The sequence below is a fragment of the Microtus oregoni genome, unplaced genomic scaffold (assembly GCF_018167655.1).
Source record: "Microtus oregoni isolate MIOR12 unplaced genomic scaffold, Mior012 000000F_ref0000247, whole genome shotgun sequence".
NCBI classification, from domain to species: Eukaryota; Metazoa; Chordata; class Mammalia; order Rodentia; family Cricetidae; genus Microtus; species Microtus oregoni.
Window position 1 is genome coordinate 9,243,359 of NW_024543059.1, and position 225,904 is coordinate 9,469,262.

Genomic DNA, 225,904 nt, shown 5'->3' on the forward strand with positions numbered 1-225,904 from the left:
TCAGAAAAGTATTAAGGACTCCTTATTCTTGCTTAACGATCCGTATTAACCACAATAAACCTTGTTTGAGGGATGGGAGAGACTTCATCCTGAAAAGCCAACATTTGCACACATGAGTGTGCACTGGTCTTTCCCTAAGAACTTCTCTTTCTTTTAACCCTGTGCTTATGTCTATGTTAAATTATCTTCCTGATAAACTCCTACTCTCCTTAATATTTTTGCCCTCCTAAACACACACACACACCACGTTATTTTTGGTTAGGTAGGTACATTAAACTCTGACCTGAATATCATCATTCTTTTCTTAGTGAAGGAGTCATAAATTCAAATACAAACAATGAGTAAAGAAAAGATGGTTTTATTAGCTCCTGGTCATCAGTACTTAGAGGACTCCACAAAAGCTCCTATAGATAAGGATTGCTCCTGGCAAGTACTGGCAAACAATATCAATATGCACATGACACAGAGAGGTGAATCAACCATACAGAGCTACTTTTGCTGCCCAAGCATAATAGTAGTACAGATATTTTTAAAAAGTAATAAAAGCCGGGTATGATGACGCAACGCCTCTAATCCCAGCACTCAGAAGGCAGAGCCACGTGGAGTTCAAGACGAGCCTGGTCTACAAGAGCTAGTTCCAGGACAGGCCCCAAAGCTATAGAGAAACCCTGTCTTGAAAAATCAAAATAAATAAATAAATAAATGGTAATAAAACAAATCATGCAGGGTAAAAGCCAGGCAGGCATGCACATGAGATGGTTTACCCTGGGACTCAGTTTGGCTTTGGTTACATACAACACACACTTTTTGTAATAATGTAATTGGTGTGCCAGTTCCTTCACATCCATGTAAAAAAATGTACGCACAGTCCATTCAACCAATGCACACTGAAACCTCAAAACTCACTGAGCCCCCACCGGTAGCAGAACACATGTACTCACATGGTTAAGCAGTAAGTCTAGATTTCTGTGCTCCTAGTACCAACCGTATTTAGACACTTTCTATTCAAGTGTATTCCCAATGTTCCTAAATATGAAGATTAGAAGTGGAACCAGTTTAAGCTGGTTTTGGAAGAATGCTCTGTAAAGCAAAATTAGTTCCTATAATAGCTTTTATAAAGAATATCATTCTATGCCTATGTGTAATTGGGTATGCATATAACTCAACTAAAATATATAGTAGGAAGAAACATATATAATAGAAAAATATATGACATCATCAATCAGTCAAACTAGAGAACACTCAAACTACATGGCTTCCCACCTTTTAGATTCCATGAAAGAACACCAGGGTAGACATTCTGACCTTTGGGTATCCTCACTCATGTGAGCTACTGTCATTCTTGACAGTATAGAGTCAGTAATCTGAATAAAGTTATCTTGATTGCTTCGCAAACACGTGTGGGATCTTATTTTCAGTATTTTGGATAGGAGACAAAGATCTGGAAATAAGACACCGATCACTGATAACAAAAATACAGAGATTTAATTTGGTCATTTTCACCTGTAACAGAAACAAGAGATAGTTCCATGCAGGAGCCCACAGCTTCCTGAAGAGTTCCTTAGTCCTTTACAAAGTGAGACCCCAGTAAAGCTGTATCTTTGGCTTTTATACAGAAAAGACTTTAAGAATAAGCCAGTATAAGGCATAATTCAAGTTTATTAAAGGGCAGTCTCAATATATGCTTTTAATCACCAGGAATAAGACAATGGAGGATCTACAGAAGGAAGTAACACCCCAGCGTAGATTTGGCTTCTTTAAAAGAATGCCAATTCTTCCTTTCCATTGCAGTATATGTCATTTCTGATTGATTTTGAGTAGATTTAGAAGTTATAAACTTCAGAGTGTTGCTAACACACATAAATGATATAATAGGACTGTTTCTGTCATCCACCTGACAGAATTATGATTGATAAAGTTAAAGCACAGATCAGTAGGATATAGGAACTTAGAATATCTTCATTGTAAACAAAGTTACTCATCTTGCTTGTGAGAGTTGCAGAAAATAACAGACTGTAGAATAAAGCCTTACCTCTTTAGGCCTTAGCCTGGTTCATTGCCACTCAATAGTAAATACCTACAAACATACAAACTCTATACGAAAGAAATCTCCTCTCCACTGACTGCAACCTTGACAGCGATTGCTGATTGGGTGGTAACTCTCAGTTCTCAGCTGGTAAGAGACATAACCATACTGTAGCATGAGGTGTTCTTTTCTCTTCTCTCCTTCCCATACTGCGTGCTGAGTATCCTGCCCCATGAGGAGATAAATCACACCGTCCTTTAGCAGAAAGTATTTGCCTACTTATTTTATCTAGTGTGGGATCTAGTCTTATCACCAAACACTGGCACACATGTCCGAGTGTTTATTTTCCCAAGCCTTTATGAGTTGGCTTTTCTGACTGTTGAGACTATAATGTTATATACAAAACATTACTTAGTAGGAAATACAATTCCCTTCTGGTCCTGCTTTGCACTGACTAAACAGAAATGAAAAGGGGGCAATTATATTAGCTAACCAGCATTTGGGAGTTGGTAAATATGCTCTTCAGATGAAATGATTTAAAAGTCTTTTTGAAATGTATTCTCACCCTCACTGTGTAGCTCTGACTGGTATGAACCTTACAGAGAAACTCTGGAGAATCTCTGTCTCCTCATACTGATTAAAGTCATGTGCTGCTGCATCTGGTCTTGAAATGATTTTTCTTCAGGAAATCTTGGAATTAGACCTGTAACAGGACTCAGAAGACTTGAAGACATAAAAGCGTACTACTGTCAAAATAATTCTCAAAAATTCTGCTTTGGGTTCTTAATCTCCCAATTCGGAAGCTACCGTGGTTCCCAGTTAACGGTGGGATGAGTATAACTTCTTGGACAACACACCAAAGTTGTTTGTATTGTAGGCTCTTCCCAGGAGCTCTTCCATTAACTGCCATGTACTTGGATGCTGCTTCTTTACCCTCACCCATTCAATTCACTCAGACAACAGGAATAATAATAGATTCTGTCTAATACTGGTATCAGAGGCTTAGCATAGGATTCTGACCCCCTAGAAATGAATCTGGATGGAGCATGCTGCATCCTCCTCTTTCAAAAAAATATTACTATTTACCATTCAAGTCTTTTCAAATTCAACTTCACATACATATCTAGTAGTGGCCTTTGTTTAAAACCAACAAACTACATTATGTTCACCAACCTTGAATGAAAGCAATCGTTGTGAGAACAATGAAGAAATACATTCCAAAGAACAAAATGCAATAGATACACAAATTCAAAGAGATGACATCAGCTGAAATGAAAATAAGCTATAAAAATCTTTGTACACACGTTAATTAGTTAAGGCAATGGATTATCCTCTGTGTGGTTCCGTTCTTGGAGAAAAGGACAAACTAACTCACTGTGTCTTATCTCTATTCTTTCAGAAGGAAATTTGCTCCTGAAAACAGTTTAACAGAGTAAAGAAAAATACTTTTACTCCAGAAAGGCGTGGACTTTATATCATTATTTCTGATTAGAAAATTGGGGCACGAAGTCCTGAGTACTGGGTTATGGTGTTGCCCAGTTTTTACTGGTAGAAAAAGGTACCAGCAGAGCCTTCAGCTGCTATGGGCACAGCATAGACAGCTGCCAAGCCCAGGCACTAAGCCTGGAGTCAGAGACCATGAGTGGTGCCACCTGGTGCTTTTGGCATTGAGCATCCCTGTGTTAGGAAGGAAGAGGCAGTGATTACTAGAAAAACCTGTGGGAGAACATGGGAAATAAGGACTCTGGTTCATTGGCAAAGAGATGAGGCATGTCCTTGTCCTTTTAGAATATTCTGATACAGAGAAGAGTGCTGGCCCCACACATAGCCCAGCCATTAACCTTCTAAGTGTCCTTGGGTGGCAGTGATCCTTCTGTGGGCACTGGTTCTTGGATTGTCTAGTTCTGGTCTTCAAGGTCTTGGATCCAGTCCCCACATGCAAGGAGTAGCCTCCCACATGGCAGTAAAAGATGAATGGGTGTTTGTTCCAATCTACACTCCAACAGAGACCATATTGGGCGTTAATTGTTTCATGGAATGCTACTTGTAGTGAGGGGAGCTTCTCAAAGTCACAGAAGCTTCTGGGATCTGGATGACTGGACTGTGGAGCAGGAACCAGACTTCGAGTAGCTGGCTTCCAGGACACCATGTCCACCACAGGCTTTTGAACCCCAAGAGTGGTGATGAGGGTGTACAATAAAAATTTTCTTAAAATACTAATTAATATTAGTATAGCATAATATTTTGTACTTAGAAATTGTTGTATAGGAATAGAAATAATCTCAATGAATGTGAAACCTATCTCTGGAGGAAGTTACAATACGCCAAAAAAGAGCAGTGATTTTTACTTCTTATGTTTCTTTAAGCATTTATTTTAGAATATATAGCAATAACAATGAATTAAAATATATATTTTATTGTACGCATATATAACTAACATGATTATAAGAGTGATAAATAAACACATTGCTCATTCAACATCAAGGTTAAAACAGGATATTCAAAGACCTCCAGAACACCTACCTCTATCTTACTCTCACTACCTTCATAATGAAAAATATCAGCTGTTTTCCTCTTCTAATTCTGTTACCAAAGTTTATTTAACATTGTAGGGTTTCAAAGACTATATAATTGAATCATCCAATACTTATGATCCTATATGGCTTTTTCTCCAGAATTTTGTTTGGGAGATACCATACAATGTGTTAAACACTAGATCTCTCTCTTTCTCTCTCTCTTCCTCTTCTCTCTCTCTCTCTCTCTCTCTCTCTCTCTCTCTCTCCCCTCATCAAGTAAGTGTTGTCTAATATCTCTAGTTCTTAATCCTTAGTAATTGTGCTGCCTCGAAGTTTTCTATCCCTATCTTCTGGAGTTTACATGTATTTACATTTCAGGATACATATCTTGAAGTCATAGCTAGGTATAAATTCTCTCTTGAAAAATTTTAGTCAACCGCATGAAGTGTTGTGTGCAATGTTCACAGTCCAGGTTTACGAAAGTCTTGCCTCTCCATACCCTTGTCAAAGAACTCCCCTTTCACTTACAATTGAGGAGATTTCCAAAGCCTACTATTCATTTGAAATCCTCTTTTCTATATTAACTGTGTTGTTTCTGTTTTTGCTTTTTTGCATTTTCTATTGAGTATTTTCCCTTCCTTTTTGATTTGTAGGAGATTGTATATTTCTTTTTACTTATAATTTTGTAATTTATTTTATTCAGTAATGCAGTCTTTTGCACACTTGTACAAGGATCTACCTCACTTTTCGGCTACTTTTCAATATTTAAAAATCTGTGTGAGATTTTTATTCATTAAAAATGGCAGAGAAGCCTGTTGGGTGGGCTGGGCATGGGAGGTGGGTTGGTGGCAGAACTGAGAGTTGTGCGGAGTAACCAAAGAGACCTCTTGATGTGGAGAGCATTTCAGGGTCAGGGGAAACCTGGTGCCTGGAAAACTCCAAGAAATCTACAAGGATGACCCCCGGTAAGACTCCTAGCAATAGTGGAGAGGATCCCTGAACTGGCCATCTACCTTAATCAGATTGATAACTACCCTAATTATCACAATTGAACCTACATTCAGTAACCGATGGAAGCAGATGAAGTGATCCAAAACCAAACACTGGGCCTAGCTCTGGGAGTCCTTCTGAAGACATGAAGGAGGGATTGTACAAGCCATGGGGGTTAATGGGGGGGGCCATCGTGATGGAAGAACTTACAAAGACGTACTTTACATTTAGAAAATGAATCATTATCTTTTGTTTTGGTTTTGTTAATTCAGGTGGATTCCCAATGGCTTCCTAAGAGTGTATATATAAGGATTTATACTTAGGGTTTCTCTGTGTGACAGCCCTAACTATCCTAGAACTGGCTCTTGTAGCCCAGGCTGGCCTCGAACTCACAGAGATCCGACTACCTCTGCCTCCCAGGTACTGGGATTAAAAGCATGTGCCACCACTGCCCAGCAATAAGTTATATTCTTAGGCAGCTAGCCTCTTGTTGAGCATCTCTTCCTCAGCATATTTTGTGCAGACTTTAATTTTGATCCTGATCACACGTGTATTTCCCCAGGTATAGTGTGAAAACGGAATAAAGGCCCTATAGTATCTCCGATGGCTGTATCTTATGTTTCATGGTGGATTCTCATAGATCACTGTTGACGGGCTAATGTGATGAAAGCTCAGACTGGCAATAATCCCAGGCCTTTAATCCAAAGGAAAGCATGTGAAGCCTTGTCTTGTTTGTTGGCATATGAGAATTCCATTAAATTCCTGTCGGGGACCAGCCTCGACAAAAATACCTCTCACCAGGGTAGAGATTTAGGGTGGGGATTTAGAAATATAGCAAATAATATGAAGACGTGAATAAAAACATTAAAATGGAGAAATAAATAAAATGGTATCGGGAGGGAGTTCCAGTGAGTACTGAAATTGCCAGCATTTAATTTCCTATAGATTAAAATACCCCTGTCCCCAAAAGGTAGGAGTAAGAGAAAAGACTGCATTAACACGATACAAAGAAAGGAATGAACCAGTTGAAGGTCACAGGCTAAGTCCACAGTTCAACATTCTATTGCTAGAACAAAGCAAGTCACCCTCATACCCTAGAGCAAAACATTGTGCAGGCAAACCCTGCCCTGGGTGGAATCCAAAGTTGTCTCCAGAAAGGAACTGGACTCTTAGTTGGATCCTTAGACTTTTGTTTGAGGTAGAAACAGTCTGCTTCTTTATTCCTGAAGTACAAGGTCTGGTTATTCACCACACCTGTTGACAACAATCTTGGGAGACCAGAACTCTCTGTTCTAAATCTAAGTGGTACTTTTGTCTCAGGTAGAAACACAGAAACACAATAACCTTGAAGGCATAGGTAAATTCTAACTCTCTGAACTTTAGTCCAGGTGGAAACAGGCTCACATTTTCCAGCCTCCACATACTCCCTTCCTGTTTTTCTTTAACCGTGGTGCATAGGAATTTATTACGTCTTACATCTTGTATTACCTAAGTTAAACACTAAATGTCACTATGAGACTGTGGGTTACATCTTGTATTACCTAAGTTAGACACTAGATGTCACGATGGGACTGTGGGCAGTGGTGTTCTCTCTGTAAACAAGATGGAAACAAAGAACTGACATTAGAACAAGGAGCAAAATCTGCTTCTTTGTAAATTTAAGCTAAGACTGATTGTACTAATATTGGGGGCGGAGGGGTTGATGCAGTCTAGTATAGGAAAAAGAGCATTGCGCCGAGAATTGAGACTTGTGGGGTTTAGCTCCAACTCTGCCATTTTCTAGTTCTGTTCTATTTCTTCACCTTTCTGCACTAGGTCTTTTCAGTACAGGGGATTTATCTTAGGGTCTCCTGCAGGACACTCGACCTCTCTGTTTCCTGAAAGTGACATCATAGGGGTGGCAAAAGGAGACAATCTTCACGTAGAGCCCAGACACTTTCTTCTCTCACATCTGGTGGCTCTGGGCCCATTCTCACAATAGTGGCTTTGCATATTGACAGATGCTGTGCATCAGTAGTGATGACCACAGCGTCAGCTTTCTGCTCTGCAGATGCTGCCTGTCAGTAGTGATGACCAGAGTGTTAGCTCAAAGAATTTTCAGGGCCTATTCTAGCAGTCTCTGTTTTATTGTGAACACCGACCCCCCACCTCGTTCTCATTGACCCTGAAACTGGAAAACCTTTATGCCCTTTCTCATTTCTCTATAGATTCCATAAATTGCTAGACACATTGTTAAAAAAAATACTTTCAGTTTATAGACTATGGCAATTAAAAATTATTTACTACTTCTGTTTCTATATACTGCTTGAAGGGTATTGAGGATTGAGCAAAACTTCTCTAAGGTCTCATGCACATATAATTTTAGAAGCTGTCACTTGGGGTTTCATTCTCAGTGGAAAATGAATTATTTATATTAGATACTTAGGAGTACCTAATCTGAATATTCTTTTTTAAAAATCAATTCTCTGCACTTCCCACCCAGCCACCTACCTAAAATACCCACGACTTAATCTTTTATTCATGCTGCTCCCGGAGGCTTGCAACACAGCCTCCTTGTGGTAGACTTAGACTGTTGCATGAATGTCTCATTTATCTTTCTCTGCATATTTATGCCCTACCTCATTGTTTATATAGCATATATATATATATATTGCAGTGTAGGTACTCACACTCTCAGCCATTTCCTTTGTGATCATTTTACTCGAGATAAAGCAGCAAGGCGATTATGGTTCAGAATAACTCAAGTTACCTGAAATCCTTACTATCTCAATACCAAGTTTATAGAGACCAACTTCATAAATGTTTATATAGAGTGAGTTTGTTCCTCAAGCGTAGGGTGAGCATTTACTAAGTGTTCTGCGATTCTTTCATGCTGATTTTGAGACCACAGATAGCGCGGAGTGTAGCATAAAGATAATGTAAACATCTTTACACAACAAATGGAGGCCACTGCAGTGAGCTGTGGACTGTGATGGATGGGAGACGGGGAGAAGGCAAGCCAAGCTTTGCAGAACCTGTATGACCCTTATCCTTGAAGTGACAATCAAAGAGAGTTTGGGTGGAAGCTTTGGATAGGAAGTTGAGAGAGTTCTTTAGACAAAGTCATCAGCAGAGACAAAAGAAAAGAAGCTCACAACTGCATAGGAAACTGGAGACCCATGCGTGGTCTGTGGTTAGCAATTGCATGGGAGCCCTGGTGAAGTTACCTGGTGCAAGTGAGAAGGAAACACGGAACACGCAACAAACCCGCTGTTGTGTGGGCCTGATGAAGGTTGGTGTTTAGAGGGGGGGGAAGGGAGGAGAGGAAGAGGGGAGAGGGGAAGGGAGGGAGGGAGGGAGAGAGACAGTGAGCATCCAGCTTTTATGGCTTTTTTTTTTTTTTTTTTTTGGGACAGGGTTTCTCTGTAGCTTTTGGTTCCTGTCCTGGAACTAGCTCTTGTAGACCAGGCTGGCCTTGAACTCACAGAGATCTGCCTGCCTCTGCCTCCCGAGTGCTGGGATTAAAGGCATGTGCCACCACCGCCAGGCTTTTAAAAGCTGCCTAGCAACAGGCTCTTCAGACAGTTGTGAGCTGCCATGTGGGTGCTGGGAATTGAACTGGGGTCCTCTGGAAGAGCAGTCAGTGCTCTTAACCACAGAGTTAAATAAATTAAATAAAAAATATTTTTTTAATAAAGCTGCCTAGCGTATGCGGACAGGGGGTTGATGTGACTAAGTCATATGCAGATGATGGGGTTCACGCATGCACACAAGGGCTTAGCTGAGTCATACGTGGATGAGATGATGCAACCACACTGTATGTGGGTCATGCGGTGGTGGGGGGAGCTTTAACTTCCCCGGGGGCATTAGGCACTTCTGCCTGAGGGCTTGTCCGCACAAGCATGGCCCTAGAACCTGGAAGTGTCAGCCATGTTGTGTGGCTTAATCACTACACTTGGTATGCTAAGTGACGAGGTAGGATTAATACTAATTTATTGGCTTCTCTTAAATTTACCAAGTATCCCCCTTGTTTCTATTTTCCTCTGTATTTGGCTTTATTTGGTATGAGTTTCAGTGTTTCTTTTGGCATTTCATAATCCTTGCAAATTTATATAGAATATTCTTTATGTATAGTGTGTGACACATCATTGGTCTTTATATGACAGATTTTATCTTTTGTAACACTCTCCTACCTAGACCATTTCCATTCCCCAAGGTCATGCTTGTCTTAACAGCCAAATTAAATTTTTATATGAAAGGATGGAAGGACACGATTAACAGATGGAAAACAGGGAGGAAGGAAAAACAGTTTTATCTTGTGCTCTCTTATCTAGAACATGCCATTCCCCAAGGTCATGTTTGTGTTTAGCAGCCAAATTAAATTTTTATACAGAAGAATGGTAGGACACAAATAACAGATAGAAAACAGAAAAGAAGCAAGGAGAGAATGCGTCCTTATCGTAGAATGATTGATATCTCACTGCCTTGCTTTATTTTGTCTTTTGAAACTATATATATATATATATATATATATATATATATATATATATATATATACACACACACACACATACATATATAATACCCCTGCCTCCCTTACATGTCTTGAGATCACAGATATATGCCACCCTGCTCAGGGTTACTTGAGCAGTCAGATTTGAATGAAACTTTAAAAAAATGTTATTTCCTGAAGAAAAATTAATCTCATGGACATATGAAACACAAATTCCCAGCATGCATATGTGTGTGCCTATGTCTGTTTATGCCCATATGAAATATATGTATGATGAGTGTTTTCTAATTCCTTACTGCTATCTATATGTACATATTTATTCAGAGGGAATTTTATATGAATAACTATTAAATGTTTTATTAGCTGAATATTGGTTAAAAATCTGCCTGGAATATTGAGCATGAAAATTAAACACAAAACATAGTTTATGTAAAATAAGGTGACATTTCATTCTAGAAATTGTAAATACTTAAACAATTACAGAGGGTCTTCACTGAACTGCTTTACTACTTATGACAAACACCACTGTATTCAGTATTGGCTGCCTGCAAGGGAAGCTTCAGAAATGACAACTCTCTCTCTGTGTTGTTCCCACTAGGCAAAATGACAGTGAAAGCAGGTGATTATGGCTGTGGATGCAGGCTTAACCACTAGGTGTCGCCATGGGTGACCTTGAATAAAAATGCTTGCAGCCAAGCTTTTAGTTCTTTGTTAGCTGAATGAAGGCAAAAATAGCCTGTTTTCACTGTCTAAAGTAGGAAGCAGGATAAATAATTTGACTATATTATCTGAAGAGATCAATGTTTGGCATATAGAAAGTGTTCTGTAAATAACTGTCATCCCTATGTCTAGAAAATTTAAAAAGTGAAGGACTGTACCTCAGTAAATTACGAAGCTTAAGGTCTAGTATTAGTTCCTGTGTTTTCATGGTGTGATCTCTGTCACATACATATTTTTCTATTCATGCAAGTGAATTATATCTACTGTACAAAGTTGGCAGGTGACACGTGATGTGTGTATATATGTGTGTGCGCACATGCTTATACATACAGAGTCTAAGAAAAATACCTTTTTACAAGCTTAATTGAAAAATGTGAAGTTGTAGGCCTTTGAAATTGAGTTTGTGTGCTTTTTGTTTGTTTGCCAGACACAGGAATTGATGCCACTTGCAAGATTTTAGAGCTTTGAAAACAGCATCACATGGACCACACAGCACTGTGCAAAGTGCACTTTATGGGTTTAAGGAACACTTGCACAGGACTTGAGAATCTAAATGAAAGCCTAGTCAATCTACTTGGCTCTGTATTGCACCACATGTTTTTTTAAAAAAGAATTTGGTTGTCATGGTTTCATAAAATTCCAAGCCACAATTGAATGTTATTGAATATATTTTGTATCAGTCAGAATAGTCACCCTGTTTACTCACTATCCTTTGAATCTAAGAGGTATTAAAGACAATGTTATTTTCTTTGGCTTTTATATTTGCTGTTATGTAAGATGTATAATTAGCACTTCCTTTTATTAATGTCAAATCTTGCTTTTAATATATTCCTTCTGTGAATCACCCTCTCAGATCTTGGGGTTTTAAGAAAACACAGAGATAGGCCTAGGGATGCTGTTTAGTTTTAGGGCCCATGCTTAGCATGTACATGGGACTAAGTCCAAATTCCGTTGTCAAGTTAATACTCTTTTATAAAAGATTTAATTTATTTTTTGAGATAATATAATTTCATCATAACTCCTTTACCTTTCCTCTCTCTATGCCCTTACAAATATCCCCTTTTCTGCCTTTCAAATTCATGACCATTTTAAAAATTAATTGCTATTATATACATACTCTTTAAGAATATTTTTTCTTTATTATTTGAATGTCAAACATGTCCATAAAGAAAAATGCTCATATCCACTCTCACTCCCTTCTTTCATCCCCTGGAATCACCCATGTTATGACCTTCTCCCAATTCCATAGTTTTTTGTGGGGGTGTGTCATAATCCACTAAGTATAATTAGTATTGTCAAATGTACATATGGGCAGAGATCTATCACGGGGAAGTTCACCAGTGGCCACGCATTCAAAAACTATTCTCTCTCCTCCAGCAGCTATATATATGCTCAAAAGTATTTATCATGGTGAGGGGTGCTTCTAGACTCTGCTTATCAGGGAACTCAACTCATGTTCTTTCACCAATATTCAACTTTGGGTTACTATGTCTAAACTGATAAGTGAACCCATATTTATCAATTTGGGTAAAATATGTGTTCCTTACCGTAAACATTTAAAATATGCAGGTGTGGGCCGGGCGGTGGTGGCGCACGCCTTTAATCCCAGCACTCGGGAGGCAGAGGCAGGCGGATCTCTATGAGTTCGAGACCAGCCTGGTCTACAGAGCGAGTTCCAGGACAGGCTCCAAAGCCACAGAGAAACCCTGTCTCGAAAAACCAAAATAAATAAATAAATAAATAAATAAATACGTAAATGCAGGTGTATTTGCATCATTCTATATCTCATTTTTAATAATTTGAAAGGTGTCTATAATAACCTTATAAATTATCTCTCTTTGGTTTTCAATTTAGAAGTACAGTATATAGCACAAAATATATAGTACAAACATAGCAACATTCTTGTATAATGCTTGTATACACATTGTATAATGTTTAAATCATTATATATCTGTGCGATGTTTCCATTGTTTTAAACATATCTATCTTTATATTTATCATGAGGAGGTACTTATTAATCGTTACGGGTACAGAAGAAGATAATCGCAGTAACAAAACGCACCAACTGCAAGATGAACTAGAATAGGTGGAAAGTTGCTCCCTGCCTTTTGCAGTCTCGCTCCTGGTCCTGCACGTCTGCAGCTTTGCTGCCATTGGCTGGTTGTGCGAATGAGTCAGCTTCTGAGCTGAGTGCAGAGAGCGTGACCTCCAGCACAGGTCATTTTGTTGCCCATTATAAAACCACTGAACCTGTCTTTCTGGTGCTACTGATCAGAGGACTTTTTATGGCCCATTTTAAAATCACTGAACCTGTCTTTCTGGTACTGCTCATCGCTGTGAGATCGTTCCTGTCCTGGTCTTCTGGTGCTTTTCCTATGATCTCTGTACCTCCTGCGCTCATTCCAGGAATCACTGGCCACTTGGTAGCTACCTGCTGTTTTCCAGTGACCTTCTGTGCTCTCAAAATGTGCCATCCCTGAGAACACGGTCTCAAGTATGATTAGAGGTTAGGTAACAACTTCCCCTGATCTCTTGCATGTAATCCTCTTCTTTTACTTTTCTTTCTAGTTTCTGAAGCAGGAATCCTCTCAAATCTCTTTGAATTTTCAGTAGCTCTTTCAAACCCCTCCAAATAGGGCTAATTAATTAGATACTTGGGTTTTTTTTTTTGTCTCGTATATTAGATCTCAGGAATACATTTTATTACTTTCATTTTTTAAAATGAGTGTTTGTGTTTATCTTCTTTTCTCCGATGCCATGCCACAACAATTAAACTTCTAAACAGTGAAGCACTATAAACTTTGGGATTGTAGGCCAGCATTGAAATCGTGGATAGGCTGAGTCAGTGAAGGAAAATATTGATAATGTATTGCAATGAAGAGCACCCACTACAGCCAGAAGGTAGAATCCTCAGTCTTCAAGTCCAGATTTATATATATATGTCTAAATACGCAGCTTCCCATGTTGCAGGCAGATATCTTTGATCTCAGAACACAACCCATCCAATAATAAATGTTTTAGAATGGATACACCGTTTACGAGGGAGTTTGACTACCTACCTGCAAGTTTTCTTGTGCTGTGATTCTATATTAGGTCTGTTTTCATGAGCACAATTGTTTGCTCTGTGTTTTCATTGTCCCAAACCAGTCAATCCTATACATCACCATGAAAGTCCATCTGTTTTTTTCTCAACTGACAAAAATTTATGTATGTATATATATATATATATATATATATATATGTATATACCTATTCCTGGGGGTGGGGGTGGGGGGATAGATAAAATGTCAAGCTTGAATTTTTGAAGAGAAGAAACTCTAATAGGAAGATATGGAGTCTTGAGAAAGTACGGGGGGGGGGTACAGGAAGGGAGAAATGAAGAATAATCACTAAGAGTCTGCTTCGTATGTGTTCATTCCAAGATGACAGAAAACTGGTGAATTACTAGAGTCAGACTTTTAAGTCTACTGTTGCAATTTGCAGAACATTATCATCTGTGCTGAGGTCCCTGGTTGGGTAACCTGGGATCCATTGGACAGGGAAGTCCACCAATCCTATCCAAGTACCTTCTAGGAAAAGTCTTACTCAGTTTTACCATTAGATTGCTGAAGCACACCTGAGCTGCTTGTGCCGCTGCCACTCTGCTAAATTCCCCCAGGGCATTCATGGAGTCTGAAAGCACAGGGTGATTTCCTTGACCAGCAGTGATGGGCACGATTCTCAAATCGACTACCAAAAATGAAAACGGTACTCATTTTGAAGAGGATCAAACAAATAGTTTCAAATTTCTGTCTCTTCCAGAAACATCTCAGACCATTGCCTTTTATCTTAATATGGAAGTAACTAAGATTTGCTCATCAATTTCTGTTTTAGCTGATTTATTTTTATTTATCCTTATTGATTCTTCTCTCATGTGATCCAGCCCAAACACAGTTTCCTCTCCCACCATTTCTAACACCTCCCTTCCTTCCCTCTCCCCTAGATCTATTATGCCTCCATTTCCCTTCAGAAAGCAGCAGGGCTCCAAAAGACAGCAACCAGACACAACAAAACAAGATATAATAAGTCAATAAATGATTTTATAAACTGTAAGAAGGTTGGGTATTCATATTTTTAATGTAATACTCTATAGATGCTTGTCAAATATTTTATGTTGGAGGATTTGTTAAAGATGAGATTGGTAAACAGCAATCTTCTACCACTATTGTATCAGTATATATGTGACATTTCATACATTTCAATGTCTACTTTATGAAATTAGGAACCCCAAGATACAATGAATTGTTTTTCATGATTGTCAGATAGTCTTGAGAAATCTTTTCCCATATTTATCTGAAGTGGTCAGTTAATAAGTTTTGACTACATTTTTATTTGAAAACCACTTTACCATATAGGATAATGTAGCGCCTGCACTATAGGACGATACATGAGCCTGGAAAGCGGACTGGAGATTTAAACACATACACACACACAGACACGGGTACATAAGTCATCCTTGAAAGAAGAATGCCCCACTGGATTTTGTTTCAGACAGCTTACATAGGGATCTTTAACTGGTAGCCACGCTCCAGCCAAACCCACCTGAAACCACTCTCCTGCCATCAGGAACTCCTGAGGGTCTCGAGCTCAGAGCAGCTACAAACACAAGAAAACAAGTTGTTTTGCTCAGAGCAACTGCAAGCATTAACAAGTTGTTTATAAGAAATTCAGGGTCTGGGGATCCACAGTCCCCAGCAGGGTAATCATAATATCAACTTGCTTGTAGCTTCCATTTGTTGGTTAGCTGACCTCTGACCTTTGACTCTTGGTAATTTTATGTCTTTTCAGGTAATGTGCACTTCTTTAGGGCAATAGATAATTGACTCTGGTTTTTAAAAATACAATTAGTCTGTTTTAGTCAGTTGGTGACATTTAAATGGTTGCATTTAAGGGATTTTTTTAAAGCATATTTTTTTATTTCATGGATTCTTTATATATCATTCTGATAAATGAAATTGTTGATAGTTCTTTGATATGTCCTCTGCTATTATTAGGGTTTACTGTTGTGTTGTGTTGGTATTCATGGACTCTTTCCTCCATCTCTTCTGTTCCTCTGTTTTTTGTAGTGGCATTTCATTTATATTTTAATAAATAAAACTTGCCTAAGGATCAGGAAAGCAATACAGCCACACTGGCTAGCTGTATACACAAGAAAGCAAAAACACATACTATTAATCCCAGTAAACACACTAGTTTACCATAGAAACCAGGTGGTAGTGGTACATACCTTTGATCCCAGCCCTAGATAAGATTATAAAATGGATATCAGCATATAGAAGAATGAAAATAGGTCCTTATCTATTGCCATACACCATACTCAAATACTAATGAATCAAAGACCTCAACATAAGACCAACCACACTGAACCTCATAGAAGAGAAAGTAGAAAGTACATTTGAACACACTGGAAGATGAGACCACTTCCTAAATATAACTCCAGTTAGCACAGACACTGAGTATGAGCAGAGACAGTGCTTTCATTCCTAGCCACCCAAGAAGGACATCCCACATCAACTGTGAACAACAATTTATAAATGGGACCCCCTGAAAATAAGAAGCTTCTGTAAAGCAAAGGACATGATCAACAAGATGAAATGGCAGCCTAGAGAGTGGGAAAGGGTCTTCACCAAACCCACACTGGACAGAGAAGTGATCTCCAAAATATACAAAGAACACAAAAATCTTGACATCAAAAGAACAAATAATCCAATAAAAAATGGGGTACAGACCTAAACAGAGAACTTTCAACAGAGGACTCTAAAATGGCTGAAAGGAACTTAAGGAAATGTTTAACATCCTTAGCTATCAGAGGAATGCAAATCAAAACAACTCTGAGATTCCATCTTACACCTGTAAGAATGGCCAAAATCAAAAACACTGATGACAATTTATGCTGGAGAGGTTGTGGGCTAAAGGAAAGACTCCACCATTGCTGGTGGGAGTACAAACTGGTACTTTGGAAATTGGTATGGTTATTTCTCAGAAAATTAGAAAACAACCTACCTCAAGACCCAGCAATATCACTTTTGGGTATATATTCAAAGGATGCTCAAACATACCACAAGGAAATGTGCTCAACTATGTTCATAGCAGCATTGTTTGTAATAGCCAGAACCTGGGAACAACCTAAATGTCCCTTGACTGAGGAATGGATAAAGAAGATGTGCTATATTCCCTGGGTCCAGTGCCAGCCTGGACCCTAAATTACTCCTCTAGACCAGAGGGGAGGAGTGGGATTAAAGACACAGCTCACATGGCTTTTTTGGGAAGTAGATTTTCAGTGATCCCTTATGAAATCCCGAGTTCACATCCTGAAAATTCTTCTGCTTTGTTCTCCAAACAGCCTCATATACCAAAACATAAACTGAAGAGGAAATTCATTAGCATTCTGTTTCCTAGGTAACCAAGTAAATGGTTGTGGTCATTTCCACATCTACCTATGCCTGCTCTGTCATGTCTTCCTCCTCTGTTTGCCAGCTCTGTCACATAGGCCGAATTAACATCTCTTTTCATGCATCCTCCAAATTACAAAGAAGGAGCAGAACAACATCCTGACCCTTTGTTAGGGATGGCGACAGGTTAGGAGACAACTTCCTGTAAACAGGTGCAAGCTATGGCCTCGGATTCCGGTCGCCATAGTATGTAGAAATATGGGCCTGCAGTACATTTACACAGTGGAGTACTGCAGAGACCCCCCCCCCCAAAAAAAAAATGACATCTTGAAATTTGCAGGCAAATGCATAGATCCAGAAAACATCATATTGAGTGAGGCAACCCAGACCCAGAAAGACAATTATCACATGTACTCACTCATAAGTACCTTTTAGACATAAAACAAAGAAAAACCAGCCTACAGTTCACAACCCCAGAGAATCTTGACAATAAAGAGGACCCTAAGAGAGACCTACATGGACCTAATTTACATGGGAAGTAGGAAAAGACAAGATCTTCTGAGTAAATTGGGAGCATGGGGATCATGGGAGAAGGTAGAAAAGGAGCAGGGAGAAAGGGAGTGGAGTGTAGTAAAATATGTAGATCAATACAAATAATTAAAAAATAATCTTTCTGGATTGAACCTGGGCAGGGTCTATTTGTACTCCCATATTCTCTGTGAGTTCATATGTTCATCAGTCCTATTGTGTTTGGAATACTATTTTCTTGGTGTCATCCTGTATTTATTTATGTGTTTATCTAATTGTTTGTTGCTGTGTTTTGAGACAGGGCTTCTCTATATAGCCCTGGCTATTCTGGACCTAGCTCTGTACATCTGCCTGGACTTGAACTCAGAGATTTTCCTATGCTTGCCTCTTGAATGCTGGGATTGAAGGCCAGCATGCACCACCATGCTGGGCACTGTGTTTTTGTTTATTTTTTAAATCATTACAGATTCTAATTTACTCTCTATTTAGTTTTGTTCTGAACAATGTTCTCACTATTGCTTGAAATCAACAAGTAGAAGATTTATTCAGTTTGCTATATCAAATATACTTTATTACTTAGGAAGAAAGAATCTGTGTTTCTCCCCTGGATAATAATTAGGGAACTGGTTTATTTTATTTGACTGTGGTAAATAAACCCAAGGATGTGTTTTTCAAGCCAGGCTTCATTGAGAATGTTTATGACGGTTTGATTATAAACTTGTAAAATAATTGCCCGTGCTTCATTAGGAAAAGAGGGAGGGAAATCCTTTTAAGGGTGTTTGCTGCACTTATTTGCCATCTTACCTCTTTTCAGTAATATTAATATTTAAGATATACTTCTCAGTACAGCAGGCTTACAAAGGCTGGCTTATTCCTTGGGTGTTTATAATTGATTCCATCATATCGTAGCATGGTCATAGTCCCTTCCCTAGATCCAAAGGAAAGCATGTCAGTATTTGCAGTCTCTGACAACGTTATGAGTAAACATCCTGATAAATTATGAGTGAATTACTCAGGATGCCAGATGTTCATGGCAGAAATTCTTATATGAAAATACATCTGGTATATTCCAGAAAGGAAAACTACTTTTTATCTATATCCATCTGGTGTTTTTGCCTCAGGTGTTTCCTCAGCAACCATTTGGACGGAATTAGTAATATAATAACAGCCTTGCTTTTCACACAGAGGTTTGAAATATTCACTTCAAAAAGAAATTTTTTTCATCTTGCTCTCTTTCCAGAAATACCTGATACACAGCAGTAAGGTTACTCAGAAAAGGTAGGGCAACATAGAAATGACAATGTACAAACCATCCCCACTGTGTTTTGCAGAAAAATATTACTGTACTAAGTTGTGGAATGCAACAAATTGAGTAAGCCCAATTGTTTGAACATTGTTACCTCAATCAACCTGATATTTTTTAAGAATAATTTATAATTTTAATCATGTGTATGTGAAGGGGCATAGGCACATGTGAGTGCAGACGCCCCAGAAGCCAGAAGAAATCCTGGAGTTGGAGGTATAGGCAGCCATGAGTAACCTCACATGGGTTCAGCCTGATGCAATTTAGAAGAAGATCACACCATTTTCTGAACTCAAGTGTCTCAGAAAGAAGTTTAGTGGCTGGTCCTCTGAAACCTTGCTTCTTTCTCACAACCAAGTAATGCCCGGACCACACTTACTGACTTACCATAAAAGCCTTTTTGTCCATTTTCACTTCAAGAAAAATCCTACAAGTCCTTTGTTCTGAGTTCTCTGTTACACAATTGTAATACCTAGCATTGCTTAACTTGGCAGAAGTGTTTCTGAGCATGTCTGTGAGGGACTGGGTGTTGGGTGTGCATATCATAGGTCTGTGAGGGACTGGGTGTTGGGTGTGCATATCATAGATTTCATGAGGCATTCCATGTCTGTGAGGGACTGGGTGTTGGGTGTGCATATCATAGGTTTCATGGGGCATTCCATGCACAGTATTTGGGATTTGGTTCTCTCCCTTGACCCTGGGTTCTCGAAATCAAACGCAGGTTAGGTTTGTGTGACAACTATTTTTACCAGTCATCCTCCCCAGAGGATTATCTTAACCGCGTTCATCAAGAAAGGAAAATCCATCCACTTTGGGTAGCACCATTGCATGGGTGTGATCTTGGAATATACCAAAAGAAGAAAATAAACTGAGCTGCACCATGAACTCATATATATATATATATATATATATATATATATATATATATATATACACACACACACACACACACACACACACACACACACACACACACCTTGCAATAAAAGTTAGAAACTGGCCGGGCGGTGGTGGCACACACCTTTAATCCCAGCACTTGGGAGGCAGAGGCAGGCGGATCTCTGTGAGTTCGAGGCCAGCCTGGTCTACAAGAGCTAGTTCCAGGACAGGAACCAAAAAAGCTATGGAGAAACCCTGTCTCGAAAATTAAAAAAAAAAAACAAGCAAACAAAAAAAATAGTTAGAAACTGAACCCAAACCATAGTGCGGAAGATTCTAATGTAGAGAGTTCTGGAACAAAGTGCCAGGAGGCTAGCAACATGTTTGATCCACATCAACATGTTTTTGCTGTTTATAACTTCTTTTACCCACAGGGATATGTGTGTTTGGACTATATGAATGTGACATTTATTTAAAGCAGAGACTATTGGTTGTCATAAATTTACAAAGTAGGTAAAACTTTGACCTTAAAAGTTTTTCATCTGTCTTTTCCCACTTTTAATCTGGTTTTCTTTTTCTCCTCTTCACCATTGTTTGCCTTTAACATATTCTTGTTGTCCTCATTTGCCCCGGATGGTTATTTTAAGAATGTACCCAAAAGGCAAACATCATTTCCACACATGTGATTTTATTTCCTGTGTTGAAACTGAAATAATCAAAACAGAAATTTTCATTAGCTGAAAGTTATAAGGCCAAAAGATTTGACATTATCAGGACCTCTCTAAAAGAAAAAACGTCACTCATTCAAGGAAAAGATGTTGGTGTCCTTGGGCGTCACCTATATAGAAATGGACGATTTTTCATATGGTTTTGTCATGGCAGCTTTGAATGTAGACATGGGTACTTGAGGAGCCCAGTGTTTTAGATGTGTCTTCAGCTGTGGAGCAAGCATTTGGTAGCTCTATTTCAACTGGGTGTGTAATAAAAATATTAACCTACTTAAATTCAACCTCCTTCCAGGCTATGTATGCTATGTATTTTACTTGTTTATCTCTTTGAATACATAAAATGGAGAGAAGCATTTTATAACCTCCACGTTATAAGCTACAAGAAGTTGGAAAACTTGCGTATCGAACATTCTGTGACTTTAAGAAGCTATCACTGTGGGTGAGCCAACAGTAAGGCAAAATAAACTGTGCTCAAAAACAAAATGCACATAAAAGGACAGACCCTGATGTGAAATCTATGATGTTGAAATTCAAAGGAGAGATTGCTCAGAGATCAAGTGTGTTTAGGAAGCTTTGTAGAAATGGTGGGTCACATCGAGTTTTGAAATAAGCAATTGCAGTAACAAATACTTTTTGAAGAACTCTATACGGTGGAGATAGAGTGATCTGGAAAGCAGGAACTCTCAGGAACAGGGATTTAGGTGATCAAAATATCAAGGCAAGGGGCTACCGAGCACATGAATGATGGAAGCCAATGAAGGGACTAATTAAGAGCTAATAACTCTTAGTATACAGCATAATAAGTGTATTTGTACCCACACTATCTTTCCCTTCTGTGACCATCTTGGTATGGGTTTATTCTAGAAGAATTCATTGGTACTTGCATAAGGAATGGCGACTCACTTTATACAGCAGAAATAACATAGAAGAATGTTCTGGAAGCATAGAAACATTAAGAAAATACTTATTATATTGTGAATCAATATTTTGCATTCTAAGTTTCCTTTTTCAGTCTTTGGCGAGATAACAAGTTAGGAATATATCAGATCAAGTAAGAAAACAGAAAATAAAATTGCATGTGATAAATGGGAATAAAAATTATATTTTTAAGTATTTGAGGTAAGTCAGAGATGGTGTCAAAGTGCTTGTGAGTCGACAGATTTTTTTAACTTAATTTTTACTACAAATTATGGGGAGGGTTAAAACATTTAATACTTGCCCCAAAATCATTGAGTTATTAAAAAATCAAGATTTACTTTTAAATAAGAGTCATTGATCTCTAAGTCCATGCTTTCTTGTCAAATAAAATTTTAAAGGAAAGAATAAACAAAAATATTCCATTGTGAGAAAACATTCAAATGAAATTTGGTAAAGGCATTATATTCACAAGTCAAAGTGAGCATGCTAAAGGTCTCTCTTACAAAGCTATCAGTGTCAACACAAGTTCCCACTCTTACGATCAAATCTAACTTTGATCACTTCCCAATGACTCCATTATCAAATATAAATAAAGTTAAGGGCTTAAGCTGCCAACACATCAACTTTTGGGGTACCCATTTAAGATTAGCAGGGCCCCACTAGAACAAGAAGACTTTTAGTCAGTATCCTGTATACATTCTGCCATCCACACAACAATGTTTACTGTGTGAAAAAGAGCTACTTTCCACAGCATCTTCTTAGCATTTGTGCTCAAGAAATGATGCGGTCATAAATCGAACATACTCAGAAGGTTGTAAAATAAACGGTGGTCATAAGAAGTCTCTCCCTAATTCCCCTATGGCATCATAATCAAAATAAGATGGGATGAAATCAGCTGACCAGGATCATTTTTATTTCACAACCATTACTGTGCAGCAGTTTCAAGTAATAATGTTTTACTTTATCCCCCTCTGCAGAAACCTGCATCCTACACAGGGTGAAAAGTTCTATCGCACAATCTCACATTGACCTGTCTCAGGGACGGTGCAGTTGCTGAAGAAGCAAGTTCACACTATTAATTAGTTATTCATTATTGCATGATTGCAAAGGAGCCTTATGACCCGTCCAGACTTAAAATGGGCACAATCATCAGTATTTCCATCTTTTCAAAAATAAGAAACACTTTTAGTCTAAAGTACATAATTTTTGGACTGTATTTCAGGATGCTGCTTTTCTGTTATAATTTTCTTGAAATCCAAGTGTATAAACAACTATTTTTAGCCTACCTTGTTTATTTTTCTCTATATTGACAATAAGGTACCATTTATTACTTAATCTTCATTTTTAATCTTTGCTTTGATCATAAATTTATTTAGATCAAAAAAGCAGAAAAATTCTAAACTTACTGCAGAAAAGTGGGAATTTTTTCTAAAACTGTAATTTCAGTTTTTTTGCAGAGTAAAGTAAAAGCTGGTGTTACATTATTACTGAGAAAATAATTGTAATCACGTAGATGGTTAGCACAGGAACAGAATCACTATGGAAGAATATCAGACAGTGTAAGAAAAACAGGTTGCTTCATGAACCTGTGGGCTTGTGTTGCAATGAGCAAAAACAGAACTTCTGGTGGCTGTCTTTCAGTACCAAATACCATTAGAATACACACTAAAGCCATTGACTCCAGAGTGTCTTCAAATTCTAAAAAACAATTCAATTCCCTCAAAACTTTCCCAAAATAGAAAAGATTCTCATTAGTAGTACATAAATTGATATTGATAAGCTAAATTGAAGACATGAATCTAGTTTTATTTGTCCAACAAAATTATTCATTGATCTTTGCCTTCGAGACTCCAGTGAAGTTATTCCTAAGTCCTTAATGCAATAGTTCTATTGTCTTATTTTTCTATTTGAAAGGTTTTGGTCCACATCTTCTCAATATGTTTGTTCTTTTTTCTTGGCTTTGGGGACATCTCTGAGGCTTGATTGTCTTAGTCTAATTGGACCTTTAATGGAGCTTTGAACTCTCACACTTGATTTCGGGTTTTGTCTCTTCTCAGTCCCAGTCCTTTTCTTGTCGAGGCTCGGTGATGTATGGCAAATGGCATCTCCATGGTATTTACCTGGTATTTATCCTTCTGATATGCCTTTGCTATGTTTTTTCTTCCCGGATAAATTTCAGTGTTTTCTTTAAGACCCAGATGCAGTATTGCTTTATTTAATAAGTATATTTCTTTAAAGTAATTCTCTGTTCTTTACTATCCTGTCACCTTCTCCTATCTTTCATTGCATTTCTCTTAGTTGTTTCAAGGTACCATATATTAACACCACCAAAATTATCCTTGAATAATCAACTATATTCTATTTCATGATGTATGTTTGGGTGTAGCAAGCCTGTATTCATTCTGATACCAGTACTAAAATTTAAACTTCATTCCTCACAATCACATTTCCTCATCTGAAGATAATAATATGTATGCTGTAGGATTGTTTTTAGGATGAACATTATACAATACAACTAAAATAGTTAGCATAATGCCTGGCAGTAAATAGTCAATAAATTCTATTCTACCTATTCTTATTAGAGGGATTAAACTAAATAGGAGAGGAAGTAGAGGTCAATGAAACAGTGATTTGGGAGAAAACTGAAAATATGGAAATAAAAATTAACTAGATACAATGGAAATTTTGGATAACAAAAGTATTTAATGGAAATTTTGGTTGAAAAAAAAAGGGATGTAATAATTGTAAGAAAGGAAGCTTGTAACGAGAGAGTGGAATTCTGTTTATAGACTGTCATCTTCTCTATGAGGTGCTGGGGATCACTGACATCTGATGAATACATCCACATGGTGACCATAAGTTGGTAGAGGAAATGGATCTCAAGTAAACATATCCCAAATTGATGTTAATAACAAATTTTAAATAGGATAAAATTGCATATTTTTATCCAGACTTTAAATGGTTGCCATAGACATTTCATACATCAGATAAGCCAAATTTTAAAAGAAAGGATCGTATTAATCACCATATTCTTTCAATATGCTCAGAAATGATTAGGGGCCGTATCAAATATGCTGTGTTAATGTAGGATAAGGGTGCTGTACACAAGACTTGAGGAGTAATTAAATGGAAGATTATATGGTTTCTTGTTCATCATTTTACTGTTACTAATCAAACAGCATGGGAGAGTGAGTAACTTCTACACTAGAGGAGGGTTTGAAATCCATGGCTCTGAAATCTCACCTACAACCAGGTTTGTAATTAACACTTTATCATTAAAACTCACCAATAATTACTCATTAATATTTCATCTGTGGCTGCTTCTGTGCTCCAATGGCACAGATAATTACTTGCAACAGAAACAGCCTGGTCCACAGAGTCTAAGGTATAGACTGTGTGACCCTCTTCAGAAAACACTTGCTGCTCCATGCCCCAGGCTGTAGTATTTTTGCAGCATATAATGTTTTTTCTAAAATATTCTCCCACTTAGTCAATGGTAAGAATTAAATATGATATAGGCCCCCAAATGAAAGTTTACTGGCAGGCACTGAAGGACTAAGCTTATCTTGGGAAAATAAGTTATAAACATGCCAAAAGACACTTAAAGGGTCCTTCCATGTCAGGTTCTGTTGCAGCTAGAGATGTGAAAATGCAACATTAAGTTAGACAGCAATGATGAATCTGTAAATAGAAGGAGAAGCCTGGGAGCCTCGAAGAGTGGACAGAGGTCATTCAACCGGAAATATCTCGACAATTGCTAGACTGTGTCACAGGGATTAGTAAGGCACACATGGGCATGTATGGAACACATTCATTGTGGACAAGCTTCTACTTTATTTTCCTGTAAAATAGCCTAAATGAAGTAATGAAACACACATTAATCCCCAAGACTCAAATGAAAAAGGCCATATTGACAGTAGATAAAAATATATAGTCTTGAATGAAAGAATTAAGTTAATATATTATAATAAATAATTGGTATAATTATAAGATGACCAAGAAGTAAACTCAAAAAAAAATGGAAGCAGTAAGAATCTTAGGTTGGATGATAATTCAGTGTGGAAGAGGAATTAGCTTAGCTAATGTTTATTTTTTAAAGGTTGAGATGACTGCTTTTATTCCATTCAGAAAGTAACCAGCTGCTGACCTCCAAGTCCCTTCCAGCACTTGCAGCTGGTTAGTTAATAACCACTAGGAATGTTAAAAAGAAACAACACCAAGTTTCACGTGAGCTTATGCAGCACCGATGGGAAGATTTTTCGCAGACATCAGCCTGATTATATCAGAAAGCTATCAAGATAATTATACTTTTAAAAGTAATTTGACTCACATACAATTTTTTAACATTTTGTCAAATTTGTAAAAAGAACAATCATATTGCTCTAGCCATTCAATAATCAGAAAAAAGAATTATTATTTCACTCATGTGAACAATTTTTAAATTTAAAAATGTAGGATGTTTGAATGCTATATGCAGTAATATGTTTGTGATTTCTGATATATGGTTATTGTTTGCAGTTTGCAGGAATTGAACACCAAGCAAAAATCTTCCTACTTAGAAGAAACAAGTTCTCAGTGCATAAATTTGGCAGGTGCAGAGAGAAATGCCAGTTCAGGGCACAGTCTGCGGTGCCCAGGAAGTGTCCTGACAATAGGATGGGGAGCACATGCAGACAAATTCAAAGGGTAGAAGCATTCAAACGTCTAGACCACATGCTTGAGAGGGATACCCATCGCTGATCACTGCCAGAGTCTGTTCACTTGCTAAATTTCATGGTTGAACTTTGATTCCTAACCACAAACTTGAAACAAAACAGGTCAGTCTCAGAGGAGCTTGGAAGAGACACATGAAATCAGGAAAGACTCCAAAGATCCAGTTGCCATGTGTAGTATAGGGAGGACAGGAAATTTGATAAAATGTAATTTAAAATTAATAATGTCTATGGGAATGTGAAGGACAGTTTTTGTCATACAAGTCTTTCAACTGCTTAGGTAAAGTTACTCTAGGATATTTCATATTATTTGGGGCTATTCTGAAAAATCTAATTTCCATAATTTCTTTCTCAATCCATTTTCATTTGCATATAGGAGGGCTATTGAATTTTTTTGGAGTTAGTATTGTAACCAGCTAGGTTGCTGAAAGTATTTATCAGCTGTAGAACTCACTCATGGGGTTTTAAGGGTCACTTATATATACAATCATGTCACCCCAAATAAAGAAGCTTTGGCTTCTTTTCCATTTTGTATCCCCTTGATCTCCTTCATATTGTTCTAGCTAGAACTCAAGTACTATAGTGAATAGATATGGAGAGAGTAGACATCCATGTCTTGTTCATGATTATAGTGGAATAGCTTTGAGTTTCTCTCTATTTAAAATGATGTTGGCTATAGGCCTGCTGTATATTTCTTTTTTTCACGTTTTGTTAGATATATCCCTTTTATCTGTAATCTCTTCAGGCCTTTTTTTTTTTATCAGGGGAGAATGTTGAGTTTTGTTAGAGGATTTTTCAGCATCTAATAAGATGATCATGTGTTATTTTTCTTTCTTTCAATTTGCTTATGTGGTGGAATACATTTACTGACTTTCATATTTTGAACCATCACTGCCTTTCTGGGATGAAGCCTACTTGCTCATGGCGGGTGATATTTTTATGTGATCTCGGTTTCTGTTTGCAAATATTTCATTGAGTATTTTTACATCTATGCTCATATGGGAAATTGGTCTGTAATTCTCTTTGTTTAGTCTTTATATCATTTTGCATAATGGTAACTGTAGCCTCATAAAATGAATTGGGCAATATTCCTTCTATTAAAATGTTCTTTCTACTTTGTGGAATAATTTGTGAATAATTGACTTTAATTCTGGTAGAATTCTGTGCTAAAATCATCTGTCCTTGGAAATTTTTTTTTGGTTGGGAGTATTTAATAATTGCTTCTATTTCATGAGGGATTACAGGTGTATTTAAAATATTTATATGATCTTAATTTAAATTTATCAAGTAGAATCTACCAAGAAAATTACCCATTACTTTTGGATTTTCCAATTTGATGGAGTATAGATTTTTAAAGTTTTTCTTTATGAGGTTCTTTATTCCTGTATTTCCTTGGGGTTTTTGTTATGTTCTCTTGTATTTCTGTTTCTTTTTTGTATTCTTTATCAGTCCTTCAGTTAGTTTGGATTAGGGTTTGTCTGTTTACTTACTCAATAACCAACTCTTTGTTTGATTGATTGTATTGTGTTTGTTTCTATTATATTGACTTTAGCCCTCAGTTTGATTATTTCCTGTCATCTACTCCTTTTGAGTGTGTTTACTTCTTTTGTTGTTGTTGTTAGAGCTTTCAGGTGTGTTGTTAAGTTGCTAGTAAGAGTTCTTCAGAAAAAAAATTTATGAAGGCACTTAGTTCTATCAACTTTTCACTTAGAAGTGCTTTTACTGTGATCCATATGATATGCTGTGTAGTCATTGCCATTGAATTTTTGGAAGTCTTTAATTTCTGCCTTTGTTTGTCTTGACCCATATTTTTATTTATTAGAGAATTGTTATGAGCTCGTAAGCTGTCTCTTGTTTCTGTTCTTATTGATACCCATCTCTAATTCATGATGGTTTGATAGGATGCAAGGAGGTGCTGTTAGAAGGTGTATTTTTTGTGTTGGGGTGAAATGTTATGTAGATATCTGTTAGAACCATTTGATTTATTACACTTGTGTGTTCCAGTGTTTCTCTGTTTAATGTCTGGATGATCTGTCTGTTGGTGAGAGTGGGATATTGAAGTATCCGACTATCAATGTGTGAAGTCAATAAGTGGTTTTAGTGATTTCTCTTTGACAAATGTGTATACCATTTCTTTCATGGAATGTTAAGAATCCATACACCATCTTAAAGGATTTTTCCTTTGATGAAAATGAGGTGCCTTTCCCCATTTCTTTGATTAATTGTGATTAGAAGTCTCTTAACATCTGAACCATCTCTCCTGGCCCTTCTGTTCATGTTTCTAAAATTACTACACAATGAAAATAAGCCCACTCTGTCAATTGAGATGGGAATTCAGGAAAAAACGTTTTAAATCAAAAGTTCGTGTTCAAAACTTGTCAGCAAGCTGGGCGTTGGTGGCGCACGCCTTTAAACCCAGCACTCGGGAGGCAGAGGCAGGCGGATCTCTGTGAGTTCGAGGCCAGCCTGGTCTACAAGAGCTAGTTCCAGGACAGGAACCAAAGCTACGGAGAAACCCTGTCTTGAAAAATCCAGGAAAAACAAAAACAAAAACAAAAATAAAAACAAAAAAACTTGTCAGCAAAGCTAGACATGTTGGCAAGTCTTTAATCGATGTACTTGGAAGACAGATGCTAAAGAGTTTCAACTCTACTTTCAAGTCATCTGCACATATATAATTTTATATATTTTTAAAGTCAAGGCCTTTCAGATGACACAAAATGTGATGCTTGCTTTCTGTGACTAATTTGCTTAATAAGATTGTGTGCACTGTGTAAGTTTTGTCAATTAGTAATGTTCACTCAGCTCCCAGGCAAAATAGTCCCTGTCACTAAGGAGCAACTCGAGATAAAAATAAAAAAAGAATGTTTCTATTTAGAGAAAGAAGAGATACTCCTTGTGGCTACACTCAGGCTACAAGATTACTTACTTTCAGGAACTGAATAGAAGATTCAATCATGAAGAGCACTGGCTCCTGTTCCAGTGGTCTGGGAGTACGTCACACAGTCTGTGACTCCAGTTCCAAGGAACTGAATACACTCTCCTGGGCTCTGCAAGCACTAGATACAAAAGAGGCCCTCGGACATGCATTCAGGCAAAAGGTCCATGCATAACACATAAATAATATAACTTATTAGTACTGGAAGCAAGAAGCACGAATACTTTGGATTCTGGAACTGAAGAAAAGAATAAATAGTACTTACATTAAGACCCTGAGCCCTTTCTGAAACAGAAGCATGTAAATGCCAGTTTCTGTCCTTGCAAGTCTTTTCTTTGTGTCCCCCCTATATTTTCCAGACTATACAAAGTAGAATTTCCTTAAGTTTAGAGAAAGCAAGGTCAGCCCTTACTCTCTCAAGTCTTTTTGCTTCCATTCCTATATTAGACAATTGAAATCATTCCTGGTTCTCTTCACCCATTCCCCCATGAAAGACTTCAACCCCAGGGATATAGCTTACTTTCAGAAACATCTTTAATGGATTCTCGGAATATAAGATGCTACTATAATTCTTCATGTGCCAATCAACCTTGGCAGTCTCAGGAATGAGAGAGAGAGAGAGAGAGAGAGACAGAGAGGGAGGGAGGACTGGGGTCCTTTTAAATTATGTCTACCTAGCAGTTACTTATTTGGAGTTTACATAAGGAAGGCAAAGGATCAGAGAACACGAGGAGTGTTTATTGGATGTGATTTACTTCTCAATAATTTGCCACTGATGTGTCAGGAATTCAAAACAAGAAGTCTTCCAGGATAGTTTTTTTTTTAGAGATGTAATTTATTAACGAGTCTTCTTTCCCAGGGAAGCAATTGTCAAGTAAGTGCTTCCAGCACAGCCTTGGCTGCAATTATGATTCAAGTTCATGCTGCAAAGTCATATTCACCTAAGAATTCTCCCACTCACCACCAAAAACATTCACGGGAAAGACTTTGCTACACTAACATATCCAGGGAGTTAGTCTCCAAATTAAGAAGGAAATGCAGCCAGCAATTATTTTAAATATTTATTTTCAGAAAGTAAATTTCCTACTTTAAGTCAAATTTGGTTTAAGGTTCTTTTTCAATTTAATTTTTGTGGGTAGGACGAAAAACTGTTATGTTAAATGCTCAGGCAAAAGCAAGTCATTATTCCATAGTGAACTATAGAGAGCTTCTGGTTGTCATGGTAATGCAAGTGCAGATATTAAGGCAGTATTGTGGACTTCAAATTTCCGTTAAAATATCATGCACCTTTGCATGAATGCTTGCCCAGTCATTTTAGCTGGGTTTGCACTCCTCTGCTACATTCCACAACAATGCCAAGGGATTTCAAATTCTGAGCTGAGTTTATCAGAGTTCACTGCATCTATTATTGATCTGTCTCAGGCAGGAGTTGAACTGCATTCAAAGGGAAACATACAAATAGAGAGCTATGCAGTTAATCTTGACAATTACATCCGATCTGAACTGAGGAAATTCTCCCACATCTTATCACAAGTGATTTGACTTATTTTCTTTATCATTAATATTTCCTCTCTTAAAACATTGCTTAAAATATCTCCCTCTGGATTTTTAATGTTCACTTGCTCTTGATTATACAAGGTTTTAGGGGACCAGGGACATGGCTTTGCTGGTACAACGCTTGCTCTACAGCATGAGAAACTGAATTTATATACCCATCACCTGTATGTAAATCCAGTGTGGTGATGCATACCTGCAATCCAAGTTCTGAGGTAGGAGAAACTGGCCCTGGGGCTTGGTGGCCACCCTGTCCAGCCAATCAGCAACCTCCAGTTTCAGTGAGAAACTGAAAGATTTCTGGATGAAGAAACTAGAGACTCAAGTTTTGATCATAGATCTGGAATCATTCCTGACTATACCTTCTAATGTTTTCCTCATTTTACATCATCTGGGGGTACAGAAAGGGCTCAGAACTAAGCCTAACATATGTCGTAAAGTTGATTCAGAGACAACCGGCAACACACAGAATCAAAAGCACATGTAAACGTGAAGAGACAAGAGAACTGAGTCACTGCAAGTCTGACCACTAATTGAGCATGAGAAATTTTAGTGAGAGCTTGAAAAATGACCCTGTAGGATGGAGTTGCTCATTAGTAATGTATGCTATGTTTAAAATATATTACATAACTTATTGCATTGTATTTAATGATCATACCAATTTCAAAACATATGGATAATAATAGGAATTATAAATAAGCTAGTTTAGATGTTATGAAAAATTGAATAGGCTAGCAACATGACTCAGCTCTCATATCTCCTACATGATAGAGTCGGGTCTCCATCTTTACCCAGAGTCCTTTGTCCTTTCCATGACACAAGCTTAAGAGTGAAAGACAAAGCCAGGCATGGTTGTGCACACCTCTAATCCCAGCACTGGGGAGGCAAAGGCAAGCAGATTTCTGGAGTTCAAGACTAGCCTGGTCTACAAACCTGATTCCAGGACAGCTAAAGAGAGAAATCCTGTCTTGAAAAACAAAACAAACAATAAAAAAGGAATCAAAGACAACTTTAAGAATATAAAGAAAAACTAGACTATGAGCAAAAAAGAATTCTAGCACAGCAAGATTGCAAGTCTGCATAAGCCTGATAGTCTTTCTCCCTGAATTACTGTAATTTCATAGACTTAGGGGTATTATTTACAAACTGGGAAGGTGTCATTGCTACATTTAACAACACTTCGAAAGTAATAGACTTGGGCTTTTATCAAACGAGCCTTGAGAGGTGATGTCCAGTTTTGGTGAAAATCATCTTTTAAGTGTTTGATGAATCTTACCATGAAGGCATCTGGTCAGGAGGGAGATACACAGGTTAGGGACTCTAATGTGAAGCTATGAGTCTAAACTCAGAAAATTGGTTTTAAAAGACTCGTCTTTAAAAATGTGAAAAGAAAAAATAGAGATGTAATGTTGTCAAAATCTGACCCTCAATTTTCATCATGACAAAGGAGTAATGAGAAGAGATGAACTAATGGTGATAAAAGACTTTTGAAACCATTTTACTATCCAAGTCTGTGCCTTGACTAAATCATTTCAATTAAAGAAATACAGTGATGATATATCAGTAGATTTACTGTGAAGTAAATTTCTCTATTAGTTAACTATTTTTTTTCTAATACTTGGGCTCAAACACAGTTCTGACAGAGGCCACACATCTGAGTTATATTTCTAGACTCCAATTTCTCTATTATTAATATAAGAAGTTATTAAAAGTTGATTACAGGCATATTATTAAACATCATTGTAAATTTATTTATTTTTTATTTTTTACATAATGTGTTGAACAAATTATTAATTGTTAATTTTTGCGCAATTTCAGTAGAGACTGAGTCTTTCTTTCACCTATGTAGCTTGTTTCCTATGGCCAGATGACAGCATCCTCTCTCCAGGCAGTAAGAAAGGATGGAAAGGAGGGAATGAAGAGCAACCAGAGCTACACTGTGACACTTCATCTTAGACAGAGAAGTCTTTCACCCACAGCCATGCTCCAAGGCAAGTATGGAATAGACCGTCTATTCCAGCCAGTTTCTGCCTGCTAAAATATTTTATTCATTTGTAAGAAAAGAATGCATCTTGATGAAGCTCGATTAAAAAAAAATCTCAGAGACAGAAATTGCTTTCAATCTGAAGGTCAGAAAAGCAAAACAGTCAGTCATTGACTCTTACTGCTACCTCAGTCCAAAATGGCGATCCTGCCTCCAGGAATCTCAGAATGAGACTGAGAGCTGTCTCTTCCTATATGATATTTCTTTCTAGTTCTAGGATTAAGAGCATGCACCACTACTACCTGGTTTCTATTGCATGCTAGTGTGGTTACTGGGATTAAAGGTGTGTGTCCTTGTTGCCTGGTCTGTAAGGCTGGCCAATGTGGTTGTTTCATATTTTTGATTCTCAGGCAAGTTTATTTATTAAAATGCAAATGAAATACTTCTTGGGTCACAAAAATAATCACTGTTGTAGTGTTAATTAATAATCCAGCAATAAACCATGAGCCTAACTCCTGACTTTAAATATAGTAAGTTATAAATATTTTTTCAAAATATATTAGCTTAGAGGAATGCCTCTGGGTATTTAAATGATTGAATAATTTTATAGGACTGCAAGCTTCAAGACATATGATTATTAAATGACATCTTTTGAAAATAATTATTTCTATTTTAGTCCCATTTTCTTTGAATCATTCTTGGAAAATAATTAGGATGCAGAATCAATTTCCTGTTGTGCATGAGCTCAATATGTTGCAAAGGCATTACATCTGCAATACAAAGATAACTATTCACACTTTTCTTTCTAGACGAGAACATAATGACTGAGTTCATAAAGGAAAACTTAAATATGCCTACATGGTGATTTTTGTCATTTATCAAATAGCCATTATTATTGTTCTTTACTTTGGTATAGGGACTTCCAGTTCACCACAAACATCTTTGTCATTGAGGAAATAAAAATATATTTTGTGTAGTCATAATATAATATATTAACTTTCATTTTCTAAGAAAGTTTATGATTGAATCCATAACTAAGGCAAAGGTCGAGCACCTATCCTGCAGTTGGAAAACAGTTGATATTGAAAGTTGAGCATCAACCTATAGTTTAGGTTAGTGGTTAATTTTAAAAGACTCTAGGAACTGTTAGTAGGGGGTTGTTATAATTAAAGTCCTCAAGTGTGTGTTTAAAGGAAGTAATAGAACATTGAAGAAAGGGTAGGCAAACATGAAGGAAAATCTGAGGTGGTGTCTCAGGAAAATGCTTACTACACTAGCTGGTGCACCTGCGTTCATTCACAGTACTGTCATAAAAAGCAGGGCATGGTGATACTGGACACAGAAATACGGAGCCCCCTGAGCCTACTGATGAGTCAGTTGAGACAAATTGGTGAACCTCAGATCTCAGAGACAGACGTTTTCTTCCACACACACTCACACATGTGTAAATACATAAACCTCGAAAGAAAGTAAGATAAAATTGTTGTTTCAGGATAGAAGCACTCAGGACATATAGCACCAGACTTCTACATTGTTGCATGTAGTACCTGTGTAGGAAGTATGTTTCTATTATCAAGATTTCAAAGCAGACCCTGAAAGTTCCAACAGCGTTTCCTTTTATGTCACCCATGTTGAATAGCCTTGAACCCACAGAGATGATCCACCTGTCTTTTACCTCTCAAGTGCTAGGATTAAAGGTGTGAGCCATGATGCCTGGCCCCCCTTTTAAATATTTTTATTCATACAATGGGTTTCATTGTGGCATTTTATAAAATTAAATCTTTTTGTTTTATCCTTATTCTTACTCCCAGCTTTCTCTGCTTCATCCCTTCCTCCTTTCTTGCTGGACCCCTCCCTCTCTATGAAGAGCCCCTCCTTCTGTTTTTTTTTAAATTTATTTATTTATTTATTAAAGATTTCTGCCTCCTCCCCGCCACCGCCTCCCATTCCCCCCCCCCAATCAAGTCCCCACCATCATCAGCTCGAAGAGCAATCAGGGTTTCCTGACCTGTGGGAAGTCCAAGGACCACCCACCTCCATCCAGGCCTAGTAAGGTGAGCATCCAAACTGCCTAGGCTCCCACAAAGCCAGTACGTGCAGTAGGATCAAAAACCCATTGCCATTGTTCTTGAGTTCTCAGTAGTCCTCATTGTCCGCTATGTTCAGCAAGTCCGGTTTTATCTCATGCTTTTCCAGACCCAGGCCAGCTGGCCTTGGTGAGTTCCCGATAGAACATCCCCATTGTCTCAGTGTGTGGGTGCACCCCTCATGGTCCTGAGTTCCTTGCTCATGCTCTCTCTCCTTCTGCTCCTGATTTGGACCTTGAGATTTCAGTCCGGTGCTCCAATGTGGGTCTCTGTCTCCTTTCATCGCCTGATGAAGGTTAATATTCAGGAGGATGCCTATATGTTTTTCTTTGGGTTCACCTTCTTATTTAGCTTCTCTATAGCCATAAATAAAGAACATTGAGACTATAATTCGCGATCCTCCTTCTGTTTTTAAACCATATATGTTTCATTCCCCTCTGCCGCTACTTCCTCACCCTCCAGTAGACTACTTGCTACTCTGTTATTGACTCAGTTCTGCTTTCATGTCTTATATGTATATGTGTGTGTAGAGACACATAAAGACAAGTACATGTGTTTAATTCTACAGTTATTTATGTGTAAGTATGACTTATGTTTCTGAGTCTAGTTGTTTTTAGCTCAACACAATGATCTCTAATTAATTCCACCCAATTTCCCACACAGGTCAAAATTCCACTATTCTCTAGAACCAAAATAAATTCCATTATGAATTCATATACCATATTTTGTTTATCCCTTCATTTTGTTTTGTTGATGAACTGTACTCCAAGCCATCAAAAAATAGGGCTATTTTCCCCGTTTACTTTGCCTGAACAGAGTCTCCACTTGTACTGTACAGTTCGTCAGTTTCTACCTGGCACTCCAGCCTCCACATCTCTCTGCTAGGGCTACTAGGATAAATTCAGGCCCCTTGACTGATGTTTTTCTTCTGTTCTCAAGAGCCCCAGGTGGCTCAATTTAAAAAAAATAACTCCTTCACCACAACTCCCATCCACAGTCCTTATACAGAGTGATCAAATGGAATTCTTCCCCATTGATGACTTATTCCCTAGATGCATATCTGTCACAGCTCATGAAAATATGAATGCGGATTTGAGAATCATGAGCATTGTAAGCTTGTCCTGGAGCTGACACTGACAGAATTTTGTCACTTGAGCAGCCCAACCTAACTTTTGGAGGAGACATTTGCTTCCAGTCTAGTCTGGCAGTCATGTGGGCAAAGCTGTGTTTGTCTTGTTGCTTTCATTTCATATGCCTCCCATCACTTTTCAGCTACTCATGGCTTTCCTTTGTGACTCTCTGAAACGTTTTCTCCTCTTTTTGGGAATGAATCTATTTTTTTTTTGTTTGATTGTTTGTTTTGACAGCAAGTACTTCTTCACTGAATTACATTCCTGGTCCTCAAACATTTCTTACTGCTAATACTAACAAAATAAAGATAAATTAACTTTAAAATTTGTTAATTTACCAACAGAGTTCAAAATCATTTATAGGACTTCAATGTATTCTCCTAATGTGGAGGGTATGAGGAAGGATTTCCATTTAAACAAAGTTGCCCTAAATAAAATGAGGCCTCAGAATTAAGGCAAAATTCAGGATTCTATAATACCTTGTGAGGTCCTCAGAAAAACACTTACGATTGTATCAACTCTTCAAATAAAAGTTTCTTTTATTATCTTAGGAGTTTGCTCTTTGGAACTAAATTTTTAAGCAACAGAACTTTTCCTGTGCCTGAAGTAAAGACCTACCTTGGGCAAACCAGGTGGTTACACAACTCTAATCAAAGCACTTTGGATACTGAGCTGGAAGAATCAGGAGTTTTTTGCCAATTCAGCTATATAGTCAGTTCTGGTCTTGTCTGTCTCAATCAAAACACCAAGAAGGAAGGAAGGGAGGTGAAAGGGAAGGGGAGGAAAGAAGGGAAGAATAGAGGAAGAGAAGAAGTGGTCTAAGAGTTTCTTACGGGAATAGAGCAAAGACCCAGGGAATATGAGCAATGGCTTATATGGCAAAACTGAGAGCCTTGAAGAATCATTCCCCGGGCACAAAACAACCTTGAGGAAAGAATGCAGCTCTGCTCTAATTAAGCATTTCTACCCAGCTTGGTTTACACTTTTTGATGAGAATAACTATTATGACCATAATTTGGTTGACTTCATTTCATTGGCATGTAGGAGAGCAGATATGCCCTGTCCTTTTGTTAAATTTTTCATGAAAATTCCAAAATCTGAGAATCAAATTAAGATAATGAAATCACAAACTTTAAGTCTGAGATTAGTACTATGTTAGGTTAGAATATAGGGAGGGATAGAGAAGAAGAGTGGATATTGAAAGAGACAATGTAAATAATTTGGAAATACTTTGATTTTTTTCCCCATTGGAAGATGATACATGATCACTCAGCTTATAATGATCATGATCTATGACGGTTTGGGCCAACAGATTACAGTGCAAACAATGCTATGCTACTGAAGTCTCAAGACTTAGGAATCTGCTGGCTTCTACCTCCTGCCTTATGAAACACTTACAGTTTCTTGAAACTCTGAGTCACCTTATAAAAATTCAGAGCTCCATGTTCTTCTAAGGGAGCAAAATGAGGAAGGAAGAGGCAGGGAGAAAGGAAAAGATAGGAATGAAAAAGGAGAAAAGGGAAGAGGAAGAAAAATAACAATAACGGGGGAGACCGAAAAGCAAAGCTACACCGCTGTCTTAGTCTATTTACCCCACCACTACAGCATGCCACAGGGTGAGTGTCTGAAACAACGGAAATATATTTGTTGTACTATTGAACGTTAGTAAATGCAGCGTTTGATCTCAGTCTCTTAGATTACTGGCAAACTTTCCCTTCCTACCTGGAAGATTGTGGATTCCAGCTGCATCCTCATGTAAGGATGTGATCAGGTTAGTGAGGTAGGGTGTGTGGTGTGAGAATACCTGGAAATTCTGTGGTTGCTTTATATAAGGGCACTAATTCCATCAAGAGAATCCCGTTATCATCCTGACTTCATCTAAATTTGATTGTGGTAGAGAGACCTCATCTAACAGCAGCAGTATCTGGGAATTAGGATTTTGGTGACTGAATAAAAGAAGGTCACATTCAATCCACAGTATCAGACTGCCAGAGAGCAAGTTCACAGAGTAGTTACACCTGTTGTGTTTTTCACTTAACTTTAACTCAAGAGACTGTGAAATAAAAACAAAACAAAATAAAAAAAAATCAGGTAGTTGTTACAAGTCTCTAGGCATTGAGATTTGGAGCATTGTTTCCCAATAACATGCAAATAAATTCAACAGATAGACTATAGGGGGATTTTCCTATCACTTTGTGAATCAACCCTTTTCATTTAAAGCAAATGAGTACTCGAAATTAGTTTAATTAAGTTTCAATTCTGGAATATCATGGGTTTGTGAGAGAAGTGGACCGTGAACTATAAACATATTGAATCAATTTTCAGAAGTGACATTTCACAAACAGCTTTAGGTCCATACCATCAGATACTTTACATGGGTAATCATTAAGGTAATCCCAGCAGCAGTTTGAAGCTTTGATGAAGACGTTCAGTAATTTGATGAAGGTGGGGAAGAATCAAAACCATAATGCATAGATTTCTTCCTTTGGCATTAAAGGCAAAATTAACCATCATAGACCATATTCTTCCTACATAAAGAAGAGAAAAGAAATCACCAATATTTTCCAGTTACAAATCGTTTGACATGCAACAGTGACCTGCCTGGAAGATATACTGATTTAATAGTGGCACAAATGTTATGGGAGTAACCAATCAGTTTTTGAGTCTATGAGTTGGAACCTATACCTGACATTATTAAAGTGACTAAGAACCTGAGACTAGATAAGTCATGGGCTTTGGGGAAAATTTTAGACAGGGAACATAGCAATACGATGACAGCTAATGACATATTGCTATGCCCTTAGATTAATGCCTCTTTCAGTCCTCATCAGAGAAGTTTCTTTGGCAGTAGATTTAAAACAACAGAGACCCATGATGGACAGTATTTAGACAGTGAAAGTTTTTTGAGCACTCAGTCCTGAATGGACTTTTCATCAAAGCCCTTCTCCCAGGTCTCAGGGATCTAGGTGAAAGAAGAGGCAGGAAGACTATAGAAGTGAAAGATGACAGATGACTCAAAGGGAGCAGTGTCTTCTGGACACAAGATGATTCATGCTCATATGAGCTTACTCAGTCCTAAATGGGATGTTTCAAAAAATTCCCTCAAGGATTTATCCCTCGAGGCTCAGGGATAAAGGTGGAAAAGGAAGTAGAAAGATGATAAAAACCAAAGATGATGGATATCTCCAGGGAAACAGTGTCATTCAGACACAACAGGATTGATGCTCACATGAACTCACAAAAACTGTAACAGGACTCACAAGGCCGGCATAGGCTCAAGCCAGGCATTCCAGGCCTGAGAGGGTTGATGAACACAGGCTTCTCCGTGATCAAGAAGCTATATGCAATTTATACTCATGGCAAAAAAAATCAATTTACTCCAATGGAGTTTCCCTGGATATATAACATAATTCAGGGCAGAACTCATGCCCAAACATAGTTCAACAACACAAAATGAACTCAATGGCATTTTGTAAATACGCTGTCTCATTATGCTTTGTTTGGAGAATTTTTGTCTTATTGGTCTTTTGATTGTTCTGATTTCTCTTTGGGGAGCTTATTTTAAGTATATGTATGTTTCTTATTCTTTGTGGTAGTTTTTGTTGTTGGTTTTATTTTGATAGTCTGTTTTAAAGAGAGAGAAAAATAAATGTAGGGTGTATAGAGAACTGAGGTGATCTATGAGGATTTGGAAGGGAGGAGAAGCATAAATATAGTGTATTTATGTAAAAAATGTATTTATGTAAAAAACATAAATATAGTGTATTGATGCAAAAAATGTTTTCAATGAAAAGATGAAAAGGCATCCGTATTGGCTAATTTTCTGTCAAATTAACACAGGCTACAGTCATCAGAGGAGCCCCAATTGAGAATATGCCTCCATTAGACCCAGCAGTAGGAAATCTTTTGGAATTAGTGATTGATGGGAAAGGAACTAGCCCATTTTGGGTGTGGCCATCCCTGGATTGCTGTTCCAGGGTTCTCTAAGAAAACAGGCCAAACAAGTCATGGGAAGCAAGTCAGTAAGCAGCACCCCTCCATGGCCTCTTCATCAATTCCTGCTCCAGTTTTCTGTCATCTTGAGTTCCTGCCTGTTTCCTTTCATGAACTCTGATGTGGAAGTTGCGAATGTAAACTTAGCCAGGCAGCAGTGGTGCACACCGTTAAGCCCAGAACTCAGGAGGCAAAGGCAGTTGGATCTCTGTGAGTTCAAGACCAGCCTGGTCTACAAGGGCTAGTTCCAGGACAGGCTCCAAAGCTAAAAAAAAAAAAAAAAAAAAAAAAAAAGGCAAACAACAACAAAACAAAAAAAGTTTAAGCAGAATAAATTCTCTCCTTCCTAAGTTGTTTTGGTCATGGTGTTTCATCACATCAATAGAACCCTAAGACAGTGTCTCAAAAAAAACCCCAAAAGATTAACCAACATGGAGATGAAATTATGAACCCTGAATAAAATCAATATATGTGTTAAAAAAATTCCATGAAGACCACAGGGAGCAAACTAATGAAGCATATTTGGGAAGATGCTCTGCATTTTCAGGAAACTAACTGTGGGTTGTTTTCCCATTAATGACTTTGAGCTGGATGATAGGCGAGTTCATGCCAAGTTACATGGTAAACTTATAAATAAAACCACCAGAGGGGCTGAAACAATAAAATCAAAGCATGCCAAGCAACACTCCAGCTAGGCTCTGGTTTTAAATAGGACGAGAAAAGTAAAACAGATGTTCTCAAAGTACATAGCTTGTTTAGGGAATCAAGCATATGAAGATGATATTTTTTGTAGATATATGGATCAGATATAGTAATAAAAACCATATATTCCACAGGTTCCTTTATGTCATATGTGTTCAGGTATCTGAAGTCAGGGTTAGGAACATGAACCAAGTCTGAGTCCAGTAGAGAATAGAACAGAATTGTACAGACTCAGCTCCAGGATGTGTAGGTGTACTTGATGGGCTTGTAAAACTTTCTATAGTGCTGATATACATCAGGTGGGTAATAGAACTATTATCTAATAAACACTTTAGCCTTTGAGAGTTTTGTTAGTAGTTTAGTCTTAAGAGGGTATTAGTTATTTGTTGTTCCTGTGAAGAATTAGCTAACAAAAGAAAATTAGAAAAAGTAGAGCTTCTCTTGCCTTGCAGGTAAGATGTCCAGTTTATCAAGACCAAATGGCATGGGGTAAGGGTTGCTCTAACTGTGCTATTGGGAACATGATACATGTAGTCACATTCCATCCAGTCTAGAAGGAGACAGAAACGGATTTTACTAAACTCACTTTTCTCCTCTTCCGGGACCCCAACTCAAGAGTTGATCGCCTGAATTTGAGCTAAGATAGATGGTGGTGTTTTTATTTTAATTATAAGCTTTCATGTTTAGAAATTTATCTTGCTCCACAACTGAAGTAAATATGTCCCTTTGTTTTATTTTGCTTTTTTAGTAGTGTTTAAGGGAAAATTATAATATGCTGCATCATAGTGTGATTATATTTAATTCTTTTACATCGCCACTGTCTTTGTCAATAACTTTTAACTTGTTGTCTAAGTATTATATTATTTGGTTAAATTCTTATTCATACTAAATCTCAGGGTGCTCTAAAATATAGTACAGTGATTACTCTTAGAGGGTAAGAGACAGAGAGACAAAGGATGGAAATAGGAAAGGGGAACAAAGGGAAAGGAGAGGATATAAGTCATCCTTTTGGCTAGCATTTGCTAATTATTTGTCCAGTTTCTTTGTTAGACAGGTGGAGAAGATGGCATCTCCATCCCTTAGTGGCTTAACTGATGATGTTTTGGGGGCAATGTTTTGGCCTGGAATATTAAAGAAAAACTAATGAGAATACCCTGGAGAGCTTACTGATGTGTGTCTGAACTGAAACACCAAGGTGAAAGGCAGCTGAAGAACAAATTGTAAAAATTGTTTGGAGACAGTAGACAGGAACAGGTTTTTATCTTAGAGCATGGTTCTCAACCTTCCTAATACTGCGACCCTTTAATAAAGTTACTCAGATGGTAGTGATCACCAACCATAGCATTATTTATGTTTCTACTTCATAACTGTAATTGTGCTACTCTTATGAATTATAATGTAAATATGCAGGATATCTGATACATGCCTCTTGTGAGAGGGCCATTTGACACCCAGAAGAGTCACAACCCACAGTTTGAGAACTGCAGTCTTAGAGGGATAAAACTGAATGACATTTTTCTGTCCCCTCACTTAGAATGTATTCATATAGGTCTAATGAGATCACTCAGTGGGTAAAGGTGCCTGCCAACCTAAGTTTGCCAAAACCTGTACTGTAGAAGTAGACATCTGACTCACAAAAGTTGTCCTTTGACCTCCACATGCTTACACACAAAATAAGTCAATACAGTGCAATTTGAAGAAAATAATCTATTTATATGACTTTGATAGAGAAAAATAAAAGAACAAGATTTTAAAATTTATTCCATGTCTGCTAAATAAAGAAGAAATTCTCATAAAAATTCTACTTTAAGTCACTATTTTTTACAAGATTAAGTTCTAAATTGAAGTGGGATTTCCCTCTGTATGTTGTAAATATTGATGGTTAATAAAAAAAAGTTGCGTTGGGCCTCTTACAGTGCAAAATAGGGCAAGGCAGAAATTTCAAACACATAAAGGAGGAGAAAGTAGGCAGAGTCAGTGAGACGCCATGTAACTGCTACCAAAAAAGACAGAAGCCCAGGAACTTTACCGGCAAACCACAAGCCTTATGATTATGCACAAATTAATAGAAATTGATTAATTTAAGATGCAAGAGTTAACTAGAAATATACACATGCTAATAGGCCAAACAGCAATAAATTAATACAATTAAAATAGTATAATTATTTTTAGTCTGATTGGCGAGGGACAAATAAGCAGCCTCCATCAACTCTAAATTCAATGTATTCAAACTGAAAAGAAATATTGCCCAGTATCTATCTCTCAGAATTGATAGTCATCCTATGTATGCGCACTTACCATGTGATCAGGTTTGTGTATAAATTATAAGATCTAAAGAATAAAACAAAAACAGTTGAAAAAGTCTATGAGGAACAAAAAAAAGTACATCCCAGCTTTCCTACCTCCAGCGTCAACCTAGGTCCAGCTCCACAAAAATTCCAGAGAGAGTATTCAACAGAGTGGAATCTGGAAGATCGCAGACACTCCAAGATTGTTTCCGTTTCTAACAAAATTCTGAAGAACTCAGGAAGTTGCACTGAGTCACAGAGATAAGGACCTGGTAAAAGATCTTCAGAGAATCCAGAACCCAGGTTACCAAGATAGAATGCAATACAAATCAAGATCTTATGTGGCAGTGCTGGGGGGGACTATTATAAAGATGAATCACTCTGCCTATTATGTGTGAGATGGGAAAAGAGTAGGTATGAGCTGAAAGGCAGCGAAGGTAGAGATGGAAATGAAGATGAGAAAGATCAAGGCTGTGAATTGTGAGACTCTAAAGAGAAGAAATTCTGAAAGGTCTTTAGTCATTAGAGCCCATCATTAATGTAGAAGATACTATGTCTCTAGTCATTCATAGCTCATCATTAACGTGCAAGATGTTATGTCTGTAGTCAACTGGAGTTTGTTGTTATACAGGATATTATGCCTGTAGTCAAACGACTTGTATTTTACTCGGTTCAGTTTTCTGTTCACTGCTCAGTTCTCCACATTCATGGGTAAAGATACCTAGACACTGAGAACACAGACCAAACTTCTACCATCTTGTCATCTTCCAGTGTCCATAGATAAGGGGCACCTGGACCCAAGATCCCAGCCCAAACTTCTGCAGTCATCTTCTAGCTCCTGATGCTGACAAGTCAGTGGAGTGAGGATCCTGAGCCTACAGCCCACATTTCACAGATCCCTTAGCTCCTGTCACTGACAGATAAGCAGCCCATTGACCATCAGCTTGACAAAAACAAAAAAGGGGAAAGGAAAAATAGAAAGAGGGGAACCTGACTTTTATATAGAAAACTAAGAAATATAAATACGTAACACTAGGACTTACTAGCAATAAAACAGCAAGGTCTAAACAGTGGTAAGAAATCCAAAGTGCAATTTACTTATGTATGTGTCAAATAATATTCCAGACAAACAACTGTAGGTGAGATACCTCCATCTAGAAGAAAATAAGGATGAGGAGAAAGATAAAGAGGAGAATGAGATGTTGGAGGAGGAGGAGAACAGTAATAATAAGATCAACCAGGGAGCTAGCTTCCAGGATTTGAATTCATGTCTGTTTGATCCAAATCTTCTGTGGTGTTTGATATGTACTTACCTGAACTGCAGATCTTGACATCTTAAAAATTACCATTGCCTAGACACAAAGTCTTCAGAGTGTGGGTGAACTTGAAGGCCTGGTGAACAGTGTATTTATTTAAAAGTCTCATAGAGAGTAATTCTGAGTTAGAAGTCTACATTTACAACACAAGACATAATTCCCTTGGAATCAACTAATCTTTGAGGTTAGTGAAATTTTGTCTGTTTATCCTTTTGATGAAAATCAGCCCTGGCATCCTTGCCGTCAGGATTCTTGTGTTGCACATAGAGAAAGCCAGTGGAGCTAACCGAAGCATAACAGGACATCACGTTACAGAAGGAACAAAAGAGTTCCATGAGTTCAGCAGAGAGAATGTGGCTGAGCTCTTGGAAGATTGAAAAGTAGTTTCTGAGACTGGGAGCTGTAGCAAACTTAAACAGAAACTTCTTTCCAGCATGTGTTTACTACCTCTATTCCTCAATCTGCGACACCACACAAAAGTCTCTTGGTTTTATTTGGTAGTTATTTCAAATAGCCAGAGAGCGAGTGCAGTGGACTGAGGTCTGTGATTTACTTGCTTTTATACAAATCAAGAGCAGGAAAGGAAAGAAATGGCGCAATGTAGGTAAGAAAGTAAATGTTGTGCTGGAAACAGGCCAAATTTTAAATCCTGTTTCTGTTATGGTCCTATGATAGTCACATGCTCTTTATGTTATTATGTAATAAAGTATTTAATGTCATATTGCACATGAATATTCTACCTGATAACTTTTAATATGAAGGAAACATAATTTCAAATATTTATTAACTTGTGATGAACACATCAACCAAACAAACCTCAAAACAACAGACTTTCAGAAGAACCAGAGCTGATAAACTAAACATACAGATATTATAGAGGGACGGAACTTATTAAAGCTGATTCAGAGGTCTGTAAGAGGCTCAATAAGGCACCCACTGGTATAAATGGACGTAATTGGGCAGGTGGTTCTTTCTCCATGTTCTTGTCTGCATGTTCTCTTGTACCCATACTTTAGTAACTTTATTACTATGGCAACTGGAATGCTTTTTAAACTCCTTGCTTCTGCCTCAAGCATGTCACATTATGGGCCACCTTAGAAATAAACACAATATAAAAAAAGAAAAAGCCCTGGCAGGTAGTAGTACCAAAGAGTGTCACAATATCCCCGAACAGAGTATACCAAAGGTTTCTTTATTTGAGAATACACTCACAGTAAGGGTAGCGATTTGTAGTCCTTTGTGTGAGCTGGGGACTAGAACCAAATCCAGCAGAAAAGAGGGCCATGCGCACTTTTTATCTGCACTTATCGTACACGAGTCCACACCCAATGTATACTGGTATCTTAAAGGCTATTGGCTGAATAAGTTCCCAGAACACTGACATGACATTATGAGACACAGAACCTCCAAAGATGCCACTCAGTTCTTTTTCAGCTGCTCATCTACTGCTGGGCATGCAGACTACTCTAAAGAGGAGTAGTTTGTTTCCCCAGAGAGACGCCTTTGAAGAAAACCACATTTTCATATTCAAGTAATGATCAATTACAGATGGCTCTGGGTTATGGATGAAACATGTGTCCACATCTTTTGACTCTAAGAAATAAATCATCTACTGCAGTTCTATGCAGGTACTATTCATGCTACCTCGATTTCTGTTAGTTTATAAATGTGTCTGACCTGTTGTGTTTAGAGGGCCTTGTCTCCTTGATGTGCTCCATCCCTTTCTGCCTCCACTTTCTCAGAATTCTCTGAGACCTGGGGTGGGGGGGAGAATTTGATAGAAACTTCCTGTTTAGGGCTATGCTCCAAAGTCTCTCTCTCTCTGCATATTGTCTGGCTGACATCTGTATATTTGTTCCCATTTGTTGCAAGAGGAAGTTTCTCTGATGACGGTTGAGGAAAGTATTGATCTATTAGTATAGCACAATGCAATTGAAAGTCAACTTATTGATATGTTCCTTTAGTAGAACAGTAGTATTTGGTTTTACTCTAGGTCTCTGGGATACCAAGTCTCAGGCTCTTGATCACTCAGGCACCACCAGGTGTAGGTCCCATCTCACAGAGTGAGCCTTAAGTCAAATCAGATGTTGGGGGCTACTCCTACAAGTTTGGGGCCATCATAGTACCAGGGTATCTTGAAGTTAGAAAATCTTTGTAGATCGAAGGGTTTGTAGCTATGTTGTTGTGTATTTTTATTCTTTGATAGCATGAATAGATTACTTCATAGCACTTAATACTTTGTTCAGATTTTTAGGAAATGAACAGACTTTATACAACCTATCCATAGTTCGTTTTGCTAAGAAATCCTGCCATAAAACAATTTGAGCTACATTTTCTCCAAATGATACCCTTATTTGGACAGAAATTCTACTCTGCATTCTTAAATATACTAGCACATCAGTATGCAATCACACAGAACATAAACAGCACGTTTTAATTTAGAGCTATCTTTTTAAAGGCTGACCATTTTGATTATATTTGGAAAAAATGAATCATAAACAAATTCCTTAATTTCTGAAATATGTCATTCTAAATTTTTAGTGGGTTGTTTAATGAAAAAATTATCCTTGGAGACACAACATATACATCTACTCACCCCAGATAGGGAACCCACAATAGACTAAACTACAGGTGCCAAAGTTCAATCTGGTGAAAAAATGAGTTTTATCAGAGTTACTTACAAGAATATGGTTGAGATGTTACTTATAGGAGCTGAAATGAATCAAAGACAACTACATCACCTAAGTCCATCCCAGTATGTAGGAAAGCTTACAAAGTTAGGAACCTAAAGTACACTGCACATTCTGCAGGCAGCTCAACAGACTGGAGAGTTCTCTTTCCAGGTGCATCAAGAGGTCTAAACCTCTTCAGGGCAGTTTGGATGTATCTATTTCTTGAATACAGCTGGTCTGGGGTAGTGACATTTCATTTGGAGTTTAATAAATAAATCTTTCCTGAAGACCAGAAAAGTAAAACGGCCACACTGGCCTGTCTTACAAACCAGGCAGCAATGACACACACCTTTAATTGCAGTAGCCACACTAGCTTGCCATAGAAACCAGGCAGTAGTGGTGCACACTATTAATCCCAGAACTACAGAGGATTATAAAACAGGAGGAGACAGTTCTCAGTCTCATTCTGAGGTTTTCTGGAGACAGGACCACCATTTTCAGACTGAGGTCGAGGTAAGAATCTGTGGCTGGCTGTTTTGCTTTTCTGGTCTTCAGGTTGAACCCCAATATCTGTCTCTGGTTTTCTATTAATTGTGCTACAATCTGGTCTCAGATTCTTCTTTACAATTCAGTTTCTTTCTATCTGAAAAGAACTCTCAGTTTTTATTATTTAATTTGGCAGGGAGGGGTCTCAGTAAATCTTGTCATTTTCAGGGACATCCTGAATTTATTTTGAGTTCTTTACCTTCCTGCTTAAGGAACTTCCTACAGGATGGAACAACACACCAATTTAGGAGGAAGCTTTTACACAATGTAGCTAGAAATACGTGTTATTTTGCATATATTAGGTGAAATATGAAGCCAAGTTTTCTGTGATATACAGGAAGTTAAGATATCTCACAGTAGAAATTCTTCCCATGGGTATGGAAACACACTTGGTTGCACATAACGTTTCCCAGATGATCAAAAATACTCCAAAGTTTCCAATTAGATAAGTGCCTTTTCCAGCACAACGTCAGTTCTGAGTAAATCCTCAATGTTCTGGTACATGTTTTTCCCAAGGTGCATGGTACGTGCCATAGGATAAAGCCCTTCTCTGTTAGTAATTGTTTGTCTCCACTGCTATACGCAGGAACAATAACTGCTTTTATGATAAATGGAAAGACATGTCAGAGTGATTTAGATATGAAAGTTAAATTGCTACCAGAGTGATTTTAAGTGGAGATTTAGATTCATTTTAACATTATTCACTATGACCAGATTGATGAGTGTGTTGGTGTGTGCATGTGTCTGTGCATGCGCGCATGTGTGTGTGTGTTGTGTGTGTAAGTTATACCTAATGGAATCTTACTCAGTATTTTGAAACCTGGATGAGCATGGAGATCACTGTGATGAATAAATAAGCACCAAAAAATATTCTGTGAATATACTCATACGAGGTATCTAAAATAGTTGTCTTAGTAAGGATTTCTATGCTGCACTGAAATACTATAACCAAAAAGCTAGTTATTTGGCTTACACTTCCATATCACTATTGATCATCAAAGGAAGTTAGGACAGTAACTCAAACAAGGTAGGAGCCTGAAGACAGGAAATGATAAAGAGACCATGAAGGGGTGCTGCTTAAAGGATTGCTCAGTCTGCTTTCTTAGATAACTCAGGACCACCAGCCCAAGACTGACAATCACACAATTGGCAGTGCCCTCTCCCACAAATCATTAATAAAAGAAATGCCCTACAATATAATTTTATGGAGGCATTTTCTCATTGCCATCCTTTCAGATAACACTAGTTTACGTAAAATTGACATAAAAATAACCAGAACAACAGTCAAGCATGCAATTGTGATCTCTTTGATTAATTGAAATTGTAATTGAAATTGTAATTTACTGAAAATTGGTATAAATTTCCTGTTACACAAAAGAAATAAGTCATAGAGTTGCACTAGGCAATATGATGTTAAAAATACTATAGCACGAGCTTAACATGTGTTATGGGCGGTTTTTTTAAAAACAAAACAAAACAAAGGACAGAAAGAAACTTGGATATGATAGATATCAGTTATTAATTGTGGTATTTTATGAGTTTCGCACGTGTCCAAATTCATCAAGTTGTCTATTTTAAACATGTGTAGTTTTATGTACCAGCAATACGTCAATAAATTTGTTAAAAGATTAAAGTGTTGGTTTATTTAAAGGGAAATGATAGACTGCAATATATTTACACAGTATGAAGAAAAATTAATTTTAAATTGCTCTGTTGAGCTCAGGACTGGTTTTAGCATTGTAAACACGGTACACATACTAATTATATTTGTGATATTCAGACAGAGAAGACTGGTGATCTTGATGAGAAGTGTTTTGCTTTAATATGTTTATGATTTAGAAAATTGCATTGGTCTTAAGAGCAGTTGGGCTTGTTTGGAAACAAACATGAGCTATGTGTGTGGACCATATGGAAAATCTGAAATGTTTCTTCCTTTATCTTTATTTGACTTAGATGAATGACAGTCTTTGAAAATGGGAATTTTGGAAAATAATTCAAACAGTTGTGACTCTTAACTAGAATTAACGAAGCATTTATTTAACTTTTACACTTCGGTTTTATGTATTGTCTATCCTCAGTGTTGAGAGAGGACCTGGGCTGTCTTCTGATACATCGACACCTGCCATTAAAACTTATTGTTGTCTCTGGAATATCAGCAATTAGGCAGCCAGGAAAGGGAGAGTCTTGAATAAAGATAACCCTGGTTTATGAAAAATATCTTTCCAATACTATCCATAAATGTGGGCAGCACGTCAAAGTTGACCTTGACAAGCTTGGGGGTGCATATGATGCAGCTTTGCAGTCTCAGCATCCTAGAGGCTGAGGTGGGAGGATGAAGAATTTGAAGTTAGCCTCCATGACATAGTAAGATCCTGTGCCAGTTCTCTCATAGACCACAGAAGTCTGTCTTAGAGAAGAGGAAAGTAGAAAAGTGGCTAGGAGAGAGGAGGGAAAGATGGGAGAGAGAACAAATGCTCACTGAAAAGGCAGCAAGCTTCACTTCTACTTGACCTGTAGGTTTGCTCTGAATGATGACACGAGTTACTAATAGCACATTGAATGATCCAAATTGCTGCTGCTGCTGGTGTGTGTGTGTGTGTGTGTGTGTGTGTGTGTGTGTGTGTCCTTGAGGGTGGGGTTTGAACGTTAGGGCTTCACACAGGTAGGTAAATAATATATCTTTATACTCCCATCCCCATGATAGATTTCGAATATCTACCCTCAAAAATATGACAGCTTGACAAGGTGGTGAGTATGTTACTGAGCTTGATTCAGTCTTCTAGAAAAATATTGCCAGCATAGAATAAATATTTGTGATTACAATTAAAAACTACATGAAATAAGAAATATGTTTAAAAAGAGCCTCATGATATTAAAGAAATGCTAACATGACACCGAGAGCATGATATGACATCAATGTTTGCCATCTTAACTTGTGCAGTATCAAAAATGTCAGAAAATGCTTGGAGCTGCAGCAGAAGAGCTTTGTTAAAATTAGGAAGATGTAATCTTCAGTTTTCACAGACAGAGAGAAGGCCCTCTGTTTGCTTTGGAAAGGATCAAAGTTTAGTCTTGGAATAGAGTGTTACAAATTGGCAATTTCTAGATCCAAGCCAATGTTTCTCAAGTAATATCCATATGATGAAAACAAGCTGGGACATATTGTTGTCAAAATTGAAAAATAATCTTTCATCAGAAAAAAATCTCCAGTATTTTAAGATGGTAGACAGAAAAACAAAAACCTGTTGCTTTTTCATTTTCTTAGAATTTTCCTTATAATGTTGGTGTTCTTTTGAAAGTATTATCACTACACACAAATTTGTCATCAGATTCATTAGCAAATTATCTGCACTTGCTAGTAATCAAAATATTGCCTTTCAACTGGATGAAATATCATATTGCTGATTCTGAACTCAGGAGGCTGAGGCAGGAAGATTATGAGTTTAAGAGCAGTTCAAGCTATTGAGTAAAATCATTCTTTCTCTCTCTCTCTCTCTCTCTCTCTCTCTCTCTCTCTCTCTCTCTCTGTGTGTGTGTGTGTGTGTGTGGTATGAGTGTATGTGCTTCCTGTTCTTTGCCATACGTACTATAACTTTTGGACACTCTGTTATCATCTGTGAGATTTGTGAGGCATTTTCTTAGCCTTCATGCCAATTACTTGCTCAAAATTTTCATATTCTGTAACCTTTGGATGAGGTGTATGCCTTCTAGACTATACCCAGGAAAGTGAGAACTTTGGAAGGCCAGGCTAATCTTTCTGCCCTAGACAGCTAAGAGCAGAATCACATGGAATTCTTTCTATGACTTCTCATTACAATAAGATCCAATTTCTTCAAAACAGGCAAAGAATCCAAGAGGACAAGTCCAAAGTTGTGTCTTGGTTAAGACCTCTCCACATTCATATGATCTCTATTATGAAGGTTATGTATATTTGTCTTGTCAGCTACTCCAGGGTCATCTCCAACATGTGAGGTCTGGTAGTGTCTGGACAGAGACATCTCACAGACATTGTTCATCTTCATGTAGAATGATATCATAGCAATTCACTTGGGTAAAACTGGGGATACTGACATAATTATGTTTTAGCTTTCCTTCCAAAGTATCATGGCTTTGTGCCTTTAGGCGAAGCACTGAATCTCACTAAGTGTAAAATATCTTACCCACTGTCTCAGTAGCTTCTTTCTGTTTCTATGCTTTGGAGGCTGACTGATCTTTCTCATTGATATATTGCCCCCTTCAGATTCACGGCAAGAGGTAGGTTAGGGTCCAGAGCAAATACTTCTAGAGGTTATTTTTGAATGCTGAAAAGGTCTTGTAAACCTTCCTTCTACCACCACTTCAAGTTTGTTTCACAACTGTTACTCATTTCCCCCATGTGTGGTTAGTTATTGGAGGATCCTGAAGTTGGTCTCCATCTAATGCAATCAAGCCAGAATGAGGCAAAAGGGATTTGTCCTCTTTGTCATCCCAGACAATTGTTGTCCCTCAAGGACTATTACAAAAGGTTCTTGGAGATGGACAAGTTGGGTGTCCCAGACTGACCTCTGGCTCTTTTGTTCCTATGAAGTCAACTTTTAGTCTGGATGGAGGTTATTTTTAATTAATTGTCTTAGAGACACTATCTGTTATATTGATAATCAAGATATATTATTTCCTTTGTACTTCCATTATCTTCCATCCATGCAGTTTTGTTGAAAGAAAAAGTAATTAGATTTGTTAAGAATGATTTGTTCTTTGCAAATTGTCTGCTTATTTTGTCAGATTCCATCTTTTTGATGCTGAGGAACAAAAAAAAATGTCATCATCATTTAAAATGTAATGAAAGAGAACAAGGGTATTCCCGTGGAGTACTCAGTAACACTATGAACTCAAGTAGAGCTGACATTCCTGAATAATACCAAATTTTCATTTTAATTATTTTCATTTTAATTTATTTTATTTTTGAGGTTATAATATAGCTAGTTACACAATTTCTTTTTCCTCCCTCTAAATCCTCCCATAGACCCCCTCTTTGCATTTTTTCAAATTCATAGCCTCATAAACTGTCTCCATCCTCTCCAATAGTCCCTTTCTCTGTCCTTTCCCTATCCCTCCCCATCTTAAATTGATGACCTGCTTTTGGTTATTGTTGTTACTTACATGACAGCTTTTTGATTCTTTCTTGGTATTTCTCTGAGAAATGGAAATTCTCTGCCATTCTACAGAGTGGTTCTTAGTAACTGTCCATTATTTAGTTGTTTCAGAAGCTTAGAGAGCAGATCAACATTTGAAACACAGCCTTTTCACTATTTAAAATGAGGTTAATAATTGTTACTTAAAAAAAAAAAACCCTGTGAACATTCTATATTCAACTTCCTTAACGGATTATGGTAAACAGGAGAAGAAATTCCCACCCTCTCTCCAAGACATCCTTCTCAAAGACATACCCCTAGGGAAAACAGTAATCCAGGGCATGTCATCAGTCCCATGATTATGTCTTATCTCAGCGACTGAAATCTGGCCCAGTTCTGAGAACGTTGCAAACCCCACAGTTGTCTTGAATATTTTGTTGAATAGTTGTCTTTCTCAGTATGAGTAATCTTAGAGAAGTTAAGGAAATTTTTTTCAGAGATGCTGATTGTTGAAATTCCTATCAAATACATTAGCAAAATCTCCTTTGAACAGAGAGTTCCCTTTTGTCCTTTGCTGTCTGTCCATGAATCAGCTGGAGAGCAACTCTTAACAGAGCTAGCCCTCATTTACAGGGCTAGTCACTAATGCTATTGTTTTAATTTCAATGTTAAAATTAATGATGAGAATTCCTTGGACAAATAAATGAAAATTAGCTGAATTTTTAATATGGATAGGATAGAGATGAATAATATCAGCTGCAGCTAATGAAGGACAAGGACAGTTCTCCCACTCTCATGACGTCACCTGAGTTGGGGGTGAAGGGATGGGAGGATATACATTGGGGTGTGTGTTTTTCTCCCCCATCTATGTCACCACATGACAGATGACTTATTCAATTCAAACCACAATGAAAAGGTTCCACACCAATAGATATACAACAACAAGAGAAGGGTCAGAATTCTAATTTATTGAAAAATATTTTAATCTTACAACCATCATCACTTCTCTATTGTTATCATGAAATTAATGAAATTATAGAAGCCGTATTATATAGGCTCATATTTCTACATTGTATGATGGCCAAAATTTCAGGGCACAATTTGCATCTGCCACATGGAAGGTGGTCACCTAGCCTTTTGAAACAAACTGATGTCATCCTAAACAAAGGGTCAGGATATGCTAATGTTGTTCGGCTCCTTGTTTGTAATTTGGGAATTTGTCTGGGAAGAGGTGTTAATTCAGTCTATGTGACAGTGCAGGCATACAGAGCAGGCACAGATAAGAAGACATGACAAAATGGACATAGAGAGGTAGGGACATGACCACAATTATTCTCCTGGCTACCTAAAAAACAGAATGCAAATATATTTCCCCCTCAGTTTACATTTTGGTATAAAAGCTATTTGAAAAATAAACACAGGTGATTTTCACGATGTAAACTCAGGACTTCATAAAGTATCCCTGAAAACTCCCTCCCAATAAAGTCATGTGAGTTATGTCTTTATTCCCACACCTCCACTCTGGTTCGAGACCCCGACATAAAAGAAATTTAGATAGATTACAATACCAGATAGTAAAACACTTGCTAGATATAAAAATATTTAGATACAGTCTTTGACATATTGGTGAACTAAAGTGTAAGGTAAACATTTAGAAAATTAACGTGGTTGTTGGTCTGTTTTGTCCTCAATCTATACTTTCCTAATGCAGATGTAACCATAGGTTATAGCCTAAGTTACCATGGCAGTAAAAATTTTCTATATATACAGCTTTACTGTATCAAGGCAATAGTTTTTTCTTCCTCTTATATTGTGTCCACCAGCCCTGCCTAAAAAGACTTTGCTGTATGCAGTCAGTCACTTCGGAATCTTTTTCCTGTTTGTTCGGGAATATGGATCCTCTTCTATTTGCAGTTTACCAACATAGTCTTGTTTTGTTGTTGCAATCCGTGGGAGGATCCGTGAAGAGGAAAGGAAGTTCAGGAAATTTCTCCGTGAATGGCTGTCATTACAAAGCTTCCCACATCATCTCTGCTAGTGTAGACAGTCGAATTGTTCCCACCTCCAGGGCAGGATGGGAAAAGTGGAGTTTGGTTGGGTAGTGATAAGCTCAGATAAACCTCTGAAAGTTAAGTAGGGAGCATGAGCCACCATGGACAGTTTTATGTTTCTGTCAATTTGTTTTTCTAACTGTGCAGGTATCTGTGATCTGTGCATATCTTCTTCCATCATAAAGACTCTCATGTCTTCTTCAAAGATGCTCACACAAAAACTCATTTAATTACCACCTCAGCTGAAAACCACAAATGGAGTTAAATACGGTCTTTTCCATCCGGCCTGGAAGTCATTCTTTATGATCAGGAGTCAGCTAAACACGAGTTACAAGCCTTCCCTGGCCCTGATAAATAATATAGGAGAGTATTGAATTAACTGCAATGAAAGAACCCACGGTAGAAATGTGAAATTGTAAATCACACAGTATTTTCTGGACCACCGTAGATATTCAATTCTTGGTGAATATGTGTAATCTTGCTGGTGAGAGGAGTTGTCTGGTTAACGAAACTCTACTTCCTCTCCTTGTAAGTATTTCTGTCATTTATTTTTCCCCACAGCTTTGACTTCAAGTAGTTGCAAATGGGACAGTATTCTTCTACCTTGGTGCTGTGTTTCTTTTTCTTTTTTTTTTTTCTATTGAGAAAAAAAAAATTCTGCCTCCTCCCAGCCTCCCACTCCTCCCCCCTCCTCCACTCCTCTCCCCCTCCCCCCACTCCTCTCCCCCTCCCTCTCAAGTCTGAAGAGCAGTCAGGGTTCCCTGCCCTGTGGAAAGTCCAAAGTCCTCCCCTCTCCATCCTGGTCTAGGAAGGTGAACATCCAAACTGGCTAGGCTCCCACAAAGCCAGAATATGAAGTAGGATCAAAACCCAGTGCCATTGTCATTGGCTTCTCAGCAGCCCTCATTGTCCACCATATTCAGAGAGTCCAGTTTTATCCCATGCTTTTTCAGTCACAGTCCAGCTGGCCTTGGTGAGCTCCCAATAGATCAGCCCCACTATCTCCGTGGGTGGGTGCACCCCTCTTGGTCCTGACTTCCTTGCTCATCTTCTCCCTCCTTCTGTTCCTCATTGGGACTTTGGGAGTTCAGTCCAGTGCTCCAGTGTGGGTCTCTGTCTCTATCTCCATCCATCGCCAGATGAAGGTTCTATGGTGATATGCAAAATATTCATCAGTATGGCTATAGGATAGGATCATTTCAGGTTCCCTATCTTCAACTGTCCCAGGAACTAACTGGGGACCTTGCCTTGGGCACCTGGAAGCCCCTCTAGGTCCAAGTCTCTTCCCAACCCTAAGATGGCTCCCTTAATTAAGATATGTGCTTCCCTGCTCCCCTATCCAACCTTCCTTTATCCCAATCATCCCGTTGCCCCAAGTTCTCCCCATCCTACCCTTCTCACTTTTCTCTCCCCATCTCCCCTTACCCCCCTCCCACCCCACCCTTAAGATCCTGATTTTTTGCCTGGCAATCTTGTCTACTTCCCCTACCCAGGAGGATAGCTATATGTTTTTCTTTGGGTTCACCTTATTTAGCTTCTTTAGGATATCAAATTATAGACTCACTGACCTTTATTTATGACTAGAAACCAATTATGAGTGAGTACATCCCATGTTCATCTTTTTGGGTCTGGGTTACCTCACTCAGGATAGTGTTTTCTATTTCCATCCATTTGCATGCAAAATTTGAGAAGTCATTGTTTTTTACCGCTGAGTAGTACTCTAATGTGTATATATTCCACAGTTTCTTCATCCATTCTTCCATTGAAGGACATCTAGGTTGTTTCCAGGTTCTGGCTATTACAAATAATGCTGCTATGAACGTAGTTGAACAAATGCCCTTGTCATATAATCGGGCCTCTCTTGGGTATATTCCCAAGAGTGGTATTGCTGGGTCCAGGGGTAGGTTGATCCCGAATTTCCTGAGAAACCGAAACACTGCTTTCCAAAGTGGACAAAATCTTCCAGGATAAAAACAAATTTAAACAATACGTAGCCACAAATCCAGCCTTACAGAAAGTAATAAATGGAAAATCACTAACCAAGGAGTCCAACAATGACCACAATAACTCAAACATCTAGAGACCCTTCACCAGCACAACTCAAAGAAGGGAAACACACAAACTCTACTACTAAAAAAGTGACCGGAGTTAACATCCACTGGTCATTAATATCACTTAATGTCAATGGACTCAACTCACCTATAAAAAGGCACAAGCTAAAAGATTGGATACGAAAACAGGATCCAACATTCTGCTGTTTACAAGAAACACACCTCAACCGCAAAGACAGGCACCTACTCAAAGTAAAGGGCTGGGAAAAGGCTTATCAAGCAAATGGACCCAAGAAACAAACAGGTGTGGCCATACTAATTTCTAATAAAGTTGACTTCAAATTTAAATCAATCAGAAAAGATAGAGAGGGACATTTTATACTCATAACAGGAACAATTCATCAAGATGAAGTCTCAATCCTGAATATCTAAGCCCCTAATATAAAAGCACCCACGTACGTAAAAGAAACATTACTAAAAGTCAAGGCTGCCATCAAACGGCACACACTAATAGTAGGAGACTTCAACACTCCTCTCTCACCAATGGACAGGTCAATCAGACAGAAACCTAACAGAGAAATAAGAGAATTAATGGAGGTAATGAATCAAATGGACTTAACAGACATCTATAGAACATTCCACCCAAATAGGAAAGAATATACCTTCTTCTCTGCAGCTCATGGAACCTTCTCGAAAATTGACCACATACTCGGTAACAAAGCAAACTTCCACAGTTATAAAAAAATATTCGTAACCTCCTGCATCTTATCAGACCACCATGGATTAAAGTTAGAATTCAACAACAATGCTACCCCCAGAAAGCCTACAAACTCATGGAAACTGAACAGTCAACTGCTGTGTTTCTTGTAACAACATTTTATATAAACTTCTAAATAGCATCCAGCACAGCCAAATACTTAACATTTGAAATATTTTGTCCACAGTAGTAATGTTTTCAGTATCGTGAAGTATCCCTCTCTAATTTGCTTCTTTCTCTGCAGCACCTAGTATGCTGAATTATAAGTATAGGACTTATGGTTCTCCTATTCAGGTATCTGAGTCCTAGACTTTCAGGCATGAACAGTCATGGTCTGCTAAATACCGTGCCTTTTTTTTTTTTTGCCTGTTGTTATGTAAGTACCTAGTTTGCAGAAACCAATTTCTGTTTTTTGTTATCTTAAAATATATATATTTTTTGGTTTGTTTTTTGAGACTTGGTTTCTCTATAGCTTTGGAGCCTGTCCCGGAACTCACTCTATGGAACATGCTGGCCTGGAACTCATAGAGATCTGACATGCTTCTGTCTTTCAATTGTTGGGATTAAAAAGCATGAGCCACCACACCCAGCTAAAATATTTTATTTTAATGGATTTGAGAAAACTACAAGTTTCTTTATATCACTTTCATGTTTTATATATTTATTTATTTGTATGATTTATATATATCTATATATGATAAATGAATCATATCATAATTCTTTGTGGTTGATTCTTTCCTTCCTGGTTACTCAGTTCACCACTCTTTAACACCTTTCTTTTCCTTGGGTAACTTTTCACTTCATTTTTTCCCCTCTTCCACTTCAATATGTCATGTATTATATTCTTTTATATTCCTTCTCATAAAGCCTCTTTTTTCTTCACCATGGCTTCTTTTCTACTTCCCTTATCTTTACTAAAATCTACTACCATCTAGATATACAGATTTAACATTTAAAAGCTGAGATCTTCATATGAGGGACAGCACACAGTCTTTGTCTTTCAAAGAACAGATAACCTCAATTCATATAATGTTGTCTAGTTCCATATGTTGCATATATTTTCCTGCAGATTTCATGATGTTGCCTTGCTTTTTCCTTTTTCATTTATTTCAGCCTTTCTCTGTATCTCTGGCTGTCCTGGAATTTGCTCTGTAGACCAGGCTGGCCTCAAACTCACAGAGATCAACCTATCTCTGCCTCTTGAATGCTGGGATTATAGGCACGTATCTCCACTGCCTGGAATGTTGACTTTCTTTATTGCAGAAAGAAGTGCTTTGAGTATGTGTGCTGAATTTTTATTATCTATTGATGGATATCTAGACTGATTTTGGGTCTTATATTTACAGAAATATTATGTAAGTACAAAACCACAAGCTTTGATACTGTATCCTGAATAAAACAGAACTGTGTCTCTGTCTCTCATAAGAGACACAAGATGAGCATATCGTTAGGGCAGACATGACTCATTCACAAGATCACTAAAATTTTAATGTCTTATTTCTTAGTTACTTTTTAGAGCATTGTCATTTAATCTATGTTTCAAGAATACTTCTAGCCTGTAAAAATGTCAGTTTTCATTCCTACCCTATTACCTTATTTTCCAACTTGTTCTCTAGCAAGTTCTAAGTCAAATCCTTTGACACCCTCAGAAAAGTAGAGTACAACTTAATGAGTGCTGAGTTTGCATTTAGGAAACAATTGAACTTTGTTTTATGTTTGAGGTAGTTGCCCATTTGTTCATGGCTAATTTTGATCAGTTATATGCATCAGGCTTTCAGTACAGAAGAAAAAAATTCTAGCTCTCAAAATATTTACAGCCCACGTAGGGAAACGACCCAGAAGATACATCAAGAAATATATCAAAATTAACTGTTCAGAGACACAGCATCACAACAGATATAGGTTCATGAGGAGGCTTCTGAACCTGCTGAGTAGAGCTCTGAGGGCTTCTATGAATAAAAGATGCTTATTCTGAGTTTTAAAACTCAGCAAACATCACCAGATTGATGTATCATGAAGCAAGAATAGCATGTAGGCAAGGATGAAGATGTGAGAAAACAGGATATGTTTGGAAATTAAATGGAACTAAAGAAGCAAGATGGACAGAAACATCTAATTGTGGAAGAATTATTGGAACATAATTTTAGTAAGTCAGACTTTTTCCTGGCTTAAAGTTTTTTCACTCAAAGCAATTGCTGAGTATTTACTCACATTCCCAGCTGTGTGCTAGACTCTGGGGGAAATAGAAGAGAATATAAATAGACGTAGTGTCTATCCTTGGGGAACTGATAACTTCAGAGAGAAATGGACATTAATCAAGGACACTCATCAACAAGTATATTAACCTATGACATCGGGCTATGGAAAGGCCCAGTGACATGAGGAAGTTTTGGGGCTGCAGTTTTCCTCATGAATACAATGGAAGCAATGAAGCCATCTAAGGCCTTTGTACATTCTGTGTTGCTGTTTGTTTGTGTGAGGCAGCATCTGTGTACACAGAGACCATACTGTACTCAAATGTATGAACTTCCTGTGTCAGCCTCAGAACTACTGAGGTGACAAATATCTGTCATATCACATACCTGGGCAAATTTTGATGTTTTCTTGTCTCTAAAAATCTTATCATTTAACATGAGTTGTAGTAATTTTGGCTTCCTATTTTCATATTTTTAGAAAGTATCATTTGTCGTCCTATGATTGACACTGACTCATCTTATCTTCCTAACATTTCAAGGTCGTCCAAGTGTGCAACAAGAGATGTGGAATTTGGTGGTAGGAATATTTTTTGACTTTTTGGAAAATTTCAGTTTACAACATTAAAAAATAATAGAATTCCACAAGCATTCAGGAATTATTCAGCCAATGGATGTGCTTAGGAAAACAATATGCCAAAAGAGAAAGATATCATGCACAATAGACCCAGCTCTCTTCTGAGAACATGCACTAGATTGGTAACATGAAGGCCAGCTGGTACATCTGTACACATCTGGAATGACTGTGGAGACTGCCAACCACAGTCATACTTGTGGTATAAAGCAATAGAATTCACATGGAACTTCTGGCTCAATAACGATGAAATAAATGATGTAGAGGGACAAGTAGGAATAGTTGCCTCTGGGAATCTACTACCTAGAGCTGAGGCACCAAGGACCAGTTCATTACTGTTAATACCTCTGTTTACTCATTTGTAAACTGAAGATGAAGAATGTTCCCTCAATTGTATGGAAGACACTTGGGGATGAAACGATAAAGGATCCGAAGTCTATTGTGGAATAACTGGAAAAAAAGAGAAAATTTAGTTTCTTTTAAAGTTGAAGATGGTCAATAGTTTGTAGATGGTATGTTTGCTGTTAGGTTTAAAAAGTTGCTCTAATTACAGAATATTTTGGTTAGTCTGTGCTGGTGGTTATTCATTTACTTATTTTGTAACTCAACGGGTGCATTACTGTGACACAAATGTGTGTGTATTTTATATGCATAAACTAATGTTTAGATCTTAATATATATTTAGAACCAATAATCTTTTTGTTAATTATATTGGTCTATGAATTTCAGAAGTTTTTACAATTGTTTGGTAAAAAGTTCATCCTAAACAAAAATGGACTATAATTTTTTTTTTTTTTTATTTTAGTCAAGAAGTTTTGATTGATTTTTTTTCCCCCTGGAACTCTCGACTTGCTGGCACATTGTAAGACTTGTTTTTCAGCACAGCAACTGGTCCTCTAGGGCATGAGAACCTTTCCAACATCTCTGTTCCTTGAGGAGCTGCCCCAGCCCTGTGAGTGCACAGGAGACATTCCTGAGAGATGACTCACATGGTGGTCTGCACTTGTTTTGTGTGGAAATGACAGTGAGTCACTGTCTGGAACTTGTCCCCACTCTTCAAAAGCCTCCAGGCAAATTTTCACTAGCCTTCTGATGGGATTTCTTCATTGCTAAGGGCCTTAGGGATAAGGAGGATAAGGTACAGTTTTTCCTACTTCTTTCCCTGTCAGTTACACAGTACATGGGATGGGCTTTTCCTTGTTTCCTTCTTTTGTCCTTTTGGGAAAACACACACACCATTTTCCTCCTGAGTTTTAATACTACTGTGTCTTGGCAATAAGACTTTTGCTAATAAAAGCAGTAAACTCAAGAATTCTTCTCTGTCAATTATACTTCTGATATGTATTTTGTGGGTTTCTAAAAGAAATACTATTTGGAAGTGTTACATTTTTATCGCTTAAAATGGATTTCTTCAAAAGTCAAAATCTAAGGCTAACATCTTCGGTCCCCCAAAAAATTATAAAAAGGAAAAAGAAAATTAATATCAATTAATTTAAGTGCAATAATAGTAGACTGAGTAATGACTGGCCCTAAAAGACCTGGTATCAATTTTTGGAACCTATAACTATTATTGTTTAAAGAAAAAAATGTTTCTCAAGGTATGATTAAATTAAGGATCTTGCCATGAGGACATTATATAGCTGAGTTCTGGCCACCATCGCATGTGTCTTTAGAGGACAGAGAATAATGGCAGTTGAAGGAAAGGAGAATACAATGGGAATGGAGGCACAGACAAGGGCCAGACACACTCGAGTCAAAGATTACTGTTCGCTCCTAAAGCTGGAGTGACACGGAGCAGATCTTCTCCTGACACCTCAGTCTATGGTCCTGTCAACACCTTGGTCTTGACTGGGTCGTGCTGACTTCAGATCTCTGGACCTCAGAAGTGTGAGTGAAGATATTGGTTGGGAACGGAGAACTCTGTAGTCATTTGTAACAACAGCAGGAAATGAATGCAAGTGTCCACTTGTCACGAATGCCTCCTTTAACTGTGGGAAAGGGGACAGCCACCTGGAGGTACATTTTTCTATCCACCCTTCCTTGTCTAGTTGCTGGTTACCAAGATGAGGAAAAACTTTCTTACTTTCCTAGGAAGTAACACTTGATAAAAAGGGGTTTAAGAAAGACATAGGGCAAAAGAGGATATCAATATTGTGTCTCATTCACCCATCGAATAAACATTTTATAAGTGCATTTAATATGTCAAGACTTGCTAAGACCTGTATTAAAACTGAACAAGACAGGGTGTTTATTTAAACAATGCCAAATTTATAAAAGAGATAAACACATGGATGCATAAAATGAATCACATAGAGAACATCCAGGGTATTATAAATACAGCAAAGTCATACATCTAGAGGAATTTGTGAGTTTATAAAGAAGAGGCAGTTTAATGAAAGCTCCTTGCTTTTTTTCCTAGACAGAAAGGAGTACAGTAAGGCTGGATGAATAAACTTCAGCAATCCTGCCCATGTATCCCCCACTGAGGACATTAAACAATGACTCTGTGTTTATCAAGTAGAATATGACAAATCAAGAACATTTATAAAGCCAGGCTTACTAGGCTTTATTGATGTAAGCTATGTTTATATCTGTAATCTCAACACTCAGGACGCTGAGGCAGGAAGATTGCAACAACTTAATGGCCTCTTAGGGCCACACAGTAAGACCATATTTCGAAAGCCAAAGGGAGGAAAATAAAATGAGGGAGGGATGGAAAGAGAGAACAAGGAAAAAGACTCAAGGGAGCCATTATGGAGCTAACAAGAAACCTGACACTAGCGAAATTCCCAGGAATTCACAAGGATGACCCCAGCTAAGACCCTAAGCAGTGGTGGAGAGGGTGCCTGAACTAGCTTTCCCCTGTAATCAGATTAAAAGCTACCTTAATTTTCATCATAGAACCTTCATCCAGCATCTGATGGGAACAGATGTAGAAATCCATAGTGAAACGCCAAGTTGAGCTCCCAGAATCCAGTCTAAGAGATGGAGGAGCAATCATATGAGCAAAGAGGTCAAGACCATGCTGGGGATACCCACTGAAACAGCTGACCTGAGCTAATGGGAGCCCACTGACTCTGGACTGACAGAGAGGGAACCAGTAGAGGACGAAACTAGGCCCTCTGAATTTGGGTGACGGTTGTATGGCTGGGACACTCTGAGAAGCCATTGGCAGTGGAGTCAGGATTCATCCCTAGTGTACTGGCTTTTTGGAGCCCATTCTCTTTGTAGGGATACCTTGCTCAGCCTAGACATAGTGGTAAGGGCTTTGGTTCTGTCTCAAAGTGATGTACTAGACTTTGTTGACTCCCAATGGGAAGCCTTAGCCTCTCTGAGGAGTGGATGGGGATGGAGTAAAGGGGAGGGTAGAAGGAGCAGGAGGAGGGGAGGGAGTGGGAACTGGGATTGATACGTAAAATTTCAAAATAATAATAATAATAATAAATTTAGACCCTTTGTCTAAAAAAAATCAAACAAATAGAGCAATCCCTAGTCATGAAGGGCTTTATAGGTAGATACCAAGATAACTGTCACACTGCAAGCTGAATACTATTTCAATCAAAAGGAAAGGTATTTATCACCTGAGTTTTTCTAGTGAAATTTTTAAGTGGAAAAAAGTATTATTTTCATTATATTTAAAACACACTGATGGAGCTACAGAACTCTCTTTTCATTACTATGCATGCACATGTGTGCGCTCTGTGTGTGTGTGCATGCTTCTGTGTGTCTGGGGAGGCCTGAGGTTGCTGTCTTTCTTGATTGTTCTCCATCACTTTTATTTTATAAGTCAAACTGTATTCAACTTTATTAAACACACCTGTCACAAATGTTTATGGCTTTTCAGGCCAGACATGGGCAGACAAGTATTAACACAATTTAGGTACTTTCGAATTCCCTTTTTAGGTGGACTACAAAATCCAGTGGAATCTGTAACTGATGCTCTGAACAGGAGATGTTCAGAATGAAGGCAGACATTACAGGCAAGCCTTGTTCAACAACTTTTCAGAAGCTACGATTGGCTTCCAGGAGAGGAAATGCAGTGAGAAGAATTATCAGTTTGAAAAACCATAGTCTTTTAGAGAAAGGGCTGCTGCCTGTTGGGGACGATCATCTCAGTTCTGTCCCTGCAAAATTCAGTCACTTAACACATTAGTTCAAAGGATTTCAGGAGGTCAGTTCCAAACAAGTATCTTATTTTAAAGGAGTTAAATCTCTTAATGGTAGAGGGTAAGGGAGACATGAAAAATAAGTTTTGAGTTTTCCTACACCACAAAGCATTTTGTGCTAAGGTGGCCAAATGTATCAGCATCAGAGAATGCCACCTGGGATACAAGAAGAACCTTTCAAAACATGGAGAATAAGGTGTTTCTTCCACATCAATACAACTGGGTAGACATTTTGTTAGCAACACATTTCCCACCCTGCAAGCAATAAAGTGTGTTCTGTGTGTTAACAGCATGGCTTAAAACAAAGCAGCAAATCAAAGTTCTGCATTTGCATAACACTTGATAACAATAGTATTTCAAACTCTATAGTCACCAGAAGCACACAGCTACCAAAAATTCAGACAGTTTCCTGGACACCCCAAGCCCCTCAGCTTTCTGTGCTGTTCAGCTTTTGCATGTCCATTTTTACAGGATTTTTTCTTATCCTTGCCAATCTCAGCTTTCCCCTTTTCCCTTGGGACACTGTCTCTCTCTTCTCTGCAGTGGCCTTTGCAAGCTTATGCTTCGGATTTGGAGGAGCAAGTTTCACAGATAACCTTGAACATAGATAAATCTCAACTTTCACTTGGGTGCTTTGTCTCCTCTAGCGTTCTTCTGGGCATAGCTGTGGAAACAAAGGTAAGTGTTGACTTAGCAGATAGAGTGGCCTTTGACTTTGGACTTTCTCATTTCTTCATGACACTGCTCCTGCACCGTATTTTTTTTAAAGAGAGGGTTACTCCTTGAACTGGAGTTCACTGCTGACTGGGCTAAACTGGTTGGCCAGTAAGCCTCAGGGATATCTCTGCCTCTGCTCCCCAGTGTTGAGATTAAAAATTAGGCTCCATTCATAGTTTTTTACCTTGGTGTAGGAAATGGAAGTCAAGTCTTAATGCTTTAGTAATCATATTACCATATTTTTTTAGTTCCAGATAGCAGAAGCTACTTTCATTGAACCTTCTGGCCTAGAGACAATTTCATTGCAAAGAACCTGGTCAATGGTTGTTCTCACATAACACATTAGTAACTCTGTCCCCTGGGGATGGCTTGCTGTTGTGTTGTATTTTTTGTTTCATTGCATGTCAGTGAAAGCACTTAGATTCTATAACCTCAAAACAATAGAAGTGATTCGAATAATCAACTGTTGGGTGCAGCATTCTCTGGATTACAGGTTGAGTATTGGCTACCCTTTTTACACAATTAATGTAAGTAAAAAAATCTTCTTTAGCTTTTGTTTCTTCATCTTTAGAGGAGGTAAGCTCCAGAAAGAGTTCCAATGAGAACTTTGGTACAGATGCAAAGGTCAGTGTCTGAAATTTAGCAGCAACATGTTTAGATTAGTATGGTCATCTAGAAATGATGTCTTTTATGTTTTTGTCCTTGTTATTATTTTTTTCTGAAAGTAGCTGAGCCTTTAAAACTTGTCTTTTATGAAATTAATCTTTCAAACCGTCTGGTCTTCTCAGCACATTGCAGACATGACTACTTTGACTTCCTATAGGCCTGGCCCCATTTATTGAATGAGAGCACAAGAGGCACATGCCTGGTCTTTTTCAGAGGCGGCACTGCTGGGGGTTTCCACGTGTGACTTCCCTGCGTCCTTAGGTATGACAATGCCAATAAGACTTTGGTAATGACTTACATATAATATGGTCCCAAACTCCAGCTGGGGAAGTTTCCTGATTCACTCATGCTTGCGACAGATTATATATTAAAATGAGATGATGGAAAGACACGTGTGTGGAAGTCAACCAAGACCTGATATGGATCTTTTCTAGCTGTTTTCCAACTGAAGACTGAAATCATTATACGGTTTCCTAAATTAACTCAAATAAGGACACTCTATGAAGTAAGGAGAACATGATTTTATTAAAATTTAGATTCAACTATATGCCACGGCCAGTGTGATAAAACGAATTTTATTTTAAAAGAAAAATCTTGCAAATCACACGATTAAGTCAGGCATGTCAAATGACTTTCTGGCACCTGTGAAGTATATTAATAGTCACTGAACATCGATTATGCTACCCACATTATTTCATGCGGTTAACTGTTTAATTAACTATGCCCACTGCACCCTCCTTAGCGTTCCTTGAATTTCTGGTATAAGTTTGAGAAGTTTTCTTTTTTACTAAGTTGGCTTTGCAATTAGGCAGCGTAAAGAGTACACTCCTAGAGGGAATCCGGGCCTCCCTAAAACTCCCGATAATGACGTCAGTGTTAACGCTTTGCCGGCCTGATTTGTGGTTAGCAAAGTCTAGAAAGCTTTATCTCAAGATAAGATGGGATGGGCCAGCGAGAAAGGAGAAGCAAAGAAGAGACTGGCCTACAGCTGTGAAGTGGTATTTGTTTGTAGGTAGGGCCGCTCACCTAGGACTGGCGGGACAGAGGACGCTAATACACAGAAGGCTACTTCCGCTCAAATTTCCTTACCAAGTTTCCTTCTTTCTGCTGAACTTTTTTTTTTTGAGGGGGAGGGGGACGGGGACAGAATCATTCCTAAGAAAGTAGGTGTGCGCGCGCCTGGATGCAGAGATCCTTCCCACATTTCCGATTCTCGTTCCCACATCTGGGGGCGGGGGTGTCGTCTGCAGCTGGACAGGCGGGGCTGGGAGCTGCAGGGGACGCCTCCACCTTCCCACCCGGGACGTCCTGAGCCGCCACAACAACAGGCTCGCGCGAGACAAAGGAGCCGGCACGGGGCGGCGCACGGGGCCAGGGGGGACGCGGGGAGGCGAGGGCGCGGCGCGGGTGGGAGCCGGGGCGGAGACCTCCTGCCCGGCCTCCGGACTCGGTCCAGCCTTTGACCCTCGGTCCCCCGCGGCCCCCCTGCAGGCCTCGCCCCGGCAACCGCTGCCCCGGCCTCAACTCGCCCCTTTCAGCCCCACGCACGGAGCGGAGCGCAGCACCCGGGCGCCGGCGGCATGGCGGTGTCCTGGAGCAGCTGGCTGGCCAACGAAGGGGTTAAACACCTCTGCCTGGTAGGATGGCGGGCCAGGCTGGCTTGGCGCTCTGTCTGTCTCGCAGCGAGTTTGATTCATTCTTGGAGTGTGCACGGGTGGCATAAAAGAAGTGGAAGTTTGGGCATGGGGGAGGGGGAGAGTTGTTTCAGACTTTTTCACCTAGTCTCAACTTTACGCATTACTGAAGATAACTCCTTTCTGCTCAACCTAGACGAACTTCACTACAGAGTGATGGAGAGTCTACATGGAGGAAGGGGAAGCCAAAGCGGCTTTTCCTTAGCCTTTCAAAGGCTTGCCTCCCTTACTCTTCCAGTTGCTTTAGTTCCCTTCTGCCATGGTGGCGATGTCTGATATCTTAGTCTCAGTTTGCTCAGGGGTGGATTTGCCACCAACTTTTATTTCAGGTGCAGAGTCTGGGTAAGGTCAAATGAGGGTCCTCAGAGTGGCTTTTCTGATTGAGCATGCTTTCGGTGAATCCTGAGGTTGCATGTACAGGGCTTCTATGGAGTTGTGGTTTTTTTGTAATTTTTGATTCTCTCCTTTACTGCTCTAGCTCATTTGGCTGTCCCTAAATGTCCTGCTTTTCTGGAAAACCTTCCTGCTGTACAACCAAGGGCCGGAATACTACTACATCCATGAGATGTTGGGCGTAAGTGAAACTGGGGTGACCTGGAGGAGTGGGTTTAAGGGAGCAGACAGCTACAGAGCTTTGTCAGGCTGCCCATTTCTCAGAGTCTTACTTGTGTAAACACGTTTCTCTCAGAAAGCGGTTCTCTAAGGACCAGGGGTAGTATCTGCTAAAGTGGGGCGAATGAACCTGTCAGACCAGGCTATTGGTGCCTGCAGGAAATTGCTGCTTTTTTGTAAACTGCACCAAGGAGCCCTGAAGGGTTTGCTTCTCCAGGAGCACCAACCTACAACAGGATGTTAGTCTACACTTAGCAAGGCTTTCTGCCTGCACCCAAGTCTGTCCAGAGCATTTCAGCTGTTCTACTAACACTCACAAAGTGAGCTGTTACTTACTTCTGGGTAGGTCTCGGCTGGTGGCCTTAGGTGACTGGCTGGATATGGTTTCGTCTGAGGACACTATCATACAAGCCTCTGCTGTGGTTTGTTTCATGTTGATGTTTCTCTTGGTTGTGTTTCTCACGTCCCTCTCCCGTTCCGTGTCCACCTTACCTGACCCTGTAAATGTCAGGATTCCTCAAGGACATCTTACTCTGTATAAGGAGACAGAATTTTTGTATGCCACCACCAAAATTAGAAATGTGTTGTATAATCCCAGGGCAGCCGATCTATCATCGTCACTCGAAAGAGGAGACTTACTGCTTTGATTGTTATAAATATGTAACTATCTAAAAAACTAACATCACTTGAGATGAGCTCAGGGTAACTAGCCTTAGTACCCAGAGCCAGTCATTAGCACATGCCAACCCTGCAGTTAAGTTCAACTAATGGTTATTTTACAAAACAGACCACTGTATTTGTCATTGATGATGACATCTTTTAACATTTAATTGCTCTATTTTTAAGTATTGGGTTCAGAAAAATAGTTTTAAAAAAAACAACAAACGACCTCTTATTGAAGAATTCTGAATTTAACATGCTTGCCTTTCTTTCATCCGTCCAACTTTGATCTAGTTATTCAGGACTGTCCTTCAAATTGCTTTTTAAATGGACACAGGAATTAAAATCTTCACTGATTTTTAAATGCCTTACCACTCTAATGTAAACCAGCAACAAAACCCCATAAGCAAACAAAAACAAGCAAATAACTGTAGTCTAATAAAAAAATTAAGAAACTTTTCTCCCATGAATTCCCAAGAATGTTCAGCCTTTCATACCCATTTCTTGAAAACTCACTGCTCAAAGTGAATTAATAAGTTATAAATATTTAAATGTGAGGCTCATTTCTCTTAAAACATAACTTGGGGGACCACTTGGAAAAAATCCTGAGAATTACACTAGCAGAATGTCTTCTGATTAGGATGCTTTTGTTACTATATAAATCTATGATCTGCAAAAACCATAATTCCTCTTTGGATTTTTACTCTAACACAGAGACAACACTTAACAATTAGCAAACTAATTTTATAAAAATCCAACAAGGTAGTCTTTATGTACTTGCATGCTGTGTAATTTAACTTCAAATTGATGTTGGTGGCAAATCAAATATGATTAAGATGGCGTGTTCAAGCACATGCACAAAGGAATAGACAAAATCCAACATATTTGAAGGACATATTAAAGCATGATCCACTTTTCTATCTTCATTCTGCATTAGTGCTTTTGAGCCAATGATGTTACAAATCAGAGAAGTCCAAGAATTATTAGTGCATGGCAGGGACTGGATACATGAATGAAAGACTCAACTACTCCCTTAGCTTTCTTGGAAACTCCAGACTAATCATAGTGGGTGGACCTCTGAGCTACCTATGCAGGCTTCAACATTTCAACAAAACTTGTAGAAAGGAATGGTTTTTCTTGGCACTTCTCACTTTCTGAAAATTACCTGTTGTGAATTCTGTAGTATTAATTATCTAAGCTATTTGTAATAGATATTTCAATTTACATATTAGTTTCTAATGAACGAGGACTTCCATCCATAGTAATACTGTGTACTTTGTAGAGGCATATGTAATGTGACTTTTGTCGATAGTCTTTCTGGGCTTACCTTTCTCGTCTTACAAAGATGGGGTATGGTATTATAGCGGAAGAACTTACAGTTTCTTCTCTATTACAAATACGGTGCACCAATGAGATACAATTAATTTTAAAATGCACATTTTGGTCTCCATGTTTTATATCTTTTTCATATTACTTGTTTAATATGCTAAAATTATATATGTGAAACAGTTCCACGATGACAGGAATCTAGAAATGCTGAGGGCTGTACAGGTATTGTGATGTTTTAAGTCACCTTCAGGTAAACAATAGGTTTAAACAAAACAAACAAAAGAACATGGTGATGTTTCTAGAAATCATTTCCATTGCTTTAAAACGCAAATGGAGACTGGAAGATGGCACTTGTCCTGCAAGCATGAATTCCCGAGTTCAAATGCCCAGCAGACACATACAAAGTAAGGAATAACCACAAGCTTCTAAAACCCCAGTGCTGTGGGAAGCGGACACAGCAGGAACACTGAGAATTGCTGGATGTTAGCCCAGCTCCAGGTCAGTGAGAGTCCCTGTCCCAAGGCAATGAGAGGGATAGAGCCAGACATCTGGTATCTACATACATGGACTCATGTACTCAGAGACAGAAGCTTACAGATCACACACTCACTTAGATACATAAACAAACACATACCAAAAAGGGAAAAAAAAAAGCACTAAGGGAAATAAACCCATTCTCCAAACATTTTGATAATAACATTAAGCGCACAGTTGCTCTCATTTATCTGTAAAATGTAGTAACAAAGATATCCTGGTATCATAAGCTGTAAGGAACCACTGATCCTAAGTACTCATCCCATTGGTTAATATTTTTTTATCAGTGTTGTTCAATAGAAATATAATGCGCGACAAAGTAAAAAGCTGCAGGAATTAACTGAAAAATACCTTTAGCTCAGTAAACACAAAGTATCATTCTTTTGACATATATTCATTATTTAAAAAAATCAAAGTGATATTTGACAGTTTATCTTGCCAAATATTTGTATATTTGTAATAGAGTATGCATTCTGTTCTCTTTTGAGTTATAATCTCATATTGATTCACAAAATTACTAGACTTATTTAGATTTTACAAAGTTTATAGATAATAAGCAGATTCACACACATAAATACACACTCATAAAATTTTCTGATAACGCACATGAGCAGTATCAACTTTAAATTTAAAATATAGGAGTCAGGTGCCTGTGGCATGTACCTGTAGTGTCTATAGTCTTAATTACTTAAGAAGCTGTAGCAGGTGGGTTGCTTGAACTCTAGGTAGCATGGTAGTAAGACCCTGTCTTGAGAATAAAAGTTAATAAAATCACTGAACAAACACAACAAATCAGTTCCTTATTAATCCTAGGCACAATTAACATACCAAATCACCAGATGTGGCAAGTGGTTTGTTTTGGACATTTCAAGTAACAACCTTAGAGGTAGAATATTCTTACCTGGATAGTCATGTGACCTTACCACTCACCAAACTCGTTCAGTTACAGATGTCTCTGGGACCAATGAGATGGCTCAGCAGGAAAAGTGCTTGCTGCTAGACCTGGTTAACTGGGTCAATCCGCAGGACTCACTTGGTGGAAGGATTGAAATGGCTTTCCTAAGTTATCCTCCACACACACATGCCCGCAGGCATGCACACATGAACCCCTCCGTGCACACACACACACATACCCCATAAATGTAAAAACAAAACAATTCATCTAGATCTTAATTTTGGTGTCTTCCTAGTTTCTTCTCCACTGAACAGAAGTTGACACTGAATAGGATGGTGTGGGATGTAATAATTATTGGTCTGGACCGTAAAATACTTCTCAGAGTTCTGCGTCATGATCTAAGCTTGCTGGTGAGAACTGGTTAGCATTATGAGAAAACTAATTCGCAAAACTGGAGTGTTTGTTTTTATGATCATGTGGTTGTTTTTAGAACAAATTTAAAGGTTAGGAAACTTCTGACAGAGAAGGACCACTGGAAGATTAAGTAAAGGTGAGATTGATATGCTTTGGTAGGATTTCTTAGGATTATTTGTTCCTAGACTGAGAGGCAACCTTATCACGGCTGGTTTATGCTCAAATTAATGTGCCAATCAGATCATGCACGCCTTTGGAGATGTTTAATTGTGACAAGCTGCATTTTGGAAATAGCCAAACAAACTCTCCCATAGCAACTTTTAAAATAAAGGATACTTCTGAATGTTTAAGGTGAACTCTGTTTCCGTTTATTTTTTTTTAAGGATGTAAAATGTGGTTACTTTTTTTCCCACCACAATAATGAATACCAATGTGTTATGAGCCACCCTGAGAAAATTAGGTTTGTGCCTTTAGTTGGTATAAAGTCATTGTTTATAGTATTAGATTTCATAAACACAATTTCTTTCTAATGTATCATGTGTCAAAAAAAAAAAGAATCTGGACCGAGTGATGTAGCTCTGTGGTCCAGTGCTTGCCTAAGATACACAGTGCCCTGAGTGCTGTCACCTGTCAAGGGTGTTTTTTTTTTTTAAATTGCTATGAATAATATAATGTGAATCAAATATATATCTTCTAATAACAGATCGAGTTGTCTCAATTTTCTATATTGTATTCTCTACAAATTAATTTCTTTGTGCAAAATATTATCTCTGTAATTGTTCTTAGGCTATGATGAGAACTTTTTTTCCCTCCTTTTTCCCACAAATATGTTTGACATCTACTGCAGTGATCTTTTCCTTTGGAAAGCCTTAACTGAGATTTCCATGTTGAAAGAAAGTTGTTGTGAGTGTTCTGACTCTTTTTAAATCTCTAGTGATAGCCAAGAGCATTTACCATCTCTTGGTGCCTAGGGCTATTCCATAATGTTTTAGGAGGCAGCTCTCTGCCTGTTCCCAATGGGGTCTGTGGTCTCAGGTGAAAAGACCTGGGTTTCAAGTCAGTGTTAGTTTCACAGCTTTGAATCTGCTGAGGAAGGAAATATATGTTCTTTGAATTTCCAACCCAAAAGGGCTTAATCATTAGCTTTTCCCCTTATTTTATAAATTATAAAAGTCTCTGTCTAGACTTAGCCACGCATGGATTGAGCTTTCAGCTCAGAGATATTTGTAGGCAAGAGTTTTTGTTGATGTTGAAATGGGAGACCCTGGTCACTGACCAGTGAGAGGGTCTATATTACATTACTTTGACATCAGTCACATGTTCTTTATCTGCTCTTACTAGATAGCAAATTTTGGCATTTATTTTTTTTCTGAGACTGCATGGCTTCAGAGTCACTGTGTAGCCATGACCCAGTGATCCTTTTTTTTGAGTACTGTGATAACAGCCATGTACCGGTGGTACCGTGTGTTTGCATGCCTTATCGTAGATTTCCTTTTTTATTTTCCAAAATAAAAAATTGGAGTTTGAAGTTGTTCATTCACTGTAGTCTACTGAATCAGTGGCCTGAACACTATTTAACCTATTGATTCTCAGGCCATATTTAGCCCCGCTGGAATAAACAGCATTAATTGGACTGTCAAGATGGCTATATACACTAGGCAACTTAAGTTAGAGCTTTGGTTGCACATGCGGAATCTCTGACCTCCAGTCCCATGCTGTGGCACATTCCACCTTCCCTCATCACACACATCTACACATGCATAAACAATAATAATAGCCGAAATCAAAGAAAAAGAACACATTAAACTCCACACTGCGTGGCTACTAGCTTTTTATTTTATATGAAATGATACTTGAACACATATGACAGTTGAGGAAGCTTAGTGACTTGCTTTCGGGGTAAAATATATTTTCGGCCTTGAGCTTATTTTTGATTCTTCTGAAATTGTTAAAGAAGTATGAAATATTTTATGTAAATTACTCCTAATTCCACATATAGGAAATTTAGGGCTAAATCTTTAACCTCTGCTATGTATCTACCACATCATTCATTTTTATAAATATACAAAACCGCATTAAAGTGGAAGCTGAGATGATCTTAAACATTTTCAAATCTGTTTTCTTCATTTTGTGATGGAAGTAGTAATATCAATAACATTGCGTCATTGAAGACTAGTGGAATCTAGACCATAGATAGATCATTTCATTGATTAATTATTTAATCTTTTAAATTAAACCACGAATTAGAGGTTTTTCAGTTTTTTGTTTTGTAGCTGAGAAACTGAATTATAGACTCTTGACTTCCTAGTCATGCTCTTGGAATATAGCCCAGTGTTTCTAGCAATGAATTTTCCTTCTTGCTTTTTTTAAAACTAGCTAACAGATAAAAACTGAATATATTTATTTTTCCAACATATTGTTATATATAGAATGGATCAATGAGATATTTGATATATACATTATTGTATCTTTTTTTTTTTTTTTTTTGGTTTTTTGAGACAGGTTTTCTCTGTGGTTTTGGAGCCTGTCCTGGAACTAGCTCTTGTACACCAGGCTGGTCTCGAACTCACAGAGATCCGCCTGCCTCTGCCTCACGAGTGCTGGGATTAAAGGCGTGCGCCACCACCGCCCGGCCTATTGTATCATTTTTAAGGTCAGAACAGAATTCTTTTTTCGCAGTGCTCAAGAATATGATAGTTAGTTGCTATAGTCATCATAATGTCTAATATATCTCGATCTCCCAAAAATCTTCAGTTACTTCCTAAATAGCTGAAAATTTGCATTTTTGAACCCTAGCTTTACCTATTGCCTCTGTCCTGGGTATCATTATTCTGTTCTTTGCTTCTGCGAGTTGATTTTTCTTAGATTCCCAACAGAAGTCAGAGCATCTGGTGGTGTTTGTCCTTCCGTTTGTCCTTCTGTGCCTTACTTGTCTCACTTTGCATATTAATCTCCAGGTTCGCCCATCACGTTGTGCGAGTGACAGGATTTGCCTTGTATTTTGTTTAAACACAGAATACTATTTCACTGTACATGTTTTCTTTATGTGTTCGTCTGGTGACAGAACTTGACCCATTGGTTTTTGGGCTCACCTGTATCTATGCACGGCAGTATCAAGGTGGACCACGCGTCATTGCCATTTTTGTGAGTCAGTAACAATTAGATATCAGCTGTTTTGTTCAGTTTAACCTGTAACAACAGCTACCATTTATTGGTCACACACAAAGTCACAGGTACAGTTCTTGGCACATTTGTTTTTAAACGTATCCAATCTTTATATTTAATTGAATTTTTGTAACAATCATAAAAGATAAGAATTCCAACACAATAAAATTTGAAAATCTTAGGCTCACAGTGGTTAGATAATATTCTGCAGATCACGGTAGCTAAGAAATGTCAAAGTCCAGTCGGAGCCCTCATTGGAGTGACAGGGAAAAACGCATTCTGCTCATTCCTTCTATTATTCAGAGCTCTCACATAGACTGTGTTACACATGGGATTCTCTTGTATTTTTGTATGTAGACTGTATGCGTGTGTCTTGGGGTTGGGGAGACACAAGCTGTGGCACATGTGTGGAAGACAGTTTGTAAGAGTGGTTTCTTTCCTGCTAACGTATGCATGCCTTGGAGAGATAAAGCTGATGCCACCAGGTTTGGTAGGGAGTGTCTGTCTTTGCTGGGCTCTCTCGGAAGCCTATATTCTCTGTCCTTAACTGAGGTTCATATGCATCCTCTCACAATGGTCCTGAATGGGATTTTTTGGATGTTTGTTTATATATTATGTATTATACCTTTATCTTTGTCAATAAGTACTTGATCAAACGTAAAGACTACTATATTATTCTGAAAATATTTTCAATATTTATTTATTTTATTTTGTTTTTGAATGATTTGTCTGCCTGTATGTCTGTGTGCTACTTACATCTTTAGTGGCCACAGAGGTCAGAAGGCAGCATTGGATTTCCTGGGACTAGAGTGTTAGAAGGTTGTGAACCACCATGTGGATGCTAGGAATCAAACCTGTGTCCTCTGGATGAGGAGCAAGTGCTCGTTTCCCCTGAGCCGTCTCTCCAGCCCTACTACCTTTGTTTCGAATAATGTTCTTCAGTGATCCTTATACTTTCTTCATGTCCTTGGGAATCAAATAAATGAACTCTCCAGGAGCAATAGAACCAGCATTTCATTTTGATAGCTTAAATGGCATTAAATGTGACTTCAGGGAACGAGCTTTGTGGATTCTGAAGGCTGTTTGGTTTCACGTGCAGCAGAGGCCCTAGATCCTTCTATTGAGAATTAGTCAGCCTGTGGAAACATGAGGGAAGACAGTAGTACTGTGATGTGCCACAGAGACTAAAGGGATTGTTACAGTCTTCGTGTACTCAGAGCAAAACTGAATGTGGAAAACCGATCTTCTAACTTCTAGTCAGTGTTTTTTCATGTCCATCCTGCTAACTACTGAGTTTGCCATAGTAACAATTTTTAAAATCCCAGAACTAATTCTGGAGAGGAAGAATAAAGATTTCTTTGTACTTTCTTATTACAAAAACTTAGAATTCTATGGAGATGAATTTAAATAATGGTTCAGGCTTTTTTTTTTTTTGAGACAAAGTTTCTTTTGTAGCCCTGGCTGTCCTGGAACTAGCTCTGTAGACCAGGCTGGCCTCAAATTCAAAGAACATGTTCAGGCATTTTTATGCATTTAGGATTTGGGTAAACTAATGTTCTGAGACAATCTAATCTTTGAAATGAAATTTAGGCATTGAAGATTGCATAAGAAAAGGCAGGTGCAATGCTTAGCATCTGGTACATAAATGCTTAGAGTATAAGTACTGCTGTAAATACTATATAGTAGTGTTTAATATTGTTGGTAGTGACACTGTAGATACCATTAAAGAGTAATATTTTGTATTATTTATGTTTATAAGTATACATGCTAAATGGAGTTCAATGACATAGAGATGGGGGGATTTGCTGAGCATACAGTACATGGCTTGCAAGGCATGTTGGTTTGTCCCTTTATCCATTATTGTAGTGCTTATAGGATGCTTAGTAAATAGGTACGCAGTAATGAGGCTGTGTTTCATTGGTCAGCTGGAACCTTTGATTGACCACTGCTTTCGTCCCTGCTTCTTTTTGAGAGGAGAAAGATATGTGTTGTTTTTGGTCATTGTTGCAAAGTTTGTAGGAACTTGACTGATTGTTGGGTAGAATTTCTGTTTGAGGTAGAAGATTTTTTTTTTAATCAGGAAGTCATTAAGAAGACCTATTACTATTATTAACTGAAATTTTTTAGCAAATAAAAAAATATAATTATTTCATGATATTGTTCTGATTCTTTAAAGAAAGTTAAAGTAACAGAGCATTGTTCATGGAAGTCTACTCATGAGCTTGAAATTGGTCTATATTCTTACTATATATTTTTTAAAGTCCTGAATCTTCTTCAACACAGGTCCTATTCATAAGAGGAAGTTAAGAAAAGAATTTAAACATGAAGGTCACTGTGTTATTTTTAAAATCTTGAAAGATGGCAGTTTCCTTCTTTCCTGTATTCTCTTCCTTTACAACCTTATATAGGAATTCATGTTACTACTCGGTACCCGGGAAAACACAAATATGTTCTAGTCATATCCGTGTTACACAGCACATTATGACACGATAGTCAAGTGTTTGGGGGAACTGAACACAGCACAGATGTGAAAGATGTTATATAGTGTTTGTGTCTCTTAGCAGGCAGCAGGTTCTAATTACCATAGCGCCATGGCATGACACTCCTGAAGGTCATTAAGAAACGTTTGCAGAAAGCAATAAGAGAAGGGTTTTCCTTCCTGAAGGAAAACTGGAGTTAACGTCAATGTCAAATACACCCCTTACATATACAGAAGTCCCTTCTGAAGTGTGACTTCGAATGCCTGTGCCATGTTGTAGGTATTAAGGAAACTTGTTTAACAGCAGGTTACTCGCTTAGGAAATACTCAGCACCTAGAGCCTACTTCTCTTTACACTTTCATATACTATACAATTTTCTCTGTGATAAACTTAAACACTGTGACATAGCATTTCTTATGAAAATAACTTCTTTCCTGTATTGGCAATGGGACCAAGGGAATGGTGTAAGGAGTAAGTAGTATATGGATTTTGATTGCGTGTATTGTTAGAAATTAGAAAGCTGAATTTGACAATGGTTTCTAGGATACGTTTTTTTTCAATATATTGTCTTATATGGTCAAATTTATTTCTATGGCCCTAGAAATTCTTAAAGACAGGTATCTATCATCTATCTATCTATCTATCTATCTATTAAAAGTAACATGTAGTAAAGGCAAAATGAAATGAATTATGTATTCAGAGTAAAGCATTTTATATCTCTGGGATTAAAAATAGATTTTTAAATTAAGATTTGTTGGGGCGGTGGTGGCGCACGCCTTTAATCCCAGCACTCGGGAGGCAGAGGCAGGCGGATCTCTGTGAGTTCGAGACCAGCCTGGTCTACAAGAGCTAGTGCCAGGACAGGCTCCAAAGCCACAGAGAAACCCTGTCTCGAAAAACCAAAAAAAAAAAAAAAAAAAAAAAAAAAAAAAAAAAAAAAAAGAAATAATTTTAGACGATGCCTTTTTTTGACCTGATTCCCTTTTCTCTTGATAAAGTTTTCAATTTCATGACTTCAAATTACAAGTAACCACATTTAGTGAAACTTGGGAAGCTCCCTTCAGCTGGAGGGAGACAGCCTAACAGTTGTTCTGGCAGATTTCTAGTTTCTCCTTGTTCGTCCAGCTCCTTCCTCGGTGTGCTTTGCCTGTGTGCCTGCCTACCACCCTGCCATCCCTGACTTCAAGGTGCATGATGGTGCCCTAAGCAAAGAGGGTTTGATATGAAACTTGAAAGTAAAAAGTAGTACCTGCGGGTAGAGATGAGCTGATGAGTTAGGGTCATGAGGCTGCTTTTGTCTACCCCACTGATATTCCTGGCTCATGTTACCTTCTAAGTTACGTGGGCGTTTTGAGCTGTGTCCGATATTCTGGTTTGGAGAAGCATGATTTTCAAATTCCATTTTCAAAATACACTGAAGCCGGGCGATGGTGGCCCACGCCTTTAATCCCAGCACTCGGGAGACAGAGGCAGATGGATCTCTGTGAGTTCGAGACCAGCCTGGTCTACAAGAGCTAGTTCCAGGACAGGCTCCAAAGCCACAGAGAAACCCTGTCTCGAAAAACCAAAAAAAAAAAAAAAAAAATACATTGAAGTAGACAAAGTGAAAAATATCTTTTCTTTTCTTCCCTCATAGTTCATAATGTCTAAGGGGAGCACCTGACAAACATCAGTGGTTTGTATTAATGTCTTTCAGCTGGCATGGAATGACTCTCCTTAAACCACAAGAATGTAGGATTTCCACACGAGGTTTCAGTCTCTATTTGAGAGATAAGGTGGTGTTTGCTGTTGCGAGTTGTCTGTATCCCATTTGCTACATCTCATTCTTCTTTTCTTTAGAGTTGGATACCGTCTTGGACTCTAGAAACTTTCACTGAAACAACTATTTAGATGTTTGAATTTTGTAAGTCTTTTCAAACGTAAGATAGAAAATCCAATTCTTTGTAAAGTTTAGTTGCTGGTTCAAACTGGATTCATTTTTTTAAAAGTTTGTTTGAATAAAACTGGTCTATTCTTGTAGTCGAATATGTCCAAATGTAAGGAGAAAAAATGCATTTTAAAGGAAGAATTTTAGATATATAAAATTTAATTTGTTGAAGTCTTTTTGACATCCATTCTAACTTCTGTTGAAATGAGGTGTCTGCCATTAATGTTTTCTGAGCATGATGTGACTCTTAGTTCAAAGGTCAAATATGGAAATAATTATAGACATCAAGAGTATCAGTGGTAATGGTATGATATTGCACAAATAACATAAATTTTTGAACGTTGACCAAGTTGTGAGCTTCAAATTATATTTTATATAAAATTTATTAAAACTACAGGGTCTGGTTCTTCAATTTCCAGTTGAAAATGTAAGTACCCATATTGGCTTTTAATTTTAGAAAGAATATGGGAGAATTTGAAAATGGATTAATGACGAGGGATGAGGCAAGGGTTTGGGGTGGTTGTTTCGGATGAAGAGTGCCTGCGAAGTCACTCTGCAGGTGATGATTGTTGTCAAATATGCTATGTCTATCCCTTGAGAAAATCTGGGCCCTGCTGAGTTTTCAAGTCGATCATGCTCAGCAAAGTCAGTTGTACTCCTAACCATTCCCAGGTCCCAGATTACTTATGTTGAAGGAAGAAAATTTAGCAGTGTTATATAACCAACTTCTCTAATTCTTGAAGCTTTTTTTTTTTATATCTTAAAAGGTAATAAAGACTTAGGTGTGGGCACAAACATCATCATCAAAAAAGAGATCATCATATCATAAAAAGAGATGATTCATCTCACTAATGTCTTTCAGCCAAATAAGTGAAGCCACTTCATGGGTTTACTGGAAGTATTTTTGTTCCTTAAAGCCAAGTGAAGGTGGTTTTGAATGCTCTTTAACTTCTTCTTTAAGGCTTAAAAGCCAGTGACCTCTATTGAGGCCACAGGTGTTACCCGAGATCCACATTTTCTTGCTCGGCAGCTGCTGATCTTTTCCTTCAACAGCACTGTCTGTAGAAGCTCATGAACATGCTTATATGCAACCTTGAATTCCAGTCCTGTTGAACTTTAACTTTCCCAGACAGACACAGTCTAGAAGTGAATCACGTTGTCATAGCGGTTGGATACGTTAAAAGACAAGCTAGATACAACCTGACAGAAATATCAAGCTCTGATACTGTTTTCCTCTGTCCTTTAAAGAAAGAGGCTTAAATTCTTATGTAATAGCTACATGCTCCATTGACTTGTAATAAATGTTTATGAGGAAAAACCATGCTTGCGTTGAACATAAAAGGATCTTCACTTTTAGAAAGAATGGAAAAAAATACACTAGCCTTCAACACAGGACCGATTTAAGTTGGCAATAAGGAAATCTGGATGCAGAGTAGGATAGGTTCTTCCTGTTTGGTTATATATTTATTTTTATGAGGAAACAGTTCTCAAGCCTGTTCTATTTATTCATTTAGCGTGCATCCCTAAATAGTTTGTTTGTGCGTGTAAACGTGCGTGAACACTTTTGCACACGGGAAGAACCCAGAGACTGGAATCAAGGTGTCTTCCTCTGTTGCTCTCCACCATATTTTTTGAGACAAGGTCTCACACTGAACCCGGAGCTCAGTGATTGACAAGAATGTCTGACCAGGAAACTCCAGGGATTTACCTGTCTCTTCACTCTGGCACTAGGGTTACACACAGCAATGACTACACTCAGCTTTTAACAAGACCCTGGGCAGGGAGCCTAGGCCCATGTGCTATGGTGGCAGGCATGTTGCTGACTGATCTCCCATCAGCTATTTCTCTGGAAATGATCACTTGTTTTGAAGATTTTCTTTTCCCTTCGCACTGTTTAAACTGAGAAACGGTGTCAGCTGGAATCAAATATTACGGGAAAGTTTGAAGTTTCTAGGGCAGCTGGAGGACAGAAGCCTGTTAGTATTATTTGGCTTCAATTATAGTTTATTACAGCCTTAAGGATGTCCACTTTCATTTGTTTTATAAGAAGTGATGATTGGAGAATATACATTTTTAAACAATTAATCAATATGGATTATTTCCTAGTTGTCCACCACATGCCATTTATAACTGACTTGGTGAAGCCTTATCAAAATCATTATTGTTTAATCTGATTTTTAACTAACTCATAACTGAATGCCATTTTTATTTTCCCCATCTGTCACCTGTTTCTCTTTTCCCTCCTCCCACTTTTCCCCTTCTCCTTCCTCCTTCTTTCCCTTCTCCTGTCTTACTCCTCTTCATTCTACCCTCTCCTGTCCTTGTCGTCTTCTCTTGTTCTTCCTTTTCTTTGTGGTTCTGGAATCAAGTTTATGGCCTCTCACATACTAAACAATTGCTCCAGTACTCAGCTAACTGTTGTTTTAAGTGTGTGTGTTATTGAATACACGTGGGTATACCCACCCATGTGTGTGTGTGTGGGGGGGTGTTTACAAGGCATAAGACTATCTTCTGTATCACCCTTGACTTCCTACTTCATTTATTTATTTATTATTTTATTTTGAGACGGGATTTCTCGTTGAACCTGTAGCATACCTACTGGCTGGACTGACTGGCCATTGAGCCTCCAGAATTCACAGTGTTGGAATCAGAGGCATACACCGTCGTGCTGTTTTTTTTTTTTAATGGGTTTTGTGGATATAAACTCAATTCCTAGTGCTTGTGCAGCAAGCATTTTACTGATTGAGCCATCTCTCTAGCTCATATTTTCTTCTTGAGTGAAGTTTTGCTGCCATGTAACAGCCATTGTGTTTTAACTTCATATCCTTATAATGATTTATTCATTATACAAACTGAATAATGAAACCATTCACATAAGAAAAAAGAATTGATTTATAGGCACAAGAACCACAGTATCACAGGCATTTTAGGTTATGAAAAAGAAAATACAAAAACCTTCAAGATTTTGGAGCATTATATAATCAGCTTCTTCATGGGTTTGTCTTTTATCTCTATTTGTTTGATGACCACATTTTATTTTTGCCACCTTTCATTGCTCAAACCATGTTTTGCTCAGTGAGTATTTATTATACATAAAGTCTTTATGAATGACCATGCATTTTAAGATCACCAGGAATAAGAGGCAATTTAAGCTTTGACATTTAACCTGTACGGACACTTGATAACTTAGGGAGATGTGAATAATCAAATATAAAACAATCTGGCTTGTAATTAAATGCTCTTTGACATAAAATGAATCATTGAAAAAGGCTCCAGGCTTGTCAGAGTTTCTGAAAATGGGAGAAGAGATATAGAGGGCAGAGTGAAGTGTTTGCTCTAATAGATCCTCACAGAAAAGTAAGCCTTGCGCTGGAGTTTCAAGGCTGTTAGAGTTTGTCTATTTGTCACGGAGGCTGCATAAGGTCAACTTGCGTCACAGATGGGATTGAAATAGTGTGAGCTGTGGATAGGGAACGGGGACTTGTAGTGATAATGTGGACTAATTTAAGCAATGCATCTGGGAGCTAATCTGAGCCACATATGAAAATATAGCCTCATGGCCTTATGATATCATCAATTTGGCTTGTCAAAACCTACTTGTAATATAAATTAAGACAAAAATGGCTTGGACCGACTGACCCCTGTAGACTCATGAAAGAGTTCTAGCTGCTCTCAGATATTTTTATAGACTGGGCATTGCTCATTTCCAGAATTAGTCTGAGCTGCTGGAAACTGGAGAGTAGAAAAGACTGGTTACTTTTGGACGATAAGATAGAGCAGTTCTGAATTCTAAGCCTAGATTTGAACTGTATTTCTTGGGTGATCACTTTTTGTTCCCTCTTTTTACTGGAGGAAAAAATGTTGAAGGGCCATTCATTCTTTCAACATCTAATAGTTGCTTAGAACTTCCTTTGAATTCATTAGATGCAGATGAGTGAAATCAAGCTCACCTTCATAATTGTAACAGGGACCCCACTCTACAGAGATAAAGATGAGATATCTGAAAGAATGGACTTTAGAGAAACTTTATCTTTTTCTGTGGAGGGCCAACAATGCTTCTTGCTAAGCACCCCTACACTTAATTCTATATCATTCACGTATTACTATATATTTCTTTCTGATGTATGTACTATTGTCTCTTCATTTTTCAAATTCCAGGTGAGAAAAAAATTAGGTTGAGATAGAATAAGTATTACGTAAGTTCACACAGCTAGTAAAGAGACTTCTAACTTAAATTAATGGCTTCAGAGTGTATGCTGAACTGGTACAGCATAAAATTAGTTGTGTGTCTTGAGGGGCCCACAACAGAGCTTTTTTGTTTGTTTGTTTGTTGTTTGTTTTGTGTGTGATATAATATATACAATTATGTATGGTATATGCACATTTGTGTGAGGTATGTGTTCTAGGCATACATGTGTGTGATATAGCTATGTGTGGTTTATGAATGTGTGTATGTGTGCACGTATGTGTGCACTGTGGGCCTGTGTTTATAAACTCAAATGCGAATGTGAAGGACAGAGGACAATGTGAGGTGTCCCTCTCAGTCATATTTCCCTGAGACAGATTTCTCATTGGCTGTACCCTGGACCAAGGCTGGCATAAGTTAAGCCCCCATTCTCCTGACCTGACCCCTACTGTGTTGGGGTTGCAGATATGTGATCTCTTCTGGCTTTTTATGAGGGCTCTGGTAGTCTGATTTCAGCAAACACTTTTAGCCACCGAGCCATCTCTCTAGACTGCTCCCCATCATGAGATACAAAACCCAGAATTCTACAAAGGGCAGTGAAGGTATGCAGATTTTAAAGTAGTCCATCAGTTCATCGGGCATTTCCCATCTGTAGTCAGATTTGGGAAAGTCTGGTAAAGTCTTCCATGTCATAATAGGAAACTGTAGGAGTTGAGAAAAAAAGGATGAGCAGATAAAAGGGTAAAGAGGTATTGTGCTTTGGAGGGGTACTGGGTAAGGTGTGTAAACTCACTTTTTCCTCTGCCTGTGTTGTGTAGTTAGGAAATGACAGTGCTTGGAGGGGATTTCACCTCCCATTCTTGTTTCTTTATAAAATGTTGGTGTAGTTTAGTTAAATACAAACAGAAGAGCTGATGATCTGCCAGTCTATGAAAGAGCTGTAAGAATTAGGCATTGTATAGTTTAATATACAACACTTGGTTTAATTAAATATGTTTCAGAGAGAGAAGAATCAATTAAAATTAACTTTACAGGGTAGAAGTCTTGACAAATAGCGGATCACAATACACATATGCTTTATAAACTCTAGTATTTTATTTTTCTTGGAAATGGCTGATTGTTGACGCACAAGAGGAAGCTAAAAAAAGGGACCAGTTCTATACGTACTATTAACACTGCCAAGGCCTTTTCACAGCCCTTTGAGCAACATATTTGCGTGGCCCTTTGTAAGATGTCATATTTCTCCAAACTGTGAAGAAATTCCTAGTTGGAAGAAAAATGCTTGTTTGAAAATTAATTCATCAGAAAAGGTACCTGGTGTTGTTCTCCTGGAATTGGCTAATTCGCAGAAATTTTTTCCTTTTAATTTTTTAAAAAGTCTTTTAATAAGATGCCAAAACTTTGGGTAGGAAGCAAACCACATGAATGGAAAGCTTTTAGCTTAGGTAAAGTTAAAAGTTAAGAGGGAAATAGGAATGTTGGCTTCACACTCCATGTAATATAGTGAGCTGCAGTAGGAGCAAATTCTGTTCCTATTCTCTCTTCCTCACTGATTTTTTTCCCTCTATTAGTGTAGAAAAGAAGGGTCATGGCTTCATAGTGACTCCTGGGAATCAGACTTATGTGTCATGAACTCAAGGACAACAGTTGTCATTTATTTTGGATCCCGTAGAGTAAGGAATATGGTGGTGATCTTCCTGTGTCTCTTTTGTGGATTTATTTAACAGAGTTGCCTTGGGAAGTGTCTGAGATGATAAGCAACTCTTAAAATTATTTCAAGAGTTATAAATTACTTTCAACATGAAAAAATAATATCGGACCAGGAAATCATCCCCTTTTATCTTCTGTTTCAGATATCCATTTCAGGAAATTGTTATCCAGTGCAGCTCTGTGGGTGGAAGTTACCAGGAAACAGATTTCATCTGCACATAAGAAACAGTTTGACAGTGGAACAGACTGCTGTCTCCGGAGGAATTCAAGCAGGATGTTTCCTCTTGGCTGGAAACTCGCAGAGAAGAGACAGACCCTAGGTTAGATGGTAGAAGATGAGGCCCTTTAGGTTTTCTGGTTATAAAAAATATATGTTCTACAACAAGTGATGGTTACAATACAGCAGGGGGAAGGACCTCTTTTATACACACCTAATGGGAATAAAAACTATTGTTGTCTCCAGAGACATCACCAGAGTGTCCTCAAAACAACAGCAAAAAAACCCTAAACACAGAGCTGCTGTATCATTCCTCACTCTATCCCTGAAGGGATTTATGTTAGCATACAGCTAAGATACCTGCACATCCATGTATAGAAGCATTAATCACAGTAACCGATTATGGACTCAGGTATATCAGAGATGAGTAGATAATGGTAATATGTATACACAGATGTTTACTTAGCCATAAAATAAAATCATTTCATCTGCAGGAAATTGAGAAGAACTGGAGATCCTTAGGATAAGCAAAGTAAGTCAGTTCCATAGAGAGAAATGTTGTTTCTTTCATATATAGGGAATCTAGATGTTTTTTAAAATACAGAAGTGCAAAATAGGGACACCTAAGGAAGAAAGGGATCAATGTGGGTAGAGGGGAGATAAGAAGGTGAAGGGGACATTGTGAAAGAACGTTATTTGCATGTACTCATTGTCACCATGGAACCCTCTGCTTAGTGCAGTCAATACATGTTGATAAAAATAGAGCACGGGAAGGAGCTATAGATTCACAGGCATGCAGATGGCCAGGGGGAACAGAAGCCATTGGGAAAGAGCGAGCAAGAACAGTTCACTAAAAGGCAGTGTATTGACAGGTGGACCCCATCACCAGTGAGGGTGATAATGTATCTTTAAAAGCTGTGCCATTTCTAATTAGTTACTAGAAATCTGTCTTATGAAATGGGTAGATATATTGAGAAAGTTTATATGCAAGATGCTTACCTTAGATGTTTTATTCTGCCTAATGTTAGAAACCTTAAAAATCCAATGGTATGTGTATACCCAAAGAAATGTATATAAGCCATCATTATATATACAAGCAGTAGGGTTATCATAGTAGTTAAGATTAATATAATTCAGGGATATTTGTGATGTTTGCTTAGCTAGATATAACTATTTGAATTTAAAATATAATTGTTTATGCTGAAATTTTAGTATAATTACATCATTTCTCCCTCCCATTTCCTCTATCCACTTTTAAGAAATTATAATTAACTTATTTTCTACTTAATGAGTAAAAAGAATTAAGATTGATAATTCAAAAGACTGCATATTAAAGATACACAGCTCAATTAGTTATGTGTATATACTGTGAAATAACCACTTACGTCAAGCTAATTAGAATATCTGCCAACTCAATAAAAAGAATTATACTTTAATAAAGTTAGTGACAACATAAATTCCCTGACAAACCCTGGTTATTCCTGACTCCTTTCTAGAGGTAACTCAGACATAAGTGGCTTGTCGTTAACAGAGTTTCATTTTTGTTATCAGTGATATACGGTAACCAAGGTACTACGCTCTGTTCTAGTTCCTTCTAGTCTGTTCCTTGATAGTAGTTGTTATTAAACAGCAGTCCTCTTAATGACCACTCTCATCCAAAAATGCACTTACGCTGTGCTGTGTATAGTCTGAACATATGTAACCTTTCCCCTTTCACTCCTACAGTGCTGGGTTCAAGAGTTGAGACAAATGGGTCAGAAGGGTAGAGTCTGTGTGACAAAGACTGGTGTATACTATGTAAGGAATCCCTAAAGAAGAAGGAAAGACTAGTTCATGTTCCATGTCTGTCTGTGTGTCTGTTCATATCTACTGATTTCCATCATGATGTTCAGTTGCACCCTGAGAATAGCCATCTACAAAGCAGAAAGATGGCCCTCACAGACACACTGAACACCCTGGTAGCTTGTTCTTGGAATTCCTGGACCCAAGAGCAATAGGAAACAAACAAATGCTTTTGAAGTTGCTTTCTTTAAGGTGCGTTGTTAGAGATGGCCAAACTAACACTGAACAATTATGAAATCACACAATAAGACATCTGGATACAAGTACCTGAATTTTCAAACACAGGGCTTTGCAGCCTAAATTTGCTACTTCCTCTTTATCTGTAGCTACTTAACTGCCTATAAAGCTAATCTAACTTAATATTATGTAACATCAGCTGAATGAAATTAAATAAGACAAATATAATAGAAAAACTATAACATGGTAATAGAATTCTAATTCTTTCCGGAAGTGGGGGGGGGTCTTGATTTCTTTAAACTGTTGTTTTCCAATGTGCTGAATAATTTTGAGGACCTTGAGGACTAATGCTTCAATAAATAAACATGGAGGGGGGGGGGCGGACAGATCAACAGTCCATCACAAGGATTTCAAGTGTATGTATCATCTTAACATGACAGCACACCAGAAATTCTTTTAATTATGTCTCTGGGACATTGGGACAAACGTGAACTAGGAAAATAATACTGCCCTCTAGTGATCACCAGCTCCCTGAGACGGGAACTCTGGAGCGTTCATTTAAGAATGTGGATTCTTTTGGAGCCAATGGCAGAATAGGAATTAAATAAAAATGAATAGACTTAGCAAACATACTGATGGAGAATGTATCAATACTCAATAAGTAAAGAGGTGAAATGTTTTCTAATAATGCCAATTTAAAAACACTTTTCTGTTTTCCTCAATCTCAACACTGTTCTGAATGCATGAATTTTGTACCTTATGAACTGAGGGGAAAGTTTTGGTTTTAGTTTTTTTTTTTTTTTTTAAAAAACCAAGCATATTCAGGAAACATACGTGAGGAAATGAATCATTGGTAAAATTTCCAGTTGGGTTTTGCATCATGAAAACGGAAAGGAATTCCAAAATAAACCCTGTCCTTCCCAAAGTGCATTTAAAATCACTTTGATTTGAATTACTGTATAGTAAACACAATAATTAAACATTCCAGAATGAAATGACTATTAATGAGGAAGAATACAAATTTTTTATAAAGTATTTAATCCTAAAGGAAGTGGAGATGATTTATTGGTATTTTTAAAGCTCTGAACTTTCATGTTTAATTAGATCTTAGTTTACATATTTTAAGAGACATTATTATCTTGGTATATTAATATTGCAGATAAAGCAGCCGTCTAGAATCTCGTGGGTTAAATTTTTCCGGGTCTCTTAGAAGTGGAGTTGGATGCTTGTGAGCCAATGTGTGAGTGCTGGGCACCGACCCTAGGTCTGAGTCCTCTGAAAGAGCAAGTCCTCTTTACAACTGAGCCATTTCTCTTTTCCCTATGTTGTTTTTTATTTGGCAGAATCTTATTGTTATTTTTATATCTTTTAAAAATATTTCTGATAATACATTGGTAATATCTTTACATAATTTCCACTCTTCCTCTCCCCTCTCCAACTACTTCTGTGTTCCCTACTCTCAACTTTACTACTAATTTTGAAATGATTGTTTTTTCTTTTTTCTTTTCCTTTTTTTTTTTTTTACAAATATACATTCTACCATGTCCATTTAGTGCTTTTTGTATGCACATGTGTTAGGGCTGGCCACTTGGGATTGGATTACCTACTGGATTACCCCTATTGAAGGCTCTTCCCTGGAGAAGGCTAATTCTTCTTCTTTCTGCAGTCATTGATATCCTGTAGCTCTTCACCTATAGGTTTCCTCAACTATATTGTTGGCATGTCCACTTGTGTGGTCATTTACACGTTTGTATTAGTGAGATTTCAGGGGTGTAGCCTTTTCATGTCTAGAAGACTATCTCACATCAGGAATCCTGGTCCTCTGCCTCGTACAGTCTCAATATCCCTTCTGTGATGAGAGGATGGACTAGTTACATTCTTTTATAATTCCTCTTTTTCTCCTCCACTCAGAACAATGTTTTAGTTTTATTTAGTTTATTTTATCGACAGAAGTGCTTAACTCATGTATCCCTGTCCTTCAAATGTGTGCTCAGTACCTGCAGAAGAGGACTTTGAATCTCCTAGAACTGAAGCTATGGATGGTTGTGCACCCCTATGTGAGTGCTGGTAACTGATTCTGGGTCCTTTGTAAGAGGAGCTCTTAACCACAAGACATTTCTCCCTGCCCCTCTCTTTTCATTTCTAAGAAAAAATTGGGGTTCAACAAAGAAATGAGTAATGTAAAAATGTAATATATTTCAGAGAATTCTTTAATTTTTTTCTTCCATATTTTCTTCTTGCTTTCTCTTTGTTTTATTTCTTACCATTCTATCTTCTTTTTTCTTTTTCCTCCACCAAAAGCAGAATACATCAAATGTTAGAAAGAATAGCATTTATGGTGTAGAAAATGTCTTCTATTTTACGATAATTTGTGACTCCTCTCCTTACAAGATGCTGCAGATGAATAATACAGACATCAGAAAGTAGAAATAACTTTCCCATATTTGGAGAGAATTGGCAGTAGTCTTTAAATTCTGACAATTTTGATTTGAAGACCTGTAACCTATAAAATATGCTCTGCTGAGAATCTGTTCTTCCCTCATCTGATTTGTCTTACAATCTTACTGGATTTAATTATGTCCTTCTTAACTAGATTTCAATCTTAAAAAAAAACCTATTAAAATAAGCATTTGTGTTGATTTATGTGAGATATATTTACTAGAATTTTTACAGATTCAATCACTTCGCAGAAGATTTATCTAAGGCCGTCTTAATGCATGGATTTGCATATGACTTCTGGGGGTTACAATAAGAGAGTTATGGCAGTGACCTATGTAAGTTTGTAGCTTTTAAAAATGTATTTCTTCTTTCTTTATATGTGTATAAATATTATTGCATTTCATGTAGAGAGATGGTATCTTCTGATAATAGTGGGACTTTCATTGACTATTCAAATTATTTTCTGTGGCTTTGGGCAAACTACTTGACTTCTTCAGATTCCTTTATTTTTTTTTATTTTTATTTATTTATTTATTTTTGATTTTTCGAGACAGGGTTTCTCCGTAGCTTTTTGGTTCCTGTCCTGGAACTAGCTCTTGTAGACCAGGCTGGCCTCGAACTCACAGAGATCCGCCTGCCTCTGCCTCCCGAGTGCTGGGATTAAAGGCGTGCGCCACCACCGCCCGGCCAGATTCCTTTATAAATCATCGGCAAAATGCATGAAGTACTTGCTTTCTTACAACAGTTTGTAACATAAGAAAACATCTTTTATTCATCTAGCTTCATTGTGTGCATCAGATTATCAAGCAGTGGGCCCAGCTGCTGAGATATATACTGTGTCAGCTTTAAAGAGGTGACATTGCTGTCACTTCTTGGTTTTATATATATTTGGAATAGTTGCTTTTATATTTCTAATGAAGATTAAGTTTTTAAGCTAAATTTGGCCATACATTTGGGAATACACATTTACTTGCTATAATTTAATGGTAGCTCTCATTTCCTACCTCATAAGCAGCACAGTTTAGCTAAGTAGTTTAAGATTGTGGTCCTTAACCTAGGCTACATTGTTAGAGTTATCTGGAAAATTTGTAGAAAAGGTATCGAGATACTACCCCAAACCATAGAGCTGAGAATTCCTAGCTGAATATCTCTCTTTTCTTTTTTTTGTAACAGCTGTCATCTATGAGGTGTCAGAGCCTAACTTAAGGAGCTGATCTGAGGATCACAGTAACAATCTGTTCTAAAGCAACCGATGCAAAGTGATGTTAAAGCATTTCAGAAATGCTGTGCTCATAGGGAGATCAGCAGGCACCAAGAGAAACAGGAAAAAAAACAAAGGAAGTCAAAGGCAGTCATACGTCATAGAACAAAGGAAAAGTGTGTTGGAAATCCCATCTCCACCATACCATTTCTAGTCCATTGTAATGAATATGTCCTTGTGGCTTCCTCTAGTACTACAGAATTGATACCTCAGGCTTCTCTAATGATTAAGAGAAGGAACAAAGAAGGGAAGACATCTAGGGCCGTTTTCTAAAACCACTTAGTTCTAATCTTCAGTGATCAATCAACAAAGTATTTATAATCTGCTATTTGCTTCTGTTCTTTATTTAAAGTCAAGCTTGGGAGGTGGCGTGTGCAGTGGTTAAGAGCACAGGTACTTGAGGCAGAATCTTTAGGATGGCGATTTGGTTCTATAAATTTCAAGTTGTTTTTGTTGTTGTTGTTGTTGCTGCTCTTTGCGGTGGTGGGTCAAATTTTAATATCATAATGACACGTTCTGTCGTATAGAAGAGATATTACTAGCAATTTCATTCTCAAGTTTCAGGGGGATGTTTAGAGTTAATAAATGCAAATTGAACAGTAAAGATAGGTAAGTGTGTTTACTAATATCTATAGGATCTGTTCTATATAATTCCTTTATTCAGTCATGAAGAAATATTTTAACAGTGATCAAATGGAAATGGATTTCTTTTAAAAAAGTTAAAACACTAAAACAACAAAAAGACCCTATATATTTAAACAAATGAATCACAGTTTTACTAGATATGGTCTTATTTCAAATTGGTAATTTGCAACAACGTGTTGAACTTAGAGTGTTCTTAGTCAAGTGAGCCACACAGAGAAGAGAACTATCATGGTGTTACTTACAATTTAGAATCTAATAGTTGAATTCACAGAATCAGAGGGTAGGATAATGATTACTGGGGCTTGCTGTGGTGAACTTTGGAGGGAAGATGCTAGTTGAAGATTATTAGTAGACGGGAGAAACAAGTTCTGATGACCAGTTGAGCAATGTGGCAATTGTAAGTCAGTAATGTATTACGTGTTTCACAATGCAGAAAAGAGTTGAATTAGTGACCTTAGTGCAAACAAATGGTAAGTGTTGATGCAAAGCAGGAAGTGACACATCTCTGTTAGTGTAGTGTGGTCATCTTATATTGTGTGTTCATGTAAATATTTCACCTTATACCTAATGAATGTGTACAGTACTTATTCGTCAATTAAAAATAAAATAAGATTTAAAAAGAGGTGATTGGAAGAGTGTTGAAAACATGATGGGACAATACAAAAGTAACAAGAATCCTTGTCTCACTGGGATAATTCCCATCTTCAGGCCAGGGCAGTACCCATAGTTTAAGGCAAAGCTGTAAGAGAGGCTGGACTGAAGAGTTGGAGGGGACTGTGTGTGAATGGGTAGGCTGTGTAGAGATGAAGGGAGTTCCAGAGAGAGGGCAGACTACAAATGCGGTTCCTTTTAGAACTCTCCTTAGCTTATCTGTGAGTTCTGATTCCTGTGATGCCGGATCCTGGGGTTGTAGAACACATAGTGTTGAGACCCAAGGCTTCTTAAAGCCAGGGTTAGTGTAAGAAATTGACCCACAGATGCAAAAATATGTTAAAGTGATTATATCATTAGCAGAAAGGAGAAACATCAGTTTTATGGGCATTGGCAGCAGAAAGATTTTCTTTTTCCCTCAGGAAGCTTTAGTGAGATGAAAGGAACCCTTCAGGACTCTTGAAGGACTTGGCATTTGTCATGGTCCTTAGGGAGCAGGGCGAGACCTGCGACTGCAGGTCAAGGTTGCTTTTCATTTACACTTGACTCTGTTTGGACCCTGGTCTTGTTTGTTCAGGTAGGATTGTGTCTAAGCAGAGCCTCTGCATCTGTCCTGAACCTCAACTGCAGCCTTACCCTTTTACCCATGTGCCGGACACTCCTGGCTTATCTTCGAGGATCACAGAAGGTATGAAAAAATATGTTTATGAATTTCTGTGGAAAAATCAAGTATAAGGATGATGTGTTAGTTTTTCTGGTTTTGTGAATTGATTAAATTTCCTTTAGAATTTTTCTTCTCAGTGATGGTAAGGGACACAGCCATTTAAAAGTGGTCAGAAGACTATTCTGCAAAATTAGTGCAGGACCGAGAATTGAAGATGTATTATCAGTCATGCTTTCAGGTACTATTTTCAGTACTTCAGAACTCTCATGACTCCTAACAACAATTCTACAATCAGATATCACTGGTCTATTTTAAGCTTGAGAACCTGAGGTATAGAGAGTATGGCTTGACCAAGATCGGAAATGCGTGAATGACAGAGATAAAAGTTAATTCCAGTTCTGAGCTCTTTTCCACTCTATCAGACCTCACTGAGGTCTAAATTTTTCCTTAACAAAGTTCACATGAGCAAACCTGAGTCCTGTGGCGTTTGAGTATTGTACAGATTGCTAATAAGTGCAATTTTTCATTGCTTAACATGCCTGACTCATTTTGAGCTATGCAAAGAGGCTGAAATAGATGCCCTTATTGAGTAACAATTCTCATCTAGAATGCTTACTTGTTGCAAAGTGAGAGAGGGAATGAACAAATTCTGTGTCATTATTTAAGAACTCAACTACATTTTTTTGGGGTTTGATTAGTCTTTTGAATATGTGTGAGCATGAACATGTTTGTATGCATGTGTTGATTCTTCACCAAAATAATCAGGGATACACGGGTAGATAATTATGTTTTCAGAGCTGTTATCAGTGATCTGTGAAGTGTGCAATGCTGATTTCCTCTAGCAAGACTTCTCAGTTTTTTTTTTTCAGGCAGTTATACTTGAAAAGTCTTTATCTATGAAAATAACATTCCCCAGGTTGCCAATATTCCTAAATGCTAGGATTTGGTCCCTCTGGCTGGACATTGGCTTGGCACTAAGAGAAGGAGTATAAGTGGCAGAATGCAGGAAGTTCCCTCCAGATTTCTCAGTAGATAATAGCCTTAAAGAGTTGTTGCCCAGTACGAATCACAGCTATTTGAAGATTCTTGGCTATTGTGTTTCTACAAATCTAGTGGGTATTTAAAACCATAGATGTGATTGGCCTAACTAAAAAATAACCTTACTTTGCAACAAAAAGGAAGCCATGTATTCTATCAAATTTAAACATTTAAAAAGTATGCTAAGTTATCAGACAGTTTCACCTATGTGTGACGGAACCGCTGCTGATGAGAGCTGGAGACAAATGTCGGCACAGACTTAAGTACAGTGATGTTTGCTTTGAGCAACGTAAGAACACAGTGTGGTTCTAGTCTTTTTATCCAACAGCGTGTCTTTCAGTCTTTTACAGCTCAATAGTATACTTTCTCACATTCATTTGAGTGCCTTCAGTGAATCATTATGCCATAATTCCCTCAATTTTGACTAATAGGCTTGTGCTGTAGTTTCACATTTTTGATGATATTAGTAATGGTGGAATGAAAAAAAAATTATACATATTTTGACTGGTTGTATTACTCTTACCATATTAATTTGTTTTTATTTAGGTTCCAAGCAGGAGAACAAGAAGATTATTGGATAAAAGTAAGACGTTCCACATAACCTGTGGCATAACTGTCTGTATTTTCTCAGGTGAGAAAGTGGAAAATGATCGTTTTTTTTTTTTTTCAGTATTGTCCATCTTACCAATGCAGAATATTTGATTTCCTTCTGTATGTTTTCTCCTACCATGAGCTTATTTAGTGATTTTCTAATTAGGTATTTTAGTCACTCTTTTTGTGAATCTGGAGACAGTTGTGAAAGGAAGTAAGAACATAGGTGTTTCTTTTTTTATTGATTTTTATTGAGCTCTGCTCCCCTCTCTGTCTCTCCCCTTCCCTTCAACACTCTCCCAAGGTCCCCATGCTCCCAATTTACTCAGGAGATCTTGTCTTTTTTCTACTTCAAACATGGGTGTTTCTTATGGCATTTTGTATTATGTTGTTCAGTTGCTGAATCCAATGTCATAGTGAGTTTCTTATAATAGTAAATAATATCATTTGTAAAGGTTAAAGTAAGGAGACTAAGCATTTCCAAGCTCAAATGTAATATTGTATGACCATATGTGAATGAAAATTAGAATGTGAGATTTTTGTTTAAAAATATGATTCTAGCTCAAGATGTATTCGGCCAGCATTTTTTTATATTGACAATTGAGTAGAAGAATAGAATTTAAATACGTGTAATTTTAGTAAGTTATCTACATTCAGGTGATTTTCATTTTGTGTTTTAGACTAGTTTCACCCAGATATTTCGTTGCTTCGATAACTATTGGAGTTTGTTTATGGAGAACTGTTGACTTCTAGACAAAGAACATGTGTTGAAATCCCCACTGACTTATCCCTGGTGTGGTTCCATAGGTGTGCATGTGGCTGCCCATTTGATGAATGCCCTCAACTTCTCAGTGAACTATAGTGAAGATTTCCCTGAACTGAATGCGGCACGATACCGAAATGAGGTGGGTGGTCCTTGCCCTTCCATTTTCCTTTCGCTTGTCATTGGATAACTAATGAGGGTCTGTGATTTTTTTTTTTTTTTTTTTTTTATTTATTTATTATGTATACAATATTCTGTCTGTGTGTATGTCTGCAGGCCAGAAGAGGGCACCAGACCTCATTACAGATGGTTGTGAGCCACCATGTGGTTGCTGGGAATTGAACTCAGGACCTTTGGAAGAGCAGGCAATGCTCATAACCACTGAGCCATCTCTCCAGCCCCCAGGGTCTGTGATTTTTACAGAAAATTTGTACCTTGCTGCTCTTTTGAGTGCTTTTAAAATGCGGTTGTCAAGTTGAGTTTTATTCCCTTTCAATAGAAATTGCAGGTAATTACTATTCTATAGTTTCTCCTGCTGAAAAATGGGAGTTTGCAGTGTCTACTTTTTATATCCTGCTGTATTCAGAAGGTTGCCACTCAGATCTACTTTCTGACTGCCAACAGCCTTTGTCTTTGTCTAATTCCTCTCGGTTAGCTGAGAGTAACGACAGTGCCAATCTCAGGTAAAAATACTTTAATAACTCCCTTACTGTGCAGGGAGAAAAGGGCACAGCTGTAGGCCGATTATTTGTGGATACTAAATAATAAAGTTATTTGACTTAAGGTGTTAGTGTGTTTTTATGATTCTTTTGTTTCCATGAAATAGACAACCTTGAGCTGAATTTCCTAGCATGCCTTATCTGACTCAGGGGATGCTGTTCTTTCATTTCATCTCTCTGTTCTTGAGATGAGATTGTATCTGGTCAGCCAGAGTAGATGCACAGCACATGGAAAGCCCTGGCTAGGTCTCTGTTGCTCAGTACTTTCACATTGTCTTCCCAGGACCAAGGCTGCAACCAAGTCAGACTGCTCTGTCTCCATGCCCTTTTATGATAAATGACAGTGACTTGCCCTCTTATTAGATGTTCCCCTCATTCCATACTCCATTTAGTCCTTCACATACCATTAGAGCCTTCTCAGCCAAGACTGCTATAATCATTTATTTGACTGTCTTCCTTAAAGGAAACAAATGACAAAACAAATTGTAAAACTGAATACCTCAAATAATGTTCAATGAATCTGTTGCCTCTAGGACCATATATAAACATCAATATGATTTGATTCGTATGACTAGGGCATGGGAATTGCTACGTTTAAAAGGATGACCAAGTGATCATATACTGAGTAAAGCCCTGAGATTCTCTGGAGAATGTAGCTCCCTAGCCTGTCCAGTGACAGCACTTCACACGGCATGTTTTCAGGCTGAGTTCTGTTTCTCTGTCTCCACCAAACTCCCTGTGCCATCCTGTAGCCTCCCCCACATTATCAATATTTGCTTCTTTCTCACTGTTACCTCCTTAGTGTAGCTTTCCCTTTTATGCTCCTCTTTCTATGATTCATACTTCTTTAACACCTACAGTAGTTTTCCTATTTTCATGCTATCTGCTTATAATTAGTTGTCCAATATTCCACTGTCTTGGCTTTTTTTTTAGTCTATCAGATGGCAGATCGTGAGGATGTGACAGGACATGTCTGTGTTGCCCTGGCTGTACTGGAACTCACTTTTGTAGACCAGACAGGCCAGGAACTCGCAGAACTCCACCTGCCTTTGACTTTCTGAGTGCTAGGATTAAAGGCATGTGCCAACATGATTGGCCCGTGTTTTAGAGTTAAAAATTATTTTTTTTTGTTGGGCATTGAACACAGAGTATTTAAAAGCTATCTTAGCTGTAGAGTCTGGACGATAATAAATTTCTAAGCTTACAATATTCTGGGCAACATAGTGAGACTATAATATACATTCAATTTTGCAATATAGCTTAAGCTATTGAGTCTCAATGTTATTGAAGAATAGACATTACAGACAGCCTGTAATCAGATGAATGGTCAGGCCTTCTACCTTATCCAGCGATTCCCTTTTCTCAGGCAGGAAGACTTCTCTGACTTTGCTTTATATAATGCAAAAATGTTCTGAGACTTAATTGAGTTGTTATTCACACTGTAAGAGTGCTGCTCTAATTCCTAATACATGGCAACAAACCTTGCAAACTTCTTGCAGAGGTTTATGCAGTTAGCATTTTATTTTCCAGTGAAATATTTTATTTTTTTCTTTTCTCAGGATCCTAGAAAGCTTCTCTTCACAACTGGTAAGTTGTTATTCGTTGTTTTTCCTTAGATTCACAAAGGCCTTTGGAAATTAGCATAGTCAAATTACCACATTCTATAAGTGATGTTAATAGTCTAGCTATGATGCTGCAGTGCCAACTGAGGGAAGGAAACTGGTAGTTTGGAGCTCAAATAAACAAAGAGTAAAAGCAATCAGTGACATTGGTGTGTTGTATATTCTTTGACAAGTTCTTTGAATGGAAAGACTACAACCATCATGCCCCCAGAAGGCCTGCTTTGAACCGAGACTGATGCTGTGGAAGGTCAGATACATGTCCTGAGTACCTGCTCTCAAAGTTTAGAGGGAAAACACCAGACTCTTGGCGTCAGTGCAGTTCTAATAATTGAGTCATCTTACACTGATAAGCGAGATTCAATCTTAAAATCAATAAGCAAGGTAGTTACTTATGTTTTGAGTCTGTGTTACCTTTTCTATTTGTGATTGATTGTGCCTTTTCAAGACTATCCATTCAAGGTCATTCAGACAGGGCATTTGGGTGCAATTATGCATTGTAAAAGCTACTAATTAATCATTTTCATATGAATAGATGTAAGTAAGTAAGAATACATGTGCCAATTTTCTTTCTCAAAAATACAAGTATATGTCTTTATTATTTGAGGGGCTCAAGTACTTTCAAATAAATAAGGATAATTCATGCAAGCAAGTTTATGCAACTGGACTAGTGATTAATTTTAGTCTGTTTTTCCTGTGTTTTAGAGTTTATGACCATAAGCGTCTAATGGATTAGAACTTAGCTTAGTTGTTAGCCAAGAGTGTATTAGAAAGCCATTCAGTGTTTCAAGGATAACTCTGTGTTTATCACTTAGAGTCCCCTATGCTGTATTTTCTATGTTCTTCAATCTGACTGGATTCACTACTGGACCAAGATTTTTTTTTAGACTAACTTCATTTTATATAAAACATCCAATGAAACACTTTAAAAGTCCACCATTATTTAACTGAAAACAAAAGCCACTTGTTTATCTCCTTAATTTGTTGCATACATCTACACCAAATCCCATATTGTAAGATACAGTTTTTGCCTATTTACTTGCATTTACTAGGACCTGGGTTTCTTTAAGATGGTCTCAACCCATACCTTTTTGGTCATTCTAATTACAATGGGATTGGGTATCTTTACCAATTGTATATTTTTCTTCTTAAGTTATCTGAATGAAATAATCTACTTTATACGTTTTGATCAGCAGTCAGTTTTGTGAGGCTGAATCCAGGGCTTTTACATTCTGGGTAAAAAGTCTGTGACAGAACTTTGCACTCAGTATGAGCTATATGGACTCTTAATCATTTTGAGAGACAGAATTCTGCACATACATGTTTTTTCTACATTATTCACAGTATCTAAGAAACTGAACCATACCAGCTAAAGAAAATATGGTACATACATGTGATTGAATTTTATCCATCCTTGGAGAAAAATAAAATCATGACATCTATAGAAAATAGGTGGAACTGAAAACTATGTTATATAAAATATGTTAGGGATAAAGCCTGTGTGTTTTCTCCCACAACCAAATCCTACTTTAATTTGTGTGTGTGTGTGTGTGTGTGTGTGTGTGTGTGTGTAAGTAAGGAAATCATGGAGGGAAGGTTAGAACCCTAAGGGGTGGAATGGGGAAAAGCAGACAGTAAAAAGTATTTGACATGAAAGTGGAAGTGAATGCATGGGAGAGCCTAGGGGACCTGAGAGAGGAGAACAGGGGGAGGAAAACAGGGAGATTCAACAGGAACAAAATATGACTGCAAATGTCCTAATGAAACCCAATATGTTGTATACTGTGTTTAAAAATACTGCAAAAACAAATTGGGTATACAGAAAATAAAAGCAACAACAAATTTTAGATAAAAAGATAATTTTATCAAGAGAATTAAAAATCATTGAATTTCTTCTCTGTAGTTTTCTGATGAGAGTCAGTAAGCTTATGACTTTGCCAGAGGAATAATTACAAGACCGTAATGTCAGACCATTTTGAAGATTGGCTGGGTGGTCATGGGCTTCTCTTTCATCTTCCAGTGACAAGAGTTAAGCCTGCTATGTTCTCTCCCTCTCGTTCCAGATTTTTCCTCCATGTTTTCCTCGTTCTGCTTCATGCAGGACATTCTCTAGTCAATTTTAGGAAATATTCCATCCCAGTGCATCTTTGTAGTTCTTCTGAGATGCTTCATTGCACTAATAAGGCTTGTGACTCTTCAAAGAATGCTTCTGACTCTTTTGAGAAACAGAAGTGAATATCTTACTAATAGAAAACTGTGGATGTATTCCAAATTACCCATTAAGATGCTTTGTAGAGAGATATTTATTTACTGACCAATTGTGGCAGGTCCAGACTAACACAGGAATCCTCCAAACCTAAATACTTAATGAAGGCAGAATGAAATTATCAGGGAAGTCCATCGGATCCCAAATTTTGTAGTATGTAATAATCATGGATTCTAACACTTACATAGCTTTTGAGGCTTAAGTAGAGGGTTTTGTTGTTTGTTTATTTTTCAAATCTTTCCACATCTAACTAACATTCACTAAATTGCCCATATATATGGAAAACACATTCTTTGATTGACTTTAATATGCATATGAGTTAGTCTTTACCAAAATCAAGACTTCATTTATTTCCATTACCCTGCTCCCAAATATGACCCTTAATTATCTCTCTTATTTTCTGTCCCTTCATGTGACTCAGCTGCTTTCATAACTAAAAGGTAACACAAAAATTCTAGACTTTTACATAAAAATCAATCAGCACACTTTTACATGTTAGTGGATGGGAAAACTTTACATCTTCTACTCAATCTAATAATTGGGGGATTCATTCATGGTGATGCTTAATCCAGCAATACTTCTTGTTATATTGCTTATTAATTTTCCAGATATGTGTAGCAATACGACTATTTCTCTACTTATCTGTTGATGTTAATGTATCTATATTCATGACTATGAAAAACAGCTATGAATATTCTCAGAAGAGTATTTGGGTTGATACATGCTTTCTTCTTTGAGTATATATTCAGGAACTAGGCCATTCAGGGATACTGCTTTCAAATAGTCTATTGTCTGTCCTTCAGGGTGAGGTGGACTAATTTCCCCCCATATGGTTGGAAAGCAATCATTTACCAAGAGGAAATGAAAAAGGTGCCATGAAATGAGTAACATAGGAAAAAAAAATTGCACGGAAGGCATTGTTCAGGTTAGGTTTATAAGGCAAGGGCAGTTTTTTCGAATGGCACTAAGTCTGTGTATTTGGAAAAGAACTCAAAAGTTTAAGTGCCAGAGATTAGATCCCTTGTCTTGTATGTGGCTCTTTAAAGTGAAATTTGTTTCTAACATAGCGTGTATTCTGATATCATTAATATCTAGTTGTTGCAGAGACGCTGGAATCTGAATGATGCCTACATGCACCCTCCTTGCACGGTTTCCAGACTGGTTGTTTCGTTAGTGGTTAACTGTCAGTGAATGCTTTTCTGCCCCATAGCTGATGCCTCAACAAAAAGAGAAGTGAGAAGTATATATACTGCTCCAGATAGACTCAGTTGAATAATTCTTCCTTCTGATCCAATTTTAGAATCTCTCATATGGGAAATTTACCACTTACTATTGTTTATGTGATTTTATGAAATTAAAAAATGTAGTGAGATAGGAAGAGTAAGTAATTTTACAGTAATAACATAGTAAGGGATCTATTTACATCTTACCTTAGATATTATACATCTGTTCATTCTAGTCATGGTCTAATGCTAAATTTGTAGCTATAAAAATATCATTAATTTTAACGTCTGTGGGTTTTCTTTTATATTTAAATGAATTTTATACTGTATCAGAGCATTGGTTTTATATTTTGTAGACATTATTTGTCTGTGGAGGGTTCACAGTGTTTGGGTCTGAGGCGGGTAGATCAGAGGACAAATTGTGGAAGTTTTTCTACTTTCACTGTGTGAACTAGGGGGATGAAATCTAAATTGTCAAGCTTGGTGGCAAGCAGCTTTATCTGCATGCTGTCTCACAGCCCATATCATGTGTTTGATATGAAGAGAAAATACATCTAAAAGCTTTCCTCAAACACCAGCGTAGTTAGGGTTTATCATCGAAGACTGAGAAGACAGATTATAAGAACCTTAGGACCAGAACATTTATTTCAAGGTAGTGTCATCTATATACAAGAGGGAAACTGCACCCATGAATTATCAACAATATTATTGCCGAAACAAGATCCACATGATGACATACCAATGTGGATGAGGGAACTCTTACTTCCAAATGAAGAGCTACAGTCAGTTAATGGCAGCTTTCATTAAAAGCTATTTCCTTTAAAATTATTCTCTTCCAAAGACTCAGGGATCCTTGCTGAAGAAGGAGTAGCGGAAAGGGTGCCAGAGTTAGAAGAGCTGGACAGCTATGAGGAAGCAATGTCTTCTGAGTTCAGAAAAGGTAGATGCACAGGTGAACTCACAGCAGTTGTAACAGCACAGTAAAGACACACGAAGCCTAAAATAGGCCCAAATCCTACCGTGCAGGGCGGAGTTGGGCATAGAATTCCACCCCCAGCCGAGTAGCTATTGGCAATTCTTTACTGCTGGGAAAGAAAGGATCAATTTTCTCTAAAAATATTCTTCTGATAAGTCGACCACCTTCCAGTAGAAAACCACAGATCTGTGAATGTTTCGGTAGTATAAATTGGCCTTGTTGGGAAAGCGGTGGGATGAGGAGTGGACACCAAGTTGGGGGGAGGGGAAACAGTAGGTCTGGAAGAGTTGGTGTGGATGGTAAATAGAAAGACAACACACTGCACAAGACTCTCAAAGCACTAAGAAAACGTGATTCCAAGTAGTGAAGTCCAAGAAGTGATACAGAAGGGAGTTAGTAATTCCATGCAAGGATAGAACAAGGAAAGGAGGTGAGTATTGTGGTGGAAATTGTGGAAACAGGTGCTCTTGCATTAATTAATCTCATTTGGTAGGTTATGTATGTGCAAAAGTAGGTATGCCTTCACCATTATGAGTAGAACATCCAGCAAGGCTGCTCCAGGAACGAGAGTCTGCCTTGTCTGAAATACTTTGAAGCTGTACTGATTTTCTTAACAGCTTGTTCGAGGGATTGTATACACAGAGAAATACGATTTGAATTGGCTTTCCACTGAATGGTGTACTATACTTTAGGTTTTAAGGTCATAATTTTTAAACTTTCTTCCCAGTATTAAATTCAAATGCACTTGTAAATGCTTTCCCAGTTCCAGGTCTGACGGGTGTCTGCATGGTGGTGGTACTGTTCCTCATGGTTACAGCTTCTACCTATGCAATAAGGTAAGTGTCAGAATGGCCGTTTCCTTCTTCACCTGTCCATGGTGTCCACATTTCTGTCCATTTATACTCATTTCCATGCAAATAGGAAAAGTCTTGGCTGGCTAAAGTATTTAGACAGTGTGGTTATTAGCGGGTTCTTGTGGGTTGGCATAGTTGCAGTGGAGACATTTCTATATTTCGTTTCCAGATTTTGAAAATTACATTTTACTAGTCAAAAGGAATCATATATGGGAATTTCTACTGAATACCTCGGGAGGCAGAATTCTTGAGGATCTTTCCTATTAAACATAATTGGATATAGCACCGAATTTGACTGCCTATCCACAGAACTTGAGAGTTCCCAGGAATATATGCTTTAAAAATATTTTGCAGCTGGTAGTTTTTGGCTTTGACTATAATATAAAATAGTGTTTTAAGTAAAGCCTCTGAAACAAAACTGACACAAACTAAAATATTGAGAAACATGATTCACATTGATTTTTCAAGTTAAAATATTGTGATGGGGCTTGGGAGAAGACCCAGTTGGGAAAGTGCTTGCCACCCAAGCATGAGGTCCTGAGTGCAAATCCATATTCTCAATGTATAAGTCAGGCATAGTATTATCTGTGACCCCAGCACTGGCTGGAGCTACCTGTAGACCGATGGAAAATGGGGGCTTTCTGGACAGACACATCTACACATGAGCACACACAAACACACTATTCCCCCACCTCTCCCTCCCACACACCTTGATAAGTGTCAGGAGCACTTGCATGTATTTTTTTCTGAGTGAGCACACTCCATTTCAGAATAGAAGTGTCTTTCATATCAATTAAACTTTTTGCTTGAATAAAGGAAAAGAGAGAAAAAAATATCAACAGGTCTCGTAACTTAAAAATATTTCATTATTGCATTGACTGAGATATAAAAATCAATGAACAAATAAATGTGTACACAATTTTAAAATAATTTAAAAATGTTATTTTCAAAGGACTCTATTTTTATACTTTCATATACATCTCCTCATAATTATACTCCCCTCCCAATCATCACAGAAGATTAGTTTTGCCATTCTGTGGTTTATTTTTCTGGACAAAACCCCTTACTCTTGATTGTTATGTGCCATTCCACCAACGGAACTTGGACTCACATAAGAGTTTTAAACATTTTCCGTGTTAACATATCTTACCTTTCTCTGTCACCATGCACATAACATAGTATTTTTTTTATGTTTGCTTGTTTTTTTTTTAATTTTGTTTTGGTTTTGAGACAAGGACTATTGTATTCTTTTTTTTTTTTTTTTTTGGTTTTTTCGAGACAGGGTTTCTCTGTGGCTTTGGAGCCTGTCCTGGAACTAGCTCTGTAGACCAGGCTGGTCTTGAACTCACAGAGATCCGCCTGCCTCTGCCTCCCGAGTGCTGGGATTAAAGGCGTGTGCCACCACCGCCCGGCTCTAACATAGTATTTTTTAAGACCTACGCGTGTTGAGCTTTTGGGGTTAACATATTTAGATGTAAAACACTTGGCTCAAATAGTAAATTCTGAAACAGGTACCCGATATTATGTTTACATACATATTTAGATGTAAAACACTTGGCTCAAAAAGTAAGTGTATTTTTAAGCTTCGTATAAAAACTATAGATTTTAAAGTCTAGGTTTGGGGAAAATAGGCTGTTCTTCCCTATGAATGGCCTGAAATAGATAAACTAGACTTATTTTTAGTAGAGCATTAGATACTTATTGAAAGTATTAGCATTCATGTAGTATTTGACCTAAAGATAAAAGCAAAATAGATAGGCACAAAATTTGTATTATGAAGATTTTGTGACATTCTTTGGGAAAGCAAATGTTATAAGTTAAGCAAATGGAAAATAATTAACTCTTACTTAAAGAGGGTTTTTAAAGGTTGTTAGTGAAATATTAAAGTCATTCAAAGAACTCTTACAAATATCTACCCTCTACCTCTAATTTTTAATAAGTAAATATTTCCTCTAAACTCATGAAATAAAATAAATCTGTGTGCCTCTCACATATATTAAACAAACAATGCTTATTTTATATCCTGTACTCCTCCAGAGCAACAATACTATCTTAGCTAGGGTTTCCATTGCTGTGAGCAAACACTTTGGCTAAAAACAATATGAGGAGGAGCGGGCTTGTTTCAGCTTAGGAGTCTCAGGTGTCACCCTCCATCACCAAGGGACGTCTGGGCAGGAAGTCAAGGCAGGAACTTGGAGGCCACTACTGAACTGGAAGCTGTGGAGGAGCTACTTATTAGCTTCCTCCCCATTTTCTCAGCCCGCTTATGCAATTTAGTACTACTTGCCCAAGGTGGAGACCCTCCACAGTGGACTGGGCTTCTCTGCATTCACCGTTAATCAAGAGAATGGCCCACAGCATCTCCTACAGGCAATCTGATGGAAATCTTTCCTCAATTAAGGTTTGTTTTCCCAAAAACACTAGCTTGTATCAAGTTAATAAACAAAACAAAAGCTAGAACAATTGGCCGTCTTTCCAAATTGACACATCACTGTATTACACAATATATTACTTTCTTTATTGTTTATCCTCAAGGTCTCATCTTCATATCTATTTTTTTATTATAAAATGTGATACTTCCACTTTTAAAATTCAGTTTTTAAAGATCCAGTCTCTTTAAACTGCCCGAAATCCCTTTAAATTCCAAAATCTCGTCATTGTATTCTTGCAAAATCAAAAATATATTGCTTACTACTTCTTTCTAAAAGGAGATCCTGGGAACAGTTCAAATGAGATCAAAGTAAAAACCAATGTTAACCCATGTAAAGCTCTGTGTCAGGTGGGCTTCAAAGGCCTGGGCATCCCCACTTCTATGGTTCTGCCATCCGCATTCCATGCAGATTGTCTTACAGGCTCGTTTCCTTCCACACTTGCTGCAATCCTTGGTTTCTCCCCATGCATCTCCAAGACGCTGGGATCTCTGCTGCAACTGGGCCGCACCTTAGCCTGTATCCTTTCTTTTAGGGACTCTGGCCCTGTCACATGATACTCAACCTCTGCTTCTTTCTAGGATTCCTTCAGGCCTGGAGCTTTTATCACAGCTATGTCTGTTCCTTTACCAGTGGTTTGTCCAGGCCTCTCACAGTGCCAAAACTCAGCTGCTCTCCATAACCCTTCATGCCTCCAAAATCAGTACTACCTGGGAAACCGTTACACATTACCCAATTCAGTTGGCAGCCTGAACTTGGCCATTTCTGGACCATGGCTTTGAAGTTCTGACCTGGAGAAAATATTTCCCAGAGGATTGCTTTTCAGCCATTATGGTCTCTTCTTAATCAAGGCTTGTTTTCACCACCGGCTGACCAGAACCATTTACTCTTAGTCCAAAATATGGACTATCCAAGATAGTCTTTAAGAAATTCTCAAACTTCCCTCTGAAAATTTATGTGCCAGACCGACGTTATCTGCAGTGTCTTTTGCATTAAAAGTTCCCACAATACCTCAGTATACTCTGAACATCCATTTTTTTCTATCCAAAACTTCCAAGTCCTTGCATAACTACCCTCACCACCACCCCAGAACATGCTCAGGTGTGTCAAAAAAATCCCAGTTTCGTGATACCAGAACTGTCTTAGATCGTCTTTCTGTTGCTGTGATGAAACACCATGACCAACCAAAAAGAAAGGATTTATTGTGGCTTCCAGTTCCTCATCACAATCTATTGTCAAAGAAAGTCAGGGTAGAAACTCAAGGTAGAAACCTGGAAGCAGTGACTGAAGCAGGTCGGGGATGCTGAAATTTTAGTGATAATCTCATTTCTTTCCATTGGAGTTTTCTTTGAACTTCTTCAAAACATTCTTTGAAATCATTACAGTATTGCATTGGAAAATACTTGACAATTTAAAATTCTAATACATTTTTTAAAAAAAGAGCTTAAATTGTGGTGCCTGCCTTTGATTGCCACATTCAGGAGTCAGTGACAGGTGGGTCTTTGAATCTGAGGCCAAGCTGGTCTACAAAGTGAGTTCCAGGGTTACATAGAGACACCCTGTCTCAAAAACCAAGCAAATGAAAAGAAAATGCTACTGAAAAAGGACAGAAAAATTCTAAATCAGACTACACCATGGTCTTTATTTGAATTAAGCAGTATACACAACTTTCAAATGGTATTACTTGTGAGTTTTGATAGTTACCTTGTGTAGTGAGTTAAGACCCTGATCTCAATTGATCTCAATGACAATCGACAGTTCAGTGTTCTTCAAATATGATTTTCAAAATGAATGTTCCTTTCATGAGACAGAGGTAAAGTCAGACTGATATGACCTGCTTTGCTTTTGCAGAGTTTCTAATTATGATATCTTCTGGTACACTCACAACCTCTTCTTTGTCTTCTACACTCTGCTGCTCCTGCATGTTTCAGGGTAAGTAGAACAATTTGTGCCTGCAATGTGTGTTCTCACCTCACCTACAACAGAAGGGAAACATTTGTGGAAAGGGTGATCCTCTGCATGAGCAATCAACTTGTTAGCACCCCCAGGGGTTCCAGAAGGGACGCTCAATGCACTCAGCATCCCACCTACTAGGAGCTGAAGTCCTGCTCTTTGAATTATATTTTAGTTTCATCACTTTCTTCTAGTTTATGTAGTTTTCACAAATCATAAATAGTATTGGGTAGGAGTACAACTGGCACCCTCCGATTATCTCATGTCATGTTTTTCCAGGGAAAGAGAGCTTAGAGAAACAGACCCATTGCTGTTATATTGTTTTATAAAGTACTTGTCAAGCTGTTAGGTAATTTATCTTAATTAGTTAGTTATTTCAGGGTGCGTCTTCAAAATACTCAATCCCAGCCGGGCGGTGGTGGCGCACGCCTTTAATCCCAGCACTTGGGAGGCAGAGGCAGGTGGATCTCTGTGAGTTCGAGGCCAGCCTGGTCTAGAAGAGCTAGTTCCAGGACAGGAACCAAAGGCTACGGAGAAACCCTGTCTCGAAAAATCAAAAAAAAAAAAAAGAAAAGAAACAAAATACTCAATCCCTCCTCTCTTCAGTTTTGGATGTCATTGGTATGGACAGGGATATTAACCAACTTTGTTCCAATTGGAGTGAAAATTTTTTTGGTACTCCAACTCTAGAACATAGAGATGTAAGGCTTCAGAAACTTGACCACTTATAATAATCATGAGCCCTGACCAATCATTGCTGCTCAAAAGGGGGAGGGCTTTGATAGATGCAACTGAGAACTGTTTTGGTTCCCATGGTGGAGGTGCATTCTGTGGATTCTTCGGCTGCAACAAAAGCGTTGGCTACAGTGAATTTCTTTGCATTTTCTCCTGGAAAGCAGCTGTGCTTATACCACGAACGGACCATGTGCTCTCGTCTTTAAGTGGCTAATTTGCTAGTTCAGAACTGTGGTCATGGAGGAGACATTGGATCAGCATATTCTACTCAGGGTGCCAGTAATTTAAAATACAATTATTCATATACAATAGGCCAACCATAAAGTCCAATGTTTTTAAATATCTTCTGACATAAATTCTCAGGATTTTATGAAGATAATATTTTGAAAGCTCCAAGTGGGAAACTAATGTTGAGAAAGATTCAGTGACTTTTCAGAATTTGCTTAATTAATATAAACTTGATTCAGACATAGGCATTTTGAAGTTTCTTTTTTACTGCTAGACAATACACACACATATGACATGCATATTTTTGAGAGCTCGCCCTTCTCATTATGTGACTTTCTATTGTAATGTTTATTTAAAGTTTTTCTGGCCTTACTTGGGACTATAATCTCTTTGTCACTATCTCTTTTGTTGTTTAGTTCCTCTTTTTCCTCCTTTCCCCTTCTTTTCTTTCTATTTGGAAAGAGAAAACATGATCACTTACTAGTATATACAATTATTCATTTTGCTTTTATGCCTTATTAAATAAAAATTATGAAAAAAGAAGTTCCATTGCAATTCAAAACTGTGGCTTTTTATGGTTCAGGAGCTCAAAAAGTTGTTACTTTAAAGGAGGATTATAGTAAGACCTTTTTAGCACAATCTTTTTAAGAAAATGGCTACTGGTAAATTTTGCAGCTTGTTCAAAGTTTTCTTTTTAATTAACAAGTGCACGTATGTGGGCAAATTATTTTACATTTTCTTTTGTGCCATTTCTGGGAATTCAGACACATTTTTACTCCTAAAACACATGCGTAATATCGTCCTCCAATCTTTTTTTTAATAGGAAGGAGGTGGAGTTGTTGGAAACAAGATTCATGCATGAATGCTAAGATTTCTATTTAACAGTATACTGTAGACTTGATGAGAACAGTCTCTATGTGCTGGGCGCCCACGCCTCTGCCCATCAATGTACTGAACACTTGAGGTAAAAAGAGCAATCTGCCATAGGATTTCAGTCTCCCAGGAGATAATTGATTTGAGATTAAACAAAGTCAATAAAGAGCCTCAGACTGTATCTTTGAAATACAAGCATTTATTTACAGGAATTATAGCAATTCAGAGAATAGATGAATCCATACTGACTAGAAATTTTAGAAAAGATTTGGCTTCAAAGAAGAGGTGATTCGATTGTTTTGGCTGCTCTTTCTGCTTACATAGATTTTACAGGAAAAGGGTTGATTACGTCAAGTGATTTTGTTAGGTTTTGTTTAACCGTAGAATTTTCAAATGTACTTTGAACTAGCACTTTTTCTTAATGTCAAACAACTTTTCTCTTTAAAATTGTGCTTCCTACTTAAATGACTGGTAGCAATTGTTTATGTTTATGAATAATGATATGAATTTTGATACATATATACATTCTTGGTTGATAAAGCCAGCTTTCCCTGTGTCTATCATAGATTAGCCTCAAATGTACTTCTGTTTTCTGAATAGCTGTGTCCCTATGGAGTAAATGCCAAATTCTGAAAATGCTCATTTTAATGTGGCAAAGCTCTAATTCCCACACATTTTCTTCCTTTTAGATCCCGAATTAATTTCCCTAAACTTTAACCCAGGGATTTAAACTCTATACACAACATCATTCTTAACTTTTGTCATTGGACATGTTATAAGTTAACATTGACTGAGTGCTAATCACACACACACACACAGACACACAGACACACACACACACACACACACACACACACACACACACGTGTGCTGGGGATTAACCTCGGGGCTTCAAGCATTAGCCTTGCTAGGTGAGTACTCTGCCACAGAGCAGCTATATCACCAGCTCACTGATGTTTATTTTTTTGAGTTTTCCCAACAAGCTGACAGTTGTTTGTTCTTCCTTTCACTGCTTGTCAGTGCAAGCAGTTACACAACCCAGGGTTGGTGAGTTGGCTGAGAGGGTAAAGGCACATGTTCCTGACTTTGATCTCCAGAATCCTTATTGTGGAAGAAAAATACTGACCCCTGCCAGTTGTCCGCCAGCCTCTTCATGACACATGGGTGTGCATGCTGATGGGCAAGTGCAGATGTGCATACAGTCCCATGCACACACACACATACACACTAAAATAAATGAAGACTGAAAGAAAGAAAATATTCAGATCTCAGGAATCAACATAGCAAAATAAGAAAGCATGAAATGCCCTTGTAAATAGGGTTTCGAGCTATGTTCACTATCAGCTTTTTATGTGGTTTTGTTTATAGCGAGATTGAAAAACAAACAGCTTTGGGATTTAATGAGTATGTAAAAATTGTTTTCATAGATGCAACAAGCTCTAGCTTTTGATGCCTGTTATTTTTGTTTACTATTTTTCCATGAACCATGAAGTCTGTTTTATCTAGTCTTACCCAGATCAAATATGATCCGTCTGCTTTTCTTTAAAGCTTGGAGATGTTTAGCAACGGAGCTATTTTTACAGTGTTGATTCAAGGGAAAACTTGTAAGTGGCTGTAGAAATGCCTGATAGGAATCAAGCTTGTCCAACTCAAATAACATCAAGCAGCTTGAACACGCTTTCCTCTACCACCCAGACATAGCATTTGTGTGGAGAGCTAAGCATTTTCCCCTACCTCTAAGTAAAGAGAATTTATTTAAAATTTAAGACATTTTAGTAGTTCTGGAATAGATTACATATGGAATACCTTTTATAAAAGTTTATGTAAAGCCAACAAGGAAAAGGAAATAATTGTTTCCCTTTACCCCATTTCATCCACTGACTGGGTCTTTTTTCCATCTCCTTGTTTTGATCCAATTTAACATAGTGGGCTGTTGAAGTATCAAACCAATTTAGATACCCACCCTCCTGGCTGCATCAGCCTTAACCGGACCCAGACTCAGGCTGCTTCCTCCCCAGACTATATCGCAGAACATTTTCATGGATCTTTGCCTGAAGGATTTTCAAAACTAGAAGATCGTAACCAGAAAACACTTGTGAAGATTTGCCTGGAAGAACCCAAGTTCCAAGCTCATTTTCCACAGGTTAGATAAATTCTGTGTTTAAGAACTGCCAAGTCTGTGGTTTCACATGACTGAAATTACATTTAAGCAAGTCTCCGAACCTGTGTTTTCAGATACCATGAGATTTCTGAGGACATTGAGAAAGCAAATTGGTATTTTTTTTGTAATGTATCTAATACTTCAAGGCAAAAGGCATACATTTAGAATATAGAAAAATGTCTAGTTATAGTTTTACTGAAGTATGCTTCTTCTAGAGTTTGCTTCCAAAGTCTACATATTTATTCTAAAGCTACTAAGATATGCAGATTGAATAGGAAAAAGTGTAATACAAAACAAAAACAGCTACCAATTATAATAGTTTTTCATAATAATACTAAAGATTATAAATAGTGAAGTTAATTTCTTGAAAGCTTGCTGTGGTATTCTTGGCACTATGCTGAGTTGCTCTGTATGCACGACTTCCTTCAGTATCCACAGTTTAAAATTTAAAGCAATTACCCAACTATCAGCTGAAGACATTGAGCTTAAACATGTTTCCCGATTAAAGCCTATAACAAGTGGTGGAGGAGTAGTGTGTAGGTGCAGGTCTTTAACTCAAATGCTGTTCTTGAAAAGCTCCCCAAGGAATCCACAAATACTTCAGTAATTTCTACTCCCCTCTTCCCCTGCCACACACACACACACATGCACACACACACCCATGATGTCTGCCCTTGTGGCTGAGGGAACTGTCAACATCTAAGTGAGACCTCTATTCTGAATATGAAATGGAGGACTGGATAGACTTAGGAAATTCTGCTTTCAAGAGAAAATATAGAGAAGTAACAAAGCTAGCATGAAGTTTTAGATGACTTTGGAGTCAGCTGGCCAGCTTTCTGAGTGTCATATAATAATGAATATCATATGAGGTAAACATGGCAAGTTCCATTTTACTGACAAGGGCCTTAATCATCAACGAGTGATTGGCTCAAAATTGCAAGATCACTGTGTTGCAGGACTTATTCTGAGCTGCTTACGCTTCAGAGTGTCATGTTCATTGTCATAGTTTGCAGAGCAGAAGCTAGCTGTCTTCACTGAAGGAGCAATGTCTGGAACAACTGTGTAAATAAGGTTTTTATGAAGAGTCGTTAAAATAAGACTGAAGGTAAAATGGAATAAAAAGCCTGTAAACCTGTGATCAAGAGACAGAGGCAATAGGATAGCAAGTCCAAAAGCGTGTTGTACTAACACAATGAAGCTCGTCTCAGATAAACAAATAAAATAAACGTCTCTATAAATAAAATATAATTCGGTCGGAAGCTTTAAAGAGATGTGGAGGTGATAGTGTGCCCTTGTAGGGGAAAAAATTGTTCTCATAGGCATCTGACTTTCCCCATTTTTATATAAATGTAATTTTGACTATACTGTGTAAAAGTTATAATAAAACATGTTCAGTGTACCCTAATTTCAAAACTAGGAATGTACCTACATTTAACATTGTTTATGTAAGTCATATTTGCATCTACATACCTATGTTATGTTAATTAAATATCTAGGGCAATATTTTATTTTACTAAATACTGAACTGGTTTTATTTTTCTAAATAATATTCAGATAAATATGAAGCTTTAGCTTGACCTTTGTTTGAATGAATTGCTGTGAGCATCAGCCGTTTTACTCATTCTTACCAATATCTTAATGTTTTAAACATATGTTGAAATATTATTTCTCAATTGTTTATACAGTCATCTGTTCTTGAAGCATACTTATACGAATTTCTCTTAGACCTGGATTTGGATTTGTGGACCTTTGTGCCTGTACTGTGCTGAGAGACTTTACCGATGCATCAGGAGCAACAAACCTGTCACCATCATCTCAGTAATCCATCATCCCTCAGATGTCATGGAACTCCGCATGGTCAAAGAAAACTTTAAAGCAAGACCTGGCCAGGTGAGCCAGTGGTTAGTGGCTATGCCGATATCCTTTATCGTTAGGTAGCTTTTGAACATTAGTAGACAGATGTTTTGCAATAGTTTCATTTCTCTTTTGATCATTTAAAACATTATCTGTTTGTTGCTTTTTTAGTATATTATTCTACATTGTCCCAGTGTATCAGCATTAGAAAACCACCCATTTACTCTCACGATGGTAAGACATACATTTCTTGAATTTTAAAACTTTTAGAATGCAGAGCAGTTTTGTATGTGTGTGCATGTACACATATGGGCATATGTATTTGTGTATCTGTGTGTGCATACATGTCTGCGTACACACGTATGTGTGTCTATACATGTGCACATGTCTGCACATGGATTTGTGTATCTGTGTGTGCATACGTGTCTGCGTACACACGTATGTGTGTCTATACATGTGCACATGTCTGCACATGGATTTGTGTATCTGTGCGTGCATACACGTCTGCGGACACACATATGTGTGTCTGTACATGTTGCACATGTCTGAGTATATGTATGTATTTATAGGTGTGAGTACATATGTACAACACACGTGTGTATTTGTGTGTGTATGGGTTTGACTTCACTCTAAAAATTATTGGAGTAGGGTCATGATTCCCTTCATGTCTTAGTAAGCTGTCTTTATTGTATTTATTTGTTTTTTTGCAAAGAACTGGAGTTTTCTGTTCAGAAACTTTGTCACTCTTAGTTTTTCGTTATTTTCTCATTCTTTACTATTTAAATAAGTATGCATTATACTTATTTAAAACTTTATAAAACTTACTAATTTAATGTGCAGACAATTAATAGTTTCCTTTTTCCATGTGTGTATTATGGACAGGGGGATGTTGATAGTTGTTAAAGTGCCTTTTTTGTATGCATGAAACGCTGGTGGGTTCTCTCCCCAGAACCTTGTGCCCTGCACATGCTGGTACATGCCTGCAGTCTCACTGCTCCAGAGACAGAGGCAGGAGAATCCTAAGTTCAAGGTCATTCATGGCAAAAATAGTGAGTTTAAGGACAATGAAAATGGCATGAATTTCTGTCTCCAAAAATATTTTGTGGTGTTCCATGTGTGAATTATTCTTAGAAATCAGGTATGTACAGAAGGAAATGTAAGAGAAACAGGATTAAATAAAATAAAGGAAACAGCAGATGATTGATGAGAATATTAAGGAGAGTGGAAAGAAGAAAAAAATAAAATAGCGCAATAATAAAAGCAGTTATAAAGACAATTTGATAAATGCAAAGGAACAAAAGGTAAAGCTTCTAAAATGAAGACCACAAGAGATATTGCATGAGGGGAACTATGCTCAGGACAGCATCCAGGAAGGCTTGATGGACAGGAAGGCGGCCAGAACTTGAACAGTGTGGTAGAGTAACAGAAGAGATCTCAAAGTGGCTAACTAAGAGTTCTCCAGATGACTTTTTATTCCACAGTTGTCTGACATGAAGTCAGGGGTCCAAAACTTTTTATCTCCAAGTTGACTTGTTTCCGAATCTGAGGTGCTTCCAGGACAAGGAAATTAGACACGGATGAGGAATAAACTTTTGGAATGAGTATAAGTTTCTGGGGAAAGTCCCAATAGAAAGCCATCCCCACAGCCGGGAGAGTTACTGAATGCTTGGATTGTGAAAGTTGAGAAAGATTGAAAGGAAAGTGAAAAACCTGGGCAGCATAACATGTCAATCACAAGTTTCATCTCAAGACAATATTTTTTGCAAAGTAATTCCTTCTTTAGAATCTGAAATTAATCATATAGATCCCTTTTATTAACATATTTAAGCTTCAACATCTCCTGTCCAAGTTACATTTGGAGGATCAAAAATAAAAATTGTTAAAGGGAACAAAATCATTGTAGAATATAATTGATAAGAAAAACTTATCAGAACTCAAGTTTTATGGTTTTTCCCTCATCAGACCTTTGCTGACTTAATACCTATATAAGATTTTACACTTGGTTCCTAAGCTACTCAGTGAGTCTTGGCAAGTGTTTCCCAGCTGTGTTCTGCAATGATAAAATGTTTGTATTTTTCTTTTGTCAAAACTCTATTATGTTTTTTTTTCTAATTTACAAAATTAAATCCAAAATGAGTTTTCAAAAGCCAAGACTTAAGAAAGCATAAGATGTTCTACTTGCTACAAAATATAGCATCTCTTCATTTTTAGCTGAGGTAGATGTTATGTCCCTTGATACTTTTAATCAATTCTCATTTATGGAAATAATTTACAATCTTCCTTTTCATTGTTAACTCATTGAAGCATATGTGAATACATCCATTTCCTCTCAGTATTATTTTTATTCAGTAATAAACATGCTTTTCTGACATCTGTAATTTAGGTTATATTATTCATTATTTTTTAAGCTTGAATAGCCTGATTTCATGTAAGTTTTGAGTCAGACTCCAGTGGCGGTCCTGTTTTTGTCTACACTTTACATAGCATGCCTGCTCTTTCATCATTTCTATGTGGCATGTTTTTTTTTTCTTCTAAACAGTTACTTTTGGGAGTATTCTTTTATTTAAAGAAAATAAGACAAAAATTTATGGTTGTTAATTATTAAATTTTATGACATTATATATAATTAGAAAGTCTGTGTCAACTACTTTGATTGTTTGTCTTAATCTCATCTACTTAATTCTTAAACCTTGTTTTACTTTTATATTCCCCAAGTCTTTTTTGCTCTAGAAACTAAGATGGATGAGGAGAAGGTAGACTGCCAGGAGCAATGTGTCATTATGTATTCTAGGCACAGCGATGAAAACCACAGACAGTGATTAGTATCCAAGGAACCCAACAAAATGTTTGAGTTTTTTGAAAATTAAACATCAGCTAACTCCTGTTCTTTGGCTGTATTCCAGGAGAAAAGAAATGTCTCTTCAGAGGCTAATGCTGGCCCCTGTGATAAATGTGATTTAAATAATGTACCATGTTTGGAACAAATGGATTGGTTAATATTAATTTGATTAATTCAGTAAATAGGGTTTTTGGTTTTTATTGTTTGTTTGCTTATAGTTTTTTATTTTTTGTTTGTAGTTTTTGTGTGTTTTCTTGACAGGGTTTCACTGTGTAGTCTTGGCTCTTCTAGAACTCTCTCTGTAGACCAGACTGGCCTCAAACTCACAGAGATTCTCCTGCTTCTGCCTCCCCAGTTCTGGGATTAAAAGTCTGTGCCGCCACCCTTGGCTCAGTCTATCGTTTCTGATACTTCTTTCACCTCCAGGTATCAAGAAAAAATGCTGAAGATACTTCCTTCTTGACTCTGCCCTCTGGCTACTGTCTAGCTCGTCAAATTTGATTTTCCTCTCTTCATCTTTTACTTACCCTCAGATTTGTCCACAGCCCTATTCCCTGAAGGTAATTCACGGTGCACACTGCCCTCTTACTGTTAAATACAGTAACCATTTTCCAGAACTTAATGGTCTTCAGAGCTCAGCACCTTTTTATGCAGCTGACCATTTTATTGAAACACAATTTTCATTTTGTTTCCAGGACATTCGATTTATCTGGCTTTCTTCCTCATTCTCTGACATTGATTCCATATTATTTCTTTTATTCTCCTTGTCATCCTCGTGAGCTCTAAAGATCACAATGCACTATGGTCCATTCCCAGAACCCCTATTACTTTACAGTCTAGCGACCCATCTGTGTTTCCAGTTTTAAGATTCCGGTTCCCATCACTAAGTGTTTCCCAGATATTTCAGGCCCTTCCCTTTGATTGATAAAGCATCCACCGGAGAGTCAGAATAGATAAATGATGTGCGATGACTTACTTTTTATTATTAATTAAATTTATTCATTTATTTTATACCCGACTGCTCTTTCCCCTTCCTTCTCTCCTCCTATTTCCTCCTTTTCTCCTTTGTCCCCGTTCCTGCCTCCCAAAATCCACTCCTGTTTCTGATTAGAAAGGGACAGGCCTCCTGTGGGTTTAACTTTGGAACAGACTCTGTTTGCTACATTAAGAGTAGGCAGGGAAGCCGGATGGTGGTGGAGCACACCTTTAATCCCAGTACTCGGGAGGCAGAGGCAGATGAATCTTTGTGAGTTTGAGGCCAGCCTGGCCTACAAGAGCTAGTTCAAGGACAGGCTCCAAAGCTACAGAGAAACCCCTTCTCGAAAAAACACAAAAGAAAAAAAAAAAGAGTAGGCAAAGGAGCAAGAACATACATAGGAAGGTCATCTAGTAGAGGTGCGATGATTGCTTTGACCGTGGTGTTGACATTGGAGATGGTGAGAGGGGCCAGCTTCTGAATCCATTTTCATTTTGAAGTGTAAATGGTCAGGACTTGCTTTTTTCCCCCTAGAAACTGGATTTTAATTCAAACTCGTATCTCAGTTTCTGCCTAAACAATTAGAGGTCTATTGACTAAAACAGACAATCTTGGACTGGGTTCCAGGTTGTGATGGGAATTTTAGGAACACAGTTTCAATTATAATATTTGGAAATTACATGCAGTATCTTGCGTGACTTATTCAATAAATGAATGGCAGCTCATTCTTTGTTTTCAATGGACCATTGGTACCCAACCCAGTCCCCTGTGTGTTTTGCCTCTGCTTGCCTTAGAGTTTGTGGAATGGTACTTTCCCTATTTTTTTCCCTCTGGGAGAGATGAGGTAACAAAGAAATATAGACAGAAACTTTTAAATATCTTTGAATCTGAGCTCTTGCTTCCTGTCTCAGAGAGCTAAGATTCTCCAGTATATTTTTATTAATTTTTTGTTAATTAATTTTTTCCAGCCCAATCATATTTTTCCCTCCCTCCCTTCTCTCCCCACAATCTTTGCTCTCCCTTGCCCATCTATTCCACTTTTTTCTTTCTCTTTCTTTTTTTTTTTTTTTCTAGAAAAGGGCAGGCCTCGCACGTATCTGCCAGCCATGGCATACGAATTTTCAGTAAGACTAGACATCTCTCCTACTAAGGCTGGATGAGGCAACACAGGAGAATGAAAGAGTCCCAAAAAAGCAGGTAGCACATCAGAGACAGTTCCTGCTCCCACTGTTAGGAGCCCCACAAGAAGATCAAGTATAGCTCTAACATATGTTCAGAGAGCCTAGGTCATTCCCACGCAAACTCTTGTGCTTGGATCTTCTGACTTCTCATGGTATGGGTCTCAAACTGGATTACCAGACATTGTTTGGCCACTCCCATAATTTCTCGTCATCTTTACCCTGGCATATCTTGTAATCAGGGCAAATTGTTGATCAAAGGTTATATGGCTAGGTTGGTAGCCTTGAATCAATTTGAGTGGTCACTATCAGATAATCTTCATCCATAGTCATTAGGTTATATTTAAGTTTCTTGTGATTTAGCAGGTACATGGCCTTCCTATGTGAGTCCCTACCACGGAACATTAGCCAACACTCCTAAATCAATTGGAGAGTCGTTAGGATAATACTTCTTTTTTACTGTCATGGCAAAAAGTTTACAGTTTACATCCTGTCATAACTTCAGGCTACATAACACTACCAAATGGATTGGGGAAAAAATATCCAGTATCGAAAAACGTTAAATTTGGTAATTGTAAATGAGCAATTAGCAGTCTGGAAAATGAGGGAAATATCTTCTCATCACTGGCTGAAATGTATTCTGGAACCATAGAATAACCCTTTTTACCTGCATTTTGAAACTCATTTGTCTCTACAGGTGTCAAGCAGATTTTTTTTCCTGAAAATTAAAGACAAAATATATTAAATATATTTTGACCAGTGTCACAGTAGACATGGAAATTCATATCATATTTAGAATTTTTTGCTCATTGATTTCTCACGATGCAAAATATCTGATGCCTTTGAATATGACACACAAATATCATTATTCTTCAGTGCTTAGTTCTTCCTTATGGCTCCTATATTTTGCCTCAAAAGATATTTTAACAGGATTTATAGTTAAATACAATATGCTATTAAATTTTGTCTGTATTTTTGCTTTATATGTTATTTATGGATCTTTAGAGCAATTCAGATGTCCAAATGATCAGATAGCATTGCTTTTTTTTATCATATAAATTTTATCCTGATTTTTTTCTATTAGCCATTGATCGGGGGACTTATTATCAGAATAAAAGTTTTGATCAGATCATATACTTCTAATATATAACAATTAATCCAATTTTTTTCAGTGTCCTACTGAAACCAAGGCAACATTTGGTGTCCACTTTAAAGTAGTGGGAGACTGGACAGGTATGTACCATTTAGGAGTATTAAATGCCTTGAAAAGAATGGAGCATAACAAAATATATCAACAAAATAAGTACTCCAATATATGGAAAATTACAGAGATATTGAGCAGTTTAATTATTTCTTTGCTTACTAGCTATTATGTTTGAGTTTTTCTCAGTTATTTTTGAACATTAGTATCTCATCAAAATAAATAATAACTTTAATATTTATTTTAATTATCTCCATCGGGAGCATTTAATATTGTCAATTTTGCCCTCAGTGTGCTCTAATATTGAGAGAAATACAAGATCATTCTATTCAATGAGTTCAATTCTGCCTACAGTAAGACATTTCTCACGTAATGTAGCCAAGCATGCATGTGGAGAAACCCTAAATAATTCTGTCACTCATTGAAACAATATTTCAAAAGAAGATTTAACTGCCAGGAAACAACAAAGTTACAATTACTGGAGGAAAAATGAGAACATTCTCCTGAGAGATCTGAAATTACTGAATTTTCATCCAAAATTAAAATTATGAACAGAGCACTATGTATAGAAGTGACAAAGAATATAAGAATTTGAACATCACAAGTTTGTTTTTCTTAAGTGATATGACTTATTATTAGTGTGTATGCGTATTAAGATGTGTGTGCGCTCACATACATGAAGCTGCATGTAAGCCCTAGCGTGCATTTGGAGTCATAGTGTGCTAGTGGAGGAATGTTCTTTCCTTCCAAAATAGGTTTCGATTGGATCACTAGGTTTGAGTGCAGTCACTTTTACCTACTGAGCCATCGCTTCAGATCCTTGTTGTGAATTTTAGCATTGACTTTGCTGTGATAAAATATGCTCTACCATGGGCAGTAGACAGGAAATAAAGAAAAGATTATTCCATACTTATCTTTCCGAGAGAAGCCTACTATACGCAATGTACACGATGTAACTGAAACGGCTACATAGCAGGAGAGAAGTCACCAAGTTTCACACTTGTCTGCATTTGTTGCATCTTCTGATTGCATGAGTCACCCATTAAATTTAGAGAAGTCATGAAGCCTCAAGTGTGCAAGATAGTTTTTCTCCTTCTGCAATAATAACGTTAGTCAAAAGAATTGAATTAGTATTTTGTTTCTCTTCCAAAATTTATCATATTTCTGTTTCAAACATATGAACCCAGACTGCTATCTTGATTACCATTCTGTCTAAAAATATCTGTGCTAGATATGATTATTGTAGAATAATTTCAGCATCAGCATTTTACTGTTATTTTAATGGTTTAAATAGTAGATTTTTAAAAGGTTTTGAATTTTTATAACAAAAGTGTTATGTACACAGTGTCCACACATAATTAGTCTAAATTTTTGCTATGGACAAATTCAATAACCAGTAGGTAATCATAGGTAGACATTAAATAGAGTGCCTGTTATATGTGTCACATAATGACTTTTTATTAATTCATGATTATAAAATTTTCATATTGTCTATTATCATTTGCACTCCATTTGGTCCTAATTGGTTCTACCTAGTGGTATCAGGAGGTACTTATTTAAATGGAGTGCATTTAGGAGGAAGGGAAAATGGTTGGGAATCCTGAGCTTGAAAGAAAAATGATGTTACATTCCACAGCAGGGAGCAGGGCCAGGCTCCAAGGACCTCACAGACAAAAAGGTGGGCTCTACTCATTTACTTATAATGAAAGCATAATAAGAGAACTCTTGTTCTCTAAAGAAATTAAAACTTTTAAAACAAAGTTATTTACTTGTTAATATATTTCTATGTAATGTATATATATACATACATGCATATGGACCAACAATTAATGTTAAAAGAGGCTTTGAATTGAAAAAGAGCAAGGAGGGGCAGTTGATAAGCATCAGAAGGAGGAAAAGGAAGCAGAAAATTATGTGATTATAATCTCAAAAAATATCTTACAGAAATTTGAAATATTTAAAAGCAACAAAATTAAAGCAAGATTGAATGTAGTAATGCAGGTAAGAGTCTTAAGGTGGCAAATATAAAACCATCGCGATATTCACTTCATTTCAACTAAAGGAGGGCTGGACATGGCTCAGTAGTTAAGAGCACTTGTGTTTTTCAGAGCATCTGGGTTTGAGTCCCAGCAACGACATGGCAGCAGACAACTATCTGTAACTCCAGTTCTAATAGATCAAACACCCTCCCCAGACTTGCAGAGGCAACAGGCACTCAAGTACTGCACAAACATATATGCAAGTGAAACATACATACACTTAAAAATAATAATTTTCTTTAAAAGTTAAAGGAACAGAACAATATTTTGTGTATTTTAAACATAATAAAGTTTGGTGTTCATAGACCTTTGAATAGACATAGAAGCTGAAGTTACCTGGCCCAATTGAGAAGGAAACAAGACACAGCCAATAAACCTGCTTAAGAGTTTATTGGATGGAGGGCGGTGTACAGGCCTAGTGAAGGACAGTGTTCAGAGAGAGAGAGAGGTATGAAGATGGTGCCTCCAGCTTTTAAGGGCTGCCTGTGCATCTGTGCAGGGGGATGGGGTGGTTACATCTTACGCAGATGATGGAGCTCACACATGTGCACAAGGGCTCGTATAGTGGTGCCATACGTCGATGCAACCATGCTGCACATGGGTCACACAGGTCCTTTAAGATTCCTGGGGCCAACAATGAGTACCCTAAGAGAGACATGTGTAGATTTAATCTACATGGGAAGTAGACAAAGACAAGAACTCCTGAGTAAATTGGGAGCATGGCGACCTTGGGAGAGGGTTGAAGGGGAGGGAAGAGGAGGGGAGCAGAGAAAAATGTAGAGCTCAATAAAAATCAATAAAAATAATAAAATCAAGATTCCTGGCACCATTAGGCACTTCTGCCTGAGGGCTTGTCCGCACATGCTTGGCCCTGGAACCCGGAAGTGTCAGCCGTGTTGTGGGACTGAATCATTACAGAAGCTGTATGCTGCCAGCATATAAAAGGCTGAACCATGTAAAAAAAAAATCAGCAATTTTTCTGGATTAGTGTCAGAGATATTATGTGCCAGGCTAGATCCCCTCTCTCATGTAATCTTGATAAGAGGATTCCAGGAGTTTTCCATACAGGGACTCATCAGCTGAACTCCATGGTCCCAGTGTCTGGGTAGAACAGCTCCATGAACAGCAAGAACCTCCTTGTGGACAAGGCTAAGCAATAACCAGTCTCCAATAGGTCTGTGCTTTCATGAATTTATTGTCTCTGGGAGTTATAAGGTCTTCATAACAAAATGTTAAGAGAAAAATCTTGGACTTTTGGCAAGGGCTAGGAAAAATGAGCTGCTTTAAAAAGTACCAAACATTCTTCTCCCTCAGCAGCCTGCCTTCAGGAGAAACTATTTTGCCAATGATTAGCTATCAAGAGACTAGCCTTGGCAAAAACACCTCTTGTGAGGGTAGGGACATAGGGATTTATGAATATAAGTAAAGAATACAAAGATGCCTGAAAAATAGTAATACAGAAACCATAGAATAGTACCAGGAGGGCATTCCAGTGAAAACTGAAATCATCCACATTACCACAATAGTACTGTGGTATAACAAAAAACTTCTTTAACATGATACAAAGGACAATTCAAACAGTTAATTGCTTTAACACTTTGAGGCATCAAGTCATTAGCATTCTGTTGTTTAGGCAGTGAAGCCACCTTGGACCAAGTATCCTGAAGACAGCCATTCCCAGTTAACCTTATATAACAAAAGAAGGAGCAGACATAAGTTTGCATATTCCAACCATCTGTCTAGATGGAAATATTCTCACCATTTTGGGCCTCCAGTAGCCTGATGGGAACCTACTGCACATGTCTTCCTGGAGAAACAGGAATTCCATACTCCAGCATCTCCCAGCTGTCGATCCTTCTCAAGCTAAGAGAACAGAAAACAAACACTGCTTAACATCACATTGTCCAGGAACAAGCTCAATAGAGCACCAAGACCAGGCACAAACTAGTCTTCCATTACCCCATTCTTACACCTGTCCTAATAAAAAGCTATGGTCTGCCACTAATTCCACCCAGTGCATAAAAGTCTTATTTTACACAGATTGGAGGATTTTTATAAAGCAAAAACCAGAGGATTATAAAATAGACAAAACTGGTATCCAAACTTTATTCAAACTGGCAGTTAATGTTTGAATTACTTGATTAGGAACTGCTAAAAACTGACTAATATGCTAAGATCTTTAAGAGAAAATGCAGACGCTTGCCAAAACATACAAGGAATTTGTATGGCCAAAGTGGACCTTAAAAAACAAGCAAGGAGAAATAATAAATACATGCTCGTTAGACAGTGGTATTGTGTTCATGGGGCTGAGTAGTTGGTTTATATTCAGAGGTCTTGGGAGAGGGGGAGCTACAGACACACACACGAGATCTTTTGGCTTTTTTTTGCAAAAAAAAAAAAATTTAATGCTAAGCCAAAGGAACTGGACTTTAATTTCTGTCCTAGGGCCGATGAAGAATCTTTACCTCATGGGCTGCACTCATTGTATATAATTTCTCTCTTGTCATCAAACTGTGAGCTGAGGAAATTCTGTGAAAATATTTTTTCTGTTCAGCATGATCAATCAAGACCTTTTCAAAGACTGAGCTTCTGAGTTGGCCCTTAAGTCCTGGGCAGAATTTGATTAAAGACCAGCATTAAAAGAAAAGAGGTCCTGGCAGTAGGAAAGCAGATGAAGGAGGAATTGGGGGGCTTACGGAAAACTGTACAGTCCACTAGAACAGCACTATTTACTTGCTGCTCTTCCCTGATGTGGATTTTCTTTAGGCCTTGTCTGTATCCAGTGTGTCCTATATTTAAGAACACAAAAGACATACTGCTGGGTTGGTTTTGATAGATTTCGAAAGACCATGTACTACTTCATGGTATTAATTTTCATAGCCCAGGTTTTAGGCAAGAACACTTTAAACAAACACACACACACACACACACACACACACACACACACACACACACAGCCTTGCATTTTCTTTGAGTCCTGAACAAAATTGCCTATTCCTTTTTGAATATGAGCGTAGGTAGTATTAGAGTTTGTGCTGAAAGCCAAAACTGAATTAGTATCAAGCTGAGCCTTGATCCTTTTGAGGTGTTACTTTTGTTCAGTGCCAACACTGTTTAACAATGTATTTGCTGTGACAATTGTTCAGTAGAGCATTTTCCTTAAAAGGTGGATTGTGTTGAAGGAAACTTAGTAGCAGTAATGTGTTTATCCAAGAGTGCCTCTGATAATTGCTTTCACTCTTCTTGAACCTGTGTTTTCTTTCTTGCCCTTGTCGGTGTTTTTCTTGTTACCGCATAGCCTCCACAGCAATAAAAGAGAATTTACATCTTAGGAGAAATCCATTTATAGACAGCGAATCATTGATGTGTTTTGAGGCAAAGAAGTTTGTTTGTAGTTTCCAAAAGCTCATTCCATGTCTTTAAATTTTACGCTTAACAAATAGGAAGCAGAATAATGGGTCCAACAGGGATAGAATTTTATCACTGCTTTCCTCAAAAGTGGACGGGTCCATTGAAAATAGTTTTCCTTCTTATAATACTGCATTGTTTCCCTTCAGACTTGTGCTGAAATGTTGCAGGTGTGGTGTCATGTAGATGTTAGGTGTGGTTTATTCTCACTATATAATCCTTAGGCTAGAAGGAAATGGATAAATACTGGTTCTAGTGCATGAACTGGCTCTTTGGAGCCCATTCCCTGTAGAAGGATGCTGTGGGATAATGCTCTTATACACTCTAAAGATTTATCACTCATATTATTTTAATAAAATGCTGATTTGCTGTTAGTCAGGCAGGAAGTATAGGCAGGGTGACCAGACTAAGAATTCTGGAAAGAAGAAGGGCAGAGAGTCAGCCACCAGCCAGATGCAGAGGAGGCAAGATGAGAATGACTTACTGAGAAAAAGTACCAAGCCATGTGACTAAACATAGACAAGAATTATGAGTTAATTTAAGTTGTAAGAGCTAGTTCATAATAATAATAAACCTGAGCTAATAGGCCAAACAGTTTATGATTAATATAAGCCCCTGTGTGATTCTTTGGGACTGAATTGCTGTAAGACCAGGTGAGACAAAAACTTCCCTTTACAGAGGGATAACTTGCTCAGTCTAGATACACTGGGGAGGGCCTTGATCCTGCCTCAAGTGATGTGACAGACATTGTTAACTCCCCATGGAAGGCCTCATCCTCTCTGAGAAGTAGATTGGAAGTGGGTATGATGGGGGAGTTAAGTGGAGAAGGAGGATGGGAGGGAGAGGGAACTAGGATTGGTATGTAAAATAAGATTGTTTTTAGAAAGGAAAAAAAAGAGAAGAGGGAGGAGAAATGAACAGAGTGCTTTGTCTGGAAAGAAAACTGTGCAAACCAAGAAATCAAAAAAAAATACTGGATGGCAATTTGATTCTGCAATGCTTCTGCTTGGTTTTGCTCTGCCTCCTGCTAGCCAGCAGACCTGTGGGTTGTCAGGTCCTGCCTGTTGTTCAGTTTCCTTCTCTACAACACACAAATTCTTTCTAATCATTTCTCTGCTCATTATAGATGTCACATTATAAATCTTTTCAGGGAGGCAAAGGCTAGAATTAATATCTTAACTCTATCTGAAGGATTAGTGAAAGTAGATACCTTTTCATATAGTTGAGAGAATCTAAATGGAATGTAGTTCAGGAGGTATGGCCAGAGCAGAGAGGGTGAAACGCCTCTTCTCGGGTTCAGCTGGTATAACTCAATTACTAGCTCTGGTTACACATGTTTTGCGTTTCTGTTGTCTTCTGAAAAGTATGTTTTGCGTTTGTTTTGTGTGCCTGTATTTAAGACAGAAGAATAAGGTTTTGTTTTGTATTGTTTTCACAATGGCCTTGATATTTGTGGAAAGGACGTTTCATAAGAATCCAAACGGGCAGCTGACATTTTTATTCTAAAATTGTTGTCTATTTCCTTTTGAGTTCTGGTAAAGAAGGTTTGGCTATAGATGTAAAAAGAAAATGTTCTTTCTCTAGATCTAGATTTCTTGATCTATCCAAAATTGTCTATTATGAATGCTTTTAATGTTGTTTTGAAAGCAATACTTTAAATAGAAACCATTGTTGTTCAGCACTAGTTACCATGGTAATGAACAAAGTTATTTGATTTAAACAAATTCTCCAGAACAGCAAATTTATCCTCTATCTCTTTTCAGTTTATATGGCTGTCTCTAAGTCTGCCCCTTAATTTCCATTGTTAGAAGTAATTGGTTTTGCTAAGATTAATGTGCATATTTTTCCTAAGAAAATAAACATCAAAACTTGAAAACCATTAATTTTGAGTTACTAGAAGTAATGCTCCTCTTTCCCTCTTTAAGTAATTTAAGTAATTTTGTAAGTCCCTTTAAAACCCCATCAACACATGTCTGTAACGACTGTGAAATCGTTTTTGTTTTGAGCATTTGTTTCTGCAGTAAGCAGAGTTGCCTTGATGAGAATTTTCTCTATTCATAGAATGTGCAAATAAGAACCATTCAGTAAATGTTTTGTTGTGTGAGGGAAACAAATGTTTAATGTGAAGAAATTTCCAGCTTCCCTAAATATTGATCTTACTCTCAACGGTCTTCCATTAGGGTTTGTTGGCCTTTATTGATGAGGGAGAAAAGGGAGAATTTTATCAAATATATTTAGCTTGTCTTGTAGTTCCATGGATTAGAAGGGTTTCTTCTATGGATATGCTAACACTTTACTAATCTTCTTTTCTCTTTCTTTTATTTCTTAATAACCAACATGTTCAAGAAGCGTATTCAGCAAAGTTTGCAGTTCTGAGCTTACAGAATAACAGAGTTAGCATTGACAAATAAGTGGGTGTCTTTCTATAATGCCTTATACTTTGCTTTTTACTCACTGAGTCCCAGATACGATGTCACAGGGAAATCGGGCTCTCCTCTTAGATTTCTAAGTCTAACGAGTAAGAATGGATTCAAAAGGGAGTTCAAGGCCTCTAGTAAAAAGAATGGTTTTTATCATGCTATAAAAGTAGAGGGAATTGCATTGTACCAACCTCTCGGCCATATCAGGTAGTGGCACCTGTTGCAAGGAATCTGTGTCTGAGAAGACTTTTTTTTTTTTTAACAGTGAGCCTCTGAATATACAATTCAGATGTTTATGAAACATCTGGAATATGGGAAATAGTTCATTCCTGACCTTAGTCCTTCTTAGTCACATGCACATGTGTTTCACCTAGTATTGGCAAATTTCATAGAGAACCTCTCAGTACAAAATTTAGGCCTGCCAGTCTCATTTTTTGCAAGTTGTGTTCCAATGAAACTGGTGCTGTGTTTTGTTTGTTTGTTTGTTTAATGTAACATTCTTGTTAAAAATCAATACCTTGACAAAAGAACAAATTTATTGGATTGAGAGAAGTTGAGCAGCTGCTATACGGCGTCAATCCAATGCAGACACATTTATAATAGGCTTTAGAGCAAATATTGATAATCAGATCTGTTTGGATAGGGCTGGAAGATCCCTACTTTCTGCATTTGGAGTTTGGAACTGTTCTGGGGAAATCATTGCCTTTGTAGAAGGAGCTTAATGGTCATGATGTGTGTCTGACTGCCAATTCTAGAGCTGAGCAACAAGCCCTTTGAAGAGGAATTTGAGAAAAATGTGTCTACTGACTACATCACCACTAGCTTATTTTCTTCTCATTTAATTAAAAGATAGAAGTATGTGATGAGTACTACACAGATCAAATGTCAGGAAGCAGGCATAAACCAAGCTGGACAAGGCAAGCAGAGATATTAAGATTCGTGTTCTTCTAAATGTATACTGTGAGCACCATTGGTGAAAAAAGAAACTGTCTTGACCTGTGGTAGGGCAGAACTTAGGTAAGCGGGGAAAACTAAACTGAATCCTGGGAGAAAGGAGGCAGAGTGGGAGAGAAGCCATTTAACCCTGCTGGAGACAGACGCCAGAACTTTACCCAGACAGCCACAGCCATGTGGCAATACACAAATTAATGGAGCTAGGTTACATTAAGATGTGTTAGCCAAAAGAAGCTAAAGGTAATGGGCCAAGATGTAAATTAATTAATATAGTTTCTGTGTGATTATCTCAGGGCTGAGCAGCTGGGAACCAACAAGTGGCCTTCTTCCAATACTTCTACTGAGTTAATATTAAGATATTGGTCTGAACTCATGCTTTCCTATGAGTAGAGGGTGATTTACTTATTAAAGATGTTAACTTTATTTAATAAGTTTATTGTGTATAATCAAGTTATACAATATAACATTTGGCATATACTATGAAATGATCACTATAAACAATCAAATGCATACGTTTCCATGTCTCATTGATACCTTCTTGTGTCTTTGCAGTGATGAGAATATCCAAGGTCTTGTTGGATATCATTATTGCTATAATCTCTTGCTTTTAAGTATTGTAAAGTATACAATAAGAAAGACTTGTCGGCATTATAAAATAATTTAATCTTTCAGTATAAAATTATTGTAAAAAGCATCACAGTATAAAAAAAGAACCAAAAGAATTTGCATGTATATGTTTGCATAAATAGGCAAATGATAGAAATTAGATAGATGATAGATGATAGATAGATAGATAGAAAAATAGACAGACAGATAGGTAGTTAGATGTTAGATGACAGATGATATATAAATGGTTAATAGATAGATAAACAGATATGATATACGTTACATATATACATATATAGCGATACGTTAGCAGTCTTAGATACCTCTCATTGTAATCCAGTTGTCTACAAAGACCAAATTTCACATATTTATACTGACATAAAGCTTTCTGTGTTAAAAAAAATCAATGTAAAATCTGATAAGTATCATGGTAGAATCGATTTTACAGTTTCATTTTATATTGCTTGGGGGTAGTTTCTGTTTCCTTGACAACACAATTTCTAATATTACCTGTTTTATACCTCCATTTATTTTTCCCATTTTCTGATGCATTTTCAAGAAGGAAACTTACTGTGTAGTAACGACTGGCTCTTATTTGCAGTTTTCTTGCCCCAGCCTCTCAAGTGTTGTATTAAAGGTATGCACCACCATGGTTGACTTATTCCAGTTAACTTTATAAGTAAGATCAAATATACCATGGGGGAACTTCAGTGTTTTTAAGGATTTGATTTCGGTGCTTTTTGAAAAAGACAACCAAAACTGGTAAATTGGACGTAATATAAAGATTAAAAGAAAAAGGATAAAATTGTATGTTTTAATAAAAATGCAGTAAATGTCTCATTTTGTGGCAATTCTGTCACCTTTGAGAGATACTTTATATGACTTCCCTTTCTTGCCTGTGATATTTGAGTATTCAAAGTAAGTGAAGCATCATTTTCATATTGACGATAATAGTGAAAGAAACAGGGAAAAAGACCACCTATAGAAACACAATTATTTGAAGTTGCTCAAATCTTGCCTCTAGCAAACAAGTTCCTTTCAAGTATGTTACTGAACAAGATTAGTTAAGTTCTGTAATCAAAAGATTTTTCCTAGGTTATAAAGGGATATCATTCCTCACTGTCAATTTTTCTCTTAAATCATTTCATCTTCCTCCTTTTCTTGGTAGTGATAGGAATATTCCACTCTCACAACAGAAATAGATTCCCATGATTTTTATTGTCATTACACAAATCCTTGTTGTAGTTCATGTACTGCGCATTGCCAATAATCGGATGATTGATTAGTTTCTCCTAAAGGTAACATGAAACTGGGGCATAGTAAATATATCAAAACAAAACTTTTAAATTGGGAAATATTCCTTCTAATTTTGTTCTTGAATAGCTATATTGTGTCATAAGGGATTGTCTATACGGCGCACATTAATGTAATTCTGTATAGGTTGTCCTCCAGGCCCGTTTTGTTGATTGAATTAGAGAGAAATAAACTGAAGTTGAAAGTCTGTAGGAGCTCGTATCAATTAAGGAATTCCCGGCTGGTGGAAAATCACCTCCAGACATCTCTACCTCATTAGTCAGCTCATCACTGCATCATGGCAGCGAGTCCCTTGGTTCTTGTCAGTGGCTTTAACAACTTCCTCGAAGATGCCTTGTGAAAGGCCTGAGCAATAGTGTTGGGAATCTGCTATTTTCTAAGAAAATCCTGTGTCGGTTGAATAAGCACGTTGAGTTTGGCATTTTACTTTCCTTTGTCGGCAAGTGAAAAATCAAAGTATTTTTCCTGTGGAATCAGATGAAGAACGGGATGGCCGTTGGTAACTGATGGCAGGAATCTGAGAGGCTGAAGCGTTTTCATTTTAAGCAAGCTTGGAAATCAGTCTCCAAATTTCAAAGCGTGCTTTTAGCTCCCAGTGAATTCTGCTATACGTTTTAGAGAAAACATTCTTTTACGTGGTCAATAAACTTCTTGATTTCTTTGGGTCTTAAGTTTCATTTTCAGGATCTATTTTAGAAAAGGATTGAATAGTAAAAGTATTTGGAAACAGGCAAACATTGAAAAGTACTCCTTTAAAATAAAAGGCAGGGTCATGTGTCGTCAAATAACAGATGCGATAAATTTGAAAGAGAGCAAGTGTTGTAAATAGAAGGGTTTGGAGGGAAGAAAGAGAAGGGAAATGATTTAATTATAATCTTACAGAATAAAAGAAATATTTTTAAGAGAAGAAAGCAGACAACTTTCAAAAATAGTTGATATCATCCTACTGGAACAAATAATAACTTCATAGATTAAATATAACAACCCAGCAGTAGTTAATGTTTCATAAATTTTCAAAAATTTGGATGCAAATTAAAGAGTAAATACAAAAGGAAAAAATGAGAGCTTCAGCTTCAGAACTCTACACTTCAAAATAGAACCAGAAAATAAAAGGCCGTTCTTGGATCCCACTGTTTCACCCCCAAGCGTGTTGCTGTAAAGACTGGGTGACAAAGACAAAAATTGTGATGGACAACTGAAATGATTCTGGTTGAACATGTGCAAAGAAGTTGTATGCCTCTTCTCTTGGGAATTCTTTGTGGCCTTCTGTTAGGCTTACAAGTGACTATCTTTGTAGCATACAGTAACTGGGAAGGAGCATTGCCGTCAAGTGTAGATTTTAGTATTTGAGGCAGAGTGCTCACCTCTAGAGGCAATAGATTTACAGCAGCACTGACATTTTAGGTTAGCACACTGCTGCAGCTTGGTTGTGTAAGCTGGTCAGTAGTACTCATTCTCTAGATTTACAGGTGGAGACAATGACTCAGCTGTTCCCTAATGAATCATGATGCTCTACCTTGCCCAATTTTGCTACAGTAAATACTTCAACAATGCAGGCAGAGAGGCAGTGTTAGTATTGTAAGGTAGCATTTAATATAATTCATGCCTTTTTCTCTGTCATATCTTCTCCTTGCCTTCCTTAAGAATTTTAAATGTCCTAAAGTCCATTCAACTAAATCTTGGTTCATGACCTCCTCTCCTCATTTGACTACGCTAAACTCAGTCATTCAGTTATCGTGATAATATAATTAGTACATTTGAAATATTGAGAAACATTCATTCATTATAACATATTTAGTGAATATGAAGTATTAAAAAAATTACTCACAATGACCTTTTTGCTTCTTCATTACTGAATACATCTAACTCTTCCTAAAATTTACCATGAAATGGAATTGACTGCCTTATTGTGTTCATTGGTTTCTTCGGCTTTATATATACTGTGCTGACACAATGCATTATTTCATTGCTTTCTATCTCTATAAAATGATATTTGTGCATTCCCATCCTCAAAAGTTTACAACATGATTCGGTTTGTATCTACAAATAAAAGCATTCAGTTTACTTCTATTAGTAAATGTTCTATTATCCGAAGAGAATAGGTTTCTTAGTCTCATGTTTATGAGAAATTTAGATATTTCTGTTTATGATTGTTATAAAAATGTTGCTTTGTATACCCTCATGCTTTCTACCCAGTCATACTAAAAGTTGCTACAGGGTATGGACTAGAAAGATTTAACAATAATCATTGCAAAGTTCACATTTCCAGAATAACCCTAAATCACTCTTACAAGCTCTTATAACTGCTCTTTATTATCAGCAGTGTATAGTGGCATGCTTAGTCCTAATGTTGATCTTATGACACTCATCACTGCCAAATGCCTGCCACATAACATGAGAGCTACAATTGATATTTTTCAACTCATATAAGTAATAGCAGTATACATCTCTAATAATTAATGTCATTGTTTGTTTTCTGATGTTTCAGTGATAAGATTTTACAAGTCTATACCAAAGGATATACTTTTAAAAAATATTTTCAGTTACTTTATTATTTTAGTCATGAAATACATGCAGAGAGTAGAAAGAAAACCAATTCTATTTTGAAATTATTCTCTTGATGAACTTTTCACAGTTGATAATTCCTTTTTTTTTCTTTTGACAGAACGATTCCGAGATTTACTACTCCCTCCATCTGGCCAGGACTCTGAGATTCTGCCCTTCATTCAGTCTAGAAATTATCCCAAGTGAGTAGCAGGAGTTTGCTGGGTGTTGAGAGGAGAAGCACTAGATATTTGCAGAATTTGATGCAAGAACGCAAAATGTAATTATTCTGTGGGCTTTGTAAAGATCCTGAGTAACTTAGTCAAACCACTTAATATCTCACTTATGTGTCTGATCTTTGACTCCTTAGAAGTGATGCAGAAGACCAATCTCTGCTTCAAATTATATTGAACTTTGTGTGACTGGGGAGTTGCTCCTCTGTGCAAGCAATGAGCCCCCTGTCTAGTCATGCCGTATCATCAGTGGATGGCTCCTAATCTTATTCTCTATTTTCTATTCTTTAAATTAAAGAAAGTGTATTTCCATAGAGATTGTCCTCTTAGTTTACTACTTCCTTTGCTGATTAATTGCAATAAACCTTTTTTGTTTAAAAATATGCTTTATGACCTAAAACACAAGGTAACAAGCAACTTGTCTGCATTATATTATATACAAAGGCTAATATTTATGAAGCCTATTATATCCAACATAGACTCACAATACTCTAGCTAATGCATGTTGTGGGATTTGGGGTGGACTCTAATTAGGTTGCATGATTCCTTTTATTCTTTAGCATTCTTTGAACATGAAAAATCTAACGATAGAGGATATAAAAATGTGGTCTTCAGGTGAAATAAACTCATGTGGTAGAAAAAGTGACTCATCAATGAAATGTATGCTTGATTATATGACAGAGGAACAGAAACATAACTAAAGAAATATTAAGGGAAAGCCGTTTGAAAAACATTTTCTAATAATTCTGGAAAACATGGTTCTAAATAATAACAAATTTTCTTAATCACGTTCTTAAATTTATGAACCCCTATTTAACTCATTGCCGAAACTAGGGACACTCGTTCTCCAGACGTCAAGTGCAGACATTGTTCTGTAAGAGTTCTCAGTACGGATAAATGTGGTGTTTATGAGAATAAAACAGAGGACTCAAGGAAAGGAAAAGGACACTTGCTGCGAAGTACATTTGGATGTTAGGTTAGAGGAAAGAAACAGCAGGAACACATCTAATTTCTCAGTCTCTGTGCAGCTCACCATCATGATGTCTGAAAAGATGTTGGTTTATGAAATGTTTTTAGAGGATTTTTATATTTATATTTTATCCTTACTTAATCAGCTTATATGTGCAGAATGTTTGAAGAAATTTGACATAATTTAGACTGGAAGTTTAAGTGGATAGTTAAGTCAACAAAACATGACGCAGTAGCTTTGGAAGGCTTAGTGTGGATGTAGAGAAAGTATTGTGAAAATGCAGAAAAACTAATTTCCATTTTCTTTTCACATGGATTAAGTCCTATGAGATGCTAAGCACCTAGATAAGCATCCACTACTTATAAACATGAATATTATTTATAACAGAAGTCAGAATTATTGTTTTGCTTGACTGCCAAAGAACAACCTTAATTATTTGGATAGTAAAATCTATGTTTCAACCCAATCTCATTTCCAACTGGCTGCTTAAAAATGTCTTCAAGTCATAATATTGTGTAATATCTCTAAAGCACAGTCCTCAAATGACCTTTTAGGTTTCATCTCTTAGCAAGATAGTCTTCCTTTTTCTTCTCTGTATTCAGAGTCCTATTTCTAGAAATTCTCCCTCTTTAGTAGTTTTTGTTCACTTAAGAGTAATATCTATTTTTTTTACCATACTTTTATTATCACCCCAATAGTGAAATGTTAGTAACATACATATATTTATGTGTTAGGAATTATATTATACCTTTAAGTGAATAATTCCATGAAATCTTTATCATTTTCCTAGTATTATTATTTTACAGAGGATTGAGAAAAAAATTAAATATCATAACCAAGTAATGTGGTGCCATTGATTCTCAAACTCAGATCTCTGCTATTCCAAATTATATTTAATCTCATTATACAGGCTCTCATTCATTTATCTACCCATATATTTATCTAACCATTCATCAAATGTGTGCTGAATACATACCACATGATACTTGATCATAACTACCAATAATATAAAAATGACTAAGGTACAGTGTATGTATCTGAGGAAGCGAGAATTCTTAGAGGGAAAAGCTTAATGAATAAATCATACCAATGTGTTAAGGCATATGTGGAGAAATATTGAATTATTTTGAAGCGAAGTATATAAAGTTAATTTTGTCCTTGAGTAAAATGTCCAGATGAGAGGTTATTTAGTCAAAACCAAGAGTAATAGCACATGAAGCCATTGGAATGCTTGAGGAGCACTCCAGCTAACAATAATTGTGCTGTACATACATCTGTAGGCACCCTCTAGAGAAGAAGAATATAAAGATAAATGAAGATGACTGAATCTGGTCTGCTATTTAACGGAACTTGGACTTTGTTGCAGTGACAGTGGAGAATCGTGAGAAGGCTTTAAGCAATGGGAATAAAAGCTAACCTATATTTTCATCCACTTACCGTGGATCAAAAGTAAAACATGAAGCACTGTCTCAGGATTACATAATCTCCTTTCAAAATCCATCAAAGATCCATGAGGTGCTGGTGATATGAACTGTTCAGTGACTATCATGGGATGTCAGGAGGCACAATCCACAAAATGTAGTGGTGACTGCCTAGATGGAGGTGAAGAAGAGAGAAGAAGCAGTCTGAATTTTGGGTGACTGCAACCTCTTTTTACTGCCCTCATGATGGGAAATGAGTGACAGTTTCTATGAATATCTTTCTTTACTTCTGTGTTTTGTTTGGAAATAGCAAAGATGTTTTCTTCCTACATTAATTTGAGGAAGGCACAGTGTCTGTCCTAATTCCATTTTACACAGCTTTGTGGTATTAAAGAAAAGGATGTGAAACCCCAGGCCTGTATAAAGAAGTCAGTTCTCAACCTATTCCTCATTTCTCTGTTCTGCACTTCCTCAACCCTAAGCCTTGCCTCTGAGCAGCATGAAAGCTCTGTGTGAGGTCTGATTGCCATTTTCCAAGCTTGATGCTTTCACAGGGATTACTGTGCTTCCAAAGAAAGATGTCCTGTTCATAGGATCTGTTTGGGGGGTGATTAGTCAGATTGAAGCCCTTTCTGTTGTGTTCCTGCTTATGTGATATGGATGCTTTTCTGGATGTTTCCACAGCCACAACTATGATTTTCTTTACAACAAATAGACTATTTTTTTAAACTTTGTTGATAAAATAGAAGTGATTCAATGGTTAAGAGATGTGATGCTCTTGCAAAAGATCTGAGTTTGGTTCCCAGTATCCACATCAGGTGACTCACCACAGTCTGTAAGGACTCCTGCACCCACAACATGCACATATATACACAGACATATAAACACACAAAAATCAAAAAGAAATCTTTTTAAAATGAAAAGACAAAACAAGAATTATTGTCTCTTGTCTACACGAGGACATCTTTACTAGTGGAATTCTAATACCTAGCTGACAAGAAAGCTAAAAATGTAAATTTCGGAGTTGTATGTAGAATTGAATCGTGAGTATTTCTGATGCCATTGGTGTTCTCTAGTCTAGGGAAGCAATATGTCAAAGGAGAGTTATTCTGTTAATATTATCAGGTAGTAAGTCCCACAGCCCCTAACATTCAACTCACAATTAAAACATACTCTTTGGAGCTTTAGAAAACTAGCAGACCACTAAAATAAAATGATTTTCCAGAAACTGAAGAATGGCTAAAATTTTTAGATTCTCTTTAAGAGATCCGACAAATCAAGAAGCTGGTAGTTCAAAACCAATAAACAAACAAGAGGACACCTATGTGTCTGACAGAGTAACCCAGACGTATTCATAAGAACCGATTCTAGAGGAGCCGTGTGAGTCAGTTGGCTGGAGGTTTGCCTAATGCGTCTAACATTCTGAGGATGCACGCGTGCCTAAGAGATATGTATGCATGACTTAAGCATCTGTGTGTGAGATATGTATGCATGACTTAGCATCTGCGTGCTTGAGAGGCTTTGCTGGTTTGTCCTCCTCTGTTATTATTGCCTGCCAGACACCTTTCAGTGTCAGTGGACTTTAGGTTTGTGAGGTTTTTGTTGGTTGGGGATTTTTTTTGTTTTCGTTTTTGACTAATATATTGTCCTGAAATTCTTCGTTTGTGAAAAGATCTTAAAAATCCAGGTTGAATTTCTTTCATTGATAAAGGGCTACCTGGCGTTTTTGAACCTGTGGCTTTGATCCCCAACATGGAAAGAAGAGAAAAGTAAATCTTAAGAATCCCATGATAGAAACCACCCACTTTTTAACAGAGTATTGTTTGTACATTGCTCTTCAAAAGTATCCTCAGCAAACAGATATCAAAGTTAATTCATAGCCTCAAAAATAGTTGATGAATATGTTTTATAGATGAGTACTAAAATGAAAGTTAAAAGCTACTCTTAAACTAAATGTGTCAATTCATAATGGATATAAGAATATAATTTCAAGAATATGCTTTTTTTTTTTTTTTTGGTAGTTCTATTCCAGAAAAGTTTTATCCTTGCAGATCCTTAAGTGATGAATGACTTCTGTCTTCGGAGGCTTACTTAACATTTTGCTAGCAATGTTTCTTTCCTTAAATGTATATTGCCATCCAAATCTTCTAGCAAGGTCTGTGCTTGCTTGTTTTGTATCCAGGCTCAGTGGCTTCTAGGTGGGCAAGTGTTTTACTGAACTTTACCACTGAGTTAAGTCTCCTGCCCTCTACAGAGTTTTGATCCAAATGTTATGGGCTTCCAGGAGCTCCCATGATCACTGTATGCAAAATCATCATCTGCAGGAGTACAGCTCTGGTGGGGGGTGTCAGGGATGCTGTTAGAGCTTCATGTCTTAGCCTTCATCCAGAATATTAACCTTGAATAGAGAGTCTAGGGGTAGGGCCCAGATCTACGTGTGTTAATAAGCCCTCCAAGAAATTCCATTCACACGTTAGTTTACAATCCATTAAAGCAAGACAGATTTTGAAGACCATCTCTATTTTTTAATGCTCCCTCGCCACTTTTTATGGCTTTTACTGGTGTAATTATCTCTTGAGTGATCTAAACTGCAAATCCATCTTCTCCTGGGGAGTAGTTAATCATAATCATTTTTCTCCCGGATGAAGAAGAAATTGTTACCTGATGGATGGTCTAGGACTGCATGCTCTTTATTTTCCTAACCAAAAGAAGTGGTGATTGGCTGGTATGATTAATGTCTAGTCATTAAAGAAAGGAATGCTGGAGATAGATTCAAAAGGAATTTAGAAATTATCTTTTCTCTAAATAGGAGTTGTGGTCTAGGGAAAATTACTTGATGTCTTGGCATTTAAATTCCCATTACAATTAAATGGCAATTTATTATGCCTACTTTAAGTTATTTTGTGACTCTACAGTGACGGTATATATAGAATAATTAGTACAGCTTCTGGAACAGATTAAATTTTAAATAAGCAGGTTTTTTTTTTTTTGATTTTTTGAGACAGGGTTTCTCCGTAGCTTTTGATTCCTGTCCTGGAACTAGCTCTGTAGACCAGGCTGGCCTCGAACTCACAGAGATCCGCCTGCCTCTGCCTCCCGAGTGCTGGGATTAAAGGCATGCGCCACCACCGCCCGGCTAAATAAGCAGTTTTTATTTTGATGATATCTTGTTTTAGACTCTGGGGTAAAACATAAGTATTTGTTGATTTTCTTAATTTAAAACTTTTAAGAAGAGAAGCCTCAAGAAAAAAAAATCCCATGTGATTCCAGTGCCAGTGCCTCTTCTGGCCTCCAAGGGCCACTGCATATCTGTGGCATATAATGACATGCATGTGTGTGCACACACATCCACACATACAACCACACACACACACAAATTATAATAACAATTCTTTAAAGATTTTAAATGGCTTAAAAATTAAAAAGATATATAGTTTTCAAAGTACACATTTAAAATAGCATGAAATGGTTGTATACTGATCATAAATATTTGTCATCAGTAACAATATCATGATTTTTTAAAGTATGTTATATATCAAAGGTCCATGTTAAAGGCTTCTTTGGTTCTTAAAGTAGAAATGTATTTTGAATATAATTAAGTAGAAATATAAATTTGATTTGATGTTTTTTTTTCTTTTTTTCTGTATACATTACCCAATTATCAGGAATTTTATTATAGCAATACAAAGCAGACTGGGGCATACCACATTACTTACATGAAGCATAAATTATAGATCACGGAAAAAGATACACATTTATGGCATTTGAAGGTAAAGTCTTGGGAGCAAGCGGTGTGGTACTTGGAAGGGACTGGAGAGTCAGAAGTGTGATGATTATCATCTACTGTAAAAACTTAGTAAGGACATTTACTATTTACACATAAACTTTCTTCTCAAATTGTCAAAGGCAATTGTAATATCAGTCTGGTCTATCTCAACTGATTCTTTAATCAACTCCATTTTAACAAACAAATAACACAATTTAGAAGCACTGATGAGAATTTTTTAAGGGAAACATGTATTAAATGTAGAATATGCATATGTAGTTTGGGGTAAACTATGGAAATTTATAGGTCCTTCTCTTAGATATGCTGTCCTTCATAATAGAATGTTCCATCACTTGTCAACTGAAGTTTAAAATTATGCCCATAGCTCAACTGCAGTTTTATAGAAGTGAAGACTTGCATTTAATATCCATAATCTTGTCACATATAATGTAATTGTAAAATCTGGTACTAAAGGTTGCTACTACTCATAAATGAAAACCAAGTTATTTTGCACATTAATGAAGTTAATGTGTAAAAAATTAGATTTGTTACTTTCTTGTCTCTTTCTACCTCTCATAAAAAATTTAGGTCTCTTCAATCAGGGAACTGATCACTAGTGATTTTGTAATCTTTTCCCTTCACCATTGTTTGGGCCGTGTTTATGTGTGTGTGTGTTTGAATTCTATGTGACTGAGCTGATTTAAATATTTCATAGTGAATTCAGTTTTCAAAATATTACATGGGACCTCATTTACTGGTATTAATTTATAATGAATTTTTAAAACTGTTTCTAATGAAAAGCAACTGATTATCAGAGATCCATCATAATAAATCCTTACCATCCCCACCTTGTATTGAGCTTAGTCCACTTCTTCTGTTTTTGCTGTGCCTCATCCCAATGGCATACTATAAATACAATGATGTCATATGTAGAAACGATCTCTGGTGTTTGGGTTGCATTCTACAATTCCTAACAGGTTTTCTCTGTCTCATCACATCTTGTCTCTTTTATGGATGAAGAAAATGGAGTTTAGCAAGGTCAAGTAGCTCATCGGTGATCTCATTCCTAGTAAGTGACTGGAACTTCAAGTTCTAGTGTTTGTGTTCAAAGCTATTACAAAACACCAGAGAATAGCCATGTGGGGAGGGAGGAGGATGTGTTGCTTTGGAAGCAGACAAATAGTAGAAAGGTCTTTTTCATGATTCCTCTTACTTATTTGTTGATGAAATAATGTATAAATATTATTGCTGAAATTTACAGACAATCTCGTCTTTTAAGGTATCAATGCATTCAATTAATCTGTTTGTTATCTAACTCGTTCAATGTGGCATAAATGAAGATGCAAACATTTATAGGGTAGGTCTCAAGTCATTGTTGGTCTTGAATCAAACACATCATCATACAAATAATTCACACATATTTCATGTTTGCTGACTAAATGTAAGCTATGAGTTAAGTAGACAGAGTAAGAATTGTATATATGTAATTGTATAAGATATGTAGTCGTAGGATGTCTTCCTACATTAGGCATATCAATTTTGATGCTTGTTTGGTGAGATAAAAGTTCAGTGCAACTGTCTTATATACATAAGTTCTATCTTTCCTGTCAAGATGCTGAAATCACACAAACCATAAAAATATGGTTATTCTGCAATCATCACAGATGACTATTTTACCATAAAAATGGACCTTTTAGACATCGGGGATACAGTAGGAAAGGGGAAGGGGAAGAGTCACAGTACCCAAGTGAGACAGCCTCTCATAAGACGTCTTTCCATTCCAGATTCACTTGTTCCACATCTGCCAAAATAGCCACACAGTCAAAACAGATGAATGGAATCTGAGAAATGTGGTGTTTTGGCTGAACATTCGCTTCCCTGAATAAAATTAATGTTCTGTTACTATGAGAAGAAGGATGGATACTAAGTAGACAATTCGTGATTTCTGTTTACAGTTAAGGATGTTTAAATGTACACACACACACACACACACACACACACACACAAGCACTCACAGATCAAGGACAATTTCTTTTGTGATTTCTTTTAATTCCTATACTTAATAATTTATCTAGGGCAAGAGAGGAACAATTAGATTCTTCTGCTTTCTCTGATTTCCAGTCCATGTAGTGTATATGTGAGTAAATATGTATGATAGAGTACTTGCTACTGAAGGGTACACTCTTCAGTTTCAAACACAGTGAAGAAACTGGTATTTTCATTTGGTCATTTGTCATAGTGAAATATTACCAGAGCTTTAACCAATAACTCTTTTACAAAATAGTTTTTCCTATGCTTTCCTAAACTTTTAGTTAATGTAGAAATGGAAGGAAGTTCTTGTTTTGCTATCAGTTGTTCAAAACAAATTGCTTTTTCCTTACGACTTTTCACTGTAAGGAACAAAGAGATAATGCCTGAGCTATCACAGCACATAGAATTTGCATTCAGCATGAATAGTTAATGTTATAGGAAATTAACTTATTTTCATTGTCCACCTTCTCTATAGGTTGTACATTGATGGTCCATTTGGAAGTCCATTTGAGGAGTCGCTGAACTATGAAGTTAGCCTCTGTGTGGCCGGAGGCATTGGGGTCACTCCGTTTGCATCGATACTAAACACCCTGCTGTATGTCACTTTAATCTATTTTCTTACTCCAAACAGAGAAGTATCAATATTCAAATAATTCTAGTTTATATATGAAATAGTTCTTTACAGAGTTTTCTTACTTGCTGTTCAAGAAATTTCATTTCCTACTAAGTGAAGTGAAAAATTCAGTAACTCACAGTTTATGAGCTTCAGACCCAGCATGCTCCCTGGAAAAAGAAATCCATCTTCTTTTCCTATTAAGAATTACACACCCTAGGCCTTCTTGCTTGACCTCCTCACAGTGGTGGCATTGTTCATTCATTTTGTGAACAATTACTTTGGGGTGCCTTTGTGCCAATTAATCTTAGAGTTACTGGGGGTGAAACAGTCAATGGAAACATAGACTCTGCTGTTAGAAAGTCAACATTCAATTAGAGCAACTTAAAATAAAGTAACACATTTATACGGTGAATTGTTTCTGAAAATATCAAATCCAGTGAAAAGCTCTGTAAGGATCAGAGAATATTTTAGAACAGGGAGGCAGAAAGAATAGAGATTATAGAGGCCAGGATTGAAATGTCCTCTTCTGGACAAAACAACCATTGCAATCATGCCTTTCTGAGTCTTCAGAAGTATGAGCGCATCAGTAGTAAGGGATTGATGAAGCCATTGCCAAACTACATGCTACTGATAGACTCGGGGAAAGAAAGTCAATGTCTTTAGTTTTGTGCCCACTGGTGACCCCACCAGGCTCCAATGATTAATTCAATCCATGGTCACAAATGGCTCTGGTAAAGCTAAACGGACCACAAATCAAAACCAAAAGTCATGAATCTGGGAACAGGATTGATAGGGAATTAAGGAAAGATGATAGTGATGGAGGGAGAGAAGATAGGATTGGGGGGGGAGAACCAGAATACATTATATACATGTCTGAAATTAATTCATAAAAGCCTTTTAAGCAAAAAAATGTTGAATAGATTATAAAAATAAATGTCTGGGGGTAATTATAAGAGTATGATCAGGGAAAGCTCCTTTGAGAAGATGATGAACACTTCATCACCTCAGCCCTTCATTTATTAGCAAATTTGTAACAAACTGAAGAAAAGAAATGTCAAAGTTGAGGTTGCCCAAATGGGACATACTCTCAGTACTTTAGTTCCAGAATTATAAACAAAGGTTGATTCGTCACCATAAAAACACACAGTGACAGCAAAAAAGGTGATCCCAGATCACTTCCATTCACTTCTCAAGTAGACAAAATTCACTTTAAAATGTTTGAGGGAATATTTTAAAAAGAAGGAGAAGGAGGAAGAAGAAGCAGAGGGATCAATACTCCTTTGGCTTTGTTAGGAGTGTCACGAGTTCAAAATAAGTTTGGGCTACATAGCTAGACCTTGTCTCAGCACAAAAGATAAATGAAAGATATTTTTGAATAATATTTTATTTCATTTCAAGTATTCTACTGGATGTGATTTGGGGACATGTTGGAGACTCTTAAAAAATAAGCATATTACAATCCAGAAATCATTTGTTTCTGACAACATATTACAAGTTATTTTGATATTTAGTATTATAAAAATAGGAACATTTTCTTAACCTCAAGTCTGCTTCATAGTCATAAGTAGGCATCGTGACTTGGAATTGAGAGTGAATGGAATGTATTACATAGTGTGTGGTTGTGAAATCTTTATTAAGTGAGTATTAAGAAAGGGATAAACAACCAAGTTTCTGGAATGATTTTTGCCTAAAAGTGAGGGCAAGGCCGAATGACCTTTTGATTCCTGCACAATGGTACAGTTCACTGAAATAGAGAACTTATTTTTCTGAGATTCATGAGCCAATGCTCTTTTTATCCAATAGTTCAGTTTATGGTCTCAAAGCGGAAGCAGGTGATGTGTATATAATACTGATAAATTTAGCAGTTGATGACATCATAGAGTCAATGTATTGTTTACAGTAACTGACAGTAATAGCATATAGTGTATAGCATGCTGACATGGAAGTGACTGGGTTTGGGATATCTTTGTTTGTCTCTTAGTGGTTGCTTAGGAATGAAAATGTTCAAGAATTGGTGAACTTTGTATTGTTCATCTAGTTCCAGTCACAACTTCACTCTTGATTTTCAAGGGACGACTGGAAACCATACAAGCTAAGAAGACTGTACTTTATCTGGGTGTGCAGAGACATCCGGTCCTTCCAGTGGTTTGCAGACTTGCTCTGTATGTTACACAACAAGGTATTATTAGGATGGTTATTATTTTTTAGTTATCTCATTTTCTAAATATTTTTATATTTTAAAAGCAAGAAATACTCATTATAGAATAAAAACTTCTTTAGTATCTAAAACCAGAGGTAATATCTAACTAAAACAGATGTACATCTTCTCAGATATGAGTGCTTGCAAATATATGTGTGTTCCTGTGACATTCTTTAACATGTGTTTCTGCATTTTAACATAAAACACTCCACATACATGTATATGCACATGGCTAGAAGTGATGAGAAAAGAGAGAAGAGGGATGAAGGGACCACCACAGACACTACATTATCTTCTAAGCTCAATTATAATAAGTTTGTCCCATATTCTTGTTTTATTGTTATAGTCAGCAAGTTTCATGATCCACTATACATGATTAAAAATCAATTTTTTATTTCTTACTCAGAAATAATAGTATTCATTCTTTGCCTATTCTATCATTAATACTTTCCATTAATTTTTATGTATAGAGAGATATAGATACAAATTATATAAATAAAGCTATAAATACTTCAGATCAATTGAGTAAAGGCAAATCTCTCTTACTAATTTACCTATAAAGTCTATATCACTAAAATTATGAAAGTTCTGGCATGTTATTTATATTTTTCTTCAAATCATTTGAAAACTTATTTCTACATCATAAAGTTGTTTTTCTATGAGTTAGCATAGAATCAATTTGTTGTCTTTACTGCTGTGGAGAATTCCATGGCTCCCTGTTACTGACTTATCAATTCCTTAATGTTGGCACTTTTTAACTGTAAAAAGGAGGCAGAGGCAGGCGGATCTCTGTGAGTTCGAGACCAGCCTGGTCTACAAGAGCTAGTTCCAGGACAGGCTCCAAAACCACAGAGAAACCCTGTCTCGAAAAACCACACAAAAAAAAAAAAGTTCTTCAGTGATCATCATTCACATGCTTCATTGCAATATTTCTTTCTACATGGAATCAATCTTGTTATCATCCAGCAAATATCATTAACTGCCAACTGTGAATTAGGATCTAAAGATATATAAGGTAACAAAATATAGCCACGTTTTTATCTTTCTTATATTAGTAGTGTGATAGACAACAAACCAATAAATATGCAGTATGTCTGATTCTGAGATTTCAATTTGGGTAAAAAAGAAAGGAACATAGAAGTCTATCAGTGTTGCTGACAGAGTGTCTGTTTAAGGAGTGAGTTCAGGAGTATCCGCCAAACCAAATGCTGTTGGGGTACAGACTTGAATGGATTGATTAGTCAAGAATCTTGGTAGCAAATTCAAGATGGGGAACCCAGCATTCCAGAAAGTGCTGTGATAGAGTCATATGCTTAATGCAATCAATGAATAGTAGAGGGGTCTATAACATAAGAAGAAGCAAGAAACGCAGCAATAGAGTTGTGTGTATGTGTGCGTATGTAGGGCTTGTGTTCATGTGTTGCATGCATGCATGTGTATTCATTATGCATGTATGTGTGTGGTACTTCAGACTTTATGTTAGGAAAACATTTTTAAGTACAAATCTAGTGTTATTGAAGATGTGGACTTGCACAAAATGTTCCTAGAAGCATGATTCATAATATTCCAAACATGCAAACATCTCATGAAGAAACAAAATACATTGAATTTGTACACTAAAATTCTTTAACCTGAAAAGATGAGCACTCTGACACATAGTAAAGTGTGGGTGAACCTTAGAGATGCTCTATAATTGTTGTGACATAACCCAAATATGAAGGTACTTGGAATAGTTAAGGTAGAATCAAGGTTTTCAGGTGGGAGAGGAAAAGGAAAGCTGTTGTTTCACGTTTTCTAGGTTGCTTCTTTGCCAGTTGCCTCTTGTCTCCTACACTTTTACTCGAGGAAAGTCGGCAGTGAATGACCGTAAACAAGGCACATGTCTACTTTTTTATTTTTATTTTTTTTTCACAATAACTAAATGTATTAAGTTTTGTTTAAAAGAATCTTGGGACAAAAAGCAGGACATTGGGTGAAACAAGATATCTCTCAGTAAGCTGTAGACTTATTTAACAGTGTATCAATGTGGTTCAATAACTTTAACAAGGAGATCATCATAACATGATGGAAGAAATGGAACAGGACATATATGGAAACTTTATACAGTCGGCTCAATTTTCTTTAAATCTAAAACTGTTCTTTTTTTTTATTTTTTTTACATGTCTACTTTTTATTCTTTTGATTTTTCCCTGTGATAAATATCCTATATCCCTATTGTCTTTTTAAATGAAAATTATGTTTATTGATGAGTGAAGCTACAGGTTAAAATTTAGGGCCTTGCAGAAAATAAAATAAAGGATATTTAAAGGGGACTAGTAGGAATAAGATGGTGCTTAGAATGACTTATACTGTATCTTTAGGTGTACATAATTTTTTTCTGCCATCATCATCATCCCTAAATATCAGCATTAGATCAGAGCAAGGTATGAATATAAGAACCTGTCACCTGCCGCTTGTCTTTGTATTTATTAATCACTTATCAACTTCATGTCTACTTATATTTTACTATGATAAGCCAAATTATCTATTGTGTTATAGAATCGCATATGTTAGGTAAAACCTGAGCATTTGGAAAGAACTTAAATGAGTCTATTCATTGTCTTGTTGCTCTCAGTTTTGGCAGGAAAACAGACCTGACTATGTGAACATCCAGCTGTACCTCAGTCAAACAGATGGGATTCAGGTATGTGGCTGGATGTTATTGTTAATTAAATGAGCCCCTTGATAATGGAAGATTTACAAGAAGAGCTGTGCTGGAAAAAAAAATTACTGCAGGAGGTTTGAGCAGAAGTGTCCTATAGGAAAGCCTCTTTTAGAATCTGTCCAAAAAACTCATTACTTGTCCTTGAAGTCAACCATGTTGTGCCATTCAGTTCCCCTCACAGCATGCTGAAGCAAACCTTTTGATTCCATCTTTCCTTTTGGGGTTGATTTGAAGTTCTTTGTCTCTAGGGAGACGGCAGCAATAAGTGTACAACCTTGTGATTCTTTTTCCATAGAGGGCAGTTTTGCTATGGTGAGCAAAGATAAAGCCATGGCCAATTAAACTTGGTCGATCCCAGAGGAATCTCATGTAGAAACAGTAAGAGCTACCCTGCCTTGTTTACGATAAGAGAGTTTGCTGAGCATTTCCACACAACCTTTTGTGTCATCTCAACTCATTGGGACAATGTCTGCTCTTAGTGGCGATATTTTGATGTGAAACAAACTCATGTTTAAAAATATCAAATAGCTGCATAAAATGTGATGAATCTTGGGGCAAATTTTTTTTTCAGGTTAAAAAAATCCTCTCTCTCTCTCTCTCTCTCTCTCTCTCTCTCTCTCTGTCTGTCTCTCTGTGTGTGTGTGTTTCATGTGACTATTCACTGACAATTAATGAGTGTTTTCATTTCTAACAATGTGTTCATCAACAATCATTGATTGATAGGGTAGAAATTTTGAGCTCTGCTGTTTTGGGATAACTTGTCTGCAGTTATTCCCCAAATTTTGTGATTAAATTGTGTTAATTTACTCATATCATGAGCATAATATGACAACTATCCTTACATACAAACATATGTCAGTGACACTTAATTTTGAGCCCATTTAATAGTATGCAGTGAAGTGGAATTGGTTCTTACTTTGAATTTATTAAAAATGAAACAACTAAAATTTAGGCATGTCAGCAATTTATAAAAATGGCATTCAAAAGGATAATGAATTTTAAAGGGAAAGAAAACGAAAGTGACATTTTGAAATGGTTGTACTTCATATATTTCCATTTCTTACCTTCTGTCTTAGCAATTGGGAAGTTAAGATATGGTCCGGGTGAATTCACATAAGAGAAATATGCTATTTATTCAAAGCTATGTCTTATAAAACATGTGCTTCCTTTTTGACAGAAGATAATTGGAGAAAACTATCCCACACTGAATTGTAGACTTTTTATTGGACGTCCTCGGTGGAAGCTTTTATTTGATGAAATAGCAAAATGTAACAGAGGGTAAGTAATGCTCCTCATAAAACTGATGTATGGCTGAAGATCAAATTAAAATCTTTCTGAACCTTCCCATGAAATGTTTAAAGATAAATTGTCCATATGTTTTCAAATCACAAAGTCATTTGAACATTCAATCAAAGGTTGAAGTCAGATATTTACCACCCTAAAAGCAGGGAATACCAAAAAATTAAAACTGATTTAGAAATGGCTAATGAATTAGACTCACCTCCTTTTAAATCTCTGTACTCACTTTCACTTGGACATTTATTTACATGGTATATTCCAGGCAACAGGAATAAAATATTTTCAATGTCATTTTGGTAAACAAGGGAATGTCACCAATGGTTACATTCAGAAATTATTTTTTTGTACTTTATTGTCAGATTGGAGTTTTTCAACGCTTTTATTTTTATGTTAACTATTCAAACAAGAAGTATTTCCAAATGCATTTTTCCTTTTTAGAAGCTGAGGTTCTATGAAGAATGTTAGTGTTATAGACGTGTCTGTGACCTGAAGAATTAATGGTGGAAGGAAAGGCATTTACATTAGGACAGATGAACCAGTCATATATGTTCCCTGAAACCACCAGATTGAACTGCATTAACCAGAAAATACCGAAAATAGTTTGAAAGCTGTGTGCCCAAGAACATCTGAAATTTATAACTTGAGCTTAATTTTCAGATGTTTCATAAGTTGCACTAAAAAGTTTGCAGATGTGGACATTTTGCAATTAATTACTTTAAACATATTTACTGGAATAGAAATATATTAATCCCTTGGCTATAAAAATGATGCCGGAAGAAGCTCTTGTTAGCTACTGAACATTGTACAACCTTTACTCTTAAACTTGAATTGCTGTTTAATTTATTAATAATTTATTAATAATTTATTAATTACTGAATTTTCTTGGAATTCAATTTACCTTATACCTGAAAAATTGATGCCTTTATTGCTAAATTGATATTACTTCTATATCATCAAGTATGCATATAAATTGTAATTGTGTTTTTAAATTTTTTTATGAGAAGTTTGTACATAGGTTAATATTTTTCGTATGACTTTACCATTGTAATCACTAATATGTACATTCAGTTAGTGTTCTAGACATTTTTGGAATTGTTAGTCATGGGAAAGTATACACTTATATATTATACATTATGATTATTATATTATCATATAATTATTTATGTAATACGTAATATAACGATATTATATAACAAGTAAAACCAATTATATGCATAATACATATATAATTATAGGGCAATATAATAATAATTATTATATGTTTCACAGTACAGTCCAACTGCTTGTACCAACTTGAGCACAAAGTCATGAACAATGTCCTGTACTTATGTTTTAATGACAGCTACAGCATTATTAGATGAGGAGAACTTTTAGTTCTGTTTCCATGTTATGGTACCACAATCATTTTTATTAATCTTTGATTGAAATGTCATTATGTCATGCCTGAATGTAATTTTAATAATACATTATATATAAAGGGTATTTTATATATATATATATATATATATATATATATATATATATATATATACAGAGGGTATTTAAGCAAACAAACTTGCTTAAGATATGACATACCTCAGATCTCTCTATGTGTCTCTCTATACATGTGTTTATTTAGATAGACATAGTATTCCTAATGCAATAATGAGCAAAGCAATATAAGATTAAATAAAGCACAAGAGAAAATAATGCAGCCAAAAGTAATACTCTACCAGACATTTCTGAGGCTGCTGCTACTTTGCAGTAACTCTCTTTTTTAAGTAGAAGGAATGCATTCTACAATAACAAAATGTATAGTATAATAAACTTATAAACGTACCAGCAACATGCTCATTTATCAATTGATAATTTTCATCATCAAGAACATTTTTTCACTATTTTCATCTAATGGGAGCACAGTTATATGTATGACAAATCTTTGATTGAAATTCATTCTGTGGTGCATGAATGTAGTTGAAAATTTTGTAATTTTAAAAACGCATCTTGATATATACAGAGGGTATTGATTGATTTTAAGTGCATAGACCATCTTGAATGAGGGTAAGCTTTAAAGAAGACCTCCAAGTCATGAATGCATGGATGATAAAAAGTATTTAAAAGACCATTAATATTGGTGGGTTACTCCCACAAGCATTGTGCCACCCCTGCACTAATCTGTCTTGCAGGCAGGATGCAGTTGACAATAGAGGGTTTGTAGCTGACTTGGGGTTTATGTTTCTCTTTTGTTAACATGTAGAGTGCCGTCTGGTACTAAGAACACTAGCCCCTAGGGGTACAGTTTCTAGGTAGGCACTAGTTTGTTTTCTCTATGTTCAATGAGTTGTGTGGTTGTTGGTTTCAGCAATGGGACCTGACTGTGAGCTGAGATGAGTCACAGTCTTGCCGACAACTTGGTTTATGTGGGGAGTTCAAATGGATACTTTTTGGCCAACAAATCAATTAGATGCAACCCAATCCTGGTACTTGAAGCTTCATTTCGATACAAGAATAGTCCAGGTGCAGCAGCTCTGTCTCCCTGTTATTTGGTGATTTCATTTAGATCACCTTCATAGATCTTACTTGAGAATGTTTCTACTGTATTAGGTTTCCATACTACTATTCAAATGGCCCTTAATTTTGTCTGTCTCTCCCATATATCCTTCCTCATACCGTTTTTCATCCCACTCCCCAGCTGGTGAGTTTGGAACCCTTTTGAGATATGGGCAAGTATAAGAAAGTCAGGTTATTTAAGGACACGTTCAAGATGGGCAAGGCAAATAGAGATGACAGATCCTGTCTCTGTGTTCACTTGATACCGGAGTGAGAAAAATTTACTTTCCACTGTGATTGTGCACCTCCATTGTCAAGGTGACAGGATTTAGAGTCATCATGGAAACAAATCTCTGGACATTTATGTGAGGAATTTTATAAAGTTTACCTAAGATGGAAAATGCCACTTTGGAAGTCACAACATCCCGTTGGCTGTTGTCTTGGAATGAATTGTAAGGGAGAAGGAGTTAAGCAGCCACTTTCATTGCTCCCTGACCCTTGACTGTGAATGTGACGATATTCACTACCTCAAGCCCCTACAGCCATGTCTCTCCTACTACAATGGACTGTGACTGCAAACTATCAGATTAATAAGCCTAAGTACATTTTCTGGGATTTAATACAGTTTTTAAAGCAATGAGTACACTAGATAGGTTCAAAAACAAAAGAGAAACAAAATGAAAATTATAAAATTAGAATCTATACAAATCAAATTCTGTAGAGAACAAAGACTGAGAAAAATATTACCAGCGAACTTGGGAATAACAGCAGGTATTTTAACATGTGCAGCTGATGCCCCAGTGGGAGAGAAGACAGACTAAGACAAAGCTGAGGAATTAGCTACAAAACATCCCTCAAATTTGCTGTAAAAAAATGCCTCACAACCCATAAATCCATGAATCACATGAACCTTAAGAAAATGCTGAAAATAATACAACAAAGAGAAAAAAACTTAGGTATATTTAGCAGGGGATAAAAACCCATGTATTATGCATCATAAACAGAAGATGAAATGCAAAATTGTCAGTATCTGTCTCAAAATATGCATGTAAGAATGCAGTGGAGAGGCACCTCAAAGCACCACCAGACTAAAATGTCAACTCTTGTATGACCAACCAACTGTAGACTTCCTAGAAGAAGCTAAATGTTACCAGATGGTATCCTGCTGAGCCTTAATTGTCAACTTAACACAGCTGAGAGTCATCTGAGAGGAAAGCTCTGCTACAGAAATTGTCTCAATCAGACTGACTAGTAGACATGTCTTTGGGGGTTATCTTGATTATTATTGGATTCAGGATGGCTCAGGCTATAGAAACCTATGGGTAATATTAAGCATGATTTTGTATAACTTCTAGTCTCTTTAATACTTTCTTGACTTTTGAAACAAAGAATAAGCGAAAAGCAAGGAATGATGTTTATAGCCAGGTAAGGTGACTGGCAGCAACAGAAAACTGTCTGAACCCCTGTTTTACATGTGGCTGTGCTCTTTCTGCCTCTTCATATGACCTTTCCCCCCGATTCTTCCCCAATGCTTGTGCTCAAATTCCATCTAGATATATTACTTATATTGTATTCAAGCCAATTCTTCATGTTTAATTTTAACTTAGTCATCTTCTTAAGAGTCCTGTGGCCAAAAATAGTCACAATCTTAGGCACTGAAGTTAGGATTTTAACTTAGGAATGGAGGGGAACAAATTAGTCTTTAATAATTCTAAGTAAATTTTGTCTTTCCTTTATATTATGTGTGTGCGTGTTTTAGAGAGAGAGAAAGAGAGAGAGAGAGATGGGGTACATGCTGAGCATGTGATGTAATATTCACCTGTATACTTGGGCCATTCTGATAACATTTAAGTTCTGCCCATTTTAAGGTTTGGATGCTAAATGCCAATTTTAGTTTTTTCTTCTCAACTGTATTGGACTTGTAGCATATAATTCCACTACTTTATTTCAGTTTGCTCTTTTAAAGACTTCCTGTGAGATTTCTTAGTACAGAAGTAGATCAGTCTGAAGATTAAGGCTACTTTTATCAACATCTTTACTAACTACCCTTTGCAAATAAGGGGAAACTTAGGAACATGACCCAGGAACCATGAAGCACAGGCCTTTCCATTCCGGTTTGTGGTTTTAAAAGTTCTCCACAGCACTCTCCCAACGTTGAGAAGTGTTTAACTAAATTTGTGTGGTTGAAAATGACCAGATGATTTTTCAGCCAGGTATTCGAGGTTTCTATTTTCCAGAACTTTGGAGTTTTTTGCTGTAGATCTATCTCTTCCTTATTTTGTTACGTGGCTTATAACTCCTTTGGCCTCTGTAAACTCATTTTTTTGTTGTTGTTTTAACCCAGTGAGACTTTTGAGGATTTGCACAGTGGTTTTTTTTGCCATATAGATTTTTGCTGGGCAATAAGTGATGATAATCCTAGGCTTAGTTTGTTTCTTTATTTTTTTTCCCCCAAGATCGTAGTTATGTGTTCAGTTTCTGAAACACTTGCTTCACACATTTTGGGATATTTGATAAATATAAAGTATTTGAGAATTTTACACATGTATCATGTGTGTTTTGATTACATCTGCCTCCCACTCCTCCTAAGTTCTCTCACATCCAACTCCCCTTCTCCCCATTTCACATCCTCTTAAAGCAGCAACACTGAGTCCAGCGTGTGCTGTCCTCATACGCATTTGTGTGAGGCTCTACTAGGGACCAGACCCTTAAAGAAAACTGTCCCTCTCCAGCCTCCATCAGCTGTCAATAACTCCTCAGTTCAGGGTAGATGTTCCTGAACCCCACCTTCATGCTGCAATGTTGACCTGCCTGTTCTTAAGTAGGTCTTGTGCAGACAGACACAGCCACCCTGAACTCATGAGTACAGTAGTCCCTCATATTCAGAAGAGTTTCACCCAAGTTCTCCCTGTACTTCAGCTCTTAAAATCTTCCATTCTTCCATCATGGGCTCTGAACCTTAAAAAGATGCCTGCCCCATTTGTGAGAAAGCCCTCCATAGACATCAGTTCTCTTCACTTTGCCAGTTGTAAGTTTCTACTTTACCAACCATTGCACCATCTCCTGCTGAGTTCTGAGACCTGGGAACCAATTTATGAGTATAAAGATATGAATTGAGTGGACAGATTGGAACTAATAGTATTGAGTTCATCCGTAGAGCCTGGGAGCTGCCCTACCTTGGTTTCTTACCCAGATTTATAGTACTAGGCATGCATTCCTCCCTTCAAGTGGGTCTTAAACCTAATCAGAAAACAGTTGGTTACACTTTTTTTTTTTGCCATTATTGCAACCATGGTCAAATCTTGCCACACTATTCCTTATTATAGCTCTCAGTGTTTACAGCTGGGTAAGACCGTGGATAATTTATCTCCAACAGTGTCCATAGTATCTTTTTAGACAACGAAAGCTATCTGTCTCAGGGAAGGTTTGCCACATTTGGCTCTGAGCTTTTTATTTGTCAGCCTGTGGCTTCCTGCAGTAACGTGATCTCCAATGTACAGTAAATATTATGTAAACTTCACATATATATATATATGTATATATACATATATATATGTGAAGTTTATACAATAGTAGGTTTGTCATAATGGCAAGATTGGAGATCAAAATTAGGGTGTCCCATATGCAAAAGCACCAACCCTGAGATGTACCTATAGCCCTTTCTTTGGTTCTTTAATGGAAGAGGATGTCTGCATTTTACCATCATTGCTACAAGGAAACATTCTGTTTTAATGTTTCTTAATTTAATTTTCAAAGTGAAAAGTCTTAATATAACTGTTTTCTGTACTTGTGTGTTTCAACAAATTTTGGTCTTTGTCTTTTGCTCTCCATTACACTGGGGTAATGAGGGGTTTCTGCATTTGTCTTAGTTGGAATAGGTAATTTTAAACATTTGATATCCTAGAAGGAAGCCAGTGTGCATCAATAAACCTTGGAGGGAGATCACATTGCAATGTTTAATTCTTGGAATTTATGTTTTCTATTTCTTACAGCTGCATGGTTTTGATTATTGTAGGAAGTTTTATGTTAGCGAATAATAAACCCATTTGTAATTTTTCATGGATATAGCAGTATATATCTTCCCCCCAGGTCGATAAAAAATGCTGCTTTCCAACTGGTAGTGATTTTCAGTCTCTTTTTTTAACTACGGCTCATGCAACTCCATGGGAAAAGTTTAGAACAACATTCATAAAATGCCAATTAAAAAGTTGTCACCTCTTCACTCTTTCTCTTAGTGTGGTCACCACTGGCCTGTGGTGAAAGTATTAGATGCATGCATAATTTCCACCAGCCAATTTATGCTCACAGTTACATTGTTCCGAATTCATCCATGAATGTCATAATTGGAAAGTTGCTTTAAAATGTAAAGCAGCATGAAATTAACTTTTCCAATACCTTAAACCCACGTTCATACAGCTCAATGCTTGTCGTGTTCTGTCATATTTGTACCTGATTACCCATTTCTTCTCTTTCCAGGAAAACAGTTGGAGTTTTCTGCTGTGGACCAAGTTCGATTTCCAAAACTCTTCATAATATAAGTAACCGGAGCAACTCGTATGGGACAAGATTTGAATATAACAAAGAATCCTTCAGCTGAAGCCTTAGGGAACTAATCTTTTGAGGACTATAAAGAAGGAACAGTGCAATTTCTAAGACTTGGAAACTTAGCTGAATCAAACAACTGTGCTACGCCAAAGAATATCAAGGTTTTATTATTTATGATTATTTAAAATGAGATTGCAAAGAATGTTGCAAAATGACATGTTTAATCTGCGAGCCAAAGAGGCCCTGAAGAATATTTGATGTGGTGATTCACATTTTGATGGGCAAATTAAAAAGAATGCTGTTAGATGCACACTGTTGATTTTTATGGGAGATTCAAGAACTCTCTTGCGAGGAGCTGAGCTTACTCTGAAGCTGATAGCGGCAGTCCTCCTTAAATTGTTTTTGGTTGAGCAGATTCAAGATTGAACAAAATTAAAAATTCATTGAAACTAGACTTCATTTTCTCCGTTTTGCGTAAGTGGAGTCGCTTTCATTTGGAAAGGATCCTGGCCAACCCTTGGAGTTGGAAGCAGCAGCACAAAACTTTGTATCGATACGGGTACTTCATGTTCACTGATAATTTTCTCTGCTCACTCTGTTGTCTCCCTGTGTTGTGTGTACTGCACAGGCTCCCAGGCCATCTGCCCTTGTTGATACAGTATCTGCTTTCTTTTTTTTGTACCTTATCCTCTACTAGGGAAATCTGCATTCCCTCAGCAGGCCTTCCACACAATGATTTAATTGATCTAGTTTATCACCAATTTGCTCAATTTAGTGCTTTTGCATAGTAATGAAAACTGGGAAAGTTAGCCTCCTAGAGTGCTTGGCTTAGTTTATGCTTAGACACCAAAGAGCAAATCGTAGACACCAAAGAGCAAATCTTGCAGGGAACACTGAAGCACAAAACATCTCTCCCTTGTCTCCCTTTGTTTTCATAGAGATGTTGAAGTTACATTCCTGCAGTGCGACCCTCACTTTGCTTCCTAGAAAAGTGGGACTATTTCACTATTTATTCAAATTTAAGTTAAGAATCACTAATACGATTTTTGCACTGTTTCATATCATGGTGAGTTATTAGATATAAATTTCCTATTCTCGTGATCCAATCGGTTTATGGCCTTTCATTATTTAATATATTTTAATCAGAAGGAAAATCTACTTTACGAACTTAATTAAGGTAATCATACAATTTGTCCATTTAATTTGGTACATAGCTATTAATGCTATCAAGTGTAATACATTGCTGTAATCAGTTTCTTGCCTTATTTTTGGTAGTCTTTTGTATGTCACATAACAATGGTAAATGCTGTTATTATTTGATTTTGGTGTCATTCACCACTCACAAACAAGTATACTAAAACAGCTAGCATCAAATGACCACATGTGTATTTATTACACATATTTTTTTCTTTCCTTGAAACACTTTCTTATCACTTCTATGGGCAATGTGCAATGCTCATGTAGATTGAGCTCTGAAGACATATATATAGAGAAACACACACATATATATATATAATCATTACGTCTTGGTAATGCTCAGATACAGATCAGAAAGAACTCACAAAAAGAAATGAGTTTATCCAGGCTTGTATACAATAATGAATCCTTATTAATCATAACATTCATGTGATTATGTAAATTCATCAAATTTCAATAATTCAGATCAAACATTTAGAAAAGAAGAATGACATTTCCGAGCTTATATGTGATGATAGATGGGCCTCCTTGCCTGATCTAAATTCCAGTGCATGTGCAAGCATCTATGAGTTAAAAATAGTTTTATTTTAGCAGGAATCTAATTAAAGCTTTATCACACATATAGAAGACAGCTTTGTTTGTTTTGACAAATTCTTTCTATGGTGGTGGTTATTGTTATGTATACTTTAAATCCCTAATTTTAATGGCAATAAATATAAAATTGAAGTGGTGTCCATGAATCTCTTTTACAACAGATATGTCTGCAATTTGGTACGATAACCTTAAGAATTTGGATTCTGCAACTATAAATGTCATAGTTTAGTCATATAACTGTGGGTTAAGATTTTTCATTTGGGCTCAGTTAATATTTGTAGTACTGTTTTTTTAATTTGCTTTGAAAAATTGTTTTGTATAGAAAAATTGTCCTCAAGTTTAAACAATTAAAAAATTGTTTAAGGCCAAAGTTAGCTTTAAGCTTATTTTTCTCCTGTCTCTTCTTCCCAAGTGTAGAATTACAAGCATTACTGCCATGCAAAATACAAGTTATTTTAGGTAAGATATCTATTTGAGAACATAATGTAAATCATATTATGATATATATTGAAGATAATATAAGGCCACAAACATCCTCAAATGGCAAGATCATATATCAAAGAATCTCTAGAGAACATGATTTCTGCTGTGGGTCGTTCTCCTTGCACATTCCCTTTCTTCTTTGAAGAAATTATCAATAATTTATAAATTTATACTAACAAGTTTTCTTTGTGGATAGAGAGAATGCTCTTTATATGCTGCTAAGTAAATAATTCAATGATGCTTTGTATCAGGTTTTAATTTTGCATCTCATTTAGGTGAAGGGAAGAGGCTGTCGTTTTACATATAACTAAGACCAAAAAGTTTAGATTCATATACATACTCATATATATGAATTTATATGTGTGTGTGTGTGTGTGTGTGTGTGTGTACCACATGTGTGCCTTTTGTCTGTGAAATCAGCAGGAGACATCAGATTCCATCTGTGTGTGCATGCCCGTACATGTTTGAGGCTTAGTTCTCTTTTCAGGGTTAATTTCTGGTAAGAAAGAAACAGTGCACAATTCCTCATTTGTTGAATCAAAAATATCAGTTGAGTAATTGTGAATAGGCACTCTTAAAAGGCATGTTGAACAATCCACATGCTACAATGTTTTCTGCATAGCTATGTGATTATGACTTACTTACCCAATCAGTGATTCCTTAGAACACTTATCAAAAAAGTAATAAATTTTATTTACAGGACATTGTTGGAAGCTTCCTAGAGAAAAAAGGTGACATTATCATCAGTGAATAATACAATTACACAGATGCTAAATAATGTTCATCATATTAACATATTTTTGTATTTAACATGGTATTTTATTCTTATATAAAATCATACATGCATACAATATATTACCACATTTATCCCTTTTTCCTCTCCCTACATCCTCCTGGGTCTACCTCCTACCTTCTGTCCCCCACTCCCAACTTCATATCCTCTCTTTTCTTTTACCCACTGAGTTCAATGTGTGCTACTGTTGTATAGCACTGTTACTGAAGAGACATTAATAAAAATGTCTGCTCACCCCGGATATGGAGTTCAAGTTGGTGAACCAATGAGTATTATTGGGGTTTCTCACAGGAATTTGAGTGAGGGGTTACTTACAGAAACATAAACCAAAAGCTCACCCAACACGGATAACAGCTCCTCATCCCTAGGATGTACTAGGTTCCTAAGATACAAAAGACACCTGGAAATCCAGCTCTCACTGCAGAACTTACTGTTAGTTTGATAGTAGGAAGGGTCCCTTTTGCAGTCATCTCAGTTGGTCTTAGCATCTCTTAGGAAGCTCTGCATCTTCCAGATGTTTTGGCTCCTATGAGCATCTTTTAATCAACTAGTTTGACTCGGAGTTTTGTCCCTCAATAGTCTTTTACAGTTTATCTGTGCTTGGGGACAGAGGAACCTTGTAAATCTGGTCTGTTTTACTGACTCCCCAAAGCATTTGCGTCGCTTGCTTCCTGAACTTCATGAGATTTAATGTGTGAAGGAATATTTAACCACCCTTTATAATATTCTGAGCTTAGAATCTTTCCTCCAAAAAGAAATGTTTTATCTCAGAGGAATTTGCTACACAACAGCCACCCATAAGGACACAAGTGTGGAGCCACCCACTGGAGAATGGCCTATCTATTAGGGACCACTCTTATAAAGAGAACTGACCCAACCTCCTTTAGAAGCTGTAAACTGTCCATAGTTAATCATCTAGGGGTGGGAGCTCATGAGTTTCTTCTACCTTCCTGATAGAATGTTGAGTGACATGATCTTGTGTAGATCTTGTATAAGCAACTCTACCAGCCCTGAGTTCATGAGAACATCATGCCTGTCCTGTCCGGAAGACTGTTTTGACACCATCCTCCCCTAACTTCTGCCTCTTAAGTATTCCTGTTCCCTCTTCCACAATGTTTCCTTCATTTTGGGGAAAGACTTGTGAGATAGATGATAGTCTATTGATAGCTGAGCACTCCACAGATAATGTGACCAATATGTAAAAGCATTTGCCACGGAAGCCTGATGATCTGAGCTCTGTATACAGAACCAGTGCAGACACATATCCCAGACCTCCCCCATTAGGAAGTCGGGCATATACAGGAATATTCCCAGAAACATGTAGGATAGTTAATCTGAAGTATGTAGCACAAAAGAAATGATAAAAAGGACTATCTCATCAGGGTAGGAGAACTGATTCCCAAAAAGTTTTCCTCTGACCTCCACAAGTAGAGCACAGCATTCATGTGCCAATCTCTCTCCTCCCCCTCTCAAATAATAAATATAACAATTGCTATTTATGAAAAAGTTTCCTTTTCTTTTGGTAGCTATGACATTTCCACATTCAGTTATGATGTAGTAATATAAAATGCTGAAGTTAGAACTCTTCTTTTGTACTTAAACTGGTGCCCAAAGAGAGCATGTGACATATTTTAAGATATCCATTTATAGCAGAATTCAGTTTATAGAAATCTGCTGCCAGGCTCTTTCCACTTTGCCATGAGGTATACATTTAGTTGAATATCTAGTCCTCTCTTTCCCGAATCTCTCTATAAATACCCTGTTTCATCTGGGGTGGGACATGACGTGAGGAAGATCACGTTTTCTGTCATTGGGAACTAACTACGCTAAATGGTAAGGTTCTCTAAAGCTTGATGTTGGAGAATGAAAAATAAGCTTTTTAGAAACCTTAATATTAAAACTTTAGTTTTAAATGTAGACTCATAGTTGCAAGACATAATTTAGCCAACTTTCTGGTCTCCAAGAGACAATTTGATATGAAAATATATGATCAATCTCCTTTTTGTTATCATAACTTGCTACTTGGCCAGCAGAGCCAGCCTTTGTAAACTAGTCAGAAAAGAAACATCACAGGACAGTGAGAATCATTGTTGCTTTAGGTCTAAATTACTCTCCACTCCCCCCAGTTTTACCTCATTGTGTATTATTTTCAATGAATAAAATTTGAAAAATCTGAGAATCTAGGTTTCCTAAAGGAAAATATAAGAATTCTAACAATTTGCAAAGGAGAATCAATTAAGGAAAAAGTGTTGCATCTTTTTAAGTTCTGCATGAGTTAAATATTTGAATAGATACTTTCATTTAAATGCAAAATACTAATTTTTATGCTTAGGAATTGTTCAGTTCAGAAACATTCCTATAAGAATAGTGTTTGAAACTTGTACAACCAACCTGGAAATTAGTATGGTGGTTTCTCAGAAAATTAGGAATCAGTCTACCTAAAGACCTATCAATACCACTCCTGGGCATATACCGAAAGGATGCTCAATCATACTATAAGGACCTTTGTTCAACTATGTTCATAGCAACATTATTTGTATTAGTCAGAACCTGGAAACAACGTAGATGCCACTCATCCAAAGAATGAATAAAGAAATTGGTACATTTACATAGTAGAGTACTACTCAATGGTTAAAAAAATATAACATCTCTGCAATTGCAATTAACAAGAAACTTTACTTTCTTTTAGTTATAATTGTTTTTAAATCAGTTGTAATTTAAGAACTAACATTATTTGTACTGCTCATATTCTCTCAGATGTATAGCTTTCTACTGCAGAATGTCCCACCCAACAATGGCTACACCACTAAAGAAAACTGGTTTTCCTTCTCTCCATAACTCCGCAGCCAGGGGTGGGACTTCTTGCCCCCATCCCTACACCATGCTCAGAGTTTTGTTGGGCTAGAGCTAGTGTAAGTTTTGTGTCTGCTACCAACAACTACTGAGCGTCCACGGAGCAACTGCCCTGCTGTGCCCAGAAAACGGTATTTCTGTTTTATCATCCTCCACCTGTGACTTTTTTTTTTTTGGTTTTTGTTTTTCACTTTTTAAAATTTTTTTTGCATTTTTTTAAATTTATTTATTTATTTATTTATTTATTTTTATTGAGAAAAGGAGAAAAAAAAAACAAGTTTCCACCTCCTCCCAGCCTCCCATTTCCCTCCCCCTCCTCCACCCCTACGCTCCCTCCTCCCACCCTTCTCCCCCTCCCCCCACTCCTTTCCCCCTCCCTCTCCAGTCCAAAGAGCAGTCAGGGTTTTCTGCCCTGTGGTAAGACCTAGGACCAACCCCCTCCGTCCATATCTAGGAAGGTGAACATCCAAACTGGCTGGGCTCCCACAAAGCCATCACATTACGTAGGATCAAACCCCCGTGCCATTGTCCTTGCGTCTCATCAGCCCTCATAGTTCGCCATGTTCAGAGAGTCCAGTTTTAGCCCATGCTTTTTCAGTCACAGTCCAGCTGGTCTTGGTGAGCTCTCAATAGATCAGCTCCACTGTCTCAGTGGGTGGGTGCATCCCTCGTGGTCCCGACTTCTTTGCTCATGTTCTCCCTCCTTCTGCTCCCATCGGGCCTTGGGAAAGCAGGAGGAGTGGGATAAAGGAAGGTTGGACAGGGGAGCACGGAACCACAATTCTTAGTTAAGGGAACCACTTTAGGGTTGGCAAGAGACCTGACCCTAGAGGGGCTCCCAGGTGCCCAAGCTGAGGTCCCCAGTTAGTTCCTTGGGCAGTTGAGAATAGGGAACCTGAAATGACCCTATCCTTGAGCAATACTGACGAATATCTTGCATATCATCATAGAACCTTCATCTGGTGATGGATGGAGATAGAGATAGAGACCCACACTGGAGCACTGGACTGAGTTCCCAAATTTATTTATTTATTAAGGATTTCTGCCTCCTCCCCGCAACCGCTTCCCATTTCCCTCCCCCTCCCCCGATCAAGTCCCCCTCCCTCATCTGCTCGAAGAGCAATCAGGGTTCCCTGACCTGTGGGAAGCCCAAGGACCGCCCACCTCTATCCAGGTCTAGTAAGGTGAGCATGTTCATGGCAGCATTGTTTGTAATAGCCAGAACCTGGAAACAACCTAGATGCCCTTCAACGGAAGAATGGATGAAGAAAGTATGGAATATATACATATTAGAGTATTACTCATCACCTGTGACTCTTAAAATTTTTCCACTTCCTCTTCTAAGCATTCAGAGGAGAAAAATGTGGGAAAGTGGCTGTCTATAAGATGTATCAAACTGCCTTTAGCTTATAACTGAAGTAATTCTGTAACAAGAAATATGTAATACATTATGACTTCTCTTTCTCTTTAGAAAGAACTAAAGACAATTTACAAATCCTTTACTCTCACCAAAGATACTTTGCATTTTGTACTTGACAAGTGATACTGTTTATTTTAGATTTTAATATTTAAATTATATCTGTAAGGGCCCAGAGGATGACCTACAGACAAAGGGAGGAAATCACCTGGTCACAGAAGAGAAAAAGTACAGAAAGTAAGAAGGTGAGTGGCCATCACTAGAGAAACTGTGTGAATGATATATTAAAAATGTATTGGGGTTGGTAAGCAAATTTCCTGTTCATCTATCACCATGGTATCTTCAGGGAAGGTAGGGCAAGAATTTAGACAAGCTTCAGTTCTAGTATGGTCATTGTTTATCCACAATGAAGGAGCTTTGCACGTTGCTTTGACCATGGTTTACAGTGGATATATATCTTTATGGCTGAAGGTAAGAATCATGTTTGACTGAAAATAAATTGATGAAACTTATGCAATGACACTTTCCATACTTCATAGTAGCATAATGGTTAGCTTTAAGTTGAAGAAAAGATAATCCTGTAATCAAAACTTTAGGTGCGTACCGTGTCATTTAATACGGTAACAGCTGTAGAAAGCAAGAGAAGGATCACAAAAAGATTTAATCTCCCTCTATTGTAATTTTGTATTCTGTGTGGAAAATCACATGGAATTTCTAGCAGAATATAGAATCTTGTTTTCACTGTTTCTGATCTTGAAATCTTTATATTCTAAGTCTTTAGTTTTATTTATTTGAGGTGTTTATTTTGTTATGGCCAATTCTAATATTTGTTTCATCAAAAGTATAACATTAAATATCAATAAAATTTTAGAAAGTGAAACCTAAGTACATTTTCTTCCAAGAAAAAAAAACAATAATCTCTAATGTGCTCATTTTGAAATCCAGATACAATTTTCCATTTGATCATTGTGAGCTCCAGCTTACCCAGATGCTGCCATATTGTCGAGTTCCACGCTCTTGCAGCCACCATCACTTTCCTGTTATGCAAATGAGGGATAAAATAGTAACTCCCAGGTTTGTCTGACATTTTGGGTAGTTGGGAAATGAGGCATTTGCACCAGTTTGCCTGACATGTTCTGAAAATTGATTTAATCCATTAGTAAGTTGAAGTCCAGAATTTTCTATATAAATAATTCTATTTTGTTTCTGTATGCTGACTGTGAATTTCATAATAATCTATAATTTACTAACTAGCTGAATGAGTAAACATGCTTTAGTATTCATTAATATGGTGACCATTAGATCTTAAAATGTACCTCATATTGTCCACAAATTTGGAATGAGATGACTCCTTTGTTTAAGAAGAATGAATGAAGTTTCACTTCAGAATAAGAGACTTTATATTATTAATGTTCCTAAATAAAAGTCTTTACATTATAGGAGTATGCCATGTCTCTAGTTTAAAAGCTACTCCTGTGTCAAATCAGCATTGGCTGTGTTTCAATGTGCAGAACATTTTAATAGTAATGACTGGGTTGTAGAGTTTAAGCAGGTTATTTCTTTATGTGGTACTGAATTCTTTTTTCAAATCAATTTTTACATTCAATACATTCAATTTCAAAGAGCCTGCTTCCCTGAAATGAGCCCTTGCTCCTTCTTTTCACAAGGCTGTCACACTGTCTGTCATGAACATTTCAGTAGGGTCGAGTTCAAATGCATTTAGAAGACGAACCCATCAGTTATGTGCATACATTCTCCGTCCACATTATCTGCTTTGTATCATGATGGGGTCAGGAGTACATGCATTAATAGCATTAGTGTTGTAAAATCGTCCAGTAAGACAAAAAAACAAAAGATAATTGGGGAAAAATGGCTTTGGGGTGTGAGCATGTACAAATCAAGGAGCTTTTGATGGAAATCTAAGTACTGAGGATTAAAAGTGTCTCGAAATGCTTCATTTTATTCGTATTGATTACTCAAGCTTTGAAATATAAAAAGATGTAGGAAGTTAGTGTCATCAGGCTTTCTTTAGTGCAGTAAAACTAGTTAGAATTTCTTAACTTGCCTGTGTGTTTCTATTTGGCAGGGGCCATGTTTACAGCTTTCTGTCGAGTGCGTGATCATCAGGAAGGGGGAATGGGCACCATCAAAGTTGAACACATCACAAGTGGTATTTGAAGAATGTGCTTTACTTAGAACAATGAGTAATTATGTTACTTGCAATCATCTGGACAAAGCAATTTCTAAAATGTTTATTATGACAAAGTTTATTTACAAATTCACAAACAAATTCAGATTTCAGGATGCTTACCTCCCAGTGTGTCTTAGGTTTCTTTACTATGGTATTGATAGCTAACTCATTGTGTTCTTTCAAATGACACATTTACACATTAGAGTATTACTCAGTGGTAAATAAAATGACGTCTTGAATTTTGCATGCAAATGGATGGAATTAGAAAACACTATCTTGAGTGAGGTAACCCAGACCCAAAAAGATGGATATGGTATGTACTCACTCATAAGTGAATACTAGCTATAAACAAAGAACATTGAGCCTATAGTTCATGATCTTAGAAAAGCTAAGTAATAAGATGAACCCAAAGAAAAACATATATAGACCCACCTGGAAACTGGAAACAGACAAGATCGCCAGACAAAATTGGGAGCAGGGGGGTAGGGGGAGAAGGGAGGGGAAGAGGAGGAAGAAGGGGAAGGTTGAGAAGAACTTGAGGGAATAGGATAGTAGAGATGAAGGACAAAGATGAGATCAAGGAAAGAGATATTTTGATTGAGGGAGCCGAAACCTGGCTCTAGAGAAATTCCCAGGAAGCTGCAAGGATGACCTCAGCTAAGACTCTAAGCAGTAGAGGAGAGGGGACCCGATCTTGACTTGCCCTATAATCAGACTGGTAATTATCTTAAATATCACCATAGAACCTTCAACTAATGGAAACAGAGGCAGAGACGCACATCAGAGCACTGGACTGAGCTCCCAAAGTCCAGTTGAAGAGGGGAAGGAATGAGAATATGAGCAAAGAGGTCAAGACCATGATGGGTTGGTTCACCCACTGAAACAGTTTGCCTGAGCTAATAGGAGCTCACCAGCTCCAGCTGGACTGAGAAGGAACAAGCATAGTACCAAACTAGTCCCTCTGAATGTGGTTGACAGTTGCATGGCTGGGGCAGACTGAGGGGCCACTGGTAGTGGCACCAGGATTTATCCCTACTGCATGTACTGTTTTTTTGAGAACCTATACTCTTTGGATGGATACCTTGCTCAGCCTAGATATAGTAGAGAGGGCCTTGAACCTTCCACAATGCAATGTGCCTTACCCTCTCTAAGGATTAAATGGGGGTGGGGTGGAAGGATGTGTGGAGGAAATGGGAGGAGGGGAGGGAGTGGGAACTCGGTTTGGTATTTTTTTTTAAATCTAATACTTAAAAAAAAAGTTTTAAAAAAAGAATTGTTATACAGCCAGTTTAGTAGCTGTTTGACTTTTTAGAATGTCTTTGTTATTCAAGCTTCTTCCTCATTAAAATGAAATAGTGTACTAATGCTTAGTGTTCACATGACAAGTAACAATTATATAGAGTAGTACTTAGAAATGTGTACAATATATAAATGATTAATGGGGTTCTATTGTAACCAGTTGTGGTAGTGCATGCCAGTAGAATTTGCTGAAGGAGGCAGAGGTATGAAAATAATGAGTTTAAGGCTAGCCTGGGCTACACATTAAAAAGGGGGGGGGGAAGAATCTATTTTAATTGTTTTAGAAGAAAGTAATCCAATCTAAAAAAATGTGCCTTAGATTAAGGATATTTAATCATTTTTTCCTATTTTATGATCAAATTAGAGATATTTAATCATGTTTTATGATCTTTTTTTAATTTTTTTATTGAAAAAAAATTTCCGCCTCCTCCCAGCCTCCCATTTCCCTCCCTCTCCTCTCACTCCTCTCCCCCTCCCCCCACTTCATTCCCCCTCCCTCTCCAGTCTGAAGAGCAGTCAGGATTCCCTGCCCTGTGGAAAGTCCAAAGTCCTCCCTGCTCCATCCTGGTCTAGGAAGGTGAACATCCAAACTGGCTAGGCTCCCACAAAGCCAGAACATGAGGTAGGATCAAAACCCAGTGCCATTGTCTTTGGCTTCTCATCAGCCCTCATTGTCCGCCATATTCAGAGAGTCCGGTTTTATCCCATGCTTTTTCAGTCACAGTCCAGCTGGCCTTGGTGCACTCCCAATAGATCAGCCCCACTGTCTCAGTGGGTGGGTGCACCCCCCGTGGTCCTGACTTCTTTGCTCATGTTCTCCCTCCTTCTGCTCCTCATTGGGACATTGAGAGCTCAGTCCGGTGCTCCAGTGTGGGTCTCTGTCTGTATCTCCATCCATCGCCAGATGAAGGTTCTATGGTGATATGCAAGATATTCATCAGTATGGCTATAGGATAGGGTCATTTCAGGTTCCCTATCCTCAGCTGCCCCAGGAACTACCTGGGGACATCACCCTGGGCACCTGGGAGCCCCTCTATGTTTTATGATCTTATTTGTTAAGTTGTGTGTTGAAATACTGCTTGAGAGTGATATTATTTCCATCACAATTTCATAAGTAATTATCTACTTGTCTATTACCTCAATTGATTCACAGTTTTCAATGAAGCATATAGTTTATGGATTTTAATCATCGTTATAGTCCCAAATCCTAGCAACATATCTGATTGTTGTTAACTCTGACTTCATTTTGTCTTTATAATTATGACATAACAACTTGGGCTTACTTTTTCTTTTACCAGTGGCATATATTTATTGTGTAAAGGAATGAGTTAATTGTGACATCTTCAGATGTTCTTTAAGAGATGAATGGATAAAGAAACCATGGAATATATACATGACAGAGATTTGTTAGCCAGAAGAACTAAATTATGTCATTTGCAAGAAAATGGATGGATTTGTAGTATATGCTGCTGAATGCAATATGTTAAACTCAAAAGGAAAAATATCATATTTTCTTACACACTTGTAGTGTGTGTGTGTGTGTGTGTGTGTGTGTGTGTGTGTTTGAAAAATGACCCAATGATTCTCTGGATTTTCTCAGTGTATTATTATATCTCCCTATTTATTTCTTTTTGATTAATTTGCATATTCTATCTCTGCCTTTTAGTTAGTTTGGAAAAGGCCTTGTCAATTTTGTTGATTTTCTCAAAGTACCAACTCTTTGTTTCATTGATTCTTTGTATTGTTTCCTTTGTTTCTATTTTACTGATTTCAGCCCTCAATTTGATTATTTCCTGTCTTCTACTACTCTTGGATGAGCCTGCTTCTTTTTGTTCTAGTGCTTTCAGGTATGCTGTTAAGTCACTTAGTGTGAGATATCTCCACTTCCTTTATATGGGCACTTAGTGCTATGAATTTTCCTATTAGCGCTAATTTCATTGTGTCCCATAAGTTTGGGTATGTTATGTGATTTGGGCAGTGATGTACGTTGTGAATATGTTTTATTGCCATTGGTTAATAAAGAAGCTGCTTTTGGCAAATGGCTTAACTGAGTAAAGCCAGGCTGAAAGGGATCTAAAGAGAGAGTAGCCCGAGGCAGAAAGAAGGCTGAAAGGGATCTAAAGAGAGAGTAGCCCGAGGCAGAAAGAAGCCCTGTAGCAACCACCAGAGACACACACCTCCACTGGAGCCTGCCGAAAGTTTGCTGGTAGGCCACAACCTTGTAATGATGCACAGATTAATGGAAATGGTTTAGTTTAAGAAATAACAGCTAGCTAGCAATACCCTTAAGCTATCAGCCAAACAGTATTGCAATTAATACAGATTTCTGTGCGATTATTTCAGGAGTCTGGGCTGCAGGAAAAGGAGCAAGCAGCCTCCGACAACAATTATGCATTTATTTTCATTGAATTCTAGAAAATCTTTAATTTCTCTCTTTATTTTTTTCTTGATCCAAGGGTGATTCAATTGAGCATTGTTAAATTTCCATGAGTTTGTAGGCTTTCTGCAATTAGTGTTGTTGTTGAATTATAACTTTAAGCCGTGCTGACCTGAGAAGATACACCAGATTATTCCAATTCTTTTGTATTGGTTGAAGTTTGCTTTGTTACTGAGTTCGTGATCGGTTTCAGAGAAGATTCCATGAGGTGCTGGGAAGAAGGTATCTTCTTTTGTGTTTGGGTGAAATGTTCTATATATGTCTGTTAAGTTTATTTGAGTTGTGACATCTGTTAGTTCTGTTCTTTCTCTGTTAAGTTTCTGTCTGGCAGACCTGTCCATTAGTGAAAGGGGGATGTTGAAGTTCTGTACTATTAGTGTGTGGGGTTTGATGTGTGATTTAAGCTTAGTAATGTTTCTTTTGCACATGTGGGTGCTTTTGTATTTAGGACACAGGTGCTCCTAATTGAGACTTGACCTTGATGGATTTTTCCTGTGATGAGTATGAAGTGTCCTTCTCCATCTCTTTTGACTGATTTTAGTGTGAAGTATGTTTTGTAAGATATTAGTTTAGCTACACCTGCTTGTTTCTTAGATCCATTTGACTGGAAAATTTTTGCCTAATCCTTTACTCTGAGATAATGTCTGTTGAGGTTGAGGTGTATTCCTTGTATAAAGCAGAAAGCTGGATCTGCTTTTGTATCTGTTCTGTTAGCCTGTGTCTTTTTATAGGTGAATAGAGTCCATTGATATTAATAACCAGTGATTGTTAATTACTGTTATTTTTCGGTGGTAGTGTTTGTGTGTTTCTTTTCTTTGGGGTTTGCTCTTGTGAGGTTATCTGTTGCCTGTGTTTTCATGGGTGCAGTTAATTTCCTTGGGTTGGAATTTTCCTTGTAGTACTTTCTATAAGACTGGAATTGTGTATAGGTGTTTTTCAAATCTGGTTCTGTCATGGAATATCTTGTTTTCTCCATCTATGGTGACTGAAAGCTTTGCTGAATATAGTAGTCTTGGCTGGCATCTGTAGTCTCTTGGTGTATGCAGCACATCTGTCCATACCTTTGGCTTCAGAGTTTCCATTGAGAAACTGGGTTTAATTCTGATAGATCTGCCTTTATGTGTTACTTCGTCCTTTTTCTTTGCAGCTCTTAATATGCTTTCTTTATTCAGTGTGTTTGTGTTTCGATTATTATATGGCAAGGGGACTTTTTTCCTCCAGTCTATGTGGTGTTATATAAGCTTCTTGTACCTTCATAAGTATATTCTTCGTTAGGTTGGGAAACTTTTATTCTGATTTTGTTGAACATATTTCCTGTGCCTTCGATCTGAAGTTCTTCTCCTTCTTTTATCCCCATTTTTCTTAGGTTTGGTCATTTTTTAGTGTTCCAGATATACTGAATGTTTTGTATTAAGAATGTGTTCATTTTAACACTTTCTTTGACTGATAATCTATTTCCTCTATTGTATCTTCAATTTCTGAGATTCTCTCTTTCATCGCTTGTATTCTGTTGGTTATGCTTTTATCTATAGCTTCTGTTTGATTACACAGATTTTCCATTTACAAAATTTCCTTGGTTTGTTTCCCTTCCTTATTGCATCTATTTCAATTTTCAAGTCTTGAATTATTTAAGCTGTTTGCTTCACCTGCTTGGTTATTTTTTCTTGATTTTCTTGTCTTTCTTTAAGAGATTTATTGGTTTCTTCAAAATCTTTTTAATTTTTCCATTTCTTTAAGGGAATTTTTATTTCCTCTTTAAGGATCTCTATCATCTTCATAAAGTTATATTTAAACTGTTTTCTTCACCTTCTTCTGAGTTAGAATGTTCAGGTCTTCCTGATGTAGATAAGCTAGGTTCTGGTGTTGTCATATTCCTCTTTAGATTGTTGAATATATTCTGGCATTAGCAATTACCCATCTCTTCCTCTAATTGGTGCAGTCAGTGTCTTTACCTCTTGGTCCAATCCTTGCAGTCAGGGTCTGTGTCTCAGGAATTCTCTCTCAGACCAATCGTGACAGTTGCTGTCTGTCTGTGTCTCAGGGAGCCACTCTTGGTTTGTTCTGTGAAGTTGTTGTCTGTGTCTCTGGGATTACAGGGTTTGATGGGGGGTGTTGGTGCAGCCTTCATGCAGGAGGCTTGCTTCTGACTAGCTATTGTAGCTGAATTGGGGAGGGGAAAGGCACAGGGTTTTGCCCTGGATCTTCAGGCCTAGAGACTGGACTGACCAGCTGAGGGGCTGGCCACTTACCTCTTGGTCTGCTCTGTGAAGTATCAGTCTGTGTCTTAGAGAGCACTGAGGTCATGGGTATAAATTATTCATTCTTATTGCTGATTTACTTGTTTTCTGCCTTTGAGTATTACAAATGTTCATAAGCAATTCTGTGGAAACATATGGTTAGTAGTATTGAAAAAAATTGAATGTCCATTTGCAAAACATGAACTTCACTCTTACTCTTTCGTCTGATGTAAAAACTCAAAAGTTAATTGCAAATTATAAAATTATTCATTTTCAAAACATCTTTATAACCTAGATTTAAGAAAATATTTCTTGGGTGGAACACAAACCATAAATAATAAATAGTTTCATAAATTTGGCTTTACTAAAATTTAAAAAACCACACATTTATTTTTTGCATTAAAAAGTTCCTTTCAGAATGAAGTGACTATGTACAGTACAGAGAAAACATTTACAGCTAGGAGCTCAACAAAGTGCTTAACTGCAAAAGTGTGTAAGTAATGCTTTAAACCTAACAGTGAATATGCAAACTGTAACTACCAACTTGACAAAGATCAAATTGCCATTTCATCCTGAGCTAGATTTGCTCAACAACAAGGAAATCATGCCTGTCACTGGAAACCCAGAGAACTACCAAGTACTAATGAAGTCAGGAATTGTGGAGGAAAATCTTCAACTGCCAATTTACTCAACTAGCATAACCCTAACTACTATCTAAATTTTTGTCCTTATGCCCTTAGATAAGTTTAGTCCTCATCCATCATCAAGGAAACTTCCCATTGCAACAGATGGAGAATATTACAGAAAACCATAACTAGTCAAAAATGCAGAGGTATGACAGAGACCCACAACCAGACAATGTACAGAGAATAAGAGGCTTTGGAGCACTCAGTTCAGACAAAAGGATTCATTAAGGAGGAACCATTGGAGAAAACTCTGAAAGATGTGAGAGATTAGCTATGGATATATTTAGATAAAATGTGTTTTAGGTAGAGGTAAAGACTGGATCTGCAATGTCCTAAGAGTCGGAAAATACATATATGGTGATTGTCAAACGAATGAGCCAGGAAAATGTAGGGGAGCTCAGAGATGTGCACGGTCAAGCACATAATTCTCTCAGGTAATGGAGTTTCTTTATATTTAATTGCTTTTCTTTCTTGATAAGTTGCCTGTAGTTCTTTGTATATGGTTGAAGCCTCCTGGCTTTCACTGTCCACTTTGGCAGGTGACTGCTATTGTCCTTGATGAGCTCATGTGGGCAGTCATGTTGGAGAGACTGCATGAGTGTAGCTTCTATCATCACAAGGGTCTCACAGCAATCTTCTGGTCCTCTAGTTCTTACAATCTTGCTTTCTTTCTTCTTCCCCAAATTCTGCAATGATCCCAGAGTCTTAGATGCTAGAGTTGTTTTCTTGATGTACCCGTTGGAACTTGAATCCATAACTCTGCTTCTATTTTAAATTTTACTTTTCTAGACTATTTTACTAATATTTTCTTACAATATATTTTGACCATATTTTCTTCTCTTAATTCTAATTCCTCTCAGATGCCCCTACCTCTGTCTTCACCCAACTTTAAATTCTCTCTCCCTCTTTCTGTCTCTCTCTCTCTCTCAAAAAATAGACAGAAATAATACCAATCAAAAAATGCACACAGAAATATAAAAACAAAAATTGAGGTAAAAAACAGATTTATAAGACAAAAATGTCCAATTAAGCAAAATGAGACAAAATGTCTACAAAAATATCATTGAGTTTGTATTGTATTTGCTCAAATATTCCTGGGATCACATCTGCCCTACAGTATGGTTAATATACCCAGTAAGACTCCATGAGAGAAACTATTGTTTTTCTTTGCCTGCAGGTATCAATTATAGATAGCCTCTTGGTCAGTAGTGGGAGCCTGTGTTCATTACCCCCTCTCTGGACTGTGCATGCTGTCACAATCTCTGAGTTCATTTATAAGTATCTTATTAATTTTTGAGAATTTTAAGTCATATAGTTTGGTTATATACATCCTCAACTTCCTTTAACTCTCTATAGCTCCACCCCTATCTTACTGCCTCCTCTTCTTCATTTTCTTCTTTCTTTTTATTTAATAACTCATTGGCTCTATCTTATGTTGTGCGTATGGTACTGGAGTATAATGGATTTACCAGGAGATATGCTTGTGAAGAATAATGACTGTCCCTCTCTCAGAAGCTCATCAGTTAGGGGCTTGGATTGAGGACTTCCTGCCTACTCCATTATAGTTGCTATTACAAAAAATGCCTAAAGTAATAAATCTGAAGCATATAGAATTTAAAAAGCACATTAAAAACTATATAAGTTATCGGCATATAGTTTTCCACAGCTAAACAATTTGAAAACCTTGGTGGTTCTCATAGCCCATTTTAATTTACTTTATATTATATAAACTGTCAAATGCTTTAAAAAATAAACAATATAAGCTTAAAAACTGCCTTTTGCATAATTGTATCTCATACCTTCTAGGAGTCTAACTAAAGGGGAGTAGAACTTCGTTCTATTGACAAACCCTCAAAATAACACAGATTATCTGTAGATAAGTAGATGGCCCAGAGACTTCTATTCCCCCTCCCCCATTGTCAAAGAAATTGTTCTCATAAATCAAAGCTTTTGCTACCATGGAATGGCAATTCAACAACAATGCTCTATGACCATTGTTATCTAGAGACACAGGCTGAAGTGATGTGTATCCATCACAGATTCATTTCTACAGACAGAGAATTATATGTTTGAGTTGTTGAAAAATATAAATACTAAAATTACACTTGTAAAACATAAAGCCCATGGGAGTGGGGAAATGAATAAAAATAAAAATAATGCCATTTATTTCTTCATAACAAAATATGGGTTAATGTGTAACAAGAGACCAATTTCATGATAGAAAATGAAGCAGTCTATAAAAGCCATACAATTAGCAAGGTTAAAGGGCACAAGGTTAAAGGGAATTTAATTAAATTGTTAGAGAGTTTGAAATCTCAGTAATATAATTTTGTTGTTATGATTAGAATCAATATGGAATCAAAGAGGTGGTATCTTTTATCAGAGACGTGGCTGATACACGAATAGAGACCTTGAACTTATAGAGAAAGAAAACAGTATTCTATGATGACATGCCATGGCATAAGAGGGAATTACATTGTGATAAAGGGGAAAACTGAGTTTATAAAGATCCCTGTCAGTTGTAGCAAAAATTACTTGGGTGAATTTTTTTTTTTAACTTGTGGGTTTCTTTTATTTTTTAGCTATTTTTATTTATTCTGTGTCTTTTATTTTTTTCCATTTTTTTATTGAGAAAAGGAGAAAAAAAAACAAGTTTCCACCTCCTCCCAGCCTCCCATTTCCCTCCCCCTCCTCCCACCCTTCTCCCCCTCCTCCCACCCTTCTCCCCCTCCCCCCACTCCTCTCCTTCTCCCTCTCCAATCCAAAGAGCAGTCAGGGTTCCCTGCCCTGTGGTAAGTCCTAGGTCCTCCCCTCTCCGTCCATTTCTAGGAAGGTGAACATCCAAACTGGCTAGGCTCCCACAAAGCCAGCACATTACGTAGGTTCAAAACCCCGTGCCATTGTCCTTGGTTTCTCATCAGCCCTCATTGTTCGCCATGCTCAGAGAGTCCAGTTTTAGCCCATGCTTTTTCAGTCACAGTTCAGCTGGCCTTGGTGAGCTCCCCGTAGATCAGCTCCACTGTCTCAGTGGGTGGGTGCACCCCTCGTGGTCCGGACTTCTTTGCTCATGTTCTCCCTCCTTCTGCTCCTCATTGGGACCTTGGGAGCTCAGTCCAGTGCTCCAGTGTGGGTCTCTGTCTCTATCTCCATCCATCACCAGATGAAGGTTCTATGATGATATGCAAGATATTCGTCAGTATTGCTATAGGATAGGGTCATTTCAGGTTCCCTATCCTCAGCTGCCCAAGGAACTAACTGGGGACCTTGGCTTGGGCCTCTGGGAGCCACTCTAGGTTCAAGTCTCTTGCCAACTCTAAGGTGGCTCCCTTAACTAAGAATTGTGCTTCCGTGCTCCCCTATCCAACCTTCCTTTATCCCAATCCTCCTTTTTCCCCAAGTTCCCCCCATTCCATAAATGTTTTGTAGAAAAGTGTAAGTGAATGTTAGCATGGCCTGTGTAAGGCCATGGATTGATTTCCAATACTACAAGTAAACACACATAAAATTTTAAATGTGATTAGACAGTCATTCAGGACTAAGAATTTACTTCCACAGCAGTCTTTAGTGAGTCATGCTAAGTCCAACCGTGTCCAAGCTGACCCTCACCAATCCATGCTGTAACAGACCCACACTAATCCATGCTGAGACTGACCCACACCAATGTGCCCTGAGATTGACCCGCACTAATGTGCCCTGAGATTGACCCATACCAATGTGCCCTGAGATTGACCCATACCAATGTGCCCTGAGATTGACCCGCACCAATGTGCCCTGAGATTGACCCACACCAATGTGCCCTGAGACTGACCCACACCACTGTGCCCTGAGACTGGATGTTACCCTAAACTGTCAGTCTAGAAACCGATGCAGATTGTTTTCATTTCTGTTCTCATTACTTTTGTCTTTGGTCTTAATGATTTCAGATTCCGGTCACACTGACTTCGAGTTTCAAATGCCACTATAATTGCCCATTTTGATGTTTTGATTCTTTTTCTTTTATTTATTTATTTATTTATTTTAACCTGGATTAAGTACAGGTAATAATCTCTCGTCCTCCCATGGGTCACCATTGTATTAGGGAATACATTCCCATCTCTTTTCTGATTTCCTTCCAGCAGGCACAGATTTTGGAAAAGATAGTTTAAATATAACAAATTATAAGATGAACAGAGGATTCTCCTGCACTATTTATTTCATAGTTATTTATAATTCTTAGTCATTAATGAAATAAATTCAGAAATAAATAAACAGCTTATCTATCACAGACTTTTAAAATTGTCTGAATCAACCAAAATCAAAATGCACACACACACACACACACACACACACACACACACACACACAATCACACACACAAATGGGGGTGAAGAAGGGAGATGGGAGAAAGAAAAGATTTTTATTTTCTTTGAAATGAAATTAAAAGTGGAACAAAAACAAAAATGTGTCTCAAGTTCATAGGCAACAATTGTTATAATTTCATTATAATTATATTTTAAATAATCAAGACATTTATCAAAATCCATCCAGTTAATTGTAAGAGAAATTTTATTCAGATACAAGTAAGAGTGACTTTTTAACAAGTACCAGTCTTTCCTTGGAAACTAGACATTGGGGTAAATCAAGAAGCAGAGCAAAAGTAGTAAGACAAATAGCTGTGGTCTATGTTTTGTTATAGATTAAAATTGTGGGAACAATCCTCAGCAACATATAGGCAGATTGAGGCAAGACCTTTGGTCCCACTGTTTCCTAGGCTGTTCATAGATGACTCTGATACAGCAAGCTGTGGTAGTCATCTTTTTCCATGAGAAGTGGTTGCCTTTCTTCCTGGAACTGCTTCCTCTTGTTAGGACGGCAGCACAGCTGACTGCTGAGCCCAGTCAGAGCTGCGGCAACAACAGCTCCTACTAGTGCTGCCCCGAGGAGCCATTGCCAGATCCTAGTAGCTTGCTCCAAGTAGGGCTCAATATAACTTCTGTAAAATCCTGGGTCTGAAATAGAAATAGTGCAGTTTTTAGCAACATGACCATCACCATCAGTAGCGTTTTGGCACTTTGAAGTCAGATGCTTTGAGAAATACTTAACCCTGCCTCCTAGCTCATCTTTCTACTACATAACAAAATTAGAGTCTTCCCCTTGTGCCTGGGCCTTCTCCTTTTATTCTCCAATATAATAGTGAATTGTACTCTTAATTTATTTGTTTTACAGGTCAAAAGTTTCAAGAGTCCTATAATCTCCTTTTTATTCACACAGTATATAACTGATTTGCTAATCTCTATTAATGTTGTCCTCAAAATATAATGAAGAATAATTGCATGCAAAACACTTCTAAGAATTTGTTCTCGATTGAGTCCTCATATTTCCTTCCATAATCAGCTGAACTTCCACACTGGATTTGATGCTTATTGATATCCAGACTACACTAGTCAGAGTGGAACTCTGTGGTCATAGGAACTGGGAGTTAGTAAAGCTCACACATTTGGTCATTTCCTTTTCTAGTCATCTATTCATGTTTTATTAATTGTCCATCAATGTGCCAAAATAATAGTGCTTCTTGAATATCTCTTACCCTTAAACCATTTATGGCTTTACATTGTTTTCTTCAAACCTTCATATACTACGTAAAGCTGAGTATAAGTGCAGTGACAAAATCAGCTTTTCCTTATATTGCTATTTAACATTTAAGAACTCACTTAAACTTTGTAAGATTGATATTCTCACTTCCTTTTATGGAAAATGATACTTATCTAATAATAAATTAAATACAAAAATAATACATGGAGTTACAGTTTAAACATAAAGTGTTTGCTCCACCACCAAAAGACTGATGTTCAAAGGACTTAACTGCCAGCTAATAGGTTTGGCAATTGTATCATGAGAATTCTGGCTACATCAGTCAATTAATCAATAATGGATTTACAATATAATGGGACATAATTAGTAGGTACTTGAAAGTAGGGGGTGAGGCTTGATTGAAGGAGTTAAGTCATTGGAAGTTGGCCTTTGAAGGAAGACTACATCTTAGACACCAGTCCCTCTTTCTCTCTACTACATATGTCTAACCTGATACTTCCATCTTGCCTCAGGCCAAAACCAATGGAACATGTCAATAATGATCCGAAACCTATTAATCCATGAAAAAAATTTCTTTAGGCTGTCTTTCTCAATCATTTTTTTATTGTAACAATCACATAGACTAGAATAATACGTAGTTTCTGCATGGATTAGGCTTTCCTTACTACCTATTCCTTGTTTGTCAAAAATGTATCATACTTCTACATAGGAATATCAAAGCTCAGAACTAATTCCAGTCCTAAGGATTTTAACCAAAGCCATAGTAATTGGCAATTAAAAGCATTATGACTCTCATGATTAGTTGGTATTGAAAGTTTTCATTATTGTATTGGTAATTCTACCAAGAGTCTCCCGGTGCTTAGTATAGATCTCCCAGTGGTACATCATAAAGTGCTCACTTGTATCATACTGCTTGCACAGAATTCTTTAACATAGTTCAGAAAAGTCACTGAGTTATTCTGATCTAAATATATAATATGAATGAACTGTAATTCAGGGAATTGAAATAATATTTCTTTTCTTATAAAAGAGCTAGCTGGTAGAATTGTGGCTAAAAGGCATCCTAATCCTACACTCTTCAATAATTTACTTGTACAAAATGTCTTAGAGTAGATGGAAAAGTTATTAAGTTTGGAATCCTCAGAATTTCATTTATAAATGACAAAAAGTTGGTATAATATTGATTCTTATTTATAAATGACAATAAATTTGTATAATATCAATTCTTAAGGAATTTTGAAATAAACACTGTATACACATAGGATGTTTTTACTATCAAAAAGAGGTCGGTCATATAGGAGTGCACAGTTCATCTGAAGAGAACTGAGCCTTACCTGGCTCCTGAAGGTAGCTGTAGTCATATCCCAGATCCTTGGATGAAACGAAGAAATCACCATTTCTGTACAGTGGTATGAAAGGAACCATGTAGGATTCTCTGTTGTGGCCTATGGGTGCATTGGCTTCTGGGTAAACTTCTAGCAGAGGACGGTGTCTTCGGAGCCATTGTTCAAAAATACTGTAGAGGCAAGTGTTATTCATACTCAATAAAATTTTAAATTCTCAAAAGGCAATTATTAATATCCCAAAGACTTGAACAAATGCTTACTATTTTCAAACTCTAGCAAGTTACTATCATATCCTGATGAAGGTCACTCATCAGAAATAATTGTGAGAATAACTTTAAGTTTTTCTTTATGAAAATAATTAAACTTTTATAGACAGTTTAGAGCCTTCAGAATACAACTTTGGGTTGCATGAAATTTAGTCAGTCATAAGTTAAATACAAGTTTTTACAAATGCAAGGAGAGTCAAAGGAAAAAAAACATATAAAACTAAGTTGACAAAAAACTAGAATTTATTCACTTTTTGTTTGTAATGGTTGTTTCAACCTTGGAAAAAAGTCATTTTTTTTCCTGAGGCAGAGCCTTCCTTCAATGATACAAGGTGAAGCAGCCCATTTCCAGCTTTCCCTAAAGCTCTTATGTGATCATATGATTACTATACAGACATTAAAATAGAATAAAATTATCCTGAAAATGGGAAACAGTGATACAAAAAAACAAGGACAATGGGAATCCATCTTAGTAGTGAGCAATGGGAGTCTTTGAAACATCATCGATTTCCATGGGCAGCAAAACTAGCTGTACCATGCAAGAAATCTGTTCTGCACTGCTCTGTTCTCTGGAATGGTTGCTCATGTGTTTGTGGATGTTGCCCCTTTTGCTTTTATTTGTCTCTGAGTTTGTTTCACAACAGTTCTGTGAGCTAGCTTAAATCCTTTCGGCTATTAACTTTGCTATTAAAATGAGGCAATATTAGTTTCCGTTCAGCACAATTAAAACTGGCATTAATGTTAAAAAATAATTGCATCAAAAGATTGAATAAAAATGAATTAAAATTCACCATTTAAGAGAATTTATAGAAAGTCTTTTAAAGAATAGCAAAAAAATAATTTATGTTACTAGACTGTATAAGATGGACAAACAAGAGAACTTTCCTTGATCATGAACTTTCCTTGATCAGTAGTATGGTGATATTTGGTTTATGTTTTAATAAATAAAACTTGCCTGAAAATAGGAGGGCAAACTAAACCAAACTAAACCAATAGATGCAAGGCAGTGGTGGCACACACCTTTAATCCTAGGATTTGGGAGACAGAGGCAGATGAATCTCTTTGAGTTCAAGGCAGCCCTGGGCTACACAAGATCAATGCAGAAATCGATCCAGGTGGTGGTCACTCACACCTTTAACCTCAGTACTAGGGAGTCACACACCTTTAATCCCAGCACTAAAGGGGAATATAAAACAGGAGGAGGCAGAGGTTCATAGCTCAGTCTGCAGTCTCCCAGCCTTGGCAGAAGTAAGAAATCTCCATTGGCTTGACTATTTTGCTTTCTAAAAGATTGATTTTCTTTGGCTCTCAGATTTCTCAACTTAAAAAAATATAACTGACTTAAAAAGAAGCACAAAATTCTAAGGTTATAAATACTTTCAATATTAACTTGTACTATTACTTTCCAAAGAGTCTTATTTGTTAATGACATGCAAATTAGAAAATACAAACAAACCAAAAAAAAAGTTTCACATGTAATTGTTTTATGTCTGGTTATTGAGGTGTGTACATATAATGTTCCAAATACACTGACCATAAATTAATATTAATTAATTGTTAATATTGATATATAATTAACTATTAATTTTGATATATAAGTAAGTTATTTGCTTAAATCCATATGTTTTTTGACTACTAAATATATTTTCAGTCACGAGGAGAATCTTTGACAATTAATCATGTCCCAAACCCTCTACACTTTGGTATAGGAACAAGACAGTATGCAGTGAGTCACTAGGCTGAGGCTGGAGGTAAAATCTGTACCTGATGTCAATTGAGAAAAATTACTATTATAGTTTAATTTATAAATAATTTTATTTATACCAGGAAATGAAAACAAAGCTTTTACCTAAATAGGACAAGAACATCAATCCTTAGCACCAGATTTAATGAATGAGACCATTAATTTCCTTATTACCTTATCAACCTTTGGAAATGAAGATATTCGTCTTGATTAAAATCTCTAGTGGTAGTTCTCATCTACAGTAAATTTCATCAGACTGTGTCTAGAATGTCTCCCATTGAAATACTAATAGTAAATTGGATAACCACACTGACAGTTTGGGGAAAAATCTTGTTGAAAATTCATTTTAAATGAATCTGGATAGATTTCTGAAAGTCTGGGAGACAGTCAGATAGGCACTGCCAAATTAGGAAAAAAAAACTAATCATAACAATATGGAATGATCTGCTTTATAGATAAACCTAACTGTAGTGCAAATAATAAAAATTCAGAGGCAGATTTTGGGGTTCAGGCTGAAAGATCAGAGAAGCAGAGCAGTCAAGCCACTGGAGAGCTCTCACCCCTATGAAATCTTCAGACCGAAAAGAGAGCGAGTTCCTGTCTTGTCCCACCTCATACTTTCTCTAGTGCTGCTATTAAAGGCCTGCACCACCACTGCCCATCCTCTAGGGCTAACTAGTATGGCTGCTGGGATTAAAGTTATCTGCCACCACTGTCTGACCTGATGCAGTGTTTTTTCAAGATTTCTTAAGAATCGATATTATACCAATTTATTGTCATGGCTTCAGTCATGAAGAGCAGAGGAAGTCTTTTTACAGATTTTGCGTGCTTTCTTCCTAGGAGCAGTAAGAAGTTGCTGTTTGAATTTAAAGTGGTGAACGAGGGCTTTAACAGACAAGTATTCTGAAAGATTACAGATTACCTTGTGGGTGATGAATTGAAAGAAAAAAAATTGACCCTAATTCTGAAAATATTGGATGACAGAGCCCAATAAATGGAGACCAGGCAAGAGAGTTCTGCCTTCATGAACGGATTAATGTTCTTTGGAGCTGAATAATTTCTCTATGACAGGGCTTATTATGAAAACAATTTTGTCCCTACCTTGCTTTCATGTTCCCTTGTGATAACTGAGTACTCCAGCTTTTCCCATTGGATGTCAAAGCAAAATGAGTCCCTAAATCCACATCCTTAAGAACTCTAAGAAACAAATCTGTTATTTAATCACCCAGTTTCAAGTATTGTGATAGGAACAGTGGACTGAAACAAAGAAAAAAAAACTGATAGACTTGTACGGCAAAGGAATAAAAATAATAACAGAGAGGAAAGCTGAAGAGGTATGGAAGCAAGAACTCACCACTGGCTAGTGAGATGCTGCATAGCATTATAGGTATTGGGAGAGCTCATACTTGTGGGGAAAAGGTTTTCTACACAGAAGCAATGGAACCCTGGAAGAGTGGGGGATGGATTGCAGTTGTTAATTTACAACATTTCTATTTAAACTCTAAGAGACCTCTCTGTAGGTGGGTGTTTAGTGGGCTATTAGGTACTCAACTATACTTTGCTAAAGCTATCTGAGGTTTCATATCAGATTTTTGTGATGTACAACTATACCCAAGTTTTCTATTCCATGTTTAATTCTTTTCTGTTAGTATTCAAGAAATAACTTTTGATCGTGAATGAGAAGAATTATACAATGTCTTCCAGATTGCTCAGAAGAGATGAATTCATGGCAGTGAAACATGGACCTTAGAAGTCTAAAGTTGTGTGTGTCTGTGTTCATAATTGGAATTTAACTTTTCTCCTATACCATGTGGACCCTGAGTCCAGAACAAAGAAATGGGTTGCAGAGATGAACACTGATATGGGATTTTCTGATGAGTAGCTTAATATTCTTTCCATAGGGTGACTTGTGTGTATCTGTGAGGTGACTCCCAAAATGCTGGGCGTGTTCTGGAAAATTCACATCCACAGCAGGTAATTGTAGGTAGAAGGAGTTAAGGAAAAAAAATTACATTACTTTCTGTTGAAAGAAGGAGTACCCTATGGGATGAAGAGATGAGAAGAAAATATTTGTACTATGGCTTGTGAGCAAGGAAAGAAGCAGGAAACATGAAAATCTGGTTTCAGATTCCCCACATTATTTTTACTGTGATAAACAAGAAATTATTTTCCTACCTTCATTTTCCTTAGCTGTAAAGTGTGGCTAATAAGAAATTTAAAGGTTTGTGAGATATCAATTAACTATATATGCAATGCACCCTAGACAGTCTACTAGGTACTCACTGATTAGTCATAGATATTTTTTTACATAGCAGAAACATTCTTGCTTCATTTAACACAAGAGTCAATATTAATATTTTTGAAATAGATATTCTACATTTTGGATCTGGTGCTGTATTTTATATATCATTGACAAGATAAGGAATATTCTAAGAAATGGCTTTGCAAACATTTTATTTTTTGCCTTCACTAATGATAAGAAACTTTAAAAACAGTTTAATACTCCTATGCATATATAATGCGTTTATATCAAGTCTACCTTCCATTCTCAGCCTTCCAATTCCTCCTAATCCTTCCATCATTCCTCTCCAAGTTTCCTGTTTTCTCTCTTACTGTTCCTCCCTCTGTCTCACTCCTCTCTTAATACCTACTGGATTCATTTAGTACTGCTTATATGTGCATGGTGTGGAGTGTCAGTACACTTTTAGATCCCCAGAAAATTAACCATTAAGTAAGCTAAGAAATACTTTGAAGTGCATTTGAAAAACTGTGTAGAGAGGTCTGGGAAATGATTCAGTCTGTATAGTACTTGCTATGCAAATATGATGACCTGAATAGAGATTCCCAGCATCCACACAAAAGGAGAGTCATCTATGCGTATTAAAAAGAATCTGGGAGCCGGGCGGTGGTGACGCACACCTTTAATCCCAGCACTCGGGAGGCAGAGGCAGGCGGATCTCTGTGAGTTCGAGGCCAGCCTGGTCTACAAGAGCTAGTTCCAGGACAGGAACCAAAAGCTACGGAGAAACCCTGTCTCGAAAAATCAAAAAAAAAAAAAAATCTGGGAATAAGGTGAGCCCTTTGTCTCAGACTCAAGTATATTTATCTCATGTTTTCTAAGACCCTGTTTTAAGACTTGCTTATTGGCAATATCAATTGTCAATTAACAATATCAATCCATGTTTAATTTGAAACCTTCTTTCAGAAATGAGATAGGTCCAGTGTTAACTTTTGATCTCCTATACACAAGCACAGCATAAACACACACACACACACACACACACACACACACACACACACACACACGGGGGTGATAGAGTGAGAAAGTAAAAATTTGTAGTGTGATCAATTTTTAGAGGGTTGTGAAGGAACTTTGAAGGATCCTGAAGATGCAAGATTAGGTTCAGAATCTTTAATAATTAATAACTGTAGGAACTTAGGAAAGCTACTTAACCTGTGCCGATGTCAGTTTTAATTTTAGTAAAATAGAAATATTATAACAGTATGAGATAAATCATTTCACCCAGAAAACTCATATGGTGAAGCAAATCCTAATACCTTGGTGAGTATATTTGGAAGTGAGATCTTTAAGGAGATGATTGACTTAAAATGAAGTTGTGAGACTAGCACAGTCTGATGGAGACTCCGGGGAATGGCAGACTTAGATGGAGATAGAGTCAAGGAAAACTCTATGAAGACACAGGAAGATCTTTTGGCCACACAAACAAAGGCCTTAGAAGAAACAAGCTCTGTTATCACTATGATCTCAGACTTATAGCCTCCAGGATTCTAAGAAGGAAGGAGAATAATTCATAATATAAAAGATTACTGATATTGATATTGGCATTAGCATTATAATTTGATTTTGAGCTATTCTTCTCTAGGGCTCTCTAATATATTCTACAATATCTTTTATTCCTTCAAGGCTTAGGCCAAATACCACTTCTATGAGAACTTCAACAAGAATTAATTTTTTTCTCCTTTGATTATCATATTGTTACAATTTTGAGTGTGTGTTTGATAGAAAGAATTCCTTCACTTTTTCTCAGTTCTTTGTCTATTATCAAGTGTGCAGAATTCACTAAAAGCAATCTTGTCACCTCACTCATTATTATATATATTGTATACTTACCATAGTGCTTACTCACAAACCAGACACTGTGAGTAGAATAATTCATACTGACCCATACATTTTACATGCAATTTATTGGAACTATCCATCTAATTGGAAAACCACAATTTTACCAAATTATTAAAGTTGAGTACAAAATGACTATTTTAGGAATTGATCAGAATTGGAAAAAGGAGGATTGCAAGAGACGCTGGTGATTTGAACCTGGCTCTACTCATCCACTCATTGATCCTCACCAGCTAGGACACAACTTGCTCTGTCATCAAGAAGATGCCTGGTTCTGGAGATAAAAGCCAAGAGAAGACCTGCCCTTGTCTTCCCAAAAGCTCAAGTTGGGTACATAACTCAACACAGTGTATTATAACACCATACCATATTCAAAACCTTTATACCTTAGGAGAACAGTGTAAGGATAGATAGATTCTGCTTGGGTAGGGATGTATCAGGTAAGGGGACCAATGGGGAGTAAAAAAAAGTCTTGCCTGGCATATCAAGTTGAGGCAGGAACAAACTCCTCCCTACTGCATCAAGGCTGAATAAGGCATCCCACCATAGGGATCGGGTTCCAAAAAGCTATCTCATGCATCAGAGACAGGTCCTGGTCCCACTGTTAGGGTCCCCACAAACAGACCAAGCTTTAAAACTGTCAGCCACATGCAGAGAGCCTAGGTTCCCTGCAGGTCCCTAACTGTCCATCAGGAGTCTGTGAGCTACCACAAGCTCAGGGCAGCTGTCTCTGTGGGTTTACCCATCATGATCTTGATGCCCCTGCTCATTGATCTCTCCTCCCTCTCTTCAACTGGACTCCCAGAGTACGGTCCAGTTCTTGGCTGTGGATATGAGAAATGACTTTTAGAAATCTTGCAAAGAAAAGATATCCCAAGGAGACTGTCACTCTGGCATAGTTGAGCCCAGGGCTTTGTAGTAGCTCAGAACTAAAAGGAAATGTATATTCTAGTGCATGTACAAATAACAGATAATGGTGGGTCTTGCAAGTAAGCAACTGAGTCTAAATAGTACTGTGATCCAGGAGTTGTCAGTGGAGGGGTTCAGGAGTTTAGTGACAGTCATATTTAACTAATACAGAAGTAGATGAAGAGTCAAGTTTGGGGGTCTAAAGGGACTGAACATGTATTGAATATGCCATCTATTTGAATGGAGACTACTGGGAGAAGGTGGAGCCTCTGTCTGTGTGAGAAATAACAGCATCTCATTGGTTCTATTTTGTAATGTCTCTTGCTAATGACAGAATCCACTGGGGGGGGTATTTAGAAAGTATCACTGAAAACAACTCTTTTTTTCCCCCTAGAAACAATATTTTTTTTTATTGAGAAAAGGAAAAAAAAAGTTTCCCCCTCCTCCCAGCCTCCCATTTCCCTCCCCCTCCTCCCACCCTTCTCCCCCTTCCCCCACTCCTCTCCCCCTCCCTCTCCAGTCCAAAGAGCAGTCAGGGTTCCATGCCCTGTGGAAAGTCCAAGGTCCTCCCCCCTCTGCCCATGTCTAGGAAGGTGAACATCCAAACTGACTAGGCTCCCACAAAGCCAGAACATGAAGTAGGATCAAAACCCTGTGCCATTGTCCTTGGTTTCTCATCAGCCCTCATTGTTCGCCATGTTCAGAGAGTCCGGTTTTATCCCATGCTTTTTCAGTCATAGTCCAGCTGGCCTCGGTGAGCTCCCAATAGATCAGCCCCACTGCCTCAGTGGGTGGGTGCACCCCTTGTGGTCCTGACTTCCTTGCTCATCTTCTCCCTCCTTCCGGTCCTCATTGGGACCCTGGGAGCTCAGTCCAGTGCTCCAGTGTGGGTCTCTGTCTCTATCTCCATCCATCACCAGATAAGAAGGTGAACCCAAGGAAAAACATATAGTTATCCTCTTGCCTATGGGAAGTAGACAAAATTGCCTAGGAGGAAAGTGGGATCTTGGGGGTGGGGTGGGTTGGGGGTAAGGGGAGATGGGGAGAGAAAAGTGAGAAGGGGAGGATGGGGGGAACTTGGGGAAACAGGATGATTAGGATAAAGGAAGGCTGGATAGGGGAGCATGGAAGCACAATTCTTAGTTAAGGGAGCCACCTTAGGGCTGGCAAGAGACTTGAACCTAGAGTGGCTCCCAGGAGCCCAAGGCGATGTCCCCAGTTAGTTCCTTGGGCAGATGAGGATAGGGAACCTGAAACGACCCTATCCTATAGCAATACTGACGAATATCTTGCATATCACCATAGAACCTTCATTTGGTGAAAACAACTCTTTTGAAAGGAAGTCACATTTGAAAAGGATAGAGTGCCAGGAATGACTAACTTTAAATGAAACATGAATAAAGGACACATGAAATTCAAATGATCCCAACATCAACTGACCACCATTTTAACTGCATACTTTAAAACTGTCTAATTTAGGCAATGAAAGTAAAAGTAATCCTTAAGGAACGGGAAAGAATTAAGATGAGATTAAAATCGCTTAAACTAATGAATAAGTTTGGAGGGACTGAACATAAGAATCGAAAGGAGACATAAGAAAGAAATTCAAGTAATAAAGGCAGTCAGAACCACAGTTCCAGTCACCCTGGAGGTCACTTGGTGATCCCAGGGATTGCTTGGTGCTACTGGGTGTTGCTCTACTGGGTGTTGCTCAGCAATCTCAGAGGCCTTTCAGGACTGCTCCTTTTGCTTAGGACTGCTGCCACTGAGGTTGCTGCCTTGGGTCTACTCTGACAGAGGTCGCTGGCTCAGGCCTGCTCTGGTGGAGGTTGCTGGCTCAGGCCTGCTCCCTCAGAGGTCTCTGACTCATGCCTGGTCCAGCAGAGGTCTCTGGCTTGAGCCTGCACCCTCAGAAGTCCCTCTCTTGTATCTGCTCCTGTGGAGGTCACTGCCTTGGGCCTGCTCAGATGGATATCGCTAGCTCAGGCCTAGTCCCACATATATCCCTGGCTCTGATGACAACTTATGCTGGAGAAGATGTGGGGTAAAGGGAACAATCCTCCATTGCTGATAGGAGTGAAAACTGTTACAGCCACTTTGGATGTCAGTGTGGAGATTTCTCAGAAAATTTGGAAACAACCTTCCTCAAGACCCAGCAATACCACTTTGGGGCATGTACTCAAAGGCTGCTCAATGTACCACAAGGACATGTGCTCAATTATGTTCATAGCAGCATTGTTTGTCATAGCCAGAACCTGGAAACAATTTAAATGCCCCTTGCCCAAAGAATGGATAAAGAAAATGTAGTACATTTACACAATGGAGTACTACACAGTAGAAAAAGAAAATAATGACATCTTGAAATTTGTAGGCAAATTGGTGGAGCTAGAAAACATCATATTGAGTGAGGTAACCCAGACCCAGAAAGACAAATATCATATGTATCCACTCTTAAGTGGCCTTTAGACATAAAGCAAAGAAAAACAGCCTAAAATTCATGATCCCAGAGAACCTAGACAGCAATGAGGACCCTAAGAGAGACTCACATGGATCTAATCTACATGGGAAGTAAAAAAAAGACAAGATCTCCTGAGTAAATTGGAGGCATGGGGAACATGGGAGAGGATAAAAGGGGAGAGGAGAGGAAGGTAAGGGAGAAGAGAAAAATATATAGCTCAATACAATCAATTTAAAAAAGAAAAAAGTAATAAAAGCAGTGAAGTTCTAATTTTCCTTACCCATAGACAATTAAGCTTAACTTCAAGGGGTAAACCCTGCACAATGGACTATTAGGAAGGAAAGGGGATTGTGATATGCAACTAAACTGAAAAATTTTGTAGTTGGCAGAAACTAATTTCAAGTCAAATGAATCAGCTTTTACTCATGACACACAGTTAGACAGTGGGACTCAATGAGATGGTGTCGTAAAAAGCTGGCCTCTCCAGACTGTTCGGAATATAGGTAGGGGACTGATTCTACATTTAATCTCTTGATAGAAAATACTAATTTGTTTTTAGAGCCGAAGCACTCTAATGTGTGAAATCATAATGATGAAGTTTAGCTTATCCCCCTCATTAAGGTCTCCATTAATTTCTGTAGTCACTCACTGTGCTATAAAACATTGGCCCTTCTCACTCCTCTCTAACTCTAACAGTATCCATCAATCAAGTTTCTCCATTCATTTCCACTTCTTAACAGATGTTAATAATTAGCATTCTACCTTCACCTTCTAGATCAATGTTTTAGATTCCACTTGTGGGTGATAATACACAGAACACCTTTCCCAGGCTTGCCTCACTTGATGCTACAGTGCAGGGCTTTTGTTGTACCTGGTAGGAAAATGTATCTAGGTATTTTTCCTTTATAGATTATACCCATATGTTAAATGCTGCTAGTAGGAGAATCTTTGTTTCATTTTTTTGTTGCGTTCTATGATGATGAAATGTTTGACCTAGTTTTAATCATGAATATGAACAGTATTTATTTCCTAGATCCACTTCCTTAAAACCAAAATTATACTTCCTTAAATGCATATTCTTTTTTAAATAATTTGAGTTATAGCTTCAATTGCCTTACTATAATGAGAAATAAATACTTCTGACTTGTTGGGTCTCTTTCATCCAGTAGAATGCTAAGTGTTTTGAAATGTATCATTGCATGATTTATTTATCCAATAACAATGCAAAAAAGGTTATTAGTAAAATTCTCAGTAGTGAGAGTTAAATTAGATACACTACTTGCCAAGGGCTATTCTAAGTCATCTCAATCCTAAATATTCCTTTTACATTATGTTTTAGTAACATCCATATTTTACAGGCCAGAAAACTGAGTGGCAAAGAGGATAAGCTTACCTATCATTTAAATGACTAATAAAATTAGGTAATTGAATAAGGATTCAAAGCCAAGTAGTCTAGAAATTGCAGATATCTTTGGCCTTAATGAGGTACTAGCTTTAAAATGTGTTTTCATTAAAGCCCCCACATGCAAGTAAGCAAGCAAACAAAAACTGAGAGCTTGGATAACTTCATTAATTTATTCAGTTAACATGTGGAGTCATTGGGGTTAAAACCATTTCTGCAGATCTCAGTTTCCCATTCCATCCAGTACTTTTAAGCATGTTATTTTTGCAAACACAGATGCATGCAGAGTAAATTGTGTGACTAGGATAGCTTGCAATTAAGAAAGGAGAGAGAGAGGACTTTGAGAAAGACTGAAAGAGTGAAAAAATCTGACATTTTACAAAGAAATGAACATTTCTTATGTATTCTTGTCTGTGTCCATAGAGTATAGACCAGAGTTTGTCTATGCAACAGTCCAGCTAAATCTGCCTGGAATGGAAAGCGTATATAATGCATTTTCTTAAAATATTTATTCTTTAAATAATATTCAGTACTATCTTAGGCAGGCAAAGGCAATATATTGCAAAGTTGGAAACAAAAAGCTTCAAAAGGCAGATTCTGCCCCCAAAGGAAGTTTTAAGGGAAAATCACTTATACCCTGATATCTTCATTTATTTATATTATATTATCATTATATCTTAGCAAGTGGTCTTGATTCTGAGGTGGAATGACATCTTTAAGTTCTATCAACTAAACTTTATCATTAATGGTAATAACAGTTAAACAACTTCATGATAGATTTGGTATTGGCACACTTCCAACACAGTATTTCAACCAAAAGTGCTAGACAATAGCCTCTTTATCCTCAAATAGAGGTTCACTTCTATACCAATATTCTATACATCATTAACTTCTGTACTTCTTTCCCAGTTATGGCAGATTGTACTGAGCCCCCTCCCCAACCCAGGACTACAATGGAGAAGTTCATCATGATGATGAGATCCTTATTTGTGCTTGAAACTATTCACTGCAGACAAGTGCACAAATGACATTTCATATGTAAATTTTAACCTTTATAGTTTCATAACTAAAGGTTATGACCTTGTGGAAACCCAAATAAATTAGGCAGTCATTCCTCCACCTAATAACCCACTAAGAGACAGAAGATTATTGTAGTCACAGATGCACAGATAATGCAGTTTCATAGTCTTTGGTCCTCCTGATGCATCCATTATCAGCATATGTTCTTTATTTTCCTTATGGTTTTAGATTTCCTGTCAATGAAATCTACCAGAGTCTCATTTATCATCTTAGATTGCCACTTTATCCACACTCTTACCTGGTCTGTGAATCCCTAATTTCCATATAATTGTTGAAAAATAAAATAAAATAAAATGAACACTTTGATTTGGTTTATTTGGATTAAAAATTAAGAGTGGATTTCTGCATCTGTTTCCATCAGTTTCTAGATGAAGTTCTCAGGAGATCATGTCTACTTCCCCTTCTTAGGTGAATCCATATATGTCTCTCTTAGGGTTGTCTTTGTTACATAGCTTCTCTGGTGTTGTAGACAACTAACTACTGGGCAGAGCTCCCAGAGTCCAGTCAAAGAGAGGCAGGAGAGATAATATGAACAAAAGGGTCAAGATCATGATGGGGAAACACACAGAAAAAACCAGCCCCAAATAGTGGGAGCTCACTGAATCCAGAATGACACCTGAGGAACCTACATAGGACTGATCTAGGCTGCCTAAATGCAGGTGACAGTGGGTGGCTTGGGCAGTTAGTGGGGTCATTGGCAATGGGACCAGGAGCTAGCTCTAACAAATGATCTGGCTTTTTGGAGTCCATTTCCTATGCTTAGCCTAGACGTGTCGGAGAGTGGCAGGGCTTGGACCTGCCTCAACATAGTGATGGAACAGAACTCACTGACTCCCCATGGGAGGCCTTACCCTCCCTGAGCAACAGATGAGGAGTGGAATGAGGGGAAGGTTGGGAAGCAGGAAGAGGGGATAAAGGAAGGAATGGGATTAGTATGTGAGATATATAGATATAGATATAAATATAGGTATATTAAGACTGGAAAATACATGGCATAAGTTAAATAGCAAAAATCTTTGTATTTTTTTGCCAGAGGACTTCGCATTAATTTTGCATCCAGTGGAAGATGTGGTTACCATTTTATCAAGAGGACGGTGTGAAACAAAACACTGCATGGAAGATTTATTTGAAAGTGTTGTACTGGAAGACTTTTTAATTCTCTTTTACTTTTAAGATTTGAGGTAGGTGACCAATACATACGATGTGGTTAAGTACCAAGGGCCTACACTAAATATAATAGAAGCTAGAAGAAGTAATGTTAGAAGACATGATAAAAAAAAAAGCAAAGAAGGTCACAGATGTTTCAGCACCAGGAATGACATTTGTAAAGAGAAAATTGACTGTGAACTGAAATGTTTCTTTCTGACTAACAGCAAATGTTCTATGCACGCTTCAGCATATTTATAGTTTATAATTGCAGAAGCATATGGAGCACAAATCCACAAATAATTTACACAGTAATATTACTGGTATCATTGGAATTTAAATGACAAGAAGAGTGTGTTTAGTCTAGCGTAATGGGTGAAGATAATGTAAAGCATCTTTCAAAAAGTGAATTTATCCGGGGTCGACAGCCTAACATTTGGATCACAACAAATGGTCCTCACTACTGGAAAACGGAACTCAAGAAGGCGCAGATGAAAGGCTGGGAACCAGATTCTTTGTTTTGCTCTGTTTCTCTCCACCTGTCACTATTATTCCTGTAGTTAGGACCTGCAGCTGTATATATCCAAGTCTCTTCCTTTTCCTACTCAGTTAATCTCTTCTAATTGGAGTAATTTAAAAATAAAGTCATTCCTTAGAAAGGTTGTTGATCTGTGTGATACCAAATCAGGAGTTTTAAAAAGTTAAACTGACATATTGAGCAAAGGGAAAACCCGTGACTGTGAAGGAAGGGATGGATGGTAGGAGGGAAGAATGGAGGGAGTAATGGAGGGAGGAAGGAATGAAGAACGGAAGAAAAGGTCTGTCACTGGCAAATACATAGGGATAGATATGTTTAAGGACTTTTATTTTATTATATTTTATTAATTTTATTGAGCTATACATTTTTTTCTGCTCCCCTCTCTTCCTCTCCCCTCCCTTTAACCCTCTCCTATGGTCCCCATGTCCCCAATTAACTTAGGAGATCTTGTCTTTTTCTATTTCTTATGTAGATTAGATCCATGTATGTCTCTCTTAGACTTTTATTCTTGGTTGTAGTGATGCTATTAATTTCTAGCTTAGCTCTATTGCCAATAAATATTCTTTTACCATTTCAATTTTATTTCATTGAAATTCTAACATGGACTACTGAAATAAAACTCTGTTTACATTGGAGTTAATATCATTGATTCCTTTGCCACATGAGGAGCAGAATAGCCATACTAGACTGAAGAAAGAACCCTGTATTGGTGGAAGATGATTCTGATTAAATTGTCCTCCTAATCACTTAATTATGTGTGGATTTTGAAACTACGTATTCATTCATTAAAGTCTCACTATTTTATTACCTAAAATTAATTATTGCAATTTTGGCACTAATAATAAATAAGAAACAAAGGGAGAAGTCTAAAGCGCTGCCCTCCTGAATGTGTTTTGAATTCCTTGTATTGTTCTTATACCTGATACGCTTCTACTTTTCTTTTAGCAGTTCCTTAGCGTGTCATGTCCCACTAATGCTAACATATCTGTTCCATGAACTTTCTTTGTTTTTACTTAGTTTTGAGTTCTATGTTTAATTACTAACCACAAAATTACATGAGGTGCGAGTCCAAGGTTTCAGGCTCTTCACAGTATGAGTTATCTAGCACGTCTTGGAAACACACAGCTTCATTACTTTATTGGATTTTGTTATAACAGTACATTCATTCATTTATGGTGTAGATTTCCAGGAACCTCAGACTTATGAAGGAATTTCAGTCCTAACCATGAGTCTGAGTCCTTCATTTCTCTCAAAATCCTAGCTATTAAGTTACAGAGACTAACATCCTAACAGTCAGTCAAGGATAAGAACAAGCTTGCTTTTAAAGGTAATTAATGGTCTTCTCAATTTCTCTCTTATTTCAGAATGTGTTTGAGCTTAGTGTTTAGTGACACAGCCATACATGTGTGGAAAATGTAAAATAATCTTTAGTAATACATTTGTAAAGACTTTATCTGTTTATCTAAAGAAAATCTCACATTCCCTCAGTTTGGTATCATTTTGAACTTCTTTCTCTTCTTTTCTATTTTTTAGTTTTGTATTAATTTTCTTTTAGTAATTTGTGTTACCCTTCCTTCCATAGCTCTGCCAAGCTCCTCTCGCCCTTTCCTACACACCCAATTTTGGGGCAACCCTATCGTATTTGAAAAACTCATCAAATCCAATTTCTGGCACCCATAGACTCTCAGATTTGTACCCATCCACTAGAACGTGGTCAACTTACCAGGGGCTACATCCTTAATAAAAGCTGACTCTCCTTGGCCCAGCTATCAGTTCTCAATATCTTCTACTCAAGGGAGAACATCTGATAATTTAGTATCTAGAACAGAGGGACTTATCTGCTTTATAATTACACAGACAATAGATTTAGAAATGTAATGAACATTTTCGTAAAAGAAAAGAACGAGACAGCACTGGGAATCAGAAAAGAGCAGAGAAAGAAGGTCACACTGAGGGTCAGCAGGTGAACTTTATGGAGTGCCCTGCTCTCGGATTAACAAAGTGTTGTTGTTTGCAGTTCAGTGATGTGAGCAAGGGCTTTGATACCTTTCTTTCTGGAGATCTCACAGAGGAGGGATTACTGTGAATAAAAGATTCTGTGTGATTTCCCTTCCCCAAAACATTTTACTCCTGGTTTGTTAAGTTAAATGTGATAATGTCAATCTTGAATTTTGTTCTATTTCTTGCCTCTCTTCTCTTAAAGAGGAAGGGAGTTTTACTGCTTCTTGTTCTTGTGAGAAAAATGACATTTAAACAAACCTTGTTCTTTTGATCAATATATACATCTTTCTCTGATAAATAAAGATGTGGTTAAAGAAAGCTCTTTGAATGGCATACCACTCTGACTTACTGGGCACAGCAATCTGTCTCTTCCCACATCCCACAGCTCTGTATGCTCCTTATTATTCTAGATTATGTGACAGTTTGTACTCCACAAATGTATCTTGTCTTGATGCTAGGGTTGGGAATAACATTTATATTATGCATCCTCTGTTTTGTGCAAAGTACATAAAGAAATTATGCTTTGTTACTAACAGAAACACCCAAGGAAACAATTATATTATAATATAAATTCATGAAATCATAAATAAAGTGGATATTAACATTTCCTATGGATATTTTGTACTTTACTAGTTGTTATTTGCTTAATTTATCATTTAAGAACAATATGGATATTTTTCACTTTAAATATAGCTTTCAAATTGAAACCACATAATTTTTCATAACTCAATTTATAAAGCAGATCATCGTTCTTCACTTCTAATATTTTTCTACCATTCCTTTGGCAAAATTCCTATAAATCTTTACCTCATTGACCTGCCATTTATTATTAAAATAAAAATCTATTCTAAATATTATTTTTCTCCTTTCTCTTGCTACCACATTATTAAAATATTCTCTCCAATTCAGCATTTTCTATTTTTATTCGATCTACCATCACCTAGAGTTCAATTTTTGTTTTTACATTTTAAAAGGTTAAATGAGCTCCCAAACCCAAATCAATATATTGAAACACTGCTCTGCAGAACCTCATGCTATGACCTGATATAAAGACAGACTCAGAAATTGGCTATTGAGTGAAGTAAGTTGTTAGTAGATCTGCAATCAGATATGACCAATATCTATAGAAGAAACAGATACAGGACACAGATGCACACAGAGAGGACATGAGGATACAGGAAGGATGGCCACATGCAAGCCAAGGACAGAAAACCTCAGGAGAATTCAGCTCTCTTGTCATTGGTTGCAAACATTTATTCATTGAACTATATTAGTATAAATGTCTGCTCTTAAAACACCAAGCTTGGTACTATGTTGTGACATTAAAAAATTGAATTCTCCAGGTGGTGGTGGCTTACACCTTTTTTATTTATTTATTTTTTTTGTTGAAAAAATTTCTGTCTCCTCCCTGCCTCCCATTTCTCTCCTCCTCCCTCCACTCCTCTCCCCCTCCCCCTACTCCTCTCCCCCTTCCCCCACTTCATTCCCCCTCCCTCTCAAGAGTCTGAAGACCAGTCCGGATTCCCTGCCCTGTGGGAAGTCCAAGGTCCTCCCCCTCTATTCAGGTCCAGGAAGGTGAGCATCCAAACAGGCTAGGCTCCCACAAAGCCAGAACATGAAGTAGAATCGAAACCTAGTGCCATTGTCCTTGGCTTCTCATCAGCCTTCATTGTCCGTCATGTTCAGAGAGTCCGGTTTTATCCCATGCTTTTTCAGTCACAGTCCAGCTGGCCTTGGTGAGCTCCCAATAGATCAGCCCCACTGTCACAGTGGGTGGGTGCACCCCTCGCGGTCCTGACTTCCTTGCTCGTGTTCTCCCTCCTTCTGCTCCTCATTTGGACCTTGGGAGCTCAGTCCAGTGCTCCAGTGTGGGTCTCTGTCTCTATCTCCTACAACCTTGCTGCTTGGAGATCAAGATTTAAAAATCAGAACTGCTTACTACTAAAACCTGTGATCTTAATCATCTGATATAGGGTCTGCAGGTATCCTGTTTCCTGGCCTTTTGATTCATTTCATAGCTATCTTGGATCTAATATTTGGTGCTACTATAGAACTTCTGATCTTTGGTCTCTAAGTAGGGGAGATAAGATTTTCCCACAATCCTACTGCTTTTGCTTGTCTTGGATAAATATCCTGTTGTCATGTTAGATATTCTTTACTGTCTCTGGGAACTAATAGTTTGCATTCCTCCCCACTTAGTACAAACCTGTCTGTGTGGGGGTTATTTTGACTGTGCCCTGAAAAATTTGGATCATGATCTTAAGAATCTCTTTAGATTTAACAGTTCAGTGATAATGACAAAGACCTAATTTTCTATCCACTGCTGTCAATGAAATATTTAGGTTAACAATATTATAATTTCCCTCCTTCAAAGCACATTGATTCTACAAAGCGTGGAGAGATTTTTTTTTCATTATATGACATGTTTTAGGTTACTAGTCAGAGCAACTGATTTATGTATCAAAAGATAGAGTACAATTCAGTGTCCCTGGATGATATATTTTATCCCACAACAAATGTTATTGATAACCCGCAGTTGATGCCTGCCTCAAGATTATCAATTACACGGCACTTTAGGAAGTCCTAGTGGATGGTTTCTATGTGTAATGGATGTTGTTAGATTCCAGAGGTGATCAATATATAGACTCTGTCAGCAGAGAGCTCTAGATGCAGTGGGAGAGACACACATGAATCAATCTAACAAAGACAAATAGTTTTAGGAGCTAGATCTAACAGGATAAGGAACTGTGGGAATATGGTCAAATATGACTATAATGGCACAATGGCAATTTATTATAGGAAATTAATTCTAATTCAGAGGAGAAAACAAGGAAGCATTTTGAAACCTGATTATGGTCCTATAATAAGAAAAAAAACAAACCTGTCAGAGACAAGTTCCCCTCTGACATCCGATCTGATGGCAAGAGAAGAGTTGAAGATATTTCTCTGATTTCTGAGATTACCTCCTTCCATAACCCTGATATTTCCGCCTTTCTGAGCAAGCTTCAGCCTCCAGTCACCAGTTGGGAAGCAATCTGTTGTTCATCTCCTGAAGTCCCAGGGACCTGTCTTGCTGCCACCAGTCTGCCTGGTTTACTATGCTGCCAATTTCATTCCCCATCTGATTTGAGGGCATATGGTTTGGTGTAGCCAGCAAGCTAGCCCAGGGGACACTTGATGAGTAGAGTAGAAAGAAGGCTTCCCTGGCAAATAGAGCCAAGAAACCACTGCGGAAGAGATCATTAATCTGTAGTTGAGATGGAGGCAGGTTCGCTATTCCTAAAATGTATTGTCCTACACTCAGAAGGCAGGCTTCAGAGACTGCAGAAGTAGTAGTATCAATGCTGAAGAGCACTAAGAAAACAGCAAATGGAGAATATGTAGCGACTTATAAAGATCCTTCTTACTCCATATGAGAGATAGTCTCTGTATACTGTGTTGCAATTTACAAAGTTGAGACCCATTATTTAGAAGAAGGTAATATCACTACCAGCTTTTTCAATCCACTTAAGATTAGGGAGCAGCACCAGAAGTTTTTCGCAGACTTTGACTCCAGAGCTAATAGTTTTTCTATCGCATCATTTCTCTTTATCTTTAGGATCTTGAACCTTAAGTACGAACCACTGAAGGTGAGCATCTTATCCTGCTCTTTCATCCTCTGCCTCACTCGGTTGTTCTGTAAGTCTGTTCACACAGTCTCACTGCTGTGTCCAATAACATCAGTCCAGAGTGTAATAAGCATTTAAAATGTCTTGTGTGAACTTGTAACTCTAACTGGCAACAGACACCCATCTTGGTCAGTCTGGTTTTAGACTGCCAGTTTGTAATTCTTTCTACTTGAAAGGTGTCACTCTGTAGCAACCACATTCCTTGACTTCTGTTAAAAACAACCATTGTGATTAGTTCTAGCATTGTCATTGGAGGAAGAGTATCCTTTCTTTGTCTACAAAGACATACATCTATTATTTTATAGTTCCATTTAGCAATATAACCAAAATGATATTATTATATTATTTCTATTATGTATACACCCTAAAGGCTCTATTGTTGTCAGCAAGTCAGCCATGTCTTGTCTGTACTGCCTACTATTCCTACATATCTGTTTAGTTAGTTTCATGGCTTATGTGCTTATTATAACCTCTACTTCTTCGCGGCTTCTACTAAAGACCACATTTAGAGATAAGAAAAGGAAAACAGAATACCTCCATGATTTGTCTAAGCTCTCAATGGTATTTGTTGAAGAATTCTAACTATTAAAAGTTTTAAATCCAGTGATCTATGCTGGTAGCAACCACTCCCAACACATTGCTATTTCTGTTAAAATCCTGAAATGTTAGATGTCAGGAGAGGTGACAGCTGCTTCTCTAAGGTCCGAATGACTAACACTTTTAAACAAATCTTCTCACACCCACGTATCTGCTTGTTTTAAAAATAGTAATGAACCAAATGAGTTCTAAACCATGCAAATTCCTGTGAAACAATTACATGTCTTTATCTCTTCCATTAAAACTGTCATTCTCTTTTTTCTTTTTTTATTTAAAAAATCACTTTTTATTTTATTTACCAACTCCAGTTCCCTATCCCTAGGGAAAAACCTGGTGTTAGAGAAATTCCCAGGGATCCATAAGGATGACCCCAGCTAAGACTGTTAGCAATAGTGGAGAGGGTGTCTGAAAGGGCCTTTCCCTTTAATCAGAAAACTGTCATTATTTTTCCCTTCTGTACATAGTTCATTCCCTACATTCATGATTTTACTCTTAACCTCAAACATTTGCAAGCTTACAAATCCTCAGCACATAGCCTAAGGAATCATGATAGCGGTTGGGAGTTTGACATTCCCTATCTCAAGTCAACCTGTAGTTATTGACACTTTAATATTATATTCTGAATCTATTCTCTTGTCCTAATCTAATATTAAATAAAAAGCAGCCTACACTGTTCTAGATATGTCTGAATTGACACCTGAACTGATACTGTAGTCTAACTTGAATTTTTCTGCTTCCTTATCATGCCCTCCCACTTCCTGATTTCTCTTCACTATGTATTGCTTCCATAAAGATTTGCACTTTAGTCTTTGCTTAGGGTCTCTCAAGGTAACAGACCAGACCACCATAATTTATAAAGTTTTGTATGATAACTAAAATTTATATGATTGTTACACTGATAGTCCATTTAAGTCCAATGAACACACAATTTATGAAGAAATGTCAACCAACCTGTCCACAAAAGCATGATGAAGAAGAAAAATGGGATCATTGGCTGATCCCTGGACTTGGGACATTGTTCCATTCATATAGATATGCAAAGCATTGTGCATGCTGCTCTGAGAAGAGTCTGCTATCCCTGTGAGTGGATTGGCAAACCCTGTTGACAAAAAAGATAATTTTTAAAATTAGTATACCTAAATGACTGAAAATCTAAGTAATCATCTCACCTCATTTATAACTATAGAGGAAAGCCTAATTCTACAAAAACAAAAACAGTAAGTAAACTCATTTGATGTTTCATTCTGAATATCCATTGAGATCTTTGCAGAACTGAAAGGTATCAGGTGGATTAATTGGTGAGATAGTCTGTGTCATTATGGACTCTCTCATGATGCATCTCCGTTAATCCTTTAACTACTACTACAATGTGCTAGGAAACCTTTGTAATAGCCAGCATTCACTCTCATTTAGATGCGTAACAACCTCTAGAGGAGTCTTTACAGTATCTTTTTAAATTCTTTTTCTCTGGTTCTAACAAATACTTTAGTTTTGGATCCTGGTACCAGAAGAAGCATGAAATTTGTCATCAACCTTATTGTCATTCATCTGTAATTATCCTAGGGACATCAGGTCATAATGTTTTTGTTTTTGTAGAACATTCATTTCACAGCTAATTAGAACTCATTTTCAAAAACAAAATCAAATCCTCATGTCTTTGTAAGGCCACTGTAAGAACATACAAAACCCTCCACTTCATTTTTCAGGTTGGTGAAGTTTAGGGATATACTAATCAAATAAAATTTATGTGACAGTTCATCACAGTCATGGTACACTTGGAAACTGGTAAGAAAATAGATAGCAGCCGGGCGGTGGTGGTGCACGCCTTTAATCCCAGCACTCGGGAGGCAGAGGCAGGCGGATCTCTGTGGGTTCGAGGCCAGCCTGGTCTACAGAGCTAGTTCCAGGACAGGAACCAAAAAGCTACGGAGAAACCCTGTCTCGAAAAAAAAAAAAAAAGAAAATAGATAGCAAACATTTACACAGAAGAAAAGTAAGTATATAAGGCATGATATGTGATGCTTAGCTTGATTTAGTCATTCTGTAAGGTGTATACCAGCATCATAATATCATGTACCATAAATAAAAACAATTTTATTTCTCAATTAAAAATAAGATAAAATCAAATTAACCTAATACACTTTTCTATAGCTTAATCATTAACATTGCATACTTTGACAACATTGGCAGTAAAATTTGTAATATATTTTGTTTTTGACGTCATAGATAATTTTACCATCTCTGAAAAATGCTGTATGAAAAGTAGAAACAAGATGATTTTTTTTCTAAAAATAATTATACAAGATGATTTTGAGGGTGCAGTAGTGTCAGGAGTCCTTCATCACCTTTCCGTTATGTGTGTTTTAGAAAACTATAGTAGGATAAGGATGGAAAAATAAGTTCTCCCCAAACTCCCTATGCTTTGTATTCTTCTGAGAGCCTGGCGCACTGTGTAACCTCGTTTGAAAACACTGATGCGGTAGGATATTTACTAGAAAGAAATACAGCGTTCATCAATTTAGGTAGCTTTTTTGCCTCACTTTTGTCATTGATATAATGGAGGAAAGCTAAACACATTTCTTAGGATGTAAAAATTAATTCTGATGGCTGGTGGGAAAGCACCTAGCATCGATCTGATAGCAGCAGAAGCATCCTGAGTAATAACTTCCCTCTCTGCTTCTGGTTTACTTGATAAATGTGTGCTCGTTGCTGAATCTGCTAACAAAAGCATGCCTTTTCTGTGTGTGGCTGACAGAGGTTGGCAATAAGATAGTTACCTACAAGGGGACTTTAATGATTTTAATGTGGGACAAACAATTAGAGATTGAAATGATACTAACATGAAAATGTATTGTTTTCTCTTTTACTTCACAGTTCAAATGGAGATGCAAGCTATGTAGATTAGAGCTACTGAAATTGTGTTTATAAAAGAAAAGTGTTTCCTCTGTCAATTTTACTTCCTGCGTTTTGCTCTTTTCTAAAAGAAAAATTACATTACTTCCATAAAGCCAAATTCAAATATTATTCTTCTACATATTCTCATTTGAGCAAAGGGATTACTTGCAACTGGACAATATTGTTGGTGTCCCTATTTTACTGATGAGAAAACAGCAGTTTGTAGTTTATGTAACACAACTACAGTCAAACTAGTATTTGAATAACAAATGAAACACGACTGTGATTGACTTCCAAACCTGTGATCTTTTCCAAATAGCAGGTTTTTCAAATAGATCAGAAGTGAAAGCCTCGAGAGTGAGATCAAATAATTTATTGTGACTTCTATAATAAAAATCAGAGTCTCAAATGCTTCTGTATTTAAAAGATAAATGTACAACAGAGACTGAGAATAAAAGGATAATCTCCTAAAACCTGTGGGGCTATGTGTGAACTTGCTGGCTCAAGTCAGAAATCTTAGTGCTGTGTTCTTCAAATGAGTTTGTACCCTTGTCACTTTCAAAGTCAGCTGTATTAAGGAACGCACAGGATGTTAGAAAACTATTGCATTTGCTCATTGTCAGATTCCCCATGGACAGGGAACATCCCACAACCCGGTAGGGAATATGGTAGCAACCCTATATGCCAAAATGGCTCCAAATTCTTTACAAAGGGCAGCAACAATAGCTCAACATATTGCGAGTTACATCTTTAAGTTCATTTGTGTTGTTCCTATGGGAAATTTAGGAATTGCTTTAGATGAATGACATCAGGCAGCTTCAATTTGCCAATCCATCTCCTTCCCACTTTTATTTCTCCCCCAATTCTCCTCTGGAGAGGTTTGGCTTATTTGTTTGTTTTAGATATCGATGTTTATCTCTGATACCTGGAGATTTGGATTTAATTGTTTTAGAATTGAATTCAGTCACTTAGAGTCTTAAAAGCCCCTAAGTGATTCTAATGTGCAACCGGGGTTGAAATTTACTGAATTTGACTAAATTGTTCTTTGTTCTCCAAACCTAAACTATGCTTCAAAATATTTACCTCTGATCACATTCTTTTCTTCACATGAGCTTCTCATCTTCTATATTTTGACATTAACAAAAAGAACCAACAATAATTTTACTTTTAAAATTTCAATGTGCCAACTCAGGCTGTAAAGTATTTTCATAGAAGTAGCCAGTCCATATTTTCTTGAGAATGAGTTAGCTTCTATATGGCAGGGAATGTAAAGGCATTTTCATATATATTTTCTTGTTTAACCAGACACGTTTCTTTCTAAGATGTGGGGTCATAGGTGACGTTGAATGTACTTTCTTATATCTCTTAGTTTTGATGTGTGAAAACACAGGTGACTAGATTTTCACTAGAGCAAAGCAGATTTAACTTAATTGGTTTAATTTAACCTGAAATTAATATTTGAATTATATTAATATTTTCAGTGTCATTTGAAAATAAAAATGAAGAAAGAAAACAAAACAGCAAATTTATCTTAGTGCACGTGAGGAGATAAATTATTCTTTTTTTTTTTTTTTTTTTTTGGTTTTTCGAGACAGGGTTTCTCTGTGGTTTTGGAGCCTGTCCTGGAACTAGCTCTTGTAGACCAGGCTGGTCTCGAACTCACAGAGATCCGCCTGCCTCTGCCTCCCGAGTGCTGGGATTAAAGGCGTGTGCCACCACCGCCCGGAGACATATTATTCTTAAACCCTTTGACAGACTTTCTTCTTAATTTACTCTCCTATAAAGAGACTTAGCAGAAGATTATGAGCATCGTAATTTCAAAATGACACAATGACTTTGCAAGATTGTATTTAATGGATAGGTATTTTTGTTTTGTTTTGTTTTGTTTATTTTGTTTTGTTTTTGAGACAGGGTTTTCTGAGTAGCTTTGGAGTCTGTCCTGGAACTCGCTTTGTCCTTGTACTCACTGAGATCTACCTGACTCTGTACTGGGATTAAAGATGTGTGCCACTATCACCCAGCATGGCTAGGTACTTCTAAAGGAGTCATAACTAATACAATTCATAGCAGATATATAAAATAAAATAAAGAGAGAAAAATTTTAAGTAAGTGTTTAGATATTTTAATGTAATCTAACTTCCATTTTTCTCAAAGAAGATATGATCATAACACCATAAATGGAGTTAATTATCACACTTTTTATTAGAATTTCCTTTTATAAATTATTGTATTTGTGTATGTGTATGTGTGTTGTGTGAGTATGGGTGCCCCAGTAGAGGTCAGAGTGTAAAACTCTAGGATAACTCTGAAGCCATTTCTGACAACTCTGAGGCCATTTCTGAGACCTCTCGGCTGTAGTGCTCCCCCCTCCCCTGTGAACCAAGGACCTAACAACTTTCCATCTCCCTGTGTCCTTGTGGATGTTCTCCAAATAAAACTCAGTTATTGAAATTGGGGCAAGATAACCCTTCGATGTTGACTCAGTTCCTCCGTCTTGGTCAGGGGATATTGACTCAGTTCCTCAGATACGGTTATAATGACTCACAGATGTTCCCCCTTACTCTGCCTGATCTGGCAACCACTCTCCCGCCCTGGCCAGTCTAGTAGCCCTGCGAATCAGCCAATCCTAATTGTTGGGAAAACGACCCCCAGATTCCTCCCTTGTTTCTGTGGCTTTTTACTTTAAAAAGTAGCCTGTACCAGCTTTTCCGGGTCTTTTGGCTTCTCGAATGCTGAAAGATCCTGTTGTTAATTAATTAAAATTAATTAAACTCCTCGCGCTTTTACATCAACTGCAGTGTGAGAGTGGTCTCTTGGGGTGACTCCTTCTCTGTGACTGGACTTCAGGGTCCAACAAGAGGACAAGTTGGTGTGCTGGGTTCCACTCTACAACTTGTTTGAGACAGGATATATTGTTTATTGCTGGGTGTGTTAGGCAGATGGCTCATGAGCTTCTTAGTGTCTGCTCAAAAGAGACAGTCTCAGCCTCGGGAAAAGCCCAGGACCTTCATAAGCCTTGAGTATGTAACAGGAGATCCAGTTTTGATGACATGATGATTCATCTGGTGGACAAGTCAATTACAGAGAGGAATCTCATTTTATCCCTCTATATGGCTTAAATAACAGTGACCAGCTATTATCCCAAGAGGGAATATAATGTTTTAAACCAAGTTTTCTAGAGACCTTAGAACAGGGAGCAAACACAAATCGGAGAGCTGGATTTAACCTACGACAAGACCAGAGTGAGGTAGCGCCTTGGAAGGCAGTTGCAGGGCACAGAAACATTAGATGTTTTTTTTTTCACTTTTTTTAAATTTATTTATTTATTAAGGATATCTGCCTTGTCCCCGCAACCGCTTCCCATTTCCCTCCCCCTCCCCCGATCAAGTCCCCCTCCCTCATCTGCTCGAAGAGCAATCAGGGTTCCCTGACCTGTGGAAGCCCAAGGACTGCCCACCTCTATCCAGGTCTCGTAAGGTGAGCATCCAAACTGCCTAGGCTCCCACAAAGCCAGTACATGCAGTAGGATCAAAAACCCACTGCGATTGTTCTTGAATTCTCAGTATTCCTCATTGTCCGCTATGTTCAGCATTGTTTGTAATAGCCAGAACCTGGAAACAACCTAGATGCCCTTCAACGGAAGAATGGATGAAGAAAGTATGGAATATATACATATTAGAGTATTACTCAGCAGTAAAAAACAAGGACTTCTTGAATTTTGCATACAAATGGATGGAAATAGAAAACACTATCCTGAGTGAGGTAAGCCAGACCCAAAAAGAGGAACATGGGATGTACTCACTCATATTTGGTTTCTAGCCATAAATAAAGGACATTGAGCTTATAATTCATGTTCCTAGAGAAGCTAAATAAGAAGGTGAATCCAAAGACAAACACATAGGCATCCTCATGAATATTAACCTTCATCAGGCGATGAAAGGAGACAGAGACAGAGACCCACATGGGAGCACCGGACAGAAATCTCAAGGTCCAAATCAGGAGCAGAAGGAGACGGAGCACGAGCAAGGAACTCAGGACCACGAGGGGTGCACCCACACACTAAGACAATGGGGATGTTCTATTGGGAACTCACCAAGGCCAGCTGGCCTAGGTCTGAAAAAGCATGGGATAAATCCGGACTAGCTGAACATAGCAGACAATGAGAAACATTAGATGTTAATGAGATGCTAAAACTTCAGTCTGCAGGAAACTCAGATCAGGCAGTGAACTGAATAACCCTAGGCTGTGTGGCTAGAAGCTAATTTCATTCACTAAGTAAATAGCACTGGAGCTTGGTAGCCCTGTGTTTGAGATCAGTAGGTAGAGCACCGTCTAGACCTACCCCTTTGCTGCTGCTATTCACTGCTTTAAATCCTGAGAACTCCGAATGGCATCTCTATAGTACAGTCATTAATAAGAAACATTTCTAATTTAAATTTAGTTTTTTGAGAATTTCATGTGACTACTATTATTTACAAAATTTACATCCTCTGCCCATGCTTTACTCTTGAATACATGACCTATTTTATAAATATTTTTATACACACATACACCATCTCCCGAATCCAACCAGTGTTTCCCAAATGTGTGTGTGTGTGTGTGTGTGTGTGTGTGTGTGTGTGTGTGTGTGTTTAGGAATGACTACGTAGGATTGAACAACAAATTAGTAATCTCATCCCTGGAGAAAACTGATTCTCCTCTCAGGACCAATTGATTCTCTATGGCTTCCCTACTATGAGGAAAGACTTGAGAAATTTTGCCCATTTACCTTGCCAGGACAAGTGAATTCTTGTTATTGAGGGGGTTATTGTTAAGGTCAACATATTGTTGAGATATCTTGGGTATAACATCCCTGTCATGTCTAGAAGACACTATCTAGTTGCAAGTGTTCTGATCCACTAGATATTACATGCTGTCTCTTTCATGATATTCCTTGAGTCTGAGTAGGAGTTGCACCGTAGATGTACCAATAGGACCGGACATCTTATAGGCATGTATTCTCTGTATTTTGACCATTTGTGAATATTTGTAACACCTGACTTAACCTGCAGCACTTTTCTTTTGTTCCGACTTTAACAAAATGAAATGCCTTGGCTCCACTTCTGTGTCTACACTATGACCAATAAATAATTAATATCATAATAACATTTTTTAAAAAAATAATATTACTGATGGTTAAAAGTTTTTCCAAAAACCACGAAGTTCGCAAGTTTCATTAAGGGCAGAGCCTGTTTGTTTTGCAAGGTCATGAATGATAGCATTCAGAGAACGTTTGCTAATCCTAGCAAAGTCAGGGGAAACATGCAGTCCTGTCAGACAGTAAGTACCAAACTGTATACCTTCATTTCTGCCCACAGGCTATGAGGTTCCATGGCATCAGGAATTGCCTTCTTACATTAAAAAAAAAAAAAAAAACAACAACAACAAAAAAAAAACCTACATTTATACCATTCACTTTTTTTAAATAAAATACACAATAATGGTTCCATTATGGAGTCTTTAGACAAACGTATCATAAGTACTTTGCTCTCCTTTCTTCTGATCCTTCACTGCATTCTTATTGCTGCTTCCTTTGTTTCCTCTGTTAACGCCAGTATTTGTCTATTGCATGTGCTCCATTTATCTTATTTATAACTCCCTTAATATCTCTGTCTTTCCATTATAATTCTTTTGCCAGCTTCATGAACCACACATGCACATCTACAACTATATATATATATATATGCATTTAAAAATATACATAAATATATGATTTTAAATCTATGCTCTGTGTGTGAGGAAAAATGATATCATTGTCTTTATAAATCTGACCTATTTTAGTTAATGATTTCCAGTTTCATCCATTTCCCTGTAAATGCTATGATTTTGCTTTTCTTTATGACTGCATATATTTCTATTGACTGTATTCAAGACAAAGGATTAGGGAAGACAGTGAGATCTGGAAATCCTTTTCTAGAGGTTGCAAAATCAGCATGGGAAAAAAGGCTGTTGGTCAAGAACAAGGCTGGGCACCTTTGCCCAAGGCCAATGTATAACAAATAAAGCATTTTGCAACCAAGTAAATGCTATTCAAGTATCCCAGCAGCCCATGTGATTCATTGTGTAGCATTGATGCTGAGTTTCCAAGACTTTGCTTTGCTTAGAATCTCTTCTTTTAGAGGAAGCTTTTCTCTAAAAACAAACAAACAAACAAAGAAAGAAAAACACAACTGTGCTTCTGCTCCTCACCACTCTGCTCCTGTTCATTCCCTGATTCCCTAAAAGGGATTCAAGAACATGGAACCCTCCAGAGGTTCCTTCTAAACCACTGTCTCTGCTGATCTTGTGTGCACAACAATATTGCCCACCCTCAGACAACTGTGAACCATATGGGTCATCAGAATGCAGTGTCCTTGCATTCCATACATTGTTGTTAAACAAACAAGATGCAGGTTTGGGGCTGCCAACCCACCAGGTGACCAAGGGTAGCCTCATTATTTAAAATTGCCAAACCTGAGAATAATGATGTAATCTACAGGAGACATTCATCAAGTTTGAAGCAACATCAAACAAAGTTGTGACAGGATGTTTTGCACATAACAACTGTTTTATTTAGAGCACCACTTTATTGCTGTTAGAGAAGATACATAAGCATAATCTTTAACAGCAGTCACCAACATCTTCAAGATGTGACTTCCTTTCTTACATTACTTATTGGTGTAAGGCTTTAGGATTATAGATTAGAACGAAAGAAGAAAAGGGAAATGCATAGCAACGGCCGTCCCATTTTGTAAACCTCGTTTGTAAGGGTTGAGCTGTGACAATTTCCTAAATAAATAGCTGATGTAAGCTTTTTCTCTCACTTCTTGCTAGACCTACACCATAAATCCAGAGAACAACCATACAGGACATTTGTCAATCACTTAGCATTCTTTTATTGATTACTCAGTGGTTAGCCCTAGAAATGACAAACTTTGGGCCAAAAAGTAAACATTTAAACCTCATTCTCTTTTGTCTTATAATGATAACAGCTCGCAGCTGGAATGTTGGCTTTGATTTCAAGAGAATCCTCCCTGCTGGTTTTTCCCCAAGTAAAGGTCTACAGTGCCAGAAGATTCCTCATTCTCTTGCCATCATCAGAAGAGACAGAAAACTCATTCCATAGATTAGATTAAAAAAAGTTAAGGTAATGCAACACACGAAAGACAAGGAGAAAGAATGATAAAGTTCCTTATGAAAGAGATGAAGACTGCCCACTTGGTAAATTGCAAAGGACTTTTGTGATGTGGCATCTGATGTTAATTTCTAAGAGCTTTGTTTGAGGCTAGCTCCTATGTTTGCTCATGTTTGAAATCTGTGACTTGAGTTCATTCATTTTTGTTGCCCTTTAAAATTAGTTTGTTGGTAGGATTGTCTCCTCAATATAACTGTAGTGAATGCTATGGACATATCAAAGGGTCTGTTCTGATTGCACAAGAATGAACTGGTCCTGAAAGGGAGATGTGAACAGGTGGAGAGAGGCCGAATTAGAGAGTATAAAAGGATATGAGGAACTACCTCTGGTGAAGTGCAGGTCTTGGGATGTAAGAAGACAGACTCGAATTGACATGGATCGTGTCTTTATTACAGTTAGCAAAACAAAAAATTGCTTCAAATAACCTAGTCTCTAGGTATGCTAAATCAGAAAGAAGCACGTTGAGATCTTGAGAAAGCGCTGGCTTTCCATAGTGCTGTGTCTCTAATTCCACAGTACACACAGCTTTAAGTATGAAATGGTTTTACTTTGTTCTAACATCACCTTTGTTAAAACACCTTCCCTTTATTCACTATTGGCTCTGTGAATGAAAATTCCTAGAAAGACTATGGGACTGCAAAGTCTAGTTAACAGAACAAGTTGAAATATTGCAAATTTAGAATCGAACTCTCTTGGGATGTTTTTTAATAACTAACAACCATCATTGCTTTCTTCTGTATGTAACCTAACATCTTTATGATCATTGGGTAAAAGGTTTGTGAAATGCAGACTCCCACTTTTGATCAAAAAAAAAAGGCAAAGAATAGGGTCAGACACCATCTGGTGTCTCTAGGTTGGATATCTCTGCTCTTCTGTATATCACTTAATTGATATTTCCCCTGATGTATCTGCAAAGTGTCTTGTCCAATGATTCTCTTTGTTCTATTGCTATAAAGCTTCATAGAACTCTTACCATGTTAGAAAAGAGTATTGGTGAAACCTGATTCTATGTTCTCACGTCATGGTCACTAACTTCTGGCTTCAGAGAATCTATCTTTTTTGTCTTTTGTTAATTTGAAATAAGAGCTGTTTGTTTTATGGAAAACTGCCTGTTAGGCCCACTTTTCCACATGGTGAGTAGAATATACAACTTGCTTTTGTATCACTAAACTGCTGGAATATGGTACGATGTTCTGAGCTGGCTAGGTTTACTGTCATTATGAGTAAGTGCAAAGCATAGCATTATACAACTGATAGAATTATAAATTCTAAATATATATGAGCCCATTCTCTGGAAAGAGATGGTAAACAAGGAGAAAAAAAAATCACAGTTAGTAAAAACAAGGATATTACCTTCCAGTGTGTTTCTAAAGCTGAAATTGGCAGTTCTATCCATGGAGCCAGTTTCATACTGGGTCAAACTCAGACAAAATTCCACATCTGCTGAAGACGGAAGCCTCGGGGTTTTGGCTTGGTCATGGTTTCCAGGGTTGCGTAGCAGTGGTCCCTCAGGTGTCCCATCACATAAAGCCTGTTTGCTATTATACTCTTCTGGTCTGCTACAGATGATCTGGGAAAAGCACTTTATGTTAAATGACTTATGTCTGAGTCAAGTAAAGCAGGAAGAAATGTTGATATTACTCACCACTATCTTCATTCAGCTTCCTGATAATGAAATGAAAATGTCAAAGGATGCAGTAGAGCTTTCAGGACAAGCAAAGGAATGTCACAGCCAGGGAAGAGTTGTCGTCCTACATCTAGTAGTAACTACTTCAGGCATATAACACAGTGGCTTTGGTTTCCTAAGTTTTATGCACTAAATTGTGATCAAATTGAGTACCTTCTATAAATATTTGAGCTACAATTGATTTGCAAAACCTCTACCATATATTAGTCACCATGTGAGGTTCTAAGTCTCGTTATGACAGGAAAGGCAGCTACTGCTCCATGTAAAGTCAAAATCCCATCACATGACCAATAACAAATACCCAACAGAAATATTTATCAAAAATAATTAGTAATACCAAGTACTGGTAAACATTCTATTTCCGGTTTTTGTTTTAGTCATAACATCCATTTTTAATGTCTGGCTTGATATATAACATAGTCTTACTCACGGGAACTTTTGATGCTTAGCCGTTCTCCAAGTTCCTAGGTTCCTCCCTGGCAGCCAATTATTATTAAAAGAATCATAATTCTTCACAGTTTTATAGGAGAAGTGTGAGGGTTCCCTGCTGCATGAACTATTTTATTTAAGTCATGTGGCACTGCTTCCTATATTAATAAAGAAACTGAGGACAGACAAGTGGACAAATTCAAAATAAATAGTGTTTCCATCACAAACCAAGTGCTTCAGCTCAGTCTTTAATGTATTCAGAGCTGCTATTTGTTCATTTACTTGCATTTGTGTGTGCATATGCATATGTGGCACGCACAAGTGTGTGCTAGCACATGTGTAGGTATGCGTGTGTGTGTGTGTGTGTGTGCTGGTGTGCATGCACAAACATGTTTGTGTACGCCTGTAGAGGCCAGAGGATGATGGTGAGTATCTTTCTCAGTCATTCACTATGATGTACATTAAGACAAGGTCTCTCCCTGGAACAGCGCTCATTCGTTTGTCTAGTTTGGCTAGGAAGATTTCTCTGGCAATTTCCCATTTCCATTTTTTCAAGCAATCAATGCTAACAGGAAGCTATTACTTCTACTTAGTATTTAAGAGGTCCTGGTTCTATGATCTTAAGTGAGTCCTTAACTTACCAAGCCATTGCACCTTTCCCTCTTTATACATTTGTAACTCATGCAGAGGAATTCAACAGCCAAAGATTTTTATAGCACATCTATGTCAAAATAAACACCAGAGCTCCGGGTCTTCATCTAGTTTGCATATGATTTTGGCAATCAAGATGCAGCACTGTGAGATGGAACTTGTTTATTTGAGCACAGGAACCCTTATCAGATTAATTATTGTGGACTGGAGAGATATTTCAGTGGCTAAGAGCACTGTCTGCTTTTCCAGAAGATCCAGGTTCAATTCCCAGCACTCACATCACAGCTCATAATTATCTGTAACTCCAGTTCCAGGGGATCTGACACCTTCATACCGATACACACAAAATAAATTATTTTAAAAAGATTTATTATTGTACTCAGAGGGAAGAAATGAAGAAAGAAGAATGAAGACTGGGCTAGCAGATTTCTTTGGAATACTTCAGGGAGCCAGACACAGTACTGACAAGCCACCCAAGGTCAAAGAAAGAAATTTGGCTCCATTTTATGAATTCCAACTGTTGATAGCTCAAGGTATAGTTGGGAACTTTCCAGACACAAATTAGACTATCAAATGCCAGTCACAACAAAGATAAATGTTTAAAATGGTGGTCTAAGTCCTTCCTTCACTTAACTCTAATGACTTTCTTGAAAGTCCTATCTGAAAATACAGTCGGTTACATGGGGAGTTCAAGTTTCAGCAAGTCAATTTGAAGGACACACATTGAGTTCATGGAGTGATGTTGGTGAGAATTAATCTGTGTTGACTAATCTACCCATTTAGCTTTCATTCCATCAGCCAGGGCTGATGAAACACATCTGTTCCAACTTATACCAACACATGTAGGGAGCTTCATCTTCTGAAACTCTCCTGATCCTGAAAGACAGTGGTAGTTGGTTCTTGCCATTCCTGTCAGTGGTTCCCAAAGACTGGGGACTAGTTGAGGCTAGTGCTACAGCATAGGGAGAGACTTCCAACATTCCAGATAGGTAAGGATGTTTCCCCAAAGAAAATGGGATAGCACAGGAGTAAAATCACATTGAGCACCTATGGTATGCTTTCTGACGCTATGGCTTCACCGTGAAACACAAATTCACAGCAAAAATTATTCAGAATTTCAAGACAAGAATTGCAAGATGATTAAACCTCAAAGCTTAGGTCTACTTCTGAGCATGGTGCACTGTAGTGGATTTTGAGCATTGTACACTGCTCACTGTTCTAGTGTGCATTTTTCACTGTGATCAAAGATTGACCAGAACAATCTTAGACAGAAAAGATTTTACTTGAATCACAGGATAGTCTGTCCTAGGGAATGGCCGTAGTAGAAACCTGAAGGCAGGGAATGTAGCAGAGACAATGGAGGAGTGCTGCTTCCTGGCTTGTTTCCCTTGACTGGGTGTGAACTGCTCAGTTTTGCTTCCTCTACAGTCCAGGCCCATTCACCCAAAGATGGGACTACCCAGGGTAGTCTGACTCTTCCCACATCAATCAGCAGTCAAGAAATTCTATTAGGAAGCCAACATGTTAATCTGTTGGAAGTAAGTTCTTAAATGAGACCCCTCTTCCCAGGTAGGTCGAATTGGTTTAGCATTGACGAAAATAGTCAGTGCGCCTATAAACCTGTTCTTGATATAGAACTCAGTTCCATATATTCTTTCTATTTATATTCTTTTTTATTTTTATTTATTTATATTTTGGACTTTTGAGACAGGGTCTCTCTGTGTAACATTCCCAGATGTCCTGGAATTCACTCTGTAGACCAGGCTGGCCTCTAACTCACAGAGATCTGCCTCCTGCAGCCTCCCATGTGCTGGGGTTATTTAAAGGCAGGTAACATCATTGCCTGACCTCTATGTATGGGTGAGTTTCATGACTTACCTACCAATTACATTAATGAAAATTCTCATATTCTGAGCATATACATCTGTTTATGACTTCAAATTTAAGCATAGTTTTCATAAATTGCAAGTATTTTCTTTACATCCAATTTATTTCTCTGTACTTTTTTTATTTTTATATTTTATTTTATTTTATTTTTTTATTGAGAAAAGGAGAAAAAAAAAAACAAGTTTCCACCTCCTCCCAGCCTCCCATTTCCCTCCCCCTCCTCCCCCCCGTACGCCCCCTCCTCCCATATACACCAACAAGCCTGCAGTTAAAGCCAGGAAGCAATGTATTTCACTTTGTATGTTGCTCACCATTTTCGTTCATATTGACTCTGTCAAACATTATTTTCAGTTCTCCCTCCAAAACAGTGATGGGGCCTGATCGATCGGCAGTTAGAATTAACCAGACTAGCTCTAATCTAAAATATTCAGCTTTAATAAAGGGAAGAAGGGCAACCTACAAAACCTGGGTTCCAGCGATTCAGGAGCACAGGAAAAACAAAGAGGAAGCAGGGAGCAGTACCTGCAAGATTTATCTGTATTTTTTGGCCTTAGGGGGACACACCCCCAAAACAGAATGTGATTGGCTGAGCTTCCACATCAAAACAGGTCTTTCGCCAGGCGGTGGTGGCGCACGCCTTTAATCCCAGCAAATCCCAGCACTCGGGAGGCAGAGGCCGGCGGATCTCTGTGAGTTCGAGACCAGCCTGGTCTACAAGAGCTAGTTCCAGGACAGGCTCCAAAGCCACAGAGAAACCCTGTCTCGAAAAATCAAAAAAAAAAAAAAAACAAAACAAAAAAAAAACAAAAAAAAAAACACCACCACCACCACCAAAAAAAAAAACCAGGTCTTTCTATCCTATGTGATCCTGCTACTGAGACCACACTGCCTCCCCTGCTTTGGACTCTGCCCGTGTTTTTTTGCACTCCACATTTTTACCCATGATTAAACAGAGATATCTTCACATGGGTCCAAGATCCTACCTGTTCTTCAGGACCAAGAAAAAGACTTAGTAAAAGTGATTACTAATGACTGTCTCAAAAAGATCTGACAAAGAAGGGAAATGGTTGTAGATATCCATTCAAATCAGGTTGCTTATGCAGCCTAGAAATCCCAACCCCTAAAAATTCAAAATCCAGAATGTTGAAACTTTATATGACAGAAGCAGGGATAGTGTTAAGTGTGCTAACACTGCATAAAATTATCTTTAAGATGTAAGTGTAAGGAATATAAGAAGCATAAATGAATTTTCTATTTAGACTTAAGTCTCATCTTTAAAGTATCCATTTCTTTACTAATGAAATATTTGAAAATCTGTAAATACAGCATTGCTGATCCTAAAGCTTTATCTACTTCATTTATTTTTTCACATTAATGAGTCATGAATAGTTTCATAAAAGTAGTTCAATTTCTGACCTGAATGTAAGAGTTTAGAAGTCTTTAATGTTGATTGACTAGACAACATTGCAGGCACAGAGAGGAAGTCATTTTCAGTTCTCTTTGACTAATAATCCTCAAGATACTTCCAGAAGGTCTTATTGCAGAAAAGACTTTTACAGCAGACTCGGTTAAATTAGAGAGGTTGGATGGAACTATTTTTGCTGAAATGCCAACTGCCATGTGACTAAGTGCTTAGGTGATGGAGGCATTAGTAATGCTGAGAAAAGAAACCCTGGTTACAGAAATGGGGTAGAAAACTTGGCTCCAAATTATTTATGTTTGATTCAGAGGCAGGGCATTGGCATTACCTGTCTTGGAAGCTGTATTCTGAAATATAGTGTCTAATATTAATTCTATTAACCCCAGGCCCTCAGGCTGCTCACCCAGACTCTCTGTCAAGACTTTTCATTTTTAAATGGAGAGCGTAAAGACTCTTTATTCAGGATCAAGTCGTCCAATATACTTAAAGTTCATGTTGCCGCATCCTCTGGCACATGTGTAAAGGATCCAACAATTATGGCTGGCTTGTAGCTCAGTTCTAGTCAACTTGCCTAGCATTTATAAGTCCCTAGGTTCTACCCTCAAAATGTTTCACCCCTAATAGTACCAAAAATTATAATTACTTTTAACATAAAGCCATTACTTCAATATCTAAGTTGTGTTTATCACTAGGTATATGAGTATTGAATGTTCATTATTATGATAACTGATCCTGTTGCATCACTTAAAGCACAGTATTTCCCACACATTCAAATGAAAACAATATGGCAAAGACTTAACAAGTAATTTTACACGCACTCATTACTTTAAATTGTTTTATAGTAACATATTCAGCTAGTCTATCTTTTAGTAACAAAATTGTCACCAAAGTAACTAAGTAATTTCCTGGGGAGTCGGATAGGTAAGTTAGAGAAGTCTACAAATTTATGTTTATGTGTATAAAAGGACAATGGCTTTCACGGTGTAGTCCATTGGTTCCTCATTCATTCAGTTGTTTCATTAGCATAGAGAATAAGCATATATGGTGATAGCACTTCTTTTTCTTGTTGGGAAACATTAAAGTAGTGAATTCTAAATGGCTTGTTTAGTAGAGTTTGGCAAATGGCAGAACTTGGACTGAGCCTAGGTCTTCTGGTGAAAATTTGGTTCTTTTTCCTTCCAAGCACATATGAGGTGTGCATATGCAAGGGGAAGCATATTCAAATATCCAAGTCTAAAGAAGTAAAGAAAGAGAAACCGAAGGAACAGGTGTAATCATATGGAAGGGGAAACATGATAGTGTTCTCTTAAATTATAGGAAGTAGCAATAAAAAGCTCTTAAAAGCCTTCAGGAACAAAGATTTTATTACAGTATTTAAGTTTTTCCTGAAAAAAAAAAAAGAAAGAAAATAAAAGACTAAACCATATGACATTCCACGAAATCTTTCATAAAGAAAAAAGAGAAGCTGTGATTTCCCGGAGCTGTTGTCATGGTTACCTAAACCCATGACTTTCTGCTGAAAAGTGACTTTGTTTTTCATCCCCCTGTGGCTTCCATGTGATATGCTTTCCACCTGATGAGTGAATTCTCTGGCTGCTGTTCGTTCCCGTCCATTATAGGAACTGTGTTTCTCTCCATTGTGATCCGCCGAGACAGCTCTGTTCGACACACCTTTTCTGCTAAGCTTAGCTTCTCTTGTTTACATAACATTATATCTAATTGTGTTTAGCACAGGTATTTTGTATATAAATGTCACTGAGTACCTTCCTTTTTACTAAAAATTATGGACTATTTTAAGGGAAACATGTATGCTTCTACCTGAAAATGTTTTTGAGAATAATCAAACAAAAGGTAAATAACAAGCTAGGAAAAGACAGAATGCCCATTAAACCCTAATTCTCCTAAGAAAATTAACCTTAATTATTTGACTTTATGTAGTATCTCCTGTCAGAGAAAGCTTGTTAGAAAATCATTTCATTTCAAATAATGCTTAGATGTATTATGACCTATACCATTTATTTTCATGTACACATTTACACACACACACACATTCACACTCATGTAGACCAATAAACACTGTACAAACTGCCTCTAACCTAGTTGTTAACTAAGTGCTGTCTGTTGGCATCTTTGTGTCTTTCACTTTGAGAATTCTGGGCTCTGAAAATATGGGCTGACATATCAGAAATTCATCTAGGACAAGATTTAAATTTCTCTGATTTTCATTTTTGTTCAATTCAGCATGTACTTATGGAGCACATTTTGTCTGTATGCCATGGCCCCTATATATATGAATATAAATTTATTTATGAATAGTTCCTACCTTGGGGAATCTGACAGTAGTAGACAGAAATAGGTTTAAAAAACCATTCACATGTTCTGAAATATTACAGAAGTGGTACGATAAATCTGCACAAAGTGTGGAATAAAGGGAAGGAAATCAATTCTATCAGACATAAATCAATGCATCTGTCTTCCTCAGTGTTTGATGTACGTGGATTAATTTTTTTAACATTATATGTGTATGGGTGTTTTCCTTAATGCATGTCCATGGATCATGTGTGTTCTTGGTGCCCACAGCAGCCAGAAATAGATGTCAGATGTTTTGGGGTGGGGATTGGAGCTACAGATAGTTGCAAGCCATCTTATGGGTGCTAGGAATCAAGCCTGCGTCAACTGGAAGAAAACTTAAGATAGAAAAAGTAACCACCTCTCAAATTATACATCTATAAATTAGTTTGTTTTTAAACCCGCTTTAAGCGTAAGTCAAAACAGTTTACTTTCATAGAAATGGAAGACATAGTCTTTGGGGTTCTGTTCTATGGAGTTTTCTGTATGTAAATCCTTCTACTGTTTCAGGCCTATCATTACAATGTGAGCACCCCATGAAGTACCACAAAAGACCTCTCATTTTGGAATGGATAAATACTATCAAATCTCTAACATTTCCTTTTGTAAAGTAAAAGCGTATCTTAAGTCAAGCAATGAGCAGAAGCCCATATGAAATGGGCTATCGGCCTAGTTAATTTGGAAGGTATTAATGAGCTCATTTTAACTTGGAAGCTATTTGATCTCATCTAACACAAAATAGCCTAGGTTTTAATTTGAATGTTTAATTTAGACAAAAGCATTCAAATTAATGGTGTGTTCATTACAGAAGCTGTGTTTTCATAAAGGAAAGCAAAGAGATAACCAAACAGTCTCCATATTAATTAAACCCGTGAATCTTAGTGCTGGCTGCAAATTGGAGCCACACAAAGAGGTTTAAGAGTACAAGCACCCCTGGGAGGCTGAGGCAGGAGGATTGCTATGCTTTAGAGGCCGGCCGAGCTGTAAAGTGAGTCTCAGGGCATCCTAAGGCTACAGTGTAGGACCTTTTCCCCATATACACAAAAAAATGCACACTGGAACTTTATAATAGACCAATTGATTCTGTGTTTCCAGCAAGTAGATAGATCACTGATATTTAAGCAACTACAGAGCAATCACAAAAAATTGAGATGGTTGTAATACAGACAGTTATAGGATTAAAGTAATACAAACACTTTATTTTTTATAATTTAAGTCAGTAGGTGTCTTGTCTGCATGTATGTCTGTGCATCCTGTATGGGCGTGGTGCCCAGGGAAATCAGAAAAGGATGTCAGAGACCCATAAATACAACCAGATGGTTGTAACCTGCCATCCTGGTGTTGGGAATTGAACTCAGTTGTCTAAGAGAATAACCAACATTATTTTTTTCATTTTTTCAGACTCAAACAATCCTAATTTGCTTTGATTAAAAAAAAAAACCCTAATTCTTTTCCTTCTGTCTAAACCTTTGGTTTACTTTTGAAGTAATTTTCATTTTTCTTCGGAGCATATTAACTGAAGAGGGATTTCAAATGGACATTTCCATGGAGGCAAATATGTTTTGACCATATCCCTCCTCCCAAGCCTTCTAACCCTCTCCTAATGGGAACGGGCAGTGAGAGAAAAATATCCATTTTTGAAGTGCTTTAACAAAATAGATGATTGTATGAATAAAGAAAATAGACAATGTCAATTAGTTTATCTGTATTATCTGCAACCATTTATCCCTGGACAGGGCACAGATTAGGCGTCCTGACACTCACTTTGTAGACCATGCTGTCATCGAACTCAGATTGCTGGGATTAAAAGTGTGCACCACCACACAACCTTATTTTTGAAAATGTTGTTTGCTTGCAAAGGTTTTTGTTGTTTTGTTTTGCTAATTCTATTTTTTTTAATTTTGCTTGTTTTTCCTCAGTGATTTTATTTCTTTCACTTTGCTAATGTTGTGTAAAAAAAAAAAAATAGAAAAACCTCCTCCACGGCACTGTAATTGCAGTACAAGTTTGCAGGCAATTTTAGCCTACGGTTATAGCAATTATAGTTCATGGTTTACTAAGCCAGATAAATATATTGTGGTTTTAAATTTTATTTTATTTCATTTGCTTTTTTTTAAAGTTATACAGTTGACCATAATCATAAGATGAATTCAACACTCAAAACATGACTAGAAACGTTAAATATGGGTATCATATGGAAGTAAACTCCATGTAATTAAATATTAATTTATACCTTCTTACTGAACTCAGTATATATATTATAACTTTTGATAATTTAGATGATCCTTCAACCTTACTGCATCAAGTGAAGCTATGAAGTAAATCAAAGTATTGTGTAGCAAGGAGAACCCCACATCCAAGACTGGCATAATTTAGAGCAATAGCCAGAGGAGTAGAGAGATAGGTGAGGGGATTGAAGTTTGTCAATTAAGGTAGAATAACTGAAAACATACAGCAATATAATTTTCCAGCAAAACTCCTCTATATAAAATAATCACTAGGTTTAGTAAACAGTTGACACCATTGACACCAGGAAATAGCAGCTGTATTTTACAGTGGCATTTTAAGAGGCCCCATTTTGAAAGTGTATAAGCATGAGGAATAAAGTGAATTTGAATTTCAGAACTCTCAAGAGTGGGGCAGCCTGTGCATTGTTCTTTTCATTGTGTTTGACTTGGTTTTCAGAATAGGAGCATTAGGAAATTTTAGAAGGTAAGACAGAAAAAAAAATCTCTCAAATGTGTGTTTATTTAAAGGAAAAACATTTTAACACTTCTTTTTTATTTTTTGCCTCTAATGCAGAATAAAGAAAAATAATAGGAGAAATGAGACTCTAATCTCAAAATAGAAATTACTTAATCTTGTTTCTAGCATTTGTAAATTAGGAAAAAGGCTAATTTGTTTTCTTCATCCTAATGAAAAAATTTTGCAGATGCAGATCCTTTCAAAAGGCCAGTTTTGTCCCTAAAGGAGTTAGTCAGACAATCATTTTAGCTGTTAACACATACCATCTTTGCTATTTACCAAAAGGGCTGTCATGTAATTTTAACAAATTATATATATCTTAAGGCTTTAAAATAGGGATATGTTGATATTAAATGTACATTGAATCAGTTAATGTATATAAATACTTTCAACAGTGATTCACATATTCTAAATAGTCATTCAACAGATTTTAGGTTATTTTAAGCTAAAACAACTGAAGATTTTGTGTCCAATCAGTGTTTATCAAGCATTCATGTAATAAAGTTCATCATTGATACTTAGTGAAGTATTCCAGCACTGTCCCTTGAAGATTCTATTTAATTGGTCTGGGTTAGGGACAGGAATTTTATTTTTAAGTAATATAGCCTATGAATTTTATTGGTAATGTTAATTTTGTTATTCAGAAGCATGGACTAAGATAATCTGCTTACTCCATCTATTCCTAAATAACTCTGAGCTACTGTTTATGCCAGATACCACCCTAGGTACTAGGAAAACAGTGGTAAACCAAAAAGTCTTTGTTTATGACAGATTAGAAACCTAATTAAGCTATTAGATATTAGGTGAATAGCATTAGTTATGATTTCGAAGTGTTCTCAAGAAAAAGTCAAGAAGCATAAGAATCTCCTAGTTAGGATTTCTACACTGAGAGATCCGCAGAGATGTGCAGAGACTTGCATGCAGATGTGGCTGCTGAAGTACCACTTCTCTCTTCCTCTGCATATAAAGAGCATCTTACCTGCCAGGAGGAGAAGAACGATGCTGGGCTGAGTAGATTAGGGTTTTCAGGGTGGCGACCTCCCAAGAACTCATCAGTGCAAATGTTACAGTTTTCTGCATCACGCCAATCCCAGTATGGAATGGTGAAGTTCTCATCCCCTGTTAGCTCCTGTATTTCTTGTTCCCACCGTAGCAAGAAAAGTCTGTGCCAAGGCAGAAAACCTGGTGCTTCGTGGGCAAAATCAATGTCCCTCCAGACTTCAGAGCCTCCCAGCAGGGTGTCTCTTGACACATAGTAATGCATCCATACAAAGAGGTCATAGATGTTGATATCACTAAACATGGGTGTTGAGCCATTGTTCATTTGCTCATACGTGCCTGTGGGGATGACATAGGCTGGGCTGATAGTATGCTTTGCTAAAGTTAAGTAAGCAAGGAACTTATTCTTTTCTGGGACACTCAGATCATAGATGTTTCTTCTGATTAAGAGTCGCTTCTCTGTGCAATTTGGGCCCCCAAACCCAAACTTACAGTTTCCGCAGTTGAATCCCATGAAGTTGTCAGAGCACTGACAGGTTCTATTATAAAAGACAGAGGGCCAGGACTCACGGTCATCCACCCCTTTGAAGGGGAATTGAGGTCCAGAGGGTGCATTGGACAGAACGACATCCTGGCAGGAACCTCTGCCTGAAAGCTGACCGCAGGGACTCCCATCACCTGTCCATGGCGGACAGCATTCTTTTGCCATCAAGTTTCTTGAGGAGGCACAAGCTCGAGGGAAGTGGCCAAAAGAGATCTGGAAACTCCAGCAAAGGCAAAACAAAACAGCCAGGAACATTTTTCCCTTTAGATGGTACAGGATCTGCTTAAATGGGTTAAGGAGAGTCACAGACTTCTTTTTACAGCAACCCCCTACAGTGACTATCACATGTCTTGGCTAAGACCTATATAACCACTCCCCCTTCCTACATCAAATACTCTTAGTCTTTAAGCTTTTATCTTCTGGAAAGCACATGACTAACTTTCCCTTGGAGTTTGCACACAGCCTACTATGAGGTAGACTGACGTCTAAGGAAGATATTTTGTTAATTGATACGAAGTGATAGCAGTGATTCAGATTTTCAAATGACAATTATACCAAGACCAGATTATTTCCTGTGAATAAAAAAATCAAGAAACATCTGAACACAAGGCTGTTGTTTTCAGGGACTGTAAGTGTGTAGCATTCATAGAACTCTTCAGAACTCATGAATTAATGCTTATATCTGTCTCCTGCTGAGTTCATTATTTGATAAAAAAATTATCAGACTAAAACAGTTACCTCTCGTTTTTCCTTATTGATTTTGATTCATTTTCTGACTATTACAAAGGTAGCTTACATTGTGACTTTGATGAATTGTTTCAGTGTGGGAAGTTTTCTAGCTCAAAAAGATCACACAAACTCTCTTTTGTTCTCTCTCTCTCTCTCTCTCTCTCTCTCTCTCTCTCTCTCTCTCTCTCTCATATTATTTCATCCAGAAACTCTGGAAGTTAATAATGAGTTGCTGCATGTTTTGAACTAAATAGTGGGCACTGTTACAGAAGAAGAAGGAGAATGGACAAGTAACACATGTCCCTTTAAGAATCCTTTCCGGATGTGCCTCACACTAAAAGCTGGGCGGTTATCAGAATTTAGAGAACAGGGGGGAAAGAAGGGAAGGAAACTCTTTTGTCTGAACCTTGGAATGGAGGAGATCTAGAGAAAACCATCACTTTCCTGCTGATGCTGGAATGTCAGTTTGCTCTTCATCTTTGCTTCTACCCTAGGGTTTGCCTCGGTATTTAAAAAGTGTTGACTACTTCACAGTATTCTCTTAAGAGTCAAGGCAGCCTTTGCAGGTACAGGGAGCAAGTGTGGGTGCGGGGAAGGGAAGTTTCCATGGAGACTGTCTCTGGCTGGGATCTGTAAGCTCCACATGATCCCATTCAGGGGCTTAAGTTCTTCTTCTTCTTCTTTTTTTTTTTTCTTCTTCTTCTCATAGAGCTGAAAAGAGATTAACACAGGAAGCCTTTACCTTGGGGAGTTTTTGTTATGTATTACTTGTAGCCACATGCGGCCTTTTCTATTTTTTTTCATCTAGTTGCAGGTGGAATTCAGCATTTTCTGTTTAATTTAATTAACAACTCTTTCTTTCACTTGTTTCCCTACCAGGCATCTCAACAAAATTGCTTAGAAAGTCCCCTCCATGCTTTCTAGGGATTCTACATTGCTTTCCCAAGTCTATTTGCAAAGTTTGGAAAGCATGCTTAGAAGACTGACTAAAACTGTAGTTTGCAGTCTTTGTTTCCTTCAGAGGGTGTGAGATTTAAATTAACAGTTCTCTTTGCTCTTCCTCATTGTAGTCCACTGTTTCTTCTAACTTATGTGATAATCCCACCACTAGTTCCAGTTTCTCTGTGTCAGAATCCATTTACACAGGTTTTGCCTTGTCTCTAGATGTACCTTCTGTAGGCATCTTCAAGTTACAGAATTTGATGATGCCCTATCCATCCTGGTTTAAATATTGGATATCCTAAGAAAGACTTAATACAGTATCACATTAGCTATAACTAATAACATATTAAATACACTTCAAGAATTTCATTGATCGTCTCTTGGGCGTTAGCTGAGTAGGGAATAGAAATGTTATAGCAAGTATAATAGGGCAGTTTTTATAAGAGTCAAGACTGTCTGTTTTTTAAAATTGTGATTTAATTTTAATATTTATAGCTATATATATTTAAACATTTTTATGAATTAAATAACTTTTTGACATTTCTACAAAAGAATTTCTATAAGGAAAAATGTAGGTGGATCTACCACTACAGAGTTGAGGAGACTTTTCTGGGAGAAAACCTATTTCAAAAGGCACCTGATGATTCACAGAAGTGAGAGCTGACTACCAGGAGAATAAACTTTTATAGAAGGGGTTCTTGAATTAAAGCTTCAAGTAAATGTGGCATAACACTCTCAAGAATTCTATGGACTGTTAAGGTGCCTTGCAGTCACAAAACAATAGAGATGAAATGTAAGGCATACACATCAACATGCAAAAAGGGTTGGAGCATTTTGAATGTAATCCCATCTTAATTGTGAAACCATTTCCTAGACATGGGATTCTAGAGAAACTAGAGAAAGCAAGCTGAGTGTGCATTCCTTCTTTCCTCTGTATGTTCTAATTGTAGATGTGGGGTCGGTGCTTCAGTCTCCTCCTGCCTTAATTTACCACAACGATGGGCTGTAGTCTTGAACTGTGAGCCAGGATAAACTGTTCCTCTATAAGTTGTTTTGTGACAGTATTTTCTTATGGTCACAACAGGAAACAAAAGTAAGAGAGTATTCATTTCCAGAATGCGAGTACGGTAGGTTTGGGTTTTCCTTATTGATTTTTAAAATAGATCTTTGACTTGAAGTAATGTCAGACTATTCTATCATATAATTTTCTAGCAAAATTTTATGTTCTGTTAGTTTCAAGAATTACTTTTTATAGACATTATATTGCTAAAGATTTAAAAAAATGACTACCTTCCTAATTTTATCACTATCTCACATTTATTGATGATTCCATGTGATTTTTTACATTGAAGTGAATTTTTATTGGGTATGATATGTATTTTTTCATTATAACTAGTTTCTCTCTCTCTCTCTCTCTCTCTCTCTCTCTCTCTCTCTCTGTGTGTGTGTGTGTGTGTGTGTGTGTGTGTGTGTGTGTGTGTTTCTTCATGAACCAATGAGTTCCAAATGTTCAGTGGTAATCAAAAGAAAATTTTTGAGAGTCATGGTTTGGCTCCTGGGGATTTGGGGATTAAAATCTTCAGGACTGGCAGCAAGGGCCTGTGCTTGCTGAGCCATCTAGCAGTTCCTGGACCATGTGTTGATGATTGCTACAGTTGTGTGTACTTGTATGCATAGTTACAGATAAAGGGGAGAGTTAACAGTGATTTATTCTCTGTGATTCTCAGTTATGGTTGGGGTTTAGTCACACAAAATAGTGCCGAAATATTGAACTTCCACAATTCAGAAAACATTATAGATTTCAGGTGGCAAAATGTGAAGTAACTGGCCCTGAATTTGATGTTTTGGACAAACATTCTAAATTTTTGGTTAAGATTTCCTAGTTACTAATTTTTAGGGATAAAAAATGGGGAGGAGAGTAAGAATATAATTAGGATTTTTTAAAAAACTGTTCCATTTATCACAACCTGAGTATGCCCATTCTGACATGACGTTCTTCATCACTTTAAACGACCCAATACATGCCAGAAACTTAATATAAGTTCTGACATACATTTAATTATTCCATGTACGTTCAGTGTTTTTATTAATGACTGAGTCTGGGTGCTTGTGATGTTCGTCATTACTGAATTCTAACTACTGAAAAGCCCTTTTCTGTGCACAATGCTAGATGATAAGTATTTTGTTATATATACTTAAATACTATATTTAGTCCCTTCTCTGCCCAGCAATCTTTATAGCTCTGTCTCCAATTAAAATATTGCTTTCTGAGACAGAAGATTTTGCAATTGCACTGACATGTCATGCTTTCTCAGGACTCAGGGATTAACTCACTTTCTTTTTTCTTCTCAAAATGAATTCTTCGTTATTCACTTGCGTGATTTCTATTCACCCAATCACATCCGATGTCATGCTTCAGGAGGACTTGTGCTGATCTACAGGCTGTGGAATGTTTGTTAGGGCTTTGAGGCAGAAAGAATACCTTGGCCGACTGAAGCCAAGGACTACCCCAAAAATCACAACATACAACAGAATCATGAAAAAGACTTATTACAGGCATTGAGGACAGAGTAAAAAGCACGCTTGAGGCAGGGGCAAGAGTGTAGTAGTGAGGAGCAACAGGCTGAGAGACAGAGACATGCTGAAGGAGGCCGCTCATTGGTTCCCAGCTGCTCAGCCCTGAAATAATCACACAGAAACTATATTATTTAAATTACTGCTTGACCCATTAGATCTATCTTCTTATTTGCTAACTCTTACATCTTAATTTAACCCATCTTCATTAATCTGTGCTTCACCATGAGGTCGTGGTCTACCAGCAAAGTTTCAGCATGTCTGTCTCTGGCAGCGGCTCCATGGCTTCTCCTAGTCCTCTTACATTCTCCCAGGATTCAGTTTACTTTTCCCTGCCTACCTCTATTTCCTGTGCAGGCCCAAAACAGCTTTTTTAATAACCAGTGATTCTTGCAGCATTCAGTTTAGTTTTCT

The 225,904-nt window shown here is 37.4% G+C and overlaps 2 protein-coding genes across 4 annotated transcripts; one reads left to right on the forward strand and one right to left on the reverse strand.

The window, feature by feature from the left end:
* The first annotated feature begins 67,180 nt into the window (after positions 1–67,180).
* Positions 67,181–157,518, forward strand: Nox4 (NADPH oxidase 4). Of its 2 annotated transcripts, XM_041649700.1 has the most exons (18): positions 67,181–67,435; positions 67,971–68,066; positions 93,214–93,324; positions 94,885–94,969; positions 95,737–95,834; positions 97,971–97,998; positions 103,259–103,331; positions 107,630–107,710; positions 111,494–111,710; positions 113,454–113,618; positions 113,754–113,816; positions 119,748–119,808; positions 133,183–133,264; positions 141,958–142,077; positions 144,169–144,277; positions 146,913–146,981; positions 148,180–148,280; positions 155,307–157,518. In XM_041649700.1, the coding sequence occupies exons 1-18, from the start codon at positions 67,379–67,381 to the stop codon at positions 155,425–155,427; spliced, it is 1,737 nt and encodes a 578-aa protein (XP_041505634.1). In that variant the 5' UTR covers positions 67,181–67,378; the 3' UTR covers positions 155,428–157,518. The 2 variants fall into 2 exon arrangements, with proteins under 2 accessions (XP_041505634.1, XP_041505644.1); XM_041649710.1 differs by lacking the exon at positions 67,181–67,435 and having other exon boundaries at positions 68,044–68,066; positions 93,218–93,324.
* An 18,799-nt stretch (positions 157,519–176,317) lies between these two features.
* Tyr (tyrosinase) lies at positions 176,318–221,500 on the reverse strand. Of its 2 annotated transcripts, XM_041659730.1 has the most exons (5): positions 220,682–221,500; positions 209,888–210,104; positions 199,378–199,525; positions 178,468–178,649; positions 176,318–176,550 (listed from the first exon to the last, which is right to left on the reverse strand). In XM_041659730.1, exons 1-5 carry the CDS (start codon positions 221,498–221,500, stop codon positions 176,318–176,320), a joined length of 1,599 nt encoding a protein of 532 aa, XP_041515664.1. The 2 variants fall into 2 exon arrangements, with proteins under 2 accessions (XP_041515664.1, XP_041515671.1); XM_041659737.1 differs by lacking the exons at positions 176,318–176,550; positions 199,378–199,525 and having other exon boundaries at positions 178,609–178,649.
* Between the last annotated feature and the right edge of the window lie 4,404 nt (positions 221,501–225,904).

Excerpts from the sequence above, each read along its gene's own strand:
- Tyr (XM_041659730.1), bottom strand. The coding sequence starts at position 221,500 with ATGTTCCTGGCTGTTTTGTTTTGCCTTTGCTGGAGTTTCCAGATCTCT. Across the intron at positions 210,105-220,681 it reads CGTTCTTCTCCTCCTGGCAG|ATCATCTGTAGCAGACCAGA; the intron begins GTAAGATGCTCT and ends TGCTTTTCCCAG. Across the intron at positions 176,551-178,467 it reads CAGCTACCTTCAGGAGCCAG|ACCCAGGATTTTACAGAAGT; the intron begins GTAAGGCTCAGT and ends TTTCTATTTCAG.
- Nox4 (XM_041649700.1), top strand. The coding sequence starts at position 67,379 with ATGGCGGTGTCCTGGAGCAGCTGGCTGGCCAACGAAGGGGTTAAACAC. Across the intron at positions 97,999-103,258 it reads AAAGCTTCTCTTCACAACTG|TTCCAGGTCTGACGGGTGTC; the intron begins GTAAGTTGTTAT and ends ATGCTTTCCCAG. Across the intron at positions 111,711-113,453 it reads TCCAAGCTCATTTTCCACAG|ACCTGGATTTGGATTTGTGG; the intron begins GTTAGATAAATT and ends AATTTCTCTTAG.